This window comes from Lepidochelys olivacea (genome assembly GCF_965140295.1).
Source record: "Lepidochelys olivacea isolate rLepOli2 genome assembly, chromosome: 7".
Classification (NCBI taxonomy): Eukaryota; Metazoa; Chordata; order Testudines; family Cheloniidae; genus Lepidochelys; species Lepidochelys olivacea.
In genome coordinates, this window is record NC_140417.1 from 75,499,943 (window position 1) to 75,788,300 (window position 288,358).

Sequence of the window (288,358 nt, forward strand, 5' to 3'; positions counted from 1 at the left end):
ACCAGACACCCAAATATTAAGATATCCAAAATCACTAGTCACTTTTAAAAACTGAGTCAGAGATGCCTTTGTCTAATAGTTGAATAGCATATACGATGTAGCCCAGGCCTGAAATGGATCAGCAAAGCTCTTGGGGGAAATCTACCTGCACTGCATCTCTTAAGTACCAAACTGACTTTTTTTAATAAATGAAATTCCTGTTGCCATATTCAAAAAGAAAAAAAAATACCTTTAATTATATAGTTGGTGCCACAGACGACAAACATTAGGTAATAAAAATATGTCTGCACATTTCTAACTAGCAGAATATTTCTGGAAATTAGTTTCAGCAGTAGTCAGGAACTGTATTATATAAAAGGGCTAAAGCAACTCCTTGCTCCTTTGTTGTTATGCAAGATTTTAAAGAAAATGCAGGTATGTTCTGTTATTTCACACTCCCAGTCTCCTTGCCACACTAGGATCCAATGTTGCCATTGAAATGTTGGCAGAGGCACAATTTTAAGATGGAATAATTCAAAAGTAATGCCACACATTGGAATTGCAGATGAAAGACCTTGAAATGCTTAAGGGCTGGAAATATTTATGCAGTTTGTATATGAGGACTTCCAGCCATTGCCTGATTTATTCTTCTTTGCCAACCAGGAAAGTCCTTTGAAATGAAATGTGGACTCTAAAAGAATTGCTACCATTCCATCTAGCAATATAATGTTTTGGAGTGAGAGTAGAATGCTATTTTTATTCTCTCTCTCCCCTAGAAATAAATAAATAAATACAGATTGTTTTGCTTACGTAGTCTCTGGCTTCATTAGAACTTTAGTCCTTGGAATTTTGAGTCAAGTTTGCTGATGAAAGGCTACCACCACTTTTACTGAACTATGAAATGCTGCCTGTGACAGATATGGCAATTTCCTGCAATACCCTTGAAAAAATCTTATAGTATTAAGTGTATGTGTTATTGTGGGCCAGGATTGCATGTAACCTCTCCAAGGGGGAGAGGAGATATGAGGTCTGGAAGTCTAAAGGATGATACTAAAAATATGCCAAACAAGAATGGACTTTGGGGACAATAGATATGAAGGGGATTTCCTGGGGAATACCTAGGGAGAGATTAATAAAAATTTTCCAAGTCTGATTATGCAAAAACCCAGCCTTTTGAAACTACACCTTGAGGAGTGGGTCATAGTCTGCAGATTACTTGTTCCCATAGACTGGAGATCACCTGCCCAAGCTGTGTAAAGAAATGGCTTAACTGCCCAGCCAGGGTTCTGGTTCTGAATCTGAGACAGCTATGAACTTGTTGTGGGTTTTGAAGGACTGACACCTACCAGAGCCATAGAGTTAGAGGTGACCTCTGGTGAGCTTTTTCGTATGTGTGCAGATTCTTTTATTGTTTTATTATGTTTTTTCTGTAATGCTTTCACCTCAAAAATAAATGTGGGTGCTTAGAAAGAGCTGTGTGGTAACTTATAACTGCCTGCAATACATTGGTCAGAGCCTCTAGAGGGAAAAGCAAAGTGTAGTACCTGACCTTTCAGGCAGTCTGGCTTGCTGGGGATATCACAGTGTAGGCAGGGAACTGTGAAGCCTTAATGATTCCCCGGTCAGGAGGTCAGAGTGCCACCCAGCAGAGGTGATGTCTGGAAGCCAGAAGCCTAACAGTGGATGCCCTTGGTGGACCATGGAAGGGGAACACACATACAGTTGCCCTGAAACTCTGACTCTGCTGACCACACCAAATTAAAATATGGCTAGTCTCTCAAAGGTGACTGTAAAAACAACAGCATGCTTATTATCCCTCAGTGCCTTTCAGAACAAGTTTGCTCAATTCACAAGTAAAAAGATGATTTTCCTAACTGCCAGCCCTGAAAATTCAAGCTGTGTTGAGTCAAACTGCATTCTTTCAGACTTACTGCATCAACAACAGCAATAAATATCGGGGAGTAGTAGAGTTACCAGTTCTGCTAATGATATGCAAGGCAGAATAGATGCCAACTCACTCTTTCAGAGCTGTGCTGACTCTGCAATGCTCACAGGAGTAAAAAATGGTAAAAAAAAAATATTTTTGTCAATAAAATAATCAGACATGATTTAGAATACACAGAAGCATTGACCTGATCTGGAAGAAAATGCTATTTTATTTTTAGTCACCTTTCTGACTTTATGTGCAATTTATACTTGAGCAGTTATTAGCAATAAAGAAAATAGAGGCCCTTCTCTTGAAATGATAGTTATTATGGAAGGCAGTGTTAGTACAGGCAGTTATTCATAAACCTTGATTGAGACATGAGGCTCATTAAATTATTGAAAAAATTGGAGTAATTTATCCGGGAATAATACTGTGCATTAAGGAGACAAATATGACAATATTTATTCTACTTTCTTCCTTGCAACATTAGATTACGCTTGCTCTGTGATTATATTCCATTATAAATATGCATTAGTATTCCCTCTCTCTGGCCATATAACATTGCAGTTATTAGTACATCCACACTGAGAACTGTGTCCAGTTTTTGGTGCCAGGGTGTAAAAATACATTAAGAAACTGCAGGAAATTCAGAGAAAGGTAAGCAAAATGGAGGAGGACTTGAAAAAATTCTCATACCAGTATGAGCCAAGACTGAGAGAATTACACAAGTACGATTTTTTTTTTGTTGTTAAAATAAAACTAAATAAAAATGGGTGCGTGGAGCCAGGATCAGCCTCAACTCTGTCCACTGTAAGTGACTGCCTGGGATCCTGCACTTCTGAAAGCACCTGCCCAGATCTGGCAACTCATAGGTTAGCCAAATCAGCAGTGGGACTGGAGGGGATGACAGATGACCAGCTACATTCTCCCTAAGGAAACTGGACCAGAGGGTAGGGCATCATCCTCATAGCAAATCCCAAAGGCATGTCACCTCCTTGTAGTTCAAGCACCACTCTGATCGATCTCTAGCTAGATTCTTAAGGTGGTCTGGGCTGATAATCATTACTAATGATCTTACTGCACCACTGAAGTTTTTGGCACCCAAGTGACCACCAGCCATGTAGCGGCATTCCTTGGTAAACATGCTTTTGAATTCATTAGGGCAGCTAGTCACCATCTAGTCTCTTCCTCTTTTTTGACAGATGGGAGCAAAAAGAAAAGCAATTCACAGTCCTACCCTCCAGCCTAGAAACCAGACTCCTTGTCTATCACAAAACTGGCCCTACATGAATATGGGTAAAACTGTAAAAGTTAAAAGCACTGGTCTGATTTCACTATAAAATGCTGTCACCAATCCCTGTGGGTTCTGTTGTTTCAGATTTTTGATAGACACCGTTGTAGAGATTGAAAATTTTTAAAAGTTCTCATCATTTTGTACCTAATTTACTGGAGGGAATAGGCGACCCTTTTATAATATATTGCTTATCTAATCTTTTTCCTTGTTGTGTTCTTGCATTGGGAGAAGGGCTGCCCGCTATGACTTGGAGAAAAATTTTAGAAAACCACGATGCTGGGTGGAAATGAAAAATGTAGGAGTAATTTATCCGGGAATAATACTGTGCATTAAGGAGACAAATATGACAATATTTATTCTACTTTCTTCCTTGCAACATTAGATTACGCTTGCTCTGTGATTATATTCCATTATAAATATGCATTAGTATTCCCTCTCTCTGGCCATATAACATTGCAGTTATTAGTACATCCACACTGAGAACTGTGTCCAGTTTTTGGTGCCAGGGTGTAAAAATACATTAAGAAACTGCAGGAAATTCAGAGAAAGGTAAGCAAAATGGAGGAGGACTTGAAAAAATTCTCATACCAGTATGAGCCAAGACTGAGAGAATTACACAAGTACGATTTAGGGAGAAAGGAGACTGTTAATTGACATGAGAAATGTATCTAAACAGCTTACAATATTTACCTGTAGGAATAGTTAGATAAGAGAATAGTCTTCCAAAGCCATTTATAAATCACTGGAGATATTCCAAGATAGAGTAAAGCCCTTGTGAATATTCAGTAAAGATGCTCTTGCATATTGCATGGGGTGGACTGCCAGATCTTTTCCACCTTAATAACTGTGACTACTGTACCTTAAAAAGTTTGAACTGTGATCCTTATGCATAACTATGCCTCTGTTAAAAATGAAAATTTAATTCACAAGAAATGAATCATCAGTTCTGAGCAAATAGATGTTCTCCCAATACTTGAGTTTTCACCATCTTAACCCTGTCCCTTTATGAATTATGAAGATATGCCTTGTATTTGGCACCACTTCAGGACCATAAGTACAACTCAGAGCACAAAGCTGAGCAGAAGCAGAAATATACTTTACCAATGCCTTTTTATTCCCAGGAAATTAGCAAACAGAAGATCCTTGGACCCACTTGAAACTAATGCAAAAATAAAATTGTATTACATGAAACTCTTCATCATTTTATATTCCAAAGCAGACTAAAAAGCAATTTATTTGCATAAAATATACTCTAAAAAGAACTTGTGAAAGGTACCAGATTGACAGCACTAGAGTCTGAAGTGCTCTATCAGTAGAATAGATTCATGAGCAAAGGCGGAGGAAATTTGCTTGCATGGTTACATCTCTAGTGCACCTCATTGATCCCTGACAGGAAGAGACCAGCTCAAGTGTTGAAAGGGTAGGATTAGTTCCAGCATTCCTCCAAACCTTCCCATCTCTGTTTAAAATGCCAAGAGGAGTGTAAGTATATACCAGTTGCAATGTGGGTTCCTATTAATTGGGAATTAGATTAAGACCACCAGTTCATTTCACAAAGGCCGCTCAGTAGGTAACTTTTGGTCACTACTAGCCTGGGATGAATTCAAAGCAATGGCCATTTTCAGTCTTTAGTCTTACAATGTAACAAATGATATACTAGTAGTACACTGTGTGATGCTGGTGTAACCCACACACCTTCTGGGTGCGGTGTTCTAGTGGCACAAGACCACTTAGAGAGAGAGAGAGAGATAACATGGGTTTGCTCTACAGCCGTAGCTAACAGCCCATGGGCTTTTAGCTCATGCAGCAGAGGCTCATATGCACTAAGCTCCAGAGGTCCCAGGTTCAATCCCGCCTGTTGACAAACAGGGTCTCTCGGTGTTACACTGGCAGCCCAGGTGCCAGCTCCTGTCAAGACTGCAGGCATTAGCTAAGTAATGACAAACATACCTGGAGACCAGACTAGTTCACATGTATGTTAGTTTTACTCAAAATAGGTATTCATTTTTTTAAGAATGTATTTAGTGTTTAGACTCTATAAAATGCTTGTAAGATGCTGCATGCATTAGTCTCACTTGTAATGTCTGTATTCCATGCTATAAGAAAATATGTAAGTTTTACTTTATGATTTTGAAAGTGTTTTCTCTGAACTTGTGAACCCAGGCATGGGAATCATTCACACACACACACTCTCATACCCCACCCATTCAGGAGGACTATCAAAATTTAAGTTTGCCATTATAAGACAAAATTGTTAATTCTTTGTTAATTGCCCCATCCACCCACAGAGAAGTACATGCAGAAGGCCTTGTCCCACTGCTTTGAATGCTGGAAAAGGGAAATAAAAAAAGTTGATGTGAAGATTTTTTGATCTCTTTGATGTTTGAACTCTCACAGGACCAGAGAAACTAAACTGAAACCAAAGATCCCCAGGGGTTACCTCCTGGGTCTGCCCTGAAAGACACTCTGAATTGACCGATCAGTACACTCTGTCACTCTTAGATGGTAACTCATATGTATGTATATGTTTGCTTGCTTTAACCTGTAAATAAATCTCTCATTTCCTTTTCCTAGTTAATAAACCTTTAGATAGTTTATTAAGGGATTGGCTACAGGGATTGTCTTTGGTGTAAAATCTTGAATACCAATGGTGTCTTGGAACCAGGAGCAACCTGAATACGGTGTGATTTTTGGTGTAAGTGACCATTTATCACTAAATCCAATCTGGGTGGCAAGATAGACTAGAGTGTCTAAGTGGTCTGTAAAAACAACAAGGAGTCTGGTAGCACCTTAAAGACTAACAGATTTATTTGAGCATAAGCTTCCGTGGGCAAAAACCTCACTTCTTCAGATGTGACTCCATGGGGAGACTGTTGTAATGATCCTGGAGTTCACATTTATTAGTGACTTGGTGAAATCGGATTATAGAGCATACCGCTAGTTTGGAGTGTCTGCCCTGAGGCAGGCACTCTAGGTAGGGTGACAGTGACAATATTGAGAAATGCAATAGGCCTTATGGACACAGAAATAGCTCATATACTGTTTTGGACATTAGAAGCTCCTCATTCAACAAAAGCAATTAAACACATGCCTAACTTTAAATACTCCATTGGAATTTACTACATCCATACAGTAAGCAGTAATCATGAAGAAGATATTGTGACAGGGTCGGGCCAGATGGCTACAGGAGAGTAATAGAAGGCAGATATATTGGCCCCAGGTTAAGTAGGTCCCTTTTCCCTGGGTAAGGTAACAAGAAAGGTTCCAGAACAATCAGGAATCTTCTGGAGACAATTAAGACAGGATGATTAGAACACCTGCAGCCAATCAAGAAGCTGTTAGAATCAATTAAGGCAGGCTAATCAGGGCACCTGGGTTTAAAAAGGAGCTCACTTCAGTTTGTGGTGCGTATGTGAGGAGATGGGAGCAAGAGGCACTAGGAGCTAAGAGTGAGAATGTATACTGTTGGAGGATTGAGGAGTACAAGCATTATCAGACACCAGGAGGAAGGTCCTATGGTGAGGATAAAGAAGGTGTTGGGAGGAGGCCAGGGGGAAGTAGCCCAGGGAGTTGTAGCTGTCGCACAGCTGTTCCAGGAGGCACTCTAAACAGCTGCATTCCACAGGGCCCTGGGCTGGAACCCGGAGTAGAGGGTGGGCCCAGGTTCCTCCCAACTCCTGGTCAGACACAGGAGGAGTTGACTATGGGTTCATGAAAATGGCCAAACTGAGGGCTGCCTTGAAGCTCCAAGGTGAACAAATCCGCCAATAAGTGCAAGACCCACCGAGGTAGAGGAGGAACTTTGTCACAATGCTTAATCTGAAATAATAGTTACAGAAATATATGTATTTTGTATGGACATGTTTAAATGCACAGAGACAGGGTGTTTGCTTGCACTTAAAAAACTTGTGTTCCCCTGCCCCTCCATGAACTTTTAACTAATGACTTTACCCAGAGAAGAGTAGGTCACTTAACAGCACACACAGACACTAGATGGTCTGATTGCAAACTTTAATGGAAGGTTCCAATTTAAAGTCTGCTTTATTTATTTCATTGCACCACTGTAGTCAGGAACGAATGTAATCTCACACTTCTGAAAGTAGATTTTCTCCTTCTCTATTAATATTGTCAATGACATAAACAGCCGAGAGTTTATTCCAGCAAGAGTTGCTATGCTCACCATTGGCCAAAGAAAAGGCAAACTAAATGTATTTCTGAATAATCTTCAAGGTAAGATATAAAATATGCAATGAGCAGCTTCCAGTTAGATGAAATTAGAACAGCTCCTACTGTCTAAGCCAATAGAAGGTTCATGTTTGTATCACCCAATATAGCCACTGTCCTTGAACCACAAGGATCCCCATCACAGCTTCAGTTGCAACGATGTGCTGCATACACAAACAGAGCCCAGCCACCTGTGATAAGACCCTAGTAATGGATTAACTCATCTTTCTTCCGGATACTTCTTCATGAAACACAACATGAGATAGCAAGTATGGTGAATGCTACAATTGCATTCCCCTTCCCTCAGAGGCTGTCACTTTGGTGATGCTGTGAGCGTCAGATGACCCATGATACCTGATTTGTCTTTAAATACATAGTCTCTATAACTAAAATTTCAAGGGCAAATGTTTTAAATGATATACTAGTATCACAGAAACACCACAAACAGCAATGTTAAGTCAGTATTTTTTTTCCTTACAATGATGATGTCCAATCTGGCCCAGAATGAGGCAGAAAAGAGGACATTTCATCTGAAAGCACTTTCAGCAATTGTTATAGCTTTACGGGCTGGATTTATTCTGCCCAATTTAATCCTGTTTTCCTCCAGTTCCAGTCACAGTCCAGTTTATTCAGAGCAAAAACAAAAAAACAAAGCCACTCCCAACAGATTGTTCATCAAAATAAAAAAAAGTTAAAGAGAAGAAGAGAGTTAAGGAAGAAGCAATGCAGAGAGAGACTGGATGGTTCAAAGGACTGATAACAGGCTATAGAGCCTTTAGTTTAAAGGTCTCCTAGGACAATACTAACTGCAAATAGTTGGCCGAGTGAAGAGAATTTTCACTCAACATTTCTTTTGCTGTCTCCCCAGTCTCAACCAGAGGTCCTATGTGACCCCATCTCCCCCCATATACCTGGGGCTGTATGTGCCTCGCTTTACCCCACACTTTTTCTCCTATGCCAGGTTTCCCTATTGAGCCCCTCATGCCAGGGACTCTGTGTCTTGCCCCCTTTCTCCCTTTACCCCCAACACCCTTATGTTTTTCCCCCTTTCTCTTTCAGGGTGTCAACAGGCAGAACACTACTGATTTCAGTGAAAATTGGAAAAATTCACAGGGGACAATGGGAGAGGCAATAAGGAACATCTGGTTAGCAGACCAAGCTGCTTCAACCTCCTCTATAATTGTCTATAGATGATTCAAGGGTCCATAATAATAAATCACCATCACTAGCTTACCTGCTGAAAAATACTGGACAATACATTATCGCAGGCACAAATGTCTCATGGGATACCTCACACAGAGGATACTATTGGAACCCCAAAATGGAACACATGCCAAAAAAAAGGAGAGGCACCACATTGTGAATCAATGTTAATAGGAGCAAATGAACCAGTGCAGACTTCAGTATCACATCTTTGCCAACTCTTATAATTTTATCATGATTCTTGCAAATTTTTCATGTGTTCCTTAAAGCTGTTGGAATCATGCTATTACACAAGAATCACAGCTTTCATTAAAGGTTCTAGTCCTTATGGTTGCAGAGAAAAGCTTGAAAACATGGAGCAAATGCACCCTAAAGGCTCAAAAGCCAGAAGGAAAAGAAAAAGAACCCAACATTTTAAAAATACCTCATGATTTTTAAGCCAATCTCATGATTTTGGGGAGCTGGACTAGTGATTTTTTTGAAGTTTGAACTGTCTTGCTCATACTGGAAGGAAAATATAACAGAGGGCTCCACCTTAGCTGGAGCCAATGTATGTTCCCTAATTCAAATATTGCAGCCAGCCATTACAACTAGAGCTAGTCTGGAACATTATTCCATCAGAAAACACTAATTCTTCGTGTGGAAAGTCCTGCTGCCTAAAACTTGGCAGAAAACCTGGAATGGTTCACCTTATTGCACAATCCACTTTAAAGTTCGAGTCAATCTGCAAAACCATAAATCCTTATACTTTCCAGAAGTTACACACTGAAGAAAAGGTGATAGCTCACTACTATCTGGCATAGACACTTAATGGCTCCCTTTTAGGAAACTAGACTATTGGCTACAGTTCCCAGCCAACATAGTTCCTTCTGTACGGTGACATATAGCAATTTCCAGAAAGTCTTTTGGCACTTTGGACAAGGAGACTGTTAACAACTTCAGCATGTCATGTTAAGGTTACTCTCCAAAACAAATTGAGAGGGGGAGGGACTGTGTGTACGTTTGTGCGTATTCTGGTAACTGAAGTTCTTTCTAATGGATCTAAGAGTGCTACTCGTATAAGGAGCGATTAAAAGCTTTCAGTATCCACACACTTGTGCTTTACTAAGGGTCACAAACACCACCCTTTCCAATGCATAATGTTAATGGAGTTTCTTAGGAATGAAACTATAGAAAGCAGCTCTCAAGCATCTTCCTATTACTTCATTGAGCACTTACAAACCTCTAAGCACAGAATTACAAGTGGCAGCAGTTTTGAACTAACAGTCTGAAGAGACAAGTGGTCTCAAACTGGATGAGAGACAAGTTTCTGCTGGCAGAACATCACGGACAAGAGGATACAGAAGAGGAATGTAGTGAGGTACACGCTGGGCCCCTCTGGTTTTGGCCCCTGTGGCCCTCTCCAGTCAGTCAGGAACGTCTCAGCTTGATGTGACACCAGTGTTTTCCCGCCACCACTTTCCACCTATGTGCAGGTTTCACAGCCAACTTTGCCAAGTGCAGGCCTGGCCAGCAACAGACCAGAAGGCACCCACCTCTCTCAGTGCCTGGTCTTTCTCCTCCTCTCTTCTTCCTGGCTTCCTCCCAGCCTTTATAGCCCTGGCTAATGAGGCTGGCAGGTGCTGCCTGTTACCAGGCAGACACAGGGCTATCCAACCAGCCCTAATCCATTCCCCTTGATTGGGGCTGGAGTGGCAGGGGCTGATTAAGTGCTTCTCACTCAGCACTCTGTCACACACACCTCCCCTACTTAAGCAACCTCTAGGTTTGGCCTAGGCCAGCCTCTTCTCCTTCTACCGGGGGGGTTACTCCCAGGGAGTCCCTCACCTCCCACTGGGGTGATCTCCAGGGTCACCCCTGTGGGGTTCATTCATCCCCACCCACACAATGTACACTGGGTAGGGTGTGGACTGCCCCACAAGTCTGCTACCACCCATAGGTCTTCACACCAGTCACAGCCTGGGGTTTGTTCCCTCATCTGCTCGCCTTTTTTCCCTCGCAGGGGGATCAGGGTTAGTCCAGCCTTCCTCCAGGACACCCAGGGCCTTGGGTTCTGGTAGCCTGCCTGTGGGGGGGAGGTCCATAAGAACGGCCATACTGGGTCAGACCAAAGGCCCAGTATCCTGTCTTCTGACAGTGGCCAATGCCAGGTGCTTCAGAGGGAATGAACAGAACAGGTAATCATCAAGTGATCCATCCCATCACCCATTCCCACCTTCTGGCAAACAGAGGCTAGAGACACCATCCCGGCCCATCCTCGCTAACAGCCATTGATGGACCTATCCTCCATTAATTTATCTAGTTCTTTTTTGAACCCTGTTATAGTCTGGGCCTCTTTACCTGGGGGTTCTGTTTTGGGCTACTCTCTGGGTCTCTCCCACTCTACTCCTCGGGTCTCCTTACCTGGGGGTTCTATTCTGAGGCACTCATTTGGCCCCTCCCCCTCTGCTCCTTTTCCTTCCCCATTCAGGCTCTGTGGTGTAGGGTTTTTTTCTTATTTTCCCTGGGGATCTTGGTCCTCCCCCTCACCAGTGTCCACTAGGGTAGGGAGTTCTCTTCCCTTCTTTGGTCCCTCCCATTTTCCTGCCAGTGGGTCTCCTCCCACTGTCGCCTTTCCCTTTTGGGAGGGGGTCCCAGTTTGTTCCCAGCACCACTGGGTACGGTAACCCCTCCACTACCCCAACCCATTTCCAGGCAAATCTGCCCCATGCTTCCAGGGGCACCTGGGCCATGGGGCCGTGCCTCCAGTCTCCATGGATGTACTCTAGCTTTATCCTCACCCCGGAGATAAGCCAATATGGATGAGCACATCCTTTGGATCAGCAGGCAGTCCGAGGCAGTGTCCACCAGGCCCCTCTGAGGCTTCCTTCCCACTCACACTGGAAAGGTGGCTAGTCCTTGCCCATTCCCCTGCCCCCCCAAAATTAGTCCAGCCGCAGAACTCGGCTAGGCTGCATTCCATTTCCAGGCAGTCCCCCTTTTTACGTCCTGGCCGCTCACATTGCCAGCGCATGAGCTGTTCAGGGTGACTGGGGGCTCCCCTGATCTCCTCCTCCTTCCTCTCTAGGCCCTTCCCAGGGGAGGGTTTCTCTGGGTGGAGAGGTTCCCCACTCTAGGTCCCGGCAGGTCTGATCCTCCTTTTGCAGGAAGTTGGCTCCACGTACTCCTCCATTAACTTAACGGTGGCCTCCACAGTGCCCAGCTGGTGTCACCTGACCCAGATTTGCATTTTCTCTGGGAGGCCCTGCAAAAACTGCTCGAAGATCACCTGGTCCATGATTTCCCCCACTGTTTGAGTATCCGGCCGCTACCAACGCATGGCCCAGTCTGTCAGCTTCTTGGCGAAGGCTTGGGGCCACAAAACTCCCATCCACAAGGACGACCAAAACTTCTGCCTGTATTTCTCCGCCGACAGCCCTAGGACGCAGTCTAGGACGGGCAGCTTCACCACCTCCTAGTCTTTGGCCTGGTCTTTGCTTAGCATCATATAGGCAGCTTGACCCTCACCGGCCAGATAGGAAGCCAGTCGTAGGGCCCAGGTTGCCCTATCCGATCCAGCACCCATGGCTACCCGCTCAAAGGAAGATGTCCAGGTGATCGGCAGGGCCCATCTTACATAGGCCTAACGCCGTTGTGTGGGTGCCCTCACCTCCCGGGGGACTCGCCACTCTTTGTAGGAGCTGCTGCTGCACATTGGCCTGCTCCTTTATAAAGTTCTGGAGAGTTTTCTGTTGCTCTGCCAGCCAAGTGAGTAAGGCCTGCCGCTCTAGCTGGTGGGATTGCTGGAAGGCTTGCAGTGCTTTCTGCATCTCCTCCTGTTGCTTTTCTAGGTACTGCAGGGCTCCCTCCATTTCCAGGCCACCAAACTCTTGTGCTGGCTTCAGGTCCCAGAAAAGCCCCGACATGTAGCAAGGCTCATGCTAGGCCCCTCTGGTTTGGGTCCCTGTTGCCTTCCCCAATCAGACAATAATGCATCAGCTTGATGCAACACCAGTGTTCTTTATTTACAGTTGTTTTCCCGCCACCACTTTCCACCTATGTACAGATTTCACAGCCAATTTTCCAAGTGCAGGCCTGGCCAGCAACAGACCAGAAGGCACCCATCTCCCTCAGTGCATGGCCTTGCTCTTCCTCCATTCTCTCTGGCTTCCTTCCAGCCTCTATAGCCCTGGCTAATGAGGCTGGCAGGTGCTGCCCGTTACCAGGCAGACACAGGGCTATCCAACCAGCCCCAATCCATTCCCCTTGATTGGGGCTGGAGTGGCAGGGGCTGATTAAGTGCTTCTCACTCACCACCCTGTCACAAGGAGCATTTGGAGGCTTTTGGGAAAGCAACTGAGTTCTCCATGTAGTGGTTCACATGACCTTAGAAGTGTTCATGAATGTTATAGCTATGTTAACATTTCATTATTAAATGTACAATATGATCCAAGTTATTGTTATGACACAGATGTGAACTGCATGGGAACATACATTTATATCTTGAATTTTCTTTGATCTTTAACATTATAAAGTTAATCCATGTTGCCCATTGTTCTGAACATATCCTGCCTGATCTTCAAATCCTTTCACTGGATTGCCCTAGTCTTCCATATCAAATATAAGCTCCTTGTCTTTATCCTTCAACGCCCTACCCACCTTAGCTCCTACCCACTTCTACCTTCCTATCTCTGTTTGCTCTTTCCAAGTCGTGTAGCTAACAATCATTCTTCTCACCCCCTTGTCTCCAAAGTCAGGGAATTGCTTTCAGATTGGAAGTACAACAGTTACTGGTGAGAAAATTTGCATTTTGGGGGATTCCAAGCAGGGTCAGAGTATGCATAAAACACAGAAAAAACTTTTCACAAGGGGAGACGAAACAGAGGACTGTGTATATTCTCTCTCACACACATACTGCCATTATCTGATGCTGTCACTTCTGAGAAAGTGATTTAAAATGACTTTGGTTACCCTTCTGACCACATGGGGGGGTAACAGCTGCCAATCAATTCCATGTGATCCATCTCGAAACACCAGCTTGAAATGCAAATAATAGAATACTCATATCCATGTGAATCGTTTTTTGCGGTTTTCCTAATAGCAAAGTTTTTCCTTAGAGATTACATGTGAGAAAAAAACCTCAATCTTTTTAATGATTTGTTTCCATTTTGCAACATTTTTTTAAGTTTAAAAAATGTGCATTTTTGTAAAAAAAAAAAAAAAAGTTTGCAAAACTTTTACCCAACTCTAAATTCAAGTTAGACTGCATTTGAACAAGAAATGTGCAATTGTTTTTCCACAAACAAATAGGCTCCATGTATTCTGACTGTATAGAATTCTGAGGCAATTCTAGCAAGGTAGGCTGCATTCATTCTATACTGAACATAAATACTAGAATCAGAAAAAGCCATCAGAAAAGTCCAACTTTCCCACCATTTTTGGTGGACCCCATACTTCTCCCTAAGATAATACACAGTACAAACTAATTTATATCCTTGGTTTTTGTCACCAGCCCCAGCAACTTATTCCTTATGTATATTCTCTTTTGTACAAAATAGTTTGAACCAAGTTTCCTATTTTCAAGTTTCTCATTTTTATATAACCCCATTTTTAATCCTATACCATTGTTTATTATCTGTCCTGCAGTAGCACCTAGAGGGCTCAGTTACTAGACAATCCACAGTGTTCCTGCCTCAAGGAGCTTACAGTCTACTATAAGATGAGACAGCAAGCAGATACACCAAACCGAAGGCATTAGGGAGAATGCAAGTTAACAGTGAGATGATTATGAACAGCTTGATAAGCCCTGGTCACAGCACACCAACAGCCTAATCATGTCAAATTTTTGCAGGCATTACAACAAAGGTGAGTTAGGAGGGGATTTGAAGGAGGACAATATCAGCACTTGCTATTCCTTGCTATTAACTTTTCCAAGTACTTTGCTAATTGTGATCGCTTTTTTAAGTTCACCTTCAAGTCTCCTCCCACCTTTCTTGATTTTTCCTCCTAATGTGGACTCTTGAGACATGGTATCAGTGCATAGCACTCTATCCAAAGTAATTCCATCCATGACGTGGTATGGGGATTACCTTTGCTCAAACCACTGTCTGGATGATTCCAAGGTGCCTCTCTTCCCTTCTCACCATAGAAGTAATATCTTGAAGAATCAGAGGTACAGTTTGTAGCTGTCTCCTCTCATTTCACCCAGTCACCTGCAGGGGTCAGTAAGGGGTTCCTAACCCCTACACCCCCAATTCTGGGAAGAGCGGGGCAATCTCCTTCCTCTGAAGCATTAGGGATGGCTATTGCTGGAGATGAGACATTGGACAGGGATGGCCAGATCTCTGAGATGCTACCTAGTATTCTCTCTCAGGTGCTTGGCAGGCTGGTTCTTGCTCTCATGCTCAGAGTTTACTTGATCTCCATACGTGGATTCGGGAAAGAATTTTCCCCAGGTCAGGTTGGAAGTGATCTTGGGGTGAGGGTGGATTGCCTTCTTCTGCAGCTTGTGGGTACAGGTCACTTGCCAGGATTATCAGGGCATATCTCACAATCATTGCAGTGGCAGGTGCTCGGGCACTGGTGCACCTCAGCCCCTCCTAGTCTCTGTCTGTGGCAGGTAGTCTAGTTTCCTGTGGGCTGTGATACTTTGGTCTAATTTCAGCTGCTGGGTGGTGTTGGTGACTTGTTATATACAGGAGGTCAGGCTAGAGGATCCAGTGGTGCCTTCAGTCATTAAGCTTTATGACTCTAAATAATGGATGAGAGAATAGATGGATGAAGCACATGATGAATAAATCACTCAGTAGAGTGGCTTCCCCAACAGCTAACTGAACTCAAACACAACAGTTCATGATTTTTGTCATGGAGTTCAGCAAATTCTGCTTAATTGTCTTGCTGTTGCTTAGTGAGCTCCCTCTGCAGAGGGATCATTGGGGATAGGTAGAGGAAGAAAAGTTAGCACCTCACACGTAGAAGCTGTACTCAGTTCTAATATTTATAGCCACCTTTAAAGTCCACACATGACGGAGTAAACGTGCCTATCACAAACTATAAAAGCTGGTTCTGATCCATGTTTGTAATGCACCGTAATGGGTATTTCCTATCAAGTTAGTAAAGTGGGTCAATACTGGGAAGAGAAAGGAAAGCCATTCTTTTGGCTGCTGCTCCGATATGATTTGGCTCAGTTTCAGGACAAGATGGCAATCCTGGTGGCATAGCATCAATGCATATCTCCGATCGACATGCAAATACTCCACCCAGAGTCCCAATTATCCTCTTCCCCATCACACAAAGATGCCAACCTTCACTGCCTGCAACCTTCCCAGCTGGTGTTGGCTCTGTATGGTGTTAGGATTAGTCCTCACTGGGGGCAAAGGGAAGTTTTCTCAGTGATGACTATATTTATAGGACTAGATCCAAAGTCAAGTGAAGTAAAGGAAAGGCCTTTTATTCACTTCGGTGGGTTATGGATTAGGCCGGGGTGGGCAAACTACGGCCCGCGGGATCCAGCCCCTCAGGGCTTTGGATCCGGCCCACAGGACTCCCACCTCCGTGGCACCGTGAACCCCACGCTGCTCCAGGAAGCAGCTGGCACCACGTCCCTGCATCCCCTGCGGGAGGGAGGCCGAGGGCTGAGCGCGCTGCCCTTGCCTGTGGGTACCTCCCCTGAAGCTCCTATTGGCAGCGGTTCCCCATCCCCAGCCAATGGGAGCTTCAAGGGAGGTACCCACAGACAAGGGCAGCGTGCTCAGCCCTCTGCCCCCCCTGCTCCCTCAGGGGCCTCAGGGATGCATGCCAGCTGCTTCCCGGAGCTTGCGCAGGGCCAGGGCCAGGGCCAGGGCCAGGGAGCCCGCCCTGGCATGCGCTGCTGCCACCCCAGAGCCACTCCAGGTAAGCAGTGCTGGGCTGGAACCCACACCCCAACCCCCTGCCCTGAGCCCCCTGCCTGCACCCCGCACCCCTCCTGCACCCCAGCCACCTGCCCTGAGCCCCCTCCTGCACCCCAGCCACCTGCCCTGAGCCCCCTGCCTGCACCCCGCACCCCTCCTGCACCCCAACCCCCTGCCCTGAGCCCCCTGCCTGCACCCCAACCCCCTGCCCTGAGCCCCCTGCCTGCACCCCGCACCCCTCCTGCACCCCAGCCACCTGCCCTGAGCCCCTGCCTGCACCCCAGCCACCTGCCCTGAGCCCCCTGCCTGCATCCCGCACCCCTCCTGCACCCCAGCCACCTGCCCTGAGCCCCCTGCCTGCATCCCGCACCCCTCCTGCACCCCAACCCCCTGCCCTGAGCCCCCTGCCTGCACCCCATCCTCCTGCCCTGAGCCCCCTGCCTGCACCCCATCCCCCTCCTGCACCCCAGCCACCTGCCCTGAGCCCCCTGCCTGCACCCCAACCCCCTGCCCTGAGCCCCCTGCCTGCACCCCGCACCCCTCCTGCACCCCAGCCACCTGCCCTGAACCCCCTCCTGCACCCCAACCCCCTGCCCTGAGCCCCCGCCTGCACCCCGCACCCCTCCTGCACCCCAACCCCCTGCCCTGAGCCCCCTCCTGCACCCCAACCCCCTGCCCTGAGCCCCCTTGTACACCCCACATCCCTCCTGCACCCAAACCCCTTTCCCTGAGCTCCTTCCTGCACACCACACACCCTCCCACACCCCAACCCGTGCCCCAGCCCTACATTCATGGTTCTGCATGCAATTTCCCTACCCAGATGTGGCCCTTGGGCCAAAAAGTTTGCCTGCCTCTGGATTAGGCCTATAGTCCTAAAACCAGTTTCAGCTGCTATCATGGTGGAGTGGCCCAGCTGTTTCAATGTAGGACCTGCTGACAGCCCTTTCCCCTTATTGCCTTTCTCTGGTCAGCTGAGAGAGAACTCCTTGAGAGAACAGAAGAGGTCTGTCTAGTTTGATTGGCTGGGCATAATGTGGCCCGGTAGCCAAAAGCATAGGTCATTTGCCCTAAAGGCCAGAAGGCTTAGATCATGCCAAGCATCCAGGGCCTGCTGCTGCGGCAACAGCAGCTCTGATCATGCTGCCTCTTTTCCCTCTCTCCCTTTCATCACATTCTAAAAAAGGTACCGAGACTCTTAATTAATGTCACCAAACCCATGCAAATTAGCTGAAAGCAGCTTTTCTGTCACTGATCACTGCATCAAGACGAGCTATTAGGCCTGACGTTTCCTTCAGGGCTGTATTCCTTTGATTAATGCAGCCACGCAATTATTTTTTTTGAAAGTGTTGCATAAAGCACTTCTATGACAGGAATTGATTTATAAATATAAAAGAGAGATTAAGAAGGGGAGGTGGACTTGCAGCAAGGGAAAAGAAACCTAATGAGATTCATAACTGCAGTCTGAGGCCACCCTCAAACAGGTTGTGCAACTGAAACAGTTTATCATTGGCTGTGGTAATAGGGATGATCCATCAAAAGGTAAGTATAGGTCAGCAATACTTTCACTCGAATGGGGGTGCCTGTTAAAATTCCTTGAAGGACAGCAGCCGTGTTTTATTTCTGAAATATTTGGAGACCAACCTCACTCATTCTCCTCATCTACTGATGAGACCTGCCCAGTGGACGACACTGACCTATATGATATAGATCTGTGGTGATTAGCCCATTTAGGGCATGTATGAAAAGACAGACCGCAAACACAAGTGTAATAATTTATCCTAAACCACTTGTATATATATACACCCATGTACAACCTACACGGACAGGTGCAGAACTAAATGCACACTGGCAGGAAATACAGTGCAGTCAGGTTCACACACAGATTTTTGTTCACCATGTGCTCCCTAGTCTGTCACAAGAGGAGTCAGACCTAGAGATCAGAGCAGGAGTCGGGAGTCAGGCCAAGTCAGATACCGGGAGGCAAGAGGGCAAACCATGAGTCAGGCATCAGGAGGCAGGCAAGGTCAGGTTACCAGGAGATCAGGGTCAGGCACCAGATTATAGACAGCAATCAAGAGAAAAGCCAAGTACAAACCAGGGTCAGAAGCTGGAGTCTAGGGTCTATCATGAGCAGGGTCTACAGTGGAGACATGCATACAGTCTTGCTCAGCAAGCTTCCAATCATGGCTTCCTGGTTTAAGTATTGGAACCAGCCAATCAGTGGTCTATAAGGAGCCACCACTCAGGTTCTGCTGGGCTGTACTTCCTCCTGAGCCCAGCCCCACAGGGTCCTCATGTGGGAGCCCAGTCTAAGCCACCAGGGATGATGCAGTGGCAGCAGCAGCATAGAATGCCCGTGGTCCCAGGGTCCAGCCCACAGGCCTGGGTTTTTACTCTCTCTCTCTCTCCCAAGTCCTTTTCCTTGCTACTGTTCTATTCCGTTTGCAAAGCTTCCTCTCTCCTGCCCCTGCTCTGCTCACTCTTCCACGCTGGCAGCCAGCATAACATCTGGTTAGTGGGAGGGTGCTTTATTACCTGATGGATGCCCCTGTATTTGCAATAGTTGAATGTGCTTAGCAGAAACAGCCACCGACCCAACCCTTACCCATCCCTCTGACCCAAACTAACCCAGTATTTACAAGGGTCCTCATGGCTTTGCATAGACACAGACTTTATTGGAACACATTCTTCAGGGGCTGTATGCTCAGATCCTATTTTAGTCAATCGCAGCTCTGCGGGGCATGGAGGGTAAGCGGGGAAGGAGGACAACTACCTAATCCAGCGCTGTGTGTTTTATTATATCAACAGAGTCCTTTTCTGTAAAGTTTAAGTCTTTTTTTAGTGTTTGCATGACTCCAGTTCAGCATGAAAGGTGAAGAAAGCCTTCTTCCTTGTTTGAACCCCTTGAAGAATCTCAAGGATCTCTCTTATGTGAGCCTGCCAACACATCTTCAAAGGATTTTAAAGAAATAAAATCCTTCAGAGTTTTACACTGAATTATTGAAAATACATAGCTATTTTTTATCTTGTTGTCAGCTGATCCAAGCCCACTCAAGCTGTCTGCCGCCCAACATCAGGCACTTGGGCCAGCTTCCTTAAAGCAAAACAATATCTAGCCTTCAACCTACCCTTTGCTCAATTCATTAATATATATATATATATATATAAATGAATGGTTTCTAATTATATATATAAAATCATCAACAACTTAGTACTCTCTCTGTCCCACACTTTACATTTTCAAACCTGGGTCACCTCACCATATCTGTCCCATTAACTGATTTTCAAAGTATTAAACTTTATTGGGGATGGATTCAGTCCTGCTGCCACACTGAGGTACTTCTGGGCTCCCACTAACAACAGAAAGCCATCCCCACCTATAACAATGTTATCTTCTCCAGTATGATGGGTAGTGCATTGGTCTGAGACTCAGGACTTCTGGATACTATTCCTGGCCTATTGTGTAACCTTCAGCAACCCAATTCACCTCTCTGGGTGCCCCCCTATAAAATGCAGACTGACACCTATTCTTTTTTATCTTTGATATCTATGGATGAGCTAGGTATTATTGTTATTTATTGTAGCACTGGATATGGATCAGAGAAAGGTAAAGCCAAACACAGCAGTTCTGGCATCCACGCATAAGGCTGTCATACCAAAAGGAATACCCTGGCCATATGTTTTAACTACTACGGCGCACTCTTTTTTATTTGGAAGTGTGAGAAGTTGGTATCTCGTCAATACAAACCAGAAAATGGTGTACAAACGATTTGTGTTTAATTAGGGCAAAATAAACAAGAAAATAAAAACACAATCTCACAGAGCTGTATCTCCTAGCAAATGACACCACTGACAGTTTTTCCCAGATCTCACTGCAAGAGAGACATTCTCCCATTTTCCAGGGTCACCTCAGGCTCAAGTAGTACCCATGGAAGAAAAGGCTTATTGGGCGGGGTCCTTGGCTATTGTAAAATCAACAGAGCTTCACTGAAGACAATGCTGCATATTCTTGAGCACTATTGGCATTTTTTAACAACTATTTATATATATATTCAGACATAGAGCACTCTCATAACAGTTCTTGCAAGGACATGTATTTCTACCAGTGCTTACTATCTCTCCCCAAAGAAATGCTCAGTATGATGCAGACCCTTTAGAATTTGGCATTTTGAGTGTTGCATGGAACAAAAAGCACCAGACCTTTGGAGAGCAAGCAATTTAAATGCAATGGACCAGAAAATGATGGGCCACCAAATAAAATGGGCCTCTAGCAATGTCCCATCTTGTTGAAGCACCTAAGTCATGCAATATTTTGAGGCTCTCTTACAAGATTTCAACTATCTCCTTGCTTTGACTGACCTAATATATTTCTTCTCTTCTGTTTCCATTTTAGGAAGACATGGATATACAGAGTGGTGGAAAGAAAACTCAGCTGAACTTTTTTAAAGTTCAAACATGCTTTAGGTTTAGCTCATATAAAAACTATTTGACTTTAAAGTTTGGTATGGTCTTTTCTGGGTAACTCATTAACACTTCTGGCTTTCTGCTAACAACTCCACACACTTTCCTGCGCTCCTTGGCTGCCATGTTTAGTCTAACTAATTAAGGCCAAAATTCTGCTTTTGCATGTGCAAATACAGTTCACACTGACATTCACTGGACCTCATTTTGCACAGCCAAGTCTGGAATGTGGCCTTTAGTGGACTGCGTGTTTTTGTTGGTTAAGCTTATGCACTGTTCATTACAACAGGGCTGCTATAGTTAACACAGAGGCTAAAAGGACCAGATCGTCAGGATGCAACATCACCACAGGCTGAAAATTCACAATGCTAACTTCACAATGTAGCATCAGTTTGACACCTAGGGATACAGAACTCATAAATAATGTATCTGATTATTTAACTATATGCGTTCCATATGTTTTTTCTGTTCTGCAACCTGGTCTTGCAGGACAGACACTAGAAAAGTTGACAGGGTTGACAACTATTGTTCTTCAATAGCTAGGCTAACTAGGTTGTGAAGATGGCTTCATTTTCTTCATTAACGGCTAATAACCTAGAGAGACTAGTTAGTCTATAGGGACAGGCATAGCAGAAATAATTAAAATAGAAGAGCCTCATGCTGCGAGTAGTGGGACACCACACTGAGGTACTTAGAGAAAAGTGTTTCACTGATTCATCAGAGTGTATAGTGGGGAAGGGGGAAAAATCATTGCAAGATAGAAGGATAAATTATCACAAGGTTGGGAATATCATGTACAGAAGAAAAAAATCTGTCCTGACAGAAAAGGAGGACTTGTGGCACCTTAGAGACTAACCAATTTATTAGAGCATAAGCTTTCGTGAGCTACAGCTCACTTCCTCAGATGCATATCGTGGAAACTGCAGCAGGCTTTATATATACACAGAGAATATGAAACAATACCTATTCCCACCCCACTGTCCTGCTGGTAATAGCTTATCTAAAGTGATTTCCAGCACAAATCCAGGTTTTCTCACCCTCCACCCCCCCACACAAATTCACTCTCCTGCTGGTGATAGCCCATCCAAAGTGACAACTCTTTACACAATGTGCATGACAATCAAGCTGGGCTATTTCCTGCATAAATCCAGGTTCTCACATCCCCCCACCCCCATACACACAGAAACTCACTCTCCTGCTGGTAATAGCTCATCCAAACTGACCACTCTTCAAGTTAAAATCCAAGTTAAACCAGAACATCTGGGGGGGGGGGGGTAGGAAAAAACAAGAGGAAACAGGCTACCTTGCATAATGACTTAGCCACTCCAAGTCTCTATTTAAGCCTAAATTAATAGTATCCAATTTGCAAATGAATTCCAATTCAGCAGTTTCTCGCTGGAGTCTGGATTTGAAGTTTTTTTGTTTTAAGATAGCGACCTTCATGTCTGTGATCGCGTGACCAGAGAGATTGAAGTGTTCTCCGACTGGTTTATGAATGTTACAATTCTTGACATCTGATTTGTGTCCATTTATTCTTTTACGTAGAGACTGTCCAGTTTGACCAATGTACATGGCAGAGGGGCATTGCTGGCACATGATGGCATATATCACATTGGTGGATGTGCAGGTGAACGAGCCTCTGATAGTGTGGCTGATGTTATTAGGCCCTGTGATGGTGTCCCCTGAATAGATATGTGGGCACAGTTGGCAACGGGCTTTGTTGCAAGGATAAGTTCCTGGGTTAGTGGTTCTGTTGTGTGGTATGTGGTTGTTGGTGAGTATTTGCTTCAGGTTGCAGGGCTGTCTGTAGGCAAGGACTGGCCTGTCTCCCAAGATTTGTGAGAGTGTTGGGTCATCCTTTAGGATAGGTTGTAGATCCTTAATAATGCGTTGGAGGGGTTTTAGTTGGGGGCTGAAGGTGACGGCTAGTGGCGTTCTGTTATTTTCTTTGTTAGGCCTGTCCTGTAGTAGGTAACTTCTGGGAACTCTTCTGGCTCTATCAATCTGTTTCTTTACTTCTGCAGGTGGGTATTGTAGTTGTAAGAAAGCTTGACAGAGATCTTGTAGGTGTTTGTCTCTGTCTGAGGGGTTGGAGCAAATGCGGTTGTATCGCAGAGCTTGGCTGTAGACGATGGATCGTGTGGTGTGGTCAGGGTGAAAGCTGGAGGCATGCAGGTAGGAATAGCGGTCAGTAGGTTTCCGGTATAGGGTGGTGTTTATGTGACCATTGTTTATTAGCACTGTAGTGTCCTGACAGAGAAGCCTTTATTCCAGCTTGTTTAATATACTTTACATCTACAGCAATATTTGTTCAAGATATTTTGAAACAGCTGTATTGTCAACAGCAAACCCGAAATTAGGACTAGAACTTGGTTGGCTCTTTTATCACTATCTTTTGCATTATTGGTCTGCCCCCCTTCTTTGCTCTAGTCTCTGCTTTTCTCAGAGGCCAGCAAGAGGAGCCCGACCACTGTCCATCAGGCTGAAAGAAGAAAACTGAACTATCTGAAAGCTAAACACTTTTTCTCTGCTTGATTTGGGCACTGTTTGGCACCTTTTCCGAGGCACCCCAGTCCTATGATAAATCTTTCTTGTCTGGAGAGAGAGAGAGAGAGAGAGAGAGAGACAGACATGTTCATAGTCTTTTCTTCACCTACATCTGCCTTGTAGAGCAAAACATTTTGCTGCATTCAAAATAAAATCATAAAACCAAACTACTGGGAGGGCCCTTCCTTCAAATAACACTTTGACAGCAATAATGTCAGTATATAAATGAAACTGCATTTCCGTTGCAACAGGAACCTGCAGGCGATTCAGTGTGAGCATTATCAGGGGAGGGGAATTTACTACTGCTTTGCAAACAAACATGATTCAAATGAGTCAGAAACCAGGCATAAAATGAAAGAACACACTCTTTCTCAATGAGTGATGATTTTGGGGGCCTGATTCATTAATTTTGAACACTTGGGGTTGCAGTAGTGTTCAATGGTGGAGATTGCCTGGCCACCACTGTTCAAATCTTATCTTCAAATTTATTCTGACTTTGATTCAAGTGCCGTGTTTGAGCACTTGCAAAGCCACTGCATGTTAACAATGACAAGGCTGCTTGCTGCCCATATTATTTCAGAAGTTGGAAGAATATTTCAGATATTAGACAACAGGCCTCTGTCCCCCGACCTCCATCTTTCCTTCCTAACTGTAAATTACCAAGGGCAAGGCCGAAGAAGACTACTGACAGGGATTATGTCAGTCCAGAAAGGTAAAGCTTTTCCATGTACACCCATCCCCACTATTCTCAGTGAATATTTTCCATCCCTCCAAATGGTCTTTTCCCCTTGTACAGTCATGGATGCAGCACACACATCTAAGATCACTAGGAAGAAGCATGCACACTTCATAATCCAACTGACCTCTCCCACTGTTGGTGTCACTGAAGTTCAAGTAACCAAGGTCAATGCCAAATTCCATGGTCCAGTGCTACCCTCATGAGTGGTCCAACAGGAGAGGAAAAATTTTGTGGCCTCTGGATATACCATAGTCTGCCAAAAGACATGTACATCTTCTGACCACACCCACTCCATAGCTCACATTGACCACTTTGCTGCTCTGAGCCCCCTTTATAGAGTTGTATTGCACTGGCACAGCAAGTGGACTTTCTGCAACTTGAGACATTAGGGATTTGCGCTTGTTTTCAGCAGAGTGGATTAAATCTAGCCCTCTATGTACTGGTTGTTCTGAATATCTACAACTATAGAAAATTTACTTATTTTCCTCCTTTGATTTCTTCATGAGATTTACATGAAGATGGAATCTCTCTCTTAAGAAATGGGAAGAACATCTGCTCTGTTTATTTTACACTTTAAGACCATAAAAGCCTGTTTTTTTGGAATTCCAATGTGGCAATGAATACATCATCATAAACAGAAGCTTATGACTTAAAAGAGTGGGGGAGGAGAAACAGTAAATAAGCTCAATATAGGAGCTTCTAAGCAAAGATATTATATTTATGCAATATAGAACAAAGGAAGAGAAAAACAGAAGAAATCTCTATCCCTTAGCAGCAGAACTGCTTCTCGAAAATAATACTTCTGAAGATTCACCATGAGATGTCAGTTGCTTTAAGTATTATTGATACCATCCAAGACCAGTGTCTCACAGATAACTAAGGATTTAAACAAAGGCTTGTATTTACATTATTTAATCGTAAAATACAAATGATCCTATGAAATGAAAAAGAATCCTCACTTGAAAATGACATCAAAAACTTACTAAAATCTCCAATCAAGTTCATTCTATGAACCACCGATGCAGTCAGGCACAAGATATATCTGATTGACAAACAGAATTTTGTTTATCCAGTGGGATTACAAATCTTGGAAAAAAAAAACACACAGATGTAGCTGGAAGAGTCTCCTAGCTCTGAGCCCACAGGCTATACTCCAGCCCACTGGAGTCTCAGATCCAAAGTAAGTTTCTACTAATATTTAGTTTGGTTTGAAAAGGCAGAGAGATTTCATGCATGGAACCCTAATCCTACATCACTGCTCAAAGCAACTTCAGAATGCACTTCACTGGAGAGCTTTATAGAGTATCTGGATGTAGAGGGTGAAATAAACTTAGATTAGGAGCAGCTCCCTTTCCTTTCAAACACTCTCTATTTATAAAGCTTATTGCTTTCATTTTAACAAGGACAACTGCTGTCTCTGCACACATAATCCTGAACTCTCAGGTGACCAGAGTCTAGGATATATGCAGTCACAACATCACACGGATCTGCAGAGGATGGATAAACAAACTCCAGTTGTATTACTGTTTCTTAACATGACTTAATGCCCAAATTTAGGAACCACTCATTCTTTCTCTCTAACAAATTTGTTCTGAAAAATAAAAGCCAATGGGGATGTGCAGTTTCCAGTGCAGGTAGTGATTTAGAATAAATAAGTAACAAAAATAGAGATTATCCCTGTATTTGCATCTGGCAATCTGAACCACACAGACAGAAAACTGCCAAATTTCTGATATTTTGGAGGGACTAGTGGAGTGGTCTGTTTATGGGCTTCTTGTTCCACAATGTGATATTAAGATACAAAATAAGTGGATAACAATGTTTTTAACTGAATTAGGTGTGATTATTCTCAGTAAATTTTGGTTTAAAGCATTTTTATAATTCAGTCTAACAACATTTTGTAACTGGTCAACAGGTCTAGATTCTCCTAGCTTAGGTTTGGTAAGATTTCTTATGACTCTGCAATGCTTTCCATGGTAATTGCATGTTTTCCAGTTCCAGGAAGGAAAAAATATTATTGTATACACTACTATAAATTTCACTGTGGGAGTGTTTCCATTGACTTCAGTGGACTTTGGATGAGAGTCTATAACAGCGATGGACACATTTTCCTATTGCACTCAGGAATCCCTCTCTGTCTAAAAGCCTTTCCAAACATCATTTCAATATTATTCTTGAATTCTTTCCAAGTTGGGATTGGTGGTAAAAGCTAATGCAAAGCTTTCACCTTTCAAACACACATTTTACTTAAAAGAAAAATAAGTTTGGTTGGTCACATCTCACATTTTTCCAAATGGGTATTTATTCAACATCAAAAAGAAATACACCGGAGATTTCAGCACAAGTGGCACTCCAGACCTAGAACTAAATTATTTTAAGTATACGTTGGATTGGGAATAGGATATACCTCCTAAAAGCATAAAGGATTAATTGCTGTGTACTGCTATTACTTAAAATAACTCCAGTAGAAATGCCAGCTGTGATGACCCATAGTGCAATTTACTTTTAAGTAGTCTAAGCACATTATCTATAGAAACAATTACAATTTTAATGTTCCTGGCAAAGAAAGAAATAATTACCCTTGCTGTCATGGAAGCATTGATGTGCACCAGAATGAGATACAAATGGAAAGTACCCAGTTCAACATTTCTACTTCTAACAGGAAACTCTCCTAACATGTGGTCAGCCTTGCTGATGAAATTAGTCAATGCATCTCTTTTTATTCTTTGGTTAAAGACTACTGTTTATATATTAAAGTACAGGTGGTAGGAAAGCTGCTTTTGAATACAAGTTAAAGTGCAAATAGCATGAGACATCAGAAGGGAAGAAAAAGAAAGAAAAATTAAGTTAAATTGAGTGACTTTTTTGTGAGGTAGCCTTATCCATTACTGTGGTACCTAGGAAAGCACCTAAGCATATGCTTAACATTAAGTATACACCTAAGTCCCATTGACCAAGGCAGAATGGTCAATAAATATGTTATGGTATTTTGCACTGATGTAAATGACTGCACAAGGTGCAGGGCAATGAAGAAAACAGTTCTGTGAGTTCCAGTTTCTTTCTCTTGCTCCCCAGGCCTAAAGGGGCCATATGTAACAAATAAGTGCTCAGCCTTTCATCTTTTAGCAGCTGCCAGCCAACTGAAGAATTTACTCTGATTAACTCAGCCCTGGTCTACACTACAAGTTTAGGTCGAATTTAGCAGCATTAGATCGATTTAACCCTGCACCTGTCCACACAACGAAGCCATTTTTGTCAACTTAAAGTGCTCTTAAAATCGATTTCTGTACTCCTCCCCAATGAGGGGATTAGCGCTGAAATCGACATCACCGGGTCAAATTTGGGGTAGAGTGGACACAATTTGATGGTATTGGCCTCCAGGAGCTATCCCAGAGTACTCCATTGTGGCCACTCTGGACAGCACTCTCAACTCAGATGCACTAGCCAGGTACACAAACTTTTGAATTTCATTTCCTGTTTGGCTAGTGTGGCGAGCTCATCAGCACAGGTGACCATGCAGTCCCAGAATCGCAAAAGAGCTCCAGCATGGACCAAACAAGAGGTACTGGATCTGATCACTGTATGGGGAGACGAATCCGTGCTATCAGAACTCCATTCCAAAAGATGAAATGCCAAAATATTTGCAAAAATCTCCAAGGACATGATGGACAGAGGCTACAACAGGGACCTGCAGCAGTGCCGCGTGAAAATTAAGGAGCTCAAGCAAGCCTACAAAAAAATCAAAGAGGCAAACGGCCACTCCAGGTCAGAGCCCCAGGCATGCTGCTTCTGTGATGAGCTGCATGCAATTCTGGGGGGAGGGGTCCTACTACTACTCACCCCTGTTCATGGACACCTGCAAGGGGGGAGTCTCATGCAACAGACATGAGGATTTTGGGGACAAGGAAGATGAGGAGGAGGATAGCGCACAGCAGGCAAGCGGAGAAACCATTCTCCCTGACAGCCAGGAACTGTTTATCACCCTACAGCCAAAACCCTCCCAACCCTCTCAAGGTGGGCTCCCAGACCATGAAGCCGGAGAAGGCACTTCTGGTGAGTGTACCTTTGTAAATATAATACATGGTTTAAAAGCAAGCGTGTTTAATGATTAATTTATCCTGAAGACTTGGGATGCATTCGCGGCCAGTACAGCCCCTCCTTTTAAATGGCCAACCCAACGGGTGCTTGGTATGGGAAAGGAGGGTGCTGCTGTTTGAAACCATTCCAACATGTTATGAAGGTTGAAGAAGTCGAAGGACTGTGGCTTACCATGGCTGCCTGCAAGCAGAATTCGGTTGCCCGGCCCTGCATGTGTGATCTCTCACACCAAACCAGCAGGCCCTCAATATAAGAGGCAAAATGCGACCTTGTACTGAAAGCACGTGCTATGTAATGTTAACAGCTTGGTTCACCATGAAAGAGTCTACCCATTGTTTTCTAAAATGTGTCTTTTTAAATACTACTCTCCCTTTTTTTCCTCCCACAGCTGCAAATGTTTCAACACTCCCCCTATCATCTCTGTCCCAGAGGCTAGCACAGATAAGAAAGTGAAAAACACACACTCTCAATGAAACGCTCTCTGAACTCATGCAGTCCTCCCACAGAGCTCAGCAGAATGCATGGAGGCAAACAATGACAGAGTCCAGGAAAGCAGAAAACGAATGCAAGGACAGGAGGGACGAGCAAGATGAGAGGTGGCAGGAGCAAGATGAGAGGTTGCAGGATGCAATGCTGAGGCTACTGTGGGATCAAACGGATATGCTCCGGTACCTGGTGGAGCTGCAGGAGTACAGACTACCGCTGCATCCCCTGTGTAATCGCCCGCCCTCCTCCCCAAGTTCCATAGCCTCCTCACCCAGACACCCAAGAACGCAGGGTTGGGGGGCCCCCTCTGGGCACCCAACCACTCCACGCCCAAAGGACTGCCCAAGCAACAGAAGGCTGGCATTCAATAAGTTTTGAAGTGCAGTGGGACCTTGTCCTTCCCTCATCTACCACCCCACCCGGTGCTTCCCTCCTCCCCCACCCCTCCCGGGCTACCTTGGCAGTTATCCCCCTATTTGTGTGATGAATTAATAAAGAATGCATGAATTTGAAACAAAGACTTTATTGCCTCTGCAAGTGGCGATTGAAGGGGGGAGGGCGGTTGGCTTACAGGGAAGTAGAGTGAACCAAGGGGGTGGGTTTTCATCAAGGAGAAACAAACAGAACTGTCAAACCATAGCCTGGCCAGTCATGAAACTGGTTTTCAAAGCTTCTCTGATGCGCAGTACGCCCTGCTGTGCTCTTCTAATTGCGCTGGTGTCTGGCTGTGCATAATCAGTGGCCAGGCCATTTGTCTCAACCTCCCACCCTGCCATAAACATCTACCCCTTACGCTCACAGATATTGTGGAGCACACAACAAGCAGCAATAACAATGGGCATATTGGTTTCGCTGAGGTCTAACCGAGTCAGTAAACTGCACCAGCACACTTTTAAAGGTCCAAAGGCACATTCTACCACCGTTCTGCACTTGCTCAGCCTATAGTTGAACAGCTCCTTACTACTGTCCAGGGTGCCTGTGTACGGCTTCATGAGCCAGGGCATTAAGGGGTAGGCTGGGTCCCCAAGGATAACTATAAGCATTTCAACATCCCCAACAGTTATTTTATGGTCTGGGAAGTAAGTCCCTTCCTGTAGCTGTTCAAACAAACCAAAGTTCCTGAAGATGCGAGCATCATGTACCTTTTCCAGCCATCCCACGTTGATGTCGGTGAAATGTCCCTTGTGATCCACCAGTGTTTGATGCACCATTGAAAAGTACCCCTTGCAGTTTATGTACTGGCTGCCAATGTGGTCTGGACCCAAGATAGGGATATGTGTTCCATCTATCACCCCACCACAGTTAGGGAATCCCGTTGCAGCAAAGCCATCCACTATGACCTGCATATTTCCCAGAGTCACTACCCTTGATAGCAGCAGCTCAGTGATTGCATTGGCTACTTGGATCACAGCAGCCCCCACAGTAGATTTGCCCACTCCAAATTGATTCCTGACTGACTGGTAGCTGTCTGGCGTTGCAAGCTTCCAGAGGGCTATCACCACTTGCTTGTGAACTGTGGGGTCTGCTCTCATCTTGGTATTCTTGCGCTTCAGGGCAGAGGAAAGCAAGTCAAAGTTCCATGAAAGTGCCCTTACGCATGCAAAAGTTTTGCAGCCACTGGGAATCATCCCAGACCTGCAACACTATGCAGTCCCACCAGTCTGTGCTTGTTTCCTGGGCCCAGAATCGGCATTCCACAGCATGAGCCTGCCCCATTGCCAGCAGGATGTCCAAATTTCTGGGGCCCGTGCTTTGAGAGAAGTCTGCGTCCATGTTCTCAATCACTCTTGTCACCGCACTGCCATTGCCTCCTTGCCTACTTTTGCAGGTTCTGATTCTGGACATACTGCAGGATAATGCATGAGGTGTTTATCATGCTCATAACTGCCACAGTGATCTGAGCGGGCTCCATGCTTGCCATGGTATGGCATCTGCAGGAGAGCAGAGTTGTAGCGGAAGCAGTGGCTAAAGACGGATGCCACGAGAATAGATATTTATAGAGAATGATGAGAGGACCTGCAAGGTGGATTCATGAGAGCAGGAGAGTAGAGTTGCAGTGGAGGACGATGGTTAGCACCACGCACATTTCCCAAGGAAGAACACACGTACCCAGGAGCCTATGACAGACAACATGGAGAAATTTGCTATTGAGACTATAGCAGCAGAAGCGCTGTATGACGATGGTTAGCAGTCCTACTGCACCGTCTGCTGCCAGCAGCACCCAGGACACAACAGCGGCAGTGTCAGTGAGCTGAGCTGAGCAGGCTGCACACTTGCCGTGGTATGGCGTCTGTGTGGAAAAAAGGCGCGAAACGATTGCCTGCCATTGCTTTCACAGATGAAGAGGCGACTGACGACATGTACCCAAAACCACCCAGAATGTCTTTGCCCCATCAGGCATTGGGAGCTTAACCCAGAATTCCAATGGACAGTGGAGACTGTGGGAACTGTGGGATAGCCACAGTAGTGAAGATGGACTCTGCCACTTAATGTGCTTAGTCTGGACATACGCAATCAACTGTATAAAATCGATTTCTAAAAATCTACTTCTATAATATCGACCTAATTTCATAGTGTAGACATACCCTCAGGAAGGAATCATTTGTTCTTGCTTCCTCACCAAGCAAATGGAATAAAATATGAGTCCACTGACTTCAGTGGAATTATCCCTAATCACTCTGCTGTAACTGAGGAATCAGACCATTTACTACTATCACTAATGAACCTTTCAGCCAATGACCAGCCAGAAATTATCTTCCATGCTGAGGATCAAGAACCAGCATACTGTCATTGGTGACAAGACAATCGTAGCTAAATAATTAAGCAGGTGTGAAAAAACAAATCACTGATTTTTGTGACCACTAAAATCTATGACATACTTTCAGTAAACCTCACTAAGAGCAGAATCAGACTTGAAATGAGGAAAGTTAATGGAATTAAATACATTTAAATTTCAGGTTGCCAGCAGACAGAGAGAATATAAATAAATACAAAAGAAGCAAAATGTCTTGACTTCCTCACTGCCCCCCAAAAGCCCCAATTGATCCTAGGACAGGGGAGGGGGAGAAAAGAAAAAAGAAAAAACTGAGCAGCCATTTAAAGAGCAGCTTACACAATTTCTCATGCCAGCTGCTTTTCTGGAGAATCATCAAATAAATAAGTTTGCAAACAATAGAAAAAGCTGAATCCAGTAAATTTTCTCCTTTCCCCAAATTCTTCTGAGAGCCCATAAGCCCTCCTGTTTCGCTGGCCAGCCTGGCAAATGCTATCTTTAGCAGAGCAGTGATTACTATTTCATAAATTCAAGCTCAGAATTAAAACATGAGCAGGTAATTTCTTATATCTATCCCATGAGGGAGAGGGAGTTTTGGTCACATGTAGAAACACTGTCTTTGCGAAAGCTTAACTAATCGAAAATACAATCAACTGTATTATTTCCCATTGCCTATTCCTCTGCCAGCCATCCGGCTGGATTGTTCATCCTTTTTATATTAGCACACCAAGGGGGAAAATGTTTAATTATACAATGACAGAGACCACTTTTACACAATCATTTCCCACAAGGAAATTATTCCTATTCTTGCTGATGCTACATTTCCCAAGCACACTGCTCTTTTGCACAAAAACCTCTTTTTTATATATATTACTCACTTTGGATCCTTCTCTCTTTGAAGTCAGAGGGAGTTTTACCACTGACTTCAGCAATAGGTCTTTTAGACCCAGTCCCACTGGATTATTACCAGGTCAGGCCCATGATGTCAGTGCTACTGGTTTCTGTTGGCTTGCTCATGTCAGTTGGGCTGCCAGTACCATTATACAAGAAAATGTAATAGAATAAATCATTAAAGCACTTATTTGGGGAAGAACAGAAAGAGGACTAATAGTAATCACATAGCTCTTTCAAATGAAAGGTAAAGAAAAAAAGGTAGATTATGTTGTCTCTTCCTATCTCTTGCAATCCATTTCTGCATAACACATGCATATTAGTCTTGGTAAGCCTCTCATTCTTAAGTGATATAGGAACAAACAGAATATCTGAATGTTCAGAGGATCTCCTTATTGCCATAAAGAAAAGGAGTACTTGTGGCACCTTAGAGACTAACCAATTTATTAGAGCATAAGCTTTCGTGAGCTATAGCTCACTTCCTCAGATGCATATCGTGGAAACTGCAGCAGGCTTTATATATACACAGAGAATATGAAACAATACCTATTCCCACCCCACTGTCCTGCTGGTAATAGCTTATCTAGATATGTGGGCATAAGTTCGGAACTTATCCTTGCAACAAAGCCCGTTGCCAATTGTGCCCACATATCTATTCAGGGGACACCATCACAGGGCCTAATAACATCAGCCACACTATCAGAGGCTCGTTCACCTGCACATCCACCAATGTGATATATGCCATCATGTGCCAACAATGCCCCTCTGCCATGTACATTGGTCAAACTTGACAGTCTCTACGTAAAAGAATAAATGGACACAAATCAGATGTCAAGAATTATAACATTCATAAACCAGTCGGAGAACACTTCAATCTCTCTGGTCACGCGATCACAGACATGAAGGTCGCTATCTTAAAACAAAAAAACTTCAAATCCAGACTCCAGCGAGAAACTGCTGAATTGGAATTCATTTGCAAATTGGATACTATTAATTTAGGCTTAAATAGAGACTTGGAGTGGCTAAGTCATTATGCAAGGTAGCCTGTTTCCTCTTGTTTTTTCCTACCCCCCCCCCCAGATGTTCTGGTTTAACTTGGATTTTAACTTGAAGAGTGGTCAGTTTGGATGAACTATTACCAGCAGGAGAGTGAGTTTGTGTGTGTATGGGGGTGGGGGGGATGTGAGAAAACCTGGATTTGTGCAGGAAATAGCCCAACTTGATTTTACACAATGTGCATGACAATCAAGTTGGGCTATTTCCAGCACAAATCCAGGTTCTCTCACCCTCCATCCCCCCACACAAATTCACTCTCCTGCTGGTGATAGCCCATCCAAAGTGACAACTCTTTACACAATGTGCATGACAGAGTTGTCACTTTGGATGGGCTATCACCAGCAGGAGAGTGAATTTGTGTGGGGGGGATGGAGGGTGAGAAAACCTGGATTTGTGCTGGAAATGGCCCACCTGATGATCACTTTAGATAAGCTATTACCAGCAGGACAGTGGGGTGGGAATAGGTATTGTTTCATATTCTCTGTGTATATATAAAGCCTGCTGCAGTTTCCACGATATGCATCTGAGGAAGTGAGCTATAGCTCACGAAAGCTTATGCTCTAATAAATTGGTTAGTCTCTAAGGTGCCACAAGTACTCCTTTTCTTTTTGCGAATACAGACTAACACGGCTGTTACTCTGAAACCTGTCCTTATTGCCATAGAAACTGAACCAACACAGACAACAATTAGGAATCAATTCTCAGGCAAACACATTGTATATACTGTGACAAAGTTCCTCCTCTACCTTGGTGGGTCTTGCGCTTATTGGCGGATTTGCTCACCTTGGAGCTTCATGGCAGACTTCAGCTTGGCCATTTTTCTGAACCCACAGTCCAGGTCGACTCCTCCTGTGTCTGACCAGGAGTTGGGGGGAACCCGGGCCCGCCTTCTACTCTGGGTTCCAGCCCAGGGCCCTGAGGAATGCAGCTGTCTAGAGTGCCTCCTGGAACAGCTGTGCGACAGCTACAACTCCCTGGGCTACTTCCCCATGGCCTCCTCCCAACACCTTCTTTATTCTCACCATAGGACCTTCCTCCTGGTGTCTGATAATGCTTGTACTCCTCAATCCTCCAACAGTCCGCATTCTCAGTCTCAGCTCCTAGTGCCTCTTGCTCCCAGCTCCTCACACGCGCACCACAAACTGAAGTGAGCTCCTTTTTAAACCCAGGTGCCCTGATTAGCCTGCCTTAATTGATTCTAACAGCTTCTTGATTGGCTGCAGGTGTTATTCCTGTTTTCTGTAACTTTTAGGTTTTGCCCAGAGGGGGATCCTGTGTTTTGAATCTGAATACCCTGTAAAGTATTTTCCATCCTGATTTTACAGAGATGATTTTTACCTTTTTTTTTTTTAATAAAATCCTTCTTTTAAGAACCTGACTGATTTTTTCCATTGTTCCAAGTTCCAGGGGTTTGGGTCTTGGTTGATTTTGTAACCAGTTGGTTAGGATATTATTCTCAAGCCTCCCCAGGAAAGAGGGTGTGTAAGGCTTGGGGGGAAGACGTCTCCATATGGTCTCTTTCCCTATTCTTTGTTTAAAATGCTTGGTGGTGGCAGAATACTGTTCAAGGACAAGGCAAAGTTTTTACCTTGGGGAAGTTTTTAACCTAAGCTGGTAAGAATAAGCTTAGGGGGTCTTTCATGCGGGTCCCCACATCTGTACCCTAGAGTTCAGAGTGGGGAAGTGATAGGCATAAACATACACTCACTCTCAACAGTGGACATCATGCCGGGCAGTTCCATAGGAACTAAAATTCTGCTTTCCTGGGCTTGTTATTTTAGTGAATGGAGTCAAAATTGACTATTTTTCAGTGGATGGAACTGGTTCTTGTACATACATTTCTACAGTGAACATGTGGTTTCTGCCACATAATCAATGGACTTTTGTTCATTGGGACTTGCTCATGAGCAACTTTTCTGTGGCATTGTCCCCTGCTGACCCAATGCCGCCTCATTATCGCAACAGCACCTCAACAGTAATTTCATTTTTCTCTTATCTTCATCCAGACTTGAAGACAGGTAAATAACTTAACTCATTAAGAACACCACAAATCAGCATTTCCCAAAACAACACAGTCCAGCTGAATCCAAATTAGATAAAGTAAATACCTCTCTTCTTTTAAGATACAGTAGAAAAAAATAAATACAGAATAAACATTTCAAACAGATAATCTCTTAAGTGTCCGATTTAAATGCTACCAAAAATTTAAGGCAAACAAACCAAATTCAAGGAATTATCAGCTACAAAACAGAACCCAAAGGACCCATTCTACTTTTTGTAGAACCTGCCTCCTTCCAGAGCTGCCTAGAGGGCTCACACACCCCTGCCCCCAGAGAATGGAGCATCCATCTTTTCCCAGGAACTGGCTCTGCTAGCCCAATTTTGCCTTGAAGATTCTGCTAATACGCAAAGGAGGTCCTGATCTAATAGTGCTATTTCTTTGATAACACTGTTCCCCCCTCAGCTTATTCTCTTCTGAGCATCCATCATTTGATTAAAATCATTTAATCACATCATTGTGATTAAAATCAGTGTAATCAAAGGGCTAACAAAAAGATGTGCTGTAACTCTAAAGTTGGGGGCTTGATACAGAAATTATTGGTCTGTGTTATGCAGTAGGTCAGACTAGAGATCAAAATGGTCCCTTCTGACCTTAAAAATCTATAGGAAAAATAATAGGAAAAGAGAAATTAAGGCAATCACTGGATTCCAGTTTTAAAAACATCCTTGGTTAAGACAGCCATGGTGTTATGCAGTTATAACCTTCAACAAACTAGAACAGACAAAATCTGTTAGAATGCAGGGGAAAGGAGGGGAGGTATGTTTTTTAAATATGCAAAATTAGCTAAGAAAAATCAAGGCATCCTGAGTTTCCATAGTTAATTAGCAAAGTAAGAGTGCAGAAGAAGCTGCTAGATTTTGTAAAGTAAAAGAAACTAGTGAATGATGCAAAACTGAATACAAACCCAGAAAGCTTTCTGGATGCCATAAGACTCATATAAGAAGAGAAAGACAAAATCTCCTCAAGCACTCCTATGTCACTGCTGTCAGAGGTAACACTTTGACCATTCCCATAGACTACGCTCGTTCTTTAATGGGTGTTTCAGATGACTGTACCCTTGATAGGCTGGGCTTCGTAAACTTTTAATGATCTTTCCCTTCAATTGGACTGTTGATCACATTGCACTGACAGCAATCAGACACTACTGGAGTCTATGTATTTTGGGGGGCTCAGATTGAACTTGCACCTGTTAAGGTGGTACCTCCCTAAACCATCTGTGCAATAGCACAGCAACTGTGATTCTAAAGGTCCCTGGTAGGTCTTATCACCTCTGTTCGGCAGATGATGAAATGGCACTTTACCATATGTATTGGGCATTATATGCATTATCTGTATTTTGATTCTGTTTTAGAACTTACTGTGTGAATTAATAAAAAACATTCTTTGCAATAATTAACTCACTTATCTGTTTGCTACACAGCATTTTCTGTTTGGCTCCCATTATCTGTTCCCTGAGCACTAAGCCATAACACAGGCATAATCCTTCAGAGAATCTTCAAGCAATAGGTCACAACTTATGCCCACTTTTGTTTATTTTAAATGTGAATTCTCAGTCAGTGCTGGAAAATATAACTCCACACATCCCCCGTCTTTTCTTTTTTCCCCTCTAAATCTGATCTTGTTAATGTGCTATCTGAAAAAAAAGAAGGCTTTCATGGTAAGCCAATTCCCCTGTAAAGAATGTTTCTGTTTTCTCCTGATAGTGCTTGAACAGTTCTGCTCCAGTGTATGCACTTATCTTCCTATTGCATGTAATTGTGCATTTATCTGTGTGTTTAATGCATGTGTAATGATGGCAATTACCTAGCCTGTTGAAGTTATCATTGGGATTTTAGGTCAGTGGCTTTCCTTTCCTCTGAACGAGTTATTTCAAACCCACTCTAAAGACAGCTAGCCATGCATATAGCATATTTTAACCATGAAGCAAGGCCAGGAACTTGGCAAAAAAGTACTGGCCAGATACAGCCAGAAATTCCAGGCCAAGCTGGGGTTACACCTCATTATGAGGGGCCAATCTATATCCTCTGGACACTTAGTATGAATCCCTCCAGTCACTGACTATTGCTCCAGTTGCAAGCAGCTACACTGAGTCATATTTGCCTGTATAATCTTCCTCTGACCTTCACTATCTGTTCAATTTCCTTAGCTTTGTTATTAGTGAGAAGTGGAGAACTGGGGATAGTTATATTCCTTATTTCTGTATATATAAATAGCCTGATGCGGTCATCTGAGCACTAACAAAACGTTCAGATACTAATGGAATGGGGTAGTCTGTCCCTCAGGGACAGTGGGGCTTGGCAGTCAGCACATCCCCATCCTGTGGCAGGCCCTTTAGAATCTGGGAGGTCTGATGTATGCAGGGATGTAGGAAATAGGAGGCACTGGTAGACAGGAAGCAGTTCCAGGAATAAGTAGTGTTTGGGAGGAAAACTGGGTACTGTTTCTTTAAGGGCCCCATCACAAGACAGGGAGAGCTGATCCTCAGGTCCCACTAGCTTTAAGGGAACAGAATGCACCATCAAAACTGTAATACCAGCATACCCTCCTTACCTAGAAGGACAGCTGCAACATGGAGCTTTGAGACAGGAAGACACAAAGGAAGGGAAACTGAAGCATGGAGGAGTGAGTAAAGGATTTGCAAGGTTCCTACAGGGATGTGGAGGACCTCCACTGAGCAGGCATAAATTTACTTCATTCACAAGATACTTAAGAACACCATATGAGGGGCTGGACGTGAATGATGTACTAAGTCATTGATCCACCAACAGAATATCCGAGAAGAGTGAAACTGAACTCATGCCATGCACAGGAGTCTAACGTTGGCTTATTAATAGGGTAAGAATACACTTTAGATCTTACACCCAGTCAGTAATATAGATATTAGTGTTAAGTTTCCTTGCATGAGAGTGTTTAGGAGAGTAGCAACCAATGGGATTTGTTCCAACTTAAGTCAAGAACCTAAATATAAAACTTTCAGCCATGCTTTTTCCATGGCAGGACAGGTTTTGACATGAGACAAAAGTGGGCTTTTCCCAGTCATGCTATTATCTCATGTTCACTCTTATTTATTCTGTGTCCTGGCACAGGCCACTGCAGGAGGAACTATTTTGACGGCTGGAAACGACCATGTGATCAGAAAGCCTCTGCGATTTAGAGATCAAAGTTAATAGATAAGATAGCCAGTAGGACCGACAGAGTAATCCTCATCTCTCAAGGGCTTTGAATCATCTACCCTGCCCTCCACCAAAGCAACAAATAGAGAATAGCCTTGTGCAGTGTGACAGTTATGACTGGGCTCCTTTCTCCCCACTTCCCTGCCAGCTGTGAACGGGCAGGGTTGAGCAGAGCTGTCTGGGAAGAAGTCCCCCTTCCCCAAGCAGCTGGAAGCTTGGCAAAATAGTGATGACGGGAGTAAGAGGAGTGCCATCCCTTTTACAAATATAATTACTCTTTACCACACTAACCAAGTGGACATATCCTGGCTGGGATGGGTCCTGTTTTGAGCAAGGGATTGGACTAAATGACCTCCTGAAGTCTCTTCCAACCCTAATCTTCTATGATTCTTTTCTCCATTATAGGATATATCAAATACTTACTTTCCAGTTAAGAAAAACAGAGGGTCATCTTGCATACACAAAAGTCCAGCTGGAACTAGGGGGGATGGAGCAGAACAATGCTACTGTGATGGGTTCCCTCTGGGGTGCCACCTGGAACCAGAGTACCACTGAGCCCCCCGACCCACCAGCCTGGGTTCCCTTTACACTGTACAGCTGTGACCAGCGTGCCAAGCCCTCCCCCAGGCTCCAGCACACATACAGGTGTGGACACACGCAGCTGAAGTACATACAGACTCTTGTGATCAGCTCTGCATTGGGAGGTTACAGTTAAGGAACTTCCCAGTTGCTCAAGTGCACACACCCCTCTGGAGCGTAAACCCAAAATTATACTGTCTTGCACTGCTCAGAGATCTGTACAGTGTAAGCTCATGAAATTGCCTCAATGTGGAGAGGAAAGATACAGTATTTTTTTGCCCCAAGTTATGACTCCCACACACTGCTTTGTGATAAATCAAAAACAAATTTATTAATTACAAAAGATAGATTTTAAGTGATAAGGGATAGCAAACAGATCAAAGCAGATTATCTAGCAAACAAACAAAACACATAAACTAAGCTTAATATACTAAAGAGATTGGATATGAGTAGCAAATTCTCACCCTAAACGATGATTCAAGTAGGCTGCAAAACTCCTAAGGGGCCAGCTGCACTTGCTTACAGCTTAAAAACCCAGGCGCTCCTTTCAAAGGCTAAAAATCCCTTCAGCCTGGATTCAGCACTTCCCCGCTGTTCAGTCCTTGTTCTGTTCCTCAGGCGTTTTCAGGAGTCTTCTTTGGGCAGGGAGTCGGTGAAGAACCACAATGATGTCACTCCCGTCTTAAATAGCTTTTGCCTATGGTCGGAACTCTTTGTCTCCAAGCTTTGTTCCCACATCAGTCAGTGGAAAAACACTGGTATTCCAAGATGGACTCCAGTATCAGGTGACCTGGTCACATGACCCTGTAGGGTCCCAGCAGCCATGAGTCAGAGGCTGCTTACAGCATCCTCAGGAAGGCCTCCTAGTGGGAGATTAGCCTCTTCTAAGGCCTGTTTTCTCCTAAAGGCCTATCAACCTGAATGGGCCCTTCCCAGCCATCCCTCTAGGCCGAGTGCATTCTGCCTAGTGGGCATTCCCCATATGTAAACACATTTGTAATAAACACATGGACGATATTCCTAACTACAGATACAAAAATGATCCATGTATACATATAGGATAATCATATCCAGTAAATAACCACCTTTCCAATGATATCTCACATGTCCTATCTTGCATATAATAGTCATAGTTATGCCATAATAATATCTCTATAAAGAATATGGGGTACAGTGTCACAGCTACCAAGAGAAGCCACTCCCTCAGCTCCCCTCCTCACCAACCCCTCAACACATGAACCCCAACATCCATAGAGTTCCTGAAGGTACACACTTGTGAAGTCAGGGGAAAGAGGGAAAAGAATATCAAAGAGGTGGCACTCTCCCTCTTCTCACCAACTAGAACCACAGTGTTACAACTCCCCAGCTCCCTCCACCATAGGGGTGGGGGTGGGGGGGGGGGAGATGGTTAACCTGGAAAGTAAGAATTTGACAGGTTCTTTGAAAGGAGATCTGGACAAAAAATGCATTGCAGTGGTTGTTTCCTGTAAGCAGATCCAAATGGTTGCAAAAAGGAAGAATTTATTTTAATTAGCTCTTCCTTTCATAAGGCTATCCTTTCATTCAGTTCAGATGACAATTACTAGTCTTAATTTTTTGTATTACAGTATTGCTTGGAGGGCCCAGCTACCGGATATTTCTAACAACCATTTTAGAAAGTTATGTGACAGGCTTCTAGGAAGAAGAAAGGATTTTGCACCTAGGTGGAGTTTAAACACTTTTCCAATAGGCTTTACTGTAAAGGAGAAAAAATAATAAAGAATGTCCTGCCAGACCAAATACAACAGAGCTCCCCTGAGCCAAGTCCAAAGCAAAGCTCTTCAGCGTGGCTCAATGCAGGAACTGAGAGGAACATCTCCATACTGTTGCACCTCCTCTCAGCTCCAGCTATCTAACTAAAGGACCATCCTCTCTGAACATTGTTCCCAGGCGCCTCTCCTACAACTTCCCCAGACCATCCCCCTCACAATGTGAAGGGGGCAATAATTCATCATAGCTGACCTAATTCTTCTACCCTGCAAATCCTTGCACTTATAGCAGGCAGCTATGGTCTCTCTTGTAGTCCTCCCCTGCCAACCTCTCAGTAGGTCCATACACCCCATCACAATGCCCTTATGGAGCTAGCTTACTTTCTTCCATTTGTAACTGCTGGACTATTCCCTGTTAAAGCATTGCTACAGTGGAAAAAAAACAGTATTAGTGCAGTAATGAGCAGAGGTTTGTTTTATTAAATTATCTCAAAGACTGGCAATTTACAGCGACGATACATAGAGTCCAACAGTTCCATCCATTTGTGACTAAGGACCTCATTTGATCAGATTAGCTTAATTTAGCAGTTCAGTAGCCTGGACGTTCCGGGCCACTATAAACTTTTTTTTAAAATTGAGTTTAAAGTCACTACACCGAGAATATTTCCCTCCTTTTTGAAGAGCATGTTAAGACATAGGTTTGTAAAATTTCAGTCTGTCGCCTTGTTCTGCTCTGTCTATATAATACAATATAATTACACACACTAATATCCGTTCATATTGTATGAAACTCCCACTTGAAATTTGCCAGCTCATGGAGTGCCAGACTAAGCTCCTAAGGGATCCTGGCCAAGAGACTACAACTGTAATGGCTACCAGCACCTTTGAAGCCAGCATGTTTGGAGTCAGGGATGTGGAGAGAAAGACTTAAAACTCCTGCTGTGACCAACAGGGTGGCTTCTGCATGGGGTGATCTGCAATGGAAGTCTGAACTACTGTGTGCTCCTGCCCCACAGAGACCAGCATCCACAGTAATAGAAATCTGGCCCAGTGTCAGCTACCAAAAGCCAGCCAAGACCTCCACAGGACTCCACACCAGGGAGCCAGAGGGTCTGACAAGAGAGTGAGGAGAAGACTCTGCCCCACAAAGGGGCTAAGACACAGAAAGGGGATCCTTTGTGTTTAAGCAGGCCAACATTCACAGTGCTGCAGCACTCATTTCACAACTCAACCTCAGGATGCCATCTGCCTAGGAAAGTGCCCTGGAGGGTCTTGGAGGTTAGGAAGAGTTGTGAGTGTTGGAAGGTTGGGAATTAGTTGATTTGTTAATGTTTAGTATTTATTAGTTAACCCTAACCCTCTCCTTCCTCAGATCTTATTTTCCTGCTCCCCATCAAATTTCCCTTGGTTATACTATTATTTTGGGGTGTGTCATTCTGTTATTACAGTTTGTTGATGTACTTTACTGTTTATTGAGTACTAGGTTTTCTATTCCTTGCCTGTTAGTAGCATTATTTGTTTTCCCAAAGAACAGCACTTATTGTGTCTTGGACACAACAAGGAGTCACCAGGCATCAGAAAAGGAAGCCCGGACCCAACCCAACCCATGTTAGGAAAGTGAAGCCATTCCAAGACGAAGTTTGAGCCAGATCTTGTGGGAGGAGTTACATATACAAATAGTGTGTGTATGTACATACACATACAGCACCAGCTGAAATAAGCAAATGAATATTTCTATGAATACTTGATGTTTTTCTAAAATATATACTCTAGGAATTATTTTTGAGATGTCCTCTGGCCTCCATTATACAAGAGGTCAGACTACATGATCACAATGGTCCTTTCAGCCTTGGAATCTACGAATACCTACTATTGAGCCTCATGCTTAGCAGTGCTGCTTGTCAACCCTTTCACTAAAAGGATTTCCATTTACCCCCAGGCATCCCATTCAGGTAATTACAGGGATCTGGTGTATTGAGTATCTGGTTAACCATTTTACAACATTTTCCAAAAAGCATAGAGGCTCCAAGTGCAAGAGAAATTGATTATCAAACACTCACTCCTACATAGCTAGATTCCCCAGAACCTATCTTCAACACACCCAAGAGCTACAATAATGAACTTCTGAGGAAAAAATGGAGACATCCATTATGAATTTCCTTCCAAAAACAGAGAAAGCAGACATGACAACCAATTTCCTTTGTCAGCTGCAACTATAACTGTTCCCCAAAAGCTTACAAGAAAACAAAATTCCCCACTCCAACAGGGACACTCAAATATTTTTAGATACCAGTTGCCTGGTGTTCCAAGCTACAGTCCTATTAATGGACTACAGATAAACAGAATGCTCCACCTCTTACTTTTATCCAAAACATAAGTTTCTGGGTGGCGTTAGTCCAAGCAGGCAATCCCAGTGAGAATCAAAAGATGCTGACTGGAATGAGAGAGAAGACTACACCAGCACAATCTTGGTATCCTGGACTAGTAGTTCTGCTCTAAAAAGAAAGCTAGTTCTATTTACCACACATATAAATTGGTCAGTATACAACCCAAAATTGGAACATAGTAGACATATCATCTGGTCACCCTATTCAGCCATTCAAATCTAGGACAAAGTTATCTGGTCACTCTAGTTAGGGCTCTAGGAAAGCCAAGATCTTAGGTGGACATACAGGCCTCAGGACACCATTGCTGCTGACTAATCAGGTTAAAGTCTACTGTGAACCAATTATATTACATTTTATGGTGACTTGGTCCAGAGTGTGCTCTCATGGGCCTTTCTGAGACCACAGATATGAGAGAGAGAGAGATGATGTACAATGGTTACTAACTCTGAGGAAAGTGACACTGTGCTAATGGTTTTTGCTGAATTCAAATGCAATGGGAGGATAAATCTGCTGAAAGGGAAAGTTATTCTACTCAGTGCTGATAAGGGCTCAGTGATTTAAACTCTCATGAGAAGGCCAAATGCTGAGCTCTTGAATTTCCCATTTGGAAATAAGTTGGGGAAGCCAAGAGTTACAATCCTCCTGAAATGTGTTTTTTAAAAAAATAATACAAATTCCGTTTTATTAGTTATGATGAAATAATGTTTACAACCTTTTTTCCTGAATGGATACTACTTGACTGCTTTTTGGCTTTAGGATTTCTTTCATCAGGTTTATCTCTTGCCTGAAAAGCAATTACAGCCAGCCTAAAAACACTGCCTGTCTTAAAGCCTAATATTTATATCCTAACATTTTATCTCAACAACTACTGAACTTTCTTTTTACCCTTCGCTTGACTGTGCTGCATGTGGTGGGAATGACGGGGATCCCAGAAGCCCTATAGACGCTGTGATAAACCCAACTACCTCCATACTTCTTATTTGTTATGGATTTCATTTCATATCCCATGTGTCACCTACAATGATTTGTACATTTCTTATTTTGTGATTTGAAAAGGAAGGCTGCACAAAGTCAATCCACTGAAAATTATTTATCATTTTCTTTGGATAATTTCACTGTAATGGGGCTGAGGTTTGCTCTGCCTGCTGCATGCTGATGCTGGAAACATGGAGAACTGGTTTCAATGCAAATAAGTGAGTAGCAGCTTCACAAGTCGAGGAGAATATAAATCCTAGGGTACAGGCACGGTACACTATATGCTCCAAGATGCATGTCACAGCATTATAAGCATTGGTGATGCCTTCCAGAGGCGCTTTATTTTTGCTGCATACAATATAGTCAAGATGGAGGTAGCAAGATAGTTCAATAGTTGTGGGAAAACATATTAGGATTCTTGACCTTATGGGTCATGACATCACCACTTATCAGCATCACTCATAGACAGACTAACTGTCCAATTCACACCAATGGGCATGGGAAATGAATGAGATCTGATGGTCTCATTTGATAATATTTACACACTTGTGCTAGGTTTTAGAGTTGGGGATTTAGAAATAACCCAGGATTACATTCTACTGTATATATATACAACTTTGAGTTACAAAATTAAAACCTCAAATCTGAGCCGCCATAACAGCAAGGTAGGAAAATGTTGACAATGTGAACTGTTCACAGGACGTCACATGAAATATCGCCAAAGCACTCTGAACTTCATAAAACATATGCAGCTCTTGAGCTGTGCAGTTTTCACTCCAAGCTCACAAATTGCAACCCTTTGTTTGCAAAACTGCTGCCACATCAGGGAATCTATGTAAAACGGGCTGTTCTGAATAAACCTTCCTGGCAGTCTTTTTATTTTTAATTTATCTTCCTTTAACATTTTAGACACAATTGTCTGAAAACCAGACTTTTTGTTTAGTTATATAGGGAGTTACCTTAGAAGACTGCTAGATGGTGCTAAAGCATATTCATATGTGATGATATGCCAATAGGTTTGCTTGGATTACAGTCCTCTTGTGACTGGTTAGAGATTTCTGGAGTCTGGTGATGGAGTTCTTGCTTTCTCGCTAGTAGTCCTCTATCAGCAAACATTTCCAGGAACAGATGAACCCTAATGGTCTGTTTTCTATATAGGTTAGGACATAATTGTATACACAGTTACAGCAATTGCTCATGTGCATACAGCAAGTCTGAATAAATGAAAGTGTAAATTGAGGTTCACTATTGTTCTCAATGCATACAGTAGCTGTGCAATTAAACACATTTCACATATGCAACTGCATGCATGCACTATGTAAAAACTTACTAATAACAAAGCTTTTGTTTTTACCCCCATTGATAAAAAATAAAATAAGGGTGAGGGAATATATACAGAATAAACTGCACGTAAAGAGAAAGTTTTACACAATTTTTCCCCAAATTTCCTCAGCCTTTAGTCCCTACTGTGTATGTTTGTATTATCAAACTAAGGAATTGCATAGGCTTTAAAAAAACAAAGATATATTGTTTCACTATATGCAAGTTGCTCTTTTATAAAAATAAAACATTATGAAAAAGAAATGCCATGATATGCAGAGGGAACCCCATCCACCCCAACAAAAAGCAGCAGAGAGTTGCTTGGTATGAGCTCTGTCCCCATCCTAATGGGGTTTAGAAAGTTGGTTGTAAAAAAAAATGGTACTAACCTTATTTGATTTTTTACTCTAAGGGGTAAACATGTGGACAGAGAGGGAAAAGAACACAGAGGATTTAGCTCAGTTTTAATTACTGCTAATCTGCAAAGACCTTCACATTGGAAATATCACCCTGGCATTTTCCTGTTTACCAGCTGCAAACCAAGCTCTTTAATATTTAATCTTTGTAAGTACTTGCCCTTTGAAATTTCTGCTTTCCCTCACCTGCTTACCTTCTCCCCCCAGTCCATTCTACAGAGACATCTCCCACCAATGTCCTGGCCTGGTCCGCTTCACAACCGAGAAGGAGCTCTCATGATAACTCCCTCTCCCTCCTTAACCTTGATTTCCTGCAGGGTTCCACACTGTAGCCATTAATCTTTCAGAGGATGACGACAAATTAGGACTCCCTTGAGAACTTCAAAGCTACAGCATAATTGGCTGGAGAAGTTGCTGAGACGCTGTCAACTGGTTGCAGAGAGAAAATCAGGGACAGCTTTGTGCACAGCAGAATCACAAGTCACTTGGATTTGCTCAGCAAAAACGGTTAACTGTCATTTAACACTGAAGGAACCCCAAAGGGCTTAGAGATCAGAACAGGCTGACCATTTTAGAAGTCCGCATGCAAGTCACCGCAGTAGTTCTAGAACTGCTTTGCTTCCAGATAAAAGGCAAAGTTAGCCCCATGCACATTTAATAAGCAGACTTAATTAGAGGGCAGGTGTTTACTACTACATTGGAACTATGTTTACCCTTTTGATTATTCCCAGATATCTATAGCCAATAAGATCACACCAATTTACATAAATTTCAGATGAGCCCATTTATACACAATTCTAGGCCTCATCAACTCAAATTGTAGTGGATTACAATTGTGTGCAAAGCAGATATATAAGCAAATGGGAAACAAACTTGAATTTACTCACTACTACGCCTGTCCCACGCAATATATCTCACTATGTAGTCACCATCATTTTCCCCCTCCTGTCTTCTGACTGTTGTGCCCATGTAGGATTAGTAAGGCATTCTGGGTCACATAAATACTAGGAACAGTATTGTTCATGATCATATCATGGTTGAGGGGGGAAGTTCTTAATGTCCCATTCCTCGCTCATACCTAGTCATGACAGTTTTCAGTTGAAAGAGAACTATAATAGTGATTCTAGTCAGCAGGCTCCAGAAACAAATCCGTGTTCCAGATCTCCCCTTCCCCAAGGTGAAGCACCAATGATACCAGAAAAACAAAATTATTTCTTCTGCAGTCAGGCACAAAGAGAAAAGATACTTCATTTGAACCAAATATCTTACGGAAAATAGATGCTGAATAAATGGAACCTTAGGTGATTGCCTCCACTTTCCTCACTGCAGTTTATTTCTGTAAATAATACATAGAAACATAATCAATATACTTTTATTGTGGGAGTACTGTGTACTGCAGATGGCTCAAATGGAGCTTTCGCCTGTGGGAAGAGTCTACAATCTCATCATCTCTAAGTGTCTATTCGGAGGCACAGATACATTCATGTGGGTTTCTGAGGCTAGCACAGAGAAGCAGGAACTCCAGGCAGCAAGACTTTTTAGAAAAAGACATGGGACTTTTGAACCCAAAAGAGATTCTGGCTGCCCTACTGCAATAATTTTCTTATTTCAGACAATTGTCAGCATTTGCTAACCATAGGTGCTGCCAATTAGGGTGTGGGGGGTGCTGTTGCACCCCCTGGCTTGAAGTGGATTCCATTATATACAGGGTTTACAGTTTAGTTCAATGTCATCCCCACTATAAAAACTGTCCCAGCACCCCTGCAGATAATGTGGCCATGGTAAAGGCCAGGTGAAATGCATTCTACCTTTCAAGGAGAGGTGAGTTCTTGCAATGGTGGCTTCAAGATTTAAAGAGGGAGGATAAAGCAATACAGCTCCCCCTTGTGGTAGTCTGGGGGGGCACTGTGAAATCCCATCTACCTCCTTCCTCCTACTGGAAGACCTGTCCCCTTACTAGCTCGCTCTTCTCTGGAGTGTGGAGCAGGAGAGCAGAGGCAGTACGCTTTGTCCCTCTCCTGTGGGGAGGGGAGCCCCCCTGCCACAGGGTTCTCCAGCCTGAATACTGGACCAAAAAAAAAAAAAAGGCCCTGTGAGTTCCCTATCACTTCCTGGCACACTATATTGGGATGTGGGTGGAGAGGGTGGTTAGGAGTGCACTTCTATACTGCTTCATACAAACAGCTTTGTATGAATGGCTATGGCTCTGCTTAGGAACATGGACTCCTTTCAGATATATGTATTCCTTTGTCAACATTCCTTTGTCCCTGTGCTATCACATAATATAATGCAATGTCACATCATAACATGACCTCAAACTCACAACAGCATACAGCCATCAGAATTAGTGAGCTATTGCATGAGTTTATGTGAGCTACTGGACAAGACAAGAGAACAGAGGGGAGAGGAAAAAAAACCTGTGAAGTCCATTCACTCTAGAGCTATTCTAGCACAGGTGAAAGTACGGTAACGGAGAGCCCTCTCTTTTGCCTACCTAGAAAGCACCACACACCAAATAAATGAAAAAAAAAAAATGATTTTGAAACCCCCTACGAGTTGACAACGCATTTGATTCAAACTAGTTTCTAGTAGATTAACTACTAAACAAAAGGACAAAGCCCTGACTGACCCTTTACAGGCTTCCCATATCACAGCAGACTCTCACCATTTGCAACATTTCTAGATATTTCACCCACTTTGGGATGAGAAGAGAGTGTGTCCAGAGGAAATGTATTTGACACTGTGTGACTAAATGATCAAGGTCTGTAGTTCTCTCATACCCTGAGGTAAAACTGTCTGTCGTTTCTACAACTGCTCCAAGCAAGCTCCTGGCTAGATCATTACAGCAGATTAATGTGCCATAGCCAGAATTTGAACTACTGGGAACGTATATAGCATACCTATTTTTATGGCAGCATAATAAGATTTCATTGTATTGCGTTTGACTAAATCTCCATGCTAATGAAGCTCGTGTTCTATGGAGAGATACAGCTTCAGTGATTTTGACAGTGGAAAGACTCACAGACCCATAGATATTAAGGTCAGAAAGGACCATTATGATCATCTAGTCTGACCTCCTGCACAACGCAGGCCACAGAATCTCACCCACCTACTCCTGCAATAAACCTCTCACCTATGTCTGAGTTATGGAAGTCCTCAAATCATGGTTTAAAGACTTCAAGGAGACTCTCCCTCAAAATCAATGCAAGGATGGAACATCTGTTTAATAAAGATATTTCCAGCTAACATAAAAAAAATTAGTAACAGATTGTGTGCAAGCATCTTTTTTTTTCCAGCTTCACTTCCTTCCTATCCTTCCTGGACAGAGAAGTAAGATAGCAACAACATTGCAAACTTTGGAAAACTTTGGAATGAATAAATGGTAATGCTTAGCCAAGCCCACCCAACCTAGCTTTGTGTTGGATGGAATCAAAGGGGAAGCCATCTTTCCTTGACCTTCATAGGCAGTAAAGGAGGAGGTGGAATCTTATAAGAGTTAGACAGCCAGACAAAGAGGACAGGACAGATGGGTGCGCTCACTCCAGCTTGTGCTTTCAGCACTGTCAGCAGCATGACACGCAGTTAAATTTCTGTCACTTTGTGACACAGATTAGCTGGTTCCACTGTGCAATCACAGATTACATTCACCCCATGAAAGCTTTTGGCTTCTTATTCCTAGAACTGCTTTATCACCATAATCAGGAGATACTATGTATCCGTCTAGCTACTTATCCAGCCCTCATTGCTGTTGTGTCCAAGTGCTCTGCACTCATGTATCAAAAGCAAAATCTTCCTGCATTTCCACTTAATTTTATGCAGAAGCACTTCAAGAGAGAACTTTCTGCAGGAGTAGATCTTCAGGAGCATGACTGGAGCAGCTCAAAGGTCTAGACAGAGTATCACTTGGTCACACAATGAATATCCTAGACAGACAAGAGGGAAGTGCCAATACTGATTGATCTGTGTACTGCATTTCAAAGGTGGGTAGTACCATACCTACATATAACTGGTAAAGTTCACCACAATCCTTTGAGATGGTATTACGATACAGGAATGTAAGTTAGTAGTAGTAATAAAAAAGGGGTGGAGGAAATTGGGGGATTGCAGAGAACTCTTCCACCCCAAGAGAGAATTTCCAATCACATGCAGTTCCGGAGCACTTCTTCAGGTGGCTAGTGTGATGCTGGCAAAAACAGGTGCCAGCTCATGCCAAAGTCCCCATGTCTCAACTGAATACTGACCATCAGTCTGGCTCAGCTGTGTGTTGATACCTTTAAAATAGGAATATGAATAATAAGAATATGTTTAATGTTTAGACTTTATTGAATGCTTGTCAGTTGCTGCATGTGTAACCCACACACACCTTCTGCATGTGGTGTTCTGTCCAATCTAGTGGCTCCGAGACCACTTACAGAGAGAGATTAGTGAGTCTGCTTAACAGCCATGTGACTTAGCTAATGCAGTAGAGGCTCATGCCCTAAGCTCCAGAGGTCCCCGATTTGATCCTTCCTGCCGATGACTGGGGTCTGTCGGCATTACACATGAATTAATCTAATTTATAACGAAGGCTAAGATTGTGTCATGGTTATTTTTAGTAAAAGTTGTGGACAGGTCACAATAAATAAATTCACAAAAGCTGCAATCTGTCTGTGACTTTTGTTGCTGCAACTTCATGATTTCCCCTGCCACCATGGTGGCTGGGAGCTGTGGGGTTCCCCCTCCGCCCACGGCAGTTGGAAGCTGCAGGGGGGCCCCCCTGCCTATGGCAGCTGTAGGGTGATCGTATTTCCCAAAGAGAAAATGGGACACCACCAACTACTCACCCAAGGCATCTCCCCATTCCCTCCCCCATGTGAGGCTGTCCTCCATCATTGGAACCCTGAGGAGGGCCCCCTCAGGAGTCTGTCGCCTGTGGCTGGAACCTTGCAGGGGGCCCCCTGAGGATGCTGTTGCCTGTCGCCAGAACCCTGCTGGGGCCCTGCTGGCTGCCAGCTGCGGTCCTGCAGCCCGTGGGGCTGAAGCAGAAAATGTCACAGAGGTCTCCGGAAGTCAGATTCCATGAACTCTGTGACAGAAATATAGCCTTACTTATAATATGAGTCTCATATTGTAAGGTAATATTTGAGTGGATGTATTATGGACCCCCGTCACTAGGTAAATCACCAGATAGGAGAGAGACATTAACTATTGCAAAGTGTTGATCTCCAATAGAAGGTGTTATGTCCTCCCCAACATGAAAGGTCCATCAACACCAGATGGACTACTCTGGGATGGCAAAGAGGACAAAAGATGTTTGTTGTTCTGCCCTTCCCCCACATGAAGATGAGTCATGCTAGTGGACTCCTCCCATAAGCCAAGCTTGCAGTTCAGAGCACATGGTAGAAGGGGGATGAAAACCCCAAACAGAAGGAACTGATTATCTCTATACTGCTTGGACTCTTGGGGACAAGGTTTTAGGCATAAACAAGAGATCCCCAGCTGCTTAACCTGGGTTAGCCCTAAGGAACATCTAGAGCTTGTTTATTACAGAAGCTTCTATTGCCTTTTGAAATTTAAGATTGTAACTCATTTGTGTATATATTTTACCTTCTTTAACCTTTTCAGTGACTCATTTACTTCTCCCACTTAACTCTTTAAAGAGTTTATTATAGGATTGGCTACAAGCACCTTTGCTGTGATATCTACAGTGCAATTGACCTGGGGTAAGTGATTGATCCTTTGGGACTGGGAGTAACCTGAACATTGATGTAAGGGACCCTCTATCACAAAGGTATGCTCGCTCTGGGTAGCAAGATAGACCCCTTGGGTACTTTGCTCTGTCTGTGATTCCATGTTTAGGCTGTCGTGGTGTCTAAGGCGTTTACTAATTGGTTGGAGAAATGTAATAATAGAATCCACAAACAATTTGGGGGTTGTGCCCTGCTTCTTAACAGTCTGCCCAGAGGTTGGTATTCATGGTCATCAGTCACTGCAGGCAGCGTTACAGTTAGACCGTGCTGTTCAAATAGAAAAGGAGTACTTGTGGCACTTTAGAGACCCCTTTTCTTTTTGCAAATACAGACTAACATGGCTGCTACTCTGAAACCTGTTCAAATAGAGCTGCACAAAATATATACAGTATTATATATGCAGAGATGAGTTAGAGCTGCAAAGCTAGGACCTGGATCTAGGGGCTGAGGACTTGGAGACTAGTTTCCTTAGGACCTGTGACATGCTGAGCTTAAAGTGATGCAGATCAGACTGGGCTTTCCTGCTATGTAAGATTCAGATCTAGGACTGTGAACAGCATCTGAGATAGAAATTTGTGAATAGATATTAACTGAGTACATCAGTTTCTCTTCCCTAGTTTAGGCCCAGTCTCTTTCAGGAGAAAATTATTTGTTTTCAGTTTTCTCCTATATATGGGATAAACACACACAAATGGTTTACCAGTTGTACAATGGAAATTTCAGGGCATCAGCCACCAAAAGATAGCACAGTCAATCACAGTGGAACTAAAACAGAAAATGACAATGCTAATACAGATCTAGAAAATCATATAAGCAGAGTGTGTAATGGCACAAGTTTAATCCCTTTTCATTAGAGAGTCAGACCTCGGATTTCATGTTTTCTGTCTCATGGCCAACTGAATTCGATTACTACACTGTACTTGGAGTTTCAGTTTTGCTTCATATCTATTAATAGAGTTCCAATATCTACTGCACCATTTCCCCCTATCACCTTGCTTCCCCACATCCCATCATCTTATTTTTTGATGAATCCATTTATAATAAGACTGATGAAAACCTGTTGTTAACTACCGCTGACTTTGGGACTTTCACTAATGCTGCATAGCATTTCCAAAGAAGGAATCTGCTTCTGTGGAAATGATCAAAATTGATTCTACATTGTCAGTGCACACACCTCCAAGGCAAAAATATAAGAAAGCATGTTCTGTTAAAAAAAAACACACACCAAAAACTGCCATTGCCAGATCACTTTTTCTCCCTGTTCATTCATGCTTCTTGCCACATACATAAGAGCTGAAGGGGGCGGGGGGAATGATGGTTTCAAAATTTGCAAATTTCACTCAAAAATACCAGACAGTGTTACTCATCAAAAGACATATCAAGAGCAGGATATCCCCTATTAACCTTCAGCCTCTGTGACCTACTTATCTTAACAACAAATTGGAGAGGGTTCTATCTTATTTTTCCCTACAAGGAAACCACCTGCTCCATTTGCAGAAGCAAGCACTTTTTGGAAGTTTGCTGGCTGTAACTAGTGGAGTTGTGGATATAGATCATGATCCAGCAAAGCACTCACGCATTTGTATAACTAAGGTCATGATCCCAGTGAAGCCAGAATTTTGGATACAGGCCTTTGTAGATTTTTCCCTTTCAGTCACCAATGATATCCATCCTCTGAACAGCACATCCTTAGGAGACATCTTAAACTAATGTGACCTTAAATAGGGGTCCTAAACTCAAGAAACGGAGGCACATTGTGTCTGAGCCATCCTTATCTGCACATGCCCAATGTTCCAACAGGCCTTAAAGGTGCTGCGAGAAGCCACTTAAGTCCAGATTTTTAAAGGTATTCAGTTGTTGCTGCACTCAGCCTTGCAACACCAAACTGACTGAAAAGTCTACAGTTGATTTTCAGAAATGATTTAGGCACTTGGGAGTCTACGTCCCATCAACTGTCAATGCTGAGTGCAGCAATGCCAAAATACCTTTAAAAATCTGGTACTTAACAGGAAGCTTATCACACACCCTGCAGGTCATTTGACTTTCTGTATCTACAGCACCCTATTTGTGGCACTGTTTGAGGAAGGAATCACAACTACCTTCACAGGTATCCTTTCAGTGTGAACATTACCTCCTACAGGTTTCCAAGGTGTCTGTCCGAGATTACCACCAGTGAATCACATAGAAAACCGAGTTCCAGTTGTTTTAAATGAGAACCAATTTTACTAGGAAATGATCAGAACACACAGAAGAAGAAAGGATGAGTAAACTATAAACTTGAATAGAAAGATCCTACAAAAAGGTGTAGTAAGCAGCCCACAGTTTCAGCTAAGGTTTTTGTTTGAAATACCAGAACATCTTACATAGTAGGAAAGCCCAGTCTGATCCAGAAAATGCTGCTTATCTTTAAGATCAGCATGTCACAAGTCCTAAGGGAACAGAACCTCAGTCCCTGTCCTGTTCCCTTGCTTGGCTTTTAAGGTAATGCCAAACAGTGTCTTGTTGGGTGTTCCCAACCATGCAAAGACATTTCAAAACTTTTCATCACCCACCAAAACCAGTTTTTTTCAGATTACTCTTTGATTTCTCCCACCTACCTCTCCAAACCACTATGGGTCTTATGCACAACCATTTTTAAAGTACTCACTTCCATTGTGCTCTATGCAGCCATCAGCTATATGTACTGCTTTCAGATGAGACTATGTAAAAACATTAAGTTTAGCTGACCCTGGCAGGCTATGAGGAAACAAATGTGTATTTTCTCTCATTTGTAGCTGTAAAATGGATATGCAAGAAGGAAGATAAGATTTTAAGCTAAAATTGGCACATCTCACCATATTAGATTAAGTCAAAGAACCACACTCACCATTTTACAAAAAAATTATCTTAATGCCTGAGTGCATCTGTCACAAAAATATCCAGAAGACCTATAGATATACACAGTACATGTTCATGGTTAGTTCAGATCAGTGGTGTCACATGAAAGATTCCAAATAAAAGCAACATTTGGTTTTTAACTTTAGATACTCTTCGACACACACCCATCCTCTCCTTTAATAAGAAATCCTAGAGAAGACATCAATACATGAATTAATTTTACAGTAAATATGGGGAGTTAGGGAAATATTTTTCATCTGCCTAATCTTTGAAGAGGGACACCAGGGAACGCTTTAAATAGCAAACAGTTACACAAAAAAGTAATTCTACCAAGTCTGCAATTGTCTCAAGTCCCCTTGCTCTTACTACAGTGATTTGTGTTTGAACAGCTAGATTTCTCCTTCACAGCTCAGCTTCTCCTTCTGTTGGGTCCTACACAGAAATCCTACTCCTGTCTTTAGGACACTAGGCCTCTCTGCTCTGCAAAATATTGCATTGTCAAAAATTCAGCATGACAGTCTCACTTGCAAGAAGTAAGAAGAGAAGATATACTGTGAAGAAGAACATACTTGTTTAAAGATCACTACCTCTGATAGCTTGAGGCATGCTGGGAAATGCCCTCTCCTCCTATCAGCACTCATACAACCACAAGTCACTTAACTATGGCTGCCTCAGGCAATTGCCTACTGGCATGTGTCAGATTGCCCCTGTTAATATAATTTTAAAAGGCATCATGTGAAGTTATTTACATTTTTATGATGATAACTTTAATCCCAGGATCTCAATGTGCTCTACAAATATTAATTTATGAAAAACATGTGAAAGGTAATTGGTTATATATGTTTAAATATGATTAATTTTAAAGTTCTTCCCAGCAGGAAAGTCCCCCACTTTAAAATACAGGCACCTCAAAGTCAGGGGAAGCTAAGGAACTAAAAGGCCTCAGATAATGTACTAGCAGACTTTAGGACAGGTTTCTCTTGTCTTTATAGACAAGCTTACTTACTAAGCTTCACTTAAAGCAAGGGGAACAGGTATGAGATGGTAATTTCATGCAAGCTTGCAAAATTGAGTGTCCTTATTGTAAAGAGCAATTATATACACACTTTAAGCACCAAGCAGCACAATAATTAAATGAGTAATTACCTTTCCACTTTTAAGCTGTCATGCAATTAAACATTCTCTATACTTCACTAAACTTATACAAACAAAGGAAGGTAAGAAGGGTGTGGTGAGAAAAGGAAAGGGTATTTGGTAGAAGGTTTAACCCATATCCTGGCTATAATGAGAGATGACCGTGAGTAGCCAGAGGATGGATACTTGTATAATTGTCCTGTCTCTAGCAAGGTGATAGCTTGTGTTGAGCAGCAAGACAGTCAAGAGAATGAAAAAATACAATGCAACGTTCTTCATACACAGCATCCTAAAATACCTTCCAGAAAGATGCATCCGATGAAGTGAGCTGTAGCTCACGAAAGCTCATGCTCAAATAAATTGGTTAGTCTCTAAGGTGCCACAAGTATTCCTTTTCTTTTTGCTAATACAGACTAACACGGCTGTTACTCTGAAACCTTCCAGAAAGAAAGGTAATTATAGGCCTATAGAGGACAGGCAAATGATGGCAGATTTGAGGACAGGAAGTGAATCAGTGGCTTGGAGGAAGTGAAGGAAAGAACTCAATTTTTTTTTAAAAAAAAGGACAATATAAATGTAAACAGAATCATAATCAGAAACCTAATGCTCAGCTCCTGTTTTCACACTGGAAAGTCAAGGACAAAGGGGAGGCCAAGATTAGAGATGGGGAGCTGGCTGACAAGGAAGTAGACAAAGAATGTCAGAAAGAATGTGAACGAGCTTCAACTGAGAGTGATCTCCAAAATCTATCATAGCCTCTGGGTCCATGTGCTTCATTTTAATTGCTATAAAGTCAACTTTAAAAAAATCCTCAAAAATAATGGTGAAGCTCAGTCCCCAGTTTTCTTCAAGCAAAGGCCGGAGTAAACAGATAAAAGTCTTAAACATGAGTCAGCAAATTCAAACTTTTTTGAACCAAAGGGCAAGCAGGTTTCCAGAGCTATTCCTTCCCCCACTCTACACACAGACACTACCTTGCTTTGCACTCCTGACCGTTCAAATCATAAGACTGATACAAAAGCTCCCCCAGCTGATTTTGGTAGAAAGGTATATGGGAAAAGAGACTCAGGCTCTGAAACCTGATTAAAAGAGAGGGTCTTGGCAAGCGAGGAGGGTCTCGGAGCCCAGGGTCCAGCCCAAGCCCGAACGTCTACTCTGCTGTTCTTAGCCCCACAGTGTGAGCCTCACTCAGTTGACTAGGGCTCTGAGACTTGCTGCCATGTATTTTTATTGCTGTGTAGAGGAACCCAAAGCCACCCTTCCCCATTCCCAGTTCATGCATCCACATTACAATGGATCTAAAGCCTATCATTTCGATTACTAGAGGTGAATGTAATATGCGTTGTACATATATAACTACAGTGGTAGGGCAACAAAAGAACACTGGAAAGGACATGCTATTTTTGAAGAATGTGATGTGTCATTTTAAAACATTTGGAAAATACTGCTTACTAAGAGAGAAGAAGAAAGTGGGGAAAATGTCCCCACCTTTTTTTCCCCCTGCTCTAATCTTAAGTCTCAAGGCATGAATGAAGAGTGCATTAATATTTAAACCTGTGATTTTTTTTCTGAAATTCTAAAATTTTGAAATTTATAAATCTATAAAGTTTGGATCAGCTGTATAGCTAGTGAAAGTGTTTTAGGTGAGGAAATTTGGGAAATGTCATCAAAATTGTGCTGCTCTTTCCTCTCAAAATTCTAAATTTAGTAAAAATTCAAAACCTGAAAAATTTTGATCAGCTCTTCTGAAAATTTAAAGTAGTTCAGGCCACAAGTCAGATATGTTCTGTGTCAAAGCCAACAAACTCAATGAATGAGACCAGTTCACAGCACATAATCACTACACCATGGGGCACAATTCATCGAGCTCTCTGCTCAAGAGAGGCAGAAACAGTATAGTAGAGGGCAATCCAGGTCAGGATGGAAGTGCATTGGCAGAACAAGGAAGCATCAGTAAGTGTTATGCGGGCAATACCTACCTCCAATCAGTGCTCTCAGCACCTCATTTTCGTAAGGACTAAACAAACCCTTCAAGTTCCCAAATAAATAGAAATTACTTGAAAACAAAAACCACTTCTGAATGCTGTCAGCAATCAAAACACAGACTATTGAAGCAATTGGTGATGAGAGACAAGCTTTTGTTCAGGCAATCCACAGACTCTTGCTCTATACACTTGTTTCAGTGACAGAATAATTCACATTTCCCCGCTCATTCATGCAGAAAAATATTAAGTGTCTCAGAAAATATTTAATGTTTAAGCATTTAAGAAAAGCCTGCTGTTATGATTGTGAGTATTTATAGGCAAATGAGAATGACCCACCAGGGAGCCCTCCTCCATGACCTCTATCTGTTCAATCAAGACTGGATAGCACAGTACGAGCTCTAGTATGGCCATTCCTTTAAATTCCTGGCATTCCATTTGATTTAGAAGCTGGGAACCTTGGTTCTAGTCCTAACAGCTACAAAACAGAAAGAAAGCTTTAGAAGCCTTGGGCTTTAGCTATTAACCCAAGTTTATGAGCTCCAGCGCGTACTGTATTTTAGAACTTGGACATTGTACCATTTTGCTAATGAATTAGAAGCCAACAATATTCACACCAGCTGGCAGTGGTGTGCGATTTGTGGTTTAAACTGGGAATCAGTAACAGAAATAGGGTTAAAATGATGGTTTGTCTTGCAATCTGTATGCCAGTTGAGTCCCCACACCAAAAGCTGCACACACAAGGACAACTCCCACAGCAGAGGACTTGGATGTACCAGGAAGGTTATGTCTACACTAATTAGCAGCTGACCCGTGCCAAGTAACTCAGGCTAAGGGGCTATTTAATTGCAGTATAGATGTTCAGGCCCAGCCTCCAGCCGAAGCCCAAACATCTACACTTCAATCAAACAGCCTCTTAGCCCAAGCCCAATGACCTGGAACAGGCCAGCCAGGGGTGTCTAACAGTAGCGTAGACATACCCCAAGAGGCCATTTTTCAATATATAGATATTTAAAGACTTATTGCTTATTTTATTTCCAAGTTTTGTCAGATTTGGAAATACTGAACATTTTAACCTCTTCCATTCTGATGGGATGGTGACTTGCATCCAGGACAGCAGCAAACATAGGGCCTGCCCACTCCATGAATATACACTGCTGAAACTCAGTTCAGAGATGGGCAATAAAGATGGTTAAGGACCAGAGGGGATGATCCGCTACAGGAGGAAGGACTGAAAGAACTCTGTGAAGCTTAGCACAGTGTTAGGGAGCTGCTAGAGGGGCCATGCACCTGCACTGCAATTTGCAAAGGAACCCCATACTCTGTGCCTTATGCTTGTAGCACAGCGTCCTGGCCAGAAACCCGGCTAGTGTTAGCCACTTTCCACTAATGATCGAAGTCATCAAAGTGCAAAGTGTTATTATTATTAGTACAGGTCAGATTCATTAACTAACTTTTATAAAAAAGAGTAACAAAGATATTTGTTCATAAGTAACACATTTATTTCCTATACGTCATATAGATCTTTAATTTAATTGTTCACTTTATGTGCTAATTGGGTCCTTATCAACATGCCTTAGAAGATTCCCCTGTAATTATAAGTGTCTCTTATAGATTGATGTTACACACAGACCTCTTCATTTCTCAGGTGGTTCAAAGATTATTAGCTTCAGCCGCATGCTTCACAGTAGACTTGAGGTATTTATATATCTGATTAAACTGTGCTCATTGGTGACCCCACATTCATCACACACTTCTCCATGGTACGTTATCCAGGCAAAATCATTTTTTTCTGCTGCACCCCTATACACATCAATGTAGAACTAACCTGCACATACAAAGTAGTTAGGCTAGCCAAAAAGTTTATAGGAAGCATAGGGCTTGATCCTGCTCTCATCAGGTGCTCTGAGTTGTTTTCTTGGAAGAGGTAACAAAACAGAACCAGCTTTCATTAAAGTTAGTCTGTATCTGAAACCAACTATTGTCAGCTGGGCTGTGCATCTCAAGAATATGCAAAGCATTTCTCCAAATGCTCAGGAAACACTAGCATGTAATTTGTTGGGATAACACACAAACACAGGTAGATTTCAGAACAAAAATGCAATCAAGGGTCTTTTAGAAAGAACAACTTTCAATGGGCCCTATTCTGTTCCCTCTGAAGAGATTGGGAGTTTTGCCACTGACCTCAGTGAGAGCAAGCTCTATGTTTACTATAAAAAGCTTGGACAGTGATTACTTCGGGTTCATACTTGTAGGCCAGTTCTATAAGTAAATGCATCCAATATGAACACTAGATACTGTAAATCTACCCCCTCCCCCGCCTTTTCACACAGAAAGCTTATGTTGATGAGCCTAGGCTCACCCTCTGCTCTGGCTTCTGGCCCAGGGACCCTGTAGTAAGCAGCTAGGACTGCTCCTTTAGATGTGCTGGTGTTTCCCTGGCTCACTTCCTAACTCTGAACCCCTTGTACTGCTTCCATGCAGCCTGGGCTCAACACAGCCTCTCCTCTGGTTCCCAGGCTTCTCGCTTCTCCCTAGGTCCTCCCAGCTCCTCCTTTCTCTACTGGACCACCAACCCGTCAGAACAGTCTCTCTGTGCCCCCTTATCAGGCCCTACCACAGGAATTAATTCCATCCCTATGGCTTTCTGCAACTAACCTCCCCCAGGCCCTTCCCAGAGAAGAACTCCCTACCTCCTCTTCTGGGTTTCTCTGTCTTGGGTCCCCCTTCTTTGCCCTCCCCCATAGCTTTCACTTCCTTCTTTTATAAAGGCCCAGCTGGGTCTAATAACAAATCAAGCCTGCCATATCAACCACGTGCAGCAAGGTGGGCCAAGTAAGCTCTCAGACTCCTGTTAACACTTCGTTCACCTGTGGAAGGTAGACACTCCATCACACACCTCTATACAGTATAACTGTCCAGACCAAGGGGGTGGGGGGGTTTGAACCATTTTAGCCAAAACAGTTTTGCTACCCATTTAGTTAAGTTGGTACAAAAAGTGTGCGTGGACAAAGCCTTGGAGTCCACCTTGCCAATGTCTAGCTTCTGCTATGATGTTGACAGCACTGCAAATATCCTCAGGTATAATTATTAGCTGAAGAAAAGGACTCTCTCTCTCAATATATAAATTATAATCTCTATTCTCCTGAAAAATCACATTGACTTCACCACAGTTAAATAAGTGGAACTTCAAGGAATATACAAATGCATGGGTATGCACTACCCAAAATGGACTCCTTGCCACATTAACACATACAGGAGCAGGGTAATCAATAGCCCTTCTGACTAGAGCGATTGTATATAAGCTATTAGCACAAGCTTTGTTACTTCAATAATAAATAAGTACCCTTAAAACAAAAAAAAAATCCCTACTCAGCTCAGAGGCGATGTCTTGGCAACCAATACACTGAATGACCTCTGAGGCTTGTAGGATATTAGAAGTGGTCAATCAAGTCCCACTGCCCTTTTTTGTTTAAGAACAACTGATATCCACGCAAGCTGTGCTTTATTTATAAGTATTCACCAACACCGTTACCTCCACTCCACTCCCTACTCTTGCCCCAAAGGGAAGGAAATGAAACCCAATCTACTGAGAACGGCTTACACTACAGAGCTTCATTTATGTGGCAGTTTTTTAAATGCCACCTCTCCACAGTCTTCCTGGATCCTGTTTCAGAAGATCAGAGGACAGGAAAGATGAGGTGATCTCCCAAAACTGCAGTACTACTCAGAGAATTGTTAATGTAGCCCAGATTGGGGTGTGGAAGCTGCATAATTCCACGTTTACCAAGGAACTTGGTCTAGTGAAAGGTCAAGTGGAAGTGTGTTCTCCTGAGTAAGCCCCCCAAAAGCCTGGATGTGCCATGGAGAATGGACTTACTACCAGCTTGGGCTTTGTGTCTTGTCTTTAAGCGCACAGCACACCATCTCTTCTGAACAGTCAACCGAAGCTCTGAAACATTCCAACAAACGTCCTCTCCCCAGACAGCAATAACTCATTTCTCTCCATAGCACCATCTGCTAGAGAGGGGGAAGGTGAGTGTCTAAAATAGCATCATCAGTAGGAGATCTCCATCCTGGTGGCACAAAGGGACTGTGCCTGTCACCTACAATGGAAATATATCCATTAAACCTACAGTCAAAATACCAGACAACGATTGTGAAAATTGTTTCATGCTAAGTGAAGTCACAGAACACAAACTTAACATATTAAAGCAGTCTATATGTCACTAAAGTGCTTTTCTGCATACCCCTGTTGTGCAGTAACATATTACAACACTGATCAGCTCCCACTGCCAGACTCTCACACAGCTGCTGTACCAGATCCTTGGGTCCAACCTCCTCTTGGCTTGCTGGGGCTGGGAAGAATTACCAAGCTACTGTCAGCTTTGACTCAGTCTTACGGATAATGCAGCAGCAGCTAATATTGTAATAGACGTTCTCTGGGACTGGAAGAGTGCCAGTTCCAGCCATATCTCTAGCCACCCAAGTACGCAGCCAAAGGCAAATTATTACATGCTGTACCCCTCCTCTCAGCAGGGCTGTATAATGGAGTTGAAAGGGTCAGAAGAATAAGAATAGGCAACTTGTAAGGAAAGGAAATTGATATAGCTGATTATTCAGAGCACTTGTGTGATTAATTCTTGAACTGATGCCCTGATCTCCTTACTCAATTGGATGGTCAATTCTAGTCAGTTCTGAATCTCCCCCACCCCATTCATGGGAGACTCATGGGAGTTATTACTGAAAGGGGATGTGGAAGGCCTTGTCTTCAATGCATGTGTTGCTCTTAAAGGGGATTATTTGAGGGCATTGGAAACAGAAGCTTTCTGTTCCTACCTGATATACTTTAGCCAGGCATCTTGTTATGAAACACGCATGTCCTCTATGTGGTTCATACCCACAATTCAAATACTGCAATAAAGCCTTCAGCTGACACAACAAAGCATTCACTTTTCTCTCTAAGAAATGTGGCTTCAGGTCAAATGGGCTTAAAACCTGCTATTTCCGATCTGCTTTCTTGACACTCATCAAAAAATCCTCTCTTATAATTTGAAAAAGATGATGAGCTTGCAGTGCTCTACACTCCAGTAAGCAAAGGTCATGATGGAGTCAAGAGACCCGAGTTTTATTCCAAGCTCTGCTACTAACTTTCCATGTGACCTTGGACATCACTTCATCTCTGTTCTTCTCCATTTCTTTATCTAAGAAATGGGTATAATTATATACTCATCTTAATTAAATTGTTTGAAATCTAGGAATATGAAGGGCTCTCAATATATTGTTAATTATTTTAAGACTAATTTCTAATAACATTGTATTTCACAAGTGGCTGATAATTGATACCTAAAATCAGCCAGCACTGAATTCAGCTGGGCCTACAAATCCAACAACAGATCAGTGAGGGTCTTTCACAGGTGGGAAGTGCTTGCAGTGTCTGTGTGAGCCAGCAAGGGTTAAGCAATTTGCAGGCTGGTTGAACTAAAAAAAAAAAAAAACACCCACCCACACACCTTTAAGGACACATTAGAAAAGTATTGAAATAGTAAACAGAGTTATTCCTTGTAGATAGTTAGCAAAGATATGATAAATAGACTAGAGCTCTTGAAATGTAAGCTTGTGTGGTCAGAGAATCAGAAGTAGATACTAATTGTATTTGTCTGTGTTTACCTATATCTTATTAGAAGTTCAAAAATGTGATCTAATTAGCTTATAGATGCTAAACTTCAGTTCCTGTCTGTAAATGTTTCATTACTATATTCTATTGATTCAGAAATCAAAAGGGGACATTAACATTTAGATGAAACTTGTGGTGTAATATAATTGTCTTTATTTCTCTTTGAAGTTTGTAGTGTAAAGGAAAATCTAGTAGGCCTAAACTTCTAGGTCTAAAACTTTGGTCAAGCTAACTGTATATATGAAGCATAAGAAGAGAGTGTGCAAAATTCCATTGAGGGTCGATTGCAAACAGCACAGCTTAAGAAATGTAACCATAACCACTAGAAGTTAGAAAAACCATTAACCACAAAGGAAAACACCTGTCAATAACAGGAAAACCTTGTTTTTGCAAAACTCCAAATAAGACAAAGCTACAGTTGAAGCTTGCACTATATGCCAAATAAGGAAAATGCTGTTGAAGGAAGTGGGTTTGACAAATTGTGGTTTTCAGCAATGTAAACTCCTGTATCTCTGCTTACAGCAGAGCAGCTCCAGCTGACTCTCCCTGTATGTGCATGCTTGAATAAAGCTGGCTTTCAGGCTTGTTCTGAACCAAACACAACGCATGGTGACTTTTCCAAGACAGTAGTAAATGACCTATGAACCATGTGACTCAATCAATGCAACTAGTTATTTATGTATGCCTAGGAAATAGAGATCTACTTCAAAGCAACAATGTATATTACCTATTCTTCATCTAAGGAATCCCTGCCAAGAGGTTTATCAGCTGAACTTCAACTATAAAGGGACTTTATAATCCCAAAGGGACTATATCCTTACTGCCTCAGATCTGCTTAAACTTTGTCAGGGGAAGTTCAAGTCATCAGACTGAGGTCTCCAGGTCTACTCTAGATTATACATGAAAATTCTCATGGAAGAATTTGAACAAACTTTACACATGGACTGCCTAATAGACTACAACATATTGTACTGATTCTGGAAGGACTTTCAGAAATCTGCAGTCTCACCATCTCTGCTATGAAACTGACCTAAGAACTGTATTCATATCTGTATGTGTAATAATTTAACCATAGTAACTCTTTCTTTTTAAAAAAATAAACCTTATATTCAGTTAATAAGAATTGACGGTAAATGTGTATTTGGGTAAAATCTGAAATATTCATTGACTAGGTGGATAACATGCCTGATCTCTTGGGATTGGTAGAACTTTATACAGGTATATGATCAATAAGGTTTTAAATAACCTTCACTATATACACTTGGCTGTCTGGGTGGGAGCCAAAGGCTAAATTGCTTAAAGGGAACTGTATTTTGGGCTTCTTACTAACCAATAAGGTATTATAGAAAGGTGTTTTGTCACTGGCTTGGTAAATTTAATTATACAAATAAACCATCAGTTTTGGGGATCTGCTGCCCTATTCTTTGAAGTTTGCCCAGATTGAGCATTCTCACTATAGCCCCTCCAGCGACCATAGTCACAGTCTGCAACTTGACTCAAATTGCCATACCAGACCTGACCATTAATGTATCAAGCCCAATATTCTGACTTGGGTACTGGTCAACACTGGATACCCTAGAGAAAATATGTCATAAACAAGAAGGAATATTTCCCTGTTACCTTTGGCAAACAATTTACTCCCTGAAGAATGACTTGATTGACTTTAGCTAATAAGTACATTCTGTGCAGATTCTGCTAATTACCTGACAATAGAGATGTGGAAAGAATCCTCTGAAACAGATACTGTACAAGACTGCTATAGTTCATTTATATTTTAAACAAAATTGCAAGACCCAAAACATCACAAAGCAACACACTTTGGCAAGTTAAACTGGTCACTAAATGAGACCAAAACTTTACTTACTGTATTTATAACTCAAAATGCACACATTTCTCTAGCAAGCCAAAGAGACAGGAATCTTAAAGGAGGCATTCCAATCAGGAAATTTGAGAAGATCTTATTTTTAAAATACTCCCTTAATTAAAGTATTCAGAGCTATGAAGCACCTGTGAAATCATCTATGTTATTTGCATTCCTCACACAAAGACATATAATGGGCCAAATTCTGACCTTGTGTATTCAGGTGCAACTACACTGTACATTCACGTTATACCAGCTTACAGTAGGTCTGAGTTTGGCTGTTTGCTACAAACCTGCATAATCTCCTCTCTAAAAAGATGATTCCTCTGACATAAGCAGAGTCTCTGCCATTCATCCTGGAAGTCATTTTGTGGCAGAAATCTCTCCAGGTCACACAGAAGTTGCTAAGGTCTTAGCTTCTTATATAGTTGAAAATTCTAACTGAACACAAGTGTACATACTGAAAGATTTTTTTTTTTTTAAAAAAGAGAACAGGGAATTATCCACCTGGACTCCCCCAGTGTCCCCAACCATTACAATGGAAAAGAAACAAATTTAACTAGCCACTCATGAGCTAGTGGCATGATGGTGAAGGTAAGGGGAGATTTTCATATTGATAGAAAAGCAGACTTGTGGGGGAAGAACAATCCTGTTCACTCAGTGGGGGCTCAAGTTAACCCACCCATGACAGAAAAGAAAAAAAAAGATCAGAGGAGAGGGGAAATGTGACAGGGCATTAATTGCTATTAACTGCCCATTCTACTGATAAAGCCATGGACTCTGAATTATATTTTGGTTGAGCTTTACACCACCACTGGCTATTAGGGTATGAAGTTAAATATATACTGCATACAAAGAGCAGGCATGTCTGTGGCCTAAAGCTAGAAAAAACTGTTAAAGATCATAACCAGAGCACACACTATAAAAAGGCACTGGCATTGCTAGGAATGGCTGAGAGCTGAATATGAAAATCATCGCAGGAATTAGATTAATAGACACTGGAAATTGGTTTATGTAGTGCCAAATGCCATGCCAAACTGTCCCACATGTTGTAATCATTACACAACCGCAGCATCATGTGTGCATACCACTTTGTCCTGTACCATTCCAACAACTTGATAGAGAAAATCAAGCAGCTAATTGTGCAGCAGATTCTAGCTGGAAAATTCTAGCTGCCCCTGTTAAAATACACTGTCCTCTCCAGGTGTTCATTAAGTGTCCAGTGTAGGTACTTGTACAAAATAAGGATCAAACTGAGATTACCAAAAGAGGACTCATCTCCTAGATAGACTGGCTACTGTTGCTTGCATGGCTGGACTTTGTGTTTTAATTATATTTCTCATTGTTATGGTTATTTCAAGGTTTCCTTTCTTCTTCCCTGAGAGACTACCTGTACATCCTTGAGCCCTGCCATGATGCAAAGCCCACTGGAAGAGTTGGGCCTTACAACAGGTTTTGATCATATGACTAGGGATCATCCTCATCTCCTCTGGTGCGGAAAACCTTCTAGGCTCCTCGTTTCATCCTTGTTCTTGACAGCTGCATTGTTCCTGTAGGTGCAAGAAGGGTAAGATCAGCATCCTGGCTATTTTCTCAAAATGATTGCCCTCTTCCAAGTATCATCACTTCTGCTCTGTCCAAATTTGAAATTAAGCTGCTCTTCCCTCTATACATTTATCAGTTTAAGGCACATGCAGCATCTTTGGCTGCTTCCTTATAGAGTTGGGCAGGGAAGTTTGCATATTGGTAGCATTGGAGTTTGGGGTATCTTGCTTCCTTTCAAGGAAGTTTCCTATTTGTTGAACAGCAGAACGCAGGTTGGAGACCTTGTGGGATTCCACATGAGGGCTTTCAAGAAAGAGGAACAGTTGCCTATTACAATTCTCCTACTTTTGTTTTGAGAAGAATATGGGGAAGCCACTCTCATGCTGTTCCACAGGGGGGAGTGTCTGTGAAGGGTCAGAGAGGGTGCCAATAGCCTGTTTGAGAGGAGTGGCACTATCAAAATCACTCCTAATTTAGAAGAAGGTTTAAACTTAGTTTAAGGGGTGGAAAATGATTTGGGCTGATCCTTATCCTGCCTGAGCCACTACACTAATCTTGAATTTATTCCGTTATATATTGATTAGGTGCTTACTTAAAAGAGCTTCATTGCTTTCCTGTGCGTGGGAAACTGTATGGCTCTGTGCCTTGAATAGATAAGTGAAACCAGCCTCAGCTAGGGCCAAGTAAAGTGCACAGAAAATGCATTATGTGCCATGAAAACTCAGCATCTATTAGGTGTTTGGTAAAAAATGCTTAAGCATACAAGTATAGTGTATAGTTTTCCAATGTCAGTGCGATGCTAGGTAATGATCTGTCTTTGGCTTCCTAGCCTTGCCAAAGTCCAGCTCTGTAGAAGCTGAACTCCACCACTCTCCTTTCAGACAAAGCTTTCCTGGGCAGCTCTTTCACCTCAGTCCAAACTCGTATGCAGGGAATAACATTAAAAGCAATAGAAACATACTGAATTTGGAGGGGGAAAAATAAAACACTTGATGCATAAAGTGACGAAAATGGGATGAAACAAGAGGGCTGTTAAATTAATTCATAAAATATTTTTTTAAATAGAAGACCCATTCTCAACTGCTGTAAAATTAATATTGAATATAAAATGTTGAGACCTTTTAAATTAATATATTTGTTGTAGTCATTCAATTAAAATGTCATTGCATTCAAAGCAATGGAAGTGAAATTAGGATGCCACCTATAATTAATTCCTCAATTTGTTTTATGGGGGAGTATTTTACAGACCCAGATAAACACTTGTGTTTAAAAGGGGGGGGCTATAGCTTATCAGAAGAGGTGGGGATAAAATATGGAGAGGCCATAGCTCAAAAATCCTCTCACATTTAGGGCATTCAAGGAGAGATTGGGAGAAATCAGCTGAACCTCTGATAATCTGAGGAAAAATCCTGCAGGGTTTCTAAGGAAAAAGCATAAAGTAGATTCATCCTCTCATTTCTACATATGCAGAGAGGGAACAATGGGATTTAAATGTGGACTCTCTCTCCCTGTGGGTGCAAAGCAATCACTCTGAGAGGCCCTTCTACATAAATGTACTTAGCTGGGTAATTATGGTGAACAGGCAAACAAGGGTGGGTGGCCTGGGGAAGTGCCTTTAATCAAAAAAGGAGACAAGGTCAGGATCTGTTGGCCCAGAACCTTACTTTGCAATTGCTGTGGCTGTGCCTACACTGAGCTTTTCCTGAATAATCTCTTACCATTGCAGTACCGCTGCTGCAATTCTACTGACTGCATAATACTTTTGCTCCAGCATCGCTACCATCATTGGAACAGCAACTACACTACAGTAGCAAAACAGTTTAAGAAAAAAGGCTCAGTGGAGACAAGGCACATGTGACCAACACACTGCCAAAAGTTTGACCCTACTCTGAGCTGTGATAATCCTAGAGGAACACACACCTGGAAATTAACTTGCCCTGACACGTTAAGTTTGTCAAATTAAGGATTTAGCTGTATGGCTGTCATTGCACAGTCAGCAGGAACTGAGGGGTTAAAGCCCCTGTAATAGGCTTTGAAAGCTACCTGCTAATGTTCTTGTGTCTCTGTCCAAACAGAGCTATAAATAGTGTGCATAGGGGAACAGCAGCAAAGATTGGCTCTTACAGACAGCAGCTCAATGCTGGCCACAGTGGGGTAGTGTGGCACTCTGTACCTCAAAGTAGCACTCTGGAACCCCATATTCACCACGGTCATATAATGATATGTTGTGAGATCATTTTAAAAGTCTTGATCTGTTGAACATTAATATCCTGTTGGATTGTATGTGCTGTCATTGTATGTGAAGTTATGAGGTTTTGCTATGTATGTGTTACTGAAATATGTTGCGAGATTGAGAACACCCACAATCAGCCTTTCCGGTACAACAATGGAGTAGCCAGATGCGCTGATGGCCCATTAAAGGAAATCCACTCCCAACGGCCATCCCCAAAGACTTCTCAAAGACTTCTGTAGACAGAGATTGTTTGACCAATAGGGACTGCCTTATCCCCGCATCAGAAGATCCCTCCAGAAAACTGGAAGAAACTATAAAAGAGGGCAAATGACCTCAAGACTTGGCCTCACTCCCCCCACAACTCAACACCTGGAAACACATCTGAAGGACTAAGACTTTAAACTGGGGAGGGTGGTCCCAGGCTGGAAAAAGAGACATAGCCTGTGTGTTGAGGAACTACCATCTGTCAGGGTCAGACACTGCCCGATTCAAATCCTGTGTAGTTTATAGAACTCGGACTACAAATTTATTTTTGTTTCTTAAGTAACCACCTTTGATCTCTTCACTTGCTACTTATAATCATTTAAAAATCTTTCTGTAGTTAATAAATCTGTTTTATCTAAAACAGCATGTTTTGGCTGAAGTGCTTGGGAAATCTCAGCTCAGTTTACAAAGACTAGTGTGCATCCTCTCCACATTGAGGGAGGGGCAGACTGGGTGATGAACTTACACTGGTCAGGCTTCTGACCAGCACAAGATGGTACAGCTCTGGGGTGCAAGACTAGGAGCTGGGATGGAATTGGCTGGAACCTCTCTATTGTTGGTTCATGAGTAGCTGGGGAAAGCATTCCTGTAGATCAGTTAGATATCCACAGGCAGGGACACACCTATGTAAAGTGCTGCACCTGTTAAGAGGTTTGTAGCTTGGCAACAGCATCACAGAGTGAGAGGGATACTCCCGGTTGGTGGGACAGAGGGCTCAGAAGTCCCACAGTTCAGGTTGCACCCCAGGAACCCTGTCACAGATAGTTTGGAGTCTCTTCTCTTCCTGATTGTCTAAAGCAATTCTTTCCCAAGCTGGCAAAGAAAAAAGGCTTACCAGACCCAGACAAAAAGTCACTGACCCCTCCAAAATCCTTGTCCCCTTTGCCTTCCAGGGATGCTGATCAAAGACCAACTGATTTGTTCTTTTCAACTTGTCACCCATTGTGTCATGCACTTCTGCACTTGTTCTCTCTGTGAAACTGCCGGTAGAGCTGCCAAGACAGGGTGTATCCTCAGAATGTTACTGTCAGCTAATGTAGATAAAAGCTAAGCAATTTGTATCATGGCTTAGATCTCGTGTTCCTTCTGTACAGGGTCAGTTAGAAGCACATTCAATATTTCTGAATTCCAGAAAGGTGACATCTTATTTCAACAAGCTTGTTCTCTCAGAAATTTGAGCATTCAGACACTTCTTGTGATGTCTGTGTTCTAACTTCTGCTTTCTTGGATTCTCTCCACTCGCCCTTCATTCAGGTCAGCTATTTTCTTGGCCTAATTAAAGATTAATCCTTTTTTTTTCCCCTTTAAACTCCTGCTTCAGGACATTAATCATCTGGATAGCCTTGCTTTTGAAAGTTAGGTTGGAAGAAAAGAAACAGAATCATCAAGTTCACGGTCTTCTGACTGGGTCACACTATGATCAGAACCACGTATGCTGTGCGGTACCCAGTTCTGTGACTGTCTGTTACTTACATAAATGTCAAAGGACTGGAAGAGAGCCGCAGTAGTGACTCCACATGCTGTATTAACTAGTGCACTGCATTTATAGACCCTTACGGGTGTTGGGACTTGTTTTGCTTCCTGATTTATTTTATAAAGGGAGTAGCGTAACCAGGGTGTGACATAGAAAGGAAGCCAGTTCTGAGTAAATCACAACATAGCAGTCTCAGGAGAGACTGCCCTGCAGGTGACTAAAGGCAAGGGACTGTACTGAATGATGCAATAGAAGGAAATGCTACATTCCCATCAATGCTTATACTGTTCTCAGTAGGAGGGTCTCCTCTTGGTCCTGTTACCACCCTCATTCATCCCTTCATAAGCATACAGAGAAAAATATCATTTGTAGGCACGCATATAGACAGACTCATCACATCCTGTTGCAATATCCTAGGCACAGCGCATTTGATGGTAGCTAGCAAAGTTCCCTCCATAACCACCTCTTCATCCAGTCTTCCGTTAATGCACTACTAAATAAATAGCAATGAATCTAGATAACAGCACCCACTATTGTCAGTGATTGTATAGCGTTTGATTGGTCTCAGAGGTAATGCTACTGGTTGTGGGACTATACCTGAAGAGCCCTCTTCCAGATGTGAAGAAGTCCCCTTATTTTTGCGAGCGTGCGCACACACACACACACACACACCCCTTCTTGCTAAAACTCTCCATGCGATCATTTGCTTCCAAGCTCTGTGGCCTTGCATTTTCCCACCCAGATCAGGAAGTCAAGCTGTAGTGAGACTTTCCAAGTAGGGAGCAGAGCAGTTAGTGCTGACAGGACTGCAAACATAGAATCAGGATAGGATTCTGGTTAGCAGGTGAAACTTGCATGTGAGGCTACTGGGAAAAAAGTGTGGCTCTATTTATTCACATAGGTATACAGACACTGCTAAAGGCATATCTACCTTCAAAGAAGAGATAGGCTATGATCCACAAAGTTCACAGCAAAATAAGATGCAAACTTTCCCCAAATGCATGAATGTTCAGATGCATGGTTTTATTCTAAGCCCATCTATACTTTGAAGATTACAAACAAGTTAGAGGAAGTTTGGGGAGAAGGGAGACAGTATCGAAGTTCACATAACTAGATATACTTCCAGCAAAATCAGTTACTCAGAATCACAACCAGCATCAACAAGTGGGGGAATTCAAGAGTTAGAGTTATTTTATGAGCTAATGTAGCTGTGAGACAAAAAGGAAAACCACCCCCCCCCCCCCACACACACACACCCACCCTTCTCCTTATTTCTAATATTCAGGTCATGACTACAGTTTTTCAAAGGCTTATAACATAGCCACCCCTGCCAAATTTCAAGTCCTTGCTCCAAAGCATAGGGGCATTTGAGCTTCTCAAAGAAAAGTCACCAGCATTGAACATGGGCAAAACTACATATTTTCCCTAACCTTATTCTCTAAAACATCAGAATTGATTTGGCAGATATTTTGGAAAAAAACTAAAAATGCTGAGACAGCCTGCTGAGGTTCCTAGAACTGTGAGCCACTCTATCATCTCTCTCTCTCTCTCTCTCTCATACATCTATAAAACTCACTGGCAAGATGCATCTCCATTCCTTCTCTATTGCTAGCCCATATAGAAGATGACAGCATACTATCTCTATCTGTTACACCTTTAACTCAAGTGGCAGAGGTCTGTGCAGCAGACTTAAAGGTTCCAACCCTGCTGATAAACCATGTGGGTATCAATATGCCTCCACATGATGGATTTTGCTCCCCCTATTTGCTTTAAAATAAAAAAGCACCTTTGTTAAAGGAATTTTATTAAGGTGGTACAGTCAAGCCCTCAAACATTAGGAAATGCCAGAAGTAAAGTTGCTCCTGCAAAGGAAAAAAAATCAAGTTTTACTCCTGTGATAGTAAGAATCAGAGCCAAAAATCCCCCTGGCTTCTCATAGGAGTATGGAATGAAGACTTAGGCACTGAAGAGTTTGTGAAAGGAAAAATTGCACGCTCTGCATTATGACTCTTACTGCAGAATGGAGGTGAAATTGACAGGATTCAAGATTGTGTTTTGACCCCTCCCCTCATTAATTATGAGGCCTTTTACATGAACACAGTGGAAACAGCTTAGCTGCTCCCCTCTCCCCCACCAAGATTTAATTAGCAGGCTCACTCCAGCTGTGATCCAGGTTTGCCCTGGCTGAAAGGTGGTAGGAGCTGCCAGCTCTTGCAAAGTTGTGTTCATTACAGAAGCCATTCTCTGACAGCTCTGCTCATCTTACTGCACTTAATCCATCAAATAAAAAATAGAATTATATTATATATATATATAAATATTAGAATATATTTAAAATGTGCATGCCTGGGGAAAGAAAACTCATTTGCCCCTTCTCACATCCAAGCAAGAGAAAGTGAGACAGCTGATTGACTACATCTGTTGAGGTGGACAAACACACCCCATTTCTAGAAAAGCAAGGACAATCTTAACTATCACTCTATCATTGTATAAGAGGACTGTTGTCCCCTTACTAAAGCTCAGTGGGGAGTGTTTTGGTTGGCTAGCTCCCAGTACCATATGAAAGGAGGAGGGTCAATGGGAAATCAGTACCCTGAGACTGACAGTCCCCATGAACAGTGTGGAGAGGCCAATGCTCCCGGTCAGCCTGATTGACAGGGCATGCAGGCTAATCAGGAGGCTGGGGGGTGAGAGGGGTCCTATCCTCTGTGTGAGCTGGAAATGCCCCAGACAGAGTGGGGCCAAGCTACAGAGAGAGCAGGGGCCCAAGCTGAGCTGGGGAGCAGAGCCAAGCCAGCCAGAGGGGCTAGAAAAGCAGCCCACGAAGCAGGTCAGTGCTGGGAGGAGAGCTGCAGCAACCGGAGCTAGAAGGGCCAGAGAAGCAGCCCAGGGAGCTGGAGGCAGAGTGGAGTGGGAGCTGAGGCTGGAGCAGTCCGGAGCCCGATGTGGCAAGCAGCTGGGGAGAGCAAGGGAGACCGTGGGAAGCGGGCCCAGGGCAGGGAGATGCCCCCAGCCAAGACACCTGACAGGCCAGACTTTAGGGGGATTGTAACCCTGATGGCGTGGGGGTGATGCTGGGAAGAAGGGTTCTGCCAGCTGAGGGTATGGGGCCACCGCCAGAGCAAGTGTCTGACCCGCAGCATCCCTGGAGCACAGCCAGGGCCTGAGAAGGGGGGCCTGGGACATGTGAGGAACAGACTCAACTTCCCTTACATTCCAGAGATGCTGGTTGCGATGTCCCCATGCCACAGAGTGGGGTTGTGTTTTCCTTTGCCCCCCTCCCCCTGCTTACAATTGCTCAATTTCTCTTCTTTCGCTTCCCACACAACTAGAGGTAAAATTCCCAAAACACTGAAGTGACTTGGAGCATTATCCCATTGACTTTCAGTGAAATTTAAGACAAGGGGCTTATGACACTAGGCACTTTAAAAAAGTTCCCCGATATTCCTGCCTTCCACCCCCCAGCCACCCAATACACATAGTATGTGTGTAGAGATCTAAATGGTTTTTCAAGGGGACACCAAAAGGTATCTCCCTGCCTCCTGGACAGCTGCAAACTATGGAAGTATAGAGTTTTTCAAAGAAAGGTTGGTATATTTTCATAATGGAAAGTGTTAAGCCCTATAATGAGGCAGCCTATTATCATGCCCATGATACCAACACACACTAGAAAAAAACCCAGTAATTTTAAGAGTATATTTAAATCACTAAAATGCCTACTACTCCTAAAATGGAAACAACTACCTCTAATTATGCTTAATTGTTTAGTATTAAAAAATTCTAATACCACACACCTGTTTAAATAAAAAATAGCTACTCTATTTGCATGCTTCTTAAACAACATATTAGGACAATAGCAAGTTATTAACAAAATACATAGCGATAGCTAATACAAAGCATACATTCCCACCTGCCCGGGTCCAAATCAGGAATGCAGCATGTGACAAAGACTCAAAATGAGGAGCACACAATTATTCACATGGGAAAATTAAACTGATATGGGATTGCTTCCTTTAGTGTAAATCACTTTCAGCTATTAGTGAGGAGACACCAAACTTGTATTGAATGTAGGAAACTTTAGAACTAAAAGTTATGTTATTCCTTGTTATGAAGGGTATGATACCAAGGGGTTACTTATCAAAGTAACATTAGTTCCATGAACACATCTCATCTGTAGATCCCCACAGTGAGGTTATATGCCTTGCCACACAGCCATAATCACCCATTTCAAAGCAGCAAGCTGTTGGAGTATGTGCATTCCTCTCTCTCAGCATTATAGAGCTAAGCGTATAAAAGCCCACCCACATATCCTCTAACAGGGGTTCTCAACCTTTCTTTCCAAGGGCCTCCCCTGCACACACACACACCCCCATGGCCCACCTGTGCCACAATAACTGGTTTGGTGCATATAAAAGCCAAAACCGGCATCAGGGGTAGCAAGCAGGACAATTGCTGGTTCCCCATGCCACAGAGGCCCCCACAAAGCTACATGGCTCAGACTTAAGCTTGGGCAGCAGGACTCAGGGCCCTGGGCTTCAGCCCCCTATGGTGGGGCTTCAACTTTCTACTCAGACTCACTGGGGTCCAAATGCTGGCCCTGCTTGGCAGCCCCCCTGAAACCTGCTTGTGGCCCCAGGGGGCCCCAGACCCTGGGTTGAGAACTACTGCTCTAGAATTCAAGGCATAACCTTTAAATCTGCTAAGGAGAGGGAGGAGGACCAGAGCAACATGTGCCTGAGATGGTAATGCATTTGGAAACCAGAAAGTATTTTGGCCAGCACTCATTTTCTCCTTCATGACATGCTACTGCAGATTTCTACTGTGCAAGACTAGCTAGCAGGACTATCCTCAGTACAAGGAGTGAAGAGTGCTATTAATTGAAAATTGATGGAAACACTGCTCTCCTGAAAGGAATAGCCAATCTGATTTGGAGTCCCATTGAGATAATACTTGGTAAAGGAGGAGTTCCATGAGGCCCTGCAGACCTCAAATTGGAACATGATAAATAGAGTTAGCAGTAGCTGCTACACCCCTAATAGCAAGGGCCTTAAAGCTAGCTGAAAAAGGAGATTCAATGAGTATAGAGACACTATGAATTTTGAATCTGACCCATTTAGATCTACTCTACAGCAAAATGAGCAAACCCTTAAGTTTCCACCAAAAGCTACTCAGTCTTGAGGATTTCTTAGAAAGCTTTCTGCTTGCCTTGCTTATTCCAGCTGAGCATCTCCTTAACATTCCCTACTGTTGTATCTCCAATTTATGGATATTGGATCTTTATTAGAAATTCTTAAAGCACAGATCTTACCATAAAGCACATCGTGCCCAGGTGGAAAGCATGCAGCAACTTCACATCTCACAACTGGGTTCTCAACAGAATTAAATACTGACTAAAATCCATGTACCTAGCCTCCCAATCAGGCAAAGAGAGGAAGGGGGAAGGTAACTGGGCATTGGTTGTTAAGGAGGAATTTTTGCAGCCCAGCTTCAGGGCTGAACTTACTTTTTAAATTAGCTGATGTATTATAGCAGCAATTTTTATTTTATAGTTTTAAAAAGCAATAATCCCCTCCTCATCGATTGTTTCAGCACAGTTAAGATTTGGTTCACGAAGCTATGCTTCAGGCTGCTGGTTACGAAACCATTACTTTATTAATAATAATGACCAATATCTCAGGGCCATTACATTTATCAGACCCAACCACAGGATCAGCTGAAGCAGAAACCTCAATCGGTAACTCAAATTCTTTGCACTCATGCCACTTAAAGGTGCTTGGAAAAATAAAATATTTGAAGAAACATGGTCTGTTTTATTGGTGTTCATCCATTTCACCACAGGGATCGTTGCAAATTAAATATATTTGGATTTTAGTAAAGCATTGGATAGTGGCTTATGAAAACTTCATTGAAAATTGATTCAAATCAGTTTGGATATGAACACTGACAGACTGAAAACTGGTTGAAGGACTGTACACATTCAGCATCCTCCTCCTAGTATAGTGGATGGCCACCTTGGCCAATGCCAGGAGGCAGCGATGAGGCAATCTTGCAACTTTGTGGGGAAGGGTGAAGAGGGAAACCTACGGAGAAGGTTCTGGAGAAGCCGTAAAAGGGGTTGCAACCTGACACACTCTAGGTAAATGTGCACAAGGGTCTCCCTCATGCCACAAAAAGGGCAAGTGGAAAAATCATGGAGCAGGTCCTCAAAGAATCAATCCTGAAGCACTTGCATGAGAGGAAAGTGATCAGGAACAGCCAGCATGGATTCACCAAGGGAAGGTCATGCCTGACTAATCTAATTGCCTTTTATGATGAGATTACTGGTTCTGTGGATGAAGGGAAAGCAGTGGATGTATTGTATCTTGACTTTAGCAAAGCTTTTGACACGGTCTCCCACAGTATTCTTGTCAGCAAGTTAAGGAAGTATGGGCTGGATGAATGCACTATAAGGTGGGTAGAAAGCTGGCTAGATTGTCGGGCTCAACGGGTAGTGATCAATGGCTCCATGTCTAGTTGGCAGCCGGTATCAAGTGGAGTGCCCCAAGGATCGGTCCTGGGGCCGGTTTTGTTCAATATCTTCATAAATGATCTGGAGGATGGTGTGGATTGCACTCAGCAAATTTGCGGATGATACTAAACTGGGAGGAGTGGTAGATACGCTGGAGGGGAGGGATAGGATACAGAAGGACCTAGACAAATTGGAGGATTGGGCCAAAAGGAATCTGATGAGGTTCAATAAGGGTAAGTGCAGGGTCCTGCACTTAGGATGGAAGAATCCAATGCACCGCTACAGACTAGGGACCGAATGGCTAGGCAGCAGTTCTGCGGAAAAGGACCTAGGGGTGACAGTGGATGAGAAGCTGGATATGAGTCAGCAGCGTGCCCTGGTTGCCAAAAAGGCCAATGGCATTTTGGGATGTATAAGTAGGGGCATAGCGAGCAGATCGAGGGACGTGATCGTTCCCCTCTATTTGACATTGGTGAGGCCTCATCTGGAGTACTGTGTCCAGTTTTGGGCCCCACACTACAAGAAGGATGTGGATAAATTGGAGAGAGTCCAGCGAAGGGCAACAAAAATGATTAGGGGTCTAGAACACATGACTTATGAGGAGAGGCTGAGGGAGCTGGGATTGTTTAGCCTGCAGAAGAGAAGAATGAGGGGGGATTTGATAGCTGCTTTCAGCTACCTGAAAGGGGGTTCCAAAGAGGATGGCTCTAGACTGTTCTCAATGGTAGCAGATGACCGAACGAGGAGTAATGGTCTCAAGTTGCAGTGGGGGAGGTTTAGATTGGATATTAGGAAAAACTTTTTCACTAAGAGGGTGGTGAAACACTGGAATGCGTTACCTAGGGAGGTGGTAGAATCTCCTTCCTTAGAGGTTTTTAAGGTCAGGCTTGACAAAGCCCTGGCTGGGATGATTTAACTGGGAATTGGTCCTGCTTCGAGCAGGGGGTTGGACTAGATGACCTTCAGGGGTCCCTTCCAACCCTGATATTCTATGATAAGTGTGTGATTCACCCCCCTCCCTGAAAAGTACACACCTGTGCTCTCAGCTCTGTAAAGGAGCTACCAACTAATACCCCTGGCTGGCAGCTGCAGCAACCCTTGGATATTCAGAAAACAGTCAAGTTTTTGACTTGACTCTCTTCCCAGTACTGATTGGCTGTTTGTTTCAACCCTCCCCTTCAACTTTCCCATCCCTCACAGTCTTCACTTCAGCATCATTTCTCATATCCTTTTCTCCCCTTTCCTATAGCTTATGCTCTTATCTAGACCCACCCCCTGAAAAAAATATGGGACCAATATGACATTTGCTGCCACCCCATGGTTCACTCTGCTTCTGTGTTCCACCCCTTCCCTGACCCTTCCATCTGTCTTGTCTGTTTAGATTGTAAATTCTTTGGGGGCAGAGACCATGGGACAGGGATGCTCTATTTACTGCTAGGATGGCCATTCTGGGGTTTAGCTTCATGATGTCAATGTCCCTTCTCATGGCAGCACTCCATCTCTTGCAGTCTGCAGTCCTTCTTGCTCTCTCTCCATGAGCTGCTGCTGCCTCTGCGTGATCGCCCCCCGGCCACGTCATTATTCACATTTTCCCCTTCTGGGGTACCAGAAGGTTCCTCCAGCAATCCTGGAAAGTCCTCCCAATCACTGCCTCATGGTGCCACTCCCTCAGTGGCTGGGAGGGGAACTCAGGCCCACCCTCTACTCCACTTTCCAGCTCAGGGACCTTCTAGCCAGAAGTCAAGGTCTGTTTGCTCCTGGACATTACTGCATTTCTCTGAGCCGTTTCCTTATCATCTGGCAGTTCCCCTGGGTTGCCAGCTTTACCACTCCCTCCTTCCAGGGTGGGATAGTAGGCTACCTATCTCTATAGGTGGTTGAACTGATTTTGCTTAATCTTTCAAAGAAACCCAAATCACCATACAGCAGAAACAAGTGTATAAAATTGCAGCCTAAAAGGCAAGTACTGTATTTCAGAAAGCTATGAACAGCTGATAACAGAGGATTAGAATGGAAATGCCCATAGACTTTTAGCTAGAGTAGTTCCTACTATTCCCCCTATAATCTCTGTCCTGTGCTCTAAATGAACGGTAGATTGAGTTGATTTTTGTGGAAACAGTCCTGTCAGTGCAAATACATCCTGGAAATGATAAATAGAAGGTTCCTTACCAGTAACCAGAGCTCTTGTGCAGTCACAGCAGCTGTACCATGAGCTTCCAGAATCTTCTGGTGAGTAATGTCCATTAGGTCCACTCACCGCTCCCTCCCCCAGAGGGTTCCAAGGTCATACAAAAGGAAGTGGTCTGCAGCCATCCTTCAGTGCCTTCTACCTACTGACAGTGCAGTGAACCTGGATTGCATGCATTGTCCTCGGTGATTCCCTCACTTTCTGCTCTTTGGAGGCTATTTGTGTTTCTAGAGTGCAGTTCATGAGCTTTTCTTAAGTAGGTGGTACACCATGGGAGATCAGCTGGACCTGCAAATGCTGCAGGGATGGCTCACCCTTCCTGACAGGGGAGGCTCTTCAGCTCCAGTTGATTAAAGCTGGCACTGGGCAAGTCTAGTTTTCCTACATCACACTTGACATCATTATAGGAACCATACACTGACTGCAACAGTGAAACTACTTCACACTGCCCTTGTTATAAAACTATTTCCTTCAGACAGTTCTGTCTGGTACCTCACTGGAGACACTAGCTCCTGTCTCAGACCCTTTTGGTAGTGTCCTCGGGGTCCACTCAGTGGGAGTAGCACCTCCTGCTGGCCATCCTTGGGATTTTAGTTCTACTAGCTTGCACTCTCCCTCCAGCATTGTCTTCTGTTTTGTCTTGCTCTACTGCCCTGCTCAATCCCAGGTCTGCAACTTTCACTTCATGATTTGACCCTCTAACCAGATCACTAAAATCCTCCTATTCTAGGGAATTCAAAGTCTTTCCCAACCTGTTATCTGGCTGGCACCTCCAATACCCTGGCCACTCCCCTGTGGCTAGTAGGTAGAACCGAGGCCTGCCTTCTACACTGGGTTCCAGTCCAGGGACCCTATGACAAACAGCTACAATCCCCATACAGTCCAACCTCGTACAGCTATTTCCCTGGGCTGCATAGGATTCCTACATATCTAGCTTCCCCCCACCACCTCTCTGGGTTTACCAGCCTCTAACTTCCTCCACTCAGTGAGTAGCTACAGCTTTTTTCCCTCCAGCCTTTTTCAGGAGCAGTAGTCCCCCACCCTACAGCCAGCTACCTGTCTTTATACAGAACCTGCATGTTCCTGCACAGGTGAGCCTCTCCTTAATTAGTTGCCTGTAGCCTAAATCTCCCCTGCTTGCAGCCTAATTAGCTGATTGGGCCCACCTGGCCTAATTCAGCTTTTGCAGGGCTAGTGTTGGATTCCACCCTGGCAGTACCACTAACTGGGTACTAAAAGTCCAGGCACCAAAGTAACCACAATCGGTTTCCCTGCCGAGAGGGAGGGAAAAAGCAGCAGTTACTGCCTGGAGGAGCTGCTCAGCTACTGATGAGAGAACTGGTTTCTGGATCCACCACTCCAGGCTCCAGTAGAGAGGTAAGTACCTTCACTACTCAAGGGAATCCTGTCTGCCCACCCTTGTTCCTGCTCAGCCTGTGCCCTATCCTCCCCTCTGTCCCCCTATGCCAGCTCTGCAGGCAGTAGGTGTGTGCTGGGGGAGGGGACAGTGAGCAATAAGAGGGGGAGAGCAGTGAGTCAAGGGAGGTAGGGCCTTGGGGGAAGAGGGAAGGCAGGGGTGTCTAGTTTTCAGCAATTAGGAAGTTGGCAGCCCTAACTCCATCATGGGCAGGAAAATCCACTTCTCCCCTTTACTGTGCCCACTCATTGCAGCTAAATTCATGATGCATTTTTAAAGTGTGTATTTATGGAATGCCTTGGAAATTTGCTTTTCACATTAACAGCATTAAATCTTAAGTCATAGAAACATGACTGATTAAAAGCTGTTAGAAATGCAGTTAGGAGTCTATCACGGCCTCTTAAATGACTCAAATTGCAGCATTGAGGTTTGGTCCTGTCTTGAGCAGGGGGTTGGACTAGATGACCTCCTGAGGTCCCTTCCAACGCTGATAGTCTAGGATTCAAACACTTCTCCCATGACATTAAGCTAGCCACTAGCACTCTTTCACTCTTGCCCAAAAGTGTATGTAAAGATGTGTACTATTTCTTCAAATGTGTAAGCAGAAGCCAGGCAAGACATGGAGAAAATTCTTGTCAGAAATTCTGAAATGAAAGACGGCAAGTAGCTTTAGGAAGAATACTCTTTTCTTACTGTAACAGACTTCCTTGTTTACAGTTGGAAGAAAGCAGCTTGGGGTGATAAAATTAGCCTATATACTATTATACCATGTCCGAGCACCATTGCCTTAAGTGCTGAAAACTCAGCTGCACCTGAGTCCTTTAAAATTTGCAAACACCATCTTGCATCCATCCTGCTGACTCACATTAAAACAAACCTGAAAAATAGACAGATTCTCTTTGCTACCGCCTAGAAAGTGTAACGGGATAGTTTGGAAAACAGGTTATTTGGGTCTGTCAACATTCAAGCAAAGAGCAGAAGCCAAAGCAAGGCCTCAGCCCGAGCAAGGCCTTCCCTATCTTTTCCACCTGTTATCAACATGAATTGCCTCTTCTTCAGGAATTGTAGAAGATGTGCTATTTCCTGTGAATGTGAAGAATTGCCCAGAGAATGCATGATTGCAGCAGTCTCTTCTGTATCCCCACTGGCTGCAGTCAGGCTCCAAACAGTGCAATGAGGGATTATTCACATTTTATTGGACTCCATTAAAGAGAAAGAGGGAAGATAAGATCCTTTTATCAAAGCAGCAGAGCTGAAGAGATTAGAAAAGTAACAAAATACATTCTGATAGTGTTTGTGCTGTTTGTCTGAGAAACAACTCAAAGCCCAAAGCAGAGAAAAATTAATTACCAACCCTTTGGTGGAATGGAGGCTGATGATATGGCTTCAGACATCAAGGAAACATCTCTAAGGAATAGGATCAAGACTGAAAAGTGATTTCCATGGTTCCACTGGTAAAAGGTTAATTCAGTGTCTATCTAACCAGTGCTGATGAAAGGCTGGTGTCAGTCAGAATGGTAATGATGAAAAAGCAAACTCAGTGATGTTCACAATACTCAAGTGTCCCTATGTAAGGGGGGTAATTTACCAGTATCCAACAAATGATAAAATGCAGTCTGGGACTGACCTGTGAGCCTGGGGAGCTGACACAGAGATCTGGAGCTGCTGGGGAGGACACGTGAGGGAAGACCCTGAGTTACATATTTTCTCTTTAAAGCTTTTTCCATTAACAAGAGCTAGATGAATATCAAAAAAGCAATTGATTACAAATAAAAAGATGCAAACAGAGGTGGCTGGGGAGGTGTTCTGATGCTGCAAAACAGCTCAGATTTTAATCTAGCTGCTTAAAAATAATCCATGAAAAAGGAAACAAATAAACAAAACATACACTGTTTTGTCTGTGCAGTCACAGCATCTCAAGCTATGAGACCAGCTTCACAAGCTAAGTAAGAACAAGCCTGATCGGTACTGTACTTGAATGGGAGACCACTAAAGAAAAGCTAGGTGCTGCAGGAAGTGGTGTCAGTAGATAGCACTCTGTATTATGACCTGCAATGCTTTGCACCATGCTGGGAGAGGGTTTGTGCAACTAGCAAGTCACTCTGATTCTTAAAAATCAGAACTTTATTAGAAGAACAAAAAAATAACAACTCTGTAAAATCAGAATGGAAGATAATCTTACAGGCAGTCAGATTCAAAACATAGAGAATCCCTCTAGGCAAAAACCTTAAGTTACAAAAGCAGGAATATGCATTCCCTCCAGCACAGCAAATTTACAAGCCAAAACAAAGAAAAACCTAACACCTTTTCTAGCTAGATTACTTACTAACTTTACAGGAGTTGAAGGACTTGCATTCTTGATCTGTTCCTTTCAAAGGTATCACACAGACAGACAAAAGCCTTCCCCGCCCCCTCCAAATTTGAAAGTATCTTGTCCCCTCATTGGTCATTTTGGGTCAGGTGCCAGTGAGGTTACCTTAGCTTCTTAACCCTTTACAGGTGAAAGGATTTTGCCGCTGGCCAGGAGGGATTTTATAGCACTGTATACAGAAAGGTGGTTACCCTTCCCTTTATATTTATGACAATAGCCATGGCTATTAAAATACTATGGTTACTTTTTTCTTTTTAAAAAAAAAACCCCAGAGAAGAGGTGTCAACCTCAATCTACTGCCCAAATTTCTACGTGGTGATTACATTCTGCTCAAATTAATTTCCCCCACCATTTCAACGATAGAGGGTTTCTGTCACAGTCTGCTTTGTTAATAGTTATCCTTCTTCTTCCCATTTCAGTAAGCGATGAAGTGATTCCGCTGTATATCTGTAGACCATAAAAGTACCTTGGGATTCTTCTTGCTGCTGCTGTTCTGGGTGCCTAAACTGCTCAACTAATTCAACTCATTTCTTGTCTGCAGTATCTTTAGGGGGGTCAGAAATTTTCAGAATTGCTTTGTACTTCTCTCATCCTAAAAAGGCATATCACATGTGTCAACAGTATCTTTTATTGCCTTATCACTGCAGGACCAAGTCTTTAAAAAAAAAAAAAAAGCCTCCATTAGTAAAAACACAATTCCCAGATTTGGATCACTTATAAAATACAGTGTTCAGGAATGGTGCAAAATGCTGTCATCTTAATACTACTGCTCCAGTCTTACTGTACAAGGGACTTCTGTAGAACACTGTACTATATCTTCAGAAGGAATTAATCTCTAGCCTGTGTAGGTCAGAGCACTCTGGTTTTGTGTTATGTTAAAGCTAATGTGAACCCACATTTAAGATTTTGTTGGTTTTTTGTTTGTTTTAAAATCAACTGATTAGGCAGATTTTCAGGAATGAGAGCCAAGAAATAATGTTCTGAGTAGGCCCTACATCATAATACCTAGCTTTTATGTAGTGCTTTTTGCCTTCAGATCTCAAAGAGCTTTACAAAGGCGGTTCAAAGCCAGACGTACCCCATCAAATTATAAGAATTTTATGCGTGATTAAACTAATGGTCCAATGTTACTTGACTATTCAAAGGAAAGTTTTCAAAAATGGTTACATGTTGTGGACCTGATTCAAAGCCCACTGAAGTCAATGGGAGTCTCTGTTGATTTCAATGTGCCTTGGATCATTCCCTGTATAAAAGGATCAGGCCCAATATTTCGTCCCAGAAACAATCAGTGAAATAAATGACTAAAAAATAAAAGGCTTAAGTCTAATAAATCAGCCTAATTTAATTCCCTGAGAAATTGTTTGCTTATGTCTATTGTAATTCAGTGCAATAATATATATTTCATAATTTTATCTGATATTAATTCATGTTGCCACTTGTGCTCAGTTTAATTTGAGCTGTAGAAATGTTAGACTCTAGAAAAAATACTGTTGCAATGGGCCTTCTATTACTGTAGAAAAATAAATGATTCATAGAATTCAGTATTGTCACAGAGTTTATTCTCATCAAAATTCAATTCATATTGAATTGCAGGCAAATATCAAAACTTAAAAACATCTTTGCAAAGTTATTTCCTATACAGCAAGATCAAAATTCGTCCTATGGCAGGCTCAGTGGGCTATTGTAATAACCTTATGGCTCTGAAGACCAGAGTTCAAGTTCTGACGGAGGTCAACGAGGAATATTAAATCTGATGAACTTGGATACTAGTGCACTTTGCAAAACTGCACATCATTTTGCCTACAATAAAATTAATGCCTACATTTTTGAGAAATGACTGGCGATTGCAGATGCCTTAAACTTTGGGTGCCCAACTTTCAGATGTTTGAGAGAGAGGAATTCTCTGGAAATAAGACCCCTTTAAAAGGTATCTCACATTGGGTTTCCAGCATCAGTAATCACCACTGAAAATTTAGGCCCATCAGTTAGGCCCATTGGCAGGGGGTGGGGAGAGGTTGGGACAGAGGGTGGGATATGTAATGAAGTCTTAAATTTTTTTTAAATGACTAATTCCAAGACTTTTGAAATTATAACCTACAATATTATTGGGCTCTGATAAAGAAAACCTGTTACATCGAGTCGGGTTTCAGACTGTTTGTTTGTGTGCACTGAATAGAACAGCGGAATATTTCTGTTTGAGTCTCCCCACCAGTGAAAAAGGCCCAGCTCATGCAAGTGCTGTAAGCTTGAGAGACACATAGTCTCTACCCCAATTTCTCTTGCTGATGGCCAACCCAAACAGGGTTAGTTACCTATGAATTATAAATGTAACCAGCAGAAACAACACAGGCTACGTCAGAAGGGGATCTCTGGGGACAGAAATGGAATAGTTACTAGTTCATTAATTCACAAACTTTACTTGAGGTTATCAATCTCCCTGCACCCCCGTCCTCCCGAAAAACAAAAACCAAAAAAAAAAAAAACCATGGCAGGTACTTTCAGCTGAATAATGTTGGTTGAGTTAATTTGCTGCTGCTCATTGTCAAATGTGTGAAAATCAGGATAGTTACGTGCTTAATGTAAAAAGAAGCTTAATGTCTGTCACAGCAAACAGTACAGGGGTGCTGCGTTGTGTGTATGTTAGTCAAAGACTCTGTCCCTGTCCTATGTGCTGGAAGCTGTTTTGACATATGCAGAAATTGCACTTCTAGATTTCACAGACTTTCTACAGCTTGCATCACACTGCCCTCTGCTGCATGTTTAAGCAAGGATCCAAGCCAGCAGTCCTTAAAACGAGTGGAGGAGGGGCAGGGACAGAGATCTGTAGTATCTGACCTGGATCAAACGTAGATTCTTATTTGACCTAACCCAAAAGAGGGTGAGGAGGTGAATGGGGATATTTTTCCCTGAGAGTTCCCAGACTGAGCACTTAGTTTTGTCTGCTGTTACACAGGTGCTTTACGTGAATTTATAAAACATGCTATTTTTTCCCTACAGCTTGATTAAGTTATGTTTCTCATGGGCCATGCAACTCTGCAGTCCGGTTCACAGTAGTGTTAACACTGAGTTTCTGAGATGTGTTTTTACTGTTGCTCTTACAGGATGCTCCAAAGAAATCCATAGGTACCATTCACTTTGGTGACCAACAGGCAGCCTTCTTACCCTCCTAAGCTTTCTGGACTGAGTAATTAGTCGTTAAAGTGCCTAACTAGGTTCAGGATAAGGTCTGGAAAACATGTAACTGTATAAACTCTACATGTCATGGCTCTCTGACAATAGTAAAGTGCATTACAAGACTGTAGCCTGTACTCTCCTTTGTCTCTTTTGAGCAAAAAATAAAAATAAAATTCATAGAGAACTGTAAATTACAAAACAATAAATCTGTCAAAGGGAATGAGATGACAAAATGAAGTGAAAGCATCAGAATACAGGTAGCAATTAATGTAATAGTCACACACACAGGCAGGCATTTACTGATTCTTTTGAAGTAAGAAGCTGAAGAGCTGTCGATAATGCACAAGTGTATTATTAGTGAAAAGTTTGTGTACCATTAAGTTCTCCTATGTCGTAATAACAAATACAAATGTCTCATAAGCATAAAGGTTAAAAAATCAGACTTTCTAGAAACATAAGTTCAGATCCTGACAGGATCAGGTTGGCCGTGGACTGTCTTGTAACTACATGTTTGTACAGTATCGGGCACAAAGGGTGTTGATCCTTGATTGGGGCCCATAGGCTTTACTGTAATATAAGTAATATTAGAATTCTATATTGACTACTATTTGTAAATCTTGGGGAGACTTTTTGAAGGGAGACTGAGATTTTCAAAACTAATTTGTGTAATTTGGATGCAGTTTTCATTAATTTTAATAAGACCTGTGTGTCCAAGTTACCCTAAATGGCTTTGAAAATCTCAGTATGGGCAAATATTAAAGATCCCCTACCACCTTTTATAAATTAGAGAGTTGGTGATTACTCCAGTGGGTCATTGGCCACTAATTTTCCCTCCCACTACAGATGAGCATGGAGCAGGTTGTTCACCTCAACGCTGCCCTTTGCCTCAGAAGTGACTGCATCTCAAAGTGAGTATCCTTCAACAAAAAAACTTCGAAAACAGACACCAGCGAGAGACTGCTGAATTGGAATTAATTGGCAAATTGGATACAATTAACTTAGGCTTAAATAGAGACTGGGGGTGGTTGAGTCACTATACTAAGTGAAACTATTTCCCCTTGAAAAAAGAAAAGGAGTACTTGTGGCACCTTAGAGACTAACCAATTTATTTGAGCGAGAGCTTATGCTCAAATAAATTGGTTAGTCTCTAAGGTGCCACAAGTACTCCTTTTCTTTTTGCGAATACAGAATAACACGGCTGTTACTCTGAAACCTGTTATTTCCCCTTGTTTATTCCTCTCCCTCCCCTCCCCCCCCCAACTGTTCCTCAGATGTTCTTGTTAACTCCTGGAAATGGCCCACCTTGATTATCACTTCAAAAGGTTTTCTCTCCCCCCAACCCACTCTCCTGCTGGTAATAGCTCATCTTCAGTGATCACTCTCCTTACAATGTATATTTTTTTTTCAAGGTCTGTGTGTATATATAAAATCTCATCACTGTACTTTCCACTTTATGCATCCGATGAAGTGAGCTGTAGCTCACAAAAGCTTATGCTCAAATAAATTGGTTAGTCTCTAAGGTGCCACAAGTCCTCCTTTTCTTTTTGCATTTCTAAAGCAATTTCTGTATGCATATGACTTACAAAGCACTTTAGGATCTTTCAGAAAGACAGGGATCCATTAGTAGCACTAGATGTTATCCTCCAAATACAGCACAAGGTAACATACTCTGATGCACTCTCCCTTTAGGGAGAACATTTTTTGGGTCACTGGAGAATTTGCCTACCACCTTCACTGCATTTAATTCATGATACAGCAAGTAATATTTTCTCCCAGTTATGTTTGGGGGATTCATAAAAAAGAAGCTTACAAGAAGTGGAAGGTTGGACATATGACCAGGGAAGAGTATAAAAATATTGCTCGGGCATGTAGGAGTGTTATCAGGAGGGCCAAATAGCACCTGGAGCTGCAGCTAGCCAGAGATGTCAAGAGTAACAAGAAGGGTTTCTTCAGGTATGTTGGCAACAAGAAGAAAGCCAAGGAATGTGTGGGCCCCTTACTGAATGAGGGAGGCAACCTAGTGACAGAGGATGTGGAAAAAGCTAATGTACTCAATGCTTTTTTTTTGCCTCTGTTTTCACTAACAAGGTCAGCTCCCAGACTGCTGCGCTGGGCATCACAAAATGGGGAAGAGATGGCCAGCCCTCTGTGGAGATAGAGGGTGGTTAGGGACTATTTAGAAAAGCTGGACGTGCACAAGTCCATGGGGCCGGACGAGTTGCATCCGAGAGTGCTGAAGGAATTGGCGGCTGTGATTGCAGAGCCACTGGCCATTATCTTTGAAAACTCATGGCGAACCGGGGAAGTCCCGGATGACTGGAAAAAGGCTAATGTAGTGCCAATCTTTAAAAAAGGGAAGAAGGAAGATCCTGGGAACTACAGGCCAGTCAGCCTCACCTCAGTCCCTGGAAAAATCATGGAGCAGGTCCTCAAAGAATCAATCCTGAAGCACTTGCATGAGAGGAAAGTGATCAGGAACAGCCAGCATGGATTCACCAAGGGAAGGTCATGCCTGACTAATCTAATCGCCTTTTATGATGAGATTACTGGTTCTGTGGATGAAGGGAAAGCAGTGGATGTATTGTTTCTTGACTTTAGCAAAGCTTTTGACACTGTCTCCCATAGTATTCTTGTCAGCAAGTTAAGGAAGCTTATAGCTGGATGAATGCACTATAAGGTGGGTAGAAAGCTGGCTAGATTGTCGGGCTCAACGGGTAGTGATCAATGGCTCCATGTCTAGTTGGCAGCCGGTATCAAGTGGAGTGCCCCAAGGGTCGGTCCTGGGGCCGGTTTTATTCAATATCTTCATAAATGATCTGGAGGATGGTGTGGATTGCACTCTCAGCAAATTTGCGGATGATACTAAACTGGGAGGAGTGGTAGATACACTGGAGGGGAGGGATAGGATACAGAAGGACCTAGACCAATTGGAAGATTGGGCCAAAAGGAATCTGATGAGGTTCAATAAGGATAAGTGCAGGGTCCTGCACTTAGGACGGAAGAACCCAATGCACAGCTACAGACTAGGAACCGAATGGCTAGGCAGCAGTTCTGCGGAAAAGGACCTAGGGGTGACAGTGGACGAGAAGCTGGATATGAGTCAGCAGTGTGCCCTTGTTGCCAAAAAGGCCAATGGCATTTTGGGATGTATAAGTAGAGGCATAGCGAGCAGATCGAGGGACGTGATCGTTCCCCTCTATTCGACATTGGTGAGGCCTCATCTGGAGTACTGTGTCCAGTTTTGGGCCCCACACTACAAGAAGGATGTGGATAAATTGGAGAGAGTCCAGCGAAGGGCAACAAAAATGATTAGGGGACTAGAACACATGAGTTATGAGGAGAGGCTGAGGGAGCTGGGATTGTTTAGCCTGCAGAAGAGAAGAATGAGGGGGGATTTGATAGCTGCTTTCAACTACCTGAAAGGGGGTTCCAAAGAGGATGGCTCTAGACTGTTCTCAATGGTAGCAGATGACCGAACGAGGAGTAATGGTCTCAAGTTGCAGTGGGGGAGGTTTAGATTGGATATTAGGAAAAACTTTTTCACTAAGAGGGTGGTGAAACACTGGAATGCGTTACCTAGGGAGGTGGTAGAATCTCCTTCCTTAGAGGTTTTTAAGGTCAGGCTTGACAAAGCCCTGGCTGGGATGATTTAACTGGGAATTGGTCCTGCTTCGAGCAGGGGGTTGGACTAGATGACCTTCTGGGGTCCCTTCCAACCCTGATATTCTATGATTCTATGCTTCTTGCTGCTCTGGACCCTAGCAAGATATCAATTCATTGGCACTGGTGGTGGAGAAATAGCCCACAAAATCTATGAAACCTGTCTAGCAAGCAGAGTTACTTCTTGAAAGGATGTTGTTTTGCTTTTTAAAAACTTTTCAGTTTTGTATGTTGCTCAGGCTGTTGCTAGCTTTTAGTAGGTAAACAGACAGCAAAGAAAAGGAAGGGTAATTATGATGCTTAAGAAAAGAAGGGACATAGCATTGAATAAAAGCCATTTTACACTATGGGCCACTTGTTGTGCCAGTTTCCTTTACAGCACACTGCCAATTCACCTCATGCCTGAGTTTCAACTACTATCTTGCTTTCCCAATCCTGGATCTCTTCAGAGGGTGCCAGTCATTCTAAATTATCTGATGAGAAATGTCCACTAAACAAAGACTACCAAGCACTGTTTCTTTTGGTGACCATTTGAACTGAAGGAACTAGACCTCCAAAGCATTACATTAGGCCAAAGACGCCTCAGTTTATGTGTGAAAAGTTTAAAGATGGGGTGTGTTCACAATCCTGATTTTTCATTTTTAGAACTAAATTGCTTATAGTTGAGAGGAAACAAAGGTAACTGCCATACAACCAGCCTAAGTATATGCTGTTGACAAAGAAGGATTTCTGAGATTGGGACAGCTCAAACTAAGGATGAACATGGTTGGCCTTTTTGAAATAAATTTGGCTCTAATATATGGACAGGTCTAGTTTCTCTTTCTAAATATTTATCACTTGAGCTGGGAATAGAGGTCATCTGTAATGACAGCTGATCCAAGATCTGTGAAATGCCAACATAGATAATAATTTTTACCTGTGAATGTTTATTGCCGACACACTGATAGCATCAAGCATGACCAGAGAAGTTTGTAAAGGAGTAGTCTGGAGGTTAGAAATTGATGTGGTGGATGTGTTAAGAGTCAACCCTTATCCTAACTACTCATCTGAATAGCAGGCACCAAAAACACTCAAAAGAACAGGCCTGAAGAGATTTTATATGTTTGTACCTTTTGGTGTTTGTGGAAATTTTTAGGGTAAACTTGTAATTTGCCAGCCTTCTTTTTATTGTATGAGAGAAATTGTTTTTCAATACGGCTTATGCATGGACAACTTGGTTGGTTTTAGACAAGTCTGTTTTTGTTTTTGTTTTTAAAACAATGACTAATTTGCATACTGGTCCTCTCTCTATTGCAAAATCCTAAACCCACTCCTGCTTCAGAACACCTATACTACAATCCCAGAGGCCTGCACTATGGAAAACCATGAGGGGGGGAAAAAGCATAGTTCTACACCTTTTTGGCACTTGTTCTTGCATTGTAGAAGCTTGGCCTTTCAACTGGCTCAACAGTAGCATTAGTCGTGTAGGTGATGGGGCCCTTACTTCGTGAAGGTGGGTGGAAACTATCTGCCTTTGCAGAAAAATGGAATCGGACATTTTCCACTTCTTATTATTCTACATATTGAGAGTTTGCTCAAGACCCAGAAAAAATGCAATATTTCAATAATACCTTTAATACTTCCAAGACTGACATGATTTTATAGTCCAGATTAATTTTCTTTCCACTTGAAAAGGGTTTAGATTAAAATTCATCAGTTACTGGGATTTATTAATATTTTCAAGGTGATATATAAAACATCTGGAAATTATTCTGAATATGATCCCACTGCTCCATGTGCCGGCTTTAGGTTGTATGGCATTACAACACACACGTAAACCAGTACAGTGCCTGGAATAAAGAGGCTACTGACCCAATGCCAAACATGCCTTTATCCAAGAAAGGGTGGTTATATTAAGATACCTTATCCATCAACAACCCAGGGTCAAATCCCTGGAGGACTGACTCTGCTTTTCATTTCAATGTACATACCTCTAGCCATTGTGTGGGGCTGCCGCTAGAAGACTGCTCCTTGGACTATTGCTACTGCTACCAGAGCTGCTGGCCCCTTGACACTCTCAGTGAATGGAGTTGGTGTTCCAGATGTTCTGCTCAATTTGGTGTGCAATATTCACAGCAGTACTGGCAAAGAATGTGCATTGGTTCATAGCTTTCACGCATTTCTGTAGAACTTCATGGGGCAGCAGCGATGTGTGCTTGCCTCGGCACAAGTGCGTCAAGCTATAAGGGCTTGCTGCTCCACATGTCGGAATCAAAGTTGGTCAACAAGTGTTACTGACCAAGACTATGCCAATGACACTGCTTTGCTAATGGAGAAGTCGGATCATTTCATCCCTGCTCTGCAAGACTCTATGGGTTTGAATGTCACATGACAGATGACCTAGGGCACACTGAATGGGATGTTCTTCAACAAAAAGATCTTGCCACCTCCCTGCATGAAGTCTGTCTCTGTTATGTATGCAAAAATATTTTTGTGCTGAGACAAAGTTCAGGATCTATCAGACCTATGTACTACCTGCATTGCCACATGGATCAGAAATGGATCTGCTTCTTACCAGCAGACTTGGATCCCTAGAGGCATTCCATATGCACTGTCAGCAACAAATTGAGCATAAAGTGGTTTGACAGAGATCTGGCATTTCTTCAATCATTCATTCTATTCAAAACTGACATTATGTGCTCTTCGATCATGTTGCCAGGATGGACAAACACATCTCAGCACACAACGTTCTCAAATTTTCCATCAATGCATGAAAGGGTGCCCTGACACGCTCTGTTGCCACCCACAGGGCCACCCCAGAGATTCATTGATTTCCAGGATTGAGCCACATCTGCAGACTTCACTACATGCTGTCTGCTGCAACACCATTAACCATGGTCATACTGGCTGGTGCAGCAGGTCTCCGTAGACTATGCATGTTGGACTATCAGCATCGTTAGTAGAGACGCTATCTTCATATCCAAACTTCAGTTGCTCTACCAGTTGAGCTAATAGAGTAACTGGTTGCAGGAGCAGACTCTTATAGTCTATGTACACCTACCACTAGAGGGGCCTAAAGCACACTTTGCCAGTGGCTTTACAGATATTTCCTAAACATTAAAAATGTTGTTCAGGACTCCTTGGATCAACTTCAGGTTATATAGGGGATTGTTCTTAAGTGGTGAGGCCCCTATGCCCCAAAACCTTTTTCTTGTTCCTTTCTGCTCCTATTGCCGCCTCCCCAGCTAGATACCCTCACCTTCCACCAATCCCATAATCTTTCAAAAAAGTCAGTCTCTGGCAGACAGCTGGGGTGGAAAATGTTAAGGCAGACAGTTTTAAGTTAAGCAAAGCCACTGAAAATAGTGTTTAGGAGAACTGGCCGTTTCTCAGAGACGGTATTAAAAGCACAGCAGCAAAATATCGAATTACAAAGGAAAGATAGAAAGAATAGAGGCCAACATAGCTGCATTAAGAGCTCTTCATGGACCTGAAAATCAAAAAGGATTTTTTTTTTAAAAAAAGGAAAGTAGAAACAACGACAAATTGCTAAGGAGGAGTACAAAAGTATAGTTTAACCACGCAGGGAGAAAATCAGAAAGGCTAAGGCACAAAATCCCACCTTGCAATTGACATAAAAGGCAATAAGAAGTTGTTGTATAAATACAGTAGGCGCAAGAGAAAGACAAAGGAAAGCCTAGGACTACAAGGAAAGGGAGCTAATAACAGATGACACCAAGAAGATTGATGTGTTTAATAACTATTTTGCTTCAGTCTTCATTTAAAAGATTGTGATCAGATGCTTAAGACAACTAATGTTAAAGGAGAAGAACCCAAGCCAAAACAGGGAAAGAACAAACAAAAGAATATTTAGATGTTAGATTTTTTTTTTGCTTTTTATCAAGTCATGCAGACTTGATTGTATGACCTGAGGGTACTTAAGGAGCTAGCTAAAGCAATCCCAGAACCATTAGTGATTTCCTTTGAGAACTCAGAGGACAGGTGAGGTTCCAGAGGACTGAGGAAGGGTACACATAGTACCTATCTTTAAAAAGGGAACAAAGAGTACCCAGTCAGCCTAACTTTGATACTTGGAAAGATACTGGAACAAGTTCTTAAATATCACTTGTAAGCACCCACCAGATACTAGTGAGAGAAGTAATATCCAATATGGATTTGTCAAGCACAAATAATGCCAAACCAACCTATTTTCCTTCTTTGAAATGTTGTTGGCCTAATGGATAAGGAAGACAAAGTAGAAGTGAGTGATCTTGATTTTTAGTAAGGTTTTTGACACCCTTCCACATGACATTCTCATAAGCAAAACTAGAGAAATTTGGTCTAGATGAAGTTAGTATAAGGAAGATGCACAGCTGGCTTGAAAAAAAACATACTCAGAGTTCTCATCAATGGGTGTCTCTCAAACAGAGAGGATGTATCTAGTCGGATCCCACAGTCTATCCTAGGACCAATAATAGTCAATATTTTCATTAATTTTGAATAATGGAGTAGTGTATGCATATACAATTTGCAAAAGACACCAATCTGGGAGGGGTTGTGAACACTTTGGAAGAAAGAATTGGAATTCAAAATGACCTTGGCAAATTGGAGAACTGGTCTTTCATGAATTTCATCTTGTTAATCTCAGACAAGTGCAGAGGGCTACGTTTGGGAAGGAAAAAATCTGTACAAATGCACAGTGGAGAATAACTGGTTGGACAGTAGGACTGCAGAAAAGGTTCTGGAGTTTATAGTTTCTCATAAACTGAATATGAGTGAACAGTGTGGTGCTTGTTAGAGGCTTTCCCTTCACCTTCTGCTTTCTGTCTGTGTGACAAGAATCAGGGGAGAAGACCAGAAGTCCGAAGTGGAGGCAATTCAATGTTTGTTGGGGTTAGTGCCAGGCAAGCATGTTCATAGCTCTACACGCTGTCAGTCTGTTTCCCAGTGTTCCATTCCCAGCTCTGACACTGCAGTGTTTACTCCATGTCCCCCTTCCCAGTTCTGATGCCACAGAGCATTTACCCCGTGTTTCCCCTTCCTAGCTCTGATGCTGAAGAGCCTTGCCTGTGTCCCCATTCCCACCTCCTCCTTAGTAGGCCCAAATATACCTGCAGTGCACAGCCCTATTCATATCCCTTACAACTTATGATCTGTTCCATTTTTGAGGGTCATGAGTTGGGGTCTTCATCCCATCCCTTTTGTACCTGTGGCAGGGGTAAGGAGTGAGGTTGTGCTCTGGCCAAGGCCAGGCCTTTCTTTTGCTTTTAGTGTTTCTTATGCCTCCACCACCACTAACCCCGCTTTACCTCTTCTAACTGGTTGCTTGACCTTGCCTTGAGGTAAGGAGTTGAGGCAGTCTTCAAGTACGTGCTCATATATTACATTCCCACCATGCCCAGTAACGCTTTAATTGTATCCCTTATCTTTTCCCATTGTATTAAAAGTCCCATCTGGTTGTGGGAAATGCAACAGTCTTTTTGTTCATTGTTCTTCACGCTTATTAGTATAAGATATGAGTATCAAAATGTCAAACCCAAAACTCTCTCTCAGGCTGGCAAACAAGCCTATATACTAACAGTGCTGTTGCAAAAAGGACTAATAGCATTCTGAAATGTAGTAACAGGACTATTGCATATAAGACATGGAAGATAATTCTGTTCTACATGGCAACAGTGAAGCCTCAGCTGCAGTGTTTGACCAGTTTTAGGTGCCACACTTGAAGAAAGATGTGGACAACCGGTAGAGAATTCAGAGGAGAGAAACAAAAATGATAAAAGTTTAGAAAATCTGACCTAGGAGGAAAGGTTTTAAAAAAACTAGGTATATTTAGTCCTTTAAAAAAAGACAAGTGAGGGGGGACCTGATAAATCTTCAAATATGTTAAGGGCTGTGATCAATTGTTTTCCATGTCCACTAAAACAAGTAGTAATGGGCTTAATCAGCAGTAAGGAAGATTTAGGTTAGACATTAAGAAAATCCTTCTAAATATAAGGGTAGCTAACTGGAATAGGTTATTATGAAGGGAGGTTGTGGAATGCCTGTCATTGGAGGTTTTTAAGAACTGGTTATACAAACATCTGTCTGGGGTAGTCTAGGTATTCTTAGAAAATAAGATCTTCTAATTATAAGTGTTAACTATAGGCAGCTCTACCAGCTCCACCTACAATATAGAACACACGGGATCTTCTTGGATTGAATTTAATCCTGGGGCCACAATTGAGGGATACTTGCATTACTTAACGTATAACAACTGATATAGGCAATATTTATCACCTAATCAGAATTGTATGTCAATCTCTGAAGATAAACATTGTTTTCCATTGCACATCATTAGGAATTTAACAAACGTAACAGTGATAGCTCTCAAAGGGCAATATTCAAACATTAGCTTTCATGGCTCTACTCTTCCCTTTGTTGCAGTGCCCAAAATACCTAAACAAATTGACCTAAACAAATATCTACAAACTGAGTTGAAAAATAGTTCTCTTTAGTAGAACTGGTAAGACAAACTTTGGAATCCTATTTTGTCAAAATATGCAGTTCCATAAAAATCTAAATGCTTTGCAAAACTGGGTTGATTTCACCAATACTTTGGTTTGGAAGGAAACTGGAGGAAGAAGTTTAAGTTTGAATAAAACGTTTCAATTGTTAAAATGTTTAATTTTGATTTGTTATCTTGTATATTATATAATACAAGATTAAAAAGTCTAAATCAAAATTAAACATTTGTCAGCCCAAAATAAGTCACACCATTTTCCTTTGGAAAATTTTGCAATTTGTTTATGATTTAGAAAAGGGACCATTTTAAAATCTAAGTCTTTAAAAACTGAGCTTCCATCCTCTGCAGAGTTTAGCTTCATAGGGCCAAATTCTTTATAGAGCCAAGCAATGTGCCTGGGGAAGAGGGGTAGAAGGTAAACCCTGCAACAGGACAATAGATGTTCCTAGACTGAGCCCATAAAGCCCTATGCAGGGGTTGTCTGAGAGGCTGGCCCATATTCCTGCCAGATTCTCCTTTCTTGCCAGGGGAAGGGCGGAAGAAGAACCAGCCCTTTTCCAGGGAGCGATTACCCCAGAGAACTCCCCCTTAGTGCAGCCACTGGGGAAGTACAGAGGGTAAATGAAGGCGAGTGGGGCTTTGGGGTAGGTGGGTGGGGAAGTGCTAGGGAGTTCCGCCTCCTCTTACACCTAGAGTGAACATCCAAAGCCAGACTGTGGCCTATATACATAATAGAATTTAAAAAAACCTAATGCCATTCTGCTAACAGCACCACAGAAGCAGATGGGGGGAAGAAAGCAATTCCCAGTAAGTACTTGTATCTTTCAGAAGGTCAGATTAGCATTAAATACTTGAATAGTTCAACACTTTTACTTGAGCTGCAAATTATTTAGGTTCATTGTTATTTGTTGATCCTATTCAAGATCCAATTCAGCCCAATTATAGCTGATAATTTTCATAATCTAGTGAATGAAATATATTGATTCATTTTGTGCAGACTTCACTCTTAAGTGCTAATTTTTACTGCGGTTTAACTGTATCTAAACATGCCCTTAAAAAAAAAATCCTTTAGAGAGAAAATGTATTTTAATTCTGGGTTGGAGAACATGAGGATTTCTGACATTTTTAATCTGTGTTCTCCTTCCCTCCCCCCAGCAATTTTATGCCCCACCACAATATCTTCATTCTGCTCAAAGTAGAACAGATGGGGCTCTCCCCCTGAAATTGAGTGCCACAAGAACTTGCTTTTATTTGGAGTGGACAGAGGCAAGAGGAAAGAAGCAGGGGGATTTGAGTGATACAATCCTTGCAAGTGTCATTAATACCACTCCCATCTCATCCCTGCTCATGATCCAAACTCTGATCTGGATGCTAACACAGTACAAATTTAGTTTTGTTCTCCCCCCCCCCCCAATGAGCAGTTTTTCTCCCCACTTCTTTGTAATTTTGCTTAGAAACTCAACATTTGTCATTGTTTCCTTTTTCATGTGTCCCAAAAAATACTACTAAGTTATTGGGCTCGGTACAGGAGTACCTGAATGAAGTTCTGTAGCCTGTTATACAGGAGGTCAGACTAAAAGATCTAATGGTTACTTCTGGCCTTCAAATCAAGGAAATAACAAAATAACCCAAGCAGAATCAGGGCAGCAGAGATCTGAAGAGAAGGTCATTTAGGCCAGTGCATGCAGAGTGCTACATAGACAACAATTAACCTGTGTAATGTTGCTGAATGGATTTGCAAACTGATTGTAGTTAGAGCTGGTAGGGAAATTTCCAGTGGAAAATGCAGTTTCCATTAAATCCCACAAACATCTCAATTTTTAAATAATTTTCCTTTAGGAAAATCTAAACCAAATATTTCATTTAGGGTCAGCTCAATCTGAATCAGAATATTTTGTTTTCTTAAACTGTACAAAAGCTTTTTGTTTTGAATCGGTTCAACAAAACTTTAAACTGCATTTCCCTATCAGTGCATTGCCTTATGGGAGTTGAATTTCAGGACTACATTCTTTCCACTGGGCCAAGCTCCCTGGAAGACTACATCTTTGATAATGGATTGTGGGATTTCCCTCTGACGAAGCTCTGCATGGCACATTATGGGGATGCCGTCCAGCGCCACTGAGAGCCTGGCACATAAGGGAGAATAGGCACATCAGGCTTCTGAACTACATTCTACACCAAAATAGGAAAATGCAGTTTAATGTTGAAATGACTCAAACCAAAGCATTTTGGGTCAAATGAAAAATCAACTTCAGGAATGTCTAAATATTTTTATTCTAACACTTTTTTTTTTCATTTTTGTTAAGTGCATTTTTGAAATTTCAGGGTTTCAGCCACTGAGAAAATGTGGGTAACTAGTGCTTTAACCCCCAATTCAGGAAACCACTTAAGCATGTGCTAAAGTTCTACTGGAACTTTATGCACTTATGTACTTTCTTGAATAAGAACAACAGTATTTTTTAACTTTATGGTCTTTTGGAAGCAAACTATAAAATCTTTCCTCTAGATAAGAAATCTTTAGAATTTTGGATAATTTCTTTTGAAAGTTTCTTAAAGTCTACCGCTGTGTCTCACTTTAAGCCAGTCGTTAGCACTCGTGACCTGCGTTCCCTCTAAGCTGCATGGTTGGGCAGTCACCTAGGAGAGATTAAAGTGCCATGCAGTTGATGAGCAGAGTACACACATCCAGCAGCAGGTGTTCAGGTGCCCCTCCCCCAACTGCTCTACAGCCACATTGCTCCTGCATCTGCTCCCAGGACCTTCCTGCTGGCTGGGCAGAGTGGGAGGTGGAGGGGGGTGCTGATGTCACGGTGTCCCCCCTTCCCTGTACTCCATCTCTGCAGAGCAGAGGAGAGGGGAAAGCCTGGCTCAGGACTCAGAGCTGCTGCAATCTGAACCAGTGCAGTCTGAGACTTCCCCAACAGCCAGTTCAGAGTCAGTCTCGCTCTCTCACACACCCCCTTTCTATCTCTCCCCCTCCCTCCTGCTCATGTACCCCATCTCTGCAGAGCGGGGGAGGGGAGACAGAGCTCAGGAAAGAACAGGAGAGGTTTCAGTGAGTACCTTACAGAGCACGAACGCGATCTTAAACTTCCTCACACAGTGTCTCTGGGTCACACACACATTTTCCACCACATACTTGTATTGTTACTTCTTGGTACTTCCTGCAAAGCAATGCACATATTCTCTGTAATTTTATTCTTTGAAAGTGTGTTGTTTTAGTGTTTTGACTTGTCTATGCATTTCATAATTTTTATTTCTCTTACACTTAAATTTAATTCTTTGAGTAGTGAGTTCTAAAATGCCTAGCCTGTCCTGGCTGGAGTAATTATCCTTATGGTAACTTTTAAAAAATATTTAGGTTTTTTTGTTTCTACTGGTGGTGCACATCTGCACATATCAAAATTTATTCCACACATGGATGGAAAAAAAGAGGGAACATTGCTCAGGACTATTTCTTAGTCAGTTCCTTTCTGCTTTTTTTTGTATTTTTCTTTCCCTACAAGCCATTTTAGCCATCTTTGCCACTTTATTTTTATTGATATTCTTTTCATCAAGTTTCATCCATTGAAACTGGTGAGATGTTAAGTGAATCAGATATTATCTCCTGCTATAAAACTGTTTAGACTGCTGAGAAAGTGAAGAAAAACATTACTGGGATGTTACAAGAAAGTTGAAAGTTCCAACTTTTGAATCTGTCAGTCTTTAAAAAGACTTCTCAGAATGCACACATACATGAATATACACTGTATACACAGACTTATAGGCATACACATTAGGTTAATCAGGGTTGGGGACAATTTTGTTGTCCAATCTTTTTATATTAAAAAAAGAATTCCATAGGAAAACTTTATGCATTTCTCACCACTTCCCCCCATCTTGAGCTACAGTCAAAACAAAGCACTTTTTAAATTGTCACTACATCAAATTACCCATTCTGCTTCTCATCTCGATTAATACCAGATTCTATCAGAGGTCACAATTTAAAATTTAGCTTTCCATTTTCTCTAGTTTTCAGATTTCTTTACTTTGAACATCACTGAGGAAGAAAATTCCAAATGTCTTAGCTATAAAAGGATGACTCTTGTTTGAGGGGGAGACAAATCCAATAGTAACACAAAGCTCTAGAAGCATAATTGTGGAGATTAAGCAACAGCACAGCTTCCTTTCTTCAGCATTGTAACTTTTCACAGAGATGATTTACAGTGGAATAAAGAAAAGAGGCAAAGTGAATGTTGAGAGAACTGGATATTTAGAATTATTTATTTTATTTGTATTCACTAGCGCAACACAAAGGAAAGAATCTTTACATACAGGTTTTAAACTCAACTTTACAAGCAAATTCCAATATACAGTATTTTCTCTGAATTGGTTTTAAAAAAGAAATCTAAGAAAACCAACACTGTAGATATTAAGGTTTCAGCGTAACAGCTGTGTTAGTCTGTATTCACAAAAAGAAAAGGAGTACTTGTGGCACCTTACAGACTAACACATTTATTTGAGCATAAGCTTTCATGAGCTAAATAAATTGGTTAGTCTCTAAGGTGCCACAAGTACTCCTTTTCTTTTTGTAGATATTAAGGAAATTTTTTGTAGCTAATACTCAATTTAAGACTTTAAATACCAACACTGGAGATTATATTGTTTTTATTGTGGTGCTTTAAGTAGGCAGTGAGCAGCTTTACCACAACAGTGATTGAAGTACTCTTGAATGTCCTTGATGGCATGATTGTAGATTATTATAGAACTCATACCTACCAACATGATCATCTATTAAAATCCACTCTGCTTAGTGCTGGCCACTATGATGAGATGAAAAAGAATAGCTATGGCAGCCCAATTCAAGAGTGAATTTCCATTTTAATGGTATGAGAATGGTAAGAGTATTATGTGCTGTACAAAAACTGAAACTTCCCCCACCCCCACACATGCAATAAACCACTATATGGATGTCTTATGGTAATGACATGCAAACAACAAAATAAACCACTCAAATGGTAGTCAAGTCTTCTAGCTTCTTTACAATAAGTCAGCAGTTAAGACCAAAAATGGACTGTCTTTTACTGATCTATGAGGCAGTATAACAACCTCCTTGCAGTCTGATTTTGAACTCTAAAATCATTTTTATATGAACTATGTGAAAAGACTTTCAGTGGCTATGGTAAATGATTACTTTCACCAACCCCCTGGCTTAGTATTGTATATGGTTCTTAACATCTCCACAATATACTCTAGGAACATTATTCTCCAAGGGCTAAATATTAGTCCCATGAAAGTTTTGCCATTGACTTAAAATGGGATTAAGGAAGTACCAGCTGGGGGAGAGGCAGGGGGGTAGGGGAGGTCTGGAGTTGCATTAGTGTTAAAATTCCATGATTTAAAAAAAAAATAAATACAATACACAATGAAAACTTGCTACACTATATGGATATTCTTACATGCTAGAGTGTACATTAATTCTGTCAGGTGATATAAAGATATCTTGGAAACAGCAACACTTGCAGGAAAATTAGGTTCAAACAAAAAAGCCACACACAAACAGGAGGCATTTAGATTATTTTAGGCACAACTCCAAGCAATAAAGCTCATTTAAAGTGCAATTTATTTTTTCTTCTCCTTTTGTGTTTTCACTTGTTAAAATACGTAACTTGTTTTGTTTCTGCTTTATACACATTATACTGAACAGTAGTTTAACACTTTTGTGAGTACTGCACAAAATGTCAGACCTGAAACGGATGAAAGTCAGCAATAACCCATTTTAGAAACCTAAAAAAGTTCAGATACATCTAACCCTTTATTTTATTCATTTAGAATCATCGACACCAGTACAGATGAAACAGCTCCGTCTTTAAATAAGGTTGTTTCTTCCATTTCAAACTTCGAGTTCCATACAACACCAGCACTTTTTTCCCTTTCACCGGAGTGAGACTTCAGTTTCACTTCATTACCTCTTTCAGTTGTTCATCAACTAACCAGCTTTACCGCACACTCTGGACTTTCTATACATACATTGGAACCATCCTTGGTAAAGGCATGATAGTAACAGAAATATGTACTTGTGTTTAGGTGAGTGAATGTTTAGCAGAGTTTCAACTCAACACAACTACAATTTAGATTAGCAGCATGGTCTTGTACAAATAGCAACTCTGCTACCCATGGCTCCATTTCTTATTTACTAGTCTGTTAGGATAAAACAGGAAGTGTGAATAAGTGCATGTGTGTGTATATATATTTTCACATCAAGGAACAGGTTACTAAAGTTTCTATACACCCAGGAAGAACCACTTGTTTTTTTGCAAAAAAAATCTGATCTTAAAAACCGTTTTGTATTTTATGAAAAACTTGATGGGCTCTTTTCTTTGTAACTTAATCAGTAAAGGTGCAGATTTAAAAAAAATCAGCATTTATTTTACTATCTCTTTAAAAGTAAATCAGACTGGTGGAAACTTGGGGCAGAGCAGGGGGAGATGGGAATAAGAGAACCCACTCTGAAATCTCTCTACACCGACAGCATTCCTTTAAATGAAAATAGTCTCCCCTTAGACAAACTGTAGAAAATTAAAAATAAAATCACCTTCCCTTTAAGGAAAGTCAGCTTTCAAAATTTCCATAAAAATCTATACAGACCTGAAAATGAACCAAGAACCTGACCATTTCATCAGCAGTTTTCAAACTCTGGAGAAACACAGCTTACTGTCAGGAGTTAATTTTACAAATACATACAAAATCAGTTTTATTTACTCCTCAAATATTAAGGCCTACTCTGCTTCTGGACAGCAAACAGGATACTCAGGGCCTTTCTAGAAGGAAAAAAACGTAATTATAACAGTAGTCTTGTGCTTACTTATTTTGATCAATTTATATAACAGCTACTGAATATTAATGCGAAGTAGATTTTTTTTTATATGAATTAACAAAAAACATGGTTCGGTTTTATTTCAGAACTAGATGTGAAATGAACAGATTAAACTAAGTGTACTTACAGATTTCTTTCACCTCACTGCTGATTAAAAGAGAACAATGTGAGCACTTTGCATTGTTCATGTGTCATCTATTCAAAAGTTTAGGTCACTTGTTTTTTCATTGGGAATGGCCATTCTTGGCGGGGCAAAATATATTATTGAAGGTTCCTGTGGATGTATACATATACAATATATGGAAAAGTGTACTATAATACATCTTCCTTCAGCAAAGGCCTAGAATAGTGTTACTGTGTCTTGTTTCTCTGTTTTATTACACACAAACTAAGTTTTTTGAAAATACTAATTCTGACAGTATTCTGCTACCTGAGTGTCAGGTACATATAAGCTGAAGAAAACAAGATACTAGGATTGTGTGGGATACAAGGGTAAATTTTTGGAACACTTTGCTGGATATGCACTTACTCAATCCATAGCGTGTGCATTTACAAACTTTATGCCCCCACAGCTGCCACCTGACAAATATTTGAAGACCACCTTCAGAGAGAATACCTTCCCAGAGAGAGCAGAAATATCTTTCCTTATTTTATTTCCCCACCGAGTTTCTTCCCAGGAGGGAAAAAAAAAAAAAAAGTACCCTTCTCTGAAATACTCAGAGTACCAGCTCTGATTATGACATCATAGGATTGCTCAAAGCAAAGCTGCGGGTTTTAGTAAAAAGTAGTTTAAAAAAATATGTAAAATAATTTCAAAACCCTACATATACGCCCAAGTTTTGTGCAAACATTTCAAGTCTGATTCTTCAGAGTCTTCCAATAGTAAACAGGAAGTCAATAAATATGAAAGTACAATAAAGTTAAAAGTTCTTAATTAAAATGTATGGTGTGAAACTCTCAGCATAGGTGTCATGGACCCCGTATCCCCAAGGCTCATTGTACACCATCTCAAAAGCACCTGCATTAGCAAGTTTTTGCATAAGTATCCTTAGCGCACTGTTTCAAAAATTTACCCAATGTCTATTAAATAACACACAGGCATAGTACAATGCATGGATGGATGGATATTTCTGTGCAATAAGAGCCCTTTCACCCTGTGAGATCTGCTTGCCATCCATGAATGGTGAAGATGAGCTCAAAAGCAAATAGAGCAACATTCTGATACCTGTAGGAAAACAAATCTAGATTAAAACAACATTAAATACATGTCACTAGAGTCATGAGATAATTTTGATAAATACAAAGACTTTGCATAGGCCTCTGGAATACAGAGTAAATTATGGCCAGGAAAAAAAATATGCTAATAGATTAGGTCTCTTTTATTTTCCACTGCTATAAACCTAACTGGTAGTCCGAACCGAAAGATTAGATTGAATAGTGATTTCCCTCTCTGATAGTCCACATCAATAAAAACAACAAATGATTTCTGCAAGCAACCTGCCCTCCTCAAATGCCTAGTGAAGCACCCTGGAAAAGTGTTTAGTGGTCATCACAGGCTTCAGCATTTGTTAAGTATTAAGAGAGACAGAAGAGTAATGTAATCAAGTTGCTAATGCAGGCCACAGGTACAGTTAAGTATAAACCATTATGTTCTCTTAAGAGAAGTTGCACAGGTTTTGGTAGCATCAACTTCCAAACAGGTCAGATTGGAATAGGCAAATATTAATGATAGATTCCACTTTTAATATTCATTCAGGATTTAGATAACAAAGCCATAATTCAAGTAGTCAATATGTGGTAAGCAATTGATGTACGATTCATTCCAATGAGACGTGCATATGGATGTCATGTTTTTAACGCGTCTTTGGTTTAGGGAGGCGGGAATGCCGATTAGAGGCCAAACTATCCCCAGAACGCAAACCGGTATTCTGATCTTGCACATTTTCCTTTCGTTGCGCCAGCGGCCTTGGGATGTTAGTCTTGGAATGGGAGTTCTGAGGTTCTGGAGATATAAGTATTGGGCTGCTTATTTGTTTAGATTGAACAAAGGAAATAGTTGGTGGGCGAAGTTTAGAAATTCTCTGACTCGGTTTGCTCTGTAGGTGTGTCTGCCTAGATGTTGGTTGTAGCCGTGTTGCGCTACTTGGTGGGGGTAGCCCAGCCTTGGAAGCAGTGGAGCAGTTTGGGGAGGACGCAGCATTGGCTACTGTAGGAGGCACTAAAGCACTCTGGTTTGGGGGCTCTGAAGCTCTTACAGTCTTTGGCTGAGAAGCCTGGTTTGGGGATGAAGGTTGACTTTTCACAGCTAACTTAGTCTGCACATCTCTAGCATCCATTTGAGTAGGCATCTGAAAAGAAGGAAGAAGAGACTGTAGTGTACTATCTTCATTACTAGCCAGCTCTTCAGGTTCTTTAGCACTCTTTTTAACCTTCAAATTCTCCTCAAAAGATTCATTCTCATTCAGGTCCTTTATATTTAAACGTTTACTCAGTAAAATGTTCAACTCATTCAGGCTATTTGTGTGAGAACCATTTGCAGCATTTTGATTGGGATGATCGTTTTCATGCAGCCCCTGTTTGGGGTATTCACTGTGGGCCTCGATATGTGGTGTTTTTATTAATTTTCCCTGGGCGAGGACTGTGGAACTGGGAAGGCTGCTGGAAGGCTGTAGTACTTGAGGCTGTTAAAAAGAAAATACATTAACATATTAGACTAGGGAAATGTATATAGTTAACATTTTAAACTCAAGATGTGCTGATCTGGTGCTTGACGCTTACATATTTAGTTTTTGTGTTAAGAAGTTAACTTCGTCAAAACAGGATCCGTGGGATACATATAAGTGGAACTGGTAAATTATGCACAAAAAAATGATGCCAGCACTAAAATATACATCTCAAAATAAAATGAAAGACAACGAGAGAAACTTATTGATTGATTTAAAGCAAAGAATATAAAAGATTTTGTCAACAATTATATGTTTTGTTCTTTAATTGTATTGCACTGCAGTAACAGAGCCATGTCTGAGTACCAGTAAAGTCAGATGCAAATGCCTTGAATAGCTAATAAAATTTGTGAGATTACATCTATTTTATCTTCTGCCCCATGCACATTCCAATTAGCTATCCCAAGCCTTTTATCAATTTTAAGCATTTTTAAGAGTAGGTAAGGACTTTACTGGACAACTTTGTGTTGGAAGTGCATTCTAAAGACACCACTTCTACAGATTTAATTTTCTTGGTGAGCTGAGGTCAGAAGACTTGACATAAAGCTTGTCCTAATTAGGTTATTGACTAAATTTATATAGCTATTTCATCCTAAAGCCCATTCAAATGAGCTGGTGGAGATGCACCGTGTAGTGTCTTTCTGGGGACTGTACTGCATTCACCACCAGATAAGCATGGTTTAATGAAGAGACTACGTTTTGTCTGAAGGGAGATTCTGGTATTATAAACAAAAGAATCGCCAGTACCTCTTCCGGGTCATTTCTATTTTCCCTTTGCTCTTCCCTGTAAAAAGACTTCAAAGATTAATGTGGCATTTTGCTCTTTAAACTAAACTCTTCTGCAATGGAAACTAACAAAAACCTCATCAACCTTGAGGTTGTACACTGATTTTGAAAGAATTGCTCAAGATTCTGTAATTCATAGCATTTCCCCCCCCCCCCCCAACAAAACCTACCATACTGCACTTGAGCTATTAAAATTCAACATCTGATTTGGATAATTTTCTATTTTTCCTTTTTAAAACATGAACTACCGTCAAATCTAATTTTGAAGATGGCTTAAACAGAGAAGCAGAAAATCATTCTTCCAAAACACACTTGTTTTTGTCTGATTCTATGTACGTAACATGTAGTAATAGTGTCATGCACTATTACAATAAATCAATCAAGCAGGAGCCACATTTCTCGTTAGGCTACCTTGACTGAATTTTTTCACCATTATTACACTGAAGAGGGAGGATTATTTTGGGGGTTTTGCCTTTATTTTTAATACTTACTCAAACTGAGTAAACGCATTGCAAAGAGCAGTTCAGATTGCTACCCAGATTAACAAGTACCTCAGCTTTCATAGGCTTTCTGACATGTACCTGGTGTGCTCACTCTTCAGTGGGGTACAGAGTACCTCCATTATAGTTTTCCATAAAGAGCAAATTTAAGGAAAAATAGATCAGGAGAATTTACTAATCTAATTCTGATTTACTGGAGATTTTTCCTTTGGATTCACCAACTCCACCTTTAGCCAAGGGCAAGTTAGAGATTGGACCAGTGACAACAATGACTGACAAAGAGAGAAGTGCAGACACACTGAACACAGTGAAAACTGGTGCTTTTATAAAGAAGAAAAGTGTGACAAATTGGAGAGAGGAAGAGTGTCAAAACATTACTTTCATAGTAAATTATTTTTCCCTCCACTGATTATCACCACCAAACTTCAGAGGAGTGTGGTAAACTTCGGCATTTCCTTTTCTACCAAGCAATTCTTCTACAGATACAAAAAGAACGTTTAATAAGTTATTAGCAATTTTTAAATACACAAATTAAAGCTTAAAGAATAAATCCTGGCAAATCTGTCAATTTTTCAATCTTAGTGTAACGGATATGGATAGTATCTTTACCTCAAACTAAAACCTGTTATTCCAAAGAAGACTTGCACAACAAAGAGGGGATGATGTTAGCCCAAATAATTCACTGTTTTGAGAACCCATTTATAAATTCTAAAAAACTGTTGAGAAAATTCTTGAGCACAGACACAAGCAGTCAGAATAGAACCATTCACAATGCATGTGTGCTGAATAAAGAACCAAAATACTTGAACAAAATTAAGATTTTCTAATCCAATTTAGAAAAAACAAATATGAAGATTATTTTTTATGGCACAAAATACTTTATCAATGTCTATCATACACAAACAGCTGTTCAAAGTTTTTTTCCCCATTTTTGGTCATAAAGGAAATAAAACAGAAGATATTATGTATGAACATTAAATTACATATGTAGCTATGTGCTAAACTACCCCAAAAATAATTGAGTCAAATTTTAATCAAAAAGTTTAGTCCATGAAATGTAACACAGTGAAAGAGACAACCTTCATCCCCCACAATGTGTGTAAGTATATCTGAAATACTAGTTAGAAAATGACCTTTTATTTATGCTATATCTGGGTTGCCATTTTATAAAATAGCACAAAAATATTGCTTAAATTGAGTAAAGGCGTGGTAAGCACTTGCATTTGGTATTACAAAATTGCATAGAAGATATTAGCCAAATGCATAAAGGCATACATACCTAAGACATTTTTCATAACCAAAAGATGCCAACAGTTGACCCAAAAGTGGAAAGCAGCATTTGATCTTCTCAGCAAACTATGAATCTTATGACATAGCTTTAGCACAGATAGCTTTGACATCTTCCAGTAAATTTTCAAGTACTAAAAATGTGGCCCCCTGTTTAAAATGAATCACAAGGAGCCTAACACTGATCTCACAAATATGACTTCAGTGGTTAATCCTGATTTATACCACTGGAAGATCAGAATAAGACTGAAATCAGCAATAAATAGTTCATCACAGAAGGAGAGGTTACTTACCTGTAGCTGGAGATTCTTCAAGATGTGGTCCCTATCTGTATTCCACTGATAGTTATGCACCTGCACCATGCACCTGGAGCCAGAGCTTTTCAAAGTGTCCGTCGACCTGGACATGCACCCTTGCATTGCCTTATGGTTTCCCTGAGGTGATAAACGGTGGGGCAGACTACCAGCATCTCCAGTTCCTTCTCCACAGCAGGTCTACTAGATCCACAGCACAGAAGGAGGGTGAATCTGGAATACCAATAGGGACCATACATCTCAAAGAACCTCCAGTTACAGGTCACTAACCTCTCATTCTTTTTCAAGTGATGGTCCCTATTGTACTCCACTGAGTGTGATTAACAAAGTAGTACTTAGCTAGGAGAAGGGTGTGAGAAACATGACAGAACTGTGGAACGGAGAACCAGTGCGCCAAAGGAGGCATCCATTGCAGAATCATGCACTAGAGCATAATGAGAAAAAAAGGTGTGTACTGAACTCCACGTGGCTGCCTTACAAATGTCCACAATGGGTACATCAGAGCGCAACAGTAGTTTATGCCTGCACTCTTGTAGAATGGGTCTGTATCCCATCTGGTGGGTACAGTCCTGATAGTTGATAGGAGCGTAAAGCACCCTGAAACCCACTTTGAGATTCTCTGGGTGGAGATGGCCTGCCTAAATGTCTCTGCCACGGCTACGAATAGCTTAGGAGACATCCAGAAGGGCTTCATCCGCTCTAGGTAAAAGGCCAGGGCCCTACAGACACTGAGGAAGTGAAGCTGCTGTTCCTCATTTTGAGGCATGTGGTTTGGGAAAGGAGGTTGGCAAATGTATGGGTTGGTTGAGGTGGAAGCAGGAACCCACTTCTGGTAGAAATTTGTGATGAAACCACAGCAAAACTTTATCCTTATAAAACACGGTGAAAGAGGGGGGTTACCATCACAGCTCCCAGTTCGCCAGCCCTCCTGCAGACTAGAAAAGCAACCTTTATGGAAAGAAGAGAAAGGGAGCAGGAGGCTAGGAGTTCAAAGGGAGAGTTAATTAATGATGTAAGGAGTAGGTTGAGGTCCCTCTGTGGAGCAATAGGCTGGATTGGGAGGATTTTACATACCAGGCCCTTCCAGAACCAGGAAGTCAAAGGGTGGGTTAAAACTGAAAGACCCTCCAACAGAGGATGGAAAGCGCTAATAATCACTGCATGCACCCTGCTGGAGTTGAGAGCAAGTCCTGACGCCTTCAGATAGAGGAAATAGTCCAAGACCACTGGCATCCCAATGCTCTTGGACAATACCTTTCTGCTGGGCAGGAGATGAAGTGTTCCCACTTAGCTCAGTAGGATCATCTTGTGTAGTCTGTCCTGTTATTGGAGAGGACCTCACGCACTGCCAATGAACATTCCTGTGCCAGCGGAGGTGTCCATCCAAAAAAACAGGCTGTCAGGTGAAGTATCTGTGGATTGGGGTGTCTGAGTCTGTCGTCGTGTTGTGTGAGCAGTTCCAGAACATTAGGAACAGTAGTAGAGGATGCAGAGAAGCAGAGGAAACCAGAACTGGGGAGGCCAGAATGGAGTGATCAGGATGACAGTCACCCTCTCCCTCAGAGTTTGTGAAGGATTCGTAGCATGAGTGGTAGAGGAGGGAAGGCATAGTTCACCTGGTTCGACCAGTTGATGACCAGCGTGTCAACAGTTCTGAATGCACTTGATGCTGGTGTGAGATTCAAAGAGGTTCCTGATTGAAGTTCCCCATTGACCAAAAATGTCCACAATGACAGTGTCGTGCAGTTCCCATTCACAGTCAGTTGCAAAGTTCCTGCTGAGAGCATACGCAATCTGCTTCAGGGTCCCTGGTAGGTAAGCCGCTGACAAGAGGATACAGTGTGCAACATGCCATTTCCAGAGGTGCATTTCTTCTGAGCACAGCACTGAGGACCTTGTGCCTCCTTGTTTGCTTATGTAGTGGTGTTATATAACACGACAAGAGTGGATGGATGGTAATGCGTGGCATACCTTGCGTACTGCCTCAAGTTCCAGCATGCTGATGCACATCCTGGTTTCTCAAGCGGGCCAAGTTCCTTGTGTCATGGGTTCTTCCATATTGTGCTCCCCAGTACATTGAGTGAAGCATCTGTTATGACTGTCACGCTTGGTGAGGATGGAAGGAAGGGTATTCCGGAGCAGACTTGGAGAGAGAGGTGACCTTTGGAGGGATGGTGAGAACGACGTCCATGGGTTGGTGCATGGGGGAGTAGGCTCCTTGCAGTCATAGTTGTAGACAGCAGAAGCGCAGATGAGCAAAGACCATGACATATGTGCATGCTGCCATGTGGTAGAGGAGGGAAAGGCAAGTTCTGGCTGAGACAGAGGGGGCTGGATGTCACTGAAGCGATCCACTGAAGGTCCAGTAGACTTTGGAACCTGTCTTTCAGCAGGTAAGTGCATGTGGAGGCCACATCGATGCATGTCCAATGAACTCCAGGGATCATGTAGGGTGAAAAGTTTACTTTTTTTGATGTTCAAACTCACCCCTAGAGCTGGGAGGTCGATTCCCCAACTTCCTTTCTGGATCGCGCGACCAGTAGTCAATCATTCAGGTAAGGGAAGACAAGGACTCCTTGCCATTGGAGGTGAACCGCTACCATGAAGAAAACTTTTGTGAAGACTCGTGGACCAGTGGTGAGTCCAAATGGGAGGGCCCTGTATTAGAAGTGTCGCAGCCCCACCATGAATATTAGGAACCATCTGTGGGTTGAGTGGATGTTGATGTTGAAGTAAGTGTCCTGTGTATGGAGAGCTGTAAAACAATGGCCATGAGCGGGACCCCCTGGAACTTCAGTTTGCGAATGGAACAGTTGATGTATTGGAGATCCAAGATAGGTCTCCATCCTTTTTTCTTGGGCACCAGGAAATATCTGGAATTGAACCCTGTGCCCTGAAAGGCTGCAGGGACTGGTTCCACTGCTCCTCTCTGCAGGAGGGAGTCCACCTCTAGGGTAAGAATATTGTCGTGAGAGCAATCCCTGAAACAGGTTTTGGTCAGGGGCCATGGAGAAAGCAGCACTGTAAACTCGATTGTATAGCCATGTCGAACAACATCCAGGACCCACTTGTCTGTTATCGCACTACATGTTGGTAGAAAGAGTTTGAGACAGCCCCCAAAGTCAGTGGTTGGCAAAAGCGTTGTGATGCAAAGTGGCTGATGGCTCTGTAGAGCAGTGTTCTCAACCTGCAGCCCATGGGCCACTTGCCGCCCAATCAGCACAGAGCTACGGCCCATGTGTCATCCTCAGGGCAATGCAGGTAGTATTGGATGCAGCCCACAATGATAAATGGATTGAGAACCACTGCTCTAGATGCACTCAGAAATATCGTTTATGCAAAGACTAGGTGTGCTGCATGGAGGGCTGCACCAGCAGACCAGGTGGACAAGCTCTGTGGACCTTCGGGCGCTTCTATGGAGCTTTATAGGCTTGGTGGTGGTAGAAATGGAGAGTTCTACAGCATCCTGCAGGCAGTAAAATTTTCATTTTGGTGCTGGCGTATATATACCTAGAGATTGTGGTGTGGCTCTAGAGTGTCTTTCAGGGAGTGTAAGGAATCATTCTTCTTCTAGTTGAAGAGGTCCTCTTCAAAAAGGAGGTCCTCAGTAGTGCTCTGTACCTTTCTAGGGAAGCCTGAGGTATGTAGCCAGGATTCTCTCTTCATGACTATTCCAGTCACCATTGTATGTGAAGACAGGTTCGCAGAATCAGCTGCAGCCTGAAGTATAGTCCTGGAGACCAATTTGCCCTCCTCCAAAATAGCCTAGAAATGGGCATGATCCTACTGCGGTAGTTTACCTGTAAAATCTGCCATCTGCCCATAGTTCAAAAAGTCATATTTGGCCATCAGTGCTAGGTAGTTCAAGACACAGAACTGGAAGCTGGCTGAGGTAAAGACCTTTTTACCATGAGATATAGTCTCTTGCCCTCCTTGTCTGAGGAAGTGAAGCATGGATGCTCATGCCTGGCCTGCTCCATAGCAACCTGGATCACCAAGGAATTAGGCAAAGGGTGGGAGAACAGAAACTCAGACCCCTCTTCTACCCCCTTTGGGGTGGGGGTGCATGTGTCCGTGGTGTGCCATTTGGAGAATGGTGTTGTTGATCAGTAGGGCTACTCTCTGTGCGGTTCCGGTGCATGCAAGATATATAGTAGTTGGTGTGGATTGTCCTGCACCTCCTCCAGTGGGAGCTGAAGAGCATTAGCTATTCTCCTGAGCAGCTCCTGAAATTGACAGTTGTTCGGGGAAAGAGGAGGACGTTGATGACACAGCCACATCTGGGGACGACTAGGGGAACCTCTCCAGATCAGTCAAGACCAGCTGAGCTGAGCTGACCAGCATATCGTCCAGCCCCGGTTCCAAACATCTACTTAATGAAGGGTGGGGTGGTGAGACAGGAGACTCCTCCCGGGTTGAGCAAGATGGTTCTGAAGGTAATATGGTTCTGAAGGCGACAAGGTCCAATATGGCCAACCTAGTTGGTCCTGCCGTTGCTGCAGCTATGCCCATAAATAAAGCCCATGAAGCCAGGAACCAATGGCTCCTGTGCTGAGGCAAAGGAGCGTACTGTCATGGTGCTTTCGGGACTCTCTGATAAGCATGACTTCAGAATGGAAGAACTACATGAGTAGTGTCCGAAACCTCAGACTCAGAGGAACAAGAGTCCTGTACAAATGGGGGTGCCGACAGAACTGATGGAACAGGGTGTGCTGTAGGAACAAGACCAGAGGGCGGCAGATCTGATGTAGGAGAGAAGGCCCTCTTAGCGGGTGATTCGACTGGAACTTGTGGAGACCTCATCCGATCTAGGCAAACTGCTCCTGGTCCTCATGAACTCATCAGATTCTTCACAGAAGGAACTGGGGCAGGTAAAGGGGCCTGGCTCAGTACCTACAATTCATGCTGTGCCGGTGGAGCCAATGCAGGAGAGATGCACAATTCAGGGACCAGGACTGTTAGATCTAGAGAACAATGTAACTACTTCTTGCGCTTGTGAGCCTTGGAACGTGCCACTCCTTCGTGACCAGAACTAGTGGACAGTGCAGCCTCTTTCTTGGATCTGGAGGAAGACTTATGGCCATGCTTATGTGCACGTTTCCGTGTTTCATGGCTAGGCCCCAGTGTGGGGTCCATAACACTGGTCCCGTCAGATCCGGACTACAACTCCGTGGTAGGAGGTGCACTCCTGGATTGCGCAGGCCAGCGTATGGGGGAGGGGAGTTCACTGGCTGGGACCCAACTGCCATCTCATGGCAACCTCCAGGAGGTGCATAGGACCCTGCCTTCCTGGGTATGGCCAGGGAAGGAGAGGCAGATACTGCACCTGGACACGATGTGAGCTTCCTGCAAGCAGTACAGACGGTATTGGTGCTCGTTGCTGAGCAAAAACAGGTGAGGGCAAGAAACGCAGACCTTGAATCCCAGCAACTTCAGCATAATCCAGTACCCAGACACTTGGGGGTGGGGAGGTAGGAGGAAGAGGGTTGGCAGGAAACTGACAAAGTGGTCCCAAAGTCCTTAATCCTACAAAAATTACTATGAACACAAACTACCAAAGAATCAGTAAAATCTGAACTATATAAAACTATAAAAACAGTTTTTCAGGAAAGTTTGGAAAGCAGCAGCTCTGACTTGGACCTTGTGGTGGTGAGAAGAAACTGAAGATGCAGTCGGTCGCCCATGCACTTTGGACGAAACCGCGAGGCAATGCAAGGGCATATGCATGGACCAAAGCCCTCTACTACTCCAGATGCATGCACCTAATCTTCAGTGGAATACAATAGAGATTATCGTTCAAAGAAGAATGACAACTTCATTGAGAATTTTCAGTCAGGGAACATTCAAACATATATGAATACAAGTGTGTGTGTACTTTAAAAAGTTAAGATATATCCAGCACTACAAATAGTAATGCTTAACTTTACTCAGTAGATTGATTTATCTAGTTAAAAAGTGAGCATCACATTTAATCTTTTAATACAGGTACTGGTAATGCAATGACCAGTTAGGCCAGAGGAAAGGAGAGAGAGACCAGTTTGAATTAACGTTAGGGTAACTGAAAGCGATGTTATGGGGCAGCCAAAATATTTACATATCACTTTGTAATCATCTGGCTCCCACAGCAACTACACTGTTCCAATCCAAAATTGCTTCTTTTGTGCCAAATTAAGAAGAGTATACCTTAGGCTTCATCCAAAATTCAGCAACCATTATAAACAACAGATGATGGGTTCTATTTATGCATTTATTTTACTGGTACCTGATGGAATTGTAACCGGATGTCACCTACTCAGATCAAAGTGTGTTAACATTCAAGGTAGTGTGTAAGAAAACAATGTATATATAAAAGGGGGGGGGAAGCTACTTTGGAAAGGAGTTAAGTATTGTCACATGTTTGTCAGCGCCAACCTATATTTTCTATATTTGTATTTTGTTCCTTTGTAGTATACTCATTTCCCCCCTGTTTATATGAAATTAGTAATAGACTGTGATTAAGCAATTAGCTAGGAGAAGTCTAGTTCCAGTCTCCCAATGTCCTATCCCTTAGCAATAATAGTGTTTTACTGTATGGAACGCATTCAGAAGCTTTTATTGCTCTATATGATCGCAAATACTGTAGTCTATTTCAGGTAGTGATTTATCATGACCAAGTGAAGAGGATTATACTAATAGGCTTTATATTTGTTTGACGGAGGGAGGGATAGCTCAGTGATTTGAGCACTGGCCTGCTAAACCCAGGGTTGAGAGTTCAATCCTTGAGGGGGCTGTTTAGGGATCTGGGGAAAAAACTGGGGATTGGTCCTGCTTTGAGCAAGGGGTTGGACTAGATGTCCTCCTAAGGTCCCTTCCAACCCTGATATTCTATGATTCTATGATGTACAAAGTGGCCAAGTGCATAGATATTTAATTACTACTTTATGTTAGGCTCTTATGAATGTAGTAAAATTACCATGTAACTGAAGAAAGTCAGTTCGCAAAACTTCAAGTACAAGAATGTGCATACATTCATTCCACTTATAACAACAAAAGTAAAAGACTTATTTCTGTAATGGCAAGAGTGTGTAGAATTTTGCACCCATCTGTGCATTGTTAGGTGCTCCAATTACAAATGATTAAATGCAATCCCTGCCATAGTAGCAAAAACCTATAAAGCACAATTACTCTTAACTCTTCCAGAAGAAATATGGGTGGTGTCACAGCCAGAAAGAAATATTAAATGCATTTAATGAAAAGGATCTCCACTAAAACATTTGTGTTAACTGAGTCACAATGATATTCCAGAACTGAGACAATTTGCAAATAAGCTTAGTGTCATTTATGAATACAAAATATTTAAGACAATGTGGACATGAAAAAGACATAAATAAAGCACCATTATTTTTAGGTTCGTTGTGCTAATAAGATTATTATATTTAAAAGACATAGCTGTATCTCTGATCTCAATTCTAGATAGAATGTTTTTATGGAACAAATAAGGCAGCATTTTTCTCATTACTATTTTGAAGTGGGGAAAATGGTGCAATAAATAATTTGACTGCATGCATGGCTTTGATAGGCATGCATCATGCTGGGAGCGAGAACAGAAGATGTGTGTGAGGAGGAGATGGGAAGAAATCTGAAGTTGTACTGTACCACGCTTTATCACAGAAGTAATGGACTAACTTCTCAACTCCTTGCCAATGGCATAATGGGAAAGCAGAGACAAGAAAAAAGACAAGGACAAGATGTCAGAGGACCAAGACGCAACAATGAGCACTTGCCATGACTGAATTGTAACTTCTTTCCCCTTCATATGCATGTCCCCAGCTTCCAACAAAGATAGTAGTGTGGTTTAAGAGACTGCTCTATATGTAATACCTATAGTAAGTCATTTACCAAAAAAAGTCCTTACTCCTTGAACTTTAGGGCTTTAATACATTTAACCTCTTAGGGTGATAAAGTACTGACAGTATTTGATGTAATTTGTTATAATGAATGTGCATGCTCAAATTTATCCATACACACACACATCACAAACACAGGGATGAAGTACATCATGAGATAAATTGCAGACCCATACAATAAACTCTATCATATAATTTTGACTGTTACTTTCACTGCCTATTAATCTATCTTCCCTGGGCCTCCCTTGTAACATTCAACTCATTTGAGCAGATTTAACCAATCCCTATTTTATTTTGGTTATCTAAAATCAAATTGCCACAAAAATGTTTCTGCCCAAATGCGGAATTTCCTTCCTTCCTGTTATCCTGGGCCAGATGGGAAATATATTCTCTTGGGAGGGCAAATATCCAATATTCTGCAACCTTTCATGTGAAGAAATAATTTTACACCATCAGAAAGTGGTCATTTCCAGCTTCCCAGTGTGACAACTCCTGCTTCTACCCATGGAAAGAACCACAATATCAGATCTTAAAACCAGGACATTTTTTATGCCTGGAAAATTTGTAGAGTTTGTTTTTTTAATTAGCTATATTGTGTACCATAGTACTCAAAGCTATAAGGGAGCCTCACTTTACAGACATATAAAATACTAACCCAATTTCTTTAAGCCTTACAGAAAAATATTAGAAATCTGTCAGATGTGTAGCATATGCAGAATACTTAATAGTATGGTGTAACACAGGTTGCTTGGAACTTGTTTGGGATGGTTTCTGTAAATTCCATTGTTTCTTCACCTGTAAGCAATACCACCACCCCAATGCATAGCAATAAAACTTTACCACGTCACGGCATGTATTTTGTGTATCTGGCCAGATATGTGCATGCACATATAAAGGGTTTGATTAAATCTTTCTTTGTAAATATGTTATGAACAAGTATAATCACATTTTAAATGCTTCCAGGTCTCTTGCTCTTCAAGTTTGATACTTTTCTTTACAAATACCTACACAACCACATTTTCCCTTAAAATTAATGTTTTAAAAAGTTAACTTCACAATACTGAAATCAAGGTATAAAGAGCACACACCCAAATGCACTGTAGTTTAACTGTGTCACAGAATATTTACAATATTTAAACCATTCCCTCACCACACCAAGCAGATAGCATCCTGGGTTTACCAGTTTTCTGAAGCGGTCTTATTTTGCTAAGAGTATCAGCCGGTGTAGCTTTCAGAACTGCAAAGCATCCTAAATGGCCAATGTAGATTAATACTTTTAACCTGGCAAAGAAATTTACTGTTTCTTGTGGAACACCTCGTGAGCTAAGGTGTGTGTTTGCTTTTAAAAAGTATGAAAAAAAATCAACCTTATCATGGCAAAACACTACTGAAATAATTTATAATCAAAATGCACATGACAGCTTATTCTTGTTAATGGTATAAAGCCAGCATTGCTTAGCTTTCTTTCACCTACAATTCATAGAGTCTAGAAAAAACTCTGACAAGTGTCTAGTCACTAAAGATGTCCTGAGAACTTGTGCCCTGTGTCAGTACAGTGTTATCTGTGTAACTAACCCCCTCACAAAAAAACTCTGTTTTTTCAGTTAAGTGTGCTCCTGTTACAATGATTACTTAAACCAGTTGCCTACCGAAATTACTACAATATGCTTGGGTTTCAAAATGCTCTGTTAATTATTACTCTGTTTTAATCCTAAAATCTAAATCTCCAGTATTTCTGCCATTAATAGTATGCTTCTCTGGAATCCCCAAATTTTGATACAACATTTTTAAACTGGATGAGGGTGAGTTCACAAACCACCTCACAGTAGTAGCAACTGATTGTATATCATTATCAAGAGAAAAATACTGTAGGGAACATGTAAGATTTGAGTACTCATGACACACAGTATTGGGAGTTATAGGAATATAATAAGAGATCCAATTTTGTTCCTGGAAATGGCATATAATCAAATCTTTTATTGGACAAATGATTACACAGTCTAAAATGCTAAATACTATCACGGGATGTGAAAATGATATTCAGAGTTAATGATTCCGAAATATTTACTTTCACTTTAGTGTTAACTTTCAGTAAAACTCAAAACATACACCCAACAATATGTTCACTAACATTGTGCAGTATTAAGGATGGGTACATTGGGCAAGTTAAGCACTAATGTCGGTTAGCTTGATTACTAATGCTAACCATCTGGTTGGATTGTAAACATAATTGGATTGTAAGATTTTTGTAGCAGAATCTTATTTGTTCTGTAAAGTAGCAACACACTGGAACTGTGTAAATAACAGACTATTTCATAGCTTTATATATTTTGATAGTCTGAACTGTATGTGTCTGCAAACAGACTGTCATTATCAAAGGGTATATAGTGAAGTTCTGATGGTTGGTAAAATTTTGCAACATCCACAACTGGCAGTAGATTTCAGAGGATACTTCTAAGTTAGCCTCCAGAATAAATAGTTACTAAAAGAAATTGTTTGAAGAGAACTATGGGAACCAATTATCTCCAAACAGAAATATAGCTGACTTAAGCCAAGTGTACATCATGTTCCCCCACAATTTCTGCAATAAAACAGTGATATGAACTGCAATCTAGGTGCTCTCTATCTACTTATACTACTTTTGGAATTACACTCTGGCAGATTCTATTTTCTGGAAATGACATTACTGTTGTACAAATACTGATTAGATAGGGTTACAAATGTTATTCCTGGTAATGTTGTCTTCTGGAGGGAATGCTTTCAAAAATTACGCCAGAGAGCACTGGTTTGGCAAGTGTGCTGGCAAAAACTGTATGCTTTAAGATATACACAGAAACATGATTATTTAGTATCTCCACACTTCTAGTTCCGGTATATACCTTCCTGGTCAAGCCTAACAGTAAGACTTGCAGCAACAAAGCCGGGAGCACCCAGACAATTATAGAAAACAGATGTATTCTTCTGAATAATATGCCTATTCCACTTCATCATAATTAGTCTATTACTGACTTTCATCTGTTGTCTTTGCAGAAAGCAAGCAGCAATGGATTCACATGTAATGACAGAGCATGTAGCCTAAGATCAAAGCACATACAAAATTGATTCTTTTAGGGCAGCTTTATATAGCATTACCGATTTCTTTTTTTTTAAAAAAACCCTGTGCTAATGTTAAAGGAGAAAAGATATGGGGCTGAATTGCACAGAGAACAGGTAATGGAATACAGAGCTTTTTATCACTAGTTAAATGATCAGTGTGAGTATCTGATAGTCTTAAGTCCAGTTCCTAATGCATGAGTGTTTGGCAGTTTAGAAGTCACCATTCACACAACTTGACTTCCCCGTTGGTATGCTCAGAAGCACTGTGAACTGAATACATGGAGTTTGATCTGTCCCTTCACTCTTACAAGTGAGCCTTGTAAGAATCGTACAAGAATCGTGCACTGCTACTGCTTGTGCTATACCTGTGGATAGAACACTTCAGTCTACTGCCATTAATAAACTTGACACCTTTTGTGAACACTAAATTACACAAGAAAAATATGAGAAAACAAGTCTGACTAGCACCTGGAGACGATCTGTTATGAAGAACTTAACCTTTATTCATGCTGAATTGTTTAAGTGAGTATTTTCACAAAAATGTCAATAGTATTTTACATTTCTTTGAAATATATTAAATGACATAAGATTTTCCTTGTGAACTTTTTTTTTTTTTTTACAATTATTTCAGTAGATGTTTAATTTAGATTTAATAGTTTTCCAGGGTGTAGTTTACTTTTAAGTTTCACAGAATTTTAAACATTAGTTTGCTTTAATAACTATTTTTTTAACTGTATTTCAGCTCCAAACACACTCGAGTATAGCAGAGCATCAGCAAACTCACTGTAGTTTGCAAATTACAGTAAATTTTGTATGAATAAAGTGTAATCTTTAGTAACTAGTCATATTTCTTTTGCCATATCCAGAAGATCATTCAAAATACTGAAGCTCAAAATAAGACTTACCATTTTTCTATTAACTATGTAAGCACATGGTTGAAAATCAGCAGTTTTGTTTTTGTATTCCAGATTCAAGGCAATGGAACAATTTCAGCTCGTACTTTAGCTCAAGCAGTAGCTAGCACAAAAGCAACATTAGTAAATCATGCATGCTTTGGAACAGCCATTCACAGCCCATTAGATGTCTTTTCACAACAAACATTTTAGAGAAAGAAATATTAGTTTAAAAAAAGCCATCCTAAAAAATTATAAAAAGCCCTCTCTCTTGGATTGCAGTGAGAATGACACTATTTTTCTCACAAAGATTTTAATAAGGTACACATTGCATATATGTATACATATGAGCATGGACACATGCAGAGTTTATGAGTGAAAGACCACACACAAACAGGACAGCAAGATATATGTTAGACAAGATTGGAAAGAAGGGCTTATTCAGGTCTTAAGAACAAATATAGTAAATCAGCTTTGAAAAGCTTTAACTTGTAGCTGCTAGTGACTGCAGGAAGCACTTAGGTTAGGCCACAGACTGTTGTATATGCCTGTAAATTTCTGCTGGGAAAGAAGGACACTACATGATCAACAGTGCGTGCAAAAGGAAAGTTTCTACCGGAACAAAGTGTGGGAAATGAGTGAGAGGTACAGACTCACTCTGTCTGCGGTGCGGTGGAACAGTCCGAGGGATGCCCTGGAATGAGCCCTGCCAGGGAGAGAAGGAGGGAGCAGAATACCCACCCTGTGCAGAAAGAGAGGGGGAAAAGGTATAATAAAAAAAAGAGAACAGGGGAAAATAAGACACCAAAAAAGCCAGATTGGTCCTTTTTCTAATAAATACAATACTATTGCCATTTACAATTATTCTCTTTTCCTAATCTTAACACCACAAATTACTAAAACCATTAGCAAACCTAGACAAGTTATGATTCCCTCATTAGACTAGGCAGATCCCTTACTTTCCCCCTGTATGACAGCGTACCAGTGATCCCGTGGTTTACAAAATCTATATTTAAATTATATATATTGGCATACCTTTTGCGTAATATGGTTTTAGGTGTTAATTTGTTATGCTGAAAATAGCCCCAACTCAGACAAGACAAGGAAAGAATAGTTTTTTCACGTAACATTTATAGACAAAGTTCTCTTTCAAAGCACCTCCATGTAAGTCAAAATACGCGTTTAACCATTTTATTTTATTGTAAAGACATATGAGCTGTAGCTTGCAAAAAATGTACTAATGGAGAGAAGGTTTTCTGGCAAGCTTAACTGTGGGCTTTAGTCCGCATCCTTCAGATCTGGGTATGAACAGTTACTGAATGCAAAAGGGCACGAGTGAAGTCTGCCAGCATCTTTATGCCTTGCTGTGGGTAGCCGGAACCCTCCATTACTGGATCGTAATGTCACAAAATAATATATAAAGCTATCTTTAAATGCTCTCTGAAAATGCAAGATTTGTCCTGCCACATCCCTAGATGGTTATTTATCTGGTATACATCAATGACACTTACAGCTGCATTTCAAAACAAGTTCTTTGTAGACCTACATGATATGCTGGTGACAATCTCCTAGGACAACAAACATATCTTTTTTATGCAGCCCAGCATTTTCTCCATAACCTTACCTTTAAAAGAAATCCATCCAAACTGGCATTTCTTTCTCTCAAGTCACGAAATAATCCAGGCTTCCTACCTCAATCCACAATCTAAAGTAATTTTCCATCAACCATGTCTAAAATTAAAACTTAAAACTTTTACTTTCACAGATTGTGTAGTACGGAGACATTAGTGTTAAGACTTTGAGAAGACTCACCACTATTAACTGGCAGCTTTTACTAACAGATAATGGACATAAGATGATGAAACTGGAGATAAAATTTGTATGCCGGAAAGAAGAAAAGTGATTTCCAGAATTTCTCAAGGCACAGATTATTTTTCCCCCTCAAAATCTTTCCAATTTTTTAACTGTTGCAGAACTAGGCTTCCCTTCCAAGATATTTCTACAAAAATACTCTTTTTATTTAGTCCAGTGATGATCAAAAGGTCAAGAAACGTTTTGACAATCATCTTCATAATTAGCCTGTCTCATTAGTTTCACTTATTGCTATTCAAATTTCATCACAAGAATGTCAAAAAGCTGCAGGTTGAAAAGTATTGTGATATCACCACGTGTGTTTGGTCAATATTTAGAATTTGCCAACAACAGCACCTTTAGGGTCCGACATCAGACTGTAGAAGATTATTTTTCAAGAGGTGCTGCCTGAGTATTCAGAAACCGATGAGATAAAAGTATCTAAGAGCCGGTCCTGTCAGAAACACTTTTTAACTTACACGGCCATAGCTAGACACACATATGTAAACATTTATGGAGCCCTCCATCAGTGGTTGTTAAGGCCCACGCAGGCTTTGGCCAAGGAGTAGACGGTTATATGATGGCAAATTCTGCTTGCTGGAGGTCCAGCAATGTTATCAGCACAATTTGGACCGTATCCACTGATGTCGGAATGAGAAAAATATTCCCATAAACAAGGTACAATCCGTGACTGAATTTTTAAAAAAAATGTTAAGACACATGGTGTCCAACAGCTGCATGCACAATATTGGAACATTTTCTACAATCAGTAGGAAAAAGACCATCTAAATACACAGTTCAGAGCTCACCCTAGCTGCTTCAGGTAGCTAGGCCCATGAAACAAATTTTCAGACTCTCGTCCATGGTTACTATAATCTTAACACTGTTGACAGGGCTGGCCTTGTGAGGATCTTTGATTTTGGTGAAGGAAGGAGAGATGTTTCTTTCAAGTTACTTCCAAATTTAACTAACTCATTTAATATAAATAGACTGGGGAAAATTTTGGGGCCCAGATTTCTCCAGGAGAAATTAAACTCGGCTGTTTGTATTTGGTTCGTGTGTGGTTAACAGATTTAAAAGTGAACTGAGCCGTTGTAGGAATTTTTCTACAGTAGGGTGATTTTTAGCACTTATGTAATACTTTATAAAAATTTCTCAGTAATTTTGTAGGGCACGTAATTATTATTAATCCCCATTTTACAAATGTAAAAACTAAGGCAGAAAGGTTAAATGATTTGACTAAGGCATAAGAGTTGGAGTTACAGCTAGTCTATTTTAGATCTGGACCTCTACTATAAAGATTTCCTGCTTTGAGTTATTTACCTACGCATTTTTGGTCAACTGCTGGAAGTGGTTATTTAAAGAATCTTCTTAGTGTGCCAAACAGGGTATTAACCTTGCTCTGGGAAAGAGCCTGCGGGGTGGTGTTATTTTTGCGTAAAATGTGCTTAATCTCACGAGACGGGACAGTCTACTAACTCCAAATGTCACAACATTTATTTTACTGTAAGTAAATATATCTTGCTGTTTTCTAATGTAGGTTTAATGGGTTTATTCATTATATTGTATGCACCAATTGTCCAATTTTAAATAAAGATGGAAAATAGAAAAGATTATATTTTAAGGGGACATTGTCAAAGCAGAAGTTGTGAAGTAAGTATTTCCATATCTAATGGGAGGGGAATTTTGCTTTTTAACAATAGCATTTACAACTAAGATGTTTCAGCAGACAACTACTTAGCCATACTGTCTACATAATGATTCACTGGAGGGTGGGGAAAAAAAACAACAAAAACATCTGCTGAGAAGACAATGCCTCAGGCAGCATAAAACTGGGAGCAGAAAAGATCAGAAAAGCTGCTGCTGAACATTTCTATTCAGACTACAGCAGATTTTGCAAAATAATAACTTAGTCTGGCAGTGCCCCATTAAATATGGAAAACAGTCACATACAGGCTGAGAATCCGTGTCCCAGGGTTTAGCCCAAGCAGGATTACCTCATTATAAACTTCTTAAAACAACCAGGCCACACTGAAAAAGAAAAATGGAAACATCACTTACCTTAGCTTCTCTAAAGGTGTTTTATGGATTTTCCTGGATCACAGAGCCTTTGTGTGAGACTGGTGGAACTTAAGCTACTGTAGCTCACAGTTTCAAGGCAGTCATAGCAGATAGAGTGTAAACCAAGTGCCCTACGGGCTGTCATGTGCCTCTCCCTACTGAGTAAAATGCTGCTCTCCAAACACCCCAGATACGTACATTGAGTGCATGGGAGCAGAAACATCCAGAAAGAAAAGGCAATTCAACATAATCATAGTAAGATAAAAGATAAGCCTCAGAAAAAAGCGAAAGGTATGAAACAAAGTAACTTATACACTCTGAGGTGAAGGGAGTGGGCCAGTGAGAATCCTCCCCAAAGATGCTGCCAGCTTCATCCCCTACTTTTCACATGAGACCTTGGTCTTGACTATTTACGAGACAGGGTAAGCTGTAAGGGATTTGCCACATACTCTAAAACAGGGTGTAAGGGCAAGGCAACACTCCTGAATGGCAATTCTTGGGCCATGTAATTCTCAATCATGCCCCTTGTACACTTCTGGACCAATATTAACTGAAAGTCAGCTGTTTTTGACAAAGCTAGGGAAAGTTAGGGTCCTCTCTTGCAGAGTCACTACTGCATGAACATGCACTTGGCATCTGCAGAGTCCTGGAGCTCATGCTCATTCAAATTATAGTCACCACCTTGTTGATTAGCCTTTCCAAACTCAAGGGGCTGGAATAGCTGATGAGATAGGGATGAGGACCAGAGCTTCTTAAGGAAGTTTTATGCAGCATGGATACTGGCTGCGTCGGAGCCCCTGGCGCAAGAGGTGTCAGTAAAGGTGTCCAGGGCAGAACTTCCTGCACAGGAATGCCAAGTCTCAGTAATGAGCCTCAGCCTCAGAGCAAAAAAAGTACTTGAGTGCTCCAAGAGAACATACGCCTGCTAATACAGGGCAAGAAAAATACTTAGGAACTTCTATTGTGTGGTAATCTCACAAAGCACCAGGAGTTATTGATTCTAATTTCCAAGGATATAGCAATATCCATATCCCCATCTCTGTTTCAAGCAAATGAATGCAGGAGGGGAAATACAGATGTACCAGTATGAGGGTGCCTGGAATCAGGGCCTTCAAGAATGTCAGGGAGAAGCTGACCCCCTATGTGTCTCCTAACTCAGTGAGCTGCACAGAATCCCCACCTCATATAATAACCAGTGCCAAACATCCAAGAGCACCTGCTTGGTGGAGATGCAGGATGCTTCACAGGGAAGCCTCCCTTCTTAGCTTAGCAAGGAGGCAGAGCCTGCACTGATATAAGTAGCACGGGCACTGCATCATGGTGCTGGGTGGCCATTAGCTTTGAGAGTTTATCCTTCAAAGCACGCCAGGCTGGCCTTGGACTAAGTTACAGTGGGCTCCATGAGTTGCTTAAGGAGGGCTTGAAGAACTCGCCACATTTCTGAAGTGCTGGGGATGACATCTGCACATGTATTGGGCACTCCTGCACATCGCAATTGAGTCAGAGGCAGACACGCAACATACACAATTCTGTTCTGAACATTGTTCTGATTCACAAAAGATTTGAAGCTGCTGAGTAGTCATCAATCTTCTTTGGACACCATAACTAATAAAAGTATAAGGAAGTGATGCAAAAAGGGAAATACCAGACAATCAGAGAAACTAATGTTGAGCATAAAGGTTAGCACTGAATTAAGACATATGCTGAGCAAAAAAACAGAAGTTCAGCACCAAAGCAGCAGAGCAAGTACCAATACACTCAGCTTTAAGGCTACCTTAAATCATACCAAAGTGCCGCCCCACCCCCCCACCCCAAAAAGGTCCAGATGCCAAATCAAACAGCAGGCACCAAGATATTGCAGAGGTATGCTGAGCCAACTAATTCAAAGACTTCAGGAGATGTAGAAATCTGAACCAGGCCTGACTAGAAGGCAAAGTTGGAACAGATAAAGGATAGGATACCTCAGCTAGGATCTAGAGGATAATTGGAGCAATAGTCAATGTTGTGCTTGTTCCTGTCAAGACTTGATTTGCCAACAAGAATCAACAATGAACTGACGGAAAAGTTTAGAAGGGTGAATTTATTCTTGGCAGAGGGTGGCATATGACTGCAAGTTGGGGAAGTAGCTTCCATTCTTCCCCATCTACTGCTTCAGGATAGAAAAAAAATACTTGAGAGCTAGAAGAGTTCCTTCCATCAGTCTTATGCCAAGGAGCTGAGACCCAGGAGTGATAATCGTGCACAGATTGTATCATTAGCAAATTTAATTTTTCTGTTTTCTTAGGAAGTACTTACAACTGTCCTCATAAATACAAGTCAAACAATTTGTCATCAGCAGATTTTTAAAATGACTTAAAGAACAGGCTTTAAAAATTCTGTATCTGTTTAATATTAGAGACAGTAAACCCACAGTGTCTTGAATCAATGCATGCAATGGTTAGAGACCAATATATTTAATCAAAGTATTTCTAGCAAGTTTGAACTTTCGAAAGTCAAAGGTTGAACACTTTTTTAAAAAGGTAAACAAACTGTAAAATTAATTTTTATATTTGTTCTCAGGGGCTGAATACCCTATTGCTACTTTCAAAAGAAAGTTACCTTTCCCTGACTCCCAAGCACAAAGTTCATTATAAACCAGCCTTGCAAAATTCTACTTGCCCACTTCCCTAAGGCATGTAAAATATTAGGGTTTTTTCATTATTGTTGTAAAATAAACAGTAGGTAAGGAGATTTCATACCTCCAGTGGTGACCTCACATGACAGTTTTTTGAAATTGTTATGAACTATCCTGAAATTATGCCAGGACAGGGAGCAGCCCATATATCTTCAATAACTGGAGATCAAACTACATTAAAGTTATTGCCATTACCCCATCACAGTTTTTAATTGTGGTAGCTGACATCAAATATAAAAGTCTTCAAACATATACAAGACTAAAAATATAACTTTCCTTTGTTGTGCCTAGATGCTCCAAGATTCGTAAAAGCCAGTGATCTTACCTTATATATCACATCTGCTGCAATATCTAGGCATGTGGCAGCAATTTGAAGACTGCACAAGCCTTGCTTCCAATAGATTTCTATTTTGTGCATTGACATCAAGTCCTTAATATTAAGCATAACTTCCTATGAATTAGTTTATCTAGGGGTTTTGTTTTACTACTTAACGATAGTTTTAAAAGATAAAGATTAATGGAATAAGTAGATAACATACAGGAGATCATAGTGAGTCCTTATGGAGCTATCATGATCTACTGCATCAGTGAATATGTGGAAGGCTTTATTCTATGGATTATCGATATAATTCAGATAGTAATGGTTCTCTCTAAGCAATTATGGTCTGCTGCACCAATGGGGGCCTACATTCATAATATAATATGCTATATAATCAGTACCCTATATACCATGAATGCAAAGTATGTGTAATAAAAATCATGGACGTGACCAGGCAGGCACACTAACTGCTTTTAAATAGCAATGTCCCAATCCTTAGCTATTTTAAAGAAAAATTTATTCCAAGTCTCTATGCCTTATGAATGAGTTAGAGATGAAAAGAATAAATCTAAAACTACAAAGCTTGAAATTGTTTGTGCACTTGGCTTAGAAAACAGAAGAAGAACTAAATTTGCTTTCGGAAAGTGTCTTGTGGTAGAGATCTTGAATGAAAAAGCCCAGCACAAAGAGTGATGATCCCTAACATGCTAATGGAAACAGATATGCTATAGTGAAATGGCCATGGTAATGGCCACCACTTTTTAAAAAGGAGTTTGTTTAATAAGAGCACACATCCACTTACAAAAACAAAACAAAAAACCCAAAAAGTGGAAGGATGGAGTGCACTGAAGTATAAACCATCTTAAATTAATCCTAAAAATGTAGTTACCGAAGATAATGTAAAACAAAGTTATTTAACAAGGAACTGCTAAATTAGAACTCTGTTATACTTTAAAAACAGGGAGCTGCAGCATCACCACCACTGCTAGAATAGTTTATTCTTTTATTTATCCGTTTTATTATTTTATTCTGACCCCTACGCTTTGAGATCCTCTACACTAATTGTTTGATATGTAAGTTCTATTTCCTAAAATATTGCTAGGGATGGTGGTTATGATTTCAGATGAATACTTACTCTATAGGAGATGTTGTAACACATGACTACCAGAGTTGCCAGGATTTATAAATCGGTAATACAATTCTAAAAGTCAACATACACTGACAAAAGGAGCTCTCTGACCTTCATATTTGACAACATTAAGGATCTGAGAATTAAAGTGTCTAGAAGAATTATACTTTTGCTACAGGGTATTCAAATTTCACTCTGTTCTGCAAAATATAGTCCATTTGAGTAAACAGTCACAACATTTCATAATTAATACCAGATTTAGCAGTACTGAATTTGAATTCCAGGAAGCAAGCATCATGCATTTAAGGCTATTATTTCAAGCTGACTATGAAAGATAATGAAGCACAAAAAGTTATTAAAAAACTACATTGTTTTGTGGTGAGAAAAGATATTTTATTATGGTCTCTAATGCTACTTTCTTTTATTGTATTCCTCCATCATGAAAATACAGCTTATTGTCTCTCTTTTTCTTTTTGCAAGTGATATTTTATATAATTTGGTTCCAGCTCAATTGTGATTTCATGCCAATACTTCTATATTTATAATTATACTAAGCCATGTAAGAGAGTACACAAACATTCACATTAACAGAGAGACTATAAAATTGCTGTCACTGTGAAATCAAGCTAAAAAAGTTTTGCATGCACATCTTCCATTGTAGCTTGATAGAGTCACTGTTTAGCAAATCATTTCAATGGAATAAAACAAAAGCTTTAAAAATGTGGGTTTTGTACTTGGGTTACAATATGACGGGAGGAGGAAACGGATTGAGAACATTTATTTTGAACTGACTTATTTAAAATGAAGGGTCAAAAAAAACAAATTAAATTTCAATGAAATAGTGCCTTAGTGCTTACTGTGGCCGTGTCTATTTGTATAGCTTATCTGTCTCCGACTTGGTTCTAAGGACACATATAGAAGGTAAAGAACATTTATTTGCTAAACTAAACTAGGCCTACATAGATTCCCAAAAAACTAAATTTAAAAACCAACTTTGTTAGGAATTAGAATTTGAGTCACAAAAACAAGAAAATTACAGGTTAAGTGGAAAATACATGTGAATGGTGCATAAGGACCATAGGCTGATTTTTACAATAACCAAATGCTGCTTAACTCCCCTAGGCTCCCTTGAAAAATCAAAGCTATACAGGATAACATAACAAGGTATTCATCAACCAGAGGATATCAAATTACCTAGTTTTAGACTGATAACCAGGCTATCAACATATGTAGACAAATTTAGTACAAAAAGTATTTAGCATTAGTTAAATCAGTTTTTTTTTCCTGCTTCACCTTTTCATTCATTATATACATCAGAAAATTAAACTAAAAAGGCAAAATTTGTTTAGTGTTTTCCAATTACAAACCAAAAGCCACAGGGTGCTGTGCTATTGCTAGTTAATATTTTAACAGAGTGGCACCCATAATGTGGCCCAAGAACCACAAATCATCTGTGAAACTTTTGCTGGTGACCATCCATCTCACCATGGACCACAATGTACTTGCTCTCTTCACCTCCAATTGCTGTAATTAAGGCTGTGATTCTGTCACGGAAGACATGGATTCTGACTTTCCGTGACATCCATGACTTCTGCAGCTGCAGCAGCCTGTGCAGCTGACTGCGAGGCACGCGAGCAGCTGGCCCCAGGGCCAGCCACATCGGCCCATTAGTGCCAAGATCTAGTCACATCTTTCTTCACGCCCTCTTTGACGACACAGAGTTCCACGTGGCTAATATCTTTCAGTTTTAAAGGGCCTTTCCTTCAGAAGGAAAAGTCATTCATAGGAACCACTTCACCCACAACTGAAATTCTCCATGACAGACTGTAGAATGTATCCTATGAGGTGCTGTTGTATGTTGTTAAGCAATACATCAAGACAAAGTGAAGAACCCCATCAACTGAAATTACAGAGACTATCAGTAGACAGAACGTAATTACCCAAACTGGAATTTGGCCAGGAGACCAAGGTTAACACCTCTCTTATAAGAAGTACCATAGTCAGCCCTATAATCATTGTGCCAATTTCTGTCTCATTATAGAGACAGAAAGACAGGCAGTGTCATCATCAAAACGTATAATTGTGTACATCAGAGGGATACCATCTTGGGGGAAAAAAATCACATTTCTGTCTAAAAAATTTTAAACCCAATAGTTACAAGCAACAGCAAGATTACACACACTGAAAGTTAACAAGAAAACTTTTTCTGGTTTACTTTGAATATTTGACACTTTCTGAATAGTCATTTTCATTTTTTCCCTTGGTCAGTTTTTCCTCTTCCTGTTAAGATCCTTATAAATATGAAGAGGGTAGCTCAAACTTATACTATTTATTATTTTATGTACAGAGAAATATTTTTTTAAAAAATAGGACATTCTATTAAATTCATATATGATTAAAACTGGAATTTTAAAAAAAGTTTCCAAGAAGTTCAAGTTGACAGCCTCTCTTTAAAACACAGAGTATTACACAACATTTCCCTTCATTTCTGGGCTCACTCCTCAGATCCTGAACATTAATATTACCTTTACAGTTTAATTTAGGCAATAGGTGAAAATTAGACTCTAAGTGCAGTTCTAGGCCCAGCAGTTAATTGTGGGGACGTTGTTATAAAGGAGAAACCATTGCATTTCGCCCTAATATGCACTCATTCAAATTGATTAAGGATATATACAGTGTCTGAGCCAACTCAGACACTATTTCACTGATTTGTCTGTGCTATTAAAGTCTCATCAATGTTCCTATTAAACATGCATCAAATCAAACAAAAAGTATACCTAACTCATTTTTATTTGTTTTTCAAAATCATTAGATTATAGATTCTTTACCTGCAAGATTATATTAAGACATTTGATTTGTAGAACCATTAAAATTGGTTACTATCTATAGGAGTGGGGCTCTTTGAAATGATTGTCAGTATGGATCCCCACTCTTGGAATAAATGAGCTTCTGGTGCAAGAGCTTGGATCCTTCTAGATAACAGTGTCCACTGGACCATTCACCCTCCGCTGTCTCCAAATTTTTAAGGAGAATGGTTCCAACTGCTCCTGCAGTTTCTTCCACTGATTCAGAAATTTTCATAGCAGAGACTCTGAAGTAGCATGGAATTGTTGATCCTTATAGGTGATCAACTCAAACAGCCACATAGCAAGTAACTTGCTTTTTTTGTGAATTACCCATAAGGGTCCTCCTTTTTTGGAGATTAACAAGAAGTTATGAACTGCCAAAAGGAAGGTCTGAAAAGTATTAATTAAGAGGTACTGCAAGATTGCGCCTCTGAATTGGGCATCTAATGTACAGCCCAAAGCAAGAGTATAGTGTTGCAAAAGTGTGTATACAGACCATTGCATATTTCAGTGATTGACACAGTGCACATGGATATTGTAGAAGCTGCCTCAGACTTAGCCGAGTGCACGCCAATACCTCCAGGTGGCTGAATGCCTGCCAGGTACCAATAACTATATAAATATAACCTAATGCATTTGGACACTCTTTGAGCAGAGAGGTCATAAAAAATGTCTAGAGAATTTATGCATAGATTCAGTACTAGAGCCTGATCTCCCGTCAAGTGAACTAGACTCAGCACAATTTACAAGCAGGCTAATTATGGGAGTGAGATCACGGGCCACTTTAGAAAGGAATTAGGAGTGAGCACTCAGGACTAAAATTTTTATGGACATGGTATAGAAAGGAACAACCTTGACGACTACAAAGCACTAACTTGTGGTTGTGATAGGAGTATGTGGAATACCGTCTCCAAAGACAACAGTCTGACAAAGTTCAGATTCAGATCCCACATGAGAAGTACTGTATGCATTAGAGGAAATATCGTGGAGTTACCCTTTCAGAAACTTAGTTATCATAGTGTCAATGAAGATTGCCCATCTACGTACCAGACTGTGGAAAGCAGACATGGCACCCAAGTAGAGCCTGACAAAACAGACAGTTTTGACTGTTCCAAGTGTATTGCTCAAATGACTACAATGGGATCAAGAGATCCACTATACTAGGAAGTGGGATATGTGCTTCCAACTTCCTGAGAGTTAGAGAATGAAAAGTACTGAGCTCAGGCCAGAACAAGTAACAGCATTTTGCTCTCAATCTGCCTGAATTATCAATATATTTTGGGAGCACCAGAATTGGTGAATTTTTGATCCCAGTCCAAGAGATAATCCTCTGTCAGTGACACTGGGTTGAACCCACACTAAATTACACTCAGAAATATCTAGCACTGATTGGCAGCAAAGCACCCCAACTAGGGGTTTCCCTCTTGCAGAACAAAATGCATGATCAAGGCCCAAAGGGACCATTCATGGTGCTAATTTTACTTTCAATTTAAGAGCTTTGCTATGATACTGCTTTTCTTTGTCACATGAAGAGTCAGCAGAGTGATGTATGGCAGTTGCTTCAATTAAAAAAACTAAACTTCCTGAGTGAGCTAGCAAGATTGGGCACCATCATAATGGCTGGGGTAACTATCATCAAGGTGCTGTCTTGACAACTTTGGATCAAATCAGAGGGAAAATAGCCCTGCAAGACAGAAACTAATCCTCCAGTGTCCACAATCCTGAATAATTGGATTGTCTCTCTGAGGACCTCAGACCAGTCCTGAGGCCTCACTGAACATTACTTCAGATAGGAAAATAAGTGAGAAGGGAACTACTTCTAGAGGATGGTCATCCTTCATCTGCCGCAGCTGAAAATCTCAACGTGACCTGAGAAAACACAGTTATAGAAAGGAACAACCATCCCATCAGGACTATAAATCTCTAACTTTGATGGTCTCTGTGAGGACATGCTAAGGTGCCCATGCTATCACGACGGGCACAGTACACCTTCTTTAACCAACATTGCATAGGACTCAGACATACTCTGAAAAATGGTGTCACAGATGCACATGAAGCCACAAGGCCCTACAACACTAGGAAAAATCCCACATACTCAAGTCTGCGATATTATAGTATGTTGTCTCCTGGCTGCTATGGCATTTGTGCTCTGGCACTGTAAAGGAGTGGATTTCATCCTGACCAAAGGAGTGAAGAAGTCAGGAGATTCATAGGTGGCCTGAGAATTTTTGATTTTTCCTAATGTGTCAAATAAATGCCTCAAACGTGGACATTTGTAATGGAAATTATGTCACTGCAAGAAGCACAAGGCTTGAAGCCCACATCCCTAAGCTACTTTATCCATGCCAGTGGCCACAGACAACGAAAACACACATAAAATAAAAATAATCAGCCTAACAAAATTGAAACATGGAAAAATGAAGCCTTACAAGAGGGCTGGACTCCAACCTAAATACAGACTAGACATTTCCAAAAAAACAAGTTCCCAAAGGGACAGAAATATGACACACCCAGTAAGCAGAACATCAAGGATATTGATGCTTCAAGTAGTGAAGAAGTCAAAAGGAAGTGAAGGGTGGTTAAAGGTTACAGTCTCTTTTCTATCCTCAGTATTTAAAGCAAGGAAGAAGAGAGATGAATGTTGAATGTACCCCGGACACTGCTTGCTAGAGGCTTCTCAGCTTGCACACTGGCGTTGTTTGGATCCCAGTAGTGGGAATCTAAATTGGCAATTCTCAGAAACTTTTTTTTTTTTGGTAATCTTACATCAAATTCTCCCAACAACTTTTACAAATGTAAAAGTGATTCATGTCTAAGCTGTATACACTGGTGTCAGAATGAAAGCTGGGTAACTGTATTGAGCCATTTAAGAAAATTATCAGAACTATCTGAGCAGTGATTGACAAACCTGTCCTTGGGTCATATGCTGGCAGCTCACAGTACTAGCTGGTCACATAGTGCTGCTAGCTCCTCATTTCTGGGTGTTAAGATGGCAGAATACAACATTAAGTACACTCCTCAAGTTATTGGTATAGCTGCCCCCAAAATATAATGCAGTTGGAAATGTGAGAGAAGGTTCATCCATGCAACTGCATATGGGAGGGAAGATTGTCGCTGTATTACCATAACATCCACCCTTTAAATATTTGAAAATCTATGATGCTAAACGCTCTAGTGGAATCAATGAGAAAGAGGACAACTTCTGTTACATTCATGAATTAAGTTCAGGTCAATACATTGCTACTTTTTGTCAGGACAAGTGAGCATAGAGACCCTGAAATTTACCACAAAGAAACTTGATCAAATGCGAGTACTTTGTACTATAAACGTTGTTTTTAAAGGTGTTTTAATGTGTGATCAGAGATACAGCGCCTTAGCCCAAGAGAATTAAATTGTTATTAAAATTAAAAAGAGAGACAGATTTTCTATTATTGCCTCATTTTATTTATTCATTAGTAAACACATGCTCTAAAAGAAAAAATATGATTGGAGACTGAACTCTTAAAAGAATGTCAAATACCTGCTGCAGAATTACAAGGATATAAAAATGCAATAATCAGTCTTACACAGCGTGGAAAATCTTTAGAGCAGACAAGAGTCACATGGTGAAGTGGTAGAAAATAAGAACGAATCAGAGAATGAAACACACAAAATCTTACTTGAGAGAGAGAACGGTAAGTGTTACTCACAGAGCTTCTCCTGCAGGAGGTTTGTGTGAATTTGTCAGCATACGTGCATGTCGTCCCTTTAGGTTTTTGGCCATCTTTGTGACAGTTACACCTAGTTGCCTTAGCCCCCCATCAAAGAAAAGAAAGAAAACAATGAATGTATTACACATTTTTTTCCAATGAAACACAATGTGAATGGTATTTTTGAAATAAGACTCAAGTTTAATGTTCAACCATTATGTGGTATGTTGCAAAGTGATGTAATGATTTTAGCTGGGGAACTTGTATTTAAAGTCCTACACAACTGGCCATCAGGAAGTTTAGACTTGAAATTAGATGAAGGTTTCTAACCATCAGAGGAGTGAAGTTCTGGAACAGCTTTCCAAGGAAGCAGTGAGGGCAAAAGACATATCCGGCTTCAAGACTAAGATTGATAAGTTTATGGAAGGGATGATATGATGGGATAGCCTAATTTTGCCAATTAATTGATCTTCGACATATCTTTAGCGGTAGATATGCCCAACGGCCTGTAATGGAATGTTAGATCAGGTAGGATCTGAGTTACTACAGAGAATTCTTTCCTGGGTGTCTGGCTGGTGAGTCTTGCCCACATGCTCAGGGTTTAGCTGATCGCCATATTTGGGGTCGGGAAGGAATTTTCCTCCAGGGCAGATTGGCAGAGGCCTTGTGGGGGGTTCGCTTTCCTCTGCAGCGTGGGGCACGGGTCACTTGCTGGAGGATTCTCTGCACCTCAAAGTCTTTAAACCATGTTTTGAGGACTTCAGTAGCTCAGACATAGCTTTGAGGTTTGTTACAGGAGTGGGTGGGTGAGATTCTGTGGCCTGTGTTGTGCAGAAGTCAGACTAGATGATCATAATGGTTCCTTCTGACCTTAAAGTCTATGATTCTATGAATGTTTTCCCAGAGAATGCTTATAAATAAAATTTAGAATTGATGTTCAGGTTTTAGGTGGGGGAGTGGGTTATGCTCACTTAAATTTCTAAAAGCCTGTCTACACAGGGCAGTTAGTACAGAGTAAGCTAGGATGTGAATTTAAAGTGCACTAACTATTCCACATTAACACGCTGTGTAGACAGTCTTAGAGCACACTGAAAGTGCCTTTGTGAGGGATAGCTTAGTACAAGCTTCTACTAGCTCAGTTGCAACTGTATGAAGCTAAACTGCAGAGGTACTTTTATAGTCTACATGGAGTGTTAGTGTGGAATAGTTAGTGCACTTTAAAATTCACACCTTAGCTTACTCTGCACTAACTTCCCATGAAGATAATCCCTACATTACTATATTCAGTGCATCTTCAAATAATTATGATCACAAGATCTATTCTTCTTTAGAATACAGTTCCCGTCTACATACCAAAGTTTGTCAATTGCTGTAACAACTAGGTATACAACTCAGCAAGAAAGTAAATATGATGTGAAGGTCTACTAACTGTAGGTAAGACTGGTTTTTTTAATTTTATTTTATTCATTTGTCTTTTTGTTATTGTATTACCTGGAATTCTATGATTTAAAGTGAATAAAAATAAAAACCTAACTTTTCATTTCCCTTTCAGAGAAAGAAAGTGAATACAAGCCACGTATATATGCCAGGCCAGTTTCAATGAGTATATGTACACACATATATTTGCAAACAGAGATGGAGATAGTATCCATGTGAAAAATTGCAGAGCCATATGATAAATCAATACATCATGCACCTTTGACCACTTCCTTTTATCTCAGCCCACAAACCTCTCCCCTTGGGCCTTAGTCTAACGTCATAAACCTGTGAAAGTCTTTAAACAGCCATTAATTTCTTGCCTCACTCTAATTAACCTGCTATAGAATTATTTCCTCCTTTTCTTCAAAAGGAGAATCTTTCTCCAAAATGACATGTTCTTACTCTCTCATCTTCGAGGACAAGGCTGGTGACAAGTTTAAGATCGAACACCTTGAAATCCTTAGTGGCTAGAAATGGGAGTTTTATACCATCTGAAAGTAAAGTATTTCAGTGTAGCTGTGTGATGTTTCATGATATCAAACCGCAAAGTTGTAATAACTGTATTTGGAAACGCTACAGTATTTCTATAATTTATTTACTATTTATTTACTTATACTATATAATAGTATTTACAGATTTCTATAATTTTATTAGTAATTTTTCTCCCTTGGACGCCTGAAGTTTTATTCTTATTGTAACTAAGGGGCCTGACTTTGCAGGTGAAGGAATAAGACAAATAGTCCTGATACAATTTTAAAAGCCTCCAACATTTCTAAAGAAGTTCCTCTGAAATATATGGAACGTACAGAATATGTGATAGTGTAGTATAAATTTTAATCAGTACTTGCTTGGAAAAACTTATACCATACTTTACATATATAACAATATGAAATACCTGATGGGGTGGTAAACACACATGTGCTCCTTATTTTAAGTTTATCTCAACAGGGAATTGCATTTATATGATCGTTAAAAATATAAAGGATGTATAGTCTATCAAATGCTATAGGGTTCTATAAAAACATCTCTAAAAAAAGTTTCCCCATATTAAATTCTGTTAATCTTTTTTCATAAAGGGAGTGGTAGGTGGATCAGTGCCTAGCTAGCTCTTTTTTGTTTTGTTTTTTTTTAACATGGGGAAGGGGAAAAAAATCTTCCACTGGTTGACAAGACGAATGCTTATACATCTCCACCCACCCATGATAGAAAAAATAAAGCCAGATTACAAAGCTTTCTGCTGTGCAATTTGTACTGAAAACTATGAAGCCCTAAATAAACTTTTAAGATGCCATCCAGAGTCAACCTTAACACATCCGTGATCTGAACTATCACGGTTAATGAGAATTAATTTGTACTTACGAAAACAAAAGCTGAAAGTGGTGATTAATACAAAATTTTCATCATTATACTCAGTCAAGGCAAGTGTTTTGGTTGCATGAGCATGGACGATTTGAAGAGTGGACAGGTGTTCACTCACTTTTTACTCACATCGCAGAAGTCTCTTAAAAAAAAAAGTTCTCAACAAGCCAAGCTTCAATCCTCTCTTGGAAGTCTTCCCACCCCCTATTAAAGTATAGCTGCACCGGTCACAAATGTCAAATCAACCAGGCTCATCAGGGGATCAAATAGCAGATTTACTAATTATTTAAACAAATAGCATCCAAAGCTATAGGGATACCCCCCTCACCACCCAACAATCAGGGCTGTGTAGAACAAGATAATTTGCTATAACCTGGCAATCTGTGCTGCAGTGACAGGCAAGGCAAAATCCAGAATTACCCCAGGACAACAGTAAAAGAAAAAAATACACGTACTGAACTTTTACTAGGGAGTTGATTTTTTTTAAAAAATCATGAAGGCTGTATTTACTGCCTATTTAGGAGCCACTAACTGCACCGATGGCCAAAGATTAAAAATTAGTGGTTGTCTTAATATGCTCTTTAATAAATCTATGTGGGGAAAGAACATAATTTTTCATTTTACTGATATACCTGTTCATTGCTTTAAAAAAAGCCTCAGAGAACAGTTACAACTATATTCACTTTCTGTAAGTTCAATCATGCATATAACAAATACTCTTGTTAGTTTGTGAGGCACTTTTCAATTCCAATATTAGTTGAAAAATCATTTAACAATTACTTGGCCAATCATTTTTAAAATTTTCTTTATTTAAGCTGTGTGTGTTATTAATCAGGGTTATCATCTATTACCATCCTGCACCAAAGCCATAAATAATAAATAAGGCTACATTTTAGTCACTGGTATTTTTATTTACAAGTCATGGACAGGTCACGGGTCGTAAACAAAAATTCACGGGCCTGTGACCTGTCCATGACTTTTATTAAAAATACCCACCCTGACTAATACTTGGGCGGAGGGCTGCGGGTGCTCTGGTGGGGGACAGTCCGGGGGTGCCGCGAATTCTAGGGACGGTGGCCCGGGACCCCTACTGGTGCTGGTGGAGGTGGGAGCCCCGCTGGTGCTGGGGGAGGGGTGGGGTGGCAGGGGCTTCCTACCCAGCTTCGAATGCTTATCGTTCGTGTCCCTGCAGCTCCTAGGCGGCGGAGGCAGGGGCCAGGTCAGCGGCTCCAATGCTCCCGCCACGAGCGCCGGCTGCCGCAGCTCCCATTGGCCAGGAACCACAACCAATGGGAGCTGCGGGAGCAGGCAGCGCAGAGACCTCCTGCCCCTCTGCTGCCTAGGAGCTGCAGGAGGGCCATGCCAGTGGGAGCTGGGGAGCCCCCCACCCCGAGGTAAGTGCCACCCCGCACTCCCCAACCCCCTGTCCCTAGCCCCTTCCCACATACCCAAACTTCTGCTGCTGGCCCAGGGGCTGCCAGGCTCGGGCAGCCCCTGAGCAGCACCAGTCACTGCAGAAGTCACAGAGGTCACGGAAAGTCATGGAATCTGTTACTTCCGTGACCTCTATGACAGACTCGCAGCCTTAATAATAAACATCTTTGTGATCTTGAAAGCATAAAACATCAAAGTCAAAAATCTAGCCCACTTAAAAGTCTTCAGGAGAATTACTATACAAATATATGCTCTGCAATGCATACATGTCTATTATCCAAATGTTTTAATGAGCAAAATGTATAGTTATGCTTACAAGCTGATGCTCTAATCGTTTGATTGTTTCATCTTTTTTCTTCTGATCTTCTTTAAGCTGAGTGATCTCATTTAGCAGATCTTCAGTCTGACATATGAAGTAATAGAAAAATAGGCAACATGAAGTTTTCTCCATGGGGCTAGACAACACTATCTAATTTAACATCTCCCCAGGATATAGTAAATCAAATGCTCCTGAAGCACCAGCAGGAAAATATGTATTAATCATAATAAATTCCTCCTAAAATATATGTTAGGCTCTGCTTTTATCTCATTGTCCACATGCTGACATGGGCTATATGTACATATGCTGAAAGTACAGCTAAAAACAGTGGGGAAACTTGGCTGAACTGATACAGGGTTGAGCAAACACACTGTCTACTGTTAAATTTTTAATGTACGCTAGTTCCAATAAAAGTATTTTAAGCTCCTTTTTATTCACAATGGCTTTATGATCTTTCAAAATTACATAAGCTATTGAGAAAAAACTCATCACTGAGAATTACTGCATATTTATAACCCTGTTTATCTAACAATAAGTAGCAATACTATAAGTTGTGTGAATTGCAATTTGAAAATTGTCACATGAAAGTAGACTAATAGAATAGAATGAAAATAACAAAATTAATCACATTTTATAAAAAATTTGCAAACAAGGATAATTATTTCTTGCATTGTACAGAAAGCCCTGTTGAGCTGAATTTTAACTTGGATCAAACAGGAGACGTAAGACTTGAAGAGAAAAATGTTTATGCAAAGTTTTCAACTATTTTTAACCTTGACAGCTATGAAATTATTTTGAGTTTTCTTAACATCTTTTGCTTTCTGTGGCATTTTTAAGTATTTATCAGTGAATTAATCACGAATTAATCAGCTACACACAAGGCATTGTGGGGGCATATTTTCAGTTAACATTTGCATAGGATTTCAGTTTAGTAAAGACTGCTTTTATCTGCTGCGTTAGGATGAAACACTTAGACCCAAAGATCTCTTATGGTAATGCAAACCACACGCAGCTACCCATTAAAGAAGATTTAAAAGTCACAAGAACTGAATCTCAATTAAACCTGGTTTAGTTTTGAAAACAGAAGGCAATACTTTTTCTAGGAATTATTCATGTTTCAAGACAACATTTCTGAAAGACCTGAGATAGTACAAGCAGCGTAACTAGCTCAAAAGAGGACCACAGTACAAGGAGCAGAAATACAATTACATTGCACAGAGTATTTGTGCAAGTATTTTAGGTCCCAATCTTGCTGTTGGCTTGTGTAGGTGTCTCCTTGCATCGATGCTGATCCCTACTGACTTAAATGGAACTCCACAAAGGAGCAAGAGTCCGTCTGTGCAGAGCCAGCTATTGGACTATTTTCTAAAATGCAGGTCTTTTCCAGTACATAGCCAAATCTAAGAAATAGTCCTCTAATTTTGTTTGTTTCCTATTTCTGGTCCATTTTTTAAAAAAAATCCTTTACTATCAGTTTCTTGCAGCTGCAGCCTATAGATACTGGTGGATTTTATATCAATTTTAAGTGAAACATACTCAAATACTACAGTGATGGATAACACTATAAAAGATTTTTTTTTATAAAGCACCACCCAAAACACATACCAGATCAACCCAAATCGAAAAGGAAAACCAGATCTATTTTGGGCCACTCAACTTTGTCAGTGTCCCTTTTAAATATCATAGAATCATAGAATATCAGGGTTGGAAGGGACCTCAGGAGGTCATCTAGTCCAACCCCCTGCTCAAAGCAGGACCGATCCCCAATTAAATCATCCCAGCCAGGGCTTTGTCAAGCCTGACCTTAAAAACTTCTAAGGAAGGAGATTCCACCACCTCCCTAGGTAACGCATTCCAGTGTTTCACCACCCTCCTAGTGAAAAAGTTTTTCCTAATATCCAACCTAAATCTCCCCCACTGCAACTTGAGACCATTACTCCTTGTTCTGTCATCTGCTACCACGGAGAACTGTCTAGAGCCATCCTCTTTGGAACACCCTTTCAGGTAGTTGAAAGCAGCTATCAATTCCCCCCTTATTCTTCTCTTCCGTAGACTAAACAATCCCAGTTCCCTCAGCCTCTCCTCATAAGTCATGTGTTACAGTCCCCTAATCATTTGTTGCCCTCCGCTGGACTCTTTCCAATTTTTCGAAATCCTTCTTGTAGTGTGGGGCCCAAAACTGGACACAGTACTCCAGATGAGGCCTCACCAGTGTCGAATAGAGGGGAACGATCACGTCCCTCGATCTGCTGGCAATGCCCCTACTTATACATCCCAAAATGCCATTGGCCTTCTTGGCAACAAGGGCACACTGTTGACTCATATCCAACTTCTCGTCCACTGTCACCCCTCGGTCCTTTTCTGCAGAACTGCTGCCCAGCCATTCAGTCCCAAATCTGTAGCGGTGCATGGGGTTCTTCCGTCCTAAGTGCAGGACTCTGCACTTGTCCTTGTTGAACCTCATCAGATTTCTTTTGGCCCAATCCTCCAATTTGTCTAGGTCCCTCTGTATCCTATCCCTACCTTTCAGCGTATCTACCTCTCCTCCCAGTTTAGTGTCATCTGCAAACTTGCTGAGGGTGCAATCCACACCATCCTCCAGATCATTTATGAAGATACTGAACAAAACCGGCCCCAGGACCGACCCTTGGGGCACTCCACTTGATACCTGCTGCCAACTAGACATGGAGCCATTGATCACTACCCGTTGAGCCCGACAATCTAGCCAGTTTTCTATCCACCTTATAGTCCATTCATCCAGCCCATACTTCTTTAACTTGCTGGCAAGAATACCGTGGGAGACAGTGTCAAAAGCTTTGCTAAAGTGAAGGAACAGCACGTCCACTGCTTTCCCTTCATCCACAGAGCCAGTTATCTCGTCACAGAAGGCAATTAGATTAGTCAGGCACGACCTTCCCTTGGTGAATCCATGCTGACTGTTCCTGATCACTTTTCTCTCCTCTAAGTGCTTCAGAATTGATTCCTTGAGGACCTGCTCCATGATTTTTCCAGGGACTGAGGTGAGGCTGATTGGCCCATTTCTAACAGTTGACAAGAAGGTGTGAGTAATGTTACTCACACCTTCTTGTCAACTGTTTGACATGGGCCATCCTGATTAACATACAAAAGTTTTTTTTCTCCTGCTGATAATAGCCCACCTTAATCGATTACTCGTTAGAGTTGGTATGGCAACCCCCATTTTTTCATGTTCTCTGTGTGTGTACATATCTATATCTAGATCTAGCTACCTACTGTATTTTCCACAACATGCATCTAACGAAGTGGGCTTTAGCCCACAAAAGCTTATGCTCAAATAAATTTGTTAGTCTCTCAGGTGCCACAAGTACTCCTCATTCTTTTTAATTACACTGTGATCATACTTGAAAATAAAATAGTGTTCTATTTTACAGAAGTAATGAAAACTTGGCAATGAGACTACAATTTAGCACTCATTAAAATGCTTGTGGAGAAGTGGAGAGATGGCCATATTTGGGGAAGATCCTCTGGTGGTGTAAATTGTCATAGTTTCTAAGGACTGGCTCCTTCCTGTGAACATTATGGGACAAAAAGAGCAGCAAATGCTTAGGATAAATACAATCTATAAAATTAAAACCAAGAACTTCACATGCCATTATTGTAACATGTCCACTGCAAATATGAAAAGGCATATTTTTCTCAATAATTAACTTGTGTGTCAATTTGCACTCTGTTTTAAAGTTTCAAGCAGGCCATTTTACTTGAACAAACTTTAGATGCTATAAAAACAGGTCAACAGCTTTTGGGGTTTGTTTGTTTTGAAGTGTAGGAACCAAGGTGTAACAAAATACTACACAAGAAATTGTAAAATATATACTGTGTACCTTATTTGCAAGATATACTGCCATATGCGAGAATATAATTTGTCCATTTGTGGCGTAGCTATTTAAGAACTAAAGAGGTAATTTATTACAACATCAAAGAATGTATTACCTCACTGAGCTGATAGGACAATTATAAATATAAGAACTGTTTCTCACCTCAGCTTTATACTGGCTTATTTGATCTGGAAGTGCTAACTTTACAATTATATACAATACTGACAGAAACAAAGTTATGCTATTCTGCAATACAATCAATGTCAATTTACCTTATATATAGGCTCAACATCCTGTGGTTCTGGGCTTGATGGTATTGAGAGTGGGATGTCCTGAAGAGAGACATTCTCATCATTCTGCCAGAGAAAAGGAAAGAAACGAAGGCCCATTCTGTTTATTTGCTGAATAGGTAGTTCCCAAAGTCAGGTTCAGACACCAAAGTATAAAAATTGTGAGCCTTGCCATTATATGAAGAGAGTTGAGATTAACTTTTTCGATACCACTTAAGAAGTCATGCAATGAACAAGAATCAAGAGCTACATTTCAAAACTAAAACAAGCTTTATTTTAAAAAAAAAAAAAAAAAAGTGAAACCCCTAACATGCTTTTTTAGATCACATTCATGACATTCTTCCTTGCACCACCATTTGCATTGCATTTCCACTATTCTTACAAAGCAAAATAAATTGCAATTATGCAGTTTTGGAACAAAATGTATTTTTAATGCTGTGACACTGTACTTATATTTACTATTGTACTGTTTAGCTAATACCATCTCTTCACTTACAATTCGTGCCTTATAGAAGGATGGTCTGTCAAAACATCTCTAATAGTACTAACAGTGAACCACATACATGTGCTATAACTTAGAACAAGAAACCTGGTCCCCAATGGTTCCAAATACCTGTTCAGAAAAATTAGTGAGAGGGACACAGTGGAGTGGTGGACCAAAGAGCCCTGAAATAGTGTACCTTGTTATTGAAAACCAGGCTACATTTGCAATGTTTCACTTTTCAGAATCCCATGCATCTGTCTCTATTTAAGAGTTGCAATAATTAGGAAAAAATATAACATGTCTGACCAATATTAAAATGTGACTCACACCTAAGTTATACTAAAATAGTTCTTACCTCAACTGGGGATTATTTCTTAAACTTAAATATTTTTGCTTGTTAATAGGTTGACTAATACAGAATGAATCCATAACTATCAGACCCTAATTTTTTTTTTAAATCAGCCCAATATGGTGCAGAGTGGGAGAGCACATTTTATTTTTAGCACTGCATTCTGAAATTAAGCACAGTCAGTACAACTACAAAGATCCTGAAAAGATGACAAAAGATAATTGCATGACTGCTTCCTGAAGCATTTAAACAGCCATGACAAACAGCTGATAATGTGAAATGCTCTGTACCAGTGATACTCAGTCTTAAAAAGCCAGTTATGTCAAAGAATAAATCAGACAAAATCATTGGAGAGAGAGTCTCATGTCATGTTACCACATTTGTATTACGTTTCATATGTTGCCTCAAATCACTACACAACACCACAACACAAACATTACAATGCAACACACTATTTTAAGGTTCTTCAAGGCTTCACTCCTGCTCCCATGCTATAGAGAAAAAGGGTTCTCTTTCTGCCTAGCTCATTAGCTTCTGGAAGGGAAGGGGATTATTTGTGGTTGCTATCCTGGTCACTTGGAAGGATGAAGACTCATCCTGTTTGTTTCTCGATATTTGCTCAGTGATCCCCACATGCCTCAGATAGCATTTGGAGAACTCATATGATCTGCATTTCCTTCAATCTGCTTGTAACCAGGCAAAACAAAGAGTTCTGGTCATACTACTAGATTTCATGAGTGCAAATGTACCTCTATAGCCACAGACTGATTAAACAAACCGAATGGATCTTACTAAAATAATTACCATGGATATGCGTGTTTTTCCCCGTAATGTGAATTACTTCCCATAGAATTTTGCTATTAAATTACACAGAGCACTTGTCACTGAATGAAGAGAGGTCTTCAGATGCTTTTATAAAAATTAGCAAAAAAGTTATATGGAAGAAATTACAATGTAGTTTGAACTGGTAAAGTATTTTTATGAGATTCTCCTTTACATGTTTGCTTCTCCATTTGCCAGTATCCACTGGCAGCAGCAGCAGCAGCCATACATCACAACCCTCAGCATCCTTAAACACCATGTAGAAATTACCACATATTTTTTGTAAAAAATGGTTTTGTTATAATAAAGTTTAAATTGAATTTACACCTGCAGGATACAACCCTGCTCCTTACAATGACCTCTCGTCTGCTCTTTTTACTGTCTGACTATTGATCCTCAAAAGGGTCAAATTTCATTTCAGCTTTTCTTACTGAAGGCTTTTGACCACTTGGTGGAGACTGTAATTTATCTTAAACCTCACAGGGCATATAGAGTGCCATTCACTTCACCAGCTGCTGCTAGTTCTTCTGTGCAGCTTGTCACCTGTGCAATATGCTCATATGGGCAGATAATGGTCCACTTTGATTAAGATACTTGTAGGATGATTTTTAAAGGAATAAGGTACTGGTAGGTCTCAGTAAGAAGCACGCAGTACCTGGTGGATTTCATTACACGGCAAATGCCTTTTAAATGTTATGTTAAATGGTTATGCCTTTCCCCGTAGTTATATGCAGTTAGGAAAAAGGGTACACAAAGAAACATGTATCAGTTTACGCATGGGAAATGAAAACTATTATAGAAAATTCAACGTACAATTTAAAATTAATTTGCATACATTTTTAAAAAGACGGTCAAAGGGGCCTCGAATAATTCTTGTCACCCGCACATGCAGACAACTAAAGAGGAATTCTAGTTAAAACTACTGACTTCATTACAAAAGGAATTAACGTGCGTAGGATATGTCACATCAGCAACAAAAGGTTTGCATGTGTTTTAGTCTTTTTAAGCCCTATCATACACTTTTATATTTTCAGAATCAAAGCAAAATGCAAGTTCATTTTCATTGCTCTTCCCATGATTAGATGAGTCACTTCCAATGCTTACAGTACACAGGTCTAACAATATACGTCCACTGGAACCTCAGCACCCTATTCTGCACAATAATGACTACAAATACAGTTATTTTAGAAGGAGTTCACTGTTTTCCTGCTTCCCTCTTTCTTTTCAGCTGTATTGCCAACATGAAAAGTTTAGCACCAGAAGGAGCACCATTTGTGCTATGTAAAGAATGGCACAAAGATGTAAAGAATGTAAAGAAAGGGAGCTTCAAACAGGATTAGCAAGAATAACTACAACTAGCTATTAAGACATACTACATTTTGACTGGGTAGATATAATATGTAGTCATGTGTCACCTTTTGGGAAATTTGAATAACTAATGTAAACCTTTATTTTCAGAAATATGTAATAATGCATAAAATGAAGCTGTTCTCTTATGCGGTCATGTAACATTGGACCTACGTTTAGTAAGTCAACCACCAACATATCAAACAGCAACACGCATACATACATACATAAGTTCTTTATTCAACTGACATTTTCTAAATAACTGGAATATTTTATTACTTATCGAGGAATATCAAAAGGTTAAATATATATATTTTTATAGTAGATGTGTGTAAATATAATTAGGCTAGTCACATTTGTGCCTAATGTAGCTACTCAATAAAACACTTCTTTGCAATGAGGACCGCTTCAGTACAATTTGATGTAAATCCAAAGAAACTCGAAAACAAATACTTTCCAAATATGCCTAATTTGAATTTTACATAATAAAATCAGCAGCAGCACAAGACAATGTTACCTAATTTCCTTAATTGAAAGTTGATTCTGGAAAGTGGTGCTGTTAGAGAAAACAGAAAATTAATCCAATACTATTTGTACCTATTTTCTAATTAATTTAAAACGCGTGATAAACTGCTTATAAATCTCCATTCCCAGTAGTCCTATTATGATTACTTCTGACATTTATTCAAGTTTAGACAAGGAAACACACTAATTGTGTTTCTGTTCTACACATTGGAATGTCTCTCATTTAATTAGCCACATAGAAAACTGAAAACTGAACCTATAATACAGAAACTGTTTCTACACAGCCTACAAATGACATTGATTGCATTGATATTTAAACCAAGCAATCTCTGTTTTGACAAAAGATCGATCATTGCTGCTTTATATCCACATCCTTCTGTTTAAGGATTGTCCTTTTCTGTTGGCTATGACTACCAGTAATCTGAGACACTCGTTTTCCATACATATTTTCAATTTAATTATTTTTGTTGGGATTTTTCTCTTCCAATTTGTTTTACTGGACTTTTACGTCCTGACTCAATAAGGTACTTAAGCATCTGGCTAACTTTTAGGAGCCCCGTTGCAGTCAACTGGACTACTCATGTGCTTAAAGTTCGGTATGTATTAAAGTACCTTGCTGAAACCAGAGCCTCAGAGCTGAAATCAGAAGTGGTCCCAAGTAAGTCATGACACTTGGAAAAGTATCCACACATCTTATCTATAGCGATAAAATCATAATACATGTGCTCTCCCCCTCCATCTTCCTACTGGAAAAACTAACACAGTTAAAAGACAAAAGGCTGCCCCCCCACTCACTCCTCTTAATTGCTACATTTCTGAAGAGCAACATCCATATTTTCATAAATAACTTTTGCCACTTTACGTGCAATGTGTTTATTTTGTACAACAGTACAAGTTTGGTGACAACAAAGTAAGACTCAAAAGGCACAGTTCTTTTACAGTGCCCTGGGATTAAATCTAAGCAGTCAGTTCTCATCAGTTTAAATTAAGAATTGAGCTGACTTCCATTTTGCAATCACAATGGCTATTACTTAGAGTGGCACTTGAATTTATTCATGACATTTTTATTTCAGTTTTAAAGTGGAATATGAAGCAGTGAGTCTACAACCCACACAGAAAGTTAATTTCATTCCAAAGAAATCTGCATTTTTGTTAAGGGTCACATTACAGATCAGCTGATTTTATTGTCTTAGAATAGCGTTAATGAATGTTATGGGTTTAATTTTAAATGCTATACACCAAGATATAATACTTAACAGCTCTTTGTTTCAGAAATTTAAATGTTCTCTAATGCAACTTACGTCACTCTAAATGATTTAGTGTACTTTTACAATATATTTGAAGTATATATAACAAATATTGAAGTGCTGATTTAAAATTTTCAAGCCTGCATCTGTAATTGTCACATCTATACTTTAGGGTGGGAAGAAGTATTTAATATAAAATATTGGTGGTTAATAACAGAGTGCTTTACCTGCCTCTAATTCTGATTTCCCCTAAGATGCCATAAAAACCCCATTTGACTAAAATTGTGCAGGTCACATCCCTGAATAGGCACGAAGACACAATAAGTAAGATCTGGCCTCAGATTTCTTTTTTGGACTATAATTTTTTAGAGAGAGAAGGTGGGTGAGGTAATATCTTTTATTGGACCAACTTCTCTTGGTGAGACACACAAGCTTTCCCCATTTGATATTGAAAATATTACCATTCAATTTACTTGACACATGTAACAGTGTGCCTTCTGCTGTTTCATTTAGTTTGGTACTTGATATATAATTTTTTACTTTTTTTTTTAATATGCGTCTACACTGAGTTCTCACTGAGAAGCAATACATTTGGTAAGAGAGGAAAAAGTACTTTAAAAACATTTACACTGTTATTCCATTCCTTTCAAAAAGAAAAAAAAGTAAAATCTCTAAGAGACCAGAAGAGTTAAAAGACAGACGTTGTCCTCCTCATAATAAGCCATCATAAATTAATAGATCTCAGAGTCCATACCAATTACCACCTTAATCAGGTAAACTAATCATTACACCTTAGGGATTCTCTGCAAAAATCTGATTATACTAATTAAAATACAGTATTGAAATTTGCAGTTTGTACAGAGATTGAAAATGTTTGTCAGTTTCCTGCTCTTGTATGAGGCTAAGCTTTTGAAGCTTTCAGCAGAGAAAGGCAAATATAGGGCTAAGGTAAAATCTAACTACCATAATTTGCATTAGTTTCACTTGGACCATTTACCCATTTTCTCTTTGCAGCCTACAAAACTAGAGGAGATCTATTCATTAAGGTTCCAATTCAGCAAATCAATGGGACTAGTCCCACGCTTAAGTATCTTGCTGAATCAGAACCTCAGACTGCTAGAGAATAATGAGGCTATTTGGCATCATCAGTTAAAATCAAGAATTCTTTGGAAAGCATACCATACCTAAATACATTACTATTCCTCTAAACTTTGCAATTTACCAATCACAGAAGTCTTGTACTCCACTAAAATAAATAAACAAACTAGTGACTTCAGTTTAAGTTTTTAATTTATTTTTTACTAAAATTTCATCTTACTTGTTGATAGAAATAATAGTGGTTGAATTCAAATTGATGTCACTGTATACTTAACAATTAACCAAATAAAGTATATCTCAAATCTCAATTTCCTGTTCTTTAGCGTGACATATTTAGTTATTTATACATGCAGTGCACTCCATTTATAAAAATCAACTCAATATAGTCATTAAAACCACTGGGACAAAGTCATTCCTATACTAACTAAAATACTCTGCTCGTAAGAATCTACTGGGACAGATGTGATTCTTATAAAAGGAGTGTCTGTTTGTTTGTTTCAGGGAAGCCTGGCTGTTTAAAAATAGCCAGAGCTCTGTGAACCAGCTAAGTGGCGGCGGACCAGCTGAGCAACGGGGAACAACAGAGCAGCACACAGCAGGAGTTTGCCTGGGAGTTCTCCTGGGGTGAGCCCAGTGAGGCTTACATCTTGCCAGCTTCTCTGAGGAAGCTCAGAGTAGGAAGGTGATATGGAGGGGGGGTGTTCAGCTATTGTGACCTGCACTGGATGTGCCATGTTTGTCTTCCACAGGACAGAAGCGACTTTGTCTGTACAAAGTGCAAGCTAGTAACAATATTGGAAGAGAAGATTGAAGGTCTGGAGCAACAGATATCGACCCTGTGTTGCATACGAGAATCTGAGGATTTCCTGGACAAAAGTCAGGATATGCTTCTATGGGAGCAAAGCTCTAAAGATTTAGAGCAGGTTGCACAGCGGAGCCAAGAAGCCAGTGAAGAAGCTTGGCAACATGTGACCTCCAGAAGAAGAAGGGGGAATGTCCGGGTACCAGCAACGCAGACACAGGTAAGTATCCGTTTTCATGTTCTCTCCACAGGTACCATTGCAGAGAGTGGACCAGATGATACGTCTGGGGGGAGAAAGCAGAAGGAGACTCCGCTGGTTGGAAGGCATGAGATGCGATGTCCTGAGGTTGGGGGTTCCACGACCACCACTCCCAAGAGAAGGAGGCGGGTGGTGGTGGTCGGGGACTCTCTCCTCAGGGGGACTGAGTCATCTATCTGCCGCCCTGACCGGGAAAACAGAGAAGTCTGCTGCTTGCCAGGGGCTAAGATTCGCGATGTGACGGAGAGACTGCCGAGACTCATCAAGCCCTCGGATCGCTACCCCTTCCTGCTTCTCCACGTGGGCACCAATGATACTGCCAAGAATGACCTTGAGCGGATCACTGCGGACTACGTGGCTCTGGGAAGAAGGATAAAAGAGTTTGAGGTGCAAGTGGTGTTCTCATCCATCCTCCCCATGGAAGGAAAAGGCCGGGGTAGGGACCGTCGAATTGTGGAAGTCAACGAATGGCTATGCAGGTGGTGTCAGAGAGAAGGCTTTGGATTCTTTGACCATGGGATGGTGTTCCATGACGGAGGAGTGCTGGGCAGAGACGGGCTCCACCTAACAAAGAGAGGGAAGAGCATCTTTGCGAGCAGGCTGGCCAACCTAGTGAGGAGGGCTTTAAACTAGGTTCACCGGGGGAAGGAGACCAAAGCCCTGAGGTAAGTGGGCAAGCAGGATACCGGGAGGAAGCACAGGCAGGAACGTCTGTGAAGGGAGGGCTCCTACCTCATACTGAGAATGAGGGGCGATCAGCAGTTATCTCAAGTGCCTATATACAAATGCACAAAGCCTTAGAAACAAGCAGGGAGAACTGGAGGTCCTGGTGAAGGCAAGGAATTATGACGTGATTGGAATAACAGAGACTTGGTGGGATAACTCACATGACTGGAGTAATGTCATGGATGGTTATAAACTGTTCAGGAAGGACAGGCAGGGCAGAAAAGGTGGGGGAGTAGCACTGTATGTAAGGGAGCAGTATGACTGCTCAGAGCTCTGGTATGAAACTGCAGAAAAACCTGAGTGTCTCTGGATTAAGTTTAGAAGTGTGAGCAACAAGAATGATGTAGTGGTGGGAGTCTGCTATAGACCACCGGACCAGGGGGATGAGGTGGATGAGGCTTTCTTCCGGCAACTCACAGAAGCTACTAGATCGCAGTCCCTGGTTCTCATGGGCGACTTTAATCATCCTGATATCTGCTGGGAGAGCACTACAGTGGTGCACAGCCAATCCAGGAAGTTTTTGGAAAATGTAGGGGACAATTTCCTGGTGCAAGTGCTGGAGGAGCCAACTAGGGGGAGACCTTTTCTTGACCTGCTGCTCACAAACCGGGAAGAATTAGTAGGGAAAGCAAAAGTGGATGGGAATCTGGGAGGCAGTGACCATGAGTTGGTCGAGTTCAGGATCCTGACACAGGGAAGAAAGGTAAGCAGCAGAATACGGACCCTGGACTTCAGGAAAGCAGACTTCGACTCCCTCAGGGAACTGATGGTTAGGATCCCCTGGGGGAATAACATGATGGGGAAAGGAGTCCAGGAGAGCTGGCTGTAATTCAGAGAATCCCTATTGAGGTTACAGGGACAAACCATCCCGATGTGTCGAAAGAATAGTAAATATGGCAGGTGACCAGCTTGGCTTAACACTGAAATCCTTGCGGATCTTAAACATAAAAAAGAAGCTTACAAGAAGTGGAAGATTGGACAAATGACCAAGGGAGAGTATAAAAATGTTGTTTGGTCATGTAGGAATGAAATCAGGAGGGCCAAATCGCAACTGGAGCTGCAGCTAGCAAGAGATGTTAAGAGTAACAAGAAGGGTTTCTTCAGCTATGTTGGCAACAAGAAGAAAGCCAAGGAAAGTGTGGGCCCCTTACTGAATGAGGGAGGCAACCTAGTGACAGAGGATGTGGAAAAAGCTAATGTACTCAATGCTTTTTTTGCCTCTGTCTTCACGAACAAGGTCAGCTCCCAGACTGCTGCGCTGGGCAACACAGCATGGGAAGTAGGCGGCCAGCCCTCTGTGGAGAAAGAAGTGTTTAGGGACTATTTAGAAAAGCTGGACGTGCACAAGTCCATGGGGCCAGATGCGTTGCATCCGAGAGTGCTAAAGGAGTTGGTGGCTGTGATTGCAGAGCCATTGGCCATTATCTTTGAAAACTCACGGCGATCGGGGAAAGTCCCGGACGACTGGAAAAAGGCTAATGTAGTGCCCATCTTTAAAAAAGGGAATGAGGAGGATCCTGGGAACTACAGGCCAGTCAGCCTCACCTCAGTCCCTGGAAAAATCATGGAGCAGGTCCTCAAGGAATCATAGAATATCAGGGTTGGAAGGGACCCCAGAAGGTCATCTAGTCCAACCCCCTGCTCAAAGCAGGACCAATTCCCAGTTAAATCATCCCAGCCAGGGCTTTGTCAAGCCTGACCTTAAAAACCTCTAAGGAAGGAGATTCTACCACCTCCCAAGGTAACGCATTCCAGTGTTTCACCACCCTCTTAGTGAAAAAGTTTTTCCTAATATCCAACCTAAATCTCCCCCACTGCAACTTGAGACCATTACTCCTCGTTCGGTCATCTGCTACCATTGAGAACAGTCTAGAGCCATCCTCTTTGGAACCCCCTTTCAGGTAGTTGAAAGCAGCTATCAAATCCCCCCTCATTCTTCTCTTCTGCAGGCTAAACATTCCCAGCTCCCTCAGCTTCTCCTCATAACTCATGTGTTCCAGTCCCCTAATCATTTTTGTTGCCCTTCACTGGACTCTCTCCAATTTATCCACATCCTTCTTGAAGTGTGGGGCCCAAAACTGGACACAGTACTCCAGATGAGGCCTCACCAATGTCGAATAGAGGGGAACGATCACGTCCCTCGATCTGCTCGCTATGCCCCTACTTATACATCCCAAAATGCCATTGGCCTTCTTGGCAACAAGGGCACACTGCTGACTCATATCCAGCTTCTCGTCCACTGTCACCCCTAGGTCCTTTTCCGCAGAACTGCTGCCTAGCCATTCGGTCCCTAGTCTGTAGCTGTGCATTGGGTTCTTCCGTCCTAAGTGCAGGACCTGCACTTATCCTTATTGAACCTCATCAGATTTCTTTTGGCCCAATCCTCCAATTTGTCTAGGTCTTTCTGTATCCTATCCCTCCCCTCCAGCGTATCTACCACTCCTCCCAGTTTAGTATCATCCGCAAATTTGCTGAGAGTGCAATCCACACCATCCTCCAGATCATTTATGAAGATATTGAACAAAACCGGCCCCAGGACCGACCCTTGGGGTACTCCACTTGATACCGGCTGCCAACTAGATATGGAGCCATTGATCACTACCCGTTGAGCCCGACAATCTAGCCAGCTTTCTACCCACCTTGTAGTGCATTCATCCAGCCCATACTTCCTTAACTTGCTGACAAGAATACTGTGGGAGACCGTGTCAAAAGCTTTGCTAAAGTCAAGAAACAATACATCCACTGCTTTCCCTTCATCCACAGAACCAGTAATCTCATCATAGAAGGCGATTAGATTAGTCAGGCATGACCTTCCCTTGGTGAATCCATGCTGGCTGTTCCTGATCACTTTCCTCTCATGCAAGTGCTTCAGGATTGATTCTTTGAGGACCTGCTCCATGATTTTTCCAGGGACTGAAGTGAGGCTGACTGGCCTGTAGTTCCCAGGATCCTCCCTCTTCCCTTTTTTAAAGATTGGCACTACATTAGCCTTTTTCCAGTCATCCGGGACTTCCCCGGTTCGCCACGAGTTTTCAAAGATAATGGCCAATGGCTCTGCAATCACAGCCGCCAATTCCTTCAGCACTCTCGGATGCAACTCGTCCGGCCCCATGGACTTGTGCACGTCCAGCTTTTCTAAATAGTCCCTAACCACCTCTATCTCCACTGAGGGCTGGCCATCTCTTCCCCATTTTGTGATGCCCAGCGCAGCAGTCTGGGAGCTGACCTTGTTAGTGAAAACAGAGGCAAAAAAAGCATTGAGTACATTAGCTTTTTCCACATCCTCTGTCACTAGGTTGCCTCCCTCATTCCTGATTCAGGAATCAATCCTGAAGCACTTAGAGGAGAGGAAAGTGATCAGGAACAGCCAGCATGGATTCACCAAGGGAAGGTCATGCCTGACTAATCTAATCGCCTTCTATGATGAGATTACTGGTTCTGTGGATGAAGGGAAAGCAGTGGATGTATTGTTTCTTGACTTTAGCAAAGCTTTTGACACGGTCTCCCACAGTATTCTTGTCAGTAAGTTAAAGAAGTATGGGCTGGATGAATGGACTATAAGGTAGATAGAAAGTTGGCTATATTGTCGGGCTCAACGGGTAGTGATCAATGGCTCCATGTCTAGATGGCAGCCAGTATCAAGTGGAGTGCCCCAAGGGTTGGTCCTGGGGCCGGTTTTGTTCAATATCTTCATAAATGATCTGGAGGATGGTGTGGATTGCACTCTCAGCAAATTTGCGGATTATACTAAACTGGGAGGAGTGGTAGATATGCTGGAGGGGAGGGATAGGATACAGAAGGACCTAGACAAATTGGAGGATTGGGCCAAAAGAAATCTGATGAGGTTCAACAAGGACAAGTGCAGGGTCCTGCACTTAGCATGGAAGAATCCAATGCACCGCTACAGACTAGGGACCGAATGGCTAGGCAGCAGTTCTGTGGAAAAGGACCGAGGGGTGACAGTGGACGAGAAGCTGGATATGAGTCAACAGTGTGCCCTTGTTGCCAAGAAGGCCAATGGCATTTTGGGATGTATAAGTAGGAGCATAGCCAGCAGATCGAGGGACGTGATCATTCCCCTCTGTTCGACATTGGTGAGGCTTCATCTGGAGTACTGTGTCCAGTTTTGGGCCCCACACTACAAGAAGGATGTGGAAAAACTGGAGAGAGTCCAGCGAAGGGCAACAAAAATGATTAGGGGTCTGGAATACATGACTTATGAGGAGAGGCTTAGGGAACTGGGATTGTTTAGTCTGCGGAAGAGAAGAATGAGGGGGGATTTGATAGCTGCTTTCAACTACCTGAGAGGTGATTCCAAAGAGGATGGTTCTAGACTATTCTCAATGGTAGAAGATGACAGGACAAGGAGTAATGGTCTCAAGTTGCAGTGGGGGAGGTTTAGGTTGGATATTAGGAAAAACTTTTTCACTAAGAGGGTGGTGAAACACTGGAATGCGTTACCTAGGGAGGTGGTTGAATCTCCTTCCTTAGAAGTTTTTAAGGTCAGGCTTGACAAAGCTCTGGCTGGGATGATTTAGTTGGGGATTGGTCCTGCTTTGAGCAGCGGGTTGGACTAGATGACCTCCTGAGGTCCCTCCAACCCTGATATTCTATGATTTTATTTAGAAATACAACACACTCATAGAAAGAATGGGGCCAATTAAATCAGGCTAAAAAAAAAAAATCTTACCTCCAACTAGGATGAGTTCTGTCCAAGATCACACTGTGAAAATGAATTAAGGTGAACTGCATTTTCTTTGGATGAGTCACCATTAATGAGAATCCAAATAACTACCTCATCCATTAACACCTTAAAAGCTAACAGTAAAAACACACCAACAAAACCTACATCTATATGTTTCTCACAACACCAAATCGCAAGTAGAACTGAATAAAGATACTTATACCGTTTATATAGAAAACTTTCATGAAAAATGTTTCATAATGTATTCGAGAATAAAATATTTTAAGACAATTGTTTTGGTCTTTTAGCTCCTTTGTTATTAATGCTGTCTGTACTGTGATCTTTCATGCATATTAATCAGTGAATGAATGTAAAAATCTGCCACTCCTGGGTTACATATTTTCTCATAACAAACCTATAAGTTTCCATACAAACAAGAATATGCATCCAAACAAAAAAAAACTAGCACCACCATCACATCTGAGTTCTCTCGTCCAAGTGTTGAGAAGTGGAATAGCCTGTAGCATTTTATGGATCTAACTAGCCCAAAGTACCATGCCTTTTAATTTGTTAGGAGTAGGCTTCATAGTTCAAATGATGGGGTTTTAAGACTGTTGCAGTCATGCAACAATAAAAAAAACCAATACTTCTCAATAAAAGCAGGATTTCATATTACTGTTATTTCTGATAGATTGTTTTAAAAGAAATTTCAGATCTCCGTTATACATCATAAAGTAGTTAAAATAGGGCTCAAACCCATTTTCCCTTTTCCAGCTTCTAATTTTCTAAAGTTATTTGTTTGCTTATTTTAAGTCTTTTCAGTATAAATGGAAGGGCCAGTATAAACTGTAATTTCTAACACAATTATAAAATATTGCCTTCAAATAGCAGAGAATAGCAGTTATGTTGTGTGCAATCAGTAGTGAAGTTGATATGCTCTGCTATTACCCAAAGTAGCAGTTATTTAACATGGGGGAGAAATAACAAAAAAATATTGGACTCACTAATATGAAAACTGAATGAAGCATACGAGTTTCAATCACTGATTTCCATAGTGCTATTTTCTTACAAATTCTGAAGTATCCTATGGCTTTAAAAACTAACATCAAGAATACCTCTCCTTACCCAATTCACTAGTTTAACTAAAACTATGTACAGTAGGCTTACCTAGAGAGCCAGCCTCTGAAGATCTGTGAAGCCTGTGATGTTCCCTGCTTATCTTGAGGGCCAAAAATATTCGGGTTAATCTCAGTTTTCCTTGTGAAGACAACCTTGAAAATAAGTCAGCCATTGGAGTTGATGGTTTGCCTCATTTTTCATTAGCACTAGACTATCTACTTTGAGGTCCATGAAAAAACTCAACAACCATTCCTTTAATTTGAGGGGAACCCAGACAAATTCACAGCTGTGAGAACAGCGTTGCTCAGGTTTGCTGCTGAAGGCTATGAGCTTGCTGCAAGCTGCTTTCCAGCAGGCCACTTGCAGCCATACTGGCTCTATAACTGACCAATCAGCATCAATGTCGAGCTACAAAGAAGGGCAGCTTGATAACAAGTAATCCACAAGACCATTTTACTTTCGTACACACAGCACAAGGAATTTAGCCATTCTAATCCTGGCTCTGTAGCTCTAATCCAATCACCTTTAATCCAATCCCAACCTTTCTTAGGGGATGTCTACACTTAACCTCAGGAGCAATCGATCTAGCAGGGATCGATTTATCGGGTCTAGTGAAGATGCGATAAATCAACCGTCGAGCACTCTCCCGTCGATTCCAGGATTCCACCGGAGCGAGAGGTGCTAGTTATTCACATAGCTAAAGTTGCGTAACTTAGATCGATTCCCCCCCGCAGTGTAGGCCAGGCCTTAGTTTCCTCCATCCATAAAATCGGAAAAGTTACTTACCTTCAAGGGGTGTTCTGATTAATTATTTGCTACAAGTTTTCCCAATTCGTTACTGTTGTTCTACCAGGTTTCAGAGTAACAGCCGTGTTAGTCTGTATTCGCAAAAAGAAAAGGAGTACTTGTGGCACCTTAGAGACTAACCAATTTATTGGAGCATAAGCTTTCGTGAGCTACAGCTCACTTCGTCGGATGCATACTGTGGAAAGTGTAGAAGATCTTATTATATACACACAAAAAGCATGAAAAAATACCTCCTCCCACCCCACCCTCCTGCTGGTAATAGCTTATCTAAAGTGATCACTCTCCTTACAATGTGTACGATTGGAAATGGCCCAACTTGATTATCATACACATTGTAAGGAGAGTGATCACTTTAGATAAGCTATTACCAGCAGGAGAGTGGGGTGGGAGGAGGTATTTTTTCATGCTTTTTGTGTGTATATAAAAAGATCTTCTACACTTTCCACAGTATGCATCCGACGAAGTGAGCTGTAGCTCACGAAAGCTTATGCTCCAATAAATTGGTTAGTCTCTAAGGTGCCACAAGTACTCCTTTTCTTTTTGTTGTTCTACCATTCTGCCAATTAGTTAACGTATACAAAGTACTACAAAATCCGCCAGTGGCTGGGGCTTATTGCTACCAGTCCTCTTGTTTATTTGAACCATTATCCCTTGTAAAACTCTAAATGTTAGCACTTCTACAGCAGTGTTTACCTGAAGATTTCCTAACATTTTCACATTTTTGATAATCTTAAATTTGGAATTGCCCCAATTTATCCACCTGAAAATCCTGAAGCCTAGCCCAGTCCCACATATAATGGTGTAGATCAGTGGATCTCAAACTTTAGCAACCTGAGGACCCCCATTTTGATTTTAAAATTTTTGCAGACCCCCCCACCCCCCACAAGCCTGCCACTCAGCCCTAGACCTCGCCCCCACTCCTCCTCTTCCCCCCCCGCCCCACCTCTTACTGCCCCCACTCCATCCCTGGCCCCCTCCTCTTCCCCGCCTCTTTCCACCCCCTCCCCCGAGCGCATCCCATCCTTGCTCTTCCCCCTTCCTCCCAGTGCCTCCTGCACACCGCTGAACAGCTGTTTCCCGGTGTGCAGGAGGCTGGGAGGGAGTGGAGAGGAGTTGATCAGCGGGGCCTCTGGACCCCAGTTTGAGAAACACTGGTGTAGATGATGGATAGGCATCATTTATGTTGGAACAGAAGAAAACAAAGGCCCATTCAAAAATGCTGAAGCTTGCTTTTTTTTTTTTTTTTGAGCAGGGAAAGAAAAGTCTCTTGCCATAGTCTGCAGAAGAGACAAAAACAGCTATTACAAATACAGCAATCCTTAACTACATTCACCCCAATCCTGAAATACAATTAATCTTTAGACAATAAACATGTGTCAATTAAAAAAAACAACCAAGCCTCAGAACAGAAAGAATAAGTATCTTTGCCAGAATTGAGCAACATCACAAAGGAGCTTTGGGCATCTCATGAACAGAAAAAAAAAAAAGTGCAACATTTCTGCATTGGAACAAGAGCCTTTCCTACTCCTCTTGTTGTGGAGGATATGGTAGCTCCACAGGACATGCCTGGTCTCCCCTATGGATCCTCACCAACCCCCATTCTATTTTCCAGTGCATAATCTATAGAGACCAGTTTCCATTTCATACTGCCATTACTTAGAATGTTCAAGGCTCTCATCATGCGGTGAAGAAGAATCAACATAGGGATCAAAAAAACTTCCAGAGAAAAACATAGTTCCGTTAATTTGGATCTTCCTAGATGTTTGAATCTCACATTAACTACAGCAAAACATTCTAGACTAGAAATGCAGATTGACACAAACACTAAACCTTTGTGCTTCTATCACTGATTTGTAAATCAACAGCATGCCCTACTTTGCAGTCTTCCCAACTTCTCAATTGAATAATTTATCTAAAAGATTCCTTTTTCTCTGAAGAAATGTTTCAAAGACACACAAATCATGACTATGCTGTCATTGCAAATCAAAAAACCACCCAACTTTTCTTCTGCTCTGATCTGTCATCCTGCTCTACTGCCATACCACTTACTTGTGAATGCCTAGATTGTGAAAAAACTAAACATGAATATTTTCATAAGATAAGAGATTTAATAAGGAAGTGTTATAAACAGTATTACAAGCGTATGTTCAAAAAAAGTCATTGGAAAAAATGAAGAGCAGCAAAGACTCCCATATAATTGAAAAAATAGAAGTCGTATCGAAGGAAAGCACATTTTGTGGGTTCACGATACGGATAACAGGCATACATCTGACTAGAGATAGGGCTGAATTAAGACAATAAAGGGGCCTAGGTACATCGCCGCATGTGGGTCTCTCTTTGACCTGTCACTGTGATGGGCTCAAGTCCCCCTTACCAATTCCATCCTTTGTCCATATGGCCTATATTGAATTCTTCGTATGTTTTCCAGTGAAGCTGAAAAAGACATGACTCTTTCGGTAAGTCAGAATTTCATTTTCCACAGTGCAGTGTTGTTATCCCCCATTGTTCAATCAGCATCCATGAGGTCACAGACTAACACACACTGGGTGAAATGCTGTTTATAGTAACTAATGGTAACTAGTACTGGTATCCCAGAAGAGTGACTTTAAGAACTTCTTGTTGAAATGAGGATTTTAAAAACTGAAAATTTTGAATCCAGTGGCGTATCGCTAGCAGAGTACACCAATGTTTCTTTAAGGAATTTTATTTTTTTTAATTAAAATACTTAAACTTGTTTTAAAATAAGGGTATTTGGCTAGACCACAATTGGTTGTTAGAGAAGAAACCAAGGCATTAAATTAATACAATACTATATTCAAGATGAAACTAGCTGCTGCTACTAGTCTGTTACGATCTAATGTATATACATAGGTGTGTGCTTCCCACACTTGCCTTGAAGGGGTTAACGTAGGCCAGATGGGCCAATTAACCTGTTAGGCTGCAAACAGGAGGACATTTAGACTGAGAAAAGCCCTAATCTGGGGGAGCTCCCCTTTGCAGGAAAAGGCAGGGCTTCTTTAAGGCCAGGGAGCTGGTAGTAGAAAGAGGCTGCAGGGAAAAGAGCTGTACTCACTTTCCCTGGGACAAAGGAGAGAGAGGGATTTGGACCCAAATGGAGGAGTTTGTCTAGCACAGAGGTGGGCAAACTACGGCCCCCTGGCCACATCCAGCTGGCAGGATCCTCCTGCCCAGCCCCTGAGCTCCTGGCCTGGGAGGCTAGCCCCCGGCCCCTCCCCAGCAGCCCCCGTCCCCCGCAGCCTCAGCGCACCACGCCACCGGTGCAACGCTCTGGGCAGCCGGGCAGCGCAGTTGCAGAGCTGCGGCCTGATCCAGTGCTCTAGACGGCGCAGTGCTGTAAGGGGGCAGAGAGCAGGGGGGTTGGATAGAGGACAGGGGAGTTGGGGTTGTGGTCAGGGGGCAGGGGTGTGAATAGGGGTCAGAGTGGTCAGAGGGCAGGGAACAGAAGGGTTGGATGGGGCAGGGGTCCCCGGGGGGGCAGTCAGGAAGGAGAGGGGGGGTTGGATGAGGTGGCAGGGGTCAGTCAGGGGCAGGGGTTCTGGGGGTGGTCAGGGGACAGGGAGAAGGGGTGGTTGGATGGGGCAGGAGTCCCAGGGGGGGCAAGTCAGGAGTGAGAGGGGGCGTTGGATGGGGCAGCAGGGGACAGTCAGAGGTGGAGGGTCCGGGGTGGTCAGCGGGGGTCGGATGGGGCAGGAGTCCTGGGGGAGCCGTCAGGGGGTGAGAAGCGGGGGCAGGGTCATGCCTGGCTGTTTGGGGAGACACAACCTCCCCTAACTGGCCCTCCATACAATTTTGGAAACCCGATGCGGCCCTCAGGCCAAAAAGTTTGCCTGCCCCTGGTCTGGCAGATCCAGAGGAAAGGGGTTTAGCTGGAAGGGTGGAGAATACAAGCCTGGGATAGGCAAGTAGGAAGGAGCTGAGGGGATCAGCAGGAAGGTTCGTGGTTGCCCAGACCTTTGCTTCTGGAGATGGGGCCCTGGACTAGAACTCAGAGTAGAGGGCAGAATTGGGTTCCCCTACCAGTCACTGAGTGAGTGGCACAATCTGGGCAGTAAATTTGGAGGCTGTCTGAGACCATGTGTTCTTGCCATTGAGAGAGCGGCCCAGCCAGGGCTGCAGACTTACGGACTGCCTGGGACTGTGAGGAAGACCTGAATAGTTCCCTGGAAGGGAAATACTCTTGTGACTTGGCCGGAGGGCTGAGCCACAAAGGTGAAGCACTGCAGCTCCTGAAAAACAAGCGAGGGCTGCAGACCGAAAGTATGAGACAAGGGGCCAAGAAACCGCAAAAAGAAGGTGTCAGGCTAAAAGAGCTAATCCCAAAACAGACAGGAGGAAGCACTCCAGCATAAAAGAGAGGTCCCTGTGAAAACAGGACATACCTTTTTCTTCTTTTGGGAGTATGGATAGGTTTTTCACACCATACTTTCATTTCAGAAGTAATAATGGATTTGAAAATCCTTGTCCTAGTGATTTGAAGTTGCTTAAAAAAAAACAAAAAAAAACCCAAAAACCAGAAAACTCCATATTTAGTGTGTTAAATTTTCTTTGTCAAAACTTATGCAAAGGTTTCTATGAACTTAGTACCTCAGTTAAATTTAAGTGAACAAAACTTAGCAGGTCAAACCGCATTGCTGAATTTGTCTTTTCTCCTATTTATCCAACTTACAAGAATATTGGTCTGATCCAGTATGGCAATTTCTGTGGTCCCTCTAGTCCAGTATTCTGTTTCTGACAGTAGGCAATACCAGATCTTTTGTAGGAAGGTGAAAGCAGACCCAGAATTGACAGTTATGGAATAACTTGCCCATACTGCATGTTTTTCCTATCCCCTGTAGGATAGTGATTTCCTTATGCTCTAAACCATGACTGATTATATCCCTAATTTATTTTAATAGCCTGCCTGTATGTTCTCATTATCAATATAAAATGTTTAATTCTTTTTTTAACTCTATTATGACCACAACAATAACTTGTAGCAATGAGTTCCACAGGTCAAGGAAGAACTTTTCTTCCTTAATAGCTTCTTATGAGGGACTGTGTGAAAGGCTTTTTGGAAGTCCAGACATATTAAAACAGTACGTTGTTTTACCCACTGTTTAATTAACATTTAAAACAATTCCAGTAGATGAGAGGCACAGTTTACTTTTAGAGAAATTGTGCTGTTTGTTTCTACCATATTGTGTTTATCTAGTTTGAATTCTATCATGTTAGAATTCTATCTTTAATGGTTTTAACCAATTTTCCTTTTATTGAGTTAAGGTTCACTAGACTGCAATTCCCACGATCAATCCAGCAGCTTTCTAAAATTAGATACTTGCCATCCTCCAGTGCCCTTGTACAGTAGAATAACTTTAAAAAAAAAAGATTACCTATTGATATCAACAGTCCAGCCATTTCATTTTGAAGTTCCTTCAGAACCCTTGTGTGCAGCAATCTTTACTTAGTGCTCTTTGCTTTATCAATTTGCTCCCTTTTTGGACACTTTAATCTGACAATACCTCAACTTCATTACTTGAAAAGAGTAGTCTGGAGGCAGTGCTCTCCCCACCCGTGATGAAGACTGATGAAAAAAATCATGTAGTTTCTCCACAGTGTTCTATCTTCCTTAATTGCTCCCTTTGCTCTCCGGTAGTCCAGCAAACCCACTGATTCTTTCAAAAGACTTCCTACTTCTGACATACTTAATTTCACTCTTTCTCTTCCCCTCACCCCGTTCGGCTATTTGCTTTTCATATTCTGTCTTAGCCATGTTAGTTTCCATCTTCCATTTCACCTGCCACAATTTATGGTCCTTCCTATTGGTTGAACTTCAGCTAGATTTCCATTGTCTGTTTGGCTCCAACTATGTTTTGAACCTTATTTAACCACAGTGTTCCTCCTCTTTTCCCTACTACTATTTTAGTTTAAGGGTATACCTCAACTTCTGTCAGTATTATGGGATTCTTAAGTAGCTGAGACTAAACATTTTAAGTTTAGTCACATCTGACTCTAAGGTTTTAACAACTGGTTTCTTGATTTTTTTTTCAAAATTAATTTCCTAAAATGGAGTATTTCCAGTCTAGTTTGAAATATAATCCCTCCTGTGAGTATACTGAATATTATGGCCATTATTCTCTACTGCACATGCTCCACAAATACAAGAGAAGATAATGAAGACAAGCCATTTAGTAATGCTCACTGCATAACTTGTTTTTCCACAGAAAACCCATTTCAGATAGTTTATGAATAGCAACATTCTTATTTAGCAATGTTGCGTTTTCTGTTGCTTGATTTCTGATGATTTTCTCAGACAGAGAACCAGTCTTTTTTTCCCTCTTTCTTTTTTTTTTTTTTTTTTTTTTTTTAAAAGGCTAATACATAGGAATCGAATGGTTTTTGGTTTTGGTGGGGTTTTTTCAGAATTCCACAGGGGACCAGCTAATCTAATAGAGAACACAGATTACTTTCCTAACAATGCTTCCTTAATCAGTATTGTATTTAAGTATTTAAGTAAAATCATAGAATGATCGTAAGAAAAGTTTCAAGTACAATATATTCTCAAAGAAAGTTTAACACTTGTTTCTGTTACTAGTATCTAAAAGTGAGCAGAAAGCAAGTGGCAGTTCTGTTTATTTCAGCAATAGGTGGTGAAGGTCAAGTTGTCAGGAACAAATAGGAAGGCACTGAACACCAACAACGCAAAATAAAAACTTTTAGCTACCCCTGAAGACTGGGACAACAGCTCTCACTCTACCTAAAATACTAGTATACCCTATAGTCACAACTAGCAAATCCCATTTTAACCAACATTTCACATAAATATTTCTTAATATATTACACAGTTTTTCAAAGTTTTGACAACCCAAAAAGATAATAAATTGATCAAGAAGAGTTTTGCAGGTGCTATGGCTTCACTTTTTTGCTGGGGTGTTTCAATGAAGTGTGCACCAGGTTTTTTGCAACAAGGTTATGTGCCAACTCGGAACTGAACTGAGGCCACTTCAGAACTGCCAAAGAACAATTAGGCTATGTTTACATTAAACACCTTACAGCATATCCTGTGTAGCCACTCTATGCCAACAGGAGAGAGCTTTCCCGTTGGCATAATTAAACCACCCCCAACGAGCGGCTGTAGCTCTGTCGACAGGAAAGCACTGTCCACACCGGTGCTTCTGTCAGTGCAACTTATGTTAGTCAGGGGGTGTTTTTTTTCACACCCCTGACCAACAAAAGTTTTACCCACAAAAGTGCTAGTGTAGACATCGCCTTACACTATTGATTGCTACCTACCAGTGCCAAATCTGAAGCAATGCTTTTAGAGGTAAAAGTTTCCGTATCCCATTAGCAATCTCTTGAAAATCCAGGCATCATTAAAACTATTTTAAAAGCTTTTAAGAGTCAGGGAATGCAACATTTTAGACAGCATATCACATTTTCTTAACTCCTTCACAAATTTACATGTGTATGTATTTTAATTTTATATTTGAATAACCAAAAGATTAGCCTTTGGTACAGCAGTGTATGTGAAACAATTAGTGGAGCCTGTCCTGCAAACCCAGGTTTAGAGTGATAATTAAATGCGATCAGCTGTAGTCACGCAAAAGCCACGTTGGAGGTTATTACTCTTACAATAAAGTAGACTTCCCACGAATGACGAGAAATAACTTTCAAAAGAGGGGTGTTACCTAAGTCTAGAGTCAAATATACTGTTGTTGAACTGCTATGCAATATGCAAGCCTAGCCAGGGAGGGGCAACTAAGCAAATCATCTCCTATAAACTGAGTCATAGCAAAAATGAAAGCTACAGCCTTGTTCACAATTCACACAGCTTAGGCCATAGAGAACAGAAAGCTTTGTATTCTTTCATACAGCTTTGAAGAGCCTAAAGTTGAGAAAGATTTAATTCAAAAGTATATATCCCTGAATGATTACCGCACCACTCACAAGGTATAATGAGGACACTTAAAAGGGGCAAAATTTTCCACACACACCTAAGTGACTTAGGACCCTAAGTCACAGTGAAAGCCAATGGACACTTTTACAAATTTTGCCCAAGAATCCATTTTGAGAGAACTCTGACACTTCTTAGATCTGTAGACACAGCAATATCTGACAGGTTACAGTGAGCCTTACCTATGTCTAAAATTAAGAAAAAATTTCAAATATTAAAACTAAATGGAAAAGAAAATTAAGAAAAGTGACAGTATTTAGGCTAATACAGCGATATTTTCCCACATTTCAGAAAAGTTTCTGGCAGATCTCCCAGCTCTGCTAATCTGTTCACAAGATCTGTTCCTAAAACTTTGTCGAATAGTTAATGGGAGCTGGAGTCGGATGAGAAATGCGGGTGTGGGAGGCACAACAGCCAGTCAAGGGAGCTGTTGGAGGTGGTGGGCAATGTTGGTGTAAGGGTTCTAGTAGGATACATGCCGCAATCCTTTGTTTACATAGCTATTCTAACACACTAGTTCAAGGGTACATCAGGGTTAGAGAGTTAGTTCAGAGTGAGGAGGGAAGTAATAGAAAAATTTTGTTGCTAATGTTATAAATAAAACTTCTGTTTACTCTTGGATCTGAAACTAGGTTAGACTGTCAGAAAATTTTAGATTTTACTGTCCTAAGTCAACTACAAATGTGAGTCTTCAACAGCTTCCTTTACAATGCATTTTAAAATCTAATTGGGATATTGTGTGTATGTGATACAGTAGTTCTTTGTAAATAATCAAATGTCTTTAAATGAAATAATCTTATCAACATCTTCTGCTGCAATTTTTAACATCCAATTGGGGGACGCACACACAATTCATTTTTAGAGCTGATGCAATACTACTTCAAGGTACAAGGAGTTTAACCTGCACAATGTTGAAATCTTCACTTTGGCAAGAGTATACCCTCTAGATTTTTATCCCCAATTTAAAAATGGTATTGGTGCTGAAGTATTACATGTGACCAACTAGTTGTGAGTTTGCATATCATATGTTCTGTAGTAACTCAGCAGAAGGTCATATTATTATGGATCAGATAAAAAGCCTTAATTTCCATTTTTCCAATCGATTGTTTGACAGGCTCCAAGCCTTACCATCTGCTCTTACCATTCAACCTGTCCCTTTTACACCATGGGGTAAATTGAGCTCACATAAATATGTTTTAATACAGCTAAATGTAAATGTATATATCTAGGAACAAACAATGTAGGCCATACTTGCAGGATAGGGGACTCTATCTTGGGAAACAGTGACTCTGAAAAAGATTTGGGGGTCATGGTGGATAATTAACTGAACATGAGCTCCCAGTCTGATGCTGTGGCCAAAAGAGCTAATGTGATCCTAAGATTTATAAACAGTGGAATCTCAAGTAGGAGTAGAGAGGTTGTTTTACCTCTATGTTTGACACTGGTGTGACCACTCTTAGAATACTGTGTTCAGTTCTAGTGCTCACAATTCAAGGATGTTGATAAATTATAGATGGTTCAGAGAAGAGCCACAAGAATGATTAAAGGATTAGAAAACATGCCTCATAATTGCCAGGGTTTCCTCCCCACTCTGAACTCTAGGGTACAGATGTGGGGACCCGCATGAGAGACTCCCGAAGCTTATTTCTTCCAGCTTAGGTTAAAAACTCCCCAAGGCACAAATTCTCCCTTGTACCTTGGATTAGGTAATGCTGCCACCACCAAGTGATTTAGACAAACTCAGGGAAAGGACCACTTGGAGTTTCTACTTCCCCCTAATATCCCCCCCCAAGCCCCCACACCGCCTTTCCTTGGGAGGCTTGAGAATAAACAAGATGAGCACAGAGCAACCTTGGGATTTTTAGGACACTAAAAAAAAAAAAACAAAGAAAAGAAACAGAACTTAATTATAAAGAAAAAAGGTAAAAGAAACATCTCTGTAAAATCAGAATGGAAGATAATCTTACAGGGCAATCAGATTAAAAAAAACAGAGGATTTCCCTCGGGGCCAAACTTTAAAGTTACAAAAAGAAAACCAGGAATAAACCTTCCCCTCAGCACAGAGAAAATCACAAGCCAAAACAAAAATAAGCTAATGCATTCCCTTGCTAGTACTTACTTATTCTAATGGAGTTGGATTGCTTGCTTCCTCGATCTGTGTCCGGCAAGCACACAGAACAGACAGACCAAAACTTTCCCCCGCACCAGATTTGAAAGTATCTTGTCCCCTTATTGGTCCTTTTGGTCAGGTGCCAGCCAGATAACCTGAGCTTCTTAACCCTTTACAGGTAAAAGGATATTGTGCCTCTGGCCAGGAGGGATTTTATAGTACTGTATACAGGAAGGTTGTTACCCTTCCCTTTATATTTTTGACAATAGTGATAGATTCAAAGAGCTCAATCTATTTAGCTTAACAAAGAAGGCTGACCATAAGTGTCTATAAGTATCTACATGGGGAACAAATATTTAATAAACTCTTTGACCTAACAGAGAAAGGTAAAACATGATCAAATAGGTGGAAGTTGAAGCTAGACAAATCAGACTGGAAGTAAGATGTACTGGTGACAGTAATTAACTATTGGAACAATTTACCAAGGGTCATGAGAGATTCTCCATCACTGATCATTTTTAAATCACGACTGGGATGTTCTTCAAAATAATTCCTCAAGCATATATTTTAGAAGTTCTATGGCCTGCTATCCAGCAAGACAAACTAGATCAAAATATATTCCAAAGCCAGAAGGGACCATGAACCACTCATTTCCTGATTTCCTTGATTTCACCTAATTCCTTCTCTCTCCTTTATCCTTCATTGCACTGCTTCTGACCTATTTTCCATCATGCTTTGTTTCCACTTGAATACAACTTTCATTTCTAATTACTATCCTATTTCCCTTCTCTTCTTTAGCTCCAAAATCCTGCAGCATGCTATTCGTTCTCATTGCCTTTACTTCCTCTTCCAATTCTCTTCTTGATCCACCCCCAAATTGGATTCCATCCTCCAATAACACTGACCTCAGTGAAATCAGTCAAGAACTCCAAGATACATCTAAGGGACGCTTCTCTATCCTCATCGTCTACATCTCCCTACTGCTTTAGATATGGAGCACCCTCTTTTCCTAACTTCCATGACCCTCTGCTTTATTGGTCCTCCCACTCTGTGAACCATTGCTTCAACAAATCCATTATTTGCACCAAATTCACTTATTTTCCCTGCATTTGTTGGTGTCCACACTCTCCACACATTTGTTGGTGTCCACACACATTAAGCTTCCACACTCTCTCCCCTTTACTCGCACCTAATTTTCTCCTACTGTTTAAACTACCACCTCCGTGTTGATGAATCTTAAGTCTCTCTCTGCCTAGTCTCATCTCTAGATGCCTCTCAGACATTGTCTTGGATATTCAGCTGCTTCTGACATCCGACCCAACCTCTCCAAAACAGAAGATTCATTTTTCTGCCTATTCCTTCTTTTTTGCCTCCCATTTCTTTCTCCATTATTAACTCCCATCCTGTCTGTCTCCTAGGCTCACAATCTTGAAATTTACAACATCTCTTCTACTGAAGTCTGTAACCTGCTCCTGTCTGACCTCACTGTCTCACTTCTATGCTCTTAAGTCTGTCCAAAATTAAAAGTGATATTGCCACTGTTAATGAAGAGGGTTTAAGTACAAATCAACATTTAAATATATGTATGCATAAAAGGCACACACACAAACTTCTGCTTCCTTTCTTATGGTTACCATCTGACAAAAGATATAAATTAGTATTGGGCATTTGCATTTTCAGTGTGGGCCTGTCCCATGCCTCGTTGCAATCAATAAGCAATCCAATAGTTATTCTGCATTTCAAATTTACTAAAGCTAAGAGCTGAGGTGCTTGGCTCCTTGCAGGAGACAGCCTGTAATGTGTTACTGGATAACTATTACTGAATTCCCCATAAAAACTGCACACTTTAAACTCTTTTTTATTAAAATGGCAATCTCCTGATGACGACAAACTTTCCATTTGCCTTTCGCAAAGGAATGCATTAGGCTAATTGAACTTCTTCCTTGAATTAGTGACTTGTAAATATAAATCAATTCCTTTTCTACTAATTTTGGCACATTTGGACTTAAAGAATTTTAAAAGTTAAAGTACCCAAGTTCTTTGGAGTTTAACAATGGTTGGCAAATGTAGCTAGGAGCTAAAGTAAAAATCTTAAGAAGAAACTTGTTCCCCTCCAAAGTTTGCCTGAATTTCTCTTCCTGTCTAATTTTTAAGAGAGTATCTTTGAAACTGAAGATTCAAGCCTTTGCAGAATCATCTTCTAGCTTATTAACTCTGCCACTTATTTGTCAAGCTTTGTAGACACATGAAAGAAGCCTCTTAAGACATTTTAAATAACTCATCTTTTTTTTATGTACTAAAGAGCAGACTGAATTTTAGCACTGCACGTGAACAGATAATTAACCAGTGGTCGATAAGCACATTGTGCAGACATATGGATAAGGTGAAAAGCAAGCAGGCAAGTGAGTTCAAGAATTTTACCCTGGGCAAAAAGCTGAATTCTTTGATGTGCATTTGGACAAAGGAATTGAAGAGGAAGATTCTACACTTTGCTGCCATCTTGGACTTCACCATTAAGTCAGGAGATCTGTCTTACCTGCACTGAACTCCATGCTTTGTTTGAATTCACAAAAATTAAAAGATCGCTTATTTACCAATTTTCCTTCAATTAAAAAAAAAAAAAACATACAACAACAGTATAGCTGTGTCTATTTTTGTGGAAACATATAGACAGGGCTCCTAACTGGGACACTTTTGTAGTACTTGGAAGGTATAAGTTACTTTTTAAGTATAAATTAATTAGAACAAAATCTTAAATATTGCTATAATTCATTATATAATAAAAGAAAAACCGTGGTATATTAAAACAGACACCTTTCTCTCACTTTTCTTCTCTTTATAATACACTAACCTGGTGCAGTAATCTTTTCAGTTTTAGTAACTGAGTTTTTACAGCTGTGCAATCTTGAACCATATGCCGAAGGGTCATTTCATCAAGCATCACTGTGTTCTCCCGTAAGCCCACCAACTGTCTAGGCGTCTGGTAGAGGTTTGGTGCTCCATAGCCTTCAAAGTGACCAATAGAAGGCTCTAAGTGGCTGGAGCCCCTGCAAGAAATATTTTAGATAAAATCAAGAGCAGTCTTAATCTAGAGCTAAAATCTGTGAGCTCTGTTTTTTAATGAGAGAGCATTTTAGTATTGTGTGTGTGTGTATTATTATTAATGCTGTAAGCAATTTTTAAAATTGCAGAGTACTAAAGGGCATCAGCTATATTCATTTAGATTGCCGAGTAGAGAAAAACATTCACAAAACAAAGCTGCCTTGCAAAAAATGCCAGACTATTTACTTCTTAATAAAATAGAAACACTTTCCCATGTCACATGACAGCTACTGGAACAATGAAACCAGCAAAGCATTTTCCCTTGAGCACATATGCAGAAATTGACTGTTCATTTATAATATTGTTTAACACAGAGAAACAAGTCCCACCCTAGGGCAAAATATTTGCATCTAAATTACAACCCCCGGCAAAGATCTGAGTTTAAAGAAGGGAATATTAGAGCAGTACCAGTATAAGTGTCATCTTCTCTCAAAACAATCTAATCATAGGCACACCACTTCTCTGAAAATGCTATAACCTGTCCTTCAACAGAAGAAGCCACACATCATAATACATTAATTTCTAATAACTCCATCAGAAGAGGTGCAACACAGTCCTTACCTGCTCAGGTCATTTTTACCATGTGGAAAGTGGCCTACATGGCCAAAGTGACAGTGGTCTTGTGTACTCCAACGCTGCGGTGTCCTCTTCCAGAATCCATCCTGCTGCTGTCGTGTATTTCTGTCTTGTCTATCATAACGATTCATATTTTCACACTCCACTACACAGATGTTTAAAAAAGTTATGTACATAACATATTCTAAAGGAATTCACTACCCACAAAAATACAAGTACTGTACATGTTAATCAGATATTACTAATAGGTGCACAAGTACAGTCTGAAACATGAATTCTTCAAACTGCTCATAAAAGCGAGCTAAGCTGAACACTAAGCATCAGAATGGTCACAAGAGACCACCTGTAATGGCCGCACCTTTTATCTCCACAGTCCCTATTGCAATAACTTCAGAAGTTATATTGTTTAAATAAAAATAAAAAGTGATCAGAACCTGCAGCAGAATCTACAAAATGTAAAACTTAAGATTTAAAAACGTTTTTAGAAGACCGATTTGATATTAGAAAACATTTTGTCTCTTTTTACTATCAGTATCATTAGCCTTAGGAACAATACACATAATATAGGAAGACAATATTTTAGAAAAAGAGGCAAACACAATGTTCTGAAATGAAGAACAATTTTTCATTTTAAAAAATATCCCAAACTGGCTGAAGCCTAATTTTTTTAGCTTTAGAAAGAATCCCGAAGATTTTTAAAAATCTTTTAAAAACATTAAACGTCTTCAGATTTAAACAGCTTTTGTCCACAAACAGTTTGAGAAGACTGAATTTGGCAACAGCTTGTAAACCACTAGAAACAAAGCCAAAACTCAACTACAATCCCTGCAGTCAGACGCAGCAAAAAAGTTAATGTTATGAACTACTGTTCTGCTGCTATACTTCCCTGTCACTTACCCAAAGAGTTTTTCCTCACATTGTCAGCCTGTCTCTAGAAGAGGAACTTTACACAACAGAACATTGTGTTACTCAGCTGCCTACTCAGACCTAGTTGTACGTAAGACATTGATAAACAGGCCTTCCTTCCTGCTTCGTTCCCAGCCTGCATTTTGTTGGGAAGCAAGCCCAGTTTTACCCTGTGATTTAAAACTACCATCCTCACTCACTGCCTACACATACTTGTTGAGCTAGAACTGTTTCTATATATAGCATCTGAGCACCATCCCAGACTCCAAAATGGAACAGGCGAAGTTTCAGTATGCCTATGAAGTATTCTGAGGGCGTTGGTATCAGTTAAATTATGCATAATCCTAAACTGACTGTAGGCAGTAAAGTGCATTTAAGGCACAAAGTAATCCTAAATTAAGGTATTGTTGTAATAATTCATCATATATATGCTCAATTTTATCAGCTACTTTTATAATCAAAATAATCAAGATATGAGGGGAAAAAAATCTTTTGAAAAGTGAACTGTTACCTAAAACAAAATAGAGTAAACAATTACTTTAAAAAGCTGCCTCCTCTAGCTCATTACATAGGAGTACATTACAAAGTATAAACAAATACATTTATAAGTAATTTCATTATGATTCAGCTTTGCAAACAAAATTGTGCAGACAGTGCATAATGTCTGATGAAAATGTGGATTGAGGACCACATTGCTGTTCTGCAGATATCCGTAACTGGGACATGCACCATAAATGCTGCTGAGATTGACTGAGCTCTGGCTAAGTGCGCCATGAGTCGGTCAGAAAATGTCGCTGTGTAACAGAGTGTAATACAGTCTGTGATCCATTTCGAGAGCCTTTGGGTGGTGACTGGATGGTCCCTCAAATATTCTGCGTACGAGACAAAGAACTTGGATGAAATTCAAAAGGACTTTGTCCTATCCAAGTAAAAAGCTCAATGGACATATAGGGTGTGGAGTCTTCACTTATCTTCACTTATGAATCTGGTTCTGGCTGGTATGCATACAGGAGCACTTTGCTCCAAGGAAATAGGAAGGTGTCTGATATTCATCCCAGGCTGTGATCCGGCCTAGAGCACAAACAGGAACACTGCCTATTCTGACGAGTCACAAATTAGTCCATGGACAGAAAGCCCCCTATGTGAAACAACCAGGCTAAAATGTTCATGCTGAGGGACCATTCATGGTCCAAACTGAATGGTCTGCTAAGGCAATCTGCCATGGTGTTTTGAACCCCGAGCAGGTGATACGCTTTGAGGGACCAAGTTCCAAAGCTTGACTAACTTTTTGCAGTCTGATCTGACTCTTCCTTGTTTGTTCACATAAAAACTGCAGCAGTTATTGGTAAGCCCATGGACAGTCTTGCCTTGAATGTGAGGGAGGAAGTGCTAGAACACCCAGAAAGCTGCACATAATCCTAGGACATTTATGTGCAATCTGGCCTCTTGTGTAGTCCACAGACTTTGAGCTCAAAGGTTGCTGAGATGCACTCGCCACCCCACAGCTCAAGCAACTGTTACCAGAATCATGGGAGGGGAGGGAAGAAAGAAAGGGACTTCCCTGCACAAATTGTCTTGGCTCATCCACCAGGTCAGAGACAACAACACTCGGTCCAGGATTTGCACTGGCTTATCTAGGTGATGAATTTGAGGGCAATAGAGTGACAAAAGAGGGCAAAAGAGCCATGCTTGTAAGAGGTGCAACCTACCATGACGAATGACATGTTCATACTGTCATATGCCTTAAGAGCCTCAGACAGTTTCTCACAGTGGTCTGAGGGTGATCCTTCAGCTCCCCCTCGGGACACAGACTCAGCGGTGAGGCTGCACCCAATCCTGACACAGCGCAAGGACCAGGCCTTCCCCAGAAAACACTCCAGAGCCCTGCCTTTCCGTGCCAGGTGCACCAGGTGTGGGCAAGCAGGCACAGAAAAGCAGGATCCAAGTGTGGAGGGGCTTGGTATGGGGAAATCCAGGTATGGGTTGAGAGGGTTCTGTGTGGGGCAATCTCGGTGTGGGCGGCTCAGTGAAAGATCCGGGTGTGGGGGGGATCTGGATGCACAGCGGCTTGTTAAGGGATTCTAGGTACACCGGTAATGGGACTTTGCAGGAGGGTCCAGGTGAAGGTGGCTGGTGCTCAGCAGGGGGGCTCTGAGCGTGGGGGGGGAATAGAGCTCAGCATTGGGTCTGGGGGTCTCAGTGGAGGGGTCCAGATGCTGTGGGAGCGGGGTTCAGTGCGGTTGGGACCCAGGTGCAGCTGGTTGGGGGTCAGTAAGGTGGGGTGTGGGTGGCTCGTTGGGGTGGTCCAGGTGCAGGGAGAGTGGGGCTCATCAGGAGGGTTCTGGCTGTGGTGGGGGGCTGAGGTTTGGTGGAAGGGTCTGGGTATGAGGGGGTCTGGATGCATGGGGGTTGGGCAGATGGGGGAGCAGCTCCCTGTACAGGGATGCCTCCCACTGCAGCTGAGGAGTGATGGGTACAGGAAGCACTGCGGAGGGGGGGGGGGGAAGAGTTTGCGGAGCTTCCTACATCCAGGGGAGAAATCTGGGGGTGGGTCTGACCCAGCCCCAGATGCTGTGCAGGGGAAGGGGAAGTCCCGTCCTCCCCACCCCAGCCAGAACTATCAGCTGAGCCCGGTGCAGGGCAGGAGCCCCAGCCATGGCTTCCCCAGTCCTGCTCCCACTCCACAGTGATTTACCTGTCTGCTGGCTGCCATGGGCACCCAAAACATACTGCTGGGGAGGATCACATGACCACTTTTGTGTCTTCCCTTTGCTTCCCCGTCAGAAAGTCATTTTTCTGCAGGGAAACAAAGAAATCTGCGAGGGACATAAATTCTGTGCATGTGTACTGGCACAGAATTCCCCCAGGAGTAATCTGTATGAGCCAGTATTGGGAAGCAGCAACCAAAAGGGTCCGCTCCACCATTTGTTACAGACTGACCTAGCACTTGAAGAACACACTTTTCCTCCCTTAATAAAAATTCAGCTTTATTTTTTTTCTTTTGAGGAATTCTAGCACAAAAATCTGGGATTACAAGTTGAAATTTGGCAGGGCAATAATTCTCACTGATAAGCATCTTTCATTTTAGTGTTCTTTGAAAACTGGATTTGATGGTTATGAGGCGATGAAAATTGCTCTTTGTGCAGTCACAGTAATTTTTTTAAAAGTGATCTGCCAGCTCCATGCATTTGTGGTTAACTTCGCTGTGCAGTGAATATACATATCCCCAGCAAACACTGATATGTACATTCAGAAAAAACTTTTCACCTCAAGCATAACGTTTTTAGCTGCAATAAGGTATGCACTCAATGAGGCAGAAGCTTCTCCTTCACTGAGTTGAGGAGCACAGTCAATGAGGCAGAGATATGCAGAAGTCCTTGTCTTACTGAATGTTTACTTTCACATGACAGGGCATTGCAGTCATGTCTAGCCAAAATTTCTATTTATTTATTTTTAAAATTATGTTAAGTGGTACTCGCCATCCCAATTAAAGCTGAATTGTGGGATAGGGCTGGGAGGGCAAGATACACCCCTTCATAGTGCCCTGGCATCTGCTGTCCAATGTCAGCTCTCTGTTATTAAAAGGGCTGGTTTTGGTCAATTCCAGTACCCCAAGGACTTCGTCTAGACTAGGGTTTAAGGGTGCGAGGTTACATCGCCTTCTCTAACTCAATCAATACATTTTAAAACTCTAATCAAGACAAACTGTACATTAGAACATACTAAGCTGGTCAAGTTAAAGATGACTATCTAATGAGATCTTTAAAAGCTTTGTTTATATAAAGCAATTACAGGTAGCAATCAGCCATAAAGAGCAGTGCTGGGTGGAAGAATGCTTTATCTTTCTCTGCTTCTGCATATATTTCTCTTACCCCTGTAAGCAGCTGGCTGCACAGGCAATGTCAAGTTTAAATGTGTGTGTTATATGGCTTGTTGGTCCAGGTTTCTTTGCATTGTGTCAGATTGCCTGAGTACCATCTGGACTTTAACACCATTGCACAGATCATGTTGTGCAGGCAAAACGTCTTAATATATAAACATGTGCCTGGATATCACATTTTACTTTTTCATTTGTTTCTTCAATAGGATCAGAAATTTGGGAAGTTTGTCTAGCCAGAAGGAGTTGGAATGCAGATGGAATAATATGGAGGAGAGTGGAGAAGGGTGGCTGGGTCTCCTGACCTAACAAAAGTTAGAAAAGGAAGTAAAACTCATTCCTGAAAACTAGAAAGCAGCCCAGTTTCTCTGCAGAAAGGAACTAGAACTGCATTATCTTCACCACCATCCCCCCACCACCGCTGGCAGCATAGGGGCTACCATCTTTCCTAAGGGAAGTTTGGCTTCACTCCCAATAGGAACTATAGAAGGTCATGGCCATTTCAAAAAGATGGCATCTTAACTTAGGATTTCTGTGACCTAAGTCTCATTCAAAACAGAATATGGAAATTATGTTTAATATGGCAGTTCTTTGTGGAATTCTCTGCAGAGGAATGTTATTTGTCAGCTGAAGGAGAATCTTTTAATTGTAAAGAAAAATGGCAAAAACTGATCACTGATCCTAAAATGTTTCCTCAAATGTAGCCAACACATGAGACTCCAGTGAGTTTAAAAAAAACTGAATGGAAAGTTTGAATTCACTGTTATTCTGTTAAGAAAATTACGACAAAAAATGGACTGCAATCAGACTCTAATTTTCTCAAAGGAGCAATTTTTTATAAAATGTAACTCAAAATAATAACTTATTTGTTTGTAAATCCCAACAAAATTCATTCTGTAAGTGCAATAGTTTTGGGAAAGATATAATTATTTATACATAGCAAAGTAGTTAAAGCCCTGCTTCAAGTACAAAACTCTTCTCAACCTTAACTGAGAGAATGACTGACACTTCCACCACACTAGGACAAGGTGAGTGAGGTAATATCTTTTATTGGACCAGCTTCTGTTCTGCAAATTTCCATAACAGATCCATAACACTGGGTTGAGTTGTGCATCTGGAGTATTAGGTTAGGTTGTTAGACCACATTCAACCAAGGCTTAAGTACTTCACTAACCATTGTCACAAGGTGTGTCCTCAGGTAGGTCCACATCAAGCATGAGATCATCATCTTCGAGATCACATGAATCAAGGTTATTCAAGATATCCTACAAGAAAAAGATGAATGTGGGAAAAGAACTGTGTGCATAAACAATGTTCTCACTTACATGATAGTTACCTCACTGCCTTGCCATAAAGTGGCATATTTTTATTTTACAATATAGTTACACTGCGTTTATGTTCAAGACAACACATTTCCTCTTTCTCCAGTTGCATGATCAGTCAACACTACCCAGTGCAATTGCTTTACAGTAAGGCTACTAATTATCGCATCTCTGGAAGCCTGATACAGTAACAATGCCTCCGTAAACAGTTAAAATCTAACCAACACATATTTTCTACTTGGTGTCTTGAGGTTTCTCTGAAGGTGTGTCTGTTCATTGGCTTAGTACTTTTCAGTAGGATTTCTCCAGTTAGAATTTTTTAAACCTTTGCGCAACTCATTTGCTCACTTTAATGAGCTGATATTAACTAGAAAATCCTCATTTGTAAAGAGTTAGCTTCCTGAATTTTTATTAATAAAGTTAAACAGTACAAATGTTGCCACTTTTCCCATATTGATCAAAAGAATGAAAAGTCTTGTATGACATCATAACAATATTCAATACAAAAAAGTGGGTAAAAATAATCAGTCAAAACAAAAATAGCACAACTTTACTTCAAGTATCAGATTTGTCTGTCCCAGCCTCAGTAAAGTACAAGTGACAAAGGAACTGCTCTAAATTATAAACTACTCAACTAAAAAGTTTCAGTAAAATTATAATTTTGCAGGAAGTAGCACCAGGGGTGACTCAAAACTCCTTTGCCACTGCCAAAACAGGAAGTTAATTAGCAGCTAGAACTTAAGTGAGTGATGGACCTGCACATGGCAAGCAGTCCTACTTTTCCCCTTCCATAACCCACAATCCGTAACAAGATTACGGAAAGATCAATAATTAACACCCAAATAGGACATTCTGATGCAAATATTAAACTATGAAACCAATACTAACATAGAGACTTACATTTACAGGATGAAAATTCAACAACAGTACCCAGAGTAACAAATACCCTAAACCAGTGGTGGGCAACCTGCGGACTGTTTACATTTGCACGGCTGCCCGCAGCTGCCAGTGGCCGCAGTTCACCGTTCCCGGCCAATGGGAGCTGCAGGGGGCGTGCAAATGTAAACAGACTGGCAGCCCGCCATAGACTTGCCCTGACAGGCCACAGGCCCACCACTGCACTAAACCAAACATCCAAACAGTGAACCAATGGCAGTACCTTGCCTTGAAGAGAAGGTGGGAAAGTTGTAAAAAAAGCTTCAAAAGTGCAGAGCACGGACAAGAGGCAGGACTCCTGCCCTGTGTCTGCTACACTTCTCAAGGGGCCACATGGCCAGTCAAGGCCTAGTCACTAAGGCATCTTATCAAGGGGCAGCAGTCAGTGACATCACTGCCACTGTACTAGCCCTTCCTGGAGGCAGATTCCAGTCCCTCTGAACCAGCCAGTCAATCATGTCGATCTGCTACAGCGAGCAATGCTGGACTTTAAACCTTGAGCTGAATTGTGGACTACTGCTTCAAGTGATATTTTGTGTGGTGACCACTTTCTTTTATTTTAAACCGAAAAGGTGAACAGAATTTCTATTTTATTGATTGTTATTTGATCTAATTACTTTAAGGACTATGATATATGGGAATGACATGGTAAAAACCTTTACCGTTTGATGGATTTGGCTTTTAGATCTTCTCCTGTGCCAACCCCAACATTTTACATTAGTTTTTTATGCTTTTAATCTATGCTTTTCTCTTTATAATAGAGTGGCAGGGTGTGGCATCTTTAAATCCAAGTGGCAGGGTGTGGCAAATTTAAATCCCTGTGTTCTATTCTGTTGCTCAAGGCACCTACTAACCTTTAGCAAAAAACAAGATGTGGATTTTTAAAGAGAAGGGAAGCTGATATGAATAAATTTATTGTTGTTAATCCAGGTGTAGTCTGGAATACCAATAAGTGAACGCCTACATTCCTTTAATATGTCTGTCAATCAGAAGCTGAAAGTCTCAAATTTTCACTGAGAATTTAAGGTTTCCCAAAGGTTTTTCTGACCAACAAAACCTAAAACAAACAGTTATTGGCACCCATACACAGTTGTTTCCTGTCTTTCCACAAGAGGATCTCTATCTTAAGAAGTGGGACAAACTGATTTAAAAAAGGTTTTCCAAAACTAATTTTCCATTACTGTGTTTCTGCATATGCTTGAAGAATCTTAGTGCCCAAGAGCACCATTCTGAAGTGCGATTCCTGATTCTTCTGAATATCTCCAAGATATTTTCTTTACTGAATGGTTTTCCTTCCTGGAATCTTGGCATAAAACTTTGCCAACAGCACACATTGTCAATACAGTCCATATGAGCACCTTTAAGTAGTTCTGCAAATTAGGCTTTTTGTTTGTGATGCAGATCCAATTTGCTGCTGAATACATATTTTATGCAGCTCCGTCATCAATGTTTTTTATCCATTGCAACATGAGTGTGAATGCACATGTACATTTTCAGGAAAATATATTAATTACACTTCTAGATTTACTGCTTTTCTATGGTAGACTAACAAGCACAAGACTACTTATACTACAGTAAGGGATACTGAATAGCCATATAGAAGGTTAAATACCTCCTGAAGGTAACTGGAAACACAAACATCTTTGACATTCTAGATCAATGTCCTACAATACATGTATTAATATGCTGTGTTTCTGAATGACTGGGTGTAAGCTATGAAACCTACATGACGCACATCAGTGTTACTATGTATCTGAATTTTTAATTGGCTGTCAGTAAGGTTTTAACATCTTGAGTAGCCACACCTATTTACAGGTATTAAGAGATGTTTATCGGACTTCCAGCAGGTTGTTTGGAAAACCTTATTGTAATAACTTAATGCCAGAGACTTAAAATTATACAATTATTAGACAGATTTGAACTATGACTACTTTCATTATTCCCCCCCGCCCCCCTTAGTCTCCTGACAATCAGTTTCGTGTTCATGAAAGTAAAGGGCTATTATCATTGGCTTGAGACAACTAGGAGATCAATATAGGCATCCCAACATAGATCTTGAGTATAGGTCACTACTGATTGCAAAACATGTAGTATATTATTCTCATTAGCACGCATTTTTACTCTCTTCTTAAAAAACACCAAGCGTATTGGATAAAAGCAAGAATGAGCCCTTTTTGTAAAAGTAAATTACATGGCAGTCATGAGTTGCAACTTGCCCAGAATTTAGCAACCTTAGCAACTTATCCAATGCATACATTATAGCAAAACCCAGCTAGAGACTCTTTCTGGTAGGACCAGAAGCAGCCAAAGCAGAGACTGCCGACTAGTGCCAAAATATTCCAGAAATCTACTTACAATTCACAAAAGCATCCAAAAACCCATGATCATTATTTTATAACATGTCACTAGTGTTCACCAATATATACGGGCTAGCATATATATTATATTTCTGTCTCTCTCACTCTCACACATACACACACACAGCCTAAATTGACCTGTACCTTTACTATAAACCTTTTCACTTATGCTAAGTATCCCATAACTCCTTGCATTAGCTGAAGTAACCTTTGGCTTAAGAAGATAGTATATCTGTCAGGACCAGGACATATGATTATTTTACCAGAGCAACAGGCAGGGAGTTTCTCACAGAACACCTGAATGCTAGTATCCAAACCAAAAATAAGGAAAGGAACAGAACAAGTTAAGGAATCGGGACAAATGGATGGGTTGGATATTAGTAACATGTAACTTAGAAAATCATCCTACAAATACTACCAGCTGAAATGTGTAACTTTGGGAGCATACCTTCTGCATAAGGTAAATGTAACAATAGTGCATGAGACAGCCTCCCAGAGACTGGTATCATATAGAAGCTGTTTCCTGTACTATATTATTGGTGACTTACAGCAATAAACCTGACTGATATTGGCCGTTTGGTCTCTTGAACTAAACTGTGGTCAAGCAACTCACTACACAATTTATCAACACCAGTAATGCAAGTAAATAATCAATAATTTTAAGGATACCATTTAAGGATTAGTCATAAACACAATTTATCAACCTTCCCTGAAATCTGCAAGTTTTTAAATTTTATTTTAAGTTTTTGTCCTGTAAGCACGAGAAAGCTGGTCTGGAAGTCACTGAAATCTTCTTGCACTACAGCAGTGGTTATCTACCTTTTCCATGCCACAAACTCACTTTAGGGAAAAAAAAATATTCTGAGATTCCCCTCCCCATCTAGCCATAAAGAAAGGAAACATGGTCACAAACACCAAACTGAGAATCCATGCTCTCTATGAATGAGAGTCACATCTCCTAGCCGTCATGCATTCAAGAAATGCTTTCTACTGTTCCGTGTTACTACTATTGACATAATTTCCTACATGCTTTCTATTCTAATATGCCAACCATCATGGTATCTAGCGCTGTACTTCTGCCAAAAAATCTCTAAACAGATGGCACTGAGGTGTGAAAAGTGACAATTTGAATCCCAATTGACTTCATGTTGATTCAACAACATTGGACACCTTTTTCTTTCTTAAAGCATGATATGTTTTTGGTGACAAAGAAATTGAGCCTGCATTAAATTCAGCAAAGGTCTGGTTATCAGATAAAGTGTGCATGGACTATTCACATCAGTATGATCATAGCATACACAATTCAGCAAACTGAATACTATTTTGCTACACCATCTTAGTTGTAGGATATTACATACTGTGGTGCAATACACTCTAGATGAGATAAAACATACCTTGGCAGGACAATATCTGATTTAAAATTCTTGGTGTCTTAATTCTTAAGAAGGTATACCACTATTAGAAATCTTGCTCTTCAGAATTTACTGCTAGCCAATATCTAGCTAGTCATGGTTTTATTTTTGTACATCAACTTACTGGAAGTTGAACTTTGAATTGGATTTTACATAAATGAGACCCCAAACAAAATACTACTATTGCATCATAATGCAATTACTATATCTGCTTTTATTATGAGTTTTCTGAAAATTCCTTCTGAAATGAAACTAAGCTGCTGCTTCCCTGCTTAATGATACCAATGTACAGAATACTGAATAGGCTCTAGTATAAATTTAACAGTTGAACCTTTACATAAGGCTTGGCCATCAACTTTTCCACTTCTCAATTTCATTTACTTTATGCTACTTCCATTAGAAACTATTAAATACTGTGGCCAAGATTTTTAAATTTGTTTTTTCAATTTGTTGGGTACAAACCGTAAAGGACATGGAGCTATTCTGTAATAATTTACTAAAAGTGTATAGGACATGGTTATTAGGATATTTACTGCAGGACTATATGGAGTTAATTTAACAGAGCTTTAGGGAAACAAGCAGGAAGGCAAAACAAAGGCTCCAGATAAAACACGTCCAGGTAAACACTTGGGGAAAACGGGAAAGCAGGGGTGTTGCTAAAAGACAATGCCTTAGCTAATAACCGCTAAGATCTACTTTCTTGGCTCCAGCCAGATACAAAGCTCATTTTACCATAGCTGAACAGATCAAAAGGACTATAAAAACCAATTTAAAAGACAGTTTCTGTGGAGAAGCAGCATTGGTTTGGGAGCTGTTTGCAGCGGAACAAACTGACACCCGCTTCCGGGTCTGAAGAAGCTAACCTTCCTAGGTGTCCAGGGGGATGGTAAGCCTTTTGCTCATGTTCTATTTGGTTCTTACCCTTAAGATTAAAACAATATTTTAGTTTAAGGCAGCTGTCTGATCGCTTTATTTACCACTGGTCACTACCCAAACACAGCTGGACCTGCTGGGGAAGGCAGAGTTGATCAACAATGCACTGTAGCCCAGCACCAGTTTAAGAGGGGTAGAACTGCATGATTCTGCCCCAGGAGAGCACAAGGCATGAGGCCTAACACCAGTGAGGGTGCACTTAGAGAGACTAGAGAAGAGGCCAGAGGTGCAGCTAGCCCGGTAACCATGAAACTACTCATTTTTGAGCATCAGGCCACCTATATAGGTCTAATATGGACTTAGAAACCTAAGGTTAAGCATTCATTTTTGAAAATCTTAGCTTGCATGTATTAGAACTTGGACAAGCTTTAGTGCTAAGAAATAGCAGCAGTGCATTTTTTCAGCATAAGTGACCATAGTTGACAAAGAGAGATTGTCTTCAAGTAGTCAGGGACTTATGATGAATGCGGTGATTCAAAATTCAGAGTTTTAATGGAGGAGGCGGTGGCGGCCGCAGCAGTGATGGAATTTTTTTGGTTTGTTTTCAGTGAGGCTTCTAACCTTGGAATGTTGTGAAAATTTATTTGCTTTTGTTCATTATCTGCTAATGCTTTCAACATGGCATATATGTGAAGAAGAAGTTTAATAAACCCATTCTTTTTATTTATTTGAAAAGAGGAAACTTTCCCCCCTCAAATGTAAAAAACCAAAACATTCAAAGAATTTCCTTTAAGTAGCAGTATTCATCCCATGCTATATGTAACAGCTTCTAGCAGTATAGCAAGTAGCACTCAATTATTTCTAAAATGGCTTCACTTTTAAAAACCTTATTGATCAACTAGAGAAGAGAGAGGTCAGACCAAATATTTTGACTGTCTTCTTCAGACAAAAAAGCACATATCTAATTACTTTTCATATACACCTCACCAATTTTATTAAATATCCTGCAGGTTAGTCTTCAGAAAAGAAACCATTTTTGAAGAAAATTATATTCACGCTGTATGTGAGAATGCTAGATTTTTCATATAGAAAATTGCCTTATGATAGCCTCTATTTATTGAGCACAGTTGAGGATAGCCAGATAACTTTTTGGAAGTCACCACACTAACTGGGATATTTAGCTTCAGACTTGGCATCGTATTTATGGAAATTTCAGCTGTAAATCCTGATTTGCATATCCATACAGGTCTTTAACAATGCAGAGGCTTTGAGTGTCAACTAGTAAAGAAAACTATAAAACCAACACATAATCCAATAGAATTTTAAAGGTCGAGGTTGTGAGACAATGCTTTGTAGTAGCTTGTCTTCCTCTCAAACTGAAGAAAACCCTAGGCAGGGCCTTTCTTCTTTTCTAAAGATCCTGTTTTGTTGATTGCCTAATTTCTTTGTGATCTCTTACAACTAAAACCTTTCTGCTCTCATTTCTTGATATATGTGCTAATCTTTTTTCAAAATCAAGATTAATTGATCAAAATGTGAAGCAATATCACTTAAAAGAAACAATCCTGTTGCATTTGGGCATCTAAACCATTTGCTAACTTCCCTTCTTCCCTGAAGAAGGGACAATAGTATGGGGGACCAGAACATTTATCACTTCACCTCCACCAATGACAGTACCATAAGTTTAGGGAGGCAACCAAGAGTGTAGTGTAAACTGAAAAAAAAAAAAATCTTCAGTGTTTGAAAATTCCTAACACTAAAAAGAACTAGAATATTTAACAATTCTTTATTGAAATGGCAGTAATCCCTCCACGGTTCAAGGTGAATGAGCTTCCACTTGAATACCCTATATTAGCACCCCTATTCACCATGGCTTGGGAAAACTCATTTGGGCTGAAAAATGCTTGATTTCTTCTGAAGCCAAAGGAAAATGTTTCTATGACATTTGAAGGCAATTCAAATTATGTTTGGATTACTGATCATTAAAAAGTTACTCTGCTTTGTTGTTGACATATGTCTAACATTTCTCTCCTGCTTGCTCTAAAAGGTAATCCTTTGATTCTTCCATAAGATGCAGTCTTTTAGAATACTTCACACCTCAATTATACTCTAAGAAAGACTGTTATTAAGAAAAGTTATTGATGATTTTTGCTGTTGGAGTTAGTGGGTTGAATATTGCTTCGAACTGTATTAATAATTTTGTACTTTTGACTTCCAGTGGAAGCAGGATTGAATACTATATGCATGAGTGGGCATATCTTCCTCTTTTGACGGGTTAAAAGAAAAGGTGTACTTGTGGCACCTTAGAGACAAACAAATTTATTTGAGCATAAGCTTTCGTGAGCTACAGCTCACTTCATCGGATGTATGATGGGTTGTAATTTCACAGGAATACAAGGATAAGGGTCCTTTTCTATAGCTTATAGCTAATGGAAATCTTCCTTTAGTGCGCAAATGGAAGATGTCCGGATTTTGGAGCTTTAGGGCATGGGTTCTAGAAGTGAATTGACACGGATGCAACAGAAAGATGACCAATATTTATGTCCAACACTTGGCTCTATGTTGTCTCATCAGTATTTTCCTGCTATGTATACTATAAAAAAATCATGTATCGTGTAAAGTCATGAGATACCAGTAAATCAGGTCTTTAATAAGAACTACTCATATTGTATTGCTGGGATGTTTGGAAGTGTGTGATATGTACACTTCCCTGTGGACAAAAAAATAGCCAAAGATTTTCAAAAGAGCATGTTTGTTGAAAAGTCAGACATACTTTTAAAAAGTATATCAGCAACAATTATTCATGCTTATTTATGAAAATTTGACTTGCAATGAGGAGAGCAAACTTTAAGCTGTTTTTCTGTTTTAAAAAACCCCAGAAAATGTACCCTTAAATTGTAAAACAGTTTTGCATCCCCTATACTATGACAATGTTGAATGGAGACAAAATAATGTACTGTATACTAGCAAGGGAAGTTTGTGCATCCTGTGGGCTTGCAGTCAGACCACTGCGAAATTTAGAGCAGTCTGACTCAATTCTTTACTGCCTTGTCAGATGCAATTTTAAACCAGTACTTCCTCTGTAAACAGCTCAGCCTGCCAGAACTACACAAAGAGTGTGTGTCCCATGCGCCTGGCCAAGGCGCAGCAGCAAAATGAGACACGTGCATGGAATTAAGCAGCAGGTAGCAACTTTTATTAAACTTTAGCACAGGGGAGGGGCACTACCTGCCCCTCACGCACACTCTCCTATACCAAATATTTAATTGGTTCCAGCATGACAGTTACAGGGTTCCTTACAATATAACCCATAACCTGGAGTAGGCTCTCCTCAGCCTACCTTCCACCCCCGCCCCCAAGGACTCTCTGAGTCTTAACACCCTCCCTCTGCTAGGGGCACACAGGGTGCAGAAGGGTGGGGACGTTGGCCTGCAAGGGCCATACGGTCGGACCTTGGCCTGGAAATGCTGCAAGGTCTCACTCTACCCATGAGCCCAAGGTTCAGGTTCTGAGAATCGTTCAATTTTATCTTTTTACCCAAACTGGAAACTGATTGCAAGTTGTGACGAAACAACAACTCATGCCAAGTACCTCAGTTCGGAACAAAGTGCATCCCTACTTAATTCATTGGGGCTTGGCCCATGGGTGAAAAAATTCCTTCCTGTTGCCCAAAACAGGTGATCAGCTAGACCTGCAGCATTTGTCAGGCCAGATTTCCATTCCTAGTTCAGGGTGAGTAGGGTGCAGCTGCTGGAATGGAGCCAAGAGACACTACACACAGCCCCTGCTCCAGGTTAAATCCTGGAAGCTAGGGAATGCTGTCCAATCAGCACCCATTCCTCCCATCTGGCCAACGGGTGCCAGAGACTCCCAGTGGGGAGGAGCTATCTGGTGTCCCTCAGCATTTGTCTCCCTCCCTCGCTGCTGAGACTGTCCCCTTTCACTGTTGGCCCCATCAAGTTCCTCCTCCCGTTTAGGGAGATAGGTGGCATTTCACACAGAGAGCATCAAATGAAGTTTAAATACTATTTCTTTGACTATTGAGATATACGTAAGCACTTTTTCCTATGATGCAACAGACAGCTGCAAAAACATGGATGCACTACAGCATATCACCAGATTCTAAAGTAGTACATAGTGGGTATGTTATCAATAAAAAGATCAAAAATAGGCTACTTTCACATTTCAATTTGTATTTAAGCATTTCCCTTTGATTTGTCGCACACTCCCAATACTGGCACAAAGTTATTTTAGTAAACAATCGGGAGGGTCAATCTAACCTTAAAAATTGCTAAAGAAAGAATGTCTGAATTACAGTATCAACTGTAATGAAAAGATGTTCATGCTATTGAAATATTCCTAGCTGAAATTCAGCTAAAACAGGAGCTAATATCTTAGCATGAACTTAATTTTCTATACTTCTCTGCTGTTGCTCAAAATGGTTTAGAGTAGATGACAGTGGAGCATCTACAATACTCTCATACGCTGCTTATGGAGTGGAAAGAAACTTACATTCAGCAATACAGATGTGCAGAGCTTAGTCTCTGAAGCCTTTCATTAATCCTTAGCATTCTCTCTCATATTTAAGGAAAGAAAGATTGTTTAAAAAAGGACAAGATTACAAAACTGCACGTAGTATTGCAGTATTAAACTTGAGTTTGAAAGTAGAACATTACTATTTTAACACTCATTACTTTGTCTAGATTAGCCTCACATGTTGACCAGCTGCATACCACAAAAACAAAATGCAAAACAAAACAAACCATGGTTTTGAGACAGATGCATAATGTTACTGCAATACTGGATATTTGGTTCTGTGACTGAGATACCCAAAACCTTGTGGATAGCGGGGAAAGCAGTAGACGGGGTATATCTTAACTTTAGTAAAGCTTTTGATACCGTCTTACATGACCTTCTCATAAACAAACTAGGGAAATGCAACCTAGTTGGAGCTACTATAAGGTGAGTGCATAACTGGTTGGAAAATCATTCCCAGAGTAGTTATTCGTGGTTCACAGTCATGCTGGAAGGGTATAATGAGCGGGGTCCCGCAGGGATCAGTTCTGGGTCTGGTTTTGTTCAATACCTCCATCAACAATTTAGATAATGGCATAGAGAGTATACTTGTAACGTTTGCGGACGATACCAAGCTGGGAGGGGTTGCAAGTGCTTTGGAGGATAGGATTATAATTCAAAATGATCTGGACAAACTGGAGAAATGATCTGAAGTAAACAGGATGAAATTCCATAAGGACAAATGCAAAGTACTCCATTTAGGAAGGAACAATCAGTTGCATGCATACAAAATGGGAAATGACTGCCTAGGAAGGAGTACTGACTGCAGAAAAAGATTTAGGGGTCATAGTGGACCACAAGTTAAATAAATCAACAATTAACACTATTGCAAAAAAAGTGATCATCATTCTGGGATGTATCGTCAGGACTGTTGTAAGCAAGACACGAGAAGTAATTCTTCCGCTCTACTCAGTGTTGATTAGGCCTCAACTGGAGTATTGTGTGCAGTTCTGAGCACCACATTTCAGGAAAGATGTGGACAAACTGGAGAAAGTCGAGAGAAGAGCAACAAAAATGATTAAAGGTTTAGAAAACATGACCTATGAAGGAGGATTGAAATAATTGTGTTTGTTTAGTCTGGAAAAGAAAAAAGACAGCGGGGACATAACAGTTTTCAAGTACATAAAAGGTTCTTACAAGGAGGAGGGAAAAGAATTGTTCTTCTTAACTTCTGAGGATAGGACAAGAAGCAATGGGCTTAAATTGAAGCAACGGAGGTTTAGGTTGGGTCAGGGTGGATAAGCACTGGAATAAATTGCCTAGGGAGGTTGTGGAATCTCCAACATTTTTAAGAGCAGGTTAGACAATCTTCACACACCTGTCGGGGATGGTCTAGATAATACTTAGTGCTGCCATGAGTGCAGGGAACTGAACTAGATGACCTCTAGAGGTCCCTTCCAGTTCTATGAAACACCTATGAATATTACTTTGACCACTACGGTTTACCACTTAATATATCCTATTAATATTATACCCTGTTGTGATATGTCAATACGCTTCTCCTAGAATGCAGATTGATTTGTTGAGGAATTCCGCTGCGTTAAAATGCAAGAAAGCTTCAAAAGTAGATTCAGATTACTATCTCTACCCTCAGTCCTTCCTTGCAATTGTTGCAGTTTTGAATCATATCTTTTTTTTAAAAATCTCCCTTTTGCTGTGAAACATCCATATAAATAAAGAGAGAAAATGAACATAAACAGGGGAAGTGTGAAACTTTCTATATATAAAGTGCTGCTAAATGAACAAAATAAAATGAAAATTATAAGGATCTTTTCCCCTAACATTATGCTGAAGTTTAAAGTATTATCTGAAACACAAGTAAAATATTTTCAGATACAAGAGTGATTGTGAAATTGGCGTTAATACAGTTTAGAACCACTAAGCCACTGCATCTAGGCAATTTAACTAGGATATAGAGAGCCTTCATTTTCTGAATAATCTTCACTGCCAAACATGATGCGGTAATAAATATAAAGATAAACAAGCAAGTTTATTTATATTTCAAATTTCCAAGTTGCTTGCTTAAAGATTTAGCACAGCAGTAATTACAGATATACTTTGCTGAATTACAGTAAGTTATTCTACTTAGTATTATTTTTATCTCATAATGCAAACAAATTAAGATGTCAGGATATAAGAATGTGTTATTTTTGGCTTTGCATTCAGCTGTTCTTACAACAACATATCATATTCTTTGTGATGACTATTTATTGTTATAGGTGATGCTGGTAATGACACAGAGAAGCCACCTAACATTTTCCATACTAAGACTCAGGTTTTAAATTGCTTACATCTTTAGCATAGTTCACCAATTCAGACTAAAAAAAAAATTATGCTAGATGTCTGTCTCAAGATTAATTTGGGGGGGAATTTTTCAGCAAAAATGGTTCAGCCATTTGCAAGAAAGCTGTGAAAAAATAAGTTGTCTGTCTTAGAAAGTTCCTACAAGATTTATGCCAAGAATCTTTAGTACCTATATCAGTTCCTCCACCTCATGACTGAGAAATCCGGAAATAAAATTAGAATCGATCCTGGAAATGCTTACTTGGCAATCAAAGGTTTCTTTTTCAACAGTCTCAGTCAAAGTCCCTATTAAACTCTAAAGCAACTATCATTTTATTTGGACTTTGCAAGCCTTAATAGCTTGGCTGTCCCTCTAGTCTCATTCTCATACAGAGACCACTGAAGTATAGTTTAGAGATTGCAGAACAGATGGGTATTTTCGTTGCTGTGGCTATTCCTAGAAACAGAGTTGAGAGTCAAAGAGTAGTTAAAGACAGACAAGCTTTTATAACACCTTTGCATAAACTACTCATTTGCAACAAACTCAAAAGTTTGTTCAATAGGTATAAAAACATTCTGAATCCACTTTGAGAAGATTCCAAAAACAAAAGTAAATTGAGTGTAGGACTGCTCACAGCCATTAGTTTTACAGCTTGCTCACAGTAAAACAATTCTAACCCAGAAATCTCTAGTCCAGGGGGTCTCAACAAATTTTTGGTGGCCTCACAGTGAGGCCACCAACTCTTGCTGGTGGCTGCGCTGACAATTTTTCCTAAAGTACTTAATTAACTTTAGGAAAACAAAAATATGCATATATACACATGTCAAAATCATTGTATCCTATTTATATAAGGTTATTTTCAGGCTCAGCAATAAAAATAATGTACAGTGGTCTGTACAGTGGACCTAAACAGAATAGAAACACAAATAAGGTGCTTTGCATGTTCTTGTCTTTTTGTTGTTTCTTTTGCTTTTTTGGTTGCTTTTTTTTAAAAAAACCTTGCTAGATAGTAAGTCTGCTGCAATGAAAAGTGATATTTGTATGTTTGTTAATATCACGTTTCATAGACTTACTCAGTCCCAGCAAGCCCTGGGAGAAATTCAGCCCTGGATGGGGAGATGGATAGGGAGGCCACAAGGCCCAGGGATGATGGCATGCACGGTGAGCCTGGAACCGTATGTACGTAGCCCGAATCCCGCCGCCCCCTCCCCCCACCCCCGGGAAAGTGAGGAATTCGCCAGCTGCCTGCACATCCAGCTTGTGTCTCTCCAGAGGGGGGCCAGGCTCAATCCCCACTGGTGGCCCTGGAAGAGGGGCCATTGCTTCCCCGCTCCCAGTTCACAGCCCAGGAGGCTGTAGCCACAAGAAAAGCCCCTGGTGGCCGCATGCAGCCACAATGGCCGTATTTGAGAAACGCTGCTCCAACAGCACCCATTTTGTCTAAGGGAAAGTGAGCTAAAATTGTATCCAAGTCCTATTCGATATTGAACCTTTAACTTCAAACAAAACGGTGAAATTATTCTGATATAGCTCTTTAGATCATCACTGTGGCAGAATGAACACATTATTTAGCAGTTTAAGATAAAAACAAGTTTAAAAAAAAAAGTAATGAAAAATATTTTTCTCCTAACATTATTATGCATGTCTTCAAAGTACAGCCTCTGAAAGTGCTGACAATCCAGAAAGGCAATCGTCCAGAAATTGTTGAACGTCCACTTTCAAAGAATTTTAGTTTTTAACAGTTCACAAAAATGACAAATGATTGGCCAGTCATTACCTGTATTCCTTTTTCTGATTATTGAAGAAATCAGTATTTAAATAAAAGCTTTGCCTCTGGTTTAACATAGCAATGAAGTCATAATCCTATGTTTATCAGGCTGTTGCTATGGAAATATATACATCAAATTCAGCACAATGACTTCATATCACATCATCAAATAGGAAGAAAAGAGTAATTGCAAAGCAAGCCATTGATTTAGGGGATTAGTAATAGGAGAGGAAACAATCTCCAGTTCCATGGCTCAGCCAGCCAAGGAGAGTAATTGTCTGTTTGATGATCTATGTGAGTTGGTAGTTTCAATCCAGTTCCTCGTGGAGTCATCCACATCACAGACTACCACAACTGCAGAGACAGTCTTGTTGGCAGTTTCAGAAAAGAGATGAATTACGGAGTGGACATGACACTTGGACCTCCCCCTCACTCCTAGAGGAGGATCCTCCAAATGAGGGCAGATCAGTGAGTGAGAAGACAGCAGTGCATTTGCAGTACCGTTGTCTGTGCTGTCTGTGATTCCAGGACCTTATTCTCCAGAGCTGTCTTTCCAACATTTTTCCAGGACAAATAGGCCAGCACTTTTTGTGAGCAACACATACTTAAGTTAATCATGAATATTTTGATAATTGGCTAACACAACAAGGAAAGCTATGACAAAGTGAAAGGTAAGACAAAGGTAATCAACTACGTTTGGAAGTTATTCAGTAGGCAAGTGCTCCTTCCTTCTTGTTACTTTCAAAGTTAAGTAGAATTCCATAACAAAATATCTAGGGGCAGTTTAGCAAACCAGTGGAAATGCAATGCACTGCTGCTACTCAGGGGATTGGAGTTCCAGACTATTGAAGTCTGAAATACCCAGGCCAGATGGATAGAGCCCTGAACACACCATACTCAGCTCCTAGTATTTCATGGGTGAAGGTGGCAGCAGAGAAGACAAGACAGAGAGTGGGAAGGTTGTAAGAAAACTGAAAAGGAGTGGCATTGATTAATTCTCTAGAGAACAAGATAAAAAATGGAACGGGTTTCAATATTAAGTGTCAATATATTAAAAATCTGTAAACAGCAACTTGGGGAAAAATACATCCACTATCTCTATGGTATATGTACAGAGTCCCCTCTAAAGCAGGAATTTAGCCCACATAGGTTTTTCTGTCTACAGAGAAGGATCAAAGGTAGAACAGTGAAAGGCTTATGTGCATATGACCAAGGCCCCAATCCTGCAGACATGGAGACCTGGGCACATGTAGAGTTCTACTGACTTCAAGGAGACCCAGTACAGGTGCAGGACTGGGGTCCCAAGACAATATTTGAGTACACTCTAACCTATAGTGTGTGAATCATCATAAATAAAATCATCACAAAAAACAAACAGATATATATTGTTGCCATTAACAAGACTGTAAAAAGGAGTTTTAACTCTATGCTTAAGGTTAAAAATCAAGAGCTTCAAGAACACTTATGATTTCAGATCTCAAACGTGTTTGGAAAGTTCCATTTGTAAAACTGCTGGTGGAAAAAGAGAAACCAGGATTTTTCCTACAGTTAAGTGAACGAGTAAATTCTCCCCTTCCATGTTAGGTCAAAATAGCAGACTTCACATGCATGCTTTGTTATATTCACAGCAGCCTTTCACCAAATAAGTGTTGCACTTCATGGTCCTAGCCAACTTGGGCTGAAACTTTTCCTCAGTCTACTCTTCTGCCAAGGGAGACTGTTTCTTGGCCTAAGACTTGTCTATTACTGATGGGCAAGAGAATGCCTCACTGCCCACTTTAGCAATGGCAGAGAAATTTTCTTTAGGTTGGAAACGGTATGTGTTATTTCTTCAGTAGCTCATAGGATTTCATGATGGATTAAGTTTATTTTTCTTGCATTCAATTTTTTCTTTGGTGATGCCTTTTTTGGGCAATAACTCTTCCACAGTTTGGGTGATTTGTTGTTTTGTAAGGCTGTTTGCTCTAAAGTGAAATATGCAGGAATTATTAGTCTGCTTGACAGGAACACTAAAAGTTTTTCTAAGAGAGCTCATTTCTCATTTGCTTTTGGCTGAAGGAGCACTTTAAAGCTTTACTCTGATTTCATTGTCACTAAATACAAAACTATATTTGAATATTTTCTCCACTGAAGCAACTGGCAGGGCAGTGTTAGTGTCAATAATACTCAGCCAATATGGCAGCGATGCAATCAAAACATACAAGAATACATAAAGTAATACTCTTTCTTGCATTTTTTCATATTTATCATCATATTGCTTTGCTATCTTTTATATGATAGCTGCAGAAGCAACCAGCATGTTTTATATTTGCAATTCTGTGATTAGCAGAAGCATTTTTGTGATTCTGAACGTATGACAAGAACACCAGAATTTTGGATCAGCATGCTTTGGTGTGGAGTTTTTTTTTTAATACGTCCAAAATATACCTAACCAATACATTTTGTGGCATACTTTCAAAGTTATTCACTTTCTTTGGCAGTCTCCACTGCTTTATTTCATATTCTGCTGGATGAAGGCAGAGATCAATTCTAAGGGATTAGTATACATTTTTTTGTGTGTGTGTGGGAGAGGAGGCAGAAAAAAATACTTATGTTCGTACAGATCTGTACATTTTAGTACATAACCACAGTTTGAGAAAGGAAAATATTATCATAGATATATTTAATATAACAAAATTATGTAGACTCCATTTCTAGTCTAAAATCCATACTCAGAATTTATATCTTTGCAATGTAATTCTAACATGTTTTGAAGGTGGCCTATATCATTATGAAATATTAACTAATTTCACATAAAGTTGTATATATAAAACTGGAGAGGAGACTAGGGCTAACATGTCCCTTCAGCTGTGCTAGGCACTGAAAACAAGGAGCTTCAATGCAATACATAGTTTGAGAAAGCCCATGTCAGGACCTCGAGGGGAAGAGCTGGATGAAGTGGTAGGTGAGGAAAATATTATATAGATGTGAAGAGTGCAATGTGAGAATCTGAGGCCAGAGAGAAAATGATTGGTTCTCTAAGGGAAAGCTGATCAGAAAAATGAATCGGTGTTATAGCTCTTGAGATAGAAAGGAAGAGTCAAATTTTGAAGATACAAAAGAAACACTTGCAGGATTTGACAACAGACTGGACATAGACAGCAGGAAAGGGAGGAGAATCTAATACAACCCAAGGAAGGTAAACCTGAAGAATGGTAGAATTCTTGACATGGATACCAACGAAACCGGAGGAAGAAAATCACTTTTTTTCACCATTTCATAATAGAGTTTGAATGAGTAACTGGCCATCCAGAAAAAAAAGAAAGTGACAGATATTCCCTCCTGCAAGACTGAAAAGAGAAAGAGAAGTCACTGTAGAAACAGTACTGTAAATAAAGCAACAAGTACTGTTGAAGTCACCCAGCATCAGGGAAGATAGTATCAAGGAAAAAGAGGAAGGAACAAAAGATGGAGCCCTAAGGGACACTAATAAAGTGCTGAAGAAAGGAACAGAGTTAATACAGTATACCACAAGTCACACTGGATATAATTAAACTACACATCACTAGTATTTCCTATGAGGAGACAGTTGCCATGGCAACAAATGCAAGTAGGCTTTCATGTTCAATACCAGACAGACATTTTATTTTTAATGATCAGAAGCAACAGTCTCTTAAAATCTCTATTATTCTGGAAAACATTTTAAAAAGCCATCGTGTTCTTCCTGGGTGTATGGTATGCAGGCAGAAAATTATGATTTTATTAGGTTAAGCTACAGTATTACTTTTGTAACACAGGGAGTCAGCTATGCTTAGTGGTTTGTATAGAATAGTTTACTGTTATGTATTTTGACATATGGTAACAACAACAGCAAAAAAATTAGAAACAGCACTAGGGAAAAATATCAGAAAAATCAGCAGCAATCCTGTTGAGTCAAGCCTTCACCAATTTTTAGGTTACAGCTGCCTTTGCTAATGTGCAATTCAAGTTCACTCTTATAGCAATAGAAAGTGTTCTTTTACTGCCATCTAGCCTCCATTAATGAATTTACAAAATAGCTGCATAAAAAACTGATCACCACCATAGGGAATTCAAGTAAAATTTTAAACACTTCTTTGTGAAGTACACAAGTCTCACTGTTAACCTGTTGACATTTTTAGTAGTTTAATGTAGAACTTAATTAGAATGACAGCCTCTAGCAGAATGGCACCCCGGTACACAATTAGGACTCCCAGACACCATGGTAATACAAATGTTACGCCTAAATAAATCTGTGGAAAATAAAAATTCTGATCAATGTTATAAGACTTTTTTTCCAAAGGAAAAGTAAGTTTTTTACTCCAGAGGAAAACCAGCACTATGTTTGCATTTTAGCTACAAATAATGCAATATTTTAAATTAACAAGTAATAAATAAGCAATTTTCTTTGATACTGTTAACCAGAGAGAGCACCCTCAATATGGATGATCAACTCTCTTCTACTGTCTACCAGATTGGCAGCTGGATGAGAATTGGCTACCTAATGTTCAACCTGGAGGGAAACAGCAGCACACTGAGGTAAAAACCTGGATAAACTGGCAGAACTTTTATCATCTGCCTAAGTTAAGCAGTTTGCCCACATTGTGTTACACAAATTAACCACTCTAGGTAGCAGCAGAAGCTATGGCTTTCTCCTAAAATACAGTTGGCAGGAGGCTGTAATCTTTTCTTCTGGAGATGGACCTTGCCAGATTTTGAAAGACACTTAATAGATGAAGTACTGAAAATAAACTCTGGTAATTACAGCGCTCACCTACACTATAACCATCACTAAATCAGTGAACAAATAGTTAGAAGTTGAGGATAGAACTGAACCGTGTCCACAAAACCAAGCAAAAAACCCTGTGGAGATTACTGGTAGTTACAAAGGCACTGGTTAGGTCCTGTTCACGCTACAAATGTTTACCATATTGAAACACATCCCTGTGACTCAGTTAATCTAAAATAATGTTAACAAGTCTATTTGCATTCAGCTTCCTCAATGCAATATTGTGCCCATTTCTTACACAAACTGTCTTGCAGTTTTAATCTGCTCAATACACTTTTTCCAAATAAAACCAAGTAAATCGATATCTCTTGCATTGAAAATTTTAAATAATATGATTTAGTCCAAGCTTACGCTGCAAAAGTTTCTACCACTTTAGAAAATTTCCTATCTTTATATTCTTTAAGGGATGGTGATATAATTACTTGCAGAGTCAAATATACTCAGTCACTATGTTTATCTTAAGGATAAAATGAGAGCTGCGGTTATCTTTATATACTGTTACTGAATTTGAAATGCAAAGAACACCCAAAGGAAAATGTTGCTCCCTTTTGAGAGTTATGTACAATAAAGGCACTGAATAAATGATGTGGTGATATTCTTATAGAGCTTTGGCCACATTGGTTGATTCCCTGTCACCGAGGGAGAAAACCTGGCTCTATTGAAGTCAATGGGAGTTTTGCCATTGACTTCAATAGGGCTAGGATTTCACTCAGAGTGTTCACAAAAACCTAATCAAATTAAAATGCATTCCATTTTTAGAGCTGAGGGTACAGAGGAAAACAAAATGGAGGCTAAATCTTTGTCAGTCATCAAGAGCACACAAATGAGTATTACAAAAGGTAAAGATTTATAAAACACTGTTCGGAAGAACAAAGTACACTTGTGACTTTCTAGTGTTTTGTAACTATTTTACATTATGCCGTAATTTTGTGAACCTGTCAACACCCATATAGCTGAAAGGAACACTGACGATCTGAAGGTTTTTTTAAACTGACTGATTTATATTCAGTTTTCTGATAGAAGAACTTAATTGTAAATCCGGATATATTTTACATATTTCAAATAGGATTTAACAGATTTTCTTGCTCCCTAGTTGATGTTTGGAAGGGCCTTTTGTACAAGCCAGAGAGCAACAACCAAACATACGAACACCCACCTCCCCACCCTTTTGTCTGTACACTCCTTCCTGTTCTCTTCAGTTTCAATTTACCTGCTACCTTTACTAGTACATATCCTATGTAGGGTCTGAGAAAGGTCATGTATCATCTGTAAAAATATTAAAATCATCAATACAGATGACTGTGTACAAAATTAAAGATTTTTTTTAAAAAAAATCTTATAGAAATTTTAGGGGCCACTTGTAACAGTACAAAAAACATTTCAAACAGAAAATTTTAATTTTAGAAGTTCATGCTGCAAACCTCACTTACAACCCTTTGAAATAAAAGGAAATACTAATTAATGTTTGTGCTAGTTTGAGACCTCACTTGACACCACCACTTCAGCTATTTTCTCCCCTACTGTGTGAATTTAAGAAGTTACTAATGGAAGGAAGACTGAAACTGATTAAGCAGAGTTGCCAAGCTAGTCTTTTTCACATCAACTTGAATAGTAAAGATTTACTCTGTCAGTTCTAATTCAAGCTACTGTATCAGATGCATAAGCTTTCCCACCCCAAAGGAAAAAAGCTTATTTGCCAAAATAACTTGTTCATCGAACGTCATGGAACACAACTACAAGAGTCTTGTACCTGGTCATGTAGCCATATCACCTCTTGATGCAGTATTTGATAGTTAAGGACGTGCAAGACTTGTGTGATATATATGTTGTTCTGAAAGATATAAATACCACCTCATATAATCATCCTTCAGTTTCTTGCATGTCAGGTTACAATCACCACTCAGAACAGTGACAGAGGGGTGGCTGGGCCAAATTTATGTCCTCCTGCCCCACCTTGTTCAATTCACATCCTATTTCAAAAGTATATGGAATCACATCACATCATCCCCTTCCATAAAGCAAGGAAATAATTTGGACCTCATATACCTTTCCCAGGAGATGGCACAGACTCCCAATTATTTCCTTGCTTCAGGGAAGGGGATCAAGCAGATGTGTTTCTAAATGCTTCTGAAATGGGATGAGAATTGAACAAGGTTGGGCAGGAGGACACGGTACAGTATCTGGCTCCATCTCTCAGATTAGGGTTTTGCTGGTGCAATCTCTCCATATTGAGCTGATATTGATATACCTTCTCCCTTTTCTCTGGCTGTTTGTCCCTCTCTCTTTAGAAGCTATAGGACTGATGTGTAGGGGAAGTTCTCATGAGCCCCATCTTACCCCAGTCACCCAAAAATCTTTGGGTATGAACTTGATACCTGGTCCTCCCACTTCCCATCCGGTTTCGAGGGCATGCACTTGGACGTCTTTGCTAAACACTTTCCTTTTATTATTTCAGCATAATTTATATATATAGAAGGCAGACATATTTTAACTAACAGGTCCTTGAAAGGTAAACTTCTCACCTTAGGCAATGCATATGTTCCAAATCAAGGGCAAGCTTCTTTTTAAAAAAAAATTTGGGGGGGTGGGGGATTTAGGAAACTTGAAAATGGGTCATTATTCTCCAGGGGGATTTTAATAAAGTGCTTAATCCCACTTTCCATTGCTCAAATGTTCAGAGAGAACATTTGGAAAGAGCAAGTGCAAATCTGTTGCATCACTTAGAAAATGAGGAACCAGTGGATGTCTGGTGGGAAATGAATCCAGATGTCAGGGACTATACGTATTATTCTGCTACTCACGGATCTTATCCCAAGATTAATACGATTTTTGTTTCTAGGACTTTGGCTAATTGGGTCAAAAAAAGCTAGTCTGGGATTTATGCCCCTACATATATTAGATTACGAGACTGGGATTCAGTAGAAAAACAAAGGGTCTGGCATTTGAATAGTGTTTGTGTGTATGACTTTCTCAGAATTTAAGAGCCAGAAGAAGCTTTTTCAGAAATATACAGAACACCACGATAGCGAAGGGATCAATAAGTGTTCTCAGAGATGCTGGAAAGGTGGTGATGAGGGGGATCCTTACAAATAAAATATCACACCCAAAAAAGATAAGAGCTTTTGAAGAAGAGCATTTGGTTAAAATCTTTGTTTTGGAAGGTAGACAAATCTACTGGAGAGTTAAGGAAATAACTGAAATAAGACGGAAGATTTCTCAGGCTGTTTGCAACACATTAAACACTTAAATGTTTTCATAATAAATTTTTTTTCATAAAAGAAATTATTATGAAAAGGGCAATAAAGCTGTTAGGCTTTTAGCCAAAGAGGTAAGAGAAACAAGATAAATCAACCATCCTTCTGATTAGAAACAAAAAAGGAAGATTTAGTAATTGGCATCAAACAGATCTTAAACATTTGCTAACTTTTTCCATACAATTCAGGACTGTAAATTCTGAACTATATAGGGTAGCCTCAGTAAAGTTGAGTGTCCTCCAAGTTATTTTTGTTTCAGTGCATTCCTATTAGTGTCCTTGACATGACATCAGAAAGATGGCATGATCCACTATTAAAATTCATATGGAATATAAAAGACAAAGGGGTTGTTTAAAAGCTCTTTATAAGCCTACAGAGTGAGTGGACTGGCTTTCCCTAATTTGGCTTATTATGTATCACAATTAAAAGATGTAATATACTGGGTTAACAGAACATCCAAATACTGGGTAAAACTCAAACAAGACTGGAGCCACCAAATATAGGTACTCATAGTAATTGTTGGGCGAAAAAGAAACTTATGACACCAAAAATAAAATCATCCATTCATCCACACCACATTAGCAGCTTTGGACAAATTTTCTGAATTCCTGTTAGCAAGGCCCTCTCCCTTAGCTATTTCCATTAATAATCAGGTCTGTATCCCTAAGCAATATCAAAATGACAATCTGTTGAGGGTAAGAGCTGAGATGACAATTTGGGCAGTTATTCCTGGGTCCTGATCTGAAGTCATACCAAACAATTGGTAATAATCTATATAATATAAAGATCCCATATTTTCAGTATTTACAAGTCAAACTTTTATTGCGAAATCTGGGAATGAGGTGGCTCTATTTAGACCTTTAACCACATTTGAGGAGTTGACCCAAGAGCAAGCTGAAACAAGAGGTTTAATTTTTAAGATATATACCATTTTGACTGAAAAAGATGTTAATTAGAAGACATCCAAATGAAAAGATGGGAGAGGGATTTGGACAAAAGTTGATCAGATGAATGGGTTTCTATGTCGGAGAGAGAGTATTTAATTTAACTGTTAATATTTTTATAAATTACTGTATTGATGGCATTTGACTCCAGTTCAGTTCCAACATATTTTTTGCTACTACGGAGGAACTCTGTTGGAGAGGTGTGGGGAAAGTGGAACAACTTACACCTGTGGTGGACATGTCCAGGAATTAGTTTCTGGAGGAAATTAAAGAATTTCATTTCATGACAAAATACTGGCTTCCTAGAAATCCCTTAACCTGTCTACTGAATGTTCTGGTAAAGAATCTACATTTCAAACAGAAAAAATTCAGTTATTTTTTATTGTTAGCACCAGTGTTCCCTCTAATTTTTCACACACATGTGCGGAATGAATTTTGATATGTCCACCAATATGGAAGTGGTGTGTGACACATCACCTCCATATTGGTGCACATAAAATTCATGTGGCAGGGGTGGGGCCGAGGGATTCGGAGTGTGGGAGAGAGCTCAGGGTTGGGGCAGAGGGTTGGGGTACAGGGGTGTGAGGGCTCCAGCTGGGGGTATGGGCCCTGGGATGAGGAGCTCAGGGCTGGGGCAGAGAGTCGGGGTGCGGGCTCTGGGGTGGGGCTGGGGATGAGGGGCTCAGGGCTGGGTCAGTGGGTTGGGTGAAGGCGGTGAGAGCTCCGGCTGGGGGTGCAGGAGGGTGCTCAGGGGCTATGGTGGGGAGAGAGGACTCCCCCAGCTCTCTCCCCCCATAGCAGCACCTGGGCTTTGAAGGGACTCTGAAGACGGATTGTGCTGTACATACTTGGACTTCTGTAGGGCTTTTGACTTGGTATTGCATGCTGTCTTGATTAAAAAACTGGAATGAAAAAACAAGGCACAAGTTAAATGAACTTAAACTGGCTAACTGATACATCTAAAAATATAATTAAAAAGGGGAAATAGTCAAGTGGATGAGTTTCTAGTAGGGTCCCCCAGGGATTGTTTTTTGGCCCTATGCTTTTTTAACATGGATAGCACTGACTTTGCAAAAACAAAATTAACAAAGTCTGGGGGAATGGTAAATAATGGACAAGTCATCAATACAGAGCAATATAGATTTTTTGGTAAGCTGTTTGCCTGCATCCAATATGTATTTCAATATGGCCAAATGTAAGGTCATACATTTAGGAACAAAGAATGTAAGTCACACAGGTAGGATGGAGAACTGTATCCTGGGAAGCAGGGACTATGAATAAGATTTGGGGATGAGCAAGAATGGGACTGCAGAAGGGGTGATGGTGGACAATCAGCAGATGGTGAACATGAGGTCCCAGTGCAATGCTGTGGCCAGAATGACTAATGCAATCTTTAGACATATAAACAGGGAATCTCAAGTAGGAAGGTTACAATGCCTCTATTTCGCATGGATTTAACTGCTATCAGAATTGTGTCCACACGTCAAGAAGGATGTGGGTATATTTGAGAAGGTTCAGAGTTGAGCCACAAACAGTAGATAAAAATTAATGATTTAAAAAAAATTGGATTTTTACTTAAATCAGATTTTTTTGATAAAATGCTTTTTGAGGAAAAAACCTATCTAAAGAGAGTTTTAATTAAGATACATTATAGTTCAAAGATATCTCATCATGGAATAGGGATTATAAATTTTAATTCTATAGTATGAGACAACATATTCATGTTATGTTTAAGAAAAGTTTTGTAAATGAGTTCCAACAGTTCATGGATTAGGGACCCAATCTTATCGAGTTCCAGGGGCTTCCATATAGATTGTTTAGGTTAATCTTTCTATCTATCCAATGGGACTCAGTGCTCGGTCTAGAAGATACCATCAGAGATACTTAGTTTTGCAGTTCTCAAACTGTGGATTTGTGTCTCCAGAGGTAACATGCTCATTAACATCAAAAATGTTTTTAAATATATAATATAGAGAGAGGTGAGAAATAACAAACCTCAACCCAATTGTCCCTCTGCAAATTTGTGTACATAAAGTCAATCCCTTATCTCTCTCTAGAAGTGCAAAGCTTCAAAAAGTTCCATGAATAGGAGATTGTTGGGGGCAGAATAGATCTGGACAAGAAGTCTGGAGGATAAATGTGAGAAGGGAGGGATAGGCAGTAGAAACAAAAAAGTGAAACTGTCTGAGCAGAATATCCCAGAAGTCTTGAGGTCTTTCTGAGTGAAGCCTTCATTGATTTGAGATCTACCATACCATTCTCTCACTAGAAGGGAAACCTATAATGGCAGCAGGCCGTAAGAGAGACCCAGTTTGGGAATATTTTAATTAAGTTTCTCTACCTCTGGGTAAGACAGGCATGTGTGCAAAATACAAACAGTGCAACAAAGAAATGCAAGGCCTGGGTGCCCTAATGAAACAACATCATGAGAAGTGTTCCTTCTCAGGAGGAAGCTGCACTGAAGATGATGAAAGGAACATGTCTGAACATGCAGGATCTTCAGGTTGGTAAACTTATTTCATACCTCTTTCTTAAGGACTGCCTGTCTTCCTTCTGGACTATTCTTGAATTCTCATGTTTGAGCAAAAAATATAGTTGTTATTATATGGTACTATCATTTTAGATGTAGTTGTGATTAAAAAAAGTAGCTGAAATAGGCAGATCTTCCTTTACAATTTCACCTTTAAAGTAGTACTGTCAGTGAATGCAATGAGTAATACTAAATGAGCAGTATGGTAATAATAATTAAATAACGGCATTGACTTATTTTGTTTAGGAGAATCCATCCTCAATATACAGGATTCTGAAGACTATAGAAAATGATGGTGATCTTGAAGGTGGATAGTTTCAGAATTTGTCACATCATGTATGTCACATAGCCACAGTATATCACCTGTAGCAAAAAGAAAAATAAAATCTCCATCCTCCAGAAACAACCACAGATAAGTTTGTGATAAGAACCAGCAGGTTACAAAAAGAGGTCGTTGATGAAAAAGTTGCCCGGTTTGTTTATGCAACAAACTCCCCTTTCCAGATGATTGAGAAGCCACTCTTCATTAAGATGGTTCAGTCATTAAGACCAGGATACTGTCCACCCAACAGAGCAGATGTCACAGGAAAATTGCTGAGTAAATTATATGAAAGAGAAATTGAGAAGTGCACAAAAGGCCTTGAGGGTAAAATTGTTAACTTGAACCTTGATGGGTGGAGCAATGTCCACAATGATCCTGTTGTATGTGCTTGTGTGACAACAGAAAAAGTGAATGTCTTCCTTACAGAAACAGTTGATACATCAGGAAATGCAGACACAGCAGAATACTTACAAGTAGCAGCAGTAAAAGCTATAACAAACTGAAAAAAAATTCAAATGTCTAGTACGCAGCTTGGTCACAGACAATGCTGTAAATGTATCGAAGATGAGAAGAAATTATTTAGAAGAGAGTCCCAAGCTAATAATATATGGTTGCAGTGCTCGTTTGATACATCTCCTAACCAAAGACTTCAGTGTTCCAGAAATAAATGCTAATGTTGTTGAAATTGCAAAATACTTCCGTAACAACCACTTTGCAGCAGCTGCTCTGAAAAAAGTGGGAGGAACCAGGCTAACTCTCCCACAAGACGTGTGATGGAACTCAGTAGTGGACAGTTTTGAGCACTATATAAAGAACTGGCCTAATCTGATGACAGTTTGTGAACAAAATCATGAAAAAAATAGATGGCACTGTCACAGCCAAAGTTCTCAGCATTGGGCAAAACAGAAATGCTGAACACATGCCGAGTACCCTGAAGCCTATTTCTGTAGCCTTGAACAAAATGCAGGGAAATAGCTGTTTTACTGCTGACGCTGTTGAAATTTGGAAGAAACTGAGTGAGATCTTAAAAAAGATAAATATGCAATGACAGAGTTAAATTACAAGCATTAAAAAAAAGAATGGGAGCAGCACTACCTCAGGCTCATTTTCTTGCAAATATTCTCAGTACTCGGTACCAGGGGCAAACCTTAACTGCTAAAGAAGAGGAGCTGGCTAGGACATGGACAACCAGCAACCATCCCTCCATAATGACAACTATAATAAACTTCAGAGCTAAGGGTGAACCGTTCAAGAAATATATATTTGCTGATGATGTTTTAAAGACAGTCACACCAGTGAACTGGGGGAAGACACTTAAGCACTTGGATTCAGAGACTGTTGAAGTGATAATCTCACTTTTAACAGCAGTAGCTTCTTATGTCAGTGTAGAAAGAATATTTTCTTCCTTTGGACTAATTCATTCCAAATTGAGAAATTGTTTGGGACCTGAGAAAGCAGGAATGCTTGTTTTTCTTTTCCAGAATATGAACAAACAGGAAAATGAAGGTGAAGACTATTGTGTTAGCTGCAGAAGCCAATATTTTAAGTTTCTCGTGTTGACCTGGTTGACATAGTCAATTTAATTTTTTTTAAAAAATACATTTAATTTAACTATTTTAGTTAAACAATTTTAACAAAACAAACCTGATTTTAAAAAACTTGAATGTTTAAATAAATTCAAAATTCATATGCTTGTTTTGTTAAAATACTATATGTTTGCTGTGAAGAAAAAAATCCAGAATACATAACGTTGTTGTTTTAGTTAAATAAAAAAATAAATGTCTGCCTGGTGAGGTTTTCCTCCTAATACAGCACTGCAAGAAAATCCTCCAAATATTTATGATTAACCTGCTGAATTGGAAATAGTTCACCTCCTAATGACTTCATAAATATCTGATTCAGTTACCTTTGGTAAATGAAATAACCAATCATTCATTTTCTGATATAGCTGTAAAACTAATCGGAAAAGTTTCAAAATAAATCACTTTAAAAATGTAGAGTGTGTACCTTCTAAAAATGAAACCTACATCTATCTCTGAGTTGTGAAGAATATGTATTAAGGTTATAACAACCAACAAGAATGCACTTTTATGTAGCAATCCATGATTAAATGGAGTCTTCCTGACTAGTGATTTAAATCATGATTTAAATCAAATCCACCCTGGCCACAAGTATGTTCAGAGGATTGGAAAACATGCCTTACAGTGAAAGGCTCAAGAAGTTCAATCTACTTAGCTTATCTAAAAGAAGGTTACAAGGGACTTGCAGACAGTCTCTAAGGATCTGCATGAAAGCAATGGGCTCTTCAATTTAGCAGACAAAGGTATAACAAGATCCAATTGCTGGAAGTTGAAGCTAGACAAATTCCATCTAGAAATAAGGCACTTAAAAAAAAAAGCTGTAATGCTTACCAATCACTGGATATAAAAAAAAAAAAAAAAAAAACCCACACCATACCAAGGGTTGTGATGAATTCTCCATCACTGGCAAATTTTAAATCAAGAATTAATTATTTTTTTCTAAAATAAATGCTCTAGTTCAAGCATAGCTATTGGACTTGAACCAGGAATCAACATAGGGAAGTCCTGTAGTTGGTTTTACTAAAGAGGTCAGTCTCGATTGTCACAATGGTTCCTTCTGGCCTTAAAGTCTGTGAATCTCAACGATTAATTCTCTCAGAACTGGGAGGAATGCTGTGCAAATCTTACAAACAGCCCTTAGATCTAGGACATTTATATGTAATCCGGCTTCCTGTGAAGTCCAGAGGCTTCAGGTTTGACTATTGCCTCTGAGGGCTGCCAGCCTTACATTGGAGGCATCCACCAGCAGTCTTTGTTGACAACAGTGGAGGGAAGGGTTCTCACTTGCATACTATGAAGATCTTTCAACAATTTAATGGCAGGACCGTCCCCATTTCACAGATGGGCAGCCAAGGCATAGAATAAGTGATTGCCCAAGATCACACAAGAAGTCTGTGGTAGAGCAGGTACTGAACCTGGATCTCTTAAATCACAGGCTAGTATCCTAACCATAGATAACTGCAACTTAATTGAGCATGAAGTGCTGCAGAAAGTCTAGTGGACCAGTTTCTAACCCCACTCATGAGTGGTCAGTTCTCCTCCTCCTCTGATAACTGACTAAAAGACATGTCAGGGTCTTTCTGGTTGGCCTACAATCTGCTGCTGACAGGGAGGCTAAAGAGATGGGACCTATGAATCCCTCCACCCTACACCAACTGCTGAGCTGAGGATTCTCTTACTCTAGCCTAGAGATGGTCCCGAGTACAGGAAAGGATTGTAGGATGAGGAAAGATTCAGATTACTTCTTCCTCTAACTCAGTGGTCCCCAACCTTTATAGCAACCAATATTGCTATTCCCAGAAGACTGTAGCGGGTGCCAGACACCCTGCCACCGAAATGCGGCAGCGGCAAGAAGCATCGCTGCCGAAATGCCGCCGGGAAATGGCAATGTTTCTCGGCAGCAGGGTGTCCTGTGGGCACACAAAAATGCCCCGGCGGGCGCCCAGGCGCCCATGGGCACCACACTGGGGAGCCCTGCTCTAACTCATCTTGCAGCTATCTCATGCTCTCTAGCTCCTAACTTTTAAGTACGTCTTGCTTACTCTTGAGACAAAAACCTTGAGAAACGTTTTTAAACTTAGATGTCACCCTGTATGTGAAAAATTGGGATTTTTTTCTTCAAAGATCATTAACCTCTCTGTTAAAATATTGTTCTTAAATATGTTGTGGCCCCAGCTACTTCAGGACCATAGCCTTTACTTTCTGTTATAGAACAATGGCCTGGCTTCTCATGAGATCAGAAGTGAGGATTTACTAAGTAAACAAAGATTAACCAAATTTCTGTTCTCATAAGGTGAGCAACCCCTTTTAAAAACAGTTCCCATGACTCAGAGCACCTCATATTTATTGGTTGAAAATGGTCATCTGATGGTAATTCCATGAAAGAATGGCAATGTATACATTAACTTGCATATAAACTAATACCTCAAACCTAATCCAAAAGGAAATATCCCCACAAGAATACTGACCTATAAAAACTGAGGTTTATGCGTGCGCACACACACACACAGCGCTACAGAGTCACCAGCAGGGAAATATTGGTAACTGCCCAAAGAGCTTACCTCCTGACCTAAGCAGATGAAGAAGAAAACCTCCCTACTACCCCGCCCAAAAAAACAAAACAACAACAACAAAAACAGTAGCAGTATTGAGTGCTGAGAAACTCTATGCATTCCCAGAGATCACATCTCTCCTGATGCCCAGCTGCTATCATAGCATGCAGAAATGTAAGCTAGGATTTCTAAATGCTATGCTCGTTATCCGGGAGGCTGGAGAAGGAGGGCTACAGAAGCTGGGAACACAAAGTGCTCAAAGCTCTGCATGGTTTTGGGGAGGGGTTACATGTGCACATGCATCTCTTGTTCACCTGTTCAGCAATTAGTAAAATTGCAGCATAACAGGCCTCCCACTTCCTGTACAGTCCTTCATGCCCACAGTTCCCTTTGCAGCAGCCTCCCTCTGTTCTCCCTCTTCAGGGCCCCTTATAAGAAAGGCTATGGGGCATCTGTAAGTCCTACCGCCCTCCACTTTAGGCTGGTTTAATACCTCCGAACAGTTCCAAAACAGTCACACCAATAAGGTACACACTTATTTTTGACTCTTTGGTCTTCCATATGGAGTTCTTCCCCTGACACAGCCTGCTCTTCACTGGGTGGCTTTTCATAGCTTTCTCTCCCAGGAGTTTAGCCTTCTGGCTCTAGCCTCCTTCTCTTGCCGGTATTTCATCTGTTCTGAGGGAGAAGGCAGTCTGCATACTGCCTTCTTCCACAGAACTCTTCTCCCACAGAACTCTTCTCCAGTGGCTGGAAAAGAGGCTAGTCCTGCCCCACGCTACACTGCAAGGCTCCTGATCCTGGGCATCCTGGGGTTTCCCCTACTCCAACTCCTAATTCCCCAGGACCTTTTCCTCTCTTCCACTACAAGGCCATTTCCTTGTTCATACCAGTCCCCTAGAACATGGTCTTCTGGCCCTCTCTCCACTTCAAGGGCCAGTATACTCCATTACTTGCAGCCCTTTTATCATATGAAAGGACTTCACTAATATCATGCCTACGAAACGTTAGTTCTGTAGTCCCTTTAAACAGAACAAGTTCAGTAAAGAGGATACATTCTCCTTTTGATTTCCATATATAAAGAGTGCATATGATAAGGAGTCTTGTCATACCATTCCATGAAGTGAACCATCCAAATGTAAGTCACCAAAACCCCTTTATAAACCAGACACTTGGTCAGCTGTTCTCATAATGGATGTATATGGTGCACTAAGTATTTCAGTTTGTCCTTTTTTATAAGGAGACGTTTCAAACAGTTCTAGTTTCATTTCAAACACTGAGTTCTTCATATTAAGCCATAATGTGAATGTATATAAAATTTACTTGAAAAGTATTAGCTGCAATAGAAAAAGGTAAGTGGAAAGGGAGTCCTTAGATAATTTTACTTTTTCTGCTTTGGATATTAAAAGTAAACATTTTAAAACTCTACATACATTTGATCAAATACCACCATGTTACTTGATTCTTGCCTGCAGTTCGATGTACCTCTCTCCCTCTTCCCCATAGTTTAAATTAAGCTAGGATATAGAAAAATTCTGATTGAACACAAATTGTTCATAATATGCAAGTGTTACATTAAACATCTCTTATTTAGATTTATGACAGTATCAATTTGAAGTGTCAAACTAAAATTTGAGAGTTTTGCTTCCCAGAAAGATCTTTAAAAAGCTAAGACAAGCTAATTGACACTAAATGATTTGTCAGTAATTAAGTTACAGTAACGGAAACATAAAGAGTACCATGGCTAATTAACCTTACTTTTTTTTTTTTTTTTTAAATTTTAGGGGAAAAGTTTAAAGCAAAAAAGTAACTTTCTTCAACATTATATTTCAGCCTGCTTATTTAAACCTTTAAAAGGGTGGGTAATGTTGAACCTGAAAAAGGGTTTGTTGCATCTAACAGACGCTAATCCAGAAGCTCCCTTTCCAGCAGAGATTTAGTCACTGAGGAAATCTAAATATCGGAAGATTCCAGAGATATCCTGAATCTGAGCCAGTACAAGATCTTCAACTTGAATTTACTCCTCTTGGGCTCCTTTGCACTGGAAAATATTTTATTAAAAAACCCACAATACACAACTTGGCACTCAGTGTAGATAAAAACTGGCATTTAATATTGTGTCTGCTGCTCCTGGCTGACAACGCTAAACACAGTCCTTATATACAAACATGTTAACATTTTCTCACACAATGTTATCTACCAGTGTGGAGAAACCATTTTAGTCATCAAAAATTTAATCTTTATTTTGAACATATTCAGAACACAAAGTAAGACTATTAATTATCTCAAGCTGGCCAAGGTAGAAAGGACAAAATAATTTTAAGGATGGTCTGGGGGTGGGGCGATGTTTTGAGAAACCTTGTACACGAACAACTATTCTGTTTTTGTTTAAGTGGAAGAGGTCAGGAAGAATCTCCATTAATGTTGTGTATTTCAGGCTATGTTAATTCAATGGGTATTTTAAAAAGGGTTTCCAAATAAAATATGCAAAGAATTAGCAATTTTTGTATGTATTATACAAGACTAAATTTATTTGGGGGGGGGGGAGGGGGAATATTGACAGTTCAGTCCAAGATCATATTTCAAAGGAGCAGATAATGAGAGGTTTTGTTTACCGTGCTCCTATGAAATGACATGATTTCGTCCTCAATAGCTATTACAAAGGTCACTGTGGAATCTGTCAGACAGTTAACCCTCAGTTGCATGTGAATACCACATTCTTACTGGGGAGGAGCTAATTCTTGGCAGCTGATACCTGAATGAGCATAAGCTGCAATAAAATAGGTTATCAGGAAAAATGGGGGTACAATTAACCTGTTAGAGTAATAAGCGCCCAGGCATACCTTTGTGCTTAGTTCTATAAATTGAAAATCTTGTCTTGTCAAGTTTACAGAGACATAATAGTTTAACAACCACATTTAAGGCTTTTACATCTATTTTTGTAATCAGACCCTTTAAAAATTTCCAATTTCTTTTTTTAAATTACAAGCCAGATTTTTATTACATTTACTTGTGCAGTGACATTGGAATCAGGAAGTCCTTTAATTATAGGTAAATCTTGGTCCCTATTTCCAAGCCTGCTGGTGACAGGACATATATGAAAGCCCACAACAGGCAAGAACCTAAACTCATACCCCGCAGTTCTTTTAATAGTCAACACATTAGGCAGGATCCCATCTCTCATCAAAACAGCAACTGAGGGGTATTGAAGTCAATGTAATACCTTGTTAGCAAGTTGTATAGTTCAACTTGTGATATTACACAGTTTTTTATACTGTCTGTGATATTGCCATCAGAAATGGCTTTTGAGGCATCAATTTTCTCTCACTGATATAAAGTGAATAAACAAAGGGAAAGCATCAGCACATTGGTGTTATCTGAGCAGTGGGGATCAGGAGCTGTTGAAAGTAAAAGATGGTAAAAACCACTTTTAGTTGTTTTAAAGAGGGATTTGTTGAGAAATCCATGTAATTCATTGAATTAAACATGTAAACGGTCCATGTGGGCTGATTTTTAGTCTAAATGTGACTAGTTGGGGAAAATCTATGTTCAATTTATTAATTATGGTGGATGTTATGAAGTTACAAAATTGTGCTATCACAGAAAATCTCGACGTGGACGTGCAATCCCCCATTTTCTGACACTGCGTGCAGCACATCTCTGCCAGACCAGGGACAACAGTCAGTTGTTACACCTTAATGGCCACCTATTCAGGGGGCAAAATCTTGAGACAGCTAGGTGACTGAAATTGGAAGAAACTAGTCCCTCCCATTTCTCTTCAGGGAGGGAGTGGAAAATCTTCAGCAGCAGAAGAAAGAAACCAGGTGGGGACATATAAACTCAAGGAACTCAGGTTTCAGAGTAGCAGGATCTGATGAAGTGAGCTGTAGCTCACGAAAGCTTATGCTCAAATAAATGTGTTAGTCTCTAAGGTGACACAAGTCCTCCTTTTCAAGGAACTCAGTCACACAAGGCGGCTTAGACAGGAGAGAGGGGCATGCTTTCATACTAAGGGTGTCCTGTTTAACTGCAGGACCAGCTGAGGTCAGAGAAATCAACCCAACCAAGAGAGGCTCCATGATTCTGAAGAAAAGCTGCATGAGAAGGATCCCAGAGGACTCTATCCAAGCCCCAAAACATTTCTCCAGAGTGATGAGAAAACCAAGACAGAGAAATGTATATAGGTGTACTTATTATTTCGGTTAGATCTCTCTCATGCTAAGTTAAGAGTAATGATGTTTAGAATCCTGCATGAAGTAAGTCTGTCCATCTGCCATCATTATTGCATGCCCCTGAATGCTACACTGTAAGCCCAGAGTACCCACACAGCTGGAATTATGGGAAAGGATGTGCTTAAACAATAGAAAGGCTGAGGGGTCAACACTGGTCCCAGGAATTAAGCAACTGAACTGCCGGGTCTGAGCAGGGAATGCTAGACATAGGATCTCCATGCCGAGAGTGAGAGACCCCAGCCAGAGGCTGTCTGGACTCTGTTCACGCTCAGGAGCCTTAAAGAGCACACAGCCTGGTGAGCGTCCAGCCAGTAAGGGAACTGTGTGATACAAAGGATTTAATTTCTTTAAATCATATATTGGTGTTAGTATTTCAGTATCATGAACTATAATGTGAAAACACAAGAGGAATTTAGCTTATAAAAATGCAATTTATCCTCAGATACTCTGCATTTGGTCAGCAACTTACCCAAGGAGATCAAAGACTTTATGAACATTCATATTAGTCTGCAAGACAATTTTAGGAAACCTCACACTGTTTCTTGTAACATTAAAGTATTACAACATTTCTCCCAACTCACATAAAACGGAGAGCCTATACTAGCAAAAGCAGCACATCTATCACATTCTAGAGAACTAATGCCACTGTAATCTGAATGTTCTCCTTCCAAGAATCAAGAACACCTGATGTGCTTGTCAGTCATGACATTATTCCCACATGGTGCGCGCTGTTTAAACTTGGATTTTTCATCTGCCTCTGTCATGACAAAGATCAGCAGAACAGAGAAGCGTTTCAAAGTCCTTCAATGGCATCGACAACCACCTGCTTGGAACCACAGAAGCGCATATCTAGGAGCATTAAATGCACTTATTCCTTTTTAAAAAAGAACTAGTGCAAAATTAACTAAGGGAACACAGAGAAAATGGAAGAACAATACTGCAATTATCTTAACACCTGCTGCATATAAACAAGGAAACCAAAAGAGGTCGTGTCACAAACGTACACAGCCTTGCACCTAACTTCCTGATCCAGAAGAGCACAAACACAAAGACAGCCCTTGACAAATCAGATGTCAAGAATTATAACATTCATAAACCAGTCGGAGAACACTTCAATCTTTCTGGTCACGCAATCACAGACATGAAGGTCGCTATCTTAAAACAAAAAAACTTCAAATCCAGACTCCAGCGAGAAACTGCTGAATTGCAATTCATTTGCAAATTGGATACTATTAATTTAGGCTTAAATAGAGACTGGGAGTGGCTAAGTCATTATGCAAGGTAGCCTATTTCCCCTTGTTTTTTCCTCCCCCCGCTCCCCCCAGACGTTCTGGTTAAACTTGGATTTAGACTTGGAGAGTGGTCAGTTTGGATGAGCTATTGCCAGCAGGAGAGTGAGTTTGTGTGTGTGTCCCCGGGAAAAAAAAAAAAGAGGGGTGGGGTGGAGTGAGAGCCTGGATCTGCGCTGGACATGGCCCACCTTGATTACCATGCACATTGTAGGGAGAGTGGTCACTTTGGATGAGCTATTACCAGCAGGATAGTGAGTTTGTGTGTGTGTTTTTTGGAGGGAGGTGAGGGGGTGAGAGAACCTGGATTTGTGCTGGAAATGGCCCACCTTGATTATCCTGCACATTGTGTAGAGAGTTGTCACTTTGGATGGGCTATTACCAGCAGGAGAGTGAGTTTGTGTGTGGGGGGGTGGAGGGTGAGAAAACCTGGATTTGTGCTGGAAATGGCCCAACTTGATGATCACTTTAGATAAGCTATTACCAGCAGGACAGTGGGGTGGGAGGAGGTATTGTTTCATGATCTCTGTGTGTATATAAAGTCTGCTGCAGTTTCCACAGTATGCATCCGATGAAGTGAGCTGTAGCTCACGAAAGCTCATGCTCAAATAAATTGGTTAGTCTCTAAGGTGCCACAAGTACTCCTTTTCTTTTTGCGAATACAGACTAACATGGCTGTTACTCTGAAACCTGCTTTCTGGTTGGCTCACATACATTCTCACTCAAGAGCACAGTTCCGCAGAACAGAAAACAAGATTTTTCTTCAAATTATCATGGTTACTTCTGCATTTTCAAGCTAAAAATAATTAGTGGTTTATCCTGAAGTAATAGAGATAAAATTTAGTGCTGTATACAGTAACTGAAACCACAGCTCGCAAACAATGACCACTAAAAGGAAATTCAAAATGCATTGAGAGTTACAACTTCCCCCACAAATTCTAAGAACATGGCTGAAAATGTCTATACACTGCAAGAATAAAAGCAACCTTTTTGCTATTTCCCCCCTTTAAGGTTGAAACTTCAAAGTACATTAAGCACTAAAATTGTGATAAAGAACTAATTTTTAAAAGAGGTCAAACTCAGAAATAAAGAATATGAAAAATGACATGAATATCTAAATTCAGTGATGAACCCTGTTCAGGGGGAAAAAAGCCTTGTAATAGCTATCAAGCCCTAAGCAGCAGCAATCTACTTACAGTAGACACAGGAAAGAAGATACCACTCTGATTACATTAATGCCACAGCACTCAAGACACTCATCACAAGGAATTTTTATAAATTAGTAAATGATCTTACTTATGCTATTCACTACTTCTCACAGACTCATAGCTATCAATGTCAGAAGGGACCATTATGATCATCTAGTCTGACCTCCTGCACAATGCAGGCCACAGAATCTCACCCACCCACTCCTGCAATAAACCTCTCACCTGTGTCTGAGCTATGGAAGTCCTCAAATCATGGTTTAAAGACTTCAAGGTGCAGAGAATCCTCCAACAAGTGACCCATGCTACAAAGGAAGGCAAAAAGCCCTGAGGGCCTCTTCCAATCTGCCCTGGAGGAAAATTCCTTCCTGACCCCAAATATGGCGATCAGCTAAACCCTGAGCATGTGGGCAAGATTCACCAGCCAGATACCCAGGAAAGAATTCTCTGTAGTAACTCAGATCCCACCCCATCTAACATCCCATCACAGGCCATTGGGCCTATTTACCATGAATAGTTAAAGATCAATTAATTGCCAAAATCATGTTATTCCATCATACCATCTCCTCCATAAACTTCATTGTTTCCATTGAAAGAGTGTGAAAACATGCTTCTATTGAATGAATACTTCAGGGTATATTTTCTGTTCAAAACCATGTACAACTCCCACTGGTAGTGATCCAATTTATATGTATACATCAAAAGATTAGCCACACAGATTAGAGACCTAGGGAAGCAGAATTCTTCACTTCAGAGAATATCTACTAGAATACCTTAAGTTTCTCATAAAATGTATATAATAAATAAGTATTTCAATATTTACTATATCAAGATGTAGTATCAGGACATCATTTACTTGTTTAACAGCTCACATACAACTAAGATTTTTGAAGGGACACTACTTCACTCAGGACATCTTTTGGATTGTCTTATAATATTTTTTGATAAGTTTTTAACATTAACATCTACACAGCCTCCTTCATCCACAGAATTTGAAAAAGTGCTTTCCAAAATATATATATTTCCTGTGGTGAATTGCACAATCATGAAAATATATATTCGTGATTGTGCAATTCACCACAGGAAATTGGCAGCTGTTTAAGAGAACCCAGAAACATTACACAATAGTTTAAAGACGCAGTGAATACCATCATGGGTAGCTGAAACTTTTCAGCAGAATTTGGCTAGGACCACAATGTCACATCTCATAAGACGTTATCTTCCACTTGCAAAGAACCAGAGCAGAGCACTGACTATGCAGAATCACCATCTAGTTTTCACTGACACCACTTCAACACACAAGTTGTCTCTAGATTACTCCCATCCCAGCACTGATCAAGACTGATCCTGCTTACCTTTTGAAGCATGACTAAGTCAGTCAAAGATGATGATTGGGTTGCAGTTTCTGTATTTGTCTTAACATATTAAAAAGTGTAATCATATTGGTGATATCACAACAAAAATAAACTAGATTGTGGTTTTCATTTTTATTTTCCAGTGGATACTAACCACATTTGTCCACATACTCTCCAACATGGAGGAAAATTAGTGCAAGTTACCTATTCCTGCTTAGAGCCCTATAGACCAATGTGACTCTTCTTTTGGAAGGGATCAGTAAGTCAGGCCCTGTCAGTTGAGGGACATGTCACTCTTGTTCCACAGATATGAACCGTGAAGCAAAGGATGAGCAAGATGCTGTGTGCGCCATGAACCCAAACATTTCTCAAAAAACATTGTAATACTTCTGAAATGCCTCTTTGGCCCACTAGGAAATCTGAGGCTGTCTGAACATAGGTGAAGAGTCAGCAGTGGTGCTGAACTTTCCCACTGATACTGAACAACGTTTCATTTCCAGACAGACACAGGTAAGAGCCACACTACCAAACATGCCACCTGCACCGGAAAAGAAGTCTCAGATGAAGGCAGATGATCCCTCCTACTACATATTAAGCTGCCAATCACTGTAGCTGTTCATCTCATATACAAACGCTAGACATTAAACTAGAAGCCCTGTCCTAGTGAGGAGCTAGAGTTGCGGTCTCCAAAACAGGTGTCTGATGATCTAGAAAGCTTGCTTACAGTGTGATGAAATATAGGTTCAAAAGGGATTTATTTAATACATTGGCAGGCCAGAGGAACCCGTTATTCCTGTTCCCAAGAACAAGCTCTACCTCAGGCTGAAGGGGCTGAGATCATCTCCTCATCCTCTATGCTCCTAGGCAGACAGGAAATACTGAACATGCCAATTTGAGGAAAATAAGCCCATTGTTGTTTCTTTAGCACCACATTGGAGGAGGAAGGTGGTACTCTAACCAAGCTCAGTCCACAATATCAGGAGTAAGTAAATGTTATATATTTCACCACTAACTACTTTTTAAAATGCACACTAGCTATAACACACTCCCATTTATCTACATTCGGGGTGGGGGGGTGAAGGGGGAGACATCTAAAACTTTTGGAAAACCAGGCATTCAGATAAACAGAAGTGCTATTAACTAACATAGTGCTACATAAAGGATACACTGTGAATTTGGATAGCTAGGATTTTCAAATAAAGGGAATTCAGATAATTGGAATTAAAGGTTATTCTTATTGTAGGTCCTTTGTCATTAGGTGGGCTCAGAATATCCAGATTAGGATATATATTACAAAGATATAAATTAAGGAGTAATGAGGAAACGTAAAAATTCTGTGAAAATTAATACTTTCTGCAATATATTAAGCTAACAAAAATCTCAAAGAGCTGTAAGAACATATACATACTATGCTGTTCATTTCAGAAGACTCATAACTTCCACATGGATGGACACTCCCAATGGGCTCCAACCCTTCCTCGTCCCACATATACGTTCCATCGGAACTATCAGATGGAGAAAGTTCAAAAGAGGAGCCAGCTCTGTAGTCCATGTCCGGAGAAATCAAGTTGTTCCCAATAGTGTGCTTTGTGCTTTCATTCTTGTCATCTACTGCTTAAATAAAAACAAAAACAGTCAATAATCCAAATGATTTAGATTGAAATTAGCAGTTATGTTCAGTGTTATTACCATGTAAAAGGATCTGAATGGAAGTGGTGTTAATGGATATTAAAACATTCTCTAAAGTCATCAATACTAAGGTCAGTTAAAAAAAACAACACAACTTTTCCTCCCCCAGTATCAGGATGTTATAAACTCAATATACCCACAAGTACCTTCTACCAACCTCCAATTTTTTTCCTCTTCCAGCCCTGGAACAATTCTAACAGAGTGAAAAGTATTTCTTAAAAAGAACAAGTGACTTAAAAAATTGTGAATTACTCAAGTATGCTGAGCCCAGACAGACAGATTTCAACTGGCAGAATAGTAATACCTCTCAAGAAAAAGGAAAACTTGTGCAATGAAATGCCCATTAATTAGTGGAAGAATGTAGGATATTAAAAAACTGTGCCAAGCAATTTCTCCTTATGCAAAAGAGCTTAAAAACGAAAGTTGTTTTCCAAGAGCTAGGCAATCTTCCTCCACAAAAATAAACTTTACTGACATTGATTATATTAGTCTAAGTTACATATCTACTATACATTTCTAATAACAATGCTATGATTGGACATAATAAGCCCATGTTTACAGGCATTTAAATGTGGCTGAGTTAATTTGTTTCTGAACCTTTCTTAAATAGCAAGATTCAGAAATAATTAGTTGCCAATCGTGATTTTTTAAGAAGTTATTTTAACATGATCTCTCACTTTTTTCTTACTGTTTGCAGGAACCCTGCATTCTGGCAGGTTCACACATCAGCAAGGTACACGGCTAACAATGCAGTTTCTGCTTCAGAGAAAACAGCTTGCTGATAATTTTTCAGAGACCAGAAGCCTAAAGAGACCCGTGGGGGAGCAGAGAGAAAAAGGAGTAACATGTACCCCACCAAGAGTTTGGTAAAAAAGGAGAGAAACATCACTCCCTCTCATCCCAAAAGAGAGAGATGCCAGGAGGCTGTGGATGGGAAAAAGAGACACATGTACAACAGAACACTACAAGGGAGTTTACAGCCTGTTTTAGCAAGACTAGCCCTGAGCTGTGCTTGATGTTCCTCCCACGGCCATCTGTGGAGAACCTGAAGAATCACTTGTTCTCCCCTCCAAGTAGCCTTTAAACTCCCACCAGGAATGGGAGAGGAAACTGGGCTTGTGGTCCCCCTAAATTCCCCAGCCCCTCTGAGTGGGGCATTCACACACCCCAACCTCGGAAGATCTGAGAAATTAAAATTGCCAGGAATTTATTCCTCAGTGTGAACCAGTGCCTCTGATTTAAACAAGTTTCAGAGTAACAGCCGTGTTAATCTGTATTCGCAAAAAGAAAAGGAGGACTTGTGGCACCTTAGAGACTAACCAATTTATTTGAGCATAAGCTTTCGTGAGCTACAGCTCACTTCATCGGATGCATACTGTGGAAAGTGTAGAAGATCTTTTTATATACACACAAAGCATGAAAAAAATACCTCCTCCCACCCCACTCTCCTGCTGGTAATAGTTTATCTAAAGTGACCACTCTCCTTACAATGTGTATGATAATCAAGGTGGGCCATTTCCAGCACAAATCCAGGGTTTAACAAAATTACAACAAAAAAAATCTTCAAATCCAGACTCCAGCGAGAAACTGTTGAATTGGAATTCATTTGCAAATTGGATACAATTAACTTAGGCTTGAACAGAGACTGGGAGTGGCTAAGTCATTATGCAAGGTAACCTATTTCCCCTTGTTTTTTCCTACTCCCCCCACGTTCTTGTTAAACCCTGGATTTGTGCTGGAAACGGCCCACCTTGATTATCATACACATTGTAAGGAGACTGGTCACTTTAGATAAGCTATTACCAGCAGGAGAGTGGGGTGGGAGGAGGTATTTTTTCATGCTTTGTGTGTATATAAAAAGATCTTCTACACTTTCCACAGTATGCATCCGATGAAGTGAGCTGTAGCTCACGAAAGCTTATGCTCAAATAAATTGGTTAGTCTCTAAGGTGCCACAAATACTCCTTTTGATTTAAAAAAGTTTGTTTTAAAAATCATGTACTATTCTAATGGCATAAACTATCTCTTTTGCTTGTGTGCATAAAAGCACTTGTGCAAATCTACCTGGGGAAAGGGGCATGCCACCTCCATGGCATACTGATTTCCCCTGGCAGATGCCATCAGGTGGGACACCTTCCCCTTCTGTAGGTGCTATATACATCTAAGTTACTGCTATGTGAAGAGGGACTGCGGATCTCTTTGGGGATTTATAAAAGCATGTACAATCTCCAAATGTGCTGGAGTTGTTTGCCACTGGAGCCATAACTGTTGTAAATTCCTAAACATAATACAAACTTATCCTTAGGAATTTGATGTTATGGCTCCCATAGCAAACAGCTCTGCCATAAATTTTTAAGCATGTATAGCAATAGGTGCTAGAACTAGGGGTACTGCTACATCCCCTGTCTTGAAGTGGTTTCCCTCATATACATGGTTTACAATTTGGTTCAATGGCTCTCAGCATCCCCACTATACAAATTGTTCCAGCACCCCTGTGTATAACACATTTATCTGTTAAAAGTGCTCCGACGATGTTTAGGCTATTAGATTAGACACCTGTTTAGAACCCACAGTTCTAAGAAAGAGGGCAGATCAGGACAAAGCAGTAAATGATTCTCAGGCTCATGCAGGGTATTAGAGGCACTGATCATGCACACAGACCCAGAGTGTGATGCAATATCAGCTCTGAAGAAAGGTATTTCCTAGTATACTGCAAAAGCTGCAAAAAGCAAAATAAATTAAGTAATACCACTGCAAAAATAATGGATAAAACAAAAAGAGCTATGCTAATAGTGCAGATTTTTAAACTATGTTTAGCTTTAGTGAGAAGTGTTGTTTTTACCATAAGGAGTTTTCATTAAGCTCAAGCAACACCAAATGGGTCACTATTTCATTGGATTCCTATCTTGTATTTCAGCATTATATGATAATTGACATTTACTAATACTGCATTGAAATAAATGTCAAAGATAAGCACAATTCACTCTTGAGAGCCACCAACTGAAACTTAAGTTCATTACATTTAAAAAAAAAAATTAGAACATGAATTGCCACTGTCAGTTTTTCCTTTCTAAAAATATCTAAAACAGAACAAGAGTTTTTCTTTTGGACGACAACTCAGTTTAACATCTTATATTAGTAGTATTCAATGTTTGTACAGAAGACTGGAAAATACAGTATCCAAGGCCAGGGATCATTTATCAATCATTAATAATAATTTATATAGGACTTAATACAACTAATTTGGGAATATAGAAAAACTAGTTTTACTTTACGATGATTTAGATAAATTAGAAATACTTACAAACAAGTTAGTATTTCAAACAGAAACTTATTTCTCTACATAAGATACTCCTGAGGGAATTCTGCATCACTGCGCATGTGCAGAATTAATGTCCCATGCAGATATCTTTGCTTCCCCGCAGAAAAATGACTTTCTGACAGAGAAGCAAAGGAAAACTGCAAGAGCAGTCATGTACCACTCCCTAGCTGTGCAGGTACATCGTTTCAGACACCCACAGAAGCCAACGGAGAGGTAAACCACCATAGGGCTGGGAACACCACAGCCAGTGGCTTCTACCTGAGCTGGGAGCAGCTGCTAGCTGGGCTGGAGGCAGGAGAGGATGGGACTTCCTCTTCCTCTGCAAGGAGTGGCCTGGGCTGTGTCAGATCCACCCCCAGAAACCTCCCCCAGCTGCAGGAAGCTCAGCATCCTCCCCTACTTCCTGCTCCCCATCACTCCTCAGCTGTGGGGGGAAGGCTCACTGTACAGGAGCTGCTCCCTTATCTGCCCAACCCCCAGGCATCTGGATCTCCCATACCCAGACACCCCCACCAAACCCCACCCCATACACCCAGAACCCCCCTAGCCCTCCGTACCCAAACCTCACAGAACCTCAACCCCTGCATCTGGAGCCCCTCTGCACCCAGACCCCCTTCTGAACCCCCACTCCTGAACCCAGACCATTCCCCACTGAGCCCCCTGCTCTCAAACCCCGACCCTGATGAGCCCCACCCCTATGCACCACCCTGAGCCCGCACATGGACCCCACGCCACTGACCCCCAATTAGCTGGACCCAGACCCCCAACCCACAAAGCACCACTCCCCCAACACCCAGGCCCCCTGCTGAGACACCCCTCCCCCAGACCCACACTGCTGAGCCCAACAACTTTCACCTGGAAGTGTCTACAAAAGTCCCATTGCCCCTCCACCTGGAACCCTGCACAATAAGCCTCCGTGCATCCAGATCCTCCCACATATAGAAACCCCACTGCGTTGCCTGCACCCAGACTGTCCCACACAGAACCGTCTCGCCCCACACATGGATCCCCCCCACACACCTGGATCCTGCCTACCCCACACCTGGTGCAGACCGGCAGGGTCCCAGGGTGTTTCTGGGGCAAGCCCATGCTTTGTGCTGTGTCAGGGTCAGGTGCAGCCTCACCGCTGAGTCTGTGTTCTGGGAAGGGGGGATGGAGAGGTTGCAGGGTGATCTCCCACCTTCGTACAGCTAGTGGCCTGTGCTCCCTACTGCCATGCTAGAGCCTCTGCATTTATTTATTGACAAATAAAACTTACAGAATTTTAAAATATTGTGCGCACAATTTTTAATTCTTTGATGCAGAATTTTCAATTTTGACACTGAACGCCCTCAGGAGTAATAAGACAAATAAATAGAGTACAACAAAATATTTACCAGAAACATCTATATCTAGCCATTCATCGGTGTTACAATGAGGCCTTTCACTTTCCTTGAGAGAAGTGACTGGATCTACTGGTGTTGCACCTCCACGCAATAACTCTTCAATAGGGACTTCTTCTTGCTTCACTTGTATTCTTCTGTTTAAATCTTCTAGATCTATAAAGTCATCGCTGAAGTCTTCACTCAAGTCATTCTTCTCAGAAGAGGACAAGGAAGATATGGATATTTCATCCACATCATCATTCATGCATATGACTTTAGAGCCATGCTTCCCCAGACTGTCATGAAGGGCTTCACCACATTCTGTTCTTTGACTGTCATTTTCTAGGTCTTTTTTCTCAATGGCTCCGTTGACATTTACTGTAACCTCAGAGACCTTCACTATGCACATGTCAGTACTTGTACTTTTGCTGTCATCCACAATGATCTTTCCAGTAAACGGCTGTCTGGTAGGTTTCAGTAAAGAAGGACGACCCATACCATACCCCAAAGAGGATGATGCCCCGGATCCATTTGAGAGCGGTGGCTTCTTTAAACCAGAGGTTGATATAGAAGTGTATGGCCTGGTAAATCCATACCTTAAAGGTTCATTTCCACTAGGTAGATCCAACTGTTGGGCATTTCTTGACAACAGAGTTGACCTCTGAGACGCTCTAATAGCCAGGTGCTGTTTTTGATAAGGCCTTGTAAGATCTACAGCTTTATTAAAGGAATGTGATCTGGTTAAGGATGCAGCAGATAGGAAAGAATTCTGAATGGAATGTGAAAAACTTTGTGATCTACCCATTTTTTCACAGGAAAAAGATTTAGCATTGTCTGTGGATTGCGCCAAACTCTCTCCTGAACTGGTTCTGGTGGCATTGGAGTTAATTCTACACTTCTGCAAGTCTACAGATGGCCTATTTCCATAAAACCCATTTAAATGTGATTTTGGAGCACTGATTCCAGAATACGAAGTCCTGCCAAATAACGTACCTTTGGTAAATTTCGCTGAACTAGACAGTCCAGGCAAAGACTTTTGGTTTAATTCTTCTGTAGAGGACACAAACATGTTGACTTGCTTTGCTGTTTTTGATGTTACTGAAGAGGTGCTGTTCAAACCCACCCTGAGCACACCTTTCCCAAATCCTCCTTGAGAAGGAGGATACTTCTCAGAATCATCTAGTTTTTCATTGGAATTCTGGGCAGAGTTAGACTCACCACCACTTTGATCACCAAGTTGATATTTATTTGATTTTTGCCAGCTAAAAGCAAAGGAAGACATATGAACAGTGCCATTGTGCTTGCTGCAATTTTTGCCACGACTGCTATGAGAATTCCCTGACAAGGGAACAGCTGTCCTATTTGGCATTGGCTGTAGGGTGCTCCCTAAAGATTTTGTTCCGTACTTCGGTAACTTGGAAACCAAGGATGTCCTGATATGATTTTTTTCTTCCATGAGCTATGGGGTTCATTGGTCCTTGAAAGTTTCTTGATTCTGTGGAAATGAAAAAGAAGAAAATATTACACTTGAATTAACAACTCAGGAGAACACAATACAGCTAAAAATTATAAATGACACATGGATGCCTAATTATATCAGAAAAACACAGTTTACCTATATATATTTCATGAGTTTCTAGAGATGTTCTATCCACCATTAGTCAATTGTGCAACATATAGCAAACAAAATGTTTCAACTACAACTGGAAACAGCTTGCTAATGGTAGCCATCTTACTAAAAGGGTGGGATCATTTGCAGTATTGCCAACATCAAGTGTTAAAACTCAGTGGCAGGCCACACAAAAAACCATGACTGATTTAAAAATAAGTGTTGCATGTTTTAATTTGCCCTCTGGTTCCTAAGCCTTTAAGATACAGTTAATTTTAATTTTTCAAGCTTTTCTCTGCATGAAGGCACGTTAAAAACTATTATTTTAAAATGAATGCTCAATTTCTCATGCAATCACTTGATTTCAGCATCTGGAGCTTTATGAAAAAACAACTTAAAATATCAAAAAAGACTCACGAATAAGTCACATGAACTGGCAACACTGACTTGTGAGAACTGCAGTATAGATTCTGATAGGAACTAGTTTTCAAAATCTTCCTTCTTCCTTACCCACCAGCCCCAGCTCCCTGGTAGACTCCAGACTGCATGGAAAACTACTGTGCTCTCCAACTGGAAGTTAAATACCCCTGACTCGTCCTGATCCACCTAATCTCTGGACTTCTATCTGAATTAACACAAACACAAGCCATTTGTACTGCACTGAGGACAATGCCATCGCTGCCTGGCTTGGTGAAGGAGGGACACTTTCTGAGTTGTCCGTTCTTGTCCCATATGCATGGCTTCCCTCTCAATAACCTCTTAGAGTATATCAGACCTATAGGTAGTTATCCACTCAAGAAGCTGAACAAAGGTCCCGATGGTTCAGCAACAAGAACTCCAAGCACCTCATTCAGTATTTCAGAACTTTGAGCAACATGAGCAGTCACCCAAAATTGCAGCACTTGTAATTTCACAAATGAATAAAACTAAGTGTGTACAGAGTTGCCATCATTACCCTTTAGCCAAGTGAAAGCCAAAGTTTAAAATTGTGAATATGTTTACAGCAACTTTGCACCAGAACGGAGGACAAGAGAGTCAAAGAGAAAGGACAATATTCTGAAGTACAGGTATTGAGCTCGCAAACCCGACCAACAAGTTACTTTGGTGTAGTGTACTTGATCTTTTGGGACTTTTTGATTGCTGTTGGTAAGTATGGCTTGTATACTGTGACTTTGTAAATGATAGCAGATGGCATATGCTATGCATTGCAAAATGCCGTCTGTTATATAGAATTTTTTGGCACGTTAGTAGTTTTGGAGACTTCCCTGAAAATTCTTTGGCTATTGATCTCTGATATTACGTAATTTTTATTCGGTAGATGTGCAACTTTTTTTAATAGCATTCCACAGGATTTAACATTAAGACTGGCTGAGTGTGATGTTAATACTTGTGGATGAGTTGCCTGCAAAGTCAAATAGCAAGAATGGGCACAAGTCTTAGTTTCTCATTATGCATAAGATTTTATTTATCTTTTAAACAAACAGAAGACAGGTTCCCCAAACCCTCCTTTAATATTAGAAATTCTAGGACATCATTAGAAATTCTGCTCTAGAGCATGGCCAACATCACAAGACACTGAAATTTGAGAAACAGAGGAAAAATATTTAGTGCACTTAAAATTTTTAATATCTATGTATTTAATGCCAATGTCCAATGAAAATTTAGAAGCTTCTGTTCGTTAAAGATTCAACAACCTCTGCCCGCTCAGCTAAGCAGGATTCAAAATATACATCAGATCCAAGGCAAATCCCTCACCCACAAATGCCTTCAACAAAGGCAGGGAAGTCCAGAGTTAACATCCTTGATATCTTTTAAGGTTAAAAGCTAAGATTTTTTTTTATATTTTTGGAGAGAAGAAATTACAGGCCTCCTTTATTCATGATAAGGAAGTAGAGCTAAAACAACCACCCTAATATTTTAAAAATCATTTGCAAATCACCTGTAAGACTGTTTTCCATTCTATAGAACTGGACTCTTCTTACTCAACTTCTTACCCGTCCCCAGTTCAAAACCAAAACAAGTTCTTTTCAGCTTCAGTTTCTCATACGCTCTGTGCCAGACATTCTTCCCTTCCCCCTCCCAGACAATTTTAATAATATGGAACATAGGGAAATTCTTCAATCCTTTTTACCCCATTTTACCTATAAAACAGCTTGTTTGTATGACTTCGTGACTCACGGTATGTCTATACAGCTGGAGCCTGGGGGTGGGAGGATTCCAGAGCCCAGGCTCTATGACTCTGTGGGGTGGGAGGGTCCCACAGTTCAGGCTCCAGCCTGAGCCCGAAAGCAATGAAAACAGTCTCGTAAACTGAACCCCGCAAGCCCAAGTCAGCTGGCACTGGCTAGCCATGGGTTTGGGGTTTTTTTTTTGTTTTTTTTTGTTTTTTGCTGTGGAGCCATACCCACAGACACCCCTTGGCAAAGGGTCCTCTGGTCCTTGCAAACGTTCATCTCAGACCTGACAAACTCACTGCACCAAACACATCTTACAGGTTATTTTTCCATAATGAATATCATGCAAAGGTATCCTCAGAAAGCTCATAACTTGTCAAGGATCAGCCATTGCAAGATGTATATATGCGTTACATTTAAGGAATAATGTACGGTATTTATACTAAAAATATGCTTTATGGTCTGGAGTAGAAATTGGCCACCAGGAGATAATGTGTCTGAATGATGGCTCATTCAAGTCACCCCGCCCGAGTCTGCTGGTGAGGTAATGCAAGATTCTATGGTCTACCCTTGCCACATCCCGGAACAGTTAGTCAATGAAAAACCATGAGAAACAACAAACAATCAAAGCCTCTTAAATATAGAAAAGAAACTCTACAACAAGGCAGAGGTTCATCCGGCCTGTGAATAGACATGAAAGACTGTTTTCAGTATAACAGTGTAAAGAAAGGCAATCTGAATCCATTCACTGAGGGAAACCCCTGACGGAAGGGATGCTTTCATGAACATTTCTTTCTAGTTATTGATAAACTAGCCAGCTTCTAAACAGACTGAACTTGGAGAGGAAAAAAAATCTACTTTATCTAATAAAGTAAACCATTGATAAATGTAGAGACAAATTCACGCTTTATGATTTTGTTTTGTTTTGTAAGAACATGTTTCCACCACTCTCTGGTTTCTAGTTAAATCTTTATTCTTTCATATAATGAAACAAAAGGAGGTTTATTTAAGGGCTCATAAGTGTTGTGTGGTTTACAGGAGCAGTAGTTTAAGGTAAAACTGGTAAATTAGGGTATGGTACACCTTTGGGTGCAGAGGATCTGGAAATTCTGTGAGTAGTTAGTGTCACGGGATGGACATCCCAGGGGAATGATCAAAGAGATTTGGGGATTGAGGCGCATCTATTGCTAAACTGCCTGGAGAAGGAAGGGCTGGCATATGTCCACAGGAGAATGCCTGACTGGCTGAAGGGCTGACAGGTGCCAAAAAGCTGACACGCAGCTACCACAAGAGAGACTCCCTCTCATTGGAGACAGGAGGTAACAGGGTGACTCTCAGTCCTGAGAAAGATCACAGACTTGAAGTTTGTTTAAAAGATTGTGACAAGATGTAGATGTAGGCAACAGGAACAGTACAACAATGAAAAGCTTATTTAAAGTTACTTATTAACAAATTAAGACCATCACAATGACGTCGAAGTCTGGGGTTCACATCACCTTCATCTTGTATTTACAGAATAGATGGCTCAGGAAGACAGGATTACCATAATAACTGTTCAAATTAGCATTACAAACAATAAATAATAGATATGGAATACTGATGGTCAGAGTAGGTGTCCTGTTACTGTTTCTGCTGCCTCCATCATGGAAATGAAGGACAAACAGTTAAACTAATCTCAAGCCATGTCTTTTACTGTAGTTTCCAGTTACCACGACCCAGATGATAAAATGTAGGTCACATTAAAAGTACATAAATTCTGTATTTTAATGTACTCAAGCTTTAACTGTCCTACCGTACATACTATTCATTCATTAACAATCATGGAAAAGGTTAACAAGTTCATTTTTGTAAGTCATATTTTAAGTGAAACAGTATTTTTAATACTTCATAAACTAAAGAGTCCCTGGCTCAGCAGCTGTGCATAAGCTTAGTCAGCAATTCAACAAACAGCCTAAAGATGCTGCCAGAGTATATAGATTTTTTTCTAAATGCGGGGGGGGGGGGGAAATCTGGAGATAATGGCAGCAATATGCAAGAAGCTAAGATCAGAACTGACCATGGACTTTTGGTCATCGTAACAAACAGGTTATGAAAAAATTATCTCAGGGTATTGCTGGAACAAGTGTGTGTGGGGAGAGGAGAATAGCACATCCTTCTTTTGACTCTTCCCATTCTCCTCTCTTTTCAGGACTGATACAGCAGCATTATGTTCTCAGAGCCAGAATGCTTTTTATATATGCATAAAAAGTTGAGAGCCATAAATAATTGAATTGTATAAGACTAGGGAATTTAGGTATGACGGTGCATCCAACAAGCCGCCTTTCCAACAGAGGATTACAAATGATACATTCAAGAAGTGAATGGGGATTGAAATTTTCAACGGAAGTCAGGATATAGTAATATGTTTCACAGCTAAGAGAAAGAAAAAAAGCCTGTAAAAACAGCTTTGGAGTTCACTGTGCAGCACTAACACAAGAAGATGGTAATTTGAGACTGAACGACATGAACTTTGTACATTCATCTCTGACTCTCCTCCGCCAGATAAAGAAATGACATTGCCTAGTCTCATTAAAGATAAACTTTTATTGAAGATTGGTTATGTTTGCTTCAAATATTGTTTTTTTTTTTACATTTAAAAAAAATCAAGGAAACATTCAGAATAGTGTTTCTGTTCACCTATTTTAACTATTGATTTGCAGAATACAACATATTTTGGTATTAGCAAATGGAGCCCAGGTTTAAAAACATCAAAGTTGAGAAATAATATGTTTATTAGTCAGCAACACAACCAACAGTCTGGAAATGTTAAACAGAAATATATTTAAAAGATCTCCAAGAAGTTGGAAGACTTCTGTAACAAATCCTAAATATCTCCACTTGTGGATTTTTGTTTCTCTTTGTTTGTTTAAATAAAGATACCATACTCCACCCCAAGTCTTTCCTACCTACTATTCTGACCATCACTAAGAAAAATTACCTGCAATAATTTTCACAAGACCCAAATGGGGGCTCCCAAAGCAATGAGGTTTTGAAAGATGTTCCTCTTTTACATTCCACTTCCAAAACACAAGGGCAAATATAATAGTCCCTTTCGCTGCTACTACCTTTGAGAGCAGGAAAAATATTTACAAGAGTCAGCATGAATCCTACTCTACAAGAAAGGTGAGTGCATGAATGAGAATATTAAAATTTCATACCTTAAAAAAAAAAAAAGGACAAATATGTTATTTCTTTTCCTCAAGATCTACTATTAATACATTCCTACTCTTCAAGATTTTGAGGAAGTTCCTAACAATAAGCTCTACAAGGATCACAATAAAATAACTATCAAGCACAGGTTTCTCACAACCAAATAATGGACTTAATCAGTGTTCATATTGCTAGAAGCTAGTCCATGGAAGGCCTACTTGTTATGAAGGCATCACACCAGCCTTAAAGTATGTTTGTGAAGAACAACTATAATAAAAAGCACAATAGCTCTGCTTCTAATGTGTATTTGGTGCCACCTGTGAGATTAAGCAAGTTTACTGTTGTATTCCTGTTCACGCTGCAATGCCTGAGAGAATTCCATTGCTACTTTGTATCACCAAAATTGTTTTCTAAATTCCAGTCAGTTATACTTCTACAAGCCCACTGAAGTCAACAAGATTGTTCAGTGATCACGGATAGCCAAGTTCAGCCAGCAAAATCTTTATTAAATGATGGACATGCACAAAACAAGATCAGCTTGCTTCAAAATCCAGGTTATGTATGCAAAGACGACAGCTAGAAATGACATTTTAATTGAAAAGTGGGCACGCTGATAAGGCTCTAATGAGATTGATTGTGGATCTCCAAGTGTTTTAAGATCTACAGTCATCTTTCAGTCTAGAACTGCTTTTTAACCAAGTTGTAAAATGAGAGAGTCTGGTCTCAGTGAGAACATTAACTAAAAAAACCTAAGGATGGTATCGGATGCATGAATCCACATAATAATGCTTTAATTAAACATCAGATTACTCCTATGTTACTATATTTTGAGCTGGTAAGCAACCTAATGATTATGGTAGGTAAGCATAACCAGAATTCATAAGAATTCTGAAAGAGATTCAGCCATATCTAAATAGACAAAGTTAGGATGTTCCTACAGATGAAGCCTGTTCCAGATGCGGATTCTAGGATAAGTCAATAGTTGGGCTTCGTTAAGATTCAGTGAGCTAACTGAACATTATTCTCAGCGCAGTAGCATACAGATGTGTGACCACAACTATGTGTCATGAGACATAAGGCAATGAATGCTAATCCAAGAAGTTTAATCACTGAATGTGTCAGGTATAAGGAAAGCAATATCTTTTAGTAAGACAGTCCATTGAAAATGGATATCAAACCTGAAATTAACAGGTATGGGGTTAGAAGAAATTCCCTGCACATGCAGGAAACTGAGCATTAATTTCTATGATCAAAGTTGATCACTAGGAATGACGCACAAGTAAGCCAAGGGAGGATCTGTGGAGTTCCTTCACAATGCGAGACCTACACATACACTCGCTAATAGACGCCTTGCAGGAGCTGCCTATTTACAGGTAAACTTTGTTCCATATTTATGCAAGTAAAGGGAAATCTTGTACAACCATAGCCAGCCTTACTTTACCAAAATCACACCCCAAGAATTAAGTCCTCACCAGCAGATCTGATTTAAGCCAGAGTCATCCCAGGAGACAAATAGGTTTATATAATCTGAAGTATCATCAGGATGGTCATACATGAATGGACTGCTGCCAAAGATGGCACTTCCAGAATTAATTTCATGTCACAAAGATATTGGGCAAAGTATGACTGCCAAGACAAGACTCCATTTTGCATTTCTAACACAGAAGAACTGTGAGAATACAAATATTGCTGTGACCAGTCAATCTGTCATGTCTTTATATAAAATGTACAAATCCACCATTTTGGGAGACTATGGCAATGTTGAGTTACTTCACACAGATAGCAGAGACCCCACCAAGTCCTAACTGGTTGTACACAATAGGAAAATAGGAAAATATAAAAATTTATAACCTCCCACTGGACCAGTGGACAAAATTTCTTAGGAAGGAAAGACAGGGAAGAGAGCCAAAAGTGAAATAAGTTTAAAGTATTTCTGTGCTCACTGAGAGAGCAGGAAATTTGCAGACCAGCAGAGGCAGAATTAAACTGTGTTCTCGCAAAAGAAGGGGCTGAAACCAAGTATTTCTCCTGACTCACAAGTGAGGTCCTCCCTTCTAGCCTGCCATAGCAGACACAAAATGTGTGGAATGGGAATACTGTGTGTGAACAAGAAATAACCAATATTTTCTTGTATTTTATTTTGAGTAGATCCACTCATTTACAAAGTTTTTCAAAAGACATGCAACAAGATAAGCAGGCACCGCATATAGCCACTCTGCAAGCTTCATAAGATTAGGCAATTCTTTTTGATAATTTTCCAAGCATCTTAATGGCTAACTGGATTAACCTTAAATATTGAGTGCCTTGTGTTTCACTTTTCTACATATTCTATTTCCTTTCATATATTCACATGTTCACCTTAAGCTTTTCATCACTATAATAGAACAGTGGATTAAAATTAAAAGAAGAGGCTAAAGCTAACAAGTTTAATTCAAGATGTTGAATTGAACATTGTCGTATTAAAAAGTGGACTTAGCATCAAGTAATTGACATTGCCAAAATCAACTCACATTACACAAGATTTGTGAGGAAAAAAAAACACTGTACTCTACTGTCAGGCACATTTTCTATTAACTAACTATAAGAAACTTGTCAGCATCAATTCCCACTCAAAAGCCATGTGTTGATTTGTCTTATAAAATGATATAAACAAAAAATTCAGACTGCCTTCATGGTGGTAAATTTAAAGAAAAAAGTTGAAGAGGATTCAGGATATTCCACCATTGCAGAAAGGTATAGCCCAATAAAAATATCAGAAAGTCTGTCTGAGAACAGTAACTTAGATAGCACCAGACACTAGACTTCAGATTATTACAAAGAGTTTGTCCTGCTTTGACTACTGAATTAAAAAAAAAAAATTAAAAGCTCAGCAGTGATATGCATATTGATTCACCAGATGCTTGGAATACCAATGACATTGAAAGTACCCAGAGGTTTGTAATTTGTATCCAGTATCAGGACTTATTTTCCAAATTAAGTTTGAGCAACAGATGTCCAATTTAAGCGTAAGAATATAGTTACTAAGAGACAAATACTGACATACAATAAAATAAAAAGTTAACTATTAGCCAGTTAGCATCCTATGTCCTATGAAGACAAATACAGTAGAACTTCAGAGTTATGAACACACCAGTCAACCACACCCTCATTTTGAACCAGAAGTACACAATCAGGCAGCAGCAGAGACCCAAAAACAGTACAGAACTGTGTTAAACAAACTACTAAAAAAAATAAAGGGAAAGCAGCATTTTTCTTCTGCATAGTAAAGTTTCAAAGCTGTATTAAGTCAGTGTTCAGCTGTAAACTTTTGAAAGAACAACCGTAACGTTTTGTTCAGAGTTAAACATTTTAGAGTTAAGAGCAACCTCCATTCACAAGGTGTTTGTAACTCTGAGGTTCTCCTGTATGCGTTTGACTCAGACTGTACAACATCACACAGTCATACCAGATTACACAATGTTGTGATAACACAGACTATAAAAATGAATCAGGTGCCAGATATTACCTTCAGGGCAAAGATGTGATAATTAATAGACAATTACCATATACTTAGTCTTATTGTAGGATCCATCTCCTGCTGTCTACACTGGTTTTAACAAAAATTTCTCTTAAATGCTCAGCACATTTAATCTCTCAGATTAAGTAACAAGGTAAAAGTGTGCCTCAACAGAAGGAACTCAAAACAAAAATAGTATACACAAGATTTAAAATACACACACATATAGCTCTACTTGTGTACAAATTATATTTGAACCATATTTACAACTAGATTATTCCCTAAATATGTATAGATTTTTGTCCTCTGATTCAGGATACTTTTTTGAGTGCATCTACTCCAACCTAAACTATGCAAAATTGCAATAGAAAAACGAAAGATGTGTTTCAACCTACTTTGGAAGCTAACAGTAGTATGTAAATTGAAAAAGGTTACTACTATACATAGTTCAAAACATATAGATTTCTATACTTGTAAAAGTCATTTAATGACTGGCTGCTGAAAATGAAGCCACAAAAGACAAACATCCTCTTCACAGACCCACAGCTGGAATGTAACAAGATACTATTCTTTCACAGACAACCTATGTGTAACTTTAACCAGTGTTGGCAAAATTTACACCAGGTGTCAGCCATTGTATTACTTTTTTAAAAATAAGATTAAGTTGTAATTCAAATTTTACTTTAATTTAAGGAGAATCAGCTATACCAAACTGTTTTATTTTCTATACCAATTATTTTCAGATACTATATATTGAAGAGGGGCTTTCATATATGAACATGTTAGATGCTTTACATGTTTTAATGACAAATTTACCAGTTACCAAAGTTTATTCAAGAAACTGATCCCTCATTCTGTTTTCTCACATATTATACTGTCCTCATATTCAGCCCAGAGTGCTTTGGATAGGCATCTTTTTATTATTTGAATTGAAATAAAATAAATTATGCATTTTAGCCTCCTAATTACAGAAAGCACCACTAGATATTTGATATCCTTACCATCCTTTTTGGCAAGGAGTCACCCAATGTAAACCTAACATGGATACCTTTCTCTTGTTAAAAAGACAGCCCTGTTGATTACACTTCAGCATATTGACAGTATCACAGTAGCATATGCAATAAATGTATCCACTGAATAAAATTAAGGTTATCATTTCCAGAGATATGAACTCTAGCTATCTTATGCAAACAAGATTTTTTTATTATTTAGACATGATTTTTGCAAGATGCTTCTAGTTCTACAGAAGCTCTGCTACCTCTTCACTGTCAGTGGCAAATTCCTAGTATCTTAATCATTTAAAAGGGATAGAGTCAGATTTGAAAATACTAGGCCCCATTCTTAGAAACACTTACACACGTGTGTAGTCCCATTACACTTAGTGGGACTAAACATAAAGTTACTCAAGCGTGATTTGACCAGATTGAGGTCATGTTTCTGGGGGAGAAAACATGGTAACTACATTACTAACTCCTTAGATAAATATTTAGAGTTTCTTTTTTTAAAAAAATCAAGGTTTAATAAAGACTAAAAATAGAAAATTTCCAAAGTAAAAATATTCCCATTATTTGTTCAAAGTAGTTTTTCATTTGTATTTACAAAACAATACCCTACAATGATTGCAGCCAAAACAGTAGGAACCTAATAATGAAACTGACTATGAACAAAATAAAATAGACTAACCAATTTTCATTATCTGCTCTGACAGAGCAAAGGATAAAAAGAGCATAATAATGTTTTTAAATTCTTTACATTAATAATAACCAGACATATCCATATCTAGGTGCCTAACTTTAGACACTCACTTTTGCAATATTTAGCCAATGTTTAAAATATATCAATTCTACCTTCACAGAATCCATTACACTATGTATGCTGTTTGTCTACATTTTGAATTTCTTTCAAATTCAAAAAGACCAGTAGTACTTGTGGCACCTTAGAAACTAAAATTTATTTAAGCATAAGCTTTCATGGGCTACAGCGAAAGCTTATGCTCAAATAAATTTGTTAGTCTCTAAGGTGCCACAAGTACTCCTGGTCTTTTTGCAGATACAGACTAACACGGCTGCTATTCTGAAACCTTTCAATTTCAAGAGTTTATTAGTTTCATTTTTGTTTATAAAAGTAACTTTTTGGTTCCTAAACACTACCATAATGCTGAACTTTGGAATGGAAAGTACTAGAGAAGAATGTTTTTTAAAAACTGTTTCTATTGGAATTTACAAACATTTCCATGGTTTGTATTGGGTTTTGGTGCTATAAAAATGCACCAGAATAAAAGCTTACATGTTGCACCAGAATTAGTAGTAGTAGCAGCAGCAGCATTTTACCACTCCAGGCTCACACACAACATGCAAATACGTGGTAAGAGCTAAGGCACCAATCCAACAAGCTGACCCATGCAAGTGGACCTCTATGATTGCATGGAGATTCAACGGCTTCAACAGGAGTCTTCCCACAAAAACACGCTTGAGGCCAAGTTAAACAATAAGCCATACATCAAATGCACTCTTTTCAACTCCCGACAAATTGAAGCTGGTGAATTAACCACTGAATTCAGCTTTTGTTTTCGAAAAAACAAAAAAAAACTTTTACAAAATAAACAAATTGCAGCTTCGAAGTCTAGAAGTCTAAGTTTCACTCCCTTTTCTATGACGAGCAACCTTCTAATATTCTACTTGCCCACTGACAGGTTTTTGGGGTTTTTTACCCATTGTAGACAACGAGTAAAATATTTTTAGTTCTCTCATTATGGGAAGAGATGAGAAAATGTTGTTTGTTAAGTGTTAAATATAAATTTTACAGAGTGGTGTAGGCAAGTGGTTACCTCAAGTACTGGCCCACGTATCTGTCATGATGTTTTAGTCTTCCCCTCTTTACCTCATGTCTGTGTTGGACACTAGTATGCTGCCACAGCATTGTTCCCGTTCAGTTCTGCAATCTTTGGCCTGGTCTACGCTACGGACCAGGTCAACATAAGGTCAACATAAGGCAGCTTTCAGTGACCTAACTATGTCAGTGTCTACACTAGAATGCTGTTCCCACCGATGTAAGCTGCCCCATACATTGACCTAATAACTCCACCTCTGCAAAAGGCATAGCACTTAGGTCAGTGTAATTAGGGTAAGTGTGTCTGTGTAGACACAGCATTACTCACAGCACCTGCTGGCAGTCCGGAGCCCTGCCGCCAACTCATGGTGAGGAATCGGTGGGGGCAGAAGAACCACCCAAGCCCAGTCATCGCCCAGGCTGGGCTCTCCTTCCCCCACCAAATCCCTCACTGGGAGGCAGCTGGACTCTCCTTCTCCCCATGAGGCTGCAGCAGGTCTCCAGGCAATCAGACAAGCAGCAAGGCTCCCAGTGGGAGTGCCCCCCACTCCCTGCTGTAAATCTGACAGCCCAAGCTATTAGCCCAGCACAGGACTGGATTTCACAGCCCTGAGTCTACCTGTGGTGAAACTGACAAGAATGTCAGTTTCACAGCTGCTTTTAGTTCAAGCAGGAATCAGAGAAGAAATGTGAAATAGCAGCAGCTGTGAAACTGACAGGAATGTCAATTTCACTGCAGGTAGGTTCCCTGATGTCAAATTGAGCCCCTGCCTAGCACACAGCTGGAGCGGTCAGTGCCCCAGACTCCAGCTGTCAGTACCTCACAATGCCTCACTTCAGTCAGTGCAAGTGCTCCTGGTAAGGACGCACACTACCAGCAGAAGGAGGGTAATGTGGATAGAATGGCTGTTTTAATTACCACAGAACCTGAAGGTCAACCTAATTTTGTAGTTTAGACAAGCCCTCAGTTTGAAGACAGAGCTTGAGCTGCTCCAAGTCAAGGTTAGGGTTTGATGTTGCCTAAGTGCATTGGCACATTAAAGTACATTTGATTGAATATGAAGTTACAAAAGGCAATGGGTGATACAGGCAAGGTCTTATCCTCATTAATGGAATGTGAATTTATTTCTTTCCAAAAACCATTTTCCTGTTATTGTTACAAACAACCCCTAGAGTAAAACTGAAAGACAGAGAAAAAGATTATCTATTTTTTCAGGTTGTTTACTTCAGGCATGTGCATTTCCCATGTTAGACCCCAACCCTACAAAGGGCTCCTCACAGGCAAACTCACAGACTCACACTTTGCACAGATTCTTTTCCTTCAGCAGGGCCTTAACTAGCGGTTTCCTCTATTGTTTCTGTGGGTGTTAGCAACAGGAAAAAGCCATGTTTAAAATAGAGAAGAGGTGATTGCAGCGGTGTACCACTCAAGGCTACTTTTAACTCATCATCCTGCTACAGTTGCCCCCAAAGAATGCCCCACACGGGCATGGCAACCCTGGTGTAGAGCCCTGCGGCCCACGATGGCCACACCTCTGGCACAGGGAGCACAGCAGTCAACGCTGCGAAGCCATCAGCTGCTGCAAGTGACATTCAGACAAGATAAAAGGTTAAGGCTGCGCCCTGCTATCATGCAGAGAAAGCCTCCCTCCTCCCCAGGCGGCTCATGTTTTTCATGACACATCCCCTTGGCCTAGGAGCCTGGTGATGCTGCAGCATCCCCGGCACAGCCAGCAAATCACAGCCAAGCCCCAACCCACCCAGGCACCACGAGATGGGAGGGCTGCATCGACAGCAAGACGCCCGGCCAAGGGGTGGGGAAGGGACCTCCAACCCCACAGCCCAGGGGAGGGGTCCAGCCCCGCGGTACTCCCGGCGTAGGGGGGAGGGGTCTTGCTGCACTCGCCGCCGCCGCCGCACTCACCACAGGGATGGGGTCGGGGTCTGTGCGGTCTCCTCCTGCGGGGCCCGGGCTCCGCGTCCCGCCGTCTCGGATGAATGCCGGCAGCGCCTGGCAGCTAAGGGGTGGGATGGGCCGGGCTCCGCGCACACCCGGGCAGTGTCCTTCGCGCTCTGGCCCCTCCCCCGGAAATCAGGCCCGCTCCGCGGCCGGGGCTGACAGCTGACAATGAGGTAAGCGCCTGCTACGGCGCACGCGCAGCCGCTGCCGAAAGCGGCGTGCGCGCGCCCGTCCTACTCCGTCTCCTTCCTCGCCCCGTGGGCGCGCGCGGGCGCCGCTGTCTTTCCTGTTCGATTTCTCTCAACGGCTTTTCCCGCCCGCCCTGGCTCAAACCTGCGCTGGGAGAAGGAGCGTGTGGCCACGCCGGGCCTCCCCGTGGGGGCTGGGGCGGTCTGCATCTGACACACCCGACCCCCGCATCCGGATGGTTCGGGGGGGGCGGGGGGCGACGGCCGTTCAGAAGACTCTCCCCAGCTCCCGCGCCGGGCCACCCTGCCTGGCGTCCTCCGGGTGCGGGATGAGGAGGCCCAGTGTGTACGTGTGGGGGGCTCGTAGGAGATGGTGCTCTTAAGCTCCTCTCAGCACGTGTACCTGGTACAGGCAGGGCCCCGCCATGCTGATCCCCTGGCGGGGCGCCACGCCCTGCCTAGAGCAGAGAGTTGGACAGCCGGGGTGGCACACCGGTGCTCGCCCATGCAGCCGTCTGGTCAGTTTCTTGGCTCTCCCATTGCTGTGCCAGCTTTTCCTCGGTTTTAGTGCCAAGCCTGCTTTGGCTGCCCTGCCCTTGCCACTTCTAGCCAGCTCCCTTCTTTGCTCTTCTTAATTGTGTTTACCTCAGTTCAGGCCTGTGATTCAGCACCTATACCTCAGTGATTGGCTTTTGCCATCAGTATGTGTATTTCAGTGCTTCTGTGATTTGTTTATCTGCATTGCTTCAGTTTTATTTGTGGTTTTGGAGTACCAAAGTGTCTCATTCTTAGTATCTTATTTTTCTGCATGCCAGATTCCTCATTCCCTTGAGAAGAAGAAAGACCACTCAGAAGCTTTGAGGCGTGTCCATGGAGAAGAAAAGCATGCTTATAATTGATGAGCATAGTTCCTGCAATCTCTGCCTGGAAGTTGGGCACACTGCACAAGGATGTCAGAGCTGTTTGCAGCTGTCAGTCCAGCTATTGGGAATGCCTCCAGCTAGGGATGCTGGAACTATTTTTACAGTGGCGGTGCTGAGAGCCATTGAATCAAACTGTAAACCCTGTATATAAGGAAACCACTTCAAGCCAGGGGGTGTGGCAGCACTCCTACTTCCAGCACCTATGACTCCAGGTTCTCCTGAAAACAATCCTGAAAATGCCAGTAATTCTGGTATGAGGCCAGCCCAGAGTCCTTCAAAAAAATAAACCCACTTGAAGCACTTCTATACCACTTATTGGCATAGTTTGAGTGCCTCTGATCTATTAATACATTTAACCTCATAACATCTCAGAAGCATGATTATCCCCATGGTGTAAATGGGAAAAATGAAGCAAGAGAGATTGTCATTTAGCAAAGTCACAAAGATAGCAAATCCAGGAAATAATTCCAGATTTCCTGACTCCCAGCCCATTGCCTTACCCACAAGACCGTTCTTCCTTTGAATCAGCTTCAACCACCAAAAGCATAAGGACTCAGCAAACCTACTACCTGCATCAGAATAAACTTAGGTTTCCCCTAATATGTTCAATAAAGCAGCCTTACTGTCCCCACTAAAGCATACTGTATCATCCCTCCACACAGAGAGAGCGTGGGCCACTACTTTATGAAAGAGAGACAGTGTTTTATGCCATGCACTTCCTGAAAATCAAAAAGACAGGAAGATTCTGGCCCATTCTGGATCTCAACCTGAGTTGAGATCTCTTCTAAAAGTTTTATGCCATGCACTTCCTGAAAATCAAAAAGACAGGAAGATTCTGGCCCATTCTGGATCTCAACCTGAGTTGAGATCTCTTCTAAAAGTAGTTGACTGGCTATACACTCTGGACTTTGCTGATCTATAAAATAACTATATCCCAGTCACCAGTAGTGTTTCTGGGTCCTTCTAGCTGAGTGTCCTGCTATGCTCCCTGCAGGTGTGCAGAAACAAAGAGTATTCAGTTAAAATCCATGTCTCCTTCCCACTGCTGCTCTTTCTTGGACCAAACAAAGTCAAATACTGCAGTATAAAGCACGTTGGTTATATGAGGAGCAGATTTGTTGTCTTCTCCCAATTTCCCATAGGGGCTCCACTGCTGTTGAAGTAGTTCAATTAGCTATTCACAGATCAACCCCTAAACAAAATAAATCACTTCAAAAGTTTAACTAGAAACTATTCAAATTCTGTAGTCTTAATTTGATTTTTTTAAATCAAAATTAGGTCCAGTTTCATCAAATATTTAAGATCTGGATCAAAGAACCTTAACTATAGAAAAAATGGGAAAATTCTAAGAGAAGACATAATGAAGCACAAGTGCAAAATGGGAGTACTAAGAGCCTGGTTCAAAGGCTACTGGAGTCAATGTAAAAGATGCCATTGACTTCAGTAGGGTAAAAGCTCTAAATCTCTAGCAAGGTTAATGAAAAATAATGTTTTGGTACATCAGAAAATTGTGTGTATGGAAAATTTGGGGGTACAAAAAAATTAGTTATTCCAAAACCTTTGGCAGTGTCTGTAAGAATTTTCTCTTTATTGAATTCCCTTACAAAATTTGACCCTTTGTTACATATTCTAAAAATCTCTTTTTCCTTCGCCTTGTCCCATCAATCCAGTTTGGCAGTTCTTGTTCCTCATCTCCAAGCATTTTTGTCAAGTACATCTAAGCTGAAACCAAGCTTCTTCATATCTTCCTTCAGCTTCTTGAACCACCTTTGTCTAGGTCTTCGTCATGCTCTTTGTTCTCTGACTACTAGCTCTTGTACTCTGTGGCCAACATATCTCACATCTCGTTATCTCACATGACCCAGACATCTCAGCAGATACTCCCTGAGCTTTCCCATGATGGGACCTGCCTCCATCATGGGTCATACTGTTTCACTGCATAGTATGTCAGTTTTTGTCTTACCCAGCATCCACCTGCACATTCTCATTTTGGTAGTGGAAGTAGTTGTTCTTCTGTCTTCCTCATTGGCCAGCATTCTGACCCGTATGTCATGGCTGGCCTAATCATGAACTTCTACACTTTGCTCTTTGGTTTATGTGACATATTGTATAAAATTCTCATCAACTCCTCTGTTTACACCAAGCACTCTTCATTTGCTCCTAACATCCACATTCACGTTCCCATGACTCAACACTGAATAAAAGTATTCAAATTAGGGCTGTCAATTAGTGGCAGTTAACTCACGCAATTAACTCAAAAAAATTAATCGTAGTTTTAATCGCAGTTTCAATCGCACTGTTAAACAATAGAATACCAATTGAAATTTATTAAATATTTTGGATGTTTTTCTCGTTTTCAAATATATTGATTTCAGTTAAAACACAGAATACAAAGTGTACACTGCTCACTTTATATTTTTTATTACAAATATTTGGACTGTAAAAATGATAAAAGAAATAGTATTTTTCAGTTCACCTCATACAAGTACTGTAGTGCAATCTCTTTACAATGAAAATGCAACTTACAAATGTAGATTTGTTACATAACTGCATTCAAAAACAAAACAATGTACAATTTTAGAGCTTACAAGTCCACTCAGTCCTACTTCTTCAGCCAGTCACTAAGAAAAACAAGTTTATTTACATTTACAGGAGATAATGTTGCACACTTCTTATTTACAATGTCATCAGAAAGTGAGAACAGACATTCGCCTGGCACTTTTGTAGCCAGCATTGCAAGGTAGTTACATTTGCCAGATATGCAAATGTTCATATGCCCCTTCATGCTTCGGCCGCCATTTCAGAGGACATGCTTCCATGCTGATGATGCTCATTAAAAAAATAATGCGTTAATTAAATTTGTGACTGAACTTCTTGGAGGAGAACTGTATGTCTCCGGCTCTGTTTTACCTGCATTCTGCCATATATTTCATGATATAGTAGTCTCTGATGATGATTCAGCACATGTTGTTCATTTTAAGAACACTTTCACTGCAGATTTGAAAAACGCAAAGAAGGTACCAATGTGAGATTTCTAACTCGACCCAAGGTTTAAGAATCTGAAGTGCCTTTCAAAATCTGAGAGGGATGAGGTGTGGAGCATGCTTTCAAAAGTCTTAAAAGAGCAACACTCCAATGCAGAAACTACAGAACCCAAACCACCAAAAAAGAAAATCAACCTTCTGCTAGTGTCATCTGACTCAGATTATGAAAATGAACATGCATCAGTTCACACTGCTTTGGATTGTTATCGAGCAGAACCTGTCATCGGCCTGGACGCATGTCCTCTGGAATGGTGGATTAAGCATGAAGAGACATGAATCTTTAGCGCATCTGGCGTATAAATATCTTGCGATGCTGGCTGCAACAGTGCCATGTGAATGCCTGTTCTCACTTTCAGGTGACGTAACAAGAAGCAGGCAGCATGATCTGCTTCATATGTAAACAAACTTGTTTGTCTAAGCGATTGGTTTAACAAGAAATAGGACTGAGCGGACTAGTAGATGCTAAAGTTTTACATTGATTTATTTTTGAATGCAGTTATTTTTTGTACATAATTCTACATCTGTAAGTTCAACTTTCATGATAAAGTGATTGCACTACAGTACTTGTATTAGGTGAACTGAAAAATACTTTTTCTTTTGTTTTTTACAGTGCAAATATTTATAATAAAAAATAAAGTGAGCACTGTACACTTTGTATTTCATGGTGTAATTTAAATTAATATATTTGAAAATGTAGAAAACATCCACAAATATTTAAATAAATGGTATTCTATTATTGTTTAACAGTGTGATTAATCACGCAATTAATCAGTATTAATTTTTTAATCGTTTGACAGCCCTAATTTAATGCACAGACTTAAATTCTATACCATCTATTTTTACTGGCTTCTCATTGTTCCGCTCGACAAAACATTGCACTTCTCTTCAGCTTCTCAGCTACTTTTTTTGATTTCCCTGTTGTTGTTCCCACATTCAGGGAAGCCAAACATGGTGCTTGGGCCTGCTTGTTTAACCAGCTATGCACCCAGAATGCAGTAGCCTTTTTCCATTTTCCACAGCCATCAGGCAACGAACTTGTGCTCCGTTTCCAGGAGACATCCTGACATTCTACTGATATACTCCCTAAAGACGAAGACCCATGGAGCATGTGTGATTGGCACAATTTTTGCAAACCATTTGGCCAGGCCTGATGTTCTTGGTTTGAAATCGGAGTCCCTTCTTGGTGAGCTGCCTACCATGGCTAATGAGGCACTTCTGCCCAGAGCAAGCTGGTTATAAGGCGCCAGACACTCACCTTTTCCACTCTCACATTCAATTAAGAACACCATCACCATGACAAGGCAAGTGATAGGATTGTAGCTGTCACAGGCTATATATTATGCTGGCTACATGAGGCATTTTCTAAGGAGTGAGAAGAGCTCATCCTCAAACCCACATCGACTGTGGCAGCTCTTTAGAGGTACGCTATTCAAATCTTCCCCACTTAAATCAATGTGCTTCATCTACATCAGATAGAATATTTATAGTGACTCTAGCCTGGCCTTGAGATCAGGAACATAGTATTATGAACATAATGGGAAGAAAGAAGGATAACATAATGTTTAGATAAAAAGATTTTATTTTCCCTGTTACTAATAGAACTACTTGAATTTATAGAAGAAATTTTTGGCCTTTCTTCCTGAATTCATGTCATTAGGTTTTGAAGCTTTTTTGCTGTTTTAGAAAAATTGAAGCAAATGAACAATTTAAAAATATGTTTTCTATTTATAATGAAGCTAAAGTAATATTATTAACACATTTATGCTAAAAGGAAGCTCACCTAAATGAAGATGATGATGTTTTAATTAATTCTTTGTTATTTAAATATGAATTAGTGGCATATTTGATGGTAAATTGATTTCTTGTATGTTTATTAGACATTTCATAATTCTATGAGTACGTTTTAATTTACCTTTTAAATTGCTAAAAGTCATTCTCGGAAGATATATTTTCCTTTTTTTTTCTTTTTTTTTTTAGCATTAGAAAGATCAATAATGTCAAATCTGCTCTTCCTTTGTTTTGTTGGAGAACTTCTGGGTGGTCTCAAGGATGTGTACTGTGAGCAATAATCCCACAAAGGGCAAATCTGTTGAATACTTAACAAAGGTTCCCCCTCTCTGTAATTTTAACAAAAACCAATAAAATAAAATTTTAAACAGTCTCATGAAAAATCCTCTCTCTGCCCAGTTCTTCAGTTTTCACTTTCATGACTCTTGTGATCTCACAGTTTCACTAGTTGACCAGTCATTCCAGAGTCTTCCCGCCTGGATAAGAACTTAATTTGTAATGTGAAAAATAAGCAGCACTAGTGTAGCTTTCTGCATTTATGGGCAAATATTCTTCCCCCTCTCTTTCCCACTTGCCCAAGAGAGTAGGATATGTGGAGATTATGGGAGGGTGTGTGGAATTCACAGCTCCAGAGGGCTTAACATATGTTGTCATGCTAGGAGTTTTGGGGAGGTCTAGGACCAGAGTATCTGATGTGATGGTTGGCTGGGGACCAAAAGACTACTTCACCCATCAAATTGGACTGGTAGCCATGAAGCAAATCTCCTCTGCAGGGCAGCATTGTGGGGAATAGGATTTCTAATCCCTGTGTAGCTCCCCAATATCTAGCCAAGGTAGTCAGGCTTTTTTCTTTAATTATTAAGTCGAGTGAAGTTATTTTATAATCAATGGTGTGCAGCTTTATACAGCACAGAGATCTCTCCCAGCATGTGAAACATTATTTATTTCAACTTCTGAAATGCACCTGAAAGGCAATTTCTGACCAAAACTGATGGAAATATTAGCATACAATTAGCATATTAAATGAGGAACATCATAACTCAGCAACACTAGATGAACATTTATAGTGAGAGTAACAGCAATAATCGAAAACAGGACGTTTTAGGCTGCTCTTATTTTTAATCAACCCCCTTTCTGTAATAACATTTTAAAATACAACCATATGTCTTCTTTATAGTTTTTGTGAAATGAAATGAGGAAGAGTGAGATTAATCTAAGATTCATCATAAAAGCATTGAAATAGATTATTGGTGTAACTGCATGGCCACCATTGAATCTACCCTAGAGCATCAGTTATTAAATGGAAAGATATCTGTAATTTTTCACAGCAAGCTTAATTTATTATGTTGTACCATTAGGTTTTGTATAGCAGAAATTTTGAAAATAAATGTTTCTGTATTTTTTTTGTACAACGTTAACCTTATATATAAATGTTCTTTTGGAACAAGAAGTGTCTATTCAATTTAAATAATTTTTTCTGGGACCTCTAATAAACACATAAGTAACAACACGTTTCAAGTGTTGGGGCTAAGTTGTGGAACCCTTTCTCAGGCTGTTGAGCACTTATTTATGTGAATAGTCCCTTTGACTCCAATGGGTGAGTAAGGGCTATATAATCTTGCCCTTGCTGTCTAGTTATTCTTAAATGGCTACAAGGTCTATGACAATAATCCAAATTTGTGAGAGGAACAGTCTGAAAGAAAAGAGGGAACAGCAAGAAACAAGGAAGGAAAAGGCCCGTCACTTCCCGCAGCTCCCATTGGCTGGGAACAGCGAACCGCAGCCACTGGGAGCTGCGCGGGGCCATGCCTGCAAATGGTCAATGTCAAGACAAGGTCTTGCAGCCAGCCAGTGGATTACCCTGATGGGCCATGTGCCGAAGGTTGCCGACCCCGAGTTATGTAGTAACATCAACTTCTACTGCACAGCCACCACAAGCTCCTCTACAGCAGTTGTGCATGAAACTATTATATGGTACAAAAGCATGTTTGGCATGGTCACTGCTATGAATAGCCAAGGAACACTCAATCTACATGCCATGTTCCGGTCTCTAGAAAACATAAATTATACTGCACAATTTAAGCATAAATTAGTTCTGCTGCAGGGAGTGGTATATCATACACATTCAGTTAGCAGGAGGCCTGCCACTAGCCGCAAAGAAGAAAACATAGCTGTGCTTTCAAAGCCTTGGAGGAAATATACATAGGACAAAGGTCCATGGAAAATGGCTCTAGTTGTGACAGATCTATCTTCTGTGGAAGTGGGAGCCACATTTCCTGGGCATTCCACTGTGCTGCAATTCCCACTTCCATCAGATTCTGGATGAACCAGTGCGTAACAAACCAAGATTCTTGATTATTGCAGATTGTACTGTGACGGGTTGGATCACAGAAACCGCCTTGGGATTACTTCTGCCCCTGCTTTCCCTGCCAATTTGGGACTCCAGCACCCTGTCTTGCTGAGCCAGACACACCAGTCTGCTCCAACACAGACCCAGGGTCTGAATCACATGCCCCAAAGCTGTAGGCTTAATTAAGCAACTTAAGAAGTGTTCCTGTCTTTAACACTCAGATGCCCAACTCCCAATGGGGTCCAAACCCCAAATAAATCCATTTTACCCTGTATAAAGCTTATACAGGGTAAACTCATAAATTGTTCACCCTCTATAACACTGATAGAGAGATATGCACAGCTGCCCCCCACCCCAGATATTAATACATACTCTGGATTAATTAATAAGTAAAAAATGATTTTATTAAATACAGAAAGTAGGATTTAAGTGGTTCCAAGTAGTAACAGACAGAACAAAGTGAATTACCAAGCAAAATAAAATAAAACACGCAAGTCTAAGTTTAGTACAGTAATAAAACTGAATACAGATAAAATCTCACCCTCAGAGATGTTTCAGTAAGTTTCTTTCACAAACTGGAAGCCTTCCTAGCCTGGTCACAATCCTTTCCCCAGTATAGCCCTTATTCCAGCTCACGTGGTAGCTAGGGGATTTCTCATGATGGCTGCCCCCTTATTTCTGTTCCACCCACTTATATATCTTTTGCATAAGGCAGAAATCCTTTGTCCCTCTGGGTTCTTTTTTGGTGGTTCAGGTTCTGTAGTTTCTGCATTGGAGCGTTGCTCTTTTAAGACTTCTGAAAGCATACTCCACACCTCGTCCCTCTCAGATTTTGGAAGGCACTTCAGATTCTTAAACCTTGGGTCGAGTGCTGTAGCTATCTTTAGAAATCTCACATTGGTACCTTCTTTGCGTTTTGTCAAATCTGCAATGAAAATGTTCTTAAAATGAACAATATGTGCTGAGTCATCATCCGAGACTACTGTAACATGAATATATGTCAGAATGCGGGTAAAACAGCTGGAGACATACAATTCTCCCCCAAGGAGTTCAGTTACAAATTTAATTAACACATTTTTTTAACGAGCGTCATCAGCATGAAAAAATGTCCTCTGGAATGGTGGCTGAAGCATGAAGGGGCATATGAATGTTTGGCATATCAGGTATGTAAATACCTTGCGATGCCGGCTAGAAAAGTCCCATGTGAATGCCTGTTCTCACTTTCCGGTGACATTGTAAATAAGAAATGGGCAGCATTATCTCCCATAAATGTAAACAAACTTGTTTGTCTGAGTGATTGGCTGAACAAGAAGTAGAACTGAGTGGACTTGTAGGCTTTTGAGTGCAGTTATGTAACAAAAAAAAAAATCTACATTTGTAAGTTGCCCTTTCATGATAAAGAGATTGTACTACAGTACCTGTACAAGGTGAACTGGAAAATACTATTTCTTTTGTTTATCATTTTTACAGTGCAAATATTTGTAATAAAAATAATAATATAAAGTGAGCACTGTACACTTTGTATTCTGTGTTGTAATTGAAATTAATATATTTGAATAATGTAGAAAAACATCCAAAAATATTTAATAAAGTTCAACTGGTATGCTATTGTTTAACAGTGCAATTTATCATGATTAATTTTTTGAGTTAATCGTGTGAGTTAACTGCGATTAATCAACAGCCCTAGTAGGTACTGAAAAGAAGGTTAGATGAGATGCTTATGCAAACTGTAAGGCAAAATATAGACTAAAAGTGTATCCTCCTGTCAGTTCAAACCTATAATACTAATACAGTAATAAAGCCCTTTTAATGCATAGAGCCAGATCCTAAGAACTGTCTGATTTTCCCAGAGCCAGGTCAGGGGTGTTTGTGTATGCTCTAGTTCTCTGCTGGGGCAGTGATTTTAATTTATGCTGGCTCCAAACAACTTCAAGGAGCTGAAAATGCAGCTCAGAATCACAATGGTACATCCAGGCCACATCCCACCTCCCCTAACCAGGCCCACCAGCAGCAGTGGTAAGAGTCCCTTGGCAATACCCCACAAGAGAATCACCCTTATAGTATGGTTGTGCCAATTTTAGGGCTAGTTTGCATTAATAATGTGATACAAATAGGGCCGGTCCTAGGTGTTTTGCCACCCAGGGTGGAAAACATTTTCAGCACACACCCAAAAGACACGAGAAAAAAAAAAAGTCAGTCAAAACTGTAGTGCAAACCAAACAGCAACAAAACAGAAAGAGAAGGTTACTGTGCAGTAAATGAGATTCTTTTAGATATGTGTTCCTGTGGGTGCTGTAGCGATGCCAGTGGGTACTAACTTGTATTGATAGTGGTCAGACCCCAGGACAAATCTGAGGAATTGCCTGTGGGAAGGGTGTATGGCGATATGGAAGTACGCGTCTTGGAGGTCAAGGGCCAAGAACCAGTCCCCCTGTTCCAGTGCTGGGATTATTGTTGATAGTGTGACCATCTTGAAGTGCTGTAGTTTGATGAACTTGTTGAGTTTCTCAAGTCTAAGATAGGTCTCCACCCACCAGATTTCTTGTGGATCAGAAAATAGTGGGAATAAAAATCTTTCCCTCTGTGTTGAAATGGACCAGTGCTATGACTTCCTGTCACAGAAAGTAGTTTATTTCTTCTTATACAGAAGGATCCCTGAAAAGGGACAGGGGTGGGGAGGGAAGGGGGCATGGAAGAGAGAGGAACGGTATAGAATATCCCTTGCTGACAATTTCAGAGACCCACTTGTCCGAGGTGATTTGTCACTATGATGGGTAGAATGGGGTCAAGCGGTCACCAAACTGATGGATTACTGGAGAAGGCTACATCCAGAGGTGTCTGTACCAAGGACCTGGGTCACTTTTGGTCCCTGAGTATCAAGGGAGGTGGTATGATTCTCTGTGTGGAGCCCTTTGAGATCATCATGGGGTGTAAGGCATGATGGAATACACCTCCTCTTCCTCCTCGCCGGAGAAAGGTGGAGTAGTCCTCGATGGTGAAGGAGAGCAGTATGTGACACAATGTGTCTGTGGGGTAGAGATATGGACCTTTGGGAGCTCAGTATGGAGGATCAGCGATTCTGGAGTGTCAGAGACAATCAGGTCTCTTGGATAGCAGAACTCTTGCAATACCAGCAGGAGCATCATCGGTACCAATGGTTGCGTGTGTATCGGTGCAGACCTAGTGGTTAGCAACAGTGGCGATGTTAGAGTGCCTTCCGAAAAAGACCAGTAGATGGCACTGAGAGCTGCGTCAGTGCTGCGGGCTTCATCTGCACGCAGGACTTAATCAGTGCTGAGGATTTAGTTGGTGCCAATGTACACTAAGTCAATGAGGGGGTCAATGCTGATTAGGAGATTTTTGATCTGTATGTCGTGGTCCTATTTGCGGTCTTGCCCTCTTAAGGTCCTTGGACCTCTCAACAATGTCAGTACCGGAGGTTTTCAGACAGTCACAAGAAACCAGGTCTCACCCCTGAGGATGTTAAGGGGGATGCCCTTTTCCAAGGTGACTTCTTGGTGGGTGAGCTGGCAGCCCGTCTCTTCATGTCTTGGCAGGAGAGTGAAGATTTTCTTTTTGTGGTGCACAGTGAGTGGGGATTGGCTGATGACCATACTTATGGTGACCACCGCAGGGTCACAGAGAGTTCTCCATTAGTAAAAGTTTTAGCCTCAATTCACAGTCCTTTCTGGACAGAGCCTTCATTTTGAGATAGTGGGTGCACTTTTGTGATATGTTCCCCTGACTCAAAGAGTGTATGAACCATGAATCACCGTCACACACTGGGTTGGCTTCATCACAGAAGAGACATCTCTTAAACCCAGGGATCTGGGCACAGCCCTAGGTAGGGAGAGCTTCCCGGTAGGGAAGGGCATAGAAATGGAAACCTACACTAATCTAAAAATAATGGAGAGGAAAGAGCCAAATAATTTTTTAAGAGGGGGTAAAGGGAAGAAAAAAATTAAAAGAAACAGCTACTAAGAAATAGTAATGAAAGCACTAGTATTACTAAGGGCAGTAAATACATATGCAGGGCTCTGCTAAGGATTCCATCTCAGACAAGAGTATTTGATGGCGGTTGGACTGCACAGCTCTATATAAAGGTTGCTCATGGCACAAGACGAGGAGGAGCACATGTGTGGCTCAATGGGCACAGCTACCAAAGAGCTCAGATCCCAGGCGCACCCTTAGGGACACTACTTGAAGAAGAAACAAGGATTTAGCACCCCTGAATGCAGTTATTTGGTACCCTGAGTGGCCACTCTTATTGCCTACCTCTAAGGCCAGCCCCAAGTACAAAGGGACTGCACCACATCATAGAATCTGGCAGATTTTTTCCTATTTTCATAATTGTGTGGTAAATTTAATTGCACTTATTCCAAGTCCTTTGTACATAACATTATAGATGGGGAAATTTTGAGTCATGTACATGCTGAGTCCAGAGTCACAGTTGAATCAATTTGTGGAAAGGAATCAACTCAACATTTTGTTTTCATGAATATTACTCTAACCATGTCATATTCTTTTTTTGATGTACAAATAATGAGTTTCAGTGAACCTAGAGACTGAAAAATACAAGCAACCTAGCACATGGTTGAATCACATACTTAGTCCTCCCTTGAGTGCAGGGGACTGGACTAGATGGTCCAGCTCCCTTCCAGTTTTATGATTCTATGATTTCTATGGTTATTACATGTACCTAGAGAAGAGTATAGACCAGCAGTTCTCAAACTATGGGTCGGGACCCCAAAGTGGGTCGCAACCCCATTTTAATGGGGTCGCCAGGGCTGGAGTTAGACTTGCTGGGGCCGGGAGCTGGAGCCCCATCGCCTGGGGCTGAAGCCCAAGCTCAAGCCCCACTGCCCAGGGCTGAAGCCAGAGCCTGAGGGCTTCAGCCGTGGGCAGCAGGTCTCAGGTTACAGGGCCCCCACCCAGGGCTGAAGCCCTTTGGCTTTGGCCTCCTGCTCGGGGCAGGGAGGCTTGGGCAGGCTCAGGCTTCTATGTGACCCTCCCTGGGTCATGTAGTAATTTTGTTGTCAGAAGTGGGGGGTTGCAGTGCAATGAAGTTTGAGAACCCCTGGACTACAGACCATATACAAGATTGTATATCCAGTCAATTTAAAATGAATTTTTAAATAATAACATTTGCACTTGCATACATTTTTGTTTGCTTGCTTGCTTGCTTGGTTTTTGTTGTTTGTTGTTTTATTTTGTTTTCCCTTGAAGATCTCAAAGTAATTTAAGAACATTAATTAAGACTTGCCACGCCCTGTGGGATAGATAACTATTGGAGTTGCAAAACCTATATATTCAAAAATCATGAGTCAGGTCTCAAATAATCATGAGGTTGGCTTAGAAATTATGAGATTCTAAAAAAGAATATTACTTTAGACTGTGTATTTGATTTAAAGCTATTTTGAACCACAGATTATTTTAATTCCCTTCATTTTTACACAATGTTTTTATAAATGTCACTATGCTCTTCTTTCAAGAACAGTGTGATATTCTGGTAGACTTGACTGTGTGTACATAGAAGAGAATGGGAGGAGGAATATGGTTTGCATTTACAAGCTTTTCTCTGAAACCAAGGGTTTTTTTGAAGTGACAGCTGAGATGTCCAGGAAATAACATGGCGCTAGATGTAGGAGTGGCTGGGTCAGACCACTTTAGGAGAAGCAACTCTTGTGCCTGACTCTTGCATGGTCCTGCTGGGCTGTGGCAGGAGTCTCTTATAAAGCTCCCGGTAGGCTGCTCCCCCAGGTGAGGCAGGCAGCCCTAGCTCAGGTTAGGCTGCAGAGTAAAAAGCAGCTCTAGCCCTTCATATGCAATGAATAGATGTCTTGCTGAAAAACTGCTGTCAAAGTACGTATGGTCCAGTTGCAATAAAAGGGTTAAATACCTGCTTTGCTATGAAGAGAGAAAAGTTGCACTGCCTCAGAGATAAACAAGGAAATGTTGGTTCTTACAACTTGGTGTCTACTTTTGATTCATAGGGTTAAGAAATCATTACTGAGTCATTTGGCACTTTTCTAGAATACAACTGCTCAAAGATTCAGTTACTGATCTATGCAGATGTCTATTGTATTTGTATTGTTGAAGGTGTTTTCTCTGAATGAATAATAACTGACTGTAGGTGGCAGCAAGTTTTTAAAAGATTAAACTATTTTAGACATGCGTACAATAAATAATATTGAGTATCTATCATATGATTGTTAGATACTGAAGTGAAGTGTGGGGCTCAATGACAAAAACAGTATAACGGCTGTTCATTTTATAGGCTGAAAATATGGCTTCCAAACACACATTGGAAAATCAATTAGAAATAGCTAGCAGACTAAAAGTCACACACAATGATATGAATTAAGCAACTGCTCTTCATTCTCACTATGTTCTATTCTATATAGATGTTTATACTGCATTCAACTGGAGACAGGAAGGTTAACAGAAGGCATGACTTCTCTGCACAGTTTACTGAGAGATACAGCGAAAGAGGACACCACAAAAACTATTTAATTGGTAGCGGGAGACGTTATGGAGAAATCTCTTTACAGAGTGGGTAATTGATATGCGGAATTTACTCAAAGGCAGCAATAAAAGCCACAATCATGAATGTATTGCAAGTAGTATTAGATAAGCACTTAGATGGAAAACAGTAAAATATACAAACTCATGATAGACGGGTGGATGCACCTAGATGGATTGTTTGGCTTTCTTCCATCCTTAAATATTACTTTAGACTGTGTATTTGATTTAAACCTATTTTGAACCACAGATTATTTTAATTCCCTTCATTTTTACACAAAGTCACTATGCTCCTCTTTCAAGAACAGTGTGATATTCTGGTAGACTTGACTGTGTGTACACAGTAGAGAATGGGAGGAGGAATATTTCAGCGTGAATATCAGTTAATAATCTAGTGACAGCTGCTGAGTTTGAGCACGATATGTATGTGCCAAAGGGGAGTTGGTGGGAAAGGGGAATGCATTCCTGTATTTTTCATTTATTAAGTGAGACCAATGCTGCCTGGAATAAGGTTTAAAAAAATAATGCTTTTACACTGACACACAAACTATGCTGCTAATTGTAATAAAAGTATGACATGGAGTAATGATGATAACAGATTGAACTTTTTCCTGGTCCCAGTTCCTTAACATGAAACAGGATTACTAAACGTTAAATTGCATTACCAGGTTCGGTGTCATGTCCACTGATTCCAGTAGCGACTGGACTAATTACAATAAAACTTATTATGCTGAGATATACAATTGTATATCTTCCTTCACTAGATGAGTGGGCTGATATTTTACTAAACCATTGGCTTATGAGAAGTGACATTATAAGAGAATAAACTAAGAAGAGGTTTTCACAGGCTTGGTGTCTTTTATGGTGACTTCTGAAACTCATTGCAGACAATCTGCTTGACTTGATCTAATTCCCACACCTTGAGCAATGGTTTTTTGTTGTTGTTTTGTTTTTAAATAATCTGACCTATCAAATTTAACTGATAGCAGTTTAACTGATGGGTTGCTGTAGCCTACCAGAAATAGTTGTTACAATAGATTTACAATGATTACTTTGTGCTTCTGTATCATACCACATTCCTCCAAAGAGAACCAGAACAGACAGAGCCTCAGACTCATAGAGGTCTACTAAAGTCAGTTGGTCCCTGCATGGGCAGATCTCTGCACCCCTAGAGAACTCCAATAGTTTCATTTTGGCTCCCCCTGGGCACATAGTTGTTTTTGCAAAATCAGGGCCTCAGTTTGTGTAACAATTACACTGTTTGTGTTTAAAAGTTTGTTAGTCCTTTATAGACAACATAGGGTTGAGTTTTTTTCAAACTGGTTACTATAAACTATGTAGCTTCATTGTGGCCCGTCTACCAATTAACATGAATTTATAAATTACACAGTGAACCACCCATTTGTTACAGTACATTTAAAAATATTATTTAATCAGTAGATTAATCTTCCATTATGTGTCCCTCCTCTCCTTAGGTCCAATGGGCCTCGGTTCTTAGTGCTCAGTGTATCCACCTCATGGCCAGGTGCATAAATCAGTAACAAAACCTATGACCTCTTGGATATTACACTTCACTGGTACAGTAAATCAAGCACCAACATAAAGATAAACAGCATTTTGTTGCTGGAAAGGATATGAGGTAAATTAAAAGAAAGGGAAGGGAACAGACAAAGGCATTAAGAAAGTTAAATAAATCCCACAACAACTAAAAGCCCACAAACTAAATCAATAGAATGAGGAAAAAAACCTTACCCTAACCTAAGATCTCCCTTCAACTTTATCTCATGATGTGACTGGATCTTGATGTGAATGTCTGGTAGCCCTTGCTCGGAGTTCAACAGCTCCTCGCCTTTCAACTGCATTGAGTCCCAAGCAGCCTCAAGCCCTTTCTATTCCTGGCACCTGGTGCAGGGGATGCCTATCAGGTAAGGTGGCTTTTAGTCCTCATGGGTGCCGCAACATCTTGAGGTTCAGCCTCTTTGTTGTGAAACTAGAGATTCTGGGTTGGTCTCAGGCCTTCTGACAGGGAGAGTCAAAATGTCCATCTCCCCTTCTATTGCACAGAGCCACTCTGAGAGAGCTGCTCCTCTAGACTGACTCCCTATGGTCAGCTCTCTCCATGATTACACAGTCCCTGCCAGGCTCAGCTCACAAGGTCCAGCCATGTGTAGGATCTCCAGGGCCTGCTATTGGTTACCCAGGCATGCCAATCAGGCTCTGACCCTGTTCCCAGGGGCTGGCGTTTATCCCTCAAGCACAGGTGAGGCAGGTAATATCAGTTTCACTTCCAGTCTCTGTGGGGGCTGCTTCTTTGAAGCCCCCAAACTATCAAGGGGGTGGCTATACTAAAATCCAACAGATTCTTTATTTTCACATTTAGCTTTCTTTAACAGATTTTTTACTGCCTGAAAGACTTTGTTGGACGTCTCATTAATCTGTGGGGATTTGGCAATAAAGTGACCTATGCAAACAAATTCCTGACACTTTACATATGGTAGCCAAGGTACATTTTCAATGATCAGATCCAGATCCTTTGGCATTTCATATTATATTTTGATATAGATAATCACCATTTTATATGCTTGTGTTTGTTGGATTTAGAGCAAAAACCAATTAACAATACAGTAACTCCTTACTTAATGTTGTAGTTATGTTCCTGAAAAATGTGACTTTAAGCGAAACAATGTTAAGCGAACCCAAGTTCCCCATAAGAATTCATGTAAATAGGGGGGGTTAGGTTCCAGGGAAATTTTTTTCACCAGACAAAAGACTAATTATATATATATATGATTGTGAAGCAATGATGATTGTGAAGTTTGGTTGAGGTGGAAGTCAGAGAGTGGAAGAGGGTGAAATATTTCCCAGGGAATGCCTTATTGCTAAATGATGAACTAGCACTCGGCTGAGCCCTCAAGGGTTAACTCGTTGTTAATGTAGCCTCACACTCTACAAGGCAGCACGAATGGAGGGAAGGGAGACAGCATGGCAGAGAGAGACAGAGAGACACATCGTGTGTGTGTGTGTGAGAGAGAGAGAGAGATGTGCATTGCCCCTTTAAGTATGCTGACTCCACTCTAAGTACATTGCCTTTTTAAGTAGATCAGCAAGTTGAGACAGCAGCTGCTGCCAGCAAGCTCCCTTTGTCCTGAGCCCTGTCGTGTCCCCCCCCCCCCGGCTCTATGGGGTAAGTGGGGGGCAGGAGCAGGGGGAAAGGAGACATTACACTGACATTAGCACCCCTATTCCCCCCCTCCCCCTGCACAGCAAGCAGGAGGCTCGTGGGAGCAGCTCCAAGGCAGAGGGCAGGAGCAGCAGCACATGGCAGCGTAGGGAGGGATAGCTGAACTGCTGGGCAATTGATAGCCTGCTAGGCGGCTACTGCACAGGAAACTTAGGGGAGCAGGGAGCTGATTGATAGGGGGGCTGCCGGTCCACCCTGGTTCCAAGCCCTCACCAGCTAGCTCCAACAGGCTGCTCTTCCTGCAAGCAGTGGACAAAGCAGGCGGCTGCCAAACAACGTTATAAGGGAGCATTCCGCAACTTTAAACGAGTTCTCTAATTGATCAGCAACATAACAATGAAACAATGTTAACCGGGATGACTTTAAGTGAGGATTTACTATATACAGGTTTGTCAAATTCAAATCCCTCTTACCCCAGATATGAAGAAGAACTGATTTCAGCCTATTAGAAGAAATTACCCATACCAAAAGAACTGAAATCTTCCTCTGTATTCAGAAATAATCTGCAAACCAAACAAGGAACTTATAGCTGAGAGTAGATCAAAGGATCAGAGCCAGGGATCAGAAAACAAATGCCATAGCCAGTGGATGAGCTGGAGGCATGATCAAGAAGCAGATCTGGGGGTCAGAGCCAAGGATCAGAAGCTGAATCCATAGCCAGTGGAAAGTCAGAGTCATGGCTGGGAAGCAGAGTCAGGGATGTCAAGGATGGGGAAGGGAAAGAACTGAAATGGACACAAGAGCAGACTGCTCAGGAGCAAGCCAGCATGGGTTGGATGGGAGCAAGAGGTACAGGATGAAGCATAGCTGTGATATGGAAAGTATTATGCAGCCAACAAACCCTAATCACTGCTAGGTCCAAACAGTATCTTAGCTCCGCCCCCCACCAATCAGTGATTGCAGTCAATCAGGCAGCCCCTTCCAGTATCAGCTGTGCCCAGTGTGTGGCTAGGAGACTGACCTTGCTGCACCTGGCTTCCTGACAGTACCACTGCCTCCCCCACCCCCAACCCCAAGGGCACCTTAGGGCCCGTTTTTTCTGGGTTCTGGTGAAAAGCGTATATGAGCTCTGGAGTATGGATGTTCCCTTCTCATTCCGAAGACTGTAACCCTCCCAGTCCATCAGGTAGTAAAGATGACCTTGTATTCACTTAAAATCAGGATTCCTCAGACTTTGTATTTTTACAGAGGAGGGGGCAGTGGAGCCGGAGTGATCCCAAAAGGGATTTTCCATGTAGGGATTCAGGAGGGACATATGAAATACTATATTGACTTTCAGGGATTCAGACAGCTGGATTTGGAATGCTACTGGGTTGACTTGCTCAGCAATCTCTAATGGACCCAAGTATTGGTGATCTAGTTTAGCAGATTGATGGGAGGATTTGAGATGTTTAGCAGACAGCCAGATCTTTGTGTCAGTGAAACTTGGCAGTCTTATTCAGCATGGCATTAATATGTTTTCTTGGCAGCTTCCAGATGCTCCATAAGTTTCTGGTGAGCTTGGTGAAGGGGGGTAATGAGGTCTGTCACAGCAGGAACTTGCGAGCCTGCAGGTGCAACCAAATGGAGAGAAGGGTGGAAACTGTAATTGGCATACAATGGGCAGTTTTGGAAGGAGGTGTGGATGGACTTGGTTACAGGGGCCTGAATTCTGTGAAAGTATGGCCCTGATTGCAAAATTTATGGCATCTGCTGCCAATGTAAAAGGTCTGGTAGCATCTGGATGCACATCTGAAGGGAAAGCTTTCTTTAGCTGACTAAAGCCAGTTTGTATCTCCACCAACCAGATAAGGCAAACCCATTTTTGAAGGAGCACAGTTATCAGTGCTACCAGCTGGGAGAATTTCTTAATGAAGCTGTGGTGTTTAGACTTTGCTTGTAATTATTAAAATTGGGAGCACTGGCTGTTGGGAGTCTGAAAGGACAGGAAACAGGAAGGAGGGGGGAGGAGTTGAAGAGGCTGAGGGAGAGTTACTGAGGGTGCAACAGCAGCTTGGAAAAGAGGTTTCCACTTTAAAAAATGAAGTCCTGTTGAAGTTTGTTAGTACCTTGCCCGGCTACTACAACAGAAGCACTGATAAAAATGGGCAAATCCGAGAAACCACTCAACCCCTTTACATCTTTTGGGTGCTCCACTCAGTGATGGCAGACACTTTCTGTGGGTCCATTATTAGGCAATAATATACCTAAAGAACTCAACAGTGTCCTTACTGAATTCACATTTCTCTGGTTTGGCATAAAGGTGATTCTGGCAGAGTCTGTCAAGGATAAGGTGAACGTGTTGCTCATATAGCTTCTGGTTTTCAAAGAAGATAAGAATATAATCTAAATAAATAACAAATCAGTCCAGCATGTCCTGGAAAATGTCATTCATAAATGCTGAAATATAACTGGGGCATTACATAGCCCAAATGGTATAATTAAATACTAAAAATGCCTGTATCGAAGGGAACACCATTTTCCACTCACCACCTTCTCTGGTATGAACCAGATTGTAAACTCCATGAAGATCCAGTTTAGAAGAAAAGCAGCTGAGCAAAGTCTTTCAAAAAGTTCATTAATAAGTGGAAAAGGGTAGCGATTTCAAACTGTCAATCAACACAGGAGTGAAGGGAGCTATCTTTATTTGCCACAAGAAAGCTCAGAGCCCATGCCAGAGAGGTAGAAGGATTAATAAACCCTTTCTGTAAATTCTCATGGAGGTATTTCCAGAGCAGCTGGAGTTCCAGTTCGGAGAGGGAGTTAATAAGGCTGAAGGAAATGTCAACCCTGGGCTGCAGGTCGATGGGAAACTCTGATGAGCGGACTCTCATAAACCTCTATGTGGTCCAGCAATGAGAGCCATACTTTGTAATTGTAGATTACATAAATAATGGTAAAAGCAGAACTGGATCTAGGTTTTGTGGGTCCTTAATGATCTCCCCACCTACTTCCCCCTAGCTTGTTCCTGATCTCCATCCTGCCTTCTTGTAACCTTAGCTCTATAGCAGGATGTAGCTGTTTTACACACACCTATTTATGGGAGACCAAAGCATTGAGTGATCACACACACTCTCCTCATGTGGACAGGGAAACCAGTTAGGGAAACTGAAGCACAATTTTCCATTTGGGGGAAGGCCAGTTAGAGAATTCTCTCTCTTCTATGGCTGAAATACTATCTGTTCTATGGAGCTGAAATTAGACAGGCTAGGGTAGAGCATCCTGATGATGGTTTGGATAGATTCATAGATTCCAAGACCAGAAGGCACCATTGTGGTCATCTAGCTGGACCTCCTGTAAAACACAGGCCATGGAACTTCCCCAAAATAATTCCCAGAGCATAACTTTAGAAAAGCATCCACTTTTGTTTTAAAAACTGTCAGTGATGGACAATCCACCACAACCCTTGATAAATTGTTCCAATGGTTAATTATTCTTATTGTTAAATGATAGAGGGTAAAAGTGCAGTGTGGGACACTTGGAAAGCAAAAGTCTTTGTGGCTATATAGGTTAGGGAGGCCCAATATCACCACTGATTATAAGTCAATGACACATGCAGCAATGTTCTGTTAGGTTATTCCTGGATATTTAAGCTTATAAGAATTGTCCTGTAGGTGAGTGGAGATATTTCTAGATTTCCAGATAGCATGTCATTACCATTCAGAAACAACAATAATAAGCATAGTATAAATAAACAGACAGATCACTTAGAATTATACAAAGTTCAGTATTTAATTCAGTCTTAGACAGACTTGGGCCCCTTTTACTTATAAAATGTTAGCACTGGTGCTAGATTAACGGTCTGAATACCAAAATCATCCATTTATCCACAATCCAGCTACAGCTTAAGAAACAGGAGTGCAAACTCCCCTAAGTTGCCCTAACAATTTACCTCTACTTTGACATGGAGGAATCATCTTTACGTTACAGGAAAGTTCAGTGGCCATGTGGTCTTTTGATGGAAACTGCCAACATTGCACTTGGATGCCACAGTAGCAGGCATTTAGAAATACAGGCAGAAATACTGATGGGTGTTAAGAGTTTGGTGGTCTTAGTCCAGTTCCTAGTGGTCAAGTGTCCACATCAAAAAACTGCTTGACCACTAGGAACTAGACTAAGACCAGCAAATGCATAGGTCTCTTACCAGCTATCAGACTATAATGTTTGTCAGACACAAAACATCTTCCTCCTTGAAATTTGACCCAATAGGTAACCCAGAATTAAATCTCTCTGTGTCCCTTTACTCATCCTTTGAGACATGGAGACTATTATCCATTTTCTTTTTTTGCTGAAAAATGTGTCATTTCTTGCAAATGTTACAAATCCAAAAGACTAATACATTTGGATCTGTATGTTAGCTGTTCTTTCCCCACAGTCAGACTGCATGAAACAAGCTTTAAAAGTTAATATGTGTATGTAATAAACACAAAGTACCAAAACAGATTAGTCAGCATGGCTTTTGTATTTGCTCTACAATATAAACTTTTGGAGGGAAATAAATACCAAACAGAAGAAATTTCCACATCACAATGAGATCTTCTAGAGAAGACATTTTATTCTGCTTAATGTAGAATACCGTATTTTACTGATTTGCCTTTACCGGGAAGAAATATGTTAGACATCTTTTATCTACAGAAACATTTTTGTCCTCCTTGGGGAAAAAAAAATAGGAAAAATAAATTAATAAGTTGTCAAGAGCCAAGAGGTCTGGCCCTGATTTCTTTGTAGCCTCTATTTAAAGAAATTATCTAGATAGCTCTCATATTTCTATGCTCATTTTTTTATTATTACTGCCTTTGCCTTAAAGAATGAACTGCAAGGACTCAAAGAATGGATTGGAAGTCTGCCTGTATTGTCAACTCCAGAGTAATTCTCCTAGCCTCTGCTAGAGTGCTTTTTAGAAATTTTCCTCAGCAATACTATCCAGTGAATCACAACATGTACCACAATGACTCCTAGAACAATAATGCAATGACAAAGACTATTTCCCCCACTTCCTTACAGTGAAAGAACAATATTCTAACACAGATTACTGACACTTTCTTTATGATTGCCAATAGGGTCGTTGCTTAATGGCAAGTCTAAAAGTGTGCACCTCTGGCTGTGAGGATATGATGTGTGGATGTCCTCCTCTGAAGGATTAATCATCTTTTTCTCGTTTTAAATAAAATTTAAAACTAATATGATTACACATTCAAATTATTTTGCCCTGCAGACCTGTAACCACATTTAAGCAGGAAAAGTATTATTGTGCTGTGTTCACTTTGACAAGCATTTCACCTCTGGGTGTTCCTGGTACAGCAGTCATTTCCATATAAATGCCACTGGTATATTCATCTGCTATGTGCAGCATATCGAGTCACTCTTCCTGTTCACAATATGTACTAATTAAAAAATTAACATGTATTATGACAGGTTGAGTTCAAAATCTCTGAAGGAAGGGTTTGTAGATTACCAAATCAGCTGATCTTTTGTGCCCCCAAATGTGGCATGTTCTTATTTTCCTAAATTACCCTCCACAGGATGATCCATTCATAAACTAAATGGATGACTGCAGTGAAGAGCAGACATTTTAATACTTGAGTAGCGTAGAAATGGAGTTGTGCCAAGGAACACAAAGTTAAAGCAAGCAGCATTAAATGAAAAATTAAGATACTGGCACTGAGACCTATTGGTAAGAATTAGGGTCAGTAAAGGACATTGCAATCATCTAAACGATATTTTTACGCTAGATTGAATTTAGGACAGCCAGGCTAGCCTTTCTTCTGAGAAGTGGCCTAGAGTGCTGGGAACTGGGGTGAGCCTCAACATAAAAGACTCAATTGGTTGTCTTGGGTGCTGCAGATTATGTTCTTGGCCAAATATCAATTGAACACATCCCTCTTTATTGCACAACTGTTACAGTTGGATGTGACTGCACTATCCGTACTCCATTGGCCTCAGATCAGTTCTGGAATTTAGTCTGTTGGTAATCAGTGTTAATTTGGAGAATTTTTATTTTGTTTTGTTGTGGGTTTTTTGTTGTTTTTTAATAGTCTTAGCAGTTCCTTAAATATGGCATCTGGCTGAAACAGATGCAGCATGACATCAGCAAGCCAGGAAAAAGCATTCACCCAAAACTATCTTCATAACTGCTGCATTTGTGAACAGTATTATTAACACACATTCCATACAAAAATAAGTTGAGACAGTATAAGATAGCATAGCTAAGCACCCAAAAGTTAGAAGAGGCCAAATTTCTGCTTGCATATGGCCCCTGAGTTATGATTATGTCTTTAATTACTCAATCACATACTGTTTTTCAAATAATACCATACATTTTTGCTACTGCCTTGTACATTAACCATAAGTATATTCTGCAATAAGAGAAGGTTACTCATCCTGTGCAGTGATTGAGGTTCTTCGAGATGGATGTCCCTGTGGGTGCTCCACTTCAGGTGAACGTGTGTCCCTGCGCCTTTGATCGGAGAATTTCATCTGGGTCGTGCATGCGCTCTCCCCATCTCGTGCCACTGGCGGCAACTATCTAGCATGCACGACCAGACCACCCTCAGTTCCTTCTCAGCTGTAGAGTCTGGAAATTGAACTCCGAAATCGAGGGGAGGAGAGTGGGTAATGGACCACCCACAGGGACACCCATCTTGAAGAACCTCAGTTACTGAACAGGGTGAATAACCTTCTCTTTTTCTTCGAGGAGGGTTCCTGTGGATGTTGCACTTCAGATGACTGTCAAGCAGTGCCCCTTGTTGGGTGAAAGGGACTTGGAGTTTCATGAGTAAGGGATGATAACATTGTAAGAACTTGCAGTGCGTCTGATCTTGAACCCTAGTTGATTGCGTAATGTTTTGTGAACATTACCATGGGTAAGGGGGTGGAAATGTCTCTCGTTTGTTTATTTTGACAGCATATGTTAAATCTCTTCCATTTATGCAGATAAGTATTATGCATGATTGCCCTTCTGCTGTTTAGTAATATGTCCTTCACGTGTTCCGAGCAGGTTAGTTTGTCATGATGCAGAAGCTATGCTCTCAGGTGAAGCCTCTCCAGGTTCAAGTGGTAGACCTATCCAGCAACCTGTAATAAAAAGTTCTGCAGAAGTGGAAGAGTGTATATTGTGCATTCCGCCATCTGCAACAGATACAAGTACCAAGTTTGTCTGGGTCGTGTGGGGGCCACAAAGATGACTTTGGCTTTGTCAATTCATATTTTGTGTGTAACCCTCAAAAGCAAGGGATTAGGGGAAATGCATATAGTAGAGGTGCATCCTATTTGAGAAGGAAGCCATCTCCCAGGGATTGGGGCCCCAGCACTACTCTGAAACAGAATTGCAAGCGTTTGAAGTTCTGGGATGTCACAAATAGGTCAATGGATGGGGGATCCCAGTGTTTGAATATGTTTTGTAGGACCATGTTGCTTAGTTCCCACTCATGATCCTGAGAAAATTCTCTGCTCAGAGTATCTGCTGCAGTGTTTGACAACCTGGGAGGTTCAATATGCTGACATTATGCCAGGTACACCAATTCAATAGTTTAATGGCGTCAGTGCATAGGGAGCGTGATCTTGCCCCTTCTGCTAGTTTATATAAAACATGCAGGCAATGTTGTCCATCATTACCCTTATAGTCTCGTTCCTGCTCAAAATTGCAAAGTGGCCGATGAGTAGGCGTTGCAGCCAAAAAGATCTAATTGTTTCTACTCCTTTTCATATGGGGTGGATTAAATTGGTGTTGTCTACTGTGCTGAGTGACAGTATCAACAACTAAAGAGTTTCTTGTGAAGTGAGAATATAAAGAGTCTATGCCTTTTGAGGGGACATAATACTTTTTATCTGCTCTCTTGCAAGTGAGCGGTGTTATTGCCGGGGTCTGCCACATGGTTTTGGCTGGTTGTTTATCAGAAGCACAATTTTTGACGATCATGAAGTTTGTAGAATGTCCAGTAATTTATGCTGGGACTCTGGGACCTCCTCTACAGGAATCTGTAGGGAATCTGCTATTCTTTTTGAAGAGCTCCTGGAAATGTTTGAAGTCGTCAGCAGCTGTGGGTTGTGGAGTCATTAAAGCCTCATCTGGGGAAGAAGAGGAAATGTTGGTTGGTGGTGTCGTTTCCTGTTCCAGGGCCTCCTCCTGTTCCTCAAAGCTTTCCACAGGGGGCTCTGATGGTGCAGCCACTGATGGTGGTGGGGAAGATCTAATCCTCTTCCTATAGGAGCTCGGGGGTCTGAGGAATTGTCTCCTGTATGCTGCCCAGGGGTCCAAATGAGGCCACTGCATGGGAAGTGGCATAGGTGGTGGCATCCATGGGTGGCCATACCAGGTCTGGGTGTTAAACCTGTGATGAGATTTAGGCTGTGAGGGTGGGCCTAAGGTTGCAGTAGTTTAGATAGGAGAGGAGGGGTATGATGAAAAAACACCCGCCTCCTCATTATCTTCCCTCTCACTAGAAAATGGAGGAGCCAGAGGTTAAGCGGGTTGACACAGTACTGTGCGTACTGGAGGTTCATTGGTACCAAAGAGTGGTGATTCCAGCATCGATGAAGCAAGTAGAGCTCTGTGTTGCAGGAAATGGTATGATACCGACGGTTTCAGTGCCGAAGTGGTCGGTGCTGCCGACGCCGTTGCCGGCGTTGGTGCCAACATCTGAATGCTCCGCACTATTGGAGCAGGTGGAGGCACCACAGCCTGCAGGGAGCACCTCTTTAGGTGGCTCCGTCCGTGTCGTAGCAGAGGAAGTGGGCTTCTGATTGCCTCTTGACTCCAAGCCTGCCCACTTGGGGTCATTGACTTTCCCAGTACACACGGTACCAGAAGATCCCAGTGCCCTATATCTACTCAGCCACAGTGCAGTTGGTACCAATGATATAGAATGAGACGGAGACTGGTCCTTTTTCAGTGGCTCTTTAAATGGGGAAGTTGCTGCTCTTTTTCTTGCTACCTTTTTGGAGGAGTGAACCTTCCTCTGTGAAGAGGGTGAAGCCTCTGGAGATTGTTGTCTAGACGGGGTCTGTTGGCCAGGATTGGATGCCAGGCACAGAAACTTCTCCATAAGTATAAGTTTGAGATGCAGGTCTCTGTACTTCCTGGCATGAGCCTTTAAGTTGCTGCAGTAAGAACACTTCTGCGGGATATGTGTCTCTCCTAAGCATTGAGAGTGTCCATCCGATACCGGGATCGCCTCCCAGCAGGAAAGCCACCACTTGAAGCCCAGTGAACCGGGCATGGCTCCGACTATGGCAATTCATCCCTCAGGGTGAACATGAACTATTCTAAGGGGAAGGAATATATATGGGGTTTTTTAACAAAAAAATTAATGGGTAAAGAAAAGCGTAAGTAAATCTAACTAGTATACTAAAACTGCTCTTAAAACTATTCTAAGCACTAAATAAAGCTATCAGTTTTCACACTGCTGGGAGCTCTGTATCAGGCCGAGGATGGCTGAGAAGAAACTGGGGAGGATCTGGTCACATGTGCTAGAGAGGCACCACCAATGGCATGAGACAGGGATCACACATGCACAACCCAGACAAGCACTGCTGTTGAAATTCTCCAATCAAAGGTGCAGGGACACACATTCATGTGAAGTGGAACACCCACAGGGACACTTCTCAAAGAAGTTTTCATTCTCTTTCACTAATTTCTCTCTCACTGATCCAATGTCTCTTTATTGAATCTGACTTTTAAATATAAATTCTTGTCTCTTCCCGTGATGTATCTGAATGGTTTGTCAGCATTCATGTAATTTCTTTTCTACCAGCAGTACAACTTGCCTTAAAAGCAATTTATAGGTGGAGGCAATTAAGTAGTAAGCAACCAGTTGCAAATCTAGTTTGCCTATATATTCAAGCAAGTTTCTACTATTACTCTATATTGTATACTTAACATTTATAATGTTGTGTAAGTATGGTTTACTGTGTACTTTACATGTAAGTTTATTTCATGGATTCTGAGTGGCATACAGATTGTGGAAATCATCCACAAATATTACATCCACTACGGTTTCTCCACCACTGAGAGGATAGCTATACAGTCCCTGAAATCCAACCACCAGACAGCAATAAACTAACAGACAAAGGGGGTACCATCATAGTCCTTATTCAGGATAATTGTCACAGCCAGGACAAGGGTGGTCAGAACTAGTGGTCAGAACAGGAGTAGGGAGTCACGCTAAATCAGGTACTGAAAGGTCAGAGTCCAAGACAGGCCAGATGGCAAACTGAGAATCAGGTGCCAGGAGGCAGACAGAAGTTACAGAAAGCCATTGAAGAGCAAAGTCAAGGACAAACCAGGGTCAGAAGCCAGAGTTTAGGTCTATCATGAGCAGGGTCTAAAGCAGATGCAGGCAGGCAGTCTGTGTTGTGTTCACACAGCTTCCCATCATGGCTTCCTGGTTTAAGTACTAGTACCAGCCAATCTGTGGGCTGCAAGGGGCCACCCTTCAGGTACATCCTGCTGATCCTAGACTCACAGCATCCTCCCATAGGAGGCCAGCCTAAGCATCCAATGGCAATGCAGATGCATCAGCAGCCCGGAATCCCCAGGTTCCAGCCCTGCAGGTTCTTACAAATAAGTACTTCAATGAGGCCAACACACAACTCTCTGACATCATCTACTATAAAGAACTCCAAGAAGACCCTACACTGCAATTCACACAGGAATTTAAAGATACTATCAAATCCTTCCCTGCAAACTCTATAACCTCATCCCCCAGGGATGCACCCCAAAGATTTTCTACATTCTTCCTCAGATACACAAACAAGGGAACCCAGGCAGATGCATCATATTTGGCCAGAGCTCTCTTTCTGAAGCAATATCAAGACTCAGAAACTATCCTGAAACCCCTCACCACATAAAGAGCCAGCTTTCTCCAAGACATTACTGACTTCCTCCAGAAACTATGCAACATTAACAGCCTCCCACAGAACACCATGGATGTCACCTCCCTGTACACTAATATTCCTCACTATGAAGGCATCACTGCCTTCCTCAAATACCTGCAAGACAATGTAAAATGCTTAGAAATCCACCCTAAGTGCAATGCCAAACTCATCCGTTTCATCCTCACCAACAACAACTTCATATTAAACAACAAACACTTTGTCCAAACCATGGGTATTAGAATGGCTCCACAGTATGCCAACCTCTTCATGGACCACTTTGAAGAAGAATTTCTAGAAAAATGCACCATGAAACCAACAATATACCTGAGATATACTGATGATATTTTTAACCTCTGAACACACGACCTAAACTCCCTCATAAATTTCCACCACAACTTCAACAACCACCACTCATCTATCAACTTTTCTCTAGAACACTCCCACACTGACATCAATTTCCTGGGTGCCATGATCAGCTTCAACAATGGAACAATGACTATATACAAGAAATCCATGGCTCACCACATTTACCTCCACAGATCAAGCAACCACTCCAGACACACCAAGTAAACTGTTATTTACAGCCAGGCACTCAGATACCACAGAATTTGCTCTGAAGAGAAAGTCGGGGATTCAGATTTTCACATGCTTAAAACTGCCTTCCCTAAACAAGGACACTCCACCAGAGAAGTAGATTGCATCATGTAATGGGCTGTCCAGATATCCTGGGAGAACCTGCTTCAATACAGAAAAAAAGAAACCCATACACATTGACCACACACTCCTAGTTGTCACCTGCCACCCCACTGTGGAATCCCTATGGGGTATCATCGAACAACCATAACCCGTAGTTGATGGGAACCACATCGTGAAAGAAATCTTTCCCAACCCCACTATTCTGGCCTTCAGACAACCCCTCCACTTTGCCAAGCTCATCATAAGATGCAAGCTCCCCATAGGCCAGGACTCAAAGCAGCATCAGACCCTTCCAGAACAAAAGATGCAAAACCTGCAGACATACCTCCACAAATCAAGATCCCTCACAAGATTCATGGGTCTTACACGTGCCTATCACAACATGTGATGTACCTTATCCACTGAATCAAATGCCCCAACAATAACTATGTGAGTGAAACTATACAATCACTACATATTAGAATGAACTCACACAGAAAAATGGGAAAAGACAAAAAAAAATGATCACCCGTAGGTGCATGCTTTTCACAAAGCATTCACTCCGTATCTGACCTCTCAGTCCTCATTTTCAAAGGAAATCTGCACAACACTTTCAAAAGACAAGTGTGGAAACTTAAATATATAACTTTGCTAGACACCAAAAACCATGGACCTAAAGATGACACCAGTTTTATGTCTCATTACAACAATTTGTAACGCATCCTACTGCCTGGTAACTCTTAATTGACCACTTCATTTTAAGTGGTCTCCTACAGCATGTGTGAACCCCTTATGCTTAACAACCTAACCCTCAACTGATCACTTCATTTTAAGTGGTCTTCTACAACATGAATGAACCCGTTATGCTTAACAATCTGTCCCAACATGTATTTAACTTAGACATGCTGCTTACCTTCCCCAGACTTGAAGAAGAGGTATGTGAAGCTTGAAAGCTTGTCCCTTCCACCAACAGAAGTTGATCCAATAAAAGATATTACCTCACCTACCTTATCTCTCTCTCATACAGAATACTAGACATTACTATGTATGTATCTAAGGCTGCAGAAAAGATGGCATGGTGTTCTTTTATTTGAGATATAGTATCTGATTATATAATTATAGACTATACTAACAGCAGTAAAGAGTAGGAATGATGCAAGAAGCCATACCTCCACTTGCCCTTTGTAGCTCTTGTGCAAGGGGCAGGGACATCAGCAGCCTGTGTGCACTTTGGGTAGCACAGGACCTACTGCATTCTTGCACCCCAGTGTGATTCAAGTCACTGGAAAAAAGCATGGCAGGGTGGAGGCAGGACCACAGTTCCTCTCCTTCCTGCACTAGCCTTCAGAGGTAGCTGAACCTGTAGAAGGAAGGACATGGTACAGTATGAGCTGCGGGAGAGACTATGCTCCTTTGGGCTTTCCTTAGGATGTTATAACTCTTTACCAATCTCTAACAAGAACTGTGACTAGATACTACAATACAGCCCTTAACATTCTCTTGTTTGATTGGTATGGAGTATGAATTTCCTAAGGGGTGGTTCCTGGATAATGCAGCTGCATCACCCTCCAGGTGTTGGAAACTCTGCTGGAAATAGTATATGCAACAATTGGCAATAGTGTATGCAGTTTTCATAGTCTGGAACTATTTAGTTGACACCAAAGATAGTAAAAAGAAAAGACTGTGTCCTGAACATCTGATGAAGCTGTCTCTGTACAAGTTTGATTATGAGTGTACTATAGCAATCATGTCAAATGGATTCTTTAAAACACATTTTGGTAATCTTGTTCAGGGCATCCAAAACAGAAGATAAGTTATCCCAAGTCTCTAAAATACATAACCATATATATGCTTATAAAGACTGAACAACTGCATTCATATAGATTTTGCAGGCTTCATCCATATTCAAGCTAATTGAGTGTGACTATCAACACACTCTGTTTATTGCAGTCAGAGCCTAGGTCAGTTTCTTTTCAGAAAATTGAATCACATTTGCATTATCTTCATACAGGGTCACACAAACAGGCTGAGTAAAAGGAAAAAGTTAAAATATGGCACAGAAAAAAATCAGTTTATATCTGTCGCTTGTGCATTATTCCTCTGTTTTGGCCCCCTTGTTCAGGGCTGACACAATTATAGGTATTAATTTCAATTTTAAGCAGAATTATTAAAATGACCTGGGAAGTAGGACAGCCTGGCAGCTTAACATAATTCTAACATATTGTGGGAGTCTAATCTTTAATACCTTATCCTGGACACTGCCTCTCTCTGATCTGCACCAACACCCTTTCTCCCAGCCCTCTCTCAGCAACTCATCCTTTCTCCCAGCCCCGAAGGAGGAGGAAGTACCTTTTGTGTTTCTGAGACCATAGGGGCCGCAGCAAAATCCAGCGGCCTAAGCACAAAACTGGCACCTACAGACACCTGAGTCTAACACAGCTACTGCATGAGCCATGCTACCAGAGTGATTAGGCCTACCCAGCAACATGGAGGAGCAGGTCCTTATAAATGCCCCCAGATCTGCAACACTGATCCTCATGCTCTTTATGATTTTAAAGCCTATAAGATACCTTTTCAAACTAGGATTCTTTAATATAAAATCATCCACCATAACTACTACCAGTTTGGAAGTGCTACAGTAGAAGAAATGCCACAAGAGTTGGTTTTCTTGCTCCTTAGTTCCTATTAGGGTTAGATGACATGGTGTTTAAAACACAGGAGGTTAACCAGAGCCTTGTCTATGTTAGCGCCTCCTGCTGTTGTTACCACCAGTATAGTTGAACGGGTGATGGTGAGGGTACAGAATTTTAGGAGAAAATTCTAGCACAGACACAGCTGAAGAAGATGAAGTTCCCATCGTGCTCTGAGTAGAGAATGCAACCTAAGCTTTCTCCCCAAGCTTCATTATTCATAACATTTTCCCTTCAGGAAATTTCTGTCCCAGCCCCTAATTTCCTCTGCATCACAGACATTCCAACCCTCTAATGTGCTGTTTGGGGTTAACAAATAGAGTAATTACTGATGACTCATGAATCTTTCTTTGGGGCTCTAGTACCAGATTAGGCTGCCTCAACAGAGGACATGTCCATTCTTATGCAGAGTCTTAGAAAATGCACCGTGTTACAAGGTCCTGGCCACTGCCTCCTAACAGAGCCTACCCATCTCCTCCCCTATGTCCTGAGGTAATAACTAGATATATGTACAGTTTCCCTGTTCCACAAAGTGGAATGATCAGATGCTTAGGGAAGATTCTGGTGAAGTCCACCAAAAGAGAGCCTGCTGGGACAAGAGACAAAGATGACAAGCTACCAGAATGAAAAGTTCAGCCATTTCAATTGTAATATATTGGTCGTATTGTGTCTGAGCAAAATTGGAATTCATTATCTTCCTTACCTTGAAGCTTTGATCAATCTAAGGTCTCTCTGACCCAGCCTTTTCTAAAAATTAAAACCTCAGTAGACCTTTTTTGTGGTTGTTTACTCAGAGTTGGCTTTTAAAACAGCACAAACTGGATTAAATTCTTAGATCCCGTGCTCAATAACAAATATCTTCTGTCTTGTTGCTTATTCTCTGAATTTGTTCAGGACACATGTTCTAACAAAGTGCCCGCCCACCCCCGCCCGCTAGATCATATGGTTCCTATTGGTGTTCCCTTTTGCAAGGGTAATCCACTGGCACGCCACCAGACACTTTGTGTACATTTGCACGGCCGCTGGCAGCTCCCAGTGGTCGCGATTTGCTGGTCCCGGCCAATGGGAGCTGTGGGAAGCGGCAGCCAGGACGTCCCTGTGGCTCACGCCGCTTCCCACAGCTCCCATTGGCCAGGAACGGCAAACCATGGCCACTGGGAGCTGCAGGCGGCCGTGCAAATGTAAACAAACTGTCTGGTGGACCGCCAGTGGATTACCCTGATGGGCCGCGTGTGGCCTGTGGTCCACAGGTTGTCCACCACAGGTGTAGATCCAAAATTAAGGTGTAAATAAGAAAAACACAGAGGGTAAAGTTTTCAAAAGCACCCAGGTGACAAAAGAGTCTAAGTCCCATTGACTTTGAATGAGTTGTAGGCTCCTGAGTACCTATGTCACTTTTGAAAAAAGAACAAACTCTTAAGTCAGCTGGGCTCTTTTAAAAAATGTCCCAACCTAATTTTAATAGAAATGTTTTCATACATTAAAAAATAGTATTTGATTGAGATATAACCAGTATTCTGCAGTTTACAACTGAAACTTCGCAACATTATGCTAGTATATAAGAAACTGAAAGTGAAACTGACTAGGGACAGACATGATACTCATTTGTCTATTTTCATTGTCCAAGAAGAGTGCAATGCAAAAAAGGAAGGAGCATAAAAAGTTGGAAAATAATCACATTATTAAAGAATCATTCAGTAAAAATCTATGCTAACAGGCTTTGTGTATCTCATTTTCTATTAATGAAATGGTGGTGAGCTTGTGTTGTCCAGAAGGAAAGAGTTGGGCAGTACAGGATGCACATTTCTGGTGAAAAGTCTGGGATTAGGAATTTTCTGGTACCACTTTGCAATGTAAATTCATGGATGGCTAGCTAAGCACTCATGCAGTATATCTGTGAGTAATTTACATGCTAAAGACTGTGTGTGAGCAGGCCAGGAGTGTAAAAGGCATCCCAGGTTGGAGAATTGAAGGGACATAACAGTTCAGTAGTCCAGTTACAGCCTGGATAATGTCACAGTGAAATATACCCAGATAATCCTGGCAAGTGACGTGCACCCGTATGCTGCACAGGAAGGCAAACAAACCCAAGGTCTCTGTCCTGGGAGGAAAATTCCTTCCTAACCCCATATAGGGCAATCAGGTCAACCCTGAACATGCGAGCAAGAACCAGCTAACCAAGCACCTGAGAGAAAGAATTTTCAGTGCCACTTCAGAGACCTTGCCTTCCCCACCTGATGTTCCATCTCTAGCTATGGCCAACCTTGATGCTTCAGAAGAAAGTGATTTTTTTAAAAAAAGCACTCCTGGAACACGTTGGGGGTGGGGGAGTGAATTCCTTCCTGACCATTGCATGACCTTTAGGAAGATAAGACAAAAACCAGAAGTGAACCACAGGGCTGTTGAGTCCTGCCTCCTCCCATCACAAGCAACCCTATCACACAATTGCACTTACAAATTTGTCCAGTTCTCTTAAAACAAACTAAGTGATTTGGCTCCACAACTCCTAGTGGGAAACTGTTTCAGGACCTCACCCCTCTCATATCCAGCCTGAATTTATTTATAGCCAGTTTATATCCCTATGTTCTTATGCTAGCATTGTCCTTCAGTTTAAATAGCTCTTCAATCTCTCTGATATTTACCCACTTGGGATGGGATGGTCAACCCACACAGGGTTGGAAGGGGCTAAGATAGCCAGGCAGGCCAATTAACTCCACAGGATGCACCTGGAGGGGGAGCCAGGTGAGGGGAACTAATTGAAAAGAGGCTTAGCTGTGCAGGAACAGGCAGGGCCTGTATAAAGCCAGCTAGTAAGTAACAGATGTGGGCTGCTGTGGAAAGTTGTAGTAATCACTTCTTGTGAAGGGGTTTTTTTTTTGAGCTAGTACACCCAGAGAGAAAAGGGTAATAATTAGGAATAGTAGGAAGCAGTCCAGGGAAGAAAGCTCAGAACTGCTGAGCTGAGGGTCCCTGGACTAGAACCTGAAGTAGAGAGCAGGCCCAGGTTCTCCTACCAGCTAGTGATGGAGTGGCACCAAGAGAGTGGAAGGGAAGACTGCCTAGAACTGTTAGGGAGAAAGGACTTTGCTATCTCAGAAGGGGGGGAACACTAAGTGACCTGGCCAGAGGGCTGAGTCATGAAGAGGTCACTGCAGTTCCTAGGGCTGAGAAAGGGGCTGTAGACCAGAGAGAGAGAGACAGACTGATTGTGTCCAAACAGTGTACAGGGGCATTCACCTCAAGAGCTAAGTCCCAGAATGACCAGGAGGAGGTACCTGATCAGGGGTGAGTGGTGTGCTCCATGACACCCCAGATGTATTTATAGAAAACAATCATATCCTCTTTCAGCCTTATTTTTGCTAGCCTAAACAAACTCTGCCAGTCTCCTCTCTTAAGATATGCCCTCCATTCTCCTGATCATCCTAGAAGCTCTTCTCTTCACCTGTTCCAGTTTAAATTAATCTTTACTAAAGTCCTGTGTCATGGCCACCATTCTTCTAATCAAAGAAGACTGGGGTGGGCTCCTTTTGGAGCTCATTAATGCTGTTGTTTTTATCAATTTGTGGGATTCCTATTAATGTACTCTCACTGTCCGTGGGATTAGAAACTGAGCACAGTTGTACTAAAGAGCTCTAGCAGCTGAGCCAGCCTTACAGAACTGTTTTTTATTTCTGCAAAAAAGTGCTGGTGTTTTGATGGACTACAATTGGCTGAATTATTCACAGAGGTGGAGTAAGTCGGTTAAGAAAAATCTGGGTATATTACAGACATGGGGTAGATCTGGTGGATGAACCTAAACTTCTATACTTTTGGGTTTGGCAGAGCTGACATTTCCACAGGATGATATTTGCCTGGCAAAGTTGTCATATTGTGAAGCCAGTCAAGGAGCCCATCACCAGAGAGCATGTAGCAAGAGAAACCAGCTGAGTTGGGAAGCAGCTAGCAGAGAAAACTCACGTATTTTAGGGTTGTAGCTACACTATAGAACTGTGCTATTGTGACCTACACCACAACTGTGCATCACTACTAGCCATCTGACTTCCGATGCACAGAGTGCACCATGTTGACCTCTATCATTAGTTTCAGGAGTTATAGGGCCTGTGAATTGTTGCATCTATCCCACAATGCCTCGCACCGCTTCCTTTGATCAAATGCATGATCTGTATGGTTTATAACATAAATATTAATATAACTATCTTGTTTTTTTCCAAAGGACATTTTCAAAGGGTTCTGTCCCGCATAAGGGGAAGGACATATATATATATATATATATATACACCATTATATTTGCTGATGTCAAGGGGTAGAATCAGCCCAAGCCAGTGCTGGACTGACTTTGGGTTTATTACAGTGAACACCATCACGTAGGAGAGAATTTACTCTATTCAGTAACTTGTATGGTTTGAATTATGGTGTCATTGAGTTTTTGATTGTTACTTTTGTTTTATATGCTAGAAGTAACACAGTAACTTTAATTGTGAATCTCAAGATATTTTCTGTGTTTTCTTAAAGCCCAAGCTCCTGGATTCATGTGAGAATCCCAGCTTCCATTTAATATAAGAAGTTTCTAGAACTCATGCTTTTGGAGAAAAGCTTGAAAATGTGATCTGAGTGCACCCATAAGACTCCAAACACAGGAGGCAAATAAAACAAACCCAGAATGTATTCCTTATATATCAGGATCTTTAGACCAGTCCCATCATTTTGGGGGCTTGACCTGTGACTTTTGAATGCTTGGGATTAGCAATACTGCAATAATACTTGTGTGATGCATAGTACATAGTAGGCATGCAACAACAATTGCAACACCCAATGTTTCCATTACAGGCAGGTACTGGTAGTTTTCATGGAGAAGAACAACAATCATTCTATTGTACAGTCAACCTACCTCATCACCTTGGGTTGGGCTCCTAGCATGAAATCAGCCCCACTGATGGCCCCTACCCCAAGAAGTTTACAATCTAAGCAAGCTCCTTGGGCAGGAATGGTCTTTTTGTTCTGTGTTTGTATGGCACTTAGCACAATACTGGGCCATGAACAGGGCTCCTAAATGCTATGGTAATACAAATAAATAATAATATAATAGATGTTAATTGGGGGAAGGAGTTACTATGGATTTCAACAGGGTTAGGGTTTCACCCCAGAAGTGTAAACCACTAAAGTTGCTGTTGTAATCTCATGACACACACTCCACGTTTGGCTCTTGATTAACATTTTAGCTAAGCAGAACTTTCTTGTGTTCTTCTCCCGGCTCCCTCTGTTGTTTCATGGCCTACATGTAGGTCTGGTATTTTTCCCTTGCAGCTGAATTGGTGGTGCTGTATTCTAACAATAATAGCGTTTTAGAGATGAGACCTTCAGCCATGATATGACAAAATGTATTATGCATAAAACACATGTAATAAAGGTTAAAATAATAAGGCAGATGAGGGTTGAATAATCAAAAAAAAAAATCCTCCCTCTTGAGTCTATACACTCCAGTAACACCTACTTTTGAGGACCTAATTAAGTAACTTGTTTCAGTTCAGTGTATACTCAAATGCCTGTACCTTCAATGCAAAGACTTCCTCCAGGCAAGGGTTCCTGGTGTGTGACTCTGTTTATGAAGTTCCCTGCAGCTAAAGAAATCCGTTAGCCTGATCAGAAGCCCTCACAGACTAAAGTCTTCCTTGCTGTTTCACTCAGCTGGCAAGCTATTCAGTAGCCCCTTCTGATTTATAAAACAACAGAAACTTTCCATCACCCCGCCTCCCACTTCCAATTTCAATGTAGTCAGGATGTAGAAAATTGGCACACGGCATGAACACACAAGGTTAATGGCAAAACATGCCATTCCCAATATGTTCAAATCCATCCATAGGATAGAGTTCATGATCAAAGAGCAAATGTTAGGAAGAAAGGGCATTATAGGGAAACAAATCATTTGCTTTTTACATGGATGATTGATTATGTATTCCCACAATGGCTGTTGTGAAGGATCAAAATAAAACACTAAACTAGATATCCCCTCATTGACTAATCTATAGTTGTATTTTCTGCGTCAGTACAGCTATACGTGTTCTTCCTGAAAACAGAACTAAAGTGTAGCAGTATAAATGCCCTGTGCTAATTCAATGCAAGGGATGCCATGATGATCTCGGAAAGAATTTTGGTTCTTCATTGATGGAGGGCAAGGAAACCATTTTAAGTTATATTAACACGCGGTATTTTATTTCAGCCAACACAAGCCTTAAGAGGGCCTTGTATAACACAACTCAGTCAATTCTCAGCAGCACAGAGGCTGCTTTTTTACTATTCTGGTGCTATAAAGAATATAAGAGAGCTCCCTTCACATAATACTGTTGAAGTGGCCCTTGACATGCTCCTCTACTGAGGATTCAGAGGCTTGCAAAGGAGGCCAAGGGAAGGGATATGATCACAGGAGACCATGAGAAGCTGAGCAGGAGTTAAACTGCTCTAACTTCCACCAGAAGCTAGGCAGGCTCCTCAACAGCCCTAGTATTCAGGATGTGGAAAGATCATTTAAAATGACCCAACATCCTACTTCTTTGCTCAGTGAAGGCACAGACAAACTCCCTCCTTCTATGAATACAGTTCTTCCCAGCTTGGGTGGTAATATAGATATGCTAATTTTTAAAAAAATACATACTGTGCGAATCTCATTTTATATTACCAAGGCATGTCCAATCACCAACGTGCGCACTCTAGTTACATGTTCTACCCCGCCCTCTATCGGGATGAAAACCAGGTCCCAATAACTTCAATAGAACCAAGATTTCACCCTGGTTTTAGATGTGAGCTCATCAGAGCACAGACCATGCTTTCCTTTCTGCTTGGAAGCTGCCTATTGGATTTGTCATGACATTGCACCGGTGTCAGTATAGTTTAAAAACCTGTTTCATTTTAAAGCTTAAATATATCTAGTGGAGAGTTTATTAGGAATTTTCCTCATGTGCATCTCGCTTCCCTCACTTGTGTGAAAGGATAGACAGCTGCTTGGTATGAAAGTCTGCATTCAGTTTCAACCACTTTATTGTCCAAATTTGCTGTGATTGCACAATGTCGTCATCTTGCTGAATTAGCAGTGCAATGGGGATGATATCGGTAACTTCCATCTGCCCTCATTTATATAGAACTGTCTACCTACTATCTACCCTTGTCTGCCACTGTTAACTTAATAACTGGCTGAGGAGCTGTTCATTGTCACGAGCTCCGTCTGATCATCCTGATGGTTTTGGTCAGAATTTTGCCACAGCATATCAGGTTTGATAAAGAAGTGGAGCAGATGACATTGTCAGCCAAGTTCTTCTCCCTCTGATGATGTTATAAACAATGAATCTGGCAGAGACTATCACCTCTTAAAGCACTTCTCACAGGCATGACTGGAGCCAGGCACATACCATGCATGCTATAACATAGTTTGTTTCCGAGAGCTAAAATGTCTTATTACAACAAGCAGATGCTTTCAGCAGGACCCTTAACTCACTTGTATACGTATACTTTGAGAGAATATGGCTGAAATTTTCAAAGCTTCTTAGGGAATTTAGATGCTCAGACAGCACTGGAAAACTCTGCCTATAACTATAATGTCGGGAGGGGACTAGATTAGCCAGTGTGTGCATCAATTTCCATTTGCTATCTATATCACTTCTCAGAGAGCCTTTGTTAGATATATTTCACTAATTATATATTAGGATCCTTGACTCCTTCAGCAGCTAGAATCACATTATTCCTTAGTGAATAAAACTGCAAAGGATTGTGTTGGGGTTGAGGCACAGGGCTGGGACTTGAGTTCTGATCCTTCTTTGCTACAAAATTTCTGCATGATTTTGGGTAACTCTCACAGACTCAAACTTTCAGATGCATCTTACACCTTTTAGATGTCCTACTTCAGACACCTGGGGCTTGATTTTCAGAGGTGATAAGCACCTATAGCAACAACCTAACTCAGTGGCAGCTGTGAGTGTTTGGCACCTCTGAAATCAAATCTAAAGTGTGTCAAACTGGACATCCAAAAATAGAGGTATTCAAAATCAGAGGTAGCTCTAGAAAACATGGGGCCTTAGTCTCTGTGCCTCAGTATCTCCTTTTGTAAAACAGTTGTATCTCAGAGGTTTAGTATGTCCTCATTACTTTCTTATCTCAGAGGTTTAGTATGTCTTCATTCATTAATGTTTTGTGAGTTGCTCAGACACTGGTTATGAGCACCATAGAAGTGCCTACAGATAAAAATGAATTATATTGTAATTGTTTATTTTATTCTTTAAAAGAATTAAAAAAATCAGAGACTAACGTAGGATTGAAACCAGTGAGGAACCTGCTGCTGCCCCACCAGAGTGTCAGCCTTACCTGTCAGCAAGAAGAGCTGTAAAGCCTGTGGAATGTCAGCAAAAAGCTTTTTGGGGTTATATCTGTGATTTTAAACATCTCTCCTCCCCAGCATTCTGATCTTAGGATCAAGCTGCAGTAGGCAACACCAGTTCAGTTTAATGTTTTCCCCCACTGACAGGGCTCCACCCCAAACTTTAGTATCTACCATTAAAATCTTAAGACTCTCCACATGGCTGCCTAAACAGGAAAGTGTACAGACAGTGAAATATAACAAAGTCCCTGAGGGAGCGAGAGATCCATAACAAGGTAAACCTTGCCAATCCATAAATATAAGGAGCTAAACTCAGTGGTCAGAAATCTAAGCTCAATTCTAATCAATCCTTTTAGGTATAAATTATTAACTGTCACTTAAAATAAAATGAAGCAGGAAAACAAGATGTTTGAATTTTCACTATTTCCAAAGAGTTCTTAACATGTAAGCTGAAGTTTGGGTACAGTATACATTCACTTATATATCAGGGAAATTTTTTTCCAAAATTCTCATACAATTTTCATAATACTTTTGTTGCGGAAATTTTTGATCAGCTGAAAGAAGAAAGTTATCTTAATAGGAAAGGTTAGTTCAATTGTTACTTTGTCTCTCACCAACTTCAAAATGTAGAAGTGCTTTTATCAGTGAGAAGTCCCTTTTACATGCAGAAATTAAATATTGTACAGCTACTATGATGGACCTCATCATTTCATTAGCAAAGTCACTTAATGTGCATATATGGCTATATTATTCCTCTATATCTATTACTAAGTCAGTTTTGCTAAAGTATAAAAGGCAGAGGCATATTTGCTGTAATCTTGAATTTGTTATTCTTCTGATGTGAGGAGTCTAAATTTTTTTTTAATTCCTCTGAATTACTTGAAAGATCATTTACAATCAGATTTAATGACTAAGACTGCTTGGCTGGCTTGCTTGCTTTCTGCAATACCAATCTACACAGAAATGGAAAATGAAACATGCCCTTTTCCCTGTAATTCTGCTGTCTTGTTTTACATTTTGAATGTATTTGTCATAAGACTTGTTACTAAAAATTTTCAGTATGAGGGAAGGGAGAAATTGTAATCCCAGCCCTGCAAAAAGTTGCACGCATGAACAACTGCAATAATTCATTCGTGAAAATCAAAGCCTGTATTAGAACACACAAGAAAGTTGGATTTTTCTAAATGAAAAATCAAGTTACCTGATGGTGCAACCCCTGCTGAAGCTAGTGAGCACTTACTCACTGTAAGTAGTCCCACTGAAGTCAATGGCCCTGATCCAGCACATACTTAGGCACATCATTATCTTACTTATGTGAGTAGTTCTATTGTCCTCAGTGAGGCACCTCATGTGGGTGAAATTACTATGTGCATGTTTGCAGGATAAGAGCCCATGGGGCTACTTATGTGAGTCAGGGCTCACCACCATGAGTAATGTCTGCACAATCTGCCCCAGAGTTTCTTGTTCTCTTGTACAAGACATGTAGGGGACAAGAACTGGGATGGTAGGCAATTTTTTCCCCCAGGACTGATGGCAATCAAGCCCTAAGTATTATGTTCTGTTTTGTTTTTTGTTTTTACTGGTTTAACTGACAGCAGATTAAGCAAAATAGGTTCAAGTTTGATCATTTTTCTAGCTTCTTGACACTCCAAAGTAGAATTTACAATCCTTAAACATGTGCCTTACTTTATTTGGTAACTAGGGGTTTGGGGGCTTTTAATTTAATTTACGTTAAGCTTAAAAATCAGACTTCTCAATGTGTATTTTTTCCAGCACTATGCTTTAGAAATGGAACATTACATCCATGAAAAAAATGTTAACTCCAGATGCTATGATTATCTTTAACATTTTGACAGACAATCACACATTTTAATAATAGCAATTTAAATAGACTGAGTGGGACCTAAGAGAGCTAATAAAATATTTAATGCTCTTTAATATTTGGTTACATTTTCTCAGGAACCTATGGGACTGATCTTGTGAATACCTAACTACATTTCATCATGTACCTGATTTTACATCCTCTCACACTTTGACATAGAAATCCCCAGGCTACTTTATTTCTTTCTTAAACGGTTAGTAGAACTAGAGTACCAATAAATCTCTATCCTCTGAAAGCTGCAAAAGTGCTAAACATGGAGATTAATACAGCTGTAAATGCCTTGTTCTCTTAATCTATCATATTCCCTTTTAATTATTCATAGAGTTGTTATATGCATGCATTCTGCAATTCTGGACCTGTGCTATTTGATACAACATCTATCATTCACCTACCATTGCTGCCAAATTATGCTCTAAAACCTAACCTTTCATTTTAAAGAAGAATTTATTTCTAGCCTTCATGGTTGCAAAGTTCACCTTGAAAATGTGAACAAAAATAATACAAAATATATACATATAACATTATAAAACTAATTTCATATCAGAATAAATAAAACGGAGCACTAAAGAGAAAGTATTATTTATTCTGATATTTAATTCATGGAAGACCTGCCTTTAAAAGAACTTAAATGAAGCTTTCAGAGTAGCAGCCGCGTTAGTCTGTATCCGCAAAAAGAAAAGGCATATTTGTGGCACCTTAGAAACTAACAAATTTATTTGAGCATAATCTTTCGTGAGTTCGTCTCTAAGATGCCACAAGTACTCCTTTTCTTTTTAAATGAAGCTGATGCAGACTCTCCAGTCTGCTTCCCTGGAGTGTCATTGTAGCTGGGGACTTTGCAGCAGAATTTCCTTCCAGGTTGCAGGGCAATATATGGAGCCTTTTATAATATATGGTATATCATGCCTTACATGATGTTATATGTTATTTTCTTGCATCAAAAAATGCAGGCCTACTGGTTTCCCGTGTTCACACTCTTAATGCTTCAGATACTTTACTCAAGTAAGTGAAAACCTCATTCTAAAATATTAACCAAGTGTTTACATGGTTCTTTGAGCCAGATAGTCCCTGGTCTGTCAGGTGCATACAATGAAGGGCACAAGTAGCCTATGGCACCCCCCCTCCCCCCCTGCCGCCTCCTTCCCTGCACAAGAGGTAGGATCAATCATATACTAGTCCTTGCTTTCAGAAGAATGTAATGATTTCTTTCTCCATGCACCTTCTGGGCAAGAATCCATTCCAAAGGGGACAGGAAAAGGGCAGGAAGGGGGCAGAACCCCTCTGCACAGGCTCACAAACCATGAGGAGCTAGCTTAGGAGTGACGAAGCCTCTGCCCTCTCCCTGGAATAGTGTGATAATGCAGACCTATGCTTTATGCACAATCAGACACTATATGGGTCAGACATGGGTGGGGGGATCTCAAATAGAGATGGTGGTACAGCATCAGATCTCATAGGGTGAAGTTTCTGCTAAGATCAGAATGCTATTTTTCTGGTATTTTTTTTAAATATATGGACTAAAAGAAATAAAATCTGATAAGTACATTGTTTAAACAGGCTAAATCTGCAATCTTTGACTCATAATTAATACATATTTATGATGCTTAATTGCTTTGAAGTAATCCATGTAGCATCCTGAGTGCTTTGGCAGGAATGGAAAATGTGGGTGAATGCTTTTTTTTATTATTATTAAATTTCAATATGCAGAAGTTAAAATATTGAATCAGCAAGCTCTGTTTAATTTGATTCCTAGGGGTTTTTTGTTGTTGTTGTCCACACTATAGGACACGGATATAACCTTCTGAGAAAATGGTTGACACAGGAAGTATTCTTTCAAGTTTATGTAAAGTCTATTATTTCTTTAATAGAAACAATATGTACAACTTGCCACCCCAAATGTCATTTCCCAGACATTTCACTTTAAACACACGGGATTATATAAAACAATAAAACAAGTTTATTGACTACAAAGAGAATTTCAGTGCTTTCAAGTAATGATGTATAGAAGTCAGAAATGGTTGCAAGAAAAATAAACATAAAACACTACCAGTGCCTAACCTATCAAACTGTTCAATTCAAGCAAAGTTTTCTTACCATATGCTTTTAGCAATCTTACTGTCCAAACTTCTTAGGTGAGGACCCCTTGTCCCAGAATCCAGTGAATGCTCCTTTTGTCATTTCAGATATTGTGAATGTGATGGGGAGGGAGATGACTCAGTTTATTGCTTAAATATAAATTAAGCAAAGATCACATGCCTTTGTTTAAGACAGACATGTTCCATACTGAATGTGGAAAACGTGGTAACAACACCATACTGGTGTTGTTATAAATCTTATAATTTCACATACTATGTTGCCCCACATTATACCAGGACAATAATGACCAACAAATCTATGAGTTTTCAACTGATACTTCACAAGGCATTCTTTCTACAAAGACTATTACAATAGTGTGTAGAGTGTAGACAGAGGGGTGCATTCTGTTACACATCCCAAGGTATATACACTATAGTGCTCTGATGCACACTAGAGCCATCTCTGCTTATTAAAGTGGACTGTTACTGACATCATAAAATCCTGCCAGAGTTTCCATTAACATATAGTGGTTAAATCCACACTATGGTAGGAATCTGAGAATAAAGAGTCCTGTTTGCCAGACTCTTCTTTCACAGTAAAATAGCGAAAAGCAGGAGTAACTCCATAGAAGTCAGTGGAGTTGATGCTTTCTCACAGATGAAAGCGAGGGGAAAATTAGGTCCCTTGAAGTCTAATGGTACTCAATAAATAGTGACTTTTTTTTCTATTTCCAGGGCATGATTTCCCCCCACGTCTGTAACTGTTAGCAGTTAGTGCCAGTTTTAGATACTGGGATCAGAGGCAGATTACGGTTTTGTGGGGCCCTGGGCCAGAGCAAGTGGGGACCTCTCCACACCCGTTCTGCCTGCAGTCCCTTCCTGCCCCACCCCCTTTGGCACTCCTACCAGGGAGTGGGGTTGGGACATGGGGGCTTGCCTGGCAGGAGCACCAGGTGGGCAGAGCAGGGCAAGCCCCCATGCCCTGATCCTGCTCCCCAGCAGGAGTGCCGGGTGGGTTGAGTGGGTCAGGGCACGGGGGCACCCAATTAGCTGGAGCCCCTGCTCATGGGTACAGTTGGCCAAGTGGCTAATCTGCCACTGACTGAGATATGTACTGTATGTGACTAGAAATTTTCTGGCCTATCACCCAGTGTGGATCACCAGTGAAATGCACCTCATTTTGGAATCTACAAATGGAAACATCTTCCCTTTCATTGTTGACAACTGGGAAAACATGAGCATAATTTTGCCTCAGAGCAAATTGACTACACTACTTTCCTATACCTCCACTGCAACCCTGATTGAATTTCCATAATCACTCCAACAGTGAGGTGTTATACCAATAAAATAAAAACCAGCAGGATCTTATTAAAGGGGAAAAGGCAAAATGCCACATTTATTGTGAATACAGAAAGAATCATAGTAAGCAGTTAGTTATAGCCATAACATTCCATTCAATTTCATATTTATTCACACATTCATGCATACACACCCACACACAGGTTCTGCAAGGTTGTTATCATAGTTACCAGCCTTAGAGTTGCTCATGCCAAGCCACTGGCCAGGTGGCCTGGACATCAGGAGGGACCAGGGCCTTGTCAGATGCACATCTGATGCTCCTGGAAGTTGGTTTGCAGAATCAGACCCCAAAGTTCTCACTTTCTAGAGTCCATTTTTATAGGAATTTATTCCTATGCCAGTCTATGGGAATTGCTTCATCATGCTGTTGCTGAATCAATCAGCAGATGGCACATTCGTGATGGCTCCGTGCTGCCAGATGTTATCTTGTTCTTTGGTTCTCCCATTCTTGAGGCTGTTGGGTGGATTCCAGTCTGCCCCCCGGGGGTCCTCTGGTTATTTCCACTTGACGCCTTCTTCAGCCAATGGACACTGGATTCTTAGGCTGGCATCTCCCTGATCATTCAGTTATTATCCACACCAAGCATCCATCCACATACATCCTCTGTCTCTATTTTAATCACAATTGTTAAAGCGAGATGAATACAACAAAAGGGTGGGGAGTCTCTGGGTGCTTTTTCTGTTGTTACAGAGTATTGCTTTGAGTCTCTCTCTGTGTGAGTACTTGTTGTTACAAAGAATTGCTTTGAGAACAGACTCTGTCTTAGAATGTACTAACACAATTAGCAGCTTGCAAGTTGCACACAGAGAGGGAGAGAAACAGTACCAAAAACCAAGAGACCTCTTAATTAGTAATACCCTGGAATTTAAACTAGGGGGAATCAAACTCATTTGTGATTTTAATACAGAACTTCTTTAATATGATCCAACAGAGGTATAAAATGTCTCCAACCCCCTGAAAAATGCTAAAGGAAGAGCATCCAAGTTTGAATCAAATATTAGTTTTCCCACTTAAACAGTTTCAGAACCAAACGTTTGCAAAACCAATACTCTGATGAAATACACTAATATACATCCAAATTAATCAAGGTTTCTCTAGGTGAACAGTGAATGCCACTAGCAAGCTAAGAATGTTGTAGTGATATCACCTAACCACTCTTCAGACTCTTAACTCCCTTTGCATTTTACCTCCTTTACATATACCACAACACAATCTCTAATTTGTTACTGTAGGATTAAGTAAGAGGTGATGTCAAGGATTATTTAAAGGGAAAAATTAATATTGAAGTGTTTGTTCAGGGCGGATAACAAAGAATAACATGGACTTTACAAATAGACATAAGAAATAATATAAAACACAGATCACATTTAGGGCCTTATTCCAACATTCAAATTATTTTATGTGTATACTACTTCCAGCATGTCAGCGCTAGCTAGTATTACTATTTACCTGCAGTGGCAGCATATTTCTGTAACCAAGAGTTTCCTGCCATTTCACACTACTCCATGTGGCTTATGCCTTTCTCAGATCTTCTACCTCTTTCCTGCTTTTATTGTCTCTGCTTTCAGCTCCATCCATTTAGCCATGACTAAAGGGGCACTGTGTGCATGTGGTGTCATGTGGAACTATTCATGTGTGCCTGGGACTCGGGCTACTGGTTTTGCTGGAAAGGGGATAGAGTATTATAATGTTTTTAATAAGAACTAATTTGATCACACTCAACAAACCCAAGCACATTCACTCACATCTTTGTGGTAAAATCTGAAGTGAGGGTGAAACATAACAGTCCTGAGGAAGCACCATCTAACACTTCTCTTTTGTTTGGATGGAAGAAGCAGATGGCTTTTGAACCCTACTGCTACAGTAGAGCCTGAATGATGAATTATTATGTCATCTACAGTATTGAGTGGGGTAAGATCAATTACATGCCTTAATTGACCCTGACCAATAAGTATCTGAGTACATGTCATTATCCACTCCTAGAGCACTGGTAACCTATTGAACTTCAATGAATCAGCTCTATCCACACTGCAATACAGAAATCCATCCCCATCCTTGCTCAGACGCAGAAGAACTTTTTATGAAATACAGTCTAGGAATCTGGAGTGCAATCACACACACAAATGCCATTTATTTCAATTGAAACTGATCAATTATTTTACGATATACAGTGGTTTTCCTCAAAACTTCCTTATCAGTTTGTGTGAGCATCTTATATGTTGGCTCCTATTAGCGCTGTCAATTATATTTAGAGGCAAATTTACCATACAATACAGAAGCAGGGCCACAGACTTCCTTGCCCTGTGTGGTGCAGTGTTACACCCCAAAATCTCAGTTAAAGAATAATAAGCAGGTGACATATAAGCAACAGGTTTGACTCCTACCAGCATCCATCAACTGGGAGAGTTAGAAATCTGTGTGCCTCTCTACTAAAGGGATCACTACAAATACCCAAGAATAGATTCTAGCAACGGGCATAAAGCCCAGACCCTTAATAGTTTAACCAAAGGACAGTTTAAGTGCCTGAAAAACAATTACTGTCTCTTCTTCACTGCAGATGGAGGTTACTGGCAGCTGATAGACCATCTCAGGAACATCAGAGGATCTGGCTCTCTACCACTGAAGCAGGAGATCAACAGATCTGGGCTGATGACGAAGTCTGCACTGGATCCTTTGACGGAATACAGGAATCAGGTATTGGGTAAGCGTTAAAGTCCTTGGCAGGTGTTAGTGGCCAAAGTCTTGATCGGATGGCCGTGCAAAGAAACTGGACAGCCCCTGTGCCATCGCTGATAAGTCCAGTTCCTTATCTGCTTTCTGTGGCGTGTATTCCTGAGGCAAACTCTGGCAGACACTGCCCCAACCAGTTCCAGCCAGCTCTCAGTCCCTCAAGTTCTGGCGGGAAATAGAGTTTCAGCAAGAAAATGCCATGAAGAAAGGATACCAAGATGGAGTTCAAGTTTTTCCTACCACATGTACCATCTTGAATTTTAGACTCCATTTTGAATTGCAGCAACATGTATTATAATACATAACAAGTATAACCATACATCAATATCACCTTACAAGTGGGTAGCAATTTGGGGGAGAAACCTGAGTATGGAGGGTAGCTCCCCTCTATTCTCTACAGGTCCCTGAAATTGTAAGAGTCCTTCTCTGGGACTGAGGCAATGCAGCAGTGGTCACAGAGCTGTTAGTGGGACAGGAATGAAGCTAAAGCTTGGCCTCTGGAGATACAACCTCCTCTTGGATCCAGTTTTCCTTCCCAATGGATAAGTGTCCAAGATTCATAAATTGGTTTAGACTCCTCTAATGCCCCCACCAAGCATTCCTCTGAGGGTAATGTTAATGAAGCTTTTGGTTGGGCAGCCAAGTTGCCATGAGAGAGACTGCACATCAGACAGCTATGAAAATTCCCTGGGGTTTTGCCCTTGAAACTGTCTGAGTCCATGTGAATACCAGGATACCCAAATATCACAGGGTGTATGTATGATAGCTCCCATCTGGAAGGAAACTGCAGGTAGAACAAGAGAAGCAGAAAGGTCTGTATGCCATGGATTACCCTTGGAAACAATTCAGGAACTGGCAGATATTTAAAGAGAATTTAAGCATGGATTCTGGTTCATTTTGCTCTGGACAGGAATGTTTTATGGGAACAAGTGGGAAACAGTAGTTAGATTCTTATCATCATACTGATGTTTGTAAAAGCAAACTTCACAGGAGTACAGATAAGAGGGTAACACATTTCACAGGGAATTTAAATTGTCATTTTGTCTGACTATTTTTCCCCTCACAACTTATTCTCAGCTTTATGTTAAGTAATTCACTGTTAATTTAATAAAGTGATGTGCACACAACAATTGCCAAATCAAAGCTAAATTGTTAAATTCAATTTAGTTAATTACACACAGGCTCACACTTACCATGCAAAGAACTATATTTGTGAATTTGAATCCACTTACCTCATAATTTTTGA

General features: G+C 41.0%; 1 protein-coding gene across 4 annotated transcripts; it reads right to left on the reverse strand.

Annotated features, from left to right (window-relative positions):
- Positions 1–101,102: 101,102 nt before the first annotated feature.
- On the reverse strand, positions 101,103–238,595 carry CCSER2 (coiled-coil serine rich protein 2). 4 transcript variants are annotated; one of them, XM_084632929.1, is made up of 12 exons: positions 238,393–238,595; positions 223,184–224,666; positions 218,205–218,410; positions 178,395–178,485; positions 172,423–172,582; positions 171,611–171,806; positions 144,412–144,495; positions 140,283–140,369; positions 135,695–135,793; positions 121,783–121,867; positions 116,886–116,925; positions 106,112–106,321 (listed from the first exon to the last, which is right to left on the reverse strand). In XM_084632929.1, the coding sequence occupies exons 2-12, from the start codon at positions 224,625–224,627 to the stop codon at positions 106,258–106,260; spliced, it is 2,556 nt and encodes an 851-aa protein (XP_084489055.1). In that variant the 5' UTR covers positions 224,628–224,666; positions 238,393–238,595; the 3' UTR covers positions 106,112–106,257. The 4 variants fall into 4 exon arrangements, with proteins under 4 accessions (XP_084489054.1, XP_084489053.1, XP_084489056.1 ...); XM_084632930.1 differs by lacking the exon at positions 116,886–116,925 and having other exon boundaries at positions 106,090–106,321; XM_084632928.1 differs by lacking the exons at positions 116,886–116,925; positions 121,783–121,867 and having other exon boundaries at positions 101,103–106,321; positions 218,205–218,407.
- Positions 238,596–288,358: the final 49,763 nt, after the last annotated feature.

What these genes read in the sequence shown, in the direction of transcription:
- CCSER2 (XM_084632927.1), bottom strand. Translation starts at nt 224,627, where the DNA reads ATGGAAGAAAAAAATCATATCAGGACATCCTTGGTTTCCAAGTTACCG. An exon ending in GGACACACCTTGTGACAATG is followed by an intron (nt 172,583 to 178,394) that starts GTTAGTGAAGTA and finishes ACATCTGTGTAG; the next exon opens with TGGAGTGTGAAAATATGAAT. An exon ending in GGTAAAAATGACCTGAGCAG is followed by an intron (nt 171,807 to 172,422) that starts GTAAGGACTGTG and finishes TATTTCTTGCAG; the next exon opens with GGGCTCCAGCCACTTAGAGC.